Genomic DNA, 288,358 nt, shown 5'->3' with positions numbered 1-288,358 from the left:
CCTGCCACTACTAGGCCAATAAAACCTCTTATTCTATTAGCAGCCATATAGATGCCTGGTGTAAGACGCTCTGGGGTTGCAGCCGAAGCCTTAGAAATTATTTGCCGAGGGGCTATCAGGCTTCTTGTGATCCATACTAGATGGAGGCAGTTGCTACGACAACCACTACAATCCATCCTCTCTGCAGCAGCCCATGTTCCTTCCAATGGAATGGCTTTGAGGCTCCAAAGGCCTAGCCCCGAGGGCAGAGGTGAGACATGTCAGCTGCCTCTGTCTTTCCGAAGTCTTGTCAGTCTCCAGGGTGGAGCATGATGTGGGGATTTCATCATGCTGCCATAAGAGTCTTACACAGCTTAGTCAATGATTGCAGCGGAGGAACAGCAGACTCCTGGCTGTCACTGAAACACAGCTGGAAACTCCCTAGCCCAAACATACCCTCCAGTGTTTCCCAGATAAAAATAGGTAGCCAATGCTTTCCATGAAGAACACAGCTGCACATTGAGTTAACAGCATCCTCAAACTGCTTCCCTCCCCTGCCCCCACTTTTTCATTTCTTTTACAAACTGGGTCAGCAATACTGGCATGGTGTGCTGTGTGCCTAGCACTTTTCAAGATATGAGACTGCCTTATATCAGGTTAAGTACCTCTGCAGGGTCTCAGTTAGAGGTGTTTCCCAGCAGCCCTACTGCCTGAGATCTGTTTAAACTGGAGATGCTAGGGACCTTCTCCATGCAAAAGCATATGCTCTACACACTAAACAATGGCCTCTTGGCTTGCATCACAGTATGGCTATCCACACCAAAAAGGTATGGCTGGCTCAAGACATTTTGCTGCCAGAAGCAGTTGTAGCTGAAAGGGAAGCTCCAGAATCCCTTGCACTGTAGCAGATGATTTTCGAGGTATATCTCTCAAATCCCATGCTGTTTAGCACTCTTAAAAATACTGTACACCCCTCTCCTCCCCTCCAAAAAAACAACTGGCACTCACACTGCAAGAGACAGATTCAGATAACTGCTGTTTTTTATTACCAGAAAGAGAGGCTCTGTTGCTTCTCTGTTCCAGCATGCCTGTCACCTTCCTTTTTTGCAAAAAGGCACAAGCCTAGCCTAATTAGTCTACAAAGAAATACCCTCTTAAGACTGTAGACAAATTGCATACTGAGCGCAACGTTATGCCCTCTCCTAGAAACATCTCTGGAATCTTTTTAACATTCAGTCTGAGAAAGAGTTCTGTGTGACTTGAATACACATTGCATGATGCAGCCATCAGAAAATGCTGAAAAATGTTGGCCAAACTAGAAGAAGCAAGAAATGTGTGATCACGTCTCTTATGTCTTGTTTTTTTAAAATAAAGAGCAGTGGGAGGGTGACTGGGAGCCCTTCCTCAGTGCATGGGAAGAGTTCACCTTTCCTCCACACTGTGGTTCCTTTGAAAATCCCCCTAGCCCCACTATTCACTCTGGAATGGAGGCTGCCACACGCACTAAAGGGCAAATAGAAGCTCAGAGGGTAGCAGTTTTCAAAAGGACCACAATATGAGGGGAAGCATTAAACCCTGTTCACTGTGGTCTTGATTGGGGCGGAGTAACCACACCTGCTATTCCAAAAACAAGACATGTGAAATACAATTACATGTTTTTCATCTAGTTTGGCCACATCTTTCACCCCACCCCACATTAGCTCTAATCTAAACACAGATTTCAGCAGTCGCTGTGCCCCAAACATGGCCATTTACAAAGGCTTTGCATGTCACTCCCCTGTTAAAATATGCATGTAGATTGGTTCCTGGTCTGCAATGGGAACAAGAGTCACCACTTTGTGGCAATGGTTTGTCTCACTCTGAACTTTTCATATTTATTACACTGCACTAGATACTGCATAGATCCTGGCATATTCTTACAGTCAAAGACTGCTGTCAGTTATTTTCACATAACTCCAACGAAACCAGCAGAGACTTGAAGAGCCTCAACAAGCCTAAATTCAGAACTGATTCTAGTTTGAAATTCAGAATTGCACTTGTGGTAGTATGTACAAAACCGGTCATCCCAATAGCATTAAATTTATTTCAATAAAAAACAAGTTTCTAACCTTATGGCTCTGAAGATAGGCCTGGAAAGTGTGCAGGCAAAACCCTGAAAAAATTAGACTAGCTCAAAAAGTGGGAGAAGGGAGTGGGGAGGCAACTGAGTGGTTACAAAATAGGTTCCAGCACCTTACATAGCTCCTTTCCTATGAGTAGCAGGAGGAGAATCAGCAAAATAAGCAAAATAAGCAAAAATGTGTTCACATTTGCTAAGCTGGTAATTTACACAGTTGTAGAATTCAGTTTTTCTTGGCACGCATAACGTTTTTTCTTGAAGCACTGAGCACACACAACCCTGTTTACATTACAGCCAACTGGTAATATAATTTCTGTATTTACAAACTGAAACAAGATTGAGGAGGCTATTTGATTGCTGCCAGTGCAATAAGCTTCCCCCGCAGTCTCTTTCAAGCATCTCAAAGCTCTGTTATGGAACTGAGCTGCCAAAGCATCCCCCCTACCCCCTTGCCACTGTTTCTTGCCAAATGATCACTCAGAGTTTGGCTCGATGACACACTAGAGAAACAACTTGGATTGTTGTCTGGCTGGCAGGCAACTGAATCTTCAGTTGGGCACATGCACAGCCATGGTAACATGACACTGTGGCCATGGAAACCACCCATCTTGTTAGGTTCTGCTAAAGTTGAAAGGACGTAGGCCTGTGGAAATTCTCCCAAGTGGAACTTGCCTGTAAAAATATGCTCAGAGGCACATATTACCAAATTCTTCCAAGCTACACAGGAAGTGGATTGAACTGTGAAAGACCAACCCAAATTGTGTTTTCCTTTTTACAAATTTGTAGGGCAGTACAATATTTCAGAGACGAGGTCAAGTCTCCTGCTCCCCTGGTGCATTCACTATAGCTGCCCAATTTCCCTGCTTTTTCAAATTTGATAGAAATATCTGTTGGCTACAGGTACATTCTTAAACAGCAAGGTTTTTTGCCTATTAGTGAATTTCTCTGCTTTTTAATCCAGGAGGTAAGAAATCCTGTGCAAGTTTGCTGAGAATGGATTGATCATTCGCATGCTAATTGAGTTGTGTTCATTGAGTTCAGATAACACCCCTGCAATCATGCTTAGAATAAGTGAAACTGACCACAGGGGTGGGGAGAGGAGCAGGAGGAAGGGCAGAGGGGAGGAGGGGGAAGCAAGCAGACAGGAGGGGGAGGAAGGAGGGAAAGCTTGATCATTTGCATGCTTATTCAGTTCAATGGGATTTACTCCCATTCAATCATGCTTCAGATAGGTAAAACTGACCATGGAGGAGGAGGAGGGGGAGGGGAAGGAGGGAAGGGGGGATTGGAAGGGGATGGGGAAGGGGGGGCAAAGGAAGGGGGAGGGAAAGGGCAAAAGAGAGGTGATGGAAGGGAAGAGGAGGGGAGGGCAGGTTTGATCATTTGCATGCTTATTGAGTTCAGTGGGAATTACTTCCATGCAATCATGCTTAAGATGGGTAAAACTGACCATGGGGGACAGGGAGGGCAGGAAGGGAGAGGAGGGGAGGAGATTGGGTGGGTAGGCACTGGGCAGAAGGGAAGCCCCCTTCCTTTCCAAAAGGAAAACATTGTGAACAGTATCATTGTTTTCCAGGGTTTCTCCCACCTTTTTATATTACAGCAGGCACATGTAGCCTCCCACCGAAATTTAAACCAAAGCTGTCCCCGGCCACATCCACACCAGACCTTTATTCCACTTTACACAGTCATGTCTTCTCCCAAATAATCCTGGGAAGTCTAGCTAGTGAAGGGTTCTGAGAGTTGCTAGGAGACTCTCTGTTCCCCTCACAGACCTTCAGTAAGAGCGGCTGACTATTAAACCACTCTGGCCACTGGAGCTCTGTCAGGGGAATAGGAGTCTCCTCTCAGCACCCTTCACAAACTACACTTTCCACAATTCTTTGGGGGAAGCCATGACTGTACAAAGTGAAATCAAGGTCTGGTGTGGGTGTGGCCCTGATTAGCCAAGCCAAGCCAAGCAGCTGTGAGTCTGGCTTTTAGCACACTGACAGTTGGTTGTTACTGAGCATGCCTGGGCTTATCATTGAGTTTAATGTTAAATTTCTTAAATTAATTAAAAATCAGCAAGGCATTTTTTTACCTTTTAAACTGCAGAAGATGAAGGTCAGAGTATGGGGCAAGGTCAGTAATAGGATTACAGGTACTCTGTGAACATGGCTGATGTTTAATTAATTTCAACATATTATGAGAACTCTTGAAAGAAAAAAGTCCAAAAGGGGTCTGGTTTTTCTCTCTCTTTTTACACTTTGAACTCTCAATTCTCTCTAATTGTTTTGTGTATTGCCATGAAAATTTAGAGGGTTGTTAAGCAAGCGTTTCTGAGTTCAGGACTATAAGTTTTGTAAGTTTTTGTTTTAAAATGAGTTTATGGGAAGCATCAGAATGGCATGGGGGGTATGTTCAATTTAACATTGCGGAATGCAAAAAATCCATGCTGGCTATAGTATACAGCCACTCTTGTGGCTGTATAACATCCTCCTATTTTGATTCCTACTTCCCTCTTCCCAGTATTTGCATGTATCATACAGCTGGATTAGAGAGGTGTGAGAATATAGCTGAAAAGCTTGGAATCTGGCCTGATACTGATACTATAACAACTGGCTTAGAAGTCATCAACGAGGACTTGGATGTTCTTAGTATTCCTCAAAGTCATTTAAAAAAGAAAAGAAAGCAAAATTTAAAATCCTGTTTGAATTCTGGAATTTTGCCCAATTTGACATTTGTGTGAAAACGTCATTACAGCTCTGGTCCCTGCAGTGGCTCAGCCAAAATGCCAATGTCTAACTAAGTCTCTTTCTGTCCCTACCCTCCAGTTGATTCACACGGCCATTCTGGCACGGCACCAGGATCATCTGGGATTTGGCCTGGAAAACATCTGGCCTGTACCCTGCTACCCCTTCTGTTGAGCCAAATGAAGCTGCAGAGTAGAGGAAGAAGGAGCAGCATTGTCCTCCCAGATCCCAGCAGAGCTGCACCACTCCTCTTTCATTGCCACCTCCAGGCATCCCCATTAGTTCCTGCTGACCCAGTCTGGCTCTAAATATTCCAGGTAAGGCCTGGTTCTTTGCCCGAGTCACAGCCAGACTTTGCTGTGGCTTTCTAATTGTGCCCTGGGCATCATTGTTTGTCACCCACTTTTCCCTCTTCCCATTCCAGACTGCCACTGTAGTATAGTATAGTGGGTAGAGGGTTGGGACTAGGAATACGTTCAAATTCTCACTCAACCATGAAATGGGTGACTGTGGGCCAGTCACTGTGTGAATGCAACATCCAGAAAGGTGTTCATGTTAGTGTGTTGTAACAAAAACAACAGAGTCTTGTGGCACCTTAAGCACAAATGGCATAATTACTGCATTAGCTTTTGTGGATCCCACATTGTGAGATGCGTGATGTGAATACCAAAAACCACAGATTGTCTTTCCCCTCATATACCCAGTCAATCACTATGCTCTGCAGGTGATGGCCTCCTGCAGATATCATCTTATCAGGAGGTCCATACCACACAACGTAGGAAGTGGAGCTTTAGTGCTATGGCACCTACTCTTTGGAATTTCCTCCCTTTACATATTAGACAGGCACCATCTCTGTTATCTTTTCAGCACCTACTGAAGACTTTCCTTTTAAGTAGAGACCTTATCCCAGCCTGAGTCTGTGTTGGAATTGCTTTTTAAGATGTTTTTAAAGCATTTTTAAATTATTTTTTTAAGATGTTTTTAAAGATATTTTGTTTTAATATGTTTTAAAGGCTTTTGTTAAGATGTTTTAAAGTGCTATTAGTGTTTTTTGTTTGCTGCCCTGGGCTCCTTCTAGGAGGAAGGGTGGGATATAAATTAAATAAATAAATAAATAATTGAGTTTGCTCACTTCTTAAATGTGTGCTAAAGTGGAGTGAAGTGCATCAGTTCAGATTATACAGATGATTATGGCTGGCTTTGTCTAATTCTGTAGTTACTATCGCTCCACCCCTAGTTACTGACTAGATCTGTTGCTATGGAGTGAAGATCTATCCCCCCATGCATTGCTGCAGTGTTTTGTCACTACTTCCTGGTTCATTGTTACTGAACCAGATGGTTAATCTATTTAAAAGTTTGTTCATTCTCATAATGGAGTTGTTTCAAAGAGTTCAGTAGCACATTTGCCCCCCTCTTTAAAGTTATTATCTTAAGAGGCAAAAAGCAGACTATTTTTTTTAAAAAAAGGTGTGCTATTTTCACACAGGTGAATTACTATTGTGTGTAATTTTATATCTTAAAAGAAAGATTAATGACACATTTCCACACCCAACTCAGACACCTTGTCATACAACACTCAGGGAGGGCTGTGACACAGTGGAAGAACACATGCTTTGCGTGCAGAAAGTCCAAGTTCAATCCTCAGGATTGCCAGGCAGGTCTGGGAATTGCTGCCTGTCTGAAACAGGAGAGTCACTGCCAGTCAGGGTAGACAGTGCTGAACTAGATGGACTAGTGGTCTGACTCAGTATAAGTTTCCTGTGTTCCTAACAGAAAACTGTAGCTTCAGATATATGACAACAGTTTCTTACAATTATTATAATAGTAAACAACCTTCAAAGATCCTCCATGGCGCAGAGTGGTAAGCGGCAGTAACGCAGCCGAAAGCTCTGCTCACGAACAGAGTTCGATTCCAACGGGAGGAGGAAGTCGAATCTCCGGTAAAAGGGGTCGAGGTCCACTCAGCCTTCCATCCATCCGTGGTCGGTAAAATGAGTACCCGGCATATGCTGGGGGGTAAAGAAAGGCTGGGGAAGGAACTGGCAATCCCACCCCATATATACGGTCTGCCTAGTAAACGTCGCAAGACGTCACCCTAAGAGTCGGAAACGACTCACACTACAAGTGCGGGGACACCTTTACCTTTAAACAACCTTCAAATATGCTTTAGTAATCTGATCATTGTGGGGTTAAAAGTAGAAACTCTTATTATGGGCTGCAGCAAGACTCAGCCCTTAGCCTTTTTTCCCCTCTTTATTTTTTATTCAGTGTATTCTAGCAATAAATGCCATCATAGCCTGTAATAGAGTTTTATTTATATTGTTGCATGCACCCTAAACTCCAAGTGGTGAGAGACCTACAGGGGTTCCTGTGCTTACCCAGAGTTTGGTTTCTTTGGAATGAAGGTCAGCGGAGACTGTGGTGTCTTTAGCATATATGTTTTATTTACACATATATACAACCTGAGCATAAGATGGAGGCACTCACAGCATTAACACCCCAACATATCTTGCTTCCCCATTGGGTTTCTAGGGGAGTCCCCTAAGCCATAGCTTTGGATTCAGCACAGAGAGCAAGGCATGCCTCTCTGTGTCTTTCCAGCATCCAGCTACACATCAGACTGACTTAACACACACAAACAACCTTCTAGCCCCAGGGTTGGGGTGGGTGAGGGAGATCACTCTCCTGCCAAAGTTTCTATAGCAACAGGACTTCTCTGGACCACATCTTTAGGGATGTAGATCAGCCCATCAAGTGAACAAAGAAACTGGCTTGGCCAGAGCTATTAATTTATGAAAGGAAGTGGTTTGACTAGTCCAGCAGGTCTCTCCAATACAAACTGCATCTCTTCAGATCACAGGATTATAGGCTGGGAGGGGACTCACAGATATCATCCAGACTAACCCCACAATCCTATAATAATATTGTTACATACTCCGATCCTCAAAGAATACAGTGTTCCTATCAAAATTTAAGTGACTATTAAAATACAATAATACCTCACAAAAACTACAAATATTTACCTCTTTCAAAATGTACAGCCAACACATAGATTAGAAATCTTAAAAACATAAAATCTAAAAACCATGAAAAAAAAGCAGGGAAGGCAAGCTGTTTGTTAAAAGACAGCGCTAGCCATGAGATTCTATATCAGGTATGGGGAACTTTTGACGGGAATTGTAGTTCAGCAACATCTGGAGGGCCAAAGATTTCTCACGCCTACTCTATATCTAAAGGTAATATAGGAGTATCTTCTGTCTTCTGTCACTGATGCTACAAACTAACAACTTACCAAGTCATTCACGTGGGAAAACTATTGCTTGATAAAGTATCCCAGCTTTTAGCACACATTAGAATCTATGGCAGAGAAAAAAAATCACCACACTTAATCAATACAGACGACCAAACAAATCCATGGTAGAAAAACTTACCACCTGGCAAGTTAGCTGTCCGTATTGGGCCAATTATCTCTTCTCTTATACAAACATATTCTAAACACTGCCTATCACTAAAAGTGACATTTGTATTTATGGGATCTAGTAACCTGCATTAGCTCAAATCAACAACACCCAGTTGAAAAAAAATGGCTCTCTTCTGCTTTTTATCCCACACTAATAACCTTCATACATGAACACAAAAACAAAGGAGAAATTCAAAGGCATTTATGTTTGTGACAACATCATTAATCATCCACAAACTGACAGGAAGAAGGTTTTGCTCAATGGGCCTTGAACTTGTAGCCTTCTCTAGGCTCACATCCAGGAACCAGTCCAAGCCCTCTTCACCTTCAGCCTTTTCATGTCTGGCAAGCTGAAACACTGCCCTGCAAGCACGATACAGAAACCAAGCCAACACTGATGTGTCTGAATCAGCAAAAGCAAACAGAATGTAAAGCCACACATTGAAAGGCATTTATCAAACTGAGTGCTGTGAACAAGGATAATTTATCTCCCCCTTTCTCCAGACCCAAGAATTTGGAGCACATCCCTTGAAATTCCATTGATGGAGGTCTATGCAGAAGAACGGGAAGCGATTATTCCTATCACACAGAATAAACTCATAGAACTAATTGCCACTAACCACTACCACAAATATAGTGGAAGCTTGTTATAAGACGGTTTACTGTACTGTGGATTCGGATATATCACACGTATGACAATGTCCCAAGTACAATACTGTATACAGAACCGCAGTTTTCCTTACAATGCAGAACCCCTTTAACACGGGTGCATCCTTTGTCCCCCAACCCCGTGTTATAATGAGCTTCCACTATAAGCAATTGGTTATTGTGATTTGCAACTAGAGCCATAATAACCAAAAAAAGAATCTTCATGGTCGTAGACAGGATATCTCTGATTACCAAACATTGGGAGAACATCTGGTAGGCAGAGGTATCCCGTCTCTGCAAGATGGCAAAGGACAGATACTGTCATCATGACCTGCTAATTAACTTTCCTTGGGAATCTGATTGGCTACTGTTGGGATGTGGGATGTTTGAGGTGATAGACCACTGGTCTGACCAAGAAAGCAATACACACTACAGGTAGGGGATACCATTTATGAATTCTACCCTATATTAAAAGTTCTTCCAAAATAGAAAACCAGCATAGTGCACAAAGGACCGTGCTAGACTATATTTTCCTGATGTGTTTGCTTTTTGTTTGAAGGAACTTATTTTTTTCAGAAAAATGACAAGCCCACCTACAGTCTGATTTGGTACAGTTCACAATACCAGCTCAGCATTCTACCATCTCATTATATTCCATGTGTAGACCAGTCCTCTTAAAAAAAAAAGAGGAAGAAGTGAGGCTATGCATCTTGGAACTGACTCAGTTCTCAATAAGTCCCACTGTGTTCCATGGAACAAAATTAATGGACAGCACTGTGAGACACAATTGTAAAGGGACAAAGCCTCACCTCATCCAAGACCCAAGGGCCTCCCAGAGTAGGGGGTAGGTTTTGCCCTCCCCTCAGTGATGTCTCCGAGCACCTACTTTGACTTTCTCCCATTTAAGTGACTGGCTGCTGCTTCATCCTATAATGTAGGAGAAAGTGAAGTATTGCACTTGAAGGCACTGTTCTGGCTGGGGAAAATCATAACTGCAACAACCCCCTGACAGCCCACGGTGAGAAACATCTCATACCCACAGGGTCTCTGCAATAAACATACCCACCCCTCCACATATACACACACCACATAGGTGTGTCTATTAACAACAAACAATAGAAACTATGAGATATAAATGCAATAAACAAATAAATAATTTTTTAAATCTCCATTGGGGTTTTTCTGCAACGTTAGCTCCTTGCACTCTGTATTTCATTAGCCAAACTAAATCCACACCCTTGAACATGTAAAGGATGGAGGAATTTATTCTAAAGGACCCAAACAAAATCTAAATCATGACATTTATGTGCAAAAAGGGAGAGTAGCTCTTCAAACAACAGCAGCCTCCGTTCCAGTCATAAAATCCAACCACTCAATACTGGTGCTGGCTGAATGGTGTTATGGCTGTAAATCTCCCATCGTTAGAGAATCTTTGCTTCTCATTTACAGCAAACAAGTGCTCAAGGACCATAAATCCCCATCCACTTTTCTAAAAAGGCTCATTTGAGATGCTTGAGTAAGGCCAGGATTATTCACCAACATCTTGGCTTCCTTAAAGGAAATGTATCAGTCAATCTTGAGAGGAGAACAAAAGCAGTTAGAGGAACCACTAGTCCTTCCCTCACACCAGATCAGCATGAGAACAGATCAATCCTAGAAGATTATTTCTAGGGTCTGCATTTTTCTCATCTTCATGCTCTGGTAACCTCTAAATTAGATTACTGCAATGCACTCTACGTGGGGCTGCCTTTGAAGACGGTTCGGAAACTGCAGCTTGTGCAAAATGCAGCAGCCAGATTGGTAACAGGGACCAGATGGTCCGAACATATAAAACCGATTCTGGCCCGCTTGCACTGGCTGCCTTTATGTTTCCGAGCTCGATTCAAGGTGCTGGTATTGACCTATAAAGCCTTACACGGCTTAGGACCACAATACCTGATGGAATGCCTCTCCCGATACGAACCCACCAGTACACTACGTTCAAGATCAAAGGCCCTCCTAGTCCGAGGGAAGCTCAGAGAAAGGCAACAAGGGAGAGGGCCTTCTCAGTGGTGGCCCCAAAATTATGGAATGATCTTCCTGACGAGGTGCGCCTGGTGCCAACACTGCTATCTTTCGGCGCCAGGTCAAGACTTTCCTCTTCTCCCAGGCATTTTAGCATGTGTTCTATATTGTTTTAAATTTTTAAATTGTTTTTTAAATTGTGTTTTAAAAGATGTATTTTAAATTGTATTTGTTTTTAGTTATTGTAAACCGCCCAGAGAGCTTCGGCTATGGGGCGGTATACAAGTTTAATAAATTAAATAAATAAATAAATAAATCTTCCCAAGAGAATCAATGAGCTGGGCAAAAACACATCACTGGAGAAAGGCTATAGCTCAGCAGTAGAGCACATGGCTTGTATGCAGATGATCCCAAGTTGGGGTTGGCAATGTGTCCTCTTGATCCTTGCCCTTCTTGGCTTATTAAAGCTTGCCGGGGGTGGGTGGGATATGACTGAGTGGATCCAGGGTGTGATCAACGCGTCATTGCAGAAGGGAGTGTTCCCAGCCACCCTGCAAGAGGTGGTGATCCGACAGTTTCTGAAAAAGCCCACCCTGGACCCGTTGGTTTGTGACAACTACCACCCAGTTGCAAATACCCCCTTTTTAGGGAAGGTGATTGAGAGGGTTGTGGTGCAGCAATTATAAGTACTCTTGGATGAAACAGATTATCTTGACCCATTCCAATCTGTGTTCCGGCCTGGTTATGGGACTGAATCGGCCTTGGTTGCCTTGATGGATGGCCTTTATTGGAAGAAGGGCAGGGGGACTACAACCCTGTTATTCTTATTTGATCTCTCAGTGGCTTTTGATACCATTGACCATGGTATCCTTCTGGGCCGACTTGGTGAGATGGGTATCAGAGGCACTGTTTTACAGTGGTTCTGATCCTATCTCCAGGGTCATTTTCAGATAATAGCATTGGGTGATTGTCTTTCGGGCCCCGGCGGTTGTGCTGTGGGGTGCCGCAGGGTACCATCTTGTCCCAGATACTGTTTAATATCTGAAGCCCTTTGGAGTGGTCATCAGGAGATTTGGGGTGAGGTGTCAGCAGTACGCTAATGATACCCAACTCTATTCTCTGTATCATCTGAATCGGCAGAGGTCATACAAGCCCTTGGACCAGTGCTTGGACATGATGGTGGGCTGGATGAGGGCCAATAAACTGAGTCTGAATCCTAGCAAGGCGGAGGCACTGTGGGTTGGTGCTTCCCGAGTTTGGATAATTGGTCACCTGCCTGCTTTGGATGGGGTCATACTCCCTGTGAAAGAACAGGTTCATAGTTTGGGGGTGCTCCTGGATCCATCTTTGTTGCTAGAGGCCCAGGTGACCTCAGTGGGTAGGAGTGCCTTTTACCAGCTTCACCTGGTAAGACAGCTGCAACAGTTTCTGGACCAGGATAGCCTGATGCACTGGCAACCTCCAGGTTGGATTACTGTAATGTGCTCTATGTGGGGCTGCACTTGAGGTTGGTCCAGAAGCTGCAGCTGGTGCAAAATGTGGCGGCACGACTGCTCACTGGGGCAGGATATTGCTAACAGGTCACCCCACTGCTGAAAGAATTGCACTGGCTGCCCATTAGCTACCGGGCCAAGTTAAAGGTTCTGGATTTTGTGTACAAAGCCCTATACAGCTTTGGACCAGGATACCTGCAAGATCATCTTTCCTGTCATATACTCAGTCAATCACTGCGCTCTGCAGGTGAGGGCCTCCTGCAGATACCTGAAACACTTGAGAGCTGTTGCTAGTTGGTGTAGACAATACTCAGCTAGATGGACCAATGGTCTGACTCAGTGTAAGGGATAAGGCACTTTCCTAAGTGTGATTGATCAGGTAACAAAGGCCTGATGCTACAGCACTATTGAAGCTAAGCAGGTGTGGGCTTGAACAGTGTCTCAGACAGAAAAAACTGGGAGACTTACATAAATACTCTGCATTTACCAAAGGAAGAGCAGGACATAAATATAAAGAATAGATAAAAGGCCAACCCTCTAAGTTAGAGGTTGCCAGTGTGATGCCCGTGGGCACAACGACACCCTTCAGGTCTTCCCCTGACATCCACAAAGCCTCTGAGTGTCCCTGCCCCAGACACAGAGACACTCACTGCCTTCTTGGTCATGAGGAGGTGAGTGTGGTCACCTTTTTCATCCTTGAAAAGTACATAGAGCTGAATGAGGAAGTTGGAATAGTTATGCTCTTTCCCACTTTCTCCTTCATCTCTTCCTGAAACACTTGAGAGCTGCTGCTCGTTGATGAAGGCTCTGATAAATTCTACTGGATCCGACATTTACCCAGATCCCTTAGGAAAGCTTTTGTGTGCTGTTTGTGTGCTTGCTTTCTCTTTTTCATCTCTTAGCAGGTTTTGGGGGAGCAGATCAGAGAGAGAAAAGTGACCAGAGAGGGTGGTGCCCACATCACTGGCTCAAAAGTCCAAATATGCCCATGGACCTGAAGAAGTTGATGACCCCTGAACTACATAATCCACACCATGGTATGCTTAAGCCTCAGTTCAACACAAAGATGCTTGCAGGGCAAAGAGCTCCAGCTGATTCAAGCTGATTTAAGAGGTGGCATGATAGAAGTGTATAAAATTATGCATGGCATGAAAAATGGATAAAGAAAAGCTTTTCTCCCTCTCTCATCATACTAGAACTCGTGGACATCCAATGAAGCTGAATGTTGGAAGATTCAGGACAGACAAGAGAAAGTACTTCACACAGCGCTTAGTTAAACTATGGAATTCACTCCCAAAAGCGGTAGTGATGTCCTCCAACTTGGATGGATTTAAAAGAGGATTAGACAGATTCATGGAGGAAAGAGCTATCAGTGGCTACTAGCCATGATGGTTATGCTCTGCCTCCATAGTCGGAAGCAGTATGCTTCCAAATACCGGTTGCTGGAAACCACAGGAGGGAAGACTGGCCTTTGCCCGCAGGTCCTGCTTGTGGGTTTCCCATGGGCAACTGGTTGGTCACTGTAAGAACAGGATGCTGGACTAGATGGGCCATTGGCCTGATCCAGCAGGCTTTTCTTATGTCCTTAAGCAAGCAAGTCACTTGTCAAACATAATGTGGGGAGAAAAACCCACCACAAAGGCCCAATTCAGAGGTAACTGGAGGAAACCATGGATTATTATGTATATGAGCCATGGCAAGTCTGGGCTTGGGTACTCCCTTTCCCCAATCTACCTCCTCCTTTGCACATCAGTGGAGATCAGAAGCATCCCTTGGTTTTACAATAATCAGTTTCCCATTTATTTATAGCATTTTAATCCCCGCTCTTCAATTGAAAAATGCTCCCAGATATCAAGTGACAGTCCCTGCCTTCAGGCATACCATCTAAAGACACAACACAAAAGGAAAAGGGATTGGGAAGGAGGAGGAAAAGAGAAAATTCAGGCGCTAGTACTAGAACTTAGAGTTCTTTTAACAACCAGCTGCAATGGAAAGATTCCATGATATCCTAACTTGGGGAAGTGTCATTTGTTTATCTATGGTTTCAGAACAAGCCAGGATCTGAAACCATTGCTTGACTTTGGCTCGTTTTCACTAACTATAGTTTAAACAAACCACAGTTCTCTGAGTTCAGATGTTACATTTTTGTTTTTAAAAAGCACATCTTGGAAGTGGAAGCTTATGAACTCCTCACAGGCAAGGGAGGAGAACAGGGGATGCATGTGAGTCTGAGGCTCACCACAGCTCATTCACATGGCACAAAAACATAGTTTCCTGTTACAGCTGAACTAGTTTCTAGTGAATCAATGTTTTACAAACCTCTCAGGTGACTGCTGGAAGTGCGGAAAGAGCAACTCTCATTTGGTTCTTTTTGCATGCCTGATGGGAGATAGAGAGAGGGTCCTCCAGCTGGTTGGGCTGTCTGTCTTGATGTGATGCTCCTATCTGTTCCCACTCCATTGTAAACTGATACTCTCGGGGCTGACCTCACCTCTGAACCCTCCTTCCTCATTTTCCATCCAGCCAAGGGACAGCAGACATTCTGTCTTTGTTCCTCTCCTCTAGCATGGGGTGAATGACCAGTTTATTTATTTATTGAATGTATTGGTCGCCCATCTGGCTGGCTGTCCAGCTGCTCTGGGCGACATACAATATAGGCATACAATACGTAGGCATTAAAAATCTAAAAACAATGAAGATAAAATCTAACCCACCCCAAAAGCCTGCCTGAAAAGCCAGGTCTTCAAGGCCTGGTGGAAACTCATCATAGAAGGGGCATGGCGGAGATCATTTGGGAGGGAGTTACACAGGGTGTGGGCCACAATTGAAAAAGCCCTCTCTCTAGTCCTCACCAGTTTGGCTGTTTTCACTGATGGGATGGAGAGAAGGTCTTTTGAGGCTGATCTTGTTGGGTGGCACAGCTGATGATGCTGGAGGCGCTCCTTTAGATAGACTGGGCCGAAATCGTATAGGGAATTAAAGGTCAAAACCAACACCTTGAATTGGGCCCGGTAAGCAACTGGTAACCAGTGCAACTCTTTAGCACTGGAGTTATATGATCTCGCTGGCGGCTGCCTTTAATCAGGCATGCCGTCGCGTTCTGTACCAGTTGCAGCTTCCAGACCATTTTCAAGGGTAGCCCCACATAGAGCACATTACAGTAGTCTAGGCGAGAGGAGACCAGGGCATGTACCACCGATGGGTGCAGATGAATGGGAAGGTAGGGGCATAGCCTCCGTATCAGATGGAGTTGATACAGCGCTGCCTGGCTCATAGCCAAAACCTAAGCTTCCATGGACAGTTGACAGTCAAGAATGACCCCGAGGCTGCAGACCTGGTCTTTCAGGGGCAATTGTACCCCATTGAGCACCAGGTCTAACCTTCCCTTGTCTCCCACGGACAGTACCTCAGTTTTGTCAGGGTTCAGCTTCAGCTTGTTCCTTCCCATCCAGCCACTCACCGATTCCAGGCACTTGGACAGGGTTTCTACAGCCACTCTCGGTGAAGATTTAAATGAGAGATAGAGTTGCGTGCCATCTGCATATTGGTGACACTGCAGCCCAAATCTCCTGATGATAGTCCCCAGCGGCTTTATATAAATGTTAAATAGCATCAGGGAGAGGATGGAGCCCTGTGGCACCCCACAAGTGAGAAGCCAAGGGTCTAAAACCTCATCCCCCAATGCTACTCTTTGGTGCCTATCAGAAAGGAAGAAATGGAACCACTGCAATACAGTACCACCTATGCCTAACCCCTCCAGGCGATCCAGAAGGATATCGTGGTCAACGGTATCAAAAGCCGCTGAGAGGTCCAGGAGGACGAGGAAGGTGCACTCACCCCTATCCAACGCTCTCCTCATATCATCCACGAAGGCAACCAAGGCTGTTTCAGTCCCATGTCCAGAACTGAAGCCCGACTGAAATGGATCCAGATAATCCGCTTCCTCCAATTGCACTTGCAACTGCTTTGCCACCACCCGCTCAACCGCCTTGCCCAAGAATGGTAAGTTTTAGATTGGGCGAAAGTTGTTCATATCTTGGGGATCCAAGGAGGGCTCTTTAAAATTGGTTTTATTTCTGCTTCCTTGAGGGCTGATGGCATTATGCCCTCTTCCAAGGACGCATCTGCCACCGCCTTGATCCCCTCGCCCAGTCTGTTCTTGCAGCTCATAATGAGCCACGAAGGGCAAGGGTTGAAAGCACCTTGTCCACTTCATCAGAAGGAAGAAGCTGGAACCGATCCCACATCACCGGAGAACCACTGGCCGACTCTGGCTCACTCACTGTATCCATAGCATGTGGAATCGCACTCTTTCGACGATCGATTTTATCCGCAAAGTGCTTTGTAAACTCATCACAGGAGGTCTTAGAATGTTCCATGGGTTCCGAAGCAACTGGACTGACCAGGCTTCGGACCACTTGGAACAGCCTCCTGGGACAGCACTCTGTGGACGCAATAGAGGCAGCAAAAGCTGCCCTTATCGCCACATGGTAGGCTGCTGCAGCCGCTCTACCCCGTGTCCGATCATCATCAGAGCGAGATTTCCACCACCGGTGCTCTAGCCGTCTAAACTCCTGTCTCAGAGCTCACAACCGTGGAGTATACCACAGTGCTGTCTGAGCTCTATTCAAGGAGAGAGGGCATTTTAGAGCCACCCGGTCTAATGCCCCAGTGATCACCTTATTCCACCCCTCCACCAGGGTCTCAACTGAGTGCCCATCTGCAGGCTCCATAAAGTCCCCAAGCGCATTCAGGAATCCATCAGGATCCATCAAGCGCCTGGGGTGGACCATCCTAATGGGTCCTTTACCCCTGCGGAGGGTGTGTGGCATCGAAAGGTCTACTCTCACCAAGTGTGATCTGACAATGACAAGGGGGTAAGAGATGTAGCCCCCATTTTCAGATCACTTCCCTCCTCTCCCGAGACAAATACAAGGTCAAGTGCATGACCAGCTACATGGGTGGGCCCCGTGAGAATAAGGTGCAGCTCCCAGGAAGCCATGGTTGAAACTAAATCCTGACAAGACAGAGGTGCTCCTTGTCAGTCGGAGGGCGGATCAGGGAATAGGGATTCAGCTTGTGCTGGACGGGGTTACACTCCCCCTGAAATCTCAAGTTCGCAGCTTGGGAGTACTCCTGGACTCGACTTTGAGCTTGGAGGCGCAGATCTCTGCTGTGGCCGGGAGTGCCTTCACTCAATTAAGATTAGTGCGCCAGCTGCGTCCGTTCCTTGACCTGTCAGACTTGACTACGGTAACACATGCCTTAGTTACATCCCGATTAGACTACTGTAACGCGCTCTACGTAGGGCTGCCCTTGAAGACTGCTCGGAAACTTAAATTGGTACAAAGAGTGGCAGCCAGAATGTTAACTGGAGCTGGGTTCAAAGAACATACTACTCCTTTGCTATACCAGCTCCACTGGCTCCCAATCTGTTTCCGGGCACAATTCAAAGTGCTGGTTTTGACCTATAAAGCCTTATACGGCTTAGGGCCAGGCTATCTGTTAGACCGTGTCTCCCTCTATGAACCTGTCCGGATTATAAGATCATCCGGTGAGGCCCTCCTTCCATCTTTCTCGCAAGTTCTTCTTGCTGAGACACAGAATAGGGCCTTTTCGATGGCTGCCCCTAGATTGTGGAATTCCCTCCCTAGCGAGGTTCGGTTGGCTTCCTCACTATCATCCTTTCGCGCCCAGGTGAAGACTGTTTTATTTAGGTGGGCTTTTAACTGAAAATGTTATAGTTTTAATCTATTTTGATTTAATCTATTTTTAATTGTTTTTAACATGTATATTGGTTGTTCTGATTGTTTATTGTTTTAATTGTGAGCCGCCCTGAGTTCCTCAGAAGAAGGGCGGGGTATAAGTATTTTAAATAAATAAATAATTAAATAAATGGTTTCCATGAAATCCCGAGGTGCCCCTGTGAGGATGGCCTCAGCATGTACGTTGAAATCCCCCAGCACCAGCAAATTTGGGGATTGCACCCGCACATCCAGACCACTTCCAGCACCTCGGCCAGGGAGTCCATCATGCAGCGGGGTGGGCGGTACACGAGCAGAATCCCTAAGCTGCCCTTTGGGCCCAACCTCCAGTACATGCAATCAGCAACCTTGGTCTCATGGAGAGGAGATCTGGTGAGACCCAGGGACCCCCGATAGATGACTGCCACTCCCCCTCCCCGACTTCCAACCCTCGACTGCTGCGCATATAGGAACCCAGCTGGACACATGGCCTCAAGGATGGGAGCCGTGGCCTCATCCAGCCAGGTTTCCGTAATGCATGCCAGGTCCGCGCCCTCATCCAATATCATGTCATGGATGAGAGATGTTTTTTGGGCAACAGACCTGGAATTGCACAGCAGCAACCGAAGATTAGAACACGGAGTCCCGCATCCCCCAGCTATCTTTCGGTCTTGGGCAGGCCCGGAGCAAGGGACAGATATTACGTATCTCTCCCTAGTTCCTCTTACCTGACATGGCCTGCCTCTAGCACTCCACCAGCATCTGCCTCCCAGCCTCGTTATATCTTGGCCTCTCACCCTCCTTCCATCACTCCCCCCCGATTTACACATGCCCCTGACACTGGAGTCCACAACTCAGGCAGGCCACCCACCCTTAAAACCACCCAGAACCCACCCTTAAAACCACCCAAAACACCCTAAAATCCCATAACCACACTAGATACCCACCCCCCAACAATTAATTTAAAATCAAAGCAAAAATATTTAAAAACTAACCTCCAAGCTGAAATAAAAAATCTCCCCCAACCCCCACAGCCCAACCCAAAGGCCCAAAAGTCCTCCGAAAGAAGCTGCATTTGAGGCTGGAGGGTGGGGCAAGGCAGGTGGAAACAGCCTCCCCTGATAGCAGCCGAGTCTCTCTCCTCTCACATACATACATACATGCACACACACACGCACACACACTTTATGTTAAGCAGTACTTGTGTTTGGAGGCTGTAACTGGTGTATAACTGTGTTTTTGTATTTTAAAAGTTAATAAAAATAAATTTAAATGAAACAATTAGAGATGTGAAGACCCGGAAACAAAACAGAAGAAAAGTTTTTTTCCTATTTCCTCCTGAATGTTTCCATTCTCTCCCCCCCCCAAAAAAAAACTGGACTAAAAAGAGGCCTTCCCATTTCTAGCTACAACATCTGAGGCTTTTTAGAAAAAAAGTTAGTAATAGGGACATAATAGAGGTGTCTAAGATTATGGTACGGACAAAGTGGGCAAGGAGTTTTTCTCCCTCTCTCATAATACTAAAACCTCAGGATGGACAAAAAAAAGTCATTCTTCACACAGCACATAGTTAAACTATGGAACTCGCTCCCACACTGTGTAGTGACAGGCACCAACTTGGATGGGTTTGTAAGAGGATTAGATAAATTCATAACGAGTAATTTGACTGATAACGAAGAAAACAGTTGCCAGTGTTATTCTTGTTCTTGGCTTGTGGACATGTATATACAAGTATTTAAAGCAACACTTGCTCAATAATTTGCTTTTAATAATGTTGTTTGTTATCTAATGTTGATAATAATGTTATTTAATTTAGAGAATTGTATTATTTGATTGATGTATTATGTTCTATTGATGTATTGTTATGTCCGTTTTCTTTTGTAAGCCGCCTTGAGGGCCTTTTGGCCATAAGGCGGGGCATAAATTTAATAAATAAATAATAATATAAATGGAGGATAAGGCTATCAATGGCTGCTAGCCATGATAGGTGTGTTTTACCTCCACTCTTGGAGGCAGTATGCCTCTGAATGCCAGTTGCTGGGAATCAGAAGTGGGGAGAGTGCTAGTTCCTGGTTGCCAGCTTCCCATAGGCATCTTGGTTGACCTCTGTAAGAACAGGATGCTGCAGTAGATAGCCCTTAGCCTGATCCAAAGGTTACAACTAGAGATGTGAAAGGGCTCTTCTTATATAGAATAAGGATGGCAGGGGCGATCAGAATAGGGAACCCCAAAGCTGCTAACAGCCCCGGGAGGGAATCTCCCACTGATACTAATGGCTCCTTCGCTCAATTACACACCAGTTTGAAGCATTTCGAGTTAGCCATGGTACGTGGGACAAATTGTTACTTGTTTAAGGTGCAGTAGAAAGGGGAATGGTGGAAAGGCAGGTTTAGCACCATATGTGTAAACAGATGAGGACACAATAGAGGTTTGATTTTTTTTACAAAAAATAAAAAAGGAGCTTCCCCTGACTGGCATTAAAAGCCCCCTCGCTGCTATCCCAGATACGTTCCAGGAGGAATCATTCATGAAAGAAAACATAACACTGACTGAAGCTTGTCCTCCTCCCACTGAAAACTGAAAGGTATGTACCCCTGAAGGTAACTAGTATGCAAGCCACATTCAGTGAGGCAGCCCCCCCAAATAACCCTGACAGAATTACCTGATGCCAGTCACCTTTAGTTAAGTCAGCAAAGAGAAGGGTACACATCTGGACTATGGAACATGGAAGATGTATTATTTTATGTTTAAGGTTTTTAAAAAAACAACTTAGCATGATTTTCAAGAACAACGTGCCATTCCTCTGGCATAAACAAGCACCCACCTTGATCTACATCAGGCTGACACCCAGGAAACTGCCTCAAGCCTTACTCACTGACAAAGCAGCTTTGTGGAGAGGTGGCAGAAACACAGGGACAGAATGTGGTGGTGTCAGAATTTGGAGAAGGGGTTGTGTGACCTCAGCAGCATGAGGATGGAGACGGCAGCTCCCTTTTTCAGACAGAAATATACCGTGAGGGTCCTCTTCGAAGAAGTTCCAGGTACTTGCTTTGCTAACTCACCACACTTGGCTGAAAAGATTTCATTAATTCACTGTTTCCTTACATTCACATAACTGCCTTAGGTGTTTGCCCTAAATATCTTAAATAGTTGCTGCAGGGGAAAAGAATCCTGACTTTCCCCTTTGGGAAGCTAAGAATGCCAGCTGGAATAATAAAATCAAGGCAAAAAACTTTAAATTAATCTTGGGACTAATTAGTGAAGCATTCAAAAGACACATTCCAAAAGTTTTCTGGGCTGCAATTAAGAGCTACTCTGAGCTGCTTCCCACTTCCCACTAGGCTGTCACAGTGAACAATTGGAATAATAATAGCATTTACCATTTATATGACACTTTGCATCCTCAAAACTTTAGTGTACAGTGAATCATGTATATTATCTCAGTAATCCTTACAATGGTGCTATGATGAAGGCCTGTATCATTATATTATTATTCCCATACCATAAATAAGGGACTGGGGCAGAGAGATAGTTGCTAGTCTAAGGCAACCTAGTGAGTTCATGGCAGAGGCAAGATTTGAACCAGGGACTTCCCATTCTATTGGCTACTTTTTGGTTAATAGTTCAGCTTGTTAGCCGTTACTGCAGGGGCCAAGAACCTGCTGTCCTCCAGAGTTGTTGGACTACAGTTCCCATTGTCCCAGACCATTTGGCTATGCTAGCTGAGTTGATGGGAGTTGTGAGAATCTGGAGCCCAGGCTCTCCATCTCTGCACTATTGGAATAAGAACAAGCATTAAGAATGTGCTCCGTCTTCCCTTCACTCATGCATCGTAATGGAAGACTCGCAGGGTTTGTTAAACCACAATTTCTCATAATGTCCAAACCAGGAAATTGTGGTTTAAGCTCTTGATTACATTATGCCAAAGCACAGTTTGATCCTGGTTTGCAAGCCGACACAAACCCTATTAGACTTGCATTAAGATGCACATGAGAAAAGAGGAGAGAAGGAAAGCAGAGGAAGTGTGTAGGCACAATACATGCCCATTTTTATGAACCATGGTTCATCAAACTGAAATAACTACATCTGAACTAAGTCTAACTCTCTGAAGTTAGAGAACTGTACTCATTCCATGTCTCTTTTCCAAAGGCAGACAGAACTTCCTGGAAATGAGAGAGAAAATCTAAGGGCTACCCACTTAGAATTATTACTGACTACAAATCCAATGATCCTTCAAATCCAACCCATGGTGTCCAATCAGGGCCTTGCCAATTCACCTGTTTTTGCTTCTTACCTTGGACTGCAAAAATGAATTGAGAAAGAGGGATAGTAAGTAGCTTGCAGATCACACTATATGACTGCTGAGCTGTGTTTTATAGGTGGGTCACAAGTTTTGCAGGCCTGAATTAACACAGCCCGGCAATCTTGTCCACAGGGCTGTACAGTGTATGTGGGGATAACAAGTGGTATCAGCAAGGAGAGGTTGCATAAGCCCTCATTCCACACATGTTTGCAAGCAGGTAGCAAAGCTTCACGGCCATCTCATCACAACAGTTCCTTTAGGAAACCTGGATTGTCAAAGGGGAGCAAACATTTCAGCAGCAAGAGGCCAAACTGGAGGCAAATCAAGACTTTCCTTGCCTACAGAGATGTCTCTGCAGTCTGCCTCTAAGCTTTGGAGAGTTTTAAAATCCATCTTTCATTTTTTCCTTGACTGAACATATGCCAAGGGGGGAGGGGGACCACTTTGCAGCCTTGAAAACAGAATGAAAAATTAATCCCCAACAGAAGACAAATTTGCCTCAGTGCATGCTCTCTCTCCTAGGTTTAACAAGGGTTTAAAAGTTTTTCCCTCCCCCACCCCACTGCTAATGCTGTCTGAGTGAGGCATTTAAAATCCTGCATTCTGTCACTGTTCAGCAATTCCATGAACATGAATCTGAGTTGTAATGTAATCTTGTAGGCCTTAATTGTTGAGCTGTGAAACATGGGTTAATAGCATCTTAAGGGAGATCTCAAGAGTGGGACAGGTGTCAAGTTTTTGCACAAGGAGTCCTAGACCTAAATCAGCAAGATACCCACCACATTTTGTTTTCACATGGGCCACTGTATAGATGATACCAAGGACTGTTACTGAATTGTGATAGCGTTCCAAAGCAATGGCTGTTCCATGAATTTATAGTGGGTTGCTGATAGCCACCTCAAAAATCACTAAATTTTTGCCTGACTACTTCAGATCAATGTTAAATTAATCCCTGCTTCATTTGCGCCTTCATTTGGGTGGCTCACTTCCCGGGGCCTATGTCTCTCTGTTTCCTTATCCAAACCTCTTCCCACCAATAAACATGATTCTGCTTCTTCTTAGTAGGGATTTCTCAGAACTCAGCTGTCCTTAATTTCCTCAAATTCCAAGTTTCCTTGTCTCTCCTTATCTGTCCTTCCTTCTGCCATCACCACATGTCCTTCCACAACAGGGTGGAAGGGAGCAAATAAAAGGATGGGTGCATAGAAGCAAGTCACTGCAGGTTTCTTTCACAGAGAGCCCTAGTAGGGGAGCCACTTTTGCATTCTCCAAGTGGAAGAATAGCCTGGAGACTAAAATGACCTGGGGAGTGATTAAATTGTGCCATGTATTCCTAAGTAATGTATAGGGCTGAAGTGCAGCAAATCCAAGGCCCATATGTCCTGATCCATGGTGGTGGCCAAGGGATAGTGATGGCCCAAGCAAGACAGAGAGAAGGAGCCCAGGTTTTTGGAACAGATGGGATAAGGACCAAGGTGCTGCTCAGGTCCACTGTTAGCAGAAAATACAAGTTGTCTCAGGTGTGTCTTGGAGCAACCAGCAAAGTTTTATGATTTAGTCTTCTTAGTCAAGATGGAACTCTCACCCACTGAGGTCTGCATTTAGCCAAAGGACTACTGGCTTTTTCTAGACAGTGAGATTGCCTGCTGTGGGGACTGGTTTACAGAAAGCGCCTCAAGAATCTTCTGATAATCTGAGGAGTCTGTGGTCCAGTCATCAGAGCCAGTGACAGAGGTGTCTCCTTGGGTTTCAGAGGATGCAGGCACCAGTGCCATCAGACTTACATGGAAGTGTATCCCTCTCCTCTTCAGGTGTGCTGTTGTTGGAGGACTTTGCTTCTGACGATTCTTGGTCTGGGGCCATGACACCAAGAAGCCCAATACATAAGGAGATCTTTCCAATTTCTAGCAATTTAGAGTTCTATGTATCCTGTCAGCAGTAATTCAGCACCACAGACAGCTACATTTCATACAGCCTGCCTGCCTGCCCTGGAAGGCCATGCCCTCTCTTCAAACTCATCTCAGCTGAATCCTGAGTTGGGTTGAGTGCCTGTAACTCAGTTGTAGGAGATCCAAATATTTTCCCTCTTGCTAGCTTGGTTAGTGCCTTTTATGGAGAAACTGAATTTTCTAAGCATTCATACCACAATATTTGGTCTCTGGGGAAAATGCAATCTCTCAGTATCCTGAACCCCAGCACTAATGGCATACTTTGTTTTGCAAATTTAGATCTGACAACTCCTTCCACCCTCTTTTGCAAAACAATAAAGCCGCAGTTTCTGCTGTTTTGATGTAAGCAAAGCAGTTTTTATGCACAAATGAATATGAGATACCCGATATCTTGTGAAGAAACAAGGCATATAAGATACTAACCACAGAACAAAGAAACTCTCTGGATGGGTTCCTTGCTCCATGCTCAGGCAGTGGTGGATTTATGGTCTGTGGAGCCCTGCACACAGCCCTTTTTTGGGGGGGCTCTATTTATGCACCTTTACTATTGTATTATTAAACAGCCGCTGCACTTTAACTGGGACTTTAACCAGCATAAATGAAGAGTGGAAACAATGCAACAAACTCAAATACTAGAATTCAACCATTGCAATTCCTTGTTTGTAGTCACATTTCAAAGATATCATCTCAGTTAATTATGTATACTAACAACGTGCGGGCCCCTCAACTACACAGAGCTCTACTTCTGCACTTACTGCGTGTACCTATAAATCTACCCCCATGCTCAGGGGATTCATGCTCACAGCAGGAGCCTGTCTAACTGAGGACTCTCTGGCATTACAGCAGTGGGAGGGAGCACATGGCAAAAGGACAGTTTTTTGTTTTGTTTTTGGAAGTGGGAGAGAAGAGCTGTGAAATGTCACTGCTTTGGGCCTATGCACTTGCCAAGCCTTCTCCTTGCAAAGGTTGCCATGGAAACACACCTCACCCATATCTAGGCCTGAACCTATGCTCCAGGCCTCCTATTAACCCTTCCCCTAGGGCTTAGTACCTCAGAAATAATTTCTTGCATCTGAGGGGAAGTTCAGGGCCACTGAAAAGGTTACAGCAACCAGTTTGGATTGGTGGGGGTGTAGTGCCCATTTGCTTGATTTCTAAAATGAGGTACCCACAAATCTCAGTTTTGCCTAGAAATTGTGCCTGATTTCATTTCACCCCTTGTTCCAAATTTGTTAAGGCTGGCCATGCTTATTCAATGAAAGAAACTCTGTGCATACCCAAAAAGGCACTCTCTGTTTCATTATGTAGTTCCACGGATCAGCCCTGGGATCAAAAACGGAAACAAGTGAAATAAACTCAGGGGGTATTTGCTGCAGTGCTGTCCAAATAACATACCCTCATGGATTTATAAACCAGGAGGCTTAGGTGGAAATCGGGTGCCTTAAACAACTTGAAACCACAACATTTCAGAGCCGTGATATAACAAATTATGACAGCAGCTGAGCAAGATGAGACAATGGTACATGATGACCAGATCAGCTAGCAAACAGATCAGATTTTATTAGCATATATAAACTCGCATTAGCACAGGCATATTTGCATATGCAAACTGCTCCATCCCAACCCAAGAGTGGATTAAGCTATATAATCATTTAGATGGAAATAACTTGTAAAGAGATCTTGGTCCTTGTAGATTTGAAGGGGGGAGAGATGCTCCATAGTTAAGCTGTAGGAAACCGTGCCATAATTGCTAGCTCAAAGTACAACAGATTTGCCTTTGAACAGTGAATGCTAATCCATACAGGGCAAGTGACCTCTCTGAGCTTGTTCCTTTTAAGCGTCATGTTTTGATCATTTTCATGCTTATTGAGTTCAGTGGGATTTATTCCCGTGAAATCATGCTTAAGATAAGTAAACTCCATTGGGTTCAGTGGAACTTACTCCCAGGTAGGGATGGGTGAGAATTTCAATTCAGTTTGCATTTCAAGCAGAATTTATCAAATTTACACTTTCCGAAACAATATGACAACCAAAACACAGTCAACCTTTGAAATTTGCATTTATTACAATTTTAGAATGCAGTTCACCAACTAATGAATATTTATTAAAAAAAATACATATATTAGGGGAAAGTGTGCATAAAAATGAATATATGAGTGAAAATAGCATGCAGAAAGGCATGAAGTGATGAGAAATGGCTTGCAAAAATGTGTACCTTTGTCAAAACTGCCTACAAAAATGTTTTTATTTGGAGGAATTAGCACTATAATGGTGGAGAATTTTCATGAGGATTTTTAAAAAATTGCAGATTGGTGCAGAAATGTAGAGAACTAAATTTAAGATTGGAAAAATGAGAGAACCGAAATTGACAGATCTTTCCATCCCTACTCCCATTGTGTGTGTGTGTGTGTGTGTGTGTGTGTGTGTGTGTGTGTGTGTGAGAGAGAGAGAGAGAGAGAGAGAGAGTTGTCTGGGCACAGTTTGACAGAGAGGGGAAGACATTGCTTTGAATAATCTGTTGCTCATATAACAAACTGAGGCATTTGCAAATTATAATGCTTTGAGTCAGGAATATTTTCAGATGCATGGGGGGGAGGGAATCGGAGGGGGGAGAAGGCGAGAATATCTCACAAACTTCTAAAGCCTCTTTTTTTAAGAGAGAGAAAGGACACAATTCTTTATCCTTTTCGGATGCAACTAATATGCCCCTCCTCCTCTTCTGAAACCTGAACTGATCCATCACCTCTGGGAGGGGGTAAAAAAACCCAACAAGCAAGCACAACATCCAATTCCTTCCTAGGCTGGGTTATTTGAAGTCAAAACAGTCATTCCTGGGGTCACAACTGCCTTCCACCCTCCCCCTGTATAAACTCCTTCTCTCACGTTCCATCATCCTTACCACCATTCTCCCAAGTAAGTTTCTCTGAAGTGCAGAGTCCCTTCACACCACCTCCCTCACATACACACACACTCACACTGCGCAGCTACAGATCTGCCACCCTCGTTATCACAGAGAAGGAGGAGGCAGGAGCCCCCCTTGGGCACATCCATACAGCGGAGGCTGCAGCAATATCCTCCCCAGGAATGCTAGCCCAGGGAGGAGGAAGAGAAAGAGCCACACTGCGGGGAAAGAGACAGGCTGTAGGCTGGGGAGGGCAAATATCTGCTTAATTTCGCTCCCCCACTGGAATTAAGCAGATTTTTCACCAGCTTCTGCCAGCAGCCCATCTCTTGCCCCACGGTGTTGCACCTCCTCTTCCATTTCCTCCTCTGCCTGCTTGGAGAAGCTTTGCAGAAGCCTCTGCTGGACGGTTTGGCTGAGGTGCCCCCTCCCTCCTCCTTCGCCCTGGTGTGTGTGTGTGTGTGTATGTGTGTGTGTGTGCGGCGGATTGGAGGGGGCCGGCAGGGGGCCGGCTTCTGAAAAAGTAACAGGACAAAATCCTGACATGTCCCCCCTCCAAAACACACCTGTTCCCATATAATGTAATGTAATTGTACTGCCTTCAAGTCGATTCCGACTTACGGCAACCCTATGAATAGGGTTTTCATGAGGCTGAGAGGCAGTGACTGGCCCAAGGTCACCCAGTGAGCTTCACGGCTATGTGGGGATTTGAACCCTGGTCTCCCAGGTTGTAGTCCAACACCTTAACCACTACACCACCTATAATAGATAAAAAAAAAATTGTGTCCATCACCCATCACTTAATGAATCCATAAAGGGAAATGTTAAAAATATCTAATTAACAAAATATAAGTTAACATGTTTCAAGCAAATCTTAATAGAAGAATTTGCTTGAGAATTCTTTCTCCCAATTCCTTTCATTTCCACTTAGAGGTTTCCAGAGTGCTAATGCTGTGAGCATTGGTTCCGTTGCGAGTTGCAATGTAGGGCATTTCCAGGCCATCATTATTTTATGGGTGGGATTCAGTCACATACCAGCAAATTTATTTTATTTATTTATTTATTTAAGCTTATATACCGCCCGACTAGCAACAGCTCTCTGGGCGGTGAACATTAAAAATTCAGGTTGCAGAATTAAAAGTGGGTTTCTGAGCTCTTGCACAACACATTCCTTCACCACCAGCTGCCCAAAAACAAAAAGTAGTTCATGCAGTTAGGAAAGAGACAGGAACATGCACTGGAAAGTGTGGGTGAGCAATTACTTGATGTAACATCATATGACCTCCTCGTAAACAAATCATAGTAACTGCTTAGTACGCAGCCAATGTCCTATAACCTCTCCACAAACCTTGTGCAAACCAATCTCAATGCTCAAAAAGCTGGTGGTCTGGAAGCACTGCTTGGTTCAGAACAGGATAGTGGAAATGCATATACTTCACAAAACAGTATTTTGCACTAGCTAATTTTTACATAATTGCTCGTGCAGTCTGCAGGGCTGACTCAGACATAGAGGCAACTCAGGTAACTGCCTGAAGCACCAAAATGGTAGGGACTCTTGCCTCAGCTATGTGCATGTCTTGGGGAGAGAACTGGATATATCCAGTTTTTTCAATGCACACTTAGAGGTGAAATGGAGATTTTAAACTATGTTAGAGATCATGCCTAGCAAGTTTTGGTTCAATTATTGAAATAAAAAAAAATCCCAGTAAACCTGTGATCACTTAATGTTTTATGGCCATGCTGCTCAGCATACAGTAAGACACAAGGGAGGGGAGGATCTTGATTGACCTAGGGTGACATAAATCTTGGGCTGACCCTGTCAGTCTGCACCCAATAATGTGGCCTAGCCTAGCATGATATTTATGTCTGATGGTCCTAGCACATAAAAACAACCATCTCACAAAACAGATACCCATCTTGCTGTTGAGTCCCTTAGCAACAGTTATTTAGACAAACACTTTGCAACACCTCCTGTCCTGCCCCATCTTCTGTGCCAGATTTTCTCATCTTTTTCTAAAAATTGAGTCTGCACATGTTGGCACATTTGGCTATCTCCAGCAAGGGATGGTTTCATAGAGCCCAGTATTCCTACACATAAAAAAAAGAATGTAACCTGTGGGCACAGACTCATGTATGATAACCACTCACAGAGTTGTTATTCAGCATGTATACATCCAGTGTGAACTCCATGCATACATGCATCGAAAAACCTGAGTGTCACCTGAAAGCTCTGCTCTTTAATACCAAAGGGACAGCTCTCTAATAAGATATATCCTTGGCCATGTGGTGACACACACACACTGGCATTAGCAGTAGCAAACACTATGAAGTGTGAATCAGAAATGTATGTTTGCAGACACACGCAGGGACATGCACTAGACATACACTGATTGCATTCAGCGTCCTTGCCCCTGTCCACTGTGTCTCTTATCAACATGTTTTTATGCTTTACATTTAATGGGAGTTTGCCATACCAAACATCAGCATGTATGCCACAAATCTCCTCACTGCATAAAGTATCAAATAGACCCAAATGCTACAGATAGTTATGGACTGCAGGGATGCAGAACCAGCCTAGGACTCTGGTTCATTGAATTCGTGATAATCTGGAGCAAATCTATCAGATAAACAGCTGTGCTTTGTCATAAGATGAGGAAAAGTTCCTCTGGACCTGCTAGAAGACATCTCTTGAGGAGAGCTCTTCCCTGCCTGACGCCATAGATGGCATTATCTGCAGCCTGCATTTAAATGCACTGCAGCAGATCTGCAGTTCTGCACTCTAATACAGCAAAAGATGAAACCACAAGGGTTTTTTAAAAATCTAATATTTAGAGACCATTTTTGCTGGTTTGGCTCTGCAAAGTTCCAGTGTTAATTTGATGCCAAGTTCAAGGATGGGAACAGCATGATATCAACAATAGTTGAAACTACTATAGCTAGTGATGCCACCCTTGTCTAGCAGCATGTAGCTTGGCTCACTTGCCAGAGTCATCACATTTGCTCTGAACGGTGTACCTGTTCTCTAACTGAGGCACACTTTGGTCAGCATAATGGTATAATCAGATCTGTGGATGGATACTCCTGTCTTTGGGTGGTGGGGGCTGGCTAAATTTTCTTTTATCCCTTACAGTTTCTGCACCGCGTTTAATGCAGCTCCATGGTAACATTTTAATTTATCAAAGTGCTGATAAAATCCTTAAATCTACCATCTCTCCCCATGTTTCAGTCCACGTGCTTATTCCTCAGAAACACCTATACTCCCGGCTATCTTAATGGTTGTACACATTGAGTGGCTATTGTTATATGTGCTTGATACCTATGGGAAAGGCACAAATCTCTTAGCTTCACGGGAAAAGGTGGCTGCTTGACTTCATCACTATAGTTACTATGAGGTATATAAAATACACACGCCCCAAATGCTCTTAAAATACACTGCTTTTCTTTCACACTTTTTTGCAATTTAGCCTGGAATATATCCAAAAGGAGGCCATTAAGCTTTGCTGAGAATCTTGCCACATCCACCAAAATCTCTTTCCCACCCACCTCAGACTGAAACCTGATATGACATCCCTATTTTAAATGTTGATTGAAATGTTCAGTTTTAAATAGTCTCACTGAAAGTCCCTTTTTAGTTAAAATATTTGATCCAATAAACAGAACTAGGAGAATATTCCAATATTATTCAGACATTTAGTATTCATCTTCCAAGTCACTCTGCAATTATTCTCTAATTAATGTTCCCAGCACTGATTAATATAATTAATCCTATTATAGACAGTCAGCGGTCTGATTAACTTGTATTTTTCTTCATATCTATGAATTCACTTACCTCAGTACCAGACTGCCCTGCCAGGCTTCATAATAGAAGGATCTCCACATAGAAAACAAAAAAAAGATCAAGCAGGGTTTTTTTTAACCCCATTAACAAAGTAAGGACTGGCGGGGACTCATATATAAGCTTATATAAGGAAAGGAGGTAAGGTTACTCCTTCCTACAAACAGACATATATGTCAGTTTCAGTTTTCAGTTTTCCAGCTTGAAATTCCTTTTGCCCGGTATCACATTTACACATATTTCACACACACAAAAAGACCACACAAAAATGTGTATACATATTTTTCTACATTTCTCCTAATACATGCATTTCTATATGCAGTTTTGTCTAATATAAACATTTTTGCAAGCAAATTCCCCTAATATTATGTGATTTTGCAAGTTATTTTCACTAAGGTATGTGCACATTTTTTGGACGGAGAACTACCTCACATAATTCAGAGAAGTACGCATTTCGAAGGATACTTCCATTTCGGTTTGCTTATTGGTTCCGGAAGTGTGAATTAGCCAGGTTGGCGATAAGATGTGAACTGAACAAATTTCCCCCCCATCCCTACTCCTCCCACTCTGCAGATTGAACAAAGACCACAAATTGTCCAATTGGCTCCTGATCTAGATAGAAGGATTTTTGGTAGGTGTGGTGTTGAGCTTGCCTTATCATTGTGAGGTGACCAAGGGTAGTTATCTTTGTTTTTCTTCCCATTAAACATTTCTGCAGTGCACTGCAGGACCCACTAGCATGGACACATGTCTTGGTCAAACTGGTGCTGATGCCTACCTGTATCCTCCTGCCCCCTTATTCCCCCACCTGTGAACTTACCTGGGAAGCCCTCCATCATTTTAAATTTCCCACAACACCCCACAGTACCTAACCTAGTGACACTCTAAGGGTTTGTGGGAATTGTAAATGGTGGGTGGCCTCCCAGACCTAGCTACAGACATCACATAAGTCCTTGGCTGGGAGAGAGCACCAGGGGCGATTTGACAGGAGAACCTCCATATCTAGAGCTGGCTCTGTCCCGTGATAAGGCCACACTCACTTTTGCCTTCACTTTATCTTGTCCATCCCTCAGCTGGCCAGGAGATGGGTCTAACACAGCCGGTCAACCTATGCCAAGTGAAAAGAAAGTACACTACCACAGAAAGAGTTGGCTAAGCAAATACCTCCAGGTGCCTCCAGCAACCAAGCTTAACCACAAAGAACATGAGCCACTAAACACATATAGGGTCACTAATCTGAACAGGGATGGTGGTGGACTCACACTCTTGAGCCACTATGCTACACCAGCAACCAAAACACTTGTAGGTGGCAAGATTTTAATCTGAGACAGGGATTTGTATAACATAGGAACATAAGAAACTGCCCTTATTGCAAATCAGACCAGCTGCCCATGTAGCTCACCTACATGGACTGACAGTGGCTCTCCAGTGTTTTAGACAGGAGCCTTTCACAGCCTGGAGATGCTGGGAACCAAAGCTGGGACCTTCCACATGTCAAGCATCTGCTCTGCCACTGAGCTATGACTCTTCTCCTTTTGCTTCATCTGGTAAACAGTGATCTAGAGATGGGTCATGCCCTGATAGTAATTTGTGTTGCACGAACACTGAGGAAAAAAATTGAAGCAGAAAGAGGCAGAAGATAGGGACAGGGTATGAAAAAGAAAGGAGAAATACTGTATGCATATTTCACACAAAAATTGAAAATGGGGTCACATGTTGCAGGCTACAGTTAAAGCATAGGATTAATAAAAGGTTGAAAACTATGGTTGCAATCCTATATACACACCTGGGAGTAAGTCTCACTGAACTCAGTTGGACTTACTTCTGTGTAAACATGCATAGGATTGCACTGTCATGCAACCATCATCCAAGAGAAAAATAACAACAAAGATCTATGCAGATGGGTTTTTTTGTTCCAGAGTTTCTCAAGGCAGCAAAATGTTCCCAAATAAACAATGTGTATGTGTGTTGTTGGAAGAAGAACAACTAAGTCTGTTTTCCTGGACCAATTTATGTTTAAACATTTTTATGCCAACACTTTGCAGTGGCTGGGACAAAAGAAAAAACAACATATGGTTAAATAAATAAATACCGTAAATAAAAAAAAGTGGCTGAAATATGGGGACATTTTACATTACTGTGTAGGTGACAATGTCCTAGCAGGACCGTGTTGTAGGTCTACTTCAGTGTAAATTCTACAACTAAAAGTGCACTGGGAAAGGGATTTTGCTCTTGATTGGATAAGAGCTAAATGTAACATCTTGTATTCAGGAGAAAATAACTGCAAAAAACTTTGTGCGTTGAATGTGCTCCATAGACCATGTTATTGTAATGCTAACAACGTAAGTGTGAGTATTACTATCACCATAATGCACATAGGGTTCCCAAGCTGAGAGAACAAGAGAACAATAATAAAACCATATAGCAAACTGCTTAGAGGTTTTATTACAATCAAGTGGTACATGCATTTTGTTAAATAAGTACAAAAACTAAAATAGTAATTATGTGGCAGAGGAGATTTGAACCAGGAACTTCCTAATTCATAGCTCAGTTCCTCAGATGCTACATTACACCTCTGCTGTACATTGCTACTTATATAGGATGCAACTCTCAAGGGTCAATGCAAATCAACCTTTTTTTATAAAAAATCACACTGAGCCAATGAGTCATAGGGTTGTCCCCACAACAGGGTTTCTGGAATCTTGACGCATCTTTCACAGGTAGAAGGTCATCCCTACCTAAGAGCTCACGCACAAAAGTTACCTGCCTTTTTCAGTTTGACACCTTCAAGGACATGCTGCTGCCAGGAATAGAGTCCATCAAATATTCATAAAGCCCAGCTCCACTCCCAAGTCAAAGTCAGCAATCAGGATTGACCCAGAATATACAGGCAGCAACCTCGTCCTCATCTCAGCAGATAAACAATACACACAGTGCCAGGTGTGACTGCCAGGAGATTCTTATAAAGATAGTCATAATCATCATGACTTGGGATCAATTTGTACTACTGTTTTGGCACATGGCAGCCACAAAAACAAAATCAGAACACCGTGTCATCCAGACCGGGAACTGTGGTTAATCTTAACTACAGTTAGGTTCAGAGAAGTCAACTTCAAAACATAATTTTTGATGCTGACTTGTTTAAACTGACCATAGTTAATATTCACTAATAGGTAAAAAACTTTGCAGTTTAAGAAAGTACCTATAGCCAACAGATATTTCTATCAAACTTTAAAAAGCAGGGAAATTGGGCAGCTATAATGAATGCACCAGGGGAGCAGGAGACCTGAACTCCTCTCTGAGATATTGTACTGCCCTACAAATTAGTCAAAATTAAAACACAATTTGGGCTGGTCTTTCACAGTCCAATCCACTTGCTGTGTAGCTTGGAAGAATTTGGTAACATGTGCCTCTGAGCTCTATTAGTGAATTTCTCTGCTTTTTAATCTGGGGGCGGGGAGTAAGAAATGGGATCCTGTGCAAGTTTGCTGAGAATGGATTGATCATTTGCACGCTTATTGAGTTCAGTGGGAATTATTCCCCTGCAATCATGCTTAGGATAGGTGAAACTGACCACAGGGGATGGGGAGGGGGGGAGGAGGACAGGTTTGATCATTTGCATGTTTATTGAGTTCAGTAGGATTTACTCCCATGCAATCATGCTTAGGATAGGTAAAACTGACCGGGGGGAAGGGAGGGAGGGCTGCAGTGGGCAGGGGAGGAGGAAGAGGGGAGGGGAAGGGGAGGAAAGGTCTGATCATTTGCATGCTTACTGAGTTCAATGGGATTTACTCCTATGCAATCATAGTTAGGATAGGTAAATCTGACCATGGGGGGCAGGGGAGGGGAGGAAGGGGCAGATTGGAGGGGGCAAAGGAAGGGGGAGGGGAGGGCAGGTTTAATCATTTGCATGCTTATAGAGTTCAATGATTTTTACTCCCGTGCAATCATGCTTAAGATGGGTAAAACTGGCCATGGGGAAGAGGAAGGGGAAAGGGAGGAGGGGGAAGGGGAAGGAGGGGATTGGAAGGGGATGGGGAGGGAGGGACAAAGGAAGGGGGAGGGAAGGGGCAAGAGGGAGAGGATAGGAGAAGGGATGGTGGATTTGATCATTTGCATACTTTTTGAGTTCAATGGGATTTATTTCTGTGCAGTCATGTTTGAAAATGGAAATGGACTCCTTCAACTCGATCCCAACGCATGGCAACCCTATGAATAGGGTTTTCATGGTAAATGGTATTCAGAGACTGAGAGGCAGTGACTGACCCAAGGTCACTCAGTGAGATTCATGGCTGTGTGGGGATTTGAACCCTGGTCTCCCAGGTCGTAGTCCAACACTGACCCAGGGGAGTGGCAGGGAAGGTAGGAGGAAGGGGAGGGAAGGAGATTGGGTGGGTAGGCACTGGGCAGAGGGGAAGCTCCTTTCCTTTCCAAAAGGAAAACATTGTGAACAGTATCATTGCTTTTCAAGTTTCCCCCACCTTTTTATTCTACAGCAGGCACATGTAGCCTCCCACCCAAATTTAAACCAAAGCTGTCCCTGGCCACATCCACACCAGGCCTTTATTTCACTTTGGACAGTTATGGCTTCTCTCAAAGAATCCTGGGAAGTGCAGTTAGTGAAGGGTGCTGAGAGTTGCTAGGAGATGCCCTGTTCTCCTCACAGAGCTTCAATCAGAGTGTCTGACTGTCAAACCAGTATGGCCACTGGAGCTGTATCAGTGGAATAGGAGTCTCCTCTCAGCACCCTTCACACATTACACTTCCCAGGATTCTTTGGGGAAAGCCATGACTGTCCAAAGTGAAACCAAAGTCTGGTGTGGGTGTGGCCCCATGATTAGCCAAGCCCAGCAGCTGTGCATCTGGCTTTTAGAACACTGACAGTTGGTTCTTACTGAGCATGCCCAACAATGCAAAATTTCTTAAATTAATTAAAAATCAGCCAGGAATTTTTTTAACTTTTAAACTGCAGAACGTGAAGGTCAGAGTATGGGGCAATGTCAGTAATAGGATTACAGGTACTCAGTGAACATGGCTGGTTTTTAATTAATTTCAACAGATTATGAGAACTCTGACAGAAAAAAGTCCACAAGTGGTCTGGGGTTTTTTTCTCTCTTTTTAGACTTTGAACTCTATTCTCTCTGACTGTTTTGTGTATCACCATGAAAATTTAGAGGGTTGTTAAGCAAGCATTTCTGAGTTCAGAACTGTAAGTTTTGTAAGGATTTGTTTTGAAATGAGGTTATGGGAAGCATCAGAATGGCATGGGGGTATTTTCAATTTAACATTGCGGAATGTGAAGAATCCACGCTGGCTATAGTATACAGCCACTCTCGTGGATGTATAATTAACTATTAGTACTAATGAAAGCTGAGGCAAACAGCAGCCACAATGGAGAATAGTCTGGATCAGCCCCCCGCACAAAACTGCTATTTATCAAAGACAAAACCAAACACACATCACATCACATCATTAATATCACAACTCATTTGCCCCTTAATTTATAGTTAAGGCAAAATTTAGCTCTAGCTCTAGAGTACATGCTTAAAGAGGCATGATAATGGGAGGGCTCATTCAGAAAATTTGTTTCTGTTCAGACTATGGCGGAAATAAGATTTATAGAGCTGAAGGCCCATCACAAAGCAATCTTCCTGAAAGAAAACAGTGCTGCTCAATGTCTTGAACTCCATGTATGCTGCCTTGAGTTCCATCAAGGAAAAAAAGACCTGTTTATTGAGCATTCATGCTGATTCTTTGGCCGAGAGATTAGATAACTACAGCTATTTAATTAGCATTTGTCCTGATTTGCTTGAGGGGCAGTTAGACAACATTGCATCAAGCAAGTCTTATCCTACACTTTCCAACGTGTTTATTTCCCCATCACTTTCTTCATCACAAAAAGTCTGATCATTTGAGGAAGTGGGTTTGTTGCACAAAAGGTGACAGCCAGTTTGATGTAATGGTTAGGGTGTTAGACTATGACCTGGGAAACCAGGGTTCAGATCCCCACTCGGTCATAAAGCTCACTGGTTGACCTTGGGCCAATCACTGTCCCTCAGACAAACTTACCTCACAAGGTTGTTATGAAGATAAAATGGGGAAAGGAGAACCATGTACACCACCTTTTGCTCCTTGGAGGAAAGGTGGGCTAGAAATGAAATGAAATGAAATAAATAAATAAGAGCTCCAAATCAGCATTAATCGTGAGACCTAGATTTGCCAGTATGTGACTGAATCCCACCCAAAAAATAATGACAATATGGAAGTGCCCCTAGTTAAGTTAATAAGATATATAAAGTTGCAAGGCTATGATTTTGTTGTGGCTTGCACAGGACAAAGTAAATGAGGTTCATGATAAGTGGGAGTATCCTCTTTAACTTCGTTATTTGTTTGGGGTAATTAGTGAACCTACAGGGATAAAAATATATGGAAGCCTTTACCCCTGACGAGTGCCATCTAATGCTCTATTCTGCTACAATAAATAGCAGGTTAATTGTTCTGTGGCATTTCAACTCACATTGTGGTTTTATTTATTATGTTTTTACTTTCACTAAAAGGATGCTGGCCTCTTTGGGCTTGCATTAAAGTGAACAGTTAAGATTAAATACTGCATTCTCAAGGTACCGGCTATACTCACTTACTTGGGAGTAAGCTGCACTGAATTTAATATAACTTACGTTGGAGGAAACATGTATAGGCTTGCACTGTAAATTGTCCCAACATTATTAATACTCTAAGTCAGGGGTAGCCAACATGGTGCCCTCCAGATTTGAGATGTTCTTGGACTACAATTCCCATTAGCTCTAGTCAGAATGACCAAGGATGGGCCAGGGATTATGGGAGCTGTAGTCCAAGAATATTTTGAGGGTATAATGTTGGCTATCCTTACTTAAATTTAACAACACTATGCCCTAGTCTGCACATAATGCAAAGCCATAGTCTAAAACCTTTGGCTACTGCTTTGGGTTTGTTTGGAGAGAAACAAACCATGAGTGCTGGTTTGCACGTAACAATGAGTCAGAGTTTTGGGTGTTTTGCTCTCCTGTATGGCACAGAGAGGAAGGGGTTGGGAAGCACATTACTCACTTGTGATAAACCACGGTCTGTTTCAGACAACAGCTTCATGTTATGTGCAAATCAGGCCAGTGGCCCATCAAGATAAACCAGGGTGGCTAACCTATGACCCTGCAGACGTTGCTGGACTACAATTCCCATCAACTCTGACCATTAGCCATGCTGACTGGGGCTGATGGGAGTCAGAGTCCAACATCTGGAGGGCTAAATAAACCATATCTGGGCTGTTTTGCTTCTGCCCACTTGTACTGGAAACAAACAAACCATGATCTCAGACTTAGCATTGCATCCAAACCAGAGACTGTGGGTTGTTTTAGAACAAAAATTGGCTGATGATTGTGGTTTATTGGGAGCAAAATAAACCACAACCCCTGATTTGCATATAAAACCAAAGCTATGTCTGGGATTGTGGCGGGGTTCTTCCCAGCACAAGCAGGGAGGAGCAAGACAAGTGTGATTCACTCATGCATAGTAACAATAGTTTATTGCTTATGTGATATGAAAAGATGGCCAATAGCTACCTGATGTTGATGCACCATTCAGAAACGTCCACCACCACCCTGACTTCTAGGCTAGGGATGTGGGAGAAATAACATTTGGTTCATACATTTAATGCAAGCCTACCTAATTTGCACTTCCTGAAAACATATACTGAAATGCTGCTACCTCTGGAAATTTGCACTTCTCTAAATTTTGTCATGCAGTTCTCCAGCCAAAAAGAGAATACAAAAATACATTTTAGCATGGGAAGTTGCTGGCAAAAATTGGTATATTGGGGGAAATGCGCATTTTTATGTGTGTGGACTTTAAAAAGAAAGTAAACTGATGTCAAAATGGGGCAAACTGAACTTAAAGTTCGAAAGATGAAAAACTTGAAAAATGGTTACATTCACACATCCCTTTTCCAGGATCTTTTGAACTGCAAGAAAACATGCATGAGTATGACGTTGGGAGTCTCTCAGTCCTCTAGGAATGGACCCATAAACCATTGCTATGTAACTGAACTCATATCCTTTAGCAATAACTCATAATGCAATTTCATCGCTGTTGCATGAAATTGGAGTCATCCTCAAATACATGTTAGAAATGTATTAGGGATCTATTTGACCCCCAATATTACACTGCCATACTATCTAACTTTAAAACAAGTTCTGATGGGACTTATTTCATAACAAGCATGTTTAGGATTCACTATGCTGATTAAATAGAGGCATTTTTTTACAACCTTATTAGGGTGAAAAAAAATCTCCAGCCGCCTGTACTACTACACTGGGAGACACAATCCAGCAAGATGGTCTCTTGGGCCAGCCCAACTGCAAGAGCAGTATCATTCCTAATATGGTTTGTGCAGGATAACTTCCTGCTGGACTGTGCCCTCAGTGGCTTTCCTTGCTTGGCCTCTGTGCAAAACTGCAGAAAAGACACCATGTAAATCAGCTTGGAAGAGTGGCAAATTGTAAACTACACTCATGTTTATTCAATTACAATTCATCCTCATTGTTTTGACGTGCTAAAATTCATTTGTTGTTCACAGGAATGGCACAAAGGCTCTATCAGCATTCGCCGTTAGTTAATAGCCACTTAGGGTACAGATTTTCATGGGAGCTCTCCTGGCAGATATTATGAAAGACTTGATTTATAGTTCACATAACACTCCTTGCCCTATGAAAAACCAGACAAGCTGTGAGCCCCTGCATCTCTACCTGCTTGCATAGAATCATGGATGCTTCGATCTCGTGATCACTGTTAAAAAATAATTTGCATGAATCTCGAGTTTGGGTTGCCAGCTTTGTAATAAACCCTACTCCCGTGTTTTAACACCAACTTGAAATGCAGGCACTAGCAGGTGATGCTGCTTGTTTCCATGCCTTGAAAAGCTTTACTAGCTGCTTTTTGAAGATCAAGCTGCCTTTAAATACATAGGAGCAGAACCATCCATTCCCCGCCCATCCTCCCTCCCATCCTCCCCTTCAGTTAGCAAGCTTAGAGTTAGCATTTAGGATTTCCTTTGGCTTTCTTAGTACATTACAAGCCCACACATTTAAAGCACATGACTTCCCCCAATGAATCTTGGGCACTGTAGTCTGTTAAGGGTGCTGGGAAGTTGTAGTTCTGGGAGGGGAAAACCACAATTCCCAGGATTCTTTAAAGGAAGTCATGTGCTTTAAATGTGCATTGGATGTGTTTTAAATGTATGGTGTGGAGGCCGGGCCTGGCAACCAAGCGGTCTTCTGTATCTTTAAAAGGTGTGCAGGGGGGAGAATTCCACCTTGTGGTTTTTCTCATTACGGTGTTGCAAGAACACCTGCACTTGGCTGACTTGCTCTTCTCCTAAAGATACAGGATCAGTCTCAGGCCATGAACCTGGCAACCCTACTCATCAATTTCCCCCTACAATTACTCTCCAAATCCACACATACACCAGCTGGCCTCACTTCCAGTTTCAGGGTTTGTTTGGGGTCAGGGACAATATAAAACTGCCCCATGGAGGGGAACTCTTGCAGGGGAGAACCAGCAGACTACAAGCACATGTACCATGTTTCCATTATCTTGGCAGTCAAGAAATTGGGGCCATGCATTTTCCAATTATGCCTAGTTCCACCTTAAAACTAGGCCAAGTTTGTTACCCTTGCTTCTCCCTTGCCTCCCCCAACTCTTGTCTCTCACACTGTCACTGTCAAAACTGCAAGCTACTCGAAACAGGGGCTGGCCTTCTTTCCTTTTTTGCAATGTTACTCTTGTAAATGATGGTATACATTAATGGCACTGCATCATTATGTAATGAAAATCATTTATAGGTTAAACATATATGCATAAACAGAAAAAGCAGGAAGAACAGACAACCCTCCTGGATGGATTAAGAGCAAGGGACTGACAAAAGAAAGCCTGCCCATTTGCAGAGTTCATCAGAAGAGTCTCTCCTGTAGCTGAGGTACAATCAGTGGTGGTCAGAGTGAGAGTTTTTCAAGCATGGCCCCTGCCTTTGGAATGCTCTCTAGGGAACCTCACCTGGCACCTAAGTTGATAGGATTTGGGAGACCATTCTGGCTGCATAAGGACCAGTCAAGCACTTGCCTCTGCACTTTGGAAACAAAGGGAATAATAGCTAAATGGAACTTCCATGTGCATAGACAGTATATCGCCAAGTACCAGATGTTTGTTACAGGAAACAGGAGATAACCATCACCTTCATGCCCCTTCTCATGAGCATCCAGAAGCATTACTATAGCTGCTCTTGGAAGCGGATTGCAAGACTCTGAATGGAACTGAGTATGATCCAGCGAGGCAATTCTTATGAAATATCCTCTCGCTGATTAGTTGTGTCTTATTGAGATGGCTTATTAAGGCAGCTTCCCATCTGTTTTTGTTGTTGCTTCTACAGCAAATTAACACAGAAAGCTATTGTGGGAGGCACCACATATCATGTCTAAAGGGCCGGGCACATGACTGCCCCTCCTAAACCAGTTCCACTGCAGCTACATTCACAACCTCAATGGGAGCACTTCCTGGCAGAAGTTTAGAAACCTCCCTCCTGCCTCCCCAGCAAAAATAGATTAGGTATAAAGCACAGCTGAGAACCACAATTTCTGCTTGTTTCATTTGAAAAATTTAAAGGGGCTTCCACACGAACTAGATATATACTGGCGTGAAAGGCACAGTATTCTCCACATCCATCTCAACATACCCTTTTCACCAGTGCTCAGCTCCTGCCCCTATCCTGTCAGTTCAAAACAATCCTTCCCCCACATACACAGATGCACCCTGCAATTTAGCTCTTGTAGTCTTGCAAGTGTTAATTCCAAGGCAATAGTACTGCAGCCTGTCCATATGTTACAGCAGCCAGCTAGTATGCATGTTTGTTCTGAAAATATATAGAAAGTTTGGAAACCTGATTGAAACCTGTGGTTTAAACTGGCCTTTCTTCTTGGTGATATAAATCACAATTCAAATCAATTATTTAAATTGGCACCTTGATTTCAATCAGCCTATGTACCCTGGTTTGCTTAGGTTTATTTTGGTGGTGGAATTGAGGTTAAGTTGAGAAAGGGAGGGTGTTTTTCAAGTGAAAATTATGTTTTTATTGCGTTTTGCACTGGGTTGTTTTTGTGTTCATTCTTTTGGTCCACTGTCCTGAGGGGCTATTGACATTCATTCATTCATTCATTCTCTCTCTCTCTCATTCACACACCTCAAAGGTTCTTTTTCATTTTAAGGTGCTACAGCTGAAGCAAAATCTGTGCTTCCAAGACCCTTTAGCACCCTGTCATATGCAAGATCAGTGTGAATGTGGACAGCTGTTAGTGATCATGAAAAAAGAGACTGGTCTTTTATGTATGCATATTCAAAGAGGCTTTTAAGACTACCCACCTTTTGCTGCCACTGCCTCCCCCCACCGCGTTCCAGATGGCAATATCTCTTTTACCTCCACTGCAACAAGACCCACACACAGAGGCATGCACCCCAGCATCAATTTGCCCCGGACAACGGCCACCATCAGTGGATTAGGGGCAGGAGCATTAGGATCAAAAAGCAAGAAAAAGGCCGGGTTTGGGGACAAATACACATCCAAGGCTAGCAGGAATCTCAGACTGGATAGGCAGCAGTGAGGTGCAGCCAAGTAGCTCTAAACAGGAACTGTTGGTCTGCTAGCCAGCAGCCTCTTCCTGCTTCCTTTTACAGGCACTGACTAGGAGACTTCAGTAGCCAAAGTGCTTCTTAATCCTCATCCCCAATTTAAATAAAACTTATGTATAATGCATTTGTGTATAATTATCCCGTTACCCTGACCTCTTCCTCCACCTCCTCCCCCAGTATAACCCAAAATTGGATTGCAAACTCTTTGCTTCTTCATCAGAGGCAGGGCACTTCAAATAATCTCCACCAGTGAACCTGATCTCTCTCTCTCTCTCTCTCTCTCTCTCTCTCTCTCTCTCTCTCTCTCTCTCTCTCTCTCTCTCTCTCTCTCTCTCTCTCTCTCTCTCTCTCTCTCACACACACACACACACACACACACACACACACACACACACACACACACACACACACACACACACACACACACACACACACACACACACACACACACACACACACACACACACACACACACACACACACACACACACACACACACACACACACACACACACACACACACACACACACACACACTACAGTCTTGCATATAACAAGCAAAGAAATATTTTTGCTAGTCACCCTGTCTACACATACAGTCGTCGACAGCAAAAAAGAAGAAAAATTCTGCAAAGATACCTTGTACCAAGTCAGACCATTGGCACATCTAGCTCAGCATTGTCTTTTCTAACTCAGGCCTGTAGCCGGCGTAAGGGACGGAGGGAGGGAGGGAGCAGAAAAATCTGTTCTGTACTAAATTAGTCTTTTTTTAAAAGGAGGGGGCCAAAAAAATCCCACACACACAGCTACCGGCCTGCTCTGACTGGCAGTTGCTCTCCAGGTTCTCGGGCAAAGTCTTTCCCAGCCCTACTTCATGAGATCGTTTTAACTGGAGATGTTGAAGATTGAACCTGGGACTTTCTGCATTCAAAGCATGTACTCAACCACTGAACCACAGTTCCTCTTTCTAAAGCAGTCTTCCCCAGCCTGGTACCCTCCAGATGGTTTGAACAGACTACACCTGTCACGAGTCCCAGCCTGCTTCCCAGTCTACTGGTGATTTATCCTCACCAGAGACAAGCAGGCAAGTAGCTATTTGCAAGCCAGCCCTCTCTCTCCCTTCCTTCCCCCCCCCACACAGAGGGAGAGATTTGCCACAAGACCTTCTTAAAGGGAAAATGCTGTGCTTGCTATTTCTCCCAAATCTCCCTCATGTACCCTGCAAATTTAAATGCTCCTGCATCCAGTTCCTCCAAATGAGCTTTTGGGGGTAGGAATGGTATAGAACATGTGAATTTTATATGGGCATCTTCCAAGAGGTAAGCTCTTTTTGGTGAATGCACATGAATGATGAGCCCTTCTGTTTCTACATCACCAACAACGTTCTCACAAATTCTTTCATTTAGTTTAGAGTGGTTTTCTTCAGTCAACTCCTGTCAATCAATGTCAACAGGACTAAAGTGGGCTCCTACTGGAAGTTGTTGTTATTATATGCCTTCAAGTTGATTATGACTTATGGCCACCCTATGAATCAGTGACCTCCAAGAGCATTTGTCATGAACTACCCTGTTCAGATCTTGTAAGTTCAGGTCTGTGGCTTCCTTTATGGAATCAATCCATCTCTTGTTTGGTCTTCCTCTTTTTCTACTCCCTTCTGTTTTTCCCAGCGTTATTGTCTTTTCTAGTGAATCATGTCTTCTCATTATGTGTCCAAAGTATGATAATCTCAGTTTCATCATTTTAGCTTCTAATGATAGTTCTGGTTTAATTTGTTCTAACACCCAATTATTTGTATTTTTTGCAGTCCATGGTATGTACAAAGCTCTCCTCCAACATCACATTTCAAATGAGTTGACTTTTCTCTTATCCGCTTTCTTCACTATTCAAGTTTCACATCCATACATAGAGATTGGGAATACCATGGTCTAAATCACTGTTCTTCAACCTTGTGTCCCCAGATGTTGATGGAATGCAACTTCCATCATCCCTGACCATTCATCATGCTATCTGGAGACGATGGGAGTTGTAGTCCAACAACATCTGGCGATCCAGGGTTGAAGAACAGTGGTCTAAATGATCCTGACTTTAGTGTTCAGTGATACATCTTTGCATTTGAGGACCTTTCCTAGTCCCCTCATAGCTGCCCTCCCTAATCCTAGCCTTCTTCTGATTTCTTGACTATTGTCTCCATTTTGGTTAATGACTGTGCCAAAGTATTGATAATCCTTGACAAGCTCAATGTCCTCATTGTCAACTTTAAAGTTACATAAATCTTCTGTTGTCATTACTTTAGTCTTCTTGATATTCAGCTGTAGTTCTGCTTTTGTGCTTTCCTCTTTAACTTTCATCAGCATTCATTTCAAATCATTACTGTTTTCTGCTAGTAGTATGGTATCATCTGCATATCTTAAATTATTGATATTTCTCCCTCCAATTTTCACACCTCCTTCATCTTGGTCCAATCCCGGTTTCTGTATGATATGTTCTGCGTAAGATTAAACAAATAGGGTGATAAAATACACCCCTGTCTCACACCCTTTCAGATTGGGAACCAATCGGTTTCTCCATATTCTGTCCTTAGAGTAGCCTCTTGTCCAGGGTATAGGTTGCACATCAGGACAATCAGATGCTGTGGCACCCACATTTCTTTTAAAGCGTTCCATAGTTTTTCATGATCTACACAATCAAAGGCTTTGCTGTAATCTATAAAGCACAGGGTGATTTCCTTCTGAAATTCCTTGGTCTGTTCCATTATCCAACATATGTTTGTGATATGATCTCTGGTACCTCTTCCCTTTCTAAATCCAGCTTGGACATCTGGCATTTCTTGCTCCATATATGGTAAGAGCCTTTGATGTAGAATCTTGAGCATTACTTTATTTGCATGGGAGGAAGGGTGGGATATAAATCTAACAAATAAATAAGTAAGTTTTCATCCTGGGAGAGTTTGCTCCTACCACACATCCAAGCCTATGGTTTAGCATTCCCAGGCATCAGAGAAGTTTAACATTCTCTTTCTATAAAAAGCATCAGTTACAATGTGCATATATATAATTCCTTATCAATTATACCAGAAAGCTGGTGTTGTGTAGTCTGAGTTACAAATCAAGATGTCTTCAGTTTGAATCTCACCTCTGTCATGAGTTTACTTCCTGGCCTTAAGCAGAAGGATGACCCTGCTATACAGCAGGGTGAAGAGATTTGTTTTAGGTGGCTGGGTGGGGTGAATAAATGAAGGCAGGAACTGGTGTCTGAATGGTGCAGCAGCCTTTGTAAAGCTTTGGCCCTAGAGATGTGGGGGAAAGTACATTTGAGTCCACTTCCGGCAGCAAAATGCCTTGGCCCAGTACTGCTTAAGCAAGACCCCTATCTATAGCATGGGTATAATAAAACTAACTGACCTTTCAGGATTGTTGTAAGGATTATAAACAAGATAATGCATGTGAAGGGCTTTGAACATTGGAAAATGTTACCAAAATGCTAATAATTGTTATCAATTAGGACCCCAATTGCTAGCCTTTCTGCAGTGTACATGTCGACAAGCACCTTTTGGAGGAGGAGCTGTAAGTTGCAACTACACTCAGAGGAAACCAGTTCCTTTCTGTGTGACTCCTCTTTCTGGCCCACACCAAGAGGAGAGGGGTGGTGGGTAAACATATTTACCATCCTTTTTCCTCCGCTGCGCTGGGCGTATTTCTTTGGGTTTTTTTCAGTGGTTTGATAAGGTGAAGCTTCTCCTACCATGCAGTGCCACACCAGCAAAAGCTTCACCTGTTTAATTTTCCCACCTCAGGCTGCTGCTGAAGACAGAGAAGCAAGGGTGGGGTGGGGGTGGTCACCTTATGCTACACACACTCAAGCTTCCATCCATTTCTGTCCCCTAAGGTTGTCATCTTATTTTTCTGGTCTTGCTCTTCTGTCTTTAATAGCAACTGGAAACAAAGGGATAAAGCAAGGCACACCGCATCACTTTATTTCCAGGCCAGAAAAAGATTCATTGAGTCAATTTCTATGTTTCCAGTTTCTGTTAAAAGCATACAACCAAGGCCAAAAGGCTGGTTTACATGCATGTGCCTCACTTGATTATACTTTGCCTGATGGTTTGACAAGTGAATGTGTGAACCAACTCCATTGAAAAGCACTGTGTTTGATGCGATACGTGGGGTGATGAATCTTTATCTGTTGCGACTCATGCATGCACGCGCACACACACATCATCACGTGATGCCCCAGTCATCAAGTGACAAACATGCATGTGTGAATGGCCCAGAAAAAGAGATGGCAATTCTACTGCCCACATCTTGTTACCCACCACACAACAGCCACAGGAAACAAGCTGCAACAACCAGCCAGTGTGGTGTAATGGTTAGGGTGTTGAACTATGACCTGGGAGACCAGGGTTTGAATCCCCACTTGGCCATGGAGCTCATCAGGTGACTTTGGGCCAGTCACTGCCTCTCAGGCTAATCTACCTCACAGAATTGTTGTGAGGATCAAATGGGGAGCGGAAAACTACATGTGCCACCTTGAGCTCCTTGGAGGAAAGGTGGGGTATAAATGTAATAAATAATAATAAAATAAACAGACCAGAGCCACTAGAAAATGACAGAGCATCTCATTGCATTCCATGCCACCCATCAGCCATAGATCTCTACGTTTGTCCTAGGACCGGGAGCTGCTCAGTGGTAGAGTACACGCTTAGCACAAAAAAGGCCTGCAGGTTCAGTCCTCAAGTCTCTCCAACAAAAAGATATCATGTAGGAGGTTTGAGGAAGACCCTCTGAACCATGGATGTGGAACATAACACCCTTCCAGATGTTGCTGGACTCCCATCAGCCCCAGCCCCCACGGCCAGTGGGCAGTGATGATAGGATGTGTATTCCAACAACAGTTGCCATCCTGGGCTTTCTTGGGGGGAAGGTCAGGGATATAACTTAAAAAAATAAATATAAGCAACATCTGGAGGGCCACCAGTTCCTTGGATGACAGCTACCAGCACAGGGAGCACTTAATTAAGATGGACCAATAGGCTGACTCATTATAAGACAGCTTTGTATGTTGATATGAGACATATCCGCCAGAAAGCCTTGTACCATTTCAACACCCTTTTGCTGCCAGGCACCATCCATTAGCCACAGATCCCGATGCCTTCCAGTAAGTCACAATACAATCCTTTTTTCTCTCTTTCTCCTGTTCCTTACTTCCGGGAACCACAACAACTGACTACTAGAGCAGGGATGGGGAACCTGTAGCACTCCAAAGGTTGGTGGACTCCAGCATCCATCAGCCCCAGCCACCATGGCCAGTGGTCAGGAATGATCAGAGTTGCAGTCCGACAACATCTGGAGGGCCACACATTCTCTATTCCTGTACTAAAGCAATTAGAAACCTTAACAGGCCTTACTCTCTTAGCTTGGAGTGATATCTGAAACTCCTGGTCTCACTGCAAAACCTTTCTGCCACAAGGATACCAAGCAAACATGCTTCAGGTCAAGACAGCTATTTCACCAACATATGCCAGTCTAAGTCTCCCACAGAGATACCCAATCTTCACGTACTGGGTTTCCCCATTATCACCACCAAGACAAGGAGGAAGGAAATCAAACTCTTGCTTTTACTCACGGTTGTGAAGTTCTTGTCACTGCACTCCTGCCCCCGGAACTTGCAGTACAACAACATCTCCTTCACGTCATGGCCTACGCGCCCCATGAACTCACTCATGCTAAAGACTTTGGCTCGGTGATGCTGGAAGTTGGCCTTCTCTCGCAGTATGGCCAGGACGGTTGGGTCAGCGAGATGGGGATGAAGGACCTGCAGGTTGACATCTAGCAAGGCCAGCAGGTCACCGGCATGGTATAGGTCATTGGTGGTGAGGCGGGAGAAGCGGAACCCATTGAGATTGCAGATGGTGACAGATGGGAAGACCAGGCTGTTGGCAACGACCTCGTCCACCTTGGTGACATGCTGGTAGGAGAAGTAGTAGACCAGCCTCTCGGAACTCTCCACCAGGAGGAGGCCCAGGGAAGCCACAAAGACCAGAGCCCAGAGGGCCCGCCGGACAGTCATAGGTCCATAGACAAAGATATGGCGGATTCCATGCAGAGTTGAGGTGTTGGCAAAGATCTGGAGGCTGGAGGGCTGGAGGCTCCCCAGACTTCCCTCGCTGGTGCTCTCCTTCAAATCCATGGAGAAAGGATTGGTCATAAAGATGCCACTTCCCTCCTCTGCCTGCAGCCAATTTCTCCTACACTCCAGCCTCCACTCATGGGGTGAAAGAGGCAACAGAAACAGCAAGCAAGCAGGGCAGCTGTATGTGTTTGGGTGGCAGTGGGTAAGGTGTCTCCTGTGTGCCCCCCAGCAGCCTGGCAGGGATGGTGGGGGGGTAAAATGTTTATTTAAAATCCATTGCAACTCAACTGCTTGATTTCCTCACTGCGATAAGGAGGGCTGGTTTTATTTAGGGAGACACCAAGGTGATGTGGAAGAGATGTGGGTGGGAAGGCAAGGATCAGCCAATGGAAACAAAGCCCTCCCCCTTCTTTCACTCTCTCTCACACATACACAAGGCTAGTGATGAGATTACCAGTGTGTGGTGTGTGTGTGTTTAAAGGGGGGCAGTCCAAGCTGCTTGCAACCCATCAGCTAATGTTTTATGTGCAAGGATGCTGCTGCCTGTCTTTGGAGCCAGCGCACTGCAGAACAGAGTGAGGATCTTGAAGGAGCGGCAGGACTATTATCACCACCACCACTCCCTCGCCTCAGATGATTTTCCAGGCTGATCCAGCGTCCATCTCTTCTCTTCCCTCTAAGGCCGCAGTCCCTTACCCAAGTCTTAGAGGGGAGCTTCTCTGAAATGAAGCCAAGAGGAAGACAGACAAACCTCACAGGACGAACATGAACAGGCTTTAGTGCCACAGCACAGCATCTGGGAAACATTTAACATGCGTATCCCGAGCGTTTGTTGTTGCAATGAAGAAAAAACAGCCAGGGCTGAGCTCCAAGGCAGCTTGCCAAGAAGGATTCACCGGAGAACACGCTGGCACCGCACTTGTCGGCAGCAAATAACTTTCTCTCTCTCTCTTTTGCCCTTTAATGTTCGCCATCTGTCTTGACAGGGTACCGTCAACTCCATGAACCACAACGCTTCCCTCCTTCCTCTTCTAAACCTGGGCTGGTAGATCTGACAAGCAGCAGAAGAGAAGAGTTGAGCATCGGGGTATGTCACAATGCCAGCCAAATTCATTCTGATTTCTTATAAGGCTTATTAAATATTATCAGAAAAGTAAGAAATGGCCAGAATTCAGTGAATGCCAGGGACGTTTTTGGTCAATGTCTCAAAGATAGACTAGTAGATGGTAACACTCTCCTAAATGTGGTTATCAACATTCACTTGTGCATGTGGAAAGTGGAAGAGAGAGAAAGACTCACAAAATTCATTTGGGATTGTCAGCATCCATGTGTGAACACTGATATACACTGACATTCATTGTAATACGTGAGCACGCACACGTGCGCGCACACACACAATTATTTAGCCAAAGTAAAGCCTTTTAAAGTTGCAATTCTAAATGCACTTACCTGGGAATAAGCCCCACTGAACTAACTGGTACTTACTTCTGAGTAGAAATCAGTAAGATTGTGCTACAAGGCTGCTAGCAGATGAACTAGAAAGCAAGCCCCATTGAATCAGGTGGGCTCCTACTGGGAGGAAGGGCAGGATATAAATCTAACAAATAAATAAATAATAAGTAAACATGCATAGGGTGGTGCTGTTAGTTCCATTTATTGAAATGTGATGATTGAGCTAATACTTAAGTCTTGCAATTGGAATAAATGGGACATCAAAGTGCTTAACTGTGGCTGGATCATGTCATGATATATTGCAAAGGAGGAATATTCATACGCTTGCAAGTTGTTCGTACAGCTTGCACTATAATTCTATAATTTGTTCCTGTTTATGCATTACTTGCAAGTTTGCAAACATTTAGTTTTCTGTCATACATGTACCCCATCTTTCATTCAAGGACCTTAGCAGTATATGCAGATTTCCTCTACAACCACACCAACCCTGCCAGGTAGGTGTTAGACTGACAGGTGGTGACTGTCCCAAGGTTAACTAGTGAGATTTGTGGCTGAGTGGAGATTTGAACCTGGGGCTCCCCTGTCAAAATCTAACACTCTGTTCACTGTGGCTACAATCCTTACTTCGAAGTAAGTCTCATTGGATTCAGTGGAGTTTACTTCTAGGTACATGGGGTTCGGATTACAGCCTTGCTCTCTATGAAAATGAGAGAATAAGCACCTGTGTGTGTGCTTTAAATGATTGTCCAATTATTTGGACATAAGAATTGCAGCTCTTTCCATCCCAGCCCTACTTCCACCCTCCTTCATCACTTCCTCTATCTTTATCACGGGGGAATTAAATCTTTTATTATTATTTATCTGTCCACAATTTTTTACTGAGACCTATTTTCAACTTTCTCTCCACCCCCTCAATTTTGTGCATATTTATCCAATTTGCTATTCCTTGCAGGGGTACTTTTTCAGTGGCTTTTCTTTTCTCAGATTTTGTATCATGCGCGTGCACATACACACATGCTTACATAGCAGTGTATAAAGGGGGGACATGCCTGGGTGTCCACAGATTTTGCATGGCTTACAGTCAAATCCTATACATGTTTATTTGAAAATAAATTGCACTTAGATAATGGGGTTTAGTTCCAACTGCACGTAGGATACCAGCTTTAAAATACATATTTTTAAAAAGCACTAGCCAGACACACCATGGGGTGTGTGTGTGTGGCTTGATTAGCTCAGGAGAAGCTAGACATTAAATGGACATGACGTTCAAAGAGAATGAAGCATGCTTTACACAGGAACAAGGAGGCATGCATACAGAAACAAAATATCCAGGACTGTAATGGAATGGGTGCCAGATGAGGAAGAAAAATGAAGGAGAAGCCAAAGAATCATCACAAGAATTCCTGTGATTTATTTGTTGTTGAGAGCGCAACAGGAACAGAAATTACCACCAGGGTGGATAAGTCTGTGTTCTGATGCCCACTGGTACTGATGGCGTGGAAGGCAGAAAGGCCAACAATGGGTGGAGCAGCCAGAATCAATGAAAGGCACAGCCACCTAATTCTAGTTTTGCCCCCATGATTTTCCTCTCGAGCAAGTTCTACAAGACTTAGGAGAGGAAGTTGGCAGTCATGGCCATCCTCTGCACTGGATGCAAGTAAGAAGGCAGGCAGGTGGGGGCTGGCTGAGGTTGGTGGGCAGTGCCCCATTCTCCCTAATAGCCCAGCGTCCATTTTTTTTACTACTGGTGGTTTTCTTTATTTCAATTTACATTATGGTAACTTTATTCCGTTTCAAATTGTCATGTGTTTTACCCTTTATGGCTTTAAATTGTATTATTATGAGCAGAAATGCTAACCAGGATTGGGGGTGTTGGCCCACTTTGGAAGGGGTTGCATTCCCCTTGAAGGAGTGGGTCTGCAGTCTGGGAGTTCTCCTGAATCTGCCCCTATTTGGACACTCAGGTCTGACCACTCTCATCCATGCCCTAGTTACCTTGTGTTTGGATTAATGTGCTCAATGTGGGGCTCTCTTTGAATACTACTCGGATGGTTCCGCCGGTTCAAAATGCGTCTGCCAGGATGTTACACCTGTGCTAAAAGAGCTACATTGGCTCCTAGTTTGCTTCTGCGGACAATTCAAGGTGCTTGTTTTGACCTTTAAAGCCTTAAATGATTTGGAACCTAGGTATCTATCTGTCTGCCTTCCCCTCATTAGTCATGCCCATTGCACAAGAGCCAGGGAAGAGAGCCTGTTGTGAGTGCCTACTATATCTGAAGCCTGATTGGCGAATACTCGCAACAGAGCCTTCTCTGTCTTGGCCCCTAGACTATGGAATGCCTCCTCCTGTGAGGTAAGATCAGCCCCCCAGGGCCCAGCTTCAGAACCCATTAACTAAAGATTAGAGTTGTTCAGACCATGTGCAGGGTGCCATCACTGAGAGTCTCTTTTCATAACCACTGCAGCCAACAGCATCAACAGGGGAATGTGAGCACATGTTAGCATCTAAGCAGCACAGGAACCTGACAGCAACAGGGTACACATTGTGTTTGCACAAAACATAACATGAAATTCTGTCAACATCTCAAAATGTGGTGAATTTCTGGGGGGGGGGAAGTCTTTTAAAAATCCAGAACTAAATCTTAGACTACATCACCTTGGTAAATTCAGCATTGTGCATGCTGAGTTTATAAAACGTCTAAAGCCAACAGAATCCATTATTTTACAAAAAATAAAATGAGGGGAGGGAATCAAATCTGTGTTATGTAAATCTCCTAAGTATTCCACTTACACACACACACATTCACACACCGTTCAAGATCTAGTTCAGATTCCCTGGCAGTGTCAAGCCTCAGTCTGATCATTAGAAAGCAGTTTAAACAGCAAAGGAGAAGGGGGCTTGTGTGTGCCAGAATGGTGCTTCAAAAATCAACACAAGAGAAGTTGTGGGCTGCCTGCCATTGCTATATGGTTGCAACTAATCAGGCCAGAAGGCCAGAAAACTACAGCGACAACAACAATAACTACTTTGGCTAGGATTGCATTTGATTTTTCTAAGGGGTTCTCCTCCTCCACTTTCTTGGAGAAGAAGAAAGCCATGGAGTAAGAGGAAGGGGAAAAAGAGTGAAATGGTATCCAGAAGGTAGGGAGGTCAGCGCTTCACCATCAAAAGGGAATTTTCATAAGGTGCCCACACAACAAGCTGCAATTTCTACAATTTCCTCTTCTATATACCTCCTTAAGGTCCAAGTGTCCGCTCTCGCTCTTGCTGTCTCTTTCAGCATCTTGCCACCCTAGAAACAGAAAAGACAAAAGATGGGTATGTATGATTAAAAATTAAAAGTGGCTTCATATATTTATTTATTTGATTATTTGATTTATATCCCACCCTTCCTCCCAGCAGGAGCCCAGATATAGAACAGGTCAGTTCTGGATCTGAACAGGTGTCAAACTCCTGGCCTACGTATTACAGCACAGCCTTGAATGCCAACATGTAGCTACTGAGCAGTGAAGGCAGGCACTCTGCACTTCCTCAAGGGCACACCTTATTATTGCTCAGCTGCACTTTCTGAAACAGAGATGTATCATCCAAAGCAACTTCTGTGGCTAAAGCTTTTTCCACCCCACTACAATTGTGACTCACCTGTTGCTGATGGGACTCTGCTCAATACACTGTTTCCGTCTTCAGCCTACCTATGTGCTGCTTCCGATTACAGCAATAATCCTGTTTTCTCCCATGGCTCAGCTTAAGCAAGAGCAAAACCAAACAAAACTACCAAACAATGCTATGATTGACAAGCAAGGGGAACTAGCAAATCTTGCCATCTCCTTCACCAGCTTACACAAGGGGAAAGAATGGTCTTCAGTTCTTCCTACAACCTGTCACACCACTATTTTTGCTTTTTTGCCAAAACTGATCCTACAAAAGTGGCTAAAAAGAGTGCTTGAATTCTTGTTTAAGGATATTTGGTATTATTTATTCATTTATTACTACCTGGGTATATGATGTGATTATCATAATTATGAGGTGGTCCCTTTAATAAAATATTTTATGCTGGGGAGAGTAACAGTGGTCAAATTATGACGAGGGAAATAAAAAGTTAGGGAAAATCTTACTGGAAACAGAATACACCAGTCCTAGTCCCTCAAACCTTTGCCAAATCATGACCTCTTCTGTAGCCTTCTAAACCAGCAGAGGGGACAGAATGCTCTGATCCCCCCTTCCAATAATGTAAGCACTGTAAGGCCCCATCTGTACTATACATGTTGCTGTTGTTATGTGCCTTCAAGTCGATTACGACTTATAGCAACCCTTCCCCCAAAGAATCCTGGGAAATGTAGGTTGTTAAGGATGCATTACCCTCACAGAGCTACAATTCTCAGAGTTCCTACTCTATGACCTGTAGTTCCATGAGAGGAGCAGGGGTCTCTCAGTACTCTTAACAAACTACAGTTACCAGATTTCTTTGGGGGAAGCCATGCTTGTTAAAGTGGTATAAGAGTGCTTTAAATGTATGGAGTGGATGTGACCTGCCAGACAAGTATTCAGATTTTAGGAAATTCCTTGATTTTGAGGCAACATGGCAACCCTATCTAGAAGCCAAAAAATGTAATTGTGTAATTGTGTTAATTACATTTATACCTCATCTTTCCTCCAAGGAGCTCAAGATGGCATTCACATTGTTTCCCTCTTCCCAGTTTATATCACAACAACCCTGCGAAGTAGGTTCGCCCAAAAGATATTGACTAGCTAAAAGTCACCCAGCAGCTTCATGGCTGAGTGGGGAACTGAACCCTGGCCTCCCTGATCCTAGTCCAACAGTCTAACTGCCACACCATACTGGCTCTCTCTGTGCCTATAGTGTACGTATGGTCTCTCCACCCCCTACCCCCCCCAACCCTTGTGCAAGGACGACAAACAATAAGCTGGTGCACCTGTCTGGGGGTGGATCTCAGGAGTAAGCCCCCACCCCCCATTGTATCTTGTAGCTCTTTTCTCACTCTTATTCCTGAGTATTGGTCATCCACAGGTGTGCTGGTGTAGACACACAGGAAGAACACAGGACAAATAAAACACAATACAGCAGAAGGCAACAGTGGTGAGAGAGAACACATTATGCCCTAAAGCCACCTTCCCTGATCTAGTACTTTTATGTTGCTGGACCACAATTTGCACCATCCCTGACTATTGGCCAGGCTGGCTGGGCCTTACAGAAGCTGGGAGTCCCACAATCCCTAGAGGCCACCAGGTTGGGGAAGACTATTCTAAAGAGACCCATCCTCAGAAGGTATGCCAAATGATATATATAGCAAGCTTTCCTGAGGTAATATGGGTGAGGAGCAGACAGGCATAGCTGAATGTTAAGGGATACAAGGCTGCCCAGCCTTCAAGATCTACCTCTGAGGCCTTCCTGCAACCTGAGACACAACAGGTGGCCACAAGGAGGCAGGGCCTTTTCTAGTGTGGCACCAAGATGTTGGAACACTACCCAGAAAACTCCACCTGGCACCATTCCTGCTTGCCTTTCTGCAGGCAGCTAAGACGTCTCTATTTCAACAGGCATTGTGGGGTGTGTGCGCACCTTTTTCAAATGGCTACTGCTGCTCTGAGATGTTTTATGTTCTTTTAGAGTCTAAAATTTAGACTAACTTTGATCATTTGGGGTAAATGGTTTGATTTTTTGCCAGTTTCTGCAGCACTGCCATTTGCCAACTTTAGTATTTTTTTACAAAAAAGTCAGGATATAAATGTGGTAAATAAACAAACAAATCAACAGTAATGAAGATATCCATAACAGCTGGTATGGCACAGTGGGGAGGAGAGCCTGGCTGGGAGTCCAGAATCTGGGAGTTCAAATCTCCACTCATGTCTCCAGGGTGTCAAAGGCCAGCTAAAGATCACCCCCAAAGTGAGTGGCTCAGGGTTTACATGGCCTGTCACCTGTGCAGCTGTGGTCAAGCTGCATAGTCCCAAGGAGCCCAGTTGCCCCCCAGCTGGCAGTTGCGGACAAGGAAGAGGCTGGCTTGTGCAGCTGTGGCAAGCTGAGCAGGCCCTAGCCAGCGGGGGAGGACTTGCCTCAGAGGGAGGCAATGGAAAACTCCCTCTGAATACCGCTTACCGTGAAAACCCTATTCAGAGGGTAGCCATAAGTCGGGATTGACTTGAAGGCAGTCCATTTCCATTTTTCAATGAAGATATTAGACTTCAGAAGCAGCAGAAAGGAACATATCTTCTGGAAGCTGGAGCTAGTGGTAACCTGACACACACAATTAGTATTATTTCTACAGACCCATAAACTAAAAATTATGCATGGCAAATAAATGGTAATAATGAAGGGGGGGCAAATGAAAGAAGAGCGCTATTGCAGAGTATGATCACAAGATGGTAGCAACGAGTTAAAATTGGGAAATTAATACGTCTTTAAGAAATGACTGGGGCCGTGTTTATTACTTTAAACGTGAAATCAAGACTGTAATTGGTCACGGTGTTGGAGGAGGAGGAGTGGTGGATCAAGCGTACGGCTGATCAAAAGTCATGATTGGATGAGAGAGGAAGTAGCACGGATTGTCATTTGTTCCTTTCAGGACTTGCGAGGAGGGGAATTCTAATTGGCTAAGCCTATAAGAACTCAGTTTGGCGGGTGTTTTGTTTCTTCACCACAGACGGCAGTTTTCTCATTCCCTCAGCAAATGTGAAGCAAGAGAGTACAGGAAAAAGCTGTACACCCACTTAGAGCTTTCATAGGTGGAAAAATGCTTGTTTGCTGCTCCTATGTCCGGCAAATGATGTAATCACAACCTCTTCCCCACTTTTTATCTTACAGTAGTAATATTCCACACACATGGTTGCTATTCAGCCCAAATTTTATATTGGCCTCTGAATGTTATTCTCTTGGACAGTTGCAAAGGGGGGGGTTGCTTTCAACAATGGCACCATGGCACCTGTAATGTTGTGGTTGTTATGTGCCTCCAAGTCGACTACGACTTATGGTGACCCTATGAATCAGTGACCTCCAAGAGCATCTGTCATGAACCACCCTGTTCAGATCCTGTAAGTTCAGGTCTGTGGCTTCCTTGATGGAATCAATCCATCTCTTGTTTGGCCTTCCTCTTTTTCTACTTCCTTCTGTTTTTCCAAGCATTATTATCTTTTCTAATGAATCATGTCTTCTCATTATGTGTCCAAAGTATGATAACCTCAGTTTCATCATTTTAGCTTCTAGTGATAGTTCTGGTTTAATTTGTTCTAACACCCAATTATTTGTCTTTTTTGCAGTCCATGGTATCCGCAAAGCTCTTCTCCAACACCACATTTCAAATGAGTTGATTTTTCTACCTGTAATGTACACACCCCTTTCTAAGCCTTCAACCAATCATAACCCATGTTCAGCTTCCTTTAGCTCACAGTTTGTTGACATCCATCAGAAGTGTGGTGGCCTGCACTCTGATTGGCTAGTAAGAGTTTGTGGCTTAGAAATGAGGCCAAACTCTAGCTGTGATTTGCTGGTGTATAATTTCATATCCCACTTGAAACTCACTGAGTTGTATGTGATTACTCCAAGCATCCTTACTCAGTAGATGATTTCAAGGTAGGGTTTAAGCTGCAGGCTCTGATTCCCAGACCTCTAAACCCCCTATTTCCAGAGGCTAGGTGTAGTTACTTTTGAGTGAAAGATACTCCACACACATGCTCAAAAGTATTCTTTAGTACCTCTCAGGTTCAGGCACTGTGCTTATGTCATGCAAGAAAAGTTACTTGGTTTGTGATTGTTATTTAACAAATCTAAAATCATTGCTTGAGCTGGCAGACTTACAGAATGTCTTACATTCTGTCTTATTTATGAATTTACTGTGCTCTTATCCTGCTTTTTAGACAAGAATTGTCTTCCAAAACAGCTCACATCAATTGAAAAGAGAGACAGGCCCTGCTATCAGGCTTGCAAACTAAAAAGACCACACACGAGGGAAAGGGCAGAGAAGGTTGATCAAGGGTCCCTCCAGAGCCCCTCTAGACTTCCTTTGATTCAGCATTCATGATTATTTGTGTTCATGATGGTATGAGGGCAGGTATTCATTATCCCACTTTATTGATTGATTGATTGATTGATTGAATTTTTATACCACCCCACTAGCATAGCTCTCTGGGCGGTGTACAACAAATATGAATGAATACAATAAAATCACATAAACAATATAAAACAGATATATATAGAAATCCACAATCTAAAACCAGATTAAAAACATATATAGAAAAAATTAAAATGCCTGATAAAATAGGAAGGTTTTAACTTGGCGCCGGAAAGATATCAGCATCGGCGCCATTCGTATCTCTTCAGGTAGACTGTTCCACAGTTCGGGGGCCACCACTGAGAAGGCCCTAGTTCTTGTTACCATCCTCTGAGCTTCCCTATGGGTCGGAGCCCGGAGGAGGGCCTTCGATGTTGAGCGCAGTGTACGAGCAAGTTCATATCGGGAGAGGCATTCCAATAGGTATTGTGGTCCCACGCCGCACTTTCAGTACTATTTGTGCATCCAAATGTTTGGGGGTGGATATATTGCTTCATTTCCAATCTGTGCACGCCCCACAACGTCTTGCTGGAACCCTGTAACTTTTTATACCACAAATGTTCCAGTTTATTTTTTGTCCCACTTTACTTGCACTGTAGCACAAGAGTGCTCCTCCAGACGGCAACAATGCCATAACACTGGAGAAGCATCACAGAACAACAGAATGATGTATGGATGGTACAGTATAAACCCACCATTATGGCACTATTGCCATATCATCAATAACATGTTGCAAAATAACTGTAGCAAAAAAAAAAGTCTGGAAGAAGCCCAACTTTTCAAGACTGAAACAAAGTGGTGAGCTAGACTGATCAGTCCTTGCTGGTGCTCTTGCTTGAATAGCAATAGCAGGGGGCTTTTGTTCCTTTTGCAAATGGATGAGGGCAGCATGTGCTTTCCCCTTACTTCTGGGGCAACAGGCAACAGGCACTTGGGGCAGAGTGTTTTTCCTGCATGAGCTTCCTGCATGAGCTTCCTACAGCTGCTTCTTTTCTGGCCTCCCCCTTGCCTTGGTGCTTATACCAGAATGTCCTTCCCTTCTTCTCTCCAGTCCCAGGGCTTACAGTTAGTCCCCAGTATTCCACACTGTAATTCAAAGATCTGCAGGACAGTGTACTCATTTTCCCAAGTGATGATCTTTATGTAGGCAAGAGTACTATCCACACACCAGAGGTAAGGAGCAACAGGCTTAGAGGAGCCCCATTGTTTGTAAAGCTCCCCAAAAATTATTAAGGGGAAAAATGAGGAAAAGACACAGTGCAATGGGGGCTGAGCATTTTAGGGGGCACAAAAGGTTAAGGAAGGGGGAGATGGAATGGAGTATCCTGGGAAAAGGCATGGCTGGGTGGCTTGAATCATGAACAGGAACATTCCAGAGTGCAATATTGTGCTGTAAGTCCCACATGTAAGAACAATACTTTATGGTAGTGCTTCATATAGATTATTTTGTAATCCCCTACAACCGGGTAAAGTAGGTCAGTTTTAGTATCCCATATTGCAGATGGTTGTAGGGAGGCTGAGTTAATAATTGCTTCATAGGTGAGGATAATCTTGGGCCAGTCACACTCTCTCAGTCTGACCTACTTTACAGTAGTAGGTTGTTGTAAGGATAAAAGGGGAGGGTAAGGTCCTTGGAGGAAAGGCGATATGTAAATAGACATACCTGCTCCAATCCAGCTGGTCAGATCATAGCAAAGGCGACACTTGAACCCAGGACTTCCCAATTCATAGCTTACACTTTGAGCTAGTATATTTTACAAGCTCACCACAGACACACAAAAAACTATGCTACTGGTGAGAGATGGAGCCATTAGTACAATATTTCATGGATCTTTGTCCTCCCGTGCAGGATTCAAAATGTTTGCTTTGAAATACACATCAGTGCTGTCTGGTTTAATCAGATCCTGGACCCAAGAACAGCAGCACAGGAGGGAACAGGTACATTTTACCAGAGCTCAGGCTGTCAGGTATGTGGGGTGGGGTTGTCCTTGACTTCAAACCTATTGCCAGTGGGGGCAAAATAAGGCTAAGTCAAGATCATGCTTGAGAATGTTTGTGCAAATTAATTTTCCTGCCATTGTATATCTACAGGGTGATCTGATCTTGTAAGATTCGCTAAAGCCTATCAGAAGCAGTGTTAGAATAAGCCCCAGTGTCTCTTGGTTGTGGTGATAGCTCCTCCTGCCTGTGCGTAGGAAGTAACAATTTTTTGAAAACAAGGGATCATCTGGGAAGACAGCATGCAAGAAGTTTGTACAGGCCCAAAGATATTGTGATATGAAACATTAAATATTACATACAGATGCTTATTCACCAGATGTCTGTCTACTTTTGTCAGTACCAGAGGCCCCAGTCTGATACATTACTTCAAATGTGATGCTGCTCATCAACTGCAGCTTCATAAAAAGAATAGCACCAGAGGCCATTTCTCCTATCATAGGATTGTAGAGGTGGCTCAAGGTCCACTATGCATAGTTCTTTCTTCCTGGGAATCAGTGTAAGGAAACAAATGACTTCTGCACCTTTCCCTATCACAGATTTACCTGTTGAATGTTCTGTCTGTCATTCAACACTCCGACCTGGGGAAGAGAGCTGGTAAGTTCTGTCCTAGTCAATTTAAACAGTTGCTTGGAGACAGGTAAAAGCACAGCTTTTTATTCTCTCCCCCTCCCCCCCACCCCCACTTCCATGCATGCTCCAAATTTACAGCAAGCAACAGGCCTGTAGCTCTCCAGCTGTGTGCCCTCCCCTCTTCCCACACCCTGGCTGCAAATGCTCATAAAGGGGAAAGAGAAAAGCAAGTGCTGCTGCTTGGGCTCACCAGCAGAGACAGTGAAACACCAGATAAAGTGAGCGGGGAGGGGGAAAGAGGGAGACAACTTGTTGGACTTGTGATCCTTTATATGTTGTTTGACTCCCAGCAGCTATAGCCAGAAGGGCGAACGGTAGGAGATGCTGGGAATTGAATCCCAAATACCTGAAGCCGACCCATTCCAGCAGTAAAGAAACGCAGGGAAAAGGGGGTATATAGGCAAACTCGCGGTGCCTTTGGCTGAACGTAGTGTAGACTGAGACTGGTCTCAGGTCACCCTATCAGCGTTATAGCTAAGTGGGATTTTGAATCTGGGTTTCCCAACCCTTAATCTAAACATCTAACCACTACACAACACTATCTCTCAGGCCTTGGTTAAAACCGAGTTGGAGGAGGCATTTGAAAGAGGTAAAAGGGGCGACATCATCCAGAAATTTAGGGAGGCAGTTCTGAGCATGAGTCATGGGAAGTGGGAGCAAGAGACCTGATAACCAAGGATGGTGGAGCTGGAGGAGTGAAGGTCAGTGGCAGGAATGTCTTGGAATACAAGGGTCAAGAGATAAGGTGAGGCAAAGGTATAGCAAACTTTGAAGGGAAGGCAAAGGAGCTTGTGTTGGATGCAGGAGTGGATAGGAACGCAGCTTAGAATAAGAGGTGTCACATAAGGACTGCTAGGAGACAGGTGAATTGTTTTGGCAGTGGAGTGCTGGACAGACAGAAGACTTAAGACAGACAAAAAAAGATCCAAGAAGTTTGCAGGGTCACAGAGGGCCATATGTTTTGCCATTAAAAAAACATTTTCACAAGAATTCCCATAAAAGGGGGAAATGATTTTAAAACTCTGTAAAATGCAGGGGGAATAACATGACAAAGACAAGGAGGCCACAATTACAGTGATAGAAATAATAAAAGGGGTTAGCACAAGGAAAAATAGGATTATACTAAAACTGAAATTATGAAATGATAGACTACCTGGCCAGATTTTGAATTAGGTCAATTGTATTTTTGTGATATAGTAAATAAAAATTAAAAAAGGGGGGGGAGAAGCGCCATGATTTGGGAAGACTGTTGGGAGCAAAGGAGAGAGGTGTCACAGCTAAGGTTTGTAGATGTTGAACAGCAGAGGGGTGGCAACGTTATCAATGAATAAGGAGGTGTGAAGCAGCTTGGAAGGAAAGATGGCAAGTTTGATGTTGGACATGCTAAGCTTGAGACAACCATGAAGCATCTAGATGGACAAATGACCCAGGCAGTTTGAGATAAGCCTCTTCCCAAATTGCATGGCTAATATTTCCATCTGATAAGAGCTTCGGAGTAGGGAAAAAGTTCTAGGGTACAGCCTCCCATCATTAAGTAAGACCGACACAAACGGCAGAATGGGCTGTCTTGGAGGCATATTTTTCCCTACCTGTAAAGAGACATGGCTTGGTGTTTTAACTCAAAAACTACCATCAACAGTGAACCTCATAAAAGTAAACCTGTACAATTTGTGGCCTACCAAGTTGAATTTCAGGGGGAAGGGGAACAGAAGGGAGTAGTTGTGTCAGCTGCAAAGAGCCCTCTGGTACCTTAAAAGAAAAATACAAATTTAATGGTGGTGCAAATCACAAAATGGAAGAAGCAGAAAGACCTGAGATTGTTGCAGCTAGTTCTTAGTCATTACAAATGGCATGAACCAACAGGATTGGGCTGCGACATAATTTGCACTGAAAAAGACAAATATATTACATACATATCTGGCACGTCTGCGAAGAGAGTTGGTCAGGCTAATACTTGGCCCCGATGTGCTAGTATTCCAGAGCACAAGGGATGTCGTTTGCCTGGTGGGAAGAACATAAAAAGAGCCTGCTGGATCAGGCCAGTGGCCCATCTAGTCCAGCATCCTGTTCTCACAGTGGCCAACCAGGTGCCTGGGGGAAGCCCGCAAGCAGACCCGAGTGCAAGAACACTCTCCCCTCCTGAGGCTTCCGGCAACTGGTTTTCAGAAACATACTGCCTCTGACTAGGGTGGCAGAGCACAGCCATCATGGCTAGTAGCCATTGATAGCCCTGTCCTCCATGAATTTGTCTAATCTTCTTTTAAAGCCATCCAAGCTGGTGGCCATTACTGCGTCTTGTGGGAGCAAATTCCATAAACTATGCGCTGAGTAAAAAAGTACTTCCTTTTGTCTGTCCTGAATCTTCCAACATTCAGCTTCTTTGAATGTCTACGAGTTCTAGTATTATGAGGGAGAAAAACTTTTCTCTATCCACTTTCTCAATGCCATGCATAATTTTATACACCTCTATCATGTCTCCTCTGACCCGCCTTTTCTCTAAGGGAGGGCTAACTTTTTTGGGATATTTTATTATCTATTGATCGCCCTAACTGATTTCATGCTGCTGTGATTAATGATCGTTCTGATTTTATTGTATTTTATCTGTATTGTATTGTAATTTACTGAATTTTAGTTTGTACGTCGCCTAGAGTGGCTTCGGCCAGATAGGCGACACAAAAATTAAATTTATTATTATTATTATTAAAAAGCCCCAAATGCTGCAACCTTTCCTCGTAAGGGAGTCGCTCCATCCCCTTGATCATTCTGGTTGCCCTCTTCTGAACCTTTTCTAACTCTATCGTATCCTTTTTGAGATGAGGCGACCAGAACTGTACACAGTATTCCAAATGCGGCCACACCATAGATTTATACAACAGCATTATGATATCGGCTGTTTTATTTTCAATACCTTTCCTAATTATCCCTAGCATGGAATTTGCCTTTTTCACAGCTGCCGCACACTGGGTCGACTTTTTCATCGTGCTGTCCACTACAACCCCGAGGTCTCTCTCCTGGTCGGTCACTGCCAGTTCAGACCCCATGAGCGTATATGTGAAATTAAGGTTTTTTGCTCCAATATGCGTAATTTTACACTTGTTTATATTGAATTGCATTTGCCATTTTTCCGCCCATTCACTGTTTGGAGAGGTCTTTTTGGAGCTCTTCGCAATCCCTTTTTGTTTGAACCCTGAACAATTAGTATCGTCAGCAAACTTGGCCACTTCACTGCTCACTCCTAATTCTAGGTCATTAATGAACAAGTTGAAAAGTACAAGTCCCAATACCAATCCTTGAGGGACTCCACTTTCTACAGCTCTCCATTGGGAGAACTGTCCATTTATTCCTACTCTCTGCTTTCTGCTTCTTAACCAATTCCTTATCCACAAGAGGACCTCTCCTCTTATTCTGTGACTGCTAAGCTTCCTCAGAGGTCTTTGGTGAGGTACCTTGTCAAAAGCTTTTTGAAAGTCTACAGACACTATGTCCACTGGATCACCTCTATCTATATGTTTGTTGACACTCTCAAAGAATTCTAATAGGTTACTGAGACAGGACTTTGCCTTGCAGAAGCCATGCTGGCTCTGCTTCAGCAAGGCTTGTTCTTCTATGTGCTTAGTTAATCTAGCTTTAATAATACTTTCTACCAGTTTTCCAGGGACAGAAGTTAAGCTAACTGGCCTGTAATTTCCAGGATCCCCCCTGGATCCCTTTTTGAAGATTGGTGTTATATTTGCCATTTTCCAGTACTCAGGCACGGAGGAGGACCTGAGGGACAAGTTACATATTTTAGTTAGCAGATCAGCAATTTCACATTTGCTCGGGTGGATGCCATCCGGGCCCAGTGATTTGTCAGTTTTTATATTGTCTATTAAGCCTAGAACTTCCTCTCTCGTTACCACTATTTGTCTCAGTTCTTCAGAATCCCTTCCTGCAAATGTTAGTTCAGGATCTTCCACTGTGAAGACAGATGCAAAAAATTCATTTAGCTTCTCTGCAATCTCCTTATCGTTCTTTAGTACACCTTTGACTCCCTTATCATCCAAGGGTCCAGTCGCCTCCCTAGATGGTCTCCTGCTTTGAATGTATTTATAGAATTTTTTGCTGTTGGTTTTTATGATCTTAGCAACATTCCCTCATGTGAGCCTCCAGGTGAAAGTGTACAGCCCAGACAGAGGGTGACTGCCTCTGCTGCTGTGTGAAAACCAGGACTGTGCTGACACCCATCCCATCCCCTCCTCTCACCCCCCCCTAATTTGGCTCTTCTCTCCAGGCACTATGTAACAGTTCCAGTAGGCATCTGGTAAGCATTGCAAAACTCTCTCTGAGGCAAAGGACAGCACACACTGCTCCACCAACAGATTTTTCTAACAATTGGGATGGAGCTATTGACAACAGGAAGTCTCTCCTCACCCTCACTCTTTTCATCTCACCATAGGCAGATATGCTGCACAGAAAAAGTAATCCTGACAACAGCCTGACAGAGCTTGGATCACAAAATGATCCCACAGAAGGGATTCAAAGATCATTTAATTCCAGTGCCCGTCTCTCAAGCCAGGACTGTCCTGGCACTGACATACATTTGTTCTGTATTAGAGCCGAATCACAGTGTGTTGCAAATAAGCCCAACTCTATCTATCTATCTATCTATCTATCTATCTATCTATCTATCTATCTATCTATCTATCTATCTATCTATCTATCTATCTATCTATCTATCTATCTATCTATCTATCTATCTATCTATCTATCTATCTATCTATCTATCTATCTATCTATCTATCTATCTATCTATCTATCTATCTATCACTCAGAACCCCATTCTAAACTTACTGTTTTCTGGCTACGTACCCCCCATTCCAAGACCAAGAGCCTTGCATGCAGCCCTGCTACTGTGTACAAACATCTGTAGGTTGGGGCACTAATCCAGACATCTCTGTCCCCTCCTAAATCCACACATGAGGAAACACCTGTAGACCAAGGGCAACAGCTCTTTTCAAATCGGGCTGGAGTGATGGTGTAGGTGGAGAAGCAGCCAACTGGAATCAGTGAGGATTCGTCACTAGAAGGCATTCTAACCAGCTAAGCCACATTATGAGAAAGGGAGATCTCTCCTCCTACCTCAGAATCCAGTCCTTCCCTTTATGTCACCCCTTCCAGCTGTTCTAATGCTCCCCACAGGGCCTGCCCCCAAGTTTGATGATTACTGGCTTAGTAACTAACACATATCAATTCCTGTGACATGTAACCAGTTTATGATGGCAAGAGATTACTTCATGAGATGGACAACGAAGAATGCTCTGGCCTCTGAAAGCTTATTACCAAATAAAACTTAAGTCGCCACATTTTTTTTACATTAAGGCTGCAATCCTGGCCCCACTTACCTGGGAGTTAGACCTGTTGAATTCAATAGGACTTCTGAGTAGGCACAGTTAAAATTGTGTTGTAAAGACACTAAACACGCTACCTTTTGAAAGTTATACATGATTTTAGGGGGACAGCTGTAAAGGGTAGTTTATAATGCTGGCTGCAATGTAAAAGGCAAGAATATTTTTGTCTCAGCCAAAACTTTGTAGCTGTTGCGAGACAAGAAGCGTAACACACACACACCCCCGGAGAAACCTCAGCTGTTGAGAAATTGCCTCAAACCCAGTTATCGTGATAGAAGGCAAGAGCTCATCTTCTACCTGCCTCAAGAAGGAAGCAAACTCTAGTTGAAAGAGCACCCACGTAAGATGGGAAATCTGGCTGTGTGGGTGCAGGGATTCCTTGGAAACAGTGTAGCATTGTGCAAGAATTCCCTGAGAATCAGAGGGATGTGCTTGGTTGGTTTTTTTTAAAAAGGAAGTTATCTGCTTTTGCAGCTGCAAAGATTTGTTGAAGTTGCACAAGCCAAAGGGGTGGCTGAATAAGCCTGCCCATGTTTCCACCAGCAGGACTTCAACATAGCTCTTTGCCCCTCCCAATGACAGCACAACCAGAATTATGTGCAGAAATAGAAGTGCAGAATAAACCCTCTAAATTATTAAAAGCAAGCAAATTTGCATCATTTATACAAGTCCCAGAATCCAGCTTTTGGACTGGGTGCAGACTTTATATTTATTAGTTCACGCAGTCCTGCCAACCCGCTTCCATTTATCCTCCCCAGGCCCAATCAATGAAGACCAGAACACACTGATTACATTAACTGGTTTAATAGACACAGTGACTGGCTGATGAGGACCGCAGGGAAAAAACTTCACTGCACGCTACACTCGTCCAAACAGCAACAGGTAAACACAACAGACGGCTCTATATAGCTCTCAACCACACACACACAGCAGCACCTGGTACTTCACAGTCTCTACTCAAGAACAAGTAATGGATTAGCACCTTTCCATAAAGTTGTTGCACCAAATCTGATGTTCTTGCCTCTAATGCTTGACAGAAGTGCCCCAAAGCCTCATACTGAGACACTTCTAGGATAGTGCACACTCGGGTTACACAAACACACAACAAATTCTATAAATACTCAGCACACAGAGGCGCATGAAGCCCGGCCTCTTTCCTATGCCAAGGCCTGCACAAAGGGAAAGCAGGTTCTGCCCTCTGGAGATTCCTATTTTCCAAAGGAAGCCTACCCCTAAATATACACGGGCTGCTGCTGCTTCCAGCTTTTTCAAATCCTCAGTTGTACATGAGGTGTGGCAAGAGCTGTCCATGGCAACAGCTTTTTTCCCCTTCTTCCTCTTCTTTCCATCCAGTAATGGATGTCAATATGACTGGAGAGCTTCCTGGAGGTGAAAGACCCTCAGTTTCCGTGGAACAAAACAAGCCATTCAAAGTTGCGGGCAGGGTGAGTCAAAGTTTCCTTATGAACAAATTGCATGGAGCCAAGCACAGGTCGGCTCCACAACAGGACAAGCAAGCTCACTGCCTGGACTGCTCTCATTCAGCAAAGGACAGTTCCATCAATATTAAGTTGTAATGCTACTGGAAGAATCGCCTTTCCCAAGGAATCATTGGCGTTCAGTCCAAGTTTCCTTGAGGCTCATGCCCACACACAGAAGGGTGAGGCACAGAAGAGGGAATTTGGGGACAAAATGTGGTTTGCAAGCTGGAAGAGCAAGAGCAATTGTGGGGTGTAGAGACAGCAGCTCAAGCTCTGCTCAGAGATCAACCTGGGACATGTGGAAGATGCTGAGGGGGAACTCTCCTGTTCTGCTGCTGCCAGTTGCGTGTGTTGTCTTTTAAGCCATTTAACTGAGGCAAGGCACAGCAGAAGTGCCAGTAGAAGAGGAAAGTCTGCCGTGGACAGGGAAAAGGTTGGACTGCACCTTTTCGCAGGACTAAACTGAGGCTTGTAGAAGTCCAGAGTGCCGTTTTAGAGGTCAGGTGTGTGTGTGTGTGTGGTTGGACTGATGAATAATAGTCCCTCTTTCACAAAGTTGCCAGAAGAGGCTTATACAGCACAGATGCTTCAGTTTCTGGTTCAATGTGTTCCTTTGAACCGGGGCTTGGGATAAATTGCAGCAGATGCACTTTCAGCTACAGAACTGAGCAGCTAACACACTATTAACAGGGGGGCTGCAGATGGTTAGGATGTGCTCCTCCATGGTGGTCCATGCTCTTCTCTGTCTGTGCAACCTGGGGGCCAAAGCCTCACCCCGGGACCTGTCCATGTGATCACAGGGTAATGTTTACAGCAGCAGCCCCAAATTCCTATCCATTTCCTATTATTCCCTTTCTCCTTTGAGTGAGGCTTTCAGAGAAAAGCAAAACTATTGTTGCATTAGCAGCTCGTGGCTACTCAACAGGAGAACTACACAACTTCAGGTTTATCACACAGGCAAGCACACACACACATGCAAGAGGGGAAAAAGGTTTTACTGCCACACATCTGATCAAGAGGCCTGAAGAGGATTATTCATCAAATTTCCCATCACGGATGCTGTCAAATGAGAAAGGGAGGAACTTGAACCCGGCACCCATGTAGAACTTGTTCTGGAATTCCACCCTGGTGAGAAAGAAAAAGACACACAAGTAGCAAACAAACATCAGCTCAGAAGACATGGTAAAAAAATTTCAAGATTCAAAAGTGGCAGCGACCTTATCCTTTCTATGGTCTTTATGTTTTACTGCTGCCATGTACCATTTCAGATATACCAAGCCCTGTCCCAAGCTGCACCCTCAGCCCACCTGCCTTTGCTGAAGGTTCAAATTGCAGCAAATGCAAGATGTCAGAAAGGACTTGGGCATGCAAGGGATAATGGCATTCTATCCCCAAATACAGGGGTGGGGAACCTCAGGCCTGATAGCTGAAGGTGGTCCTCCAGGCCTCTCTATCCATCCCTCAGGACTCTCACTGGTCCTGCTCCATGCCCCTTCTCAAGTGCTTCTGCCTGGCTAGAGCGTGTCCTTGAAGTGTGCTAATGCATCCTGTTTGCCTGATTGGAGAGAGAGGTTTGTGTCGGTAGAAACCTTCTGACTTTTGCATGGCATCCACTGCTCCACTCATTCTTGCCTCTGGTCCTGCGCTCCACTAGTATGTTGCCCCTGGAAGGTTATCCATAAGAGAATGTGCCCTCTAGTTGAAAAAGGTTTCCCACCCATGTCTAACACATAGGACACCCCTGCAAGGCTATCTCTGGAACTTTATGTTAGCACTGTCTTCATTCTTCCTTTTAGTAAGGAAAGATATGTGCTTTTTTAAACTGATAGATTAATACATAGTAGGGCACTGCGTGTGTGATGTGTCTGAAAATGATGTGCTGTACTTGACTTGGTGTCAAATGTTTTTATCAGCTGAATAGATTTCAGCAAGTCACTTTCTGAGTCTTAGTTCCCCCTGCTTGTAAAAAGGAAACAACATGGATCTAGCTCACAGTCTGAATGAAACACACAATTTACTACACACAGGGTGCTTCTTCAGGGATGGGACAAAGCTTCAGCCTGCCAGGATCTGTAGTAAGAACATAAGAAGAGCCTTGCTGGATCAGGCCAATGGCCCATCTAGTCCAGCATCCTGTCATCACAGTGGGAAGCCTGAAAGCAGGCCCTGAGCACAATAACATTCTCCCCAGTTGCAATTCCCAGCAACTAGCATTCAGAGGCATACCACCTCTGAGACAGTGGAAGGTTATGTCACTCTATGGTAATCCAAGTGTTATCAGGATCAAGGCAAGGGGCACATTCAGCCTGAACACCCAACATAGCACTACTTTGAGCTTTCTCCTCCACATCTGGTTAAGCACTGCAACATGAAACCAGGCAGAGAGGGAGCTTTCTGGGGATACACCCTAGAAATACAGTAGTGAGTGACCTCTGCAGGAACATGCTCTTTGGGATTCTGGCCTTAGAGATGAGGAAGAAGATTCTGCATCACTCAAATCCTCCTCCAACTGATGTCTTCACTGAAATTCCTAGGGATGGCTAATTTGCCACCCAGTATGGCCTACAGATCCATCCAAAAGTCTAACACACGCTCACATTGCTTCAGGTGCGTTATATTGTATTTGTATTCCACCTTCCTTCAAATTGCTCAGGGTAACATGTGCAAGTTATCACATTTTATCCTCACTGTGCAACGTAGGCTAGGCTCAAAGACAGCCACTGATTCCAGTGCATCATGGCAAAGGGAGGCTTGAACCCAGGACTGAGTTTAGACCTGAACCCAGGTTTCCCCAGTTGTTTTCCAACTAGCAACTAAGCCATGCTAACTCTTATAAAAGGACATGGGTCTATACAAAGTGGCAGATAAACCCAGTTTTCCCTCCTCCCACTTCTTGCAAAACCTTCAGGGTTGCACCTGCACCAGGAAGCTTTGAAAAGACATATTTTCCCAGTGGTGCCTTCAGGGAAGGTCACTGTCCAGATGTCAAGCTAAGGTCTTAGGTTCACCCAGCCAGGTCAGGGTGATTATCAGCATATCCTCCCTACTCCACGAGGTCCCCCTGCATATACCCCTAAAGGAACTATACAACTTGATTAGGCTTGAATATATTTTACGAAATGAAAAGTAAAAATCTTACATTTTGGCAAAACGCAAAAGACTCAGTATTGGAATCCCATAGCTCAAAGCGGGATCACAGCCCATATCGGATCTGTATAATGCACCTCAACTGAACACCAAAAACTATTTCAAATGCCCATCTTAGCCATGGCAAGTGAAACCTCTTTCTTCTGCAGACTAGAGCCCCTCTTCCTCCATTTCCATCTTAAGGATGCAGCAAGAGACCGGAGAGACAGAGAGAGGCCTGCGTTCCAGGATTAGTTTGTTTCTCTTGCTATTTTGCTGTTTCCACTAATGAACTCAAAATGTAAAAGGAATGGTACTGGAAGGCTGCCCAATCATAAACAGGCACCAAACATGGAAAGAAAAACCCCATGATTCATTAAGAAAACAAACCCCGTGCTCTTCTCTTGGCCTGTGGTGAGAAACATTTTCCATCTCCTTTGCCTGCCAGGTACAGAGAAAAACTGGGCAAGAGTTGATCTGCTGCTCCTCCTCCTCGAGGGTGGAATGTTTCAAGAGCTGGATTCTTTTAAGGACTAACATACATCTTGCATACTCAAATATACCGAAGAGAGAGACTGCAGTTTTGTCATGGGCAGAACAAAATTATGAGACATAATGGAACAAACAAAGCCTTGGTAGGCAAACCTGACACCTTCCCCAAAAAGTCAAAAGGGGTAGACTGGGTTTGTCAGCTATCAGTTTGAACTAACCTTCTTTCCCTTTACAAAGTTTCCCATTTTCACTATGTTTGTAGCATTCAAGATTTGCCAGCAACTTTGATTGGGCTCACTGTGCCAAGACTATGTATGCTTTAATTTGGATTCCTGCAGGGGGTTGGACTCAATGGCCTTATAGGCCCTTCCAACTCTATGATTCTATGACTGTAGCACCTGTGATTCATATGACTGAGTCGTCCACCATACAAACAAATAGTCCCTGCACACAGAAGGCTAGTATATCAGGGAGAAAGCTAAGCTAGGCTCCTTTCTCCTGACATGCCACCTTTCTATGTGCAGATTTTGTGTGTGTGTGTTAAGGAGTTTCAGACATGTGAGCTCCCACCTGTAGTCTCAAGCAATATACTCCAGGCACAAGTTGTTCGTTAAGAGTTTATCAATAGCCTAAATCAAGGAATCAGGCTAAAGCAGGCCACACTTCACTCTCTCAAACAAAACATATCCTGAACCATTAATCGGACATATCTGTTGAACCAGATTTGAGAAATAGCAGGTAGGACAGAGGCATGCTGCTTTTAAGGCTACAAGCTACTGTAGCAGATTATGAAGAGCAAACAGCCTGATGATGGACGAAAAGGGGAAGACAGGCATTCAAGGTCGGACAGCAGAGATGCTCCCTGCAAGATCAAATTCTGTGCATGCAGCCTCTTATAAGCTAGGAAGGAAAGATCACTGCAGAGAAAAAGGGCAGAGGATTTGAAACAGCCCACTGCCACCTCCACTTTCTTCACGCCCACACGCCTTGGACAGCCAACAGCCCCCTCCCACTGAGAATACCAGTTACACTGCCAGGCATTCAGCATTCCCAACATATCCAGTGTGCCAGCTGCGCTTACAGATTAGAAACAGCTGTGCACTTTGCTTCTCTCCACTTGTTTCACTAATTGGCAGGATCATGGGGAGGGGGTATGGAATGACCATATTTCAAGCATTATAAACTGCTGCCACTGAACAAAAAATGTTAGTAAATGTCAAGACCAATGTCTGTGGCAACAGGCATTGCATGATCAAAAGGCAGGCAAGAAATTTGTGGCTGAAAGCCAAGGAATGGGGGACGGGACTTCTCCGTCTCAGTTTCACTGTCCTCCAATGGATACACAGTAATCCAGCCCAGGAACATTTATGAATTGCCAGCCGGCGGCTGAGGGAACACTGTGTCTGGAAACATGACCTTCGACATGCCCCAAGGAGTGGCATGGAAAGCTGTTGGAAAGGGCTCCTAATTTGCAGGCTTAGCTGGTGGAGGCAAAGTGGAGGTAGGTCACACAAAAGGAAAGCCTCTCTCCCCCACCCACCTTTTTTGGGGGGGGGAAACAGGAGAAGGAGATGGATAGTACCAAGTTATACATTGCACCCCCTAATCCAGATAGCTGTGCATGACAACTTCAGAAGAAGAGGGGCTGGCTGTAGTACCTTACTGTTAGGGAAAAGCAATTAACATGTACTCAGGGATCACCTGCCTTCTTTGAAGATTGTAGGAGCAGAGCAACACAATTCTTCTCCCCTTCTGAATTCAGCTCAGATTCTACTAAAGCCTGTATCAAATTAAGTGTGTACACACACAGTTCCATAGAACACCCTCCCTCAACGGAATGTTCTACTCCTTCAAGCCATGGAATGTGTAGCTCCCCATTGGCACCTAGTTATCTATGTCTCTTACTTAGCACACACACACACACACACACACAAACTCTTGGCCCAGCCACCTGGAGCAATGGAAGTTCCTCACTTTTAGCCAGGAGATTCCTAAGATCTCACCCCTTCCAACTGGAACAAGTCTCACCTCCAGTGCATCATGTAGCCCTGGCCAGCTGGATAACTCTCTCTCTGTTCCTGGACCCAATTATCTTTTTGGAAGGCTGAAGGATTCTACTGCGTGCCAGCTTATGACACAGGGATACATGCCATAGGGAGGAGGAACACATCACCATCACTGTCTTTCCCATTTCAGAAATTTAACGCCTGAGATACAGGAAAAGTCATTCCAGCTGTGAAGCCCTCCTTTGAGCACATCTCCATCCCAGCTCTCCTGCACTCTAAACTGGCAAAATGAACCCCAGTCCTCCCTTTGCTGCAAACTGAATGTCAAAAGGACCCTTTGTGCAGTTAAGGAGGTACAGCCTAATCAGCCAACAACACTAACAAGCATGTCACACACTTGCTTCCCACACAGCAATGGAGATAAGGAAGCCCCTGCTCCACTTGAGAAGTTATTTGTTTTTCAACCAAGGCAACCATCTGCCTGGAATGTACAGTTACCTGAAAAATTATGAGATAAACCCATCCCAGCCGGGAGTGGCAGAGGAGGGAGCAATGGAAAGTATTTTCCCTGGCAGAAAGGAGGATTCTCTGTTCCCCCAGCTTTTCTAAGAGAAGGTGACGTGGCTCTGTGATAAAGCAGATCTTTTGCATGCCAAAGGTTTTCAAGTTCAGTCTCTGGGATCTCCAGTCAGAAGAGTCCGAGGTAGCAGGGCTCTCCCAGTGAACTTGGAGAGGTGGCGCCAGTCAAAGAACTGGGCTAGATGGACCAATGGTCTGACTCAGTATAAAGACAGTTGGCTAAGTCTGAGGCCAACTAAGTCAACAGATTTCCTTCCTCCACTCTACTCTCAATATTTGTGTGCTACCATCTTGCAGATTCCACTGGTGAAGAGGTGCAGAAGTTGCAAGTTCCACATCTAAGCACTAAATTTAGTCACTTTAGCAGTCACAGTCCCAAACAAGTTGGCTAGCTGCCTTTTTTTAAAAAAAGTGCAAATCAAAACATCTTTAAAGAACTTCCTAAACAAGTTTTTACTCCAATGGAAGTGAAACTTTGCAATCTGAAAAGTTATTTATATGTGGGCAGGTGGATTTCATTATTTTGTACTTCCAGTTCTGAATAATCTATGTACAATTTTGTATACTTTGCAAAAGTTTCACTGAGAATTATTTGGCTACATGAGCTGTTCAAATTATGATCAACTGATGGAACAGGGAACATCTTCTCCTCACCCCACTCTAGCCCAGCTACCCCTCCAGTCACTTACTCTGTATTTATTTATTGATAGAACATAGCACCTGAAAGAACTCCAAAAGACTCTCTAGCTTTCCCTCAAACAAAATTTTCTGTGAAGAGCCACTCAAATCACCAGCAGGGATTCCTGCACGCCCCCAGATTTTGACAGTGATTCCTGCCCCACACAAGAATGACTCAATAACTCTTATCTCCAGACACAGCTGGGCCCTGCTGGAAGTTTTTTTGTTTTGAACTTGGCACAAAGAAGAAAGGGCCAGGGAAGGAAAGTGATCCCTCACCCCTAGTGCAAGATCAAGATAATGGCTGATGTCATGATTGCTTGGAGTGCAGCTGCTATTGTTCTGCTAAGCTGGGCTTTCCTGACAAGGAACAAAGCCCACTCAAACCAGCCACTGAAAGTCAAGCAGGGCAACAAAAACAGATGCCACAAGCAGACCAGAGTCAGAGAGCACCGAGCGCAGGAGTCAAAGCTGGGTTAGGAAAAACCAAGCTGGATTCTGGAAGGAACCGACAACTCTAAGGCATAAGAAAACTGCTACTGTACACAAGAGCGGTGATGATACAATGACAATGATACTGTCAACAATGAAAACATACAAACTTTCTATCAATCCAGAATCTGTTTCTATAGCAAAATGATCAAGTGGCTGAAGCACCTTCTCTAAGAAAAAAGGCTATAAAGAATTGGGGATTTTTAGTGTAGAAAAAGTGACAGAGTAGTAAACAATAGAGATTTATAAAATTATGGTATATACTGAATATTCTTTTAATTATGTTGATATGACAGGCCCCCACTATCTCTACTTTCCAAAAACAATTGAAGACTTTGTTTTGACAAGCTTTGCAGGTGGATAAAAAGGTCTCTCTGCCTTATGTTTTTAAAAAAATACAGAATAAACACCTTTCTTCAGTTTGTTTTTTGTACTGTTTTAAAAAATATTTTAGTTGTTTTTATGACATGTCTGTAAAGTGTCTTGAAACATTTATGTAAAAGATGATTCATAGATGAATTCATTCTCATCAGAATCCACCAAGGAACAGGACTGGCAATAGGCTCAGTGCAGACTAAAAGGAAGTACTATTTCACACAGCACATAATATGGAATCCATTGCTACAGGACGTGGCAATGGCTGCTACCTTTAAAAAGAGGTTAGATGCATTATTGGAAAATAGGTCTATCAACAGCTATAACTTAATAGAACCTCCATGTTCAGAGACATGTCCCTATGAGTGCCAGATTCTAGAGACAAAGCCCAGAAGCAGAGCTGTTGCCTTCATGACCTGTTTATGAGCTTCCCAGAAGCATCTGTCTGGTGACTGTCAGAAAAAGAATACAAACTAAATAGATCTTTGTTCTGATCCATTCTTAGTGAACAGAGTGGGAAACTTTGCATTTCATCATTTTTGTATACTACAATTTTCTATGGATAGGTGCTCGGTTCCAAAGAGCTGCTTAGGTGTACACAAGGGCCTTGTGGGCTACCTGATCAAAAAGGTGCTTCTTCAGATTTCCCTTGAGACCAACCAGTTTCAGGTCCCAACTGAGTCTCCTTGCAGGCCAAGAACTCTCATTCATTTATGTTTCATAGCACAAAGAGCAAAACAGGAGCAAATAACTAAGCAGCTAAGAAATACAGAACGTAGGTCAAACAGGCCTGAACATATAAAGCTGTCTTCTATCCGGCCTAACCTTGAGTAAGCCTAGCCCAATATCTTCTACTCTGACTGACAGCAACTCTCCAAGCCTTCAGGGCAGGGTACTTCCTAGCCATGTTACTTAAGTAGAGATGTCAGGGATCAAACATGATGCAAACCTTGTACTCTACCACTAAGCCTCCTCTTGTGTGCTTGTTTGTTTGCAGCAGCTTAGAGCTCTGCCAGACACACTCACCAGTGCAAGCGGAGGGCATGCAGGAAAGCAGAGAGGCCCTCCATGACCAGTAAGATGGCCACCGTCAGGGTGGCAAACACAGCAAACATAAAGAACAAGACGAGCCCGCCAGCCAAGCTCCTCACATTGAGCCCCACGTGGATCACCATGGTCCATAGGACCTCAGAGAGCTCTGTGAAGAGAAAGGCAGCAAGAATAATTACTGACCAGCATGGGCCAACTATGGAGAAAGGGAGTTGTGCACCTGCCTTCCCTCCAAATGCACCTCTTTGGGAGCACCTACTGCCTTGACAGAGCAGGATTTCAGAAACAAGAGGGATGAGCTCCTAAACTGAGTTGTGTTCCTAAATCACACCCTGGGCATACTTTCTATTTAAGGAAAAATGCCCCCTTACTGCTGAGGTTCCAACTTCAGTAGGCATTTTGCACTTATTGAAACATCCCAAAGTTCCCCTTTCTAGAATTCCATGGATTTTGACAAGGAATTCAGGGTGGATAGAAGAGATACTAGGTGCAGAGGAGACTACACAGTATTTGAGCCCTCTACATGGTACAGAATTAAAAGTATATAGAAGTTATTGGCCTTGACCAAAGGAAAAAAGTGCTTTTGACAACTTCCCTTTATTCCCATGACTTGGATGACTCTTTCCTCATCCCCGGACCCAAAACAGTAAGCAGTGGAGAAGCTACTCACGTGCATGAGCCAGGCTAAGTGCCCAGAGGCGAAGGTATGAAGCTGTGTTGGAAATGCATCCCAGGCAGTATTCAATGGTATGGATGGCCTGGTGGACAACTGTATCGCCAAAGTCAAACTGCAAGAAATAATAATAAAGCCAGTTCTGAGCAAAGAGTAGAGCACACTGTAGTGGCTAGACAACAGGAAGAACAGCACCAGCACCAGTAGCAGCAACTAATTCTATTGCAAGGACACTCAAAGCTCTCAGCTGGCACTTTGGCCTGGGTATTTCTCTCTCTGGTCACTATAACTCGGGAGGATCACTTGCCCAACCAAGTCTAAGCTGCAGGACATTCAGATCCATTAAAATGTACAACTCATTGGCTTATTCAGAGCCAAGACATGACTTGAAGGCCATGCAGCCTTATCCTTCTGAAGCCAAATTGGAAGTTGCGATTTGGGGGCTGGATCATAGAAAGACGGCAAGAGTCACTATATTCTGGCATCTCTACGGTAAAACCCGTATTTGCTTGTCATTAGTAGCCACCCAAATGGCCACGTTCTACTGGAACTCGGAAGGGACAGACTGCAAGGCAACTGGACATAATAGGAAATAATTTTAAAACCTTAAAAAGTGTCTGTATACAATCAGGCAAGGGTCACAATTTCAATAGGCAACTGAGTGTCAGACAGAACCTTGCTTGACTCTTTCGGGATCTGTTTAAGTTTGCTGTATCTTCCCACTTCTCGCCATGTCTGTCCCCTCAAATATTCCCTCAGGAAATGCTGGCTATTTAAGCTACTGTGTGTAGCAACTTAGAGAAGTGACCGGAGAGAGATTAAACATTGCAGCAGCGTAGTTGTTAAAAATCCTATCTTAGTATTTTGCCTGCCACATCTCAGGACTTCTGGAGCCTTTTTGAAATCAAATTGACTACACTCAGCTAAAGCTGCCAAGTCCCAAATCACAGTCCCACCACCTGAAAAAATGTTCAGAGATTAATGCTAGGAAAGGTGAACTGAGTACTCTTTCATTCGCCTCCACTATCCAACACAACAAACATTTCAGGCTCAGCAAAACAAACTAGTTGTTAAGTTTTGGCCAAGGCTTTGGAATGAAGTACCAAAAATCCTTAGCAAAAGCTGCCCTGATGGAGAGTGCCAAAGCCATCTAAGAAATCACTAGCCTCCATGAAGGTACATACTCTGCGCTAAATTCTACATCAAAATAATCCAAATTTGCCTGGTCTCCCTTTTGCATAATTCATCTGCAATTTACACACACTATATTGTATAATGGATCCTGGTTTTGCTAGTAATGTGAAGGGAGCAAGAAGCTGCAGCAGGCAATGAAGCTCCACGCACAACAAACAGGGCACTTCATTCAGTCACCTCTTTGTCTTCTGAGATTTCAGCAGGCATTTGCCCATAAACTTTCAAGCATACCATCACAGTGAAAGAGGGCTAGAAATGTGCTTGTGGAGTGGGGGTGGGCAAGTGAAAGCTAAGAATTTCAGGTGACTGAATTCTGTGCCCAAAGTCCTGCTGATGCCCAAGAACGAACAACAAAAGTCAATGATATAAGAGCTGGCAGGTGACTGAAAGCACAGGAGAACATTTTCACTCTTTAGCTTCAGCAAAAGGATAGCAGCAGCAGCAGCAATGGACAACATACCCACATTAAGTCTATAAGCATAATACCAGTTCTTTCTATGTGTTGCCTCCTCCGGTGGTTGTTATGGGAGTTGTTTAGTTCTGTTTTTATGGTGTAATGTATTTATATTTGTGTTTTAAGTGAGTTGTAAGTTGTTTGATGATCTTCAGGTAACAAGTCTAAATAATAATCATAATTCAGCTAAATCTGACACTTCTGCAGTCTGGCAGCAGACCCCTCAGGACCATGCCACTCAGCATTTCCATGGCTATTATACAACGATGATGGGGGCATTTCAAGCCTTGTTTTCTTCCTGTGCAGAACTTCTGGGTCCATCCAGCATCACAGAGAGAGAAGACTAGAATTACACATAGCCTGACCATATATTAAATGTTGCCATTGGCTACACTGTACAGAGTGGCAGCGCTCCATCCCTTGGCATGATTCTGTATGCTAAAAACCCAATATACTTTGCATTGGTAAACAGAATGGAAAACTGCTCAATTTTATACCAGAAGTGTCGACAGGACCATCAACAAGGGAGACTGTATCCCCTTATGTGACACAGCAAGCTGAAAGTCTGCTGAATACACCTAGGTTGTTCCCCTATGGAAGATTTGCCTAAGCTAGCACTCAAGTGAGATCCCACAGAATAGCAATTGAAGATGGCCACCTACATCTCCCATCACTACACTGATATCCATTATCAGAGCCTGTCAAGTGACTGTAGTGCAGAGGTTGCTACTTTTCTCTTGGCAGAGGCACCAAGATAAAAGGTCTATTTTTAATTTCTGTTACCATTTGCTGCCAGGGAGTTGGCTCTCCCAAAAAGCTAAAAGAGTATCAGGTCACTCATAAAGCAATAAAAGCAAGAAGCAAATATGCTAGAGGCACAATCCACCAGCCACCAGGTTCCTGGTGGATTTTGTCTAGACCTATTGACGTTTAACAGGCGGCTACCAAACCTTAAGGAAAGGAGATCACAGTCACTTCGCCCCTCCTTTTGTTTTGCCACTCACTGCTGTGAGTTAATCCAAAGTCTGACTTAGCACATGGGTGGGGATACTTCTGGCCCGCAGGCCAATCTTGGCCCCCCAGGGGGTCCTATTTGACCCCAAGACCATTTTCCCCGTACAGCAGACACTGTCTCTGGCATGCACAGCAAAAGCAAGCAGACCCCAGTTTTTTTGAAAGCCTGTCCCACGGTGATGCTTTTAGGATGTTGAAGGGATCAGCACAGGGCAGGCTTTCCAAGCCTGCCCATGCTCCTTCCTTTCAAGCTTTGATTGCATGGATTTTGACAGGTGGGCAAGGCAACCCACCTGTCAGCCATGTGACATCACTCCACTCATTTGTCAAAGCTGGTCTGCGGGGTGGTGTCAGATAAAGATCTGGCCTCCAGAGCTAAAAAGGTTCCCCACCCCTGGCTTAAAGTGTCATCCAAACCCAGGTACATGATTGGTCTCCTCCAGGTACATGATTGGTCTCCTCCAGAAACACCATGAGCTGTAAACCAACAAATCTTGATTATAGCTTGTCATTTGTCTAGACTGAGATAGACCACAAGCACAGGTTTGGATGACACACTAAGCCAAACCGTGTCTTAACTCATAGGAGTAGAACAGCAGGAGGATTAGAGGAGCAATAAAACTGCCGTGATCTCCTCTCCAGGAACCTGCATGCTCAAGTGTTCACACTAAGCCATGGCTTTGCTTAGCACTACATACAACTGAGTAAAAGTCGCTTCCTGGTCATTTTAAGCCTCTTTTAAAAAATGCTTTAACAAGTGTAAGGTATGAGCTTTCTGGATCAATGCAACCCCACTATGCAATACAAAGAATCCTAACTAAAAATATATCATTTTGGTGTAGCAAGTTACATTCTTGGGATTTAACAAACCCTGCACAACCTGAACATGAAGTCTGCTTTGATTTAGCGCTGCTTACCTCAATTCATAAAATTCAGAGTCTACAATCTAGATCAAGGTATAGCACAACGACCTTAGGTAAGTTTGAGAATTAAGACATATTTGCTAAATCAAGATTGCTAGAGGGTTTCTGTACAACGTTTCGCAACAGATCTTGCTGGTGGTGCCACACTCAATTTCCAAGTAGTATAGAAGATACTATGGCTGAATAGTAGCATGTGGTCAAGGTCAGCATGTCCTCTCCCAAAGTTGCGCATTTAGGAATATGATCTGAATTTGCATATTTTTCAATGTCTACATTTTGTTCATTAATGGGCGCTTCAGGGTCACAGCCTAGATTCCCTCTTTTGCATTCTCCAACAATGGCCTGGTGACTTGGAACCAAAGCCTTCTGCACACATGTAGAGCTCTGAAAAGACTGTTTTACAAGAAGGCAGCTACCCATGCGGCACATCTAGAATGAAGTAGCTATGCACTCAGGACTCTGCATAAAAGGAACCAGCTATGACATCAGGATATGTCTTGCTCAGTATACATTTCTGTTAAGACAACGCTGCAAAACAAAAATTTAAGGGGCAGATATGGTGTGATAAGCATATCCTTGGTCAATTTTAACCCCCACTTCCCTGGCTCTCCTTTTAACAATCCAAGTTTTTACTGAAGCATCTCTCTTAAAGGGAAACATGATGGCCACTTCCCCACACCTGTTATATGACTTCATCTGCAGAGCAAAAACACATATACTCCATACCAGCTTCCAGGATGACAGCCCATTGACAAAACTGAAAATTTCTACAAAGCAACTTTTCCCCCCAGCAACTTTCAACAGCTGCAGCAAAACCAAACCCCAATATGTCTGCAGTCAATTCTCTTAGAGAGTTGTTTTGTGACTAGCCCAAAGGAGTGATGCTGTTGTGAAACCTTTACAAAATCTATAGGGAATAGCCATGAGAATAAAATAAATAAATAAAAGATCCAAGAGAGTGGGTAAAAGTCCAAGGAATGTAGAGAATTTAAAAAGGCAAGTAAGAGGCACTGGGATTCAGGGGGAAAATGGGAGCCAGCTTAAAAAGGTGCAAACATGTCCAAGTCCCATTCCAAAGGCCTCTGCTACTTGGGATTCTATTGTGCCAATGTTTGAGATTCACTGGTAGTGCAGGTCTTATTGAGAAGACTATGCAACCTACACCTCAAAGATGAGGCAGCAAAATCCTTTTAAGCATAAGCAGCAGTTCAAATACGCATGGTGTTTTTTTTAAGAAAAAGAATATGATGCCATTTTCTATGGAGACAGTTATTGATGGCCTCCAATTACAAACAGAAGGAGACATCATAAAATGAGATGCTACGAAAAAGATGAAGAAAGAACTTCAAAGTCACAAATGCAAATATACATAATTCTACAAAATGGTTTATACTGATGGGAGAAATGATCTGGATAAACACAGGCAGAGAAACTGGCTACATCCTTACCACCTCCTCCACGGCAGGCTTGAAAACACAAGGGAACATTTGGTTTGGTAATGCATCATTTGACAACACAAGAGCACATCATTATTAGATCAACCCAATTAGATCAACCCAACTGTGCGCTTGTGCCCCTTAGTCCAGAAACAAGCCTGGCTCTTTCAGTGTTATAACCTGAAATATTACAATGCTCGATCACTGTTGTTGCTGTATTCCATTTTACATTACATTGACAACTGTGCCTTCTCCCCTACCAAGGAATAGAAGGCCAAGACTAAAACTCCATGCCAGCCATGACCTCACTAAGTGGCCTTATGCAAGCCATTAGCTGTCAGTTTCAGCCCCATCATCGCAACATGGGGGATAATATTAATCTAGTTTACAGTGCTGTTGTATCAGTTGTGAAATACTTTGTAACTGGAACTGTACCAAGTATTCTGTATTGTGGGATGAGGTCAAAACTCAACGATAAGAGCACATATTTGCATGCATTAAGGATCCACATTTAATCCCTGGTATCTCCAATTAAAAGGATCTTAGGGAGCAAAGCTGGGAAAGACTTCTCAACACTCTGGAGAGACACTGTCACTCAAAAATAGGCAGCACAGGGCCAGATGGGTCTAACTTGGGATATGGCAGATGCACCAACAGCGATGTCAGCCCTACAAACTTAAAATTCCTTTCCAACAAGAAACCCTGAGCATTTTAGTTTTATGAGACAGCCAAGATCTCTATTGGTACTGCAGCCCTCGGGACAGCCCAAACACCATTTTTATTTATTATTTGATTTATATCCTGCCCTTCATAACACCATGAAATGTTAAACTGCCTTACATTTCAAGCAGACACCTCGCCTGTTGTCTATTTGGTTTATATGAATGTTATAGGAGTCTAAGCCATTTCAATAATATCATCTTGTATACACAAAAAAGTATATGACTGTCCTCTTCAAATACTGAATAACAAGAGCCTATACTGCTAAGATTCACCTCCCACCATACTAAAACCTAATGGTCTGCCTGAAAAAAAACCCCAGAAGGATGCCCTGAGCTTGAATGTATCCTCCTTTGACCCTCTCCCATGCAGACAAGCAAACTGAATGGGAGATCCCTTGTTCAATTCTCTTTGCAAAAACAGCAGCAGAGATTCCTGAGATCTTTCCAGCCCATTCCTGAGAACTCCCCAGGGGAAATGTGAAGATTATAACAGACCCCAAATCTGCCTTGAAGCCCTTGCCACTCATTTTTGAAAAGGACTAAGTTCACTACAAAGTAATAGGAACTTAAGATGCAACACCTGCTTATTCTCCACCATTTGAAGAGGGTGATCAACTAATTTTTCTGGGTGCCAAGACTAAGACACAGCAGGAAAAGCATTCAATGAGTGTCGAGATGAATTTTCCTAAGCCTAAGAAAAAAGTGACTGGGGCAACCCAATTTCCAAGAAATCTGCTAGTTTGAGTTTATATCTGTCAGGATGCAGCTGCAAGAGAGGGTTGAGGGATACAGGCCAAGACTGATCTGGAAATATATGGAAGGAGAGTCTTACAATGGTTCAGCCCTTCTAGTCATGCCTCCCACATAAAACTTTGTGGAACAACAAAAGAAAAGGTGGCCTTACCTCTTCCCCCTCCTCTGAATGGGTTGAGAGCTGGTCATGCTGGATTATCTCCGCATCTTCTTCAGTTGGGCCATTGCCAACACGGATCCCACCAAAATTGAGTGTCCCCTAAAGCAGACAATAGAGGAGAAAACAAAAAGACACACAAGTAGTCCATGTTTTAGTATAAAATTGGCATTCAGGGCAATTACCAGAGCTGGCCCTACCATGAGAGAAAGAAAGAGACTCATCTCAGGGAATGAATTATGGTACCAATAAGAGCCGCAGCATATGAGACAGATCTGACCCACTGCACAGGCTACTGAAATGTTCTCATATGCCAGCCCCATTGAGTTAAACAAGAGCTGAGTGACAGCACTTCAGGAATGATAATGTTTTGGGACTGAGGGAGTGCCATTTAGATTGTCCACCTCAAGGCTAGTCCAAAACACTGCACTGTCTGATCACAGCACATGCTGTTTTTTAAAAAAAAAGCTGTAAGAAATGAGTAATTTGTTAAAGTGTTTTGGCTACTAAGGCATGCTTTGGTCTGTTTCCAGGGCTCATTCTCATTTGGAACAATCCCATGCCTGTCCAGCTAAGACTCCAAAAACTGCAAAAGCTGGAGCAATGACAGTGGTCAAAAGGTGATAGCTTACCAGACACTGGACCTCTCAAAATGGAGAGCAGAGATCAGGAACTGAAGGGATGGGGAGAAGGGAAAAGAGAGGAGACCTATGAATCGAGACTCTCAAATGCTAAAAGGTGGTGACACATTTGCAACATCAGCAAGAACTCTCACGATATTCCCTAGAGAAAGATGCAATCAGTGGCATACGAAAGAAATAATTTGCTGGCAAATGAAGAAATGGCAGCAAAGCCTCACACTCTTGCTGGGTATGGTCAACAATGTCTGGCCGAGTGACAACACAAGCAGACCTGCCCTTACATGGGGAAGCTTGGCCTGACTAAGCCACTCCTTTTCGGGCACTCATTCAGCCATTTGGGCCTCTCCAGTGTGTGCATCCTTCCTCAAATATAAAAGATAACATCTGATTGTTATAAAGGCAACATAAATAAGTCAGTAGGGTGTTATTTGGGCTTTAGATTATTTGATATTAAAACAAGGAGACCTGCTTGTCTGTATCCTGCACTTTAAAAAAATTGATTATATCAAAACTGGGTAAAAAGGAAACCCAAATCATTAACAAAGAAAAATCAAACACAACACTCTGCAAATTACATAGACTATAGAGCACCTGACCATTAGAAATCTGCCCCATCAATAACCCCACCAGCTTCTGATTTCACCAACAGTTACTTGCAAGCCTTGAAAGCCAAATGGAACTTCCACATACAGAGGCAGTAAACCTCTGAATACCAGATGCTGAAAAGGTCATCACCTTCAGATCAAGCATGCATCTGGCTGGTTACTGGAAAGACTAGGGCCTTCTGATCTGACCCAGCAAAGCAATTCTTATGTTCTTAAGTCTGCCTTTGTGAACTTGAAGGTTAAAAACTTTGCCCAAGTGAAAGCAGAGAATTCACAAGATACCTTATTTTTCTCACAGCAAGACTACAGAATACACCACTTTCTGCCAGGTTAACAGCTAACTATCATGCCTGATATTACACTGGTAGGCATGTGCTTTGTTCCAAGAACAAGACAGTGCAACATAAAGGTTTTCTATTCACATGACTGTCGAAGACTTTCAGGAGTGCAACAGCATACTGAAAACACAAATAGCTGCTTCACCCTCCAGCAATCACCAATAGATTACAACAGTTACAACAGCATAGAGAATTATATACACGCATATGAACAGCCAGTAACTCAGCAGACTGCCACAAGGATTCCCAAAGTGCACATTAAATAGTAGACAGTAAGAAACCGGTGAAGGCCAAAGATGTGAACTCAGAAGGGATGGGACTGCTAAGGAGAAACCACCAATTATGGCAGTTTGAAAACATGGGGTGCAAATTAAAAACATACTGGACAGAGAAATCCTAGGTCAGGTTATGAAGAAAAAAGGGGGGGGGGACCACAACTATGCAAAAACCGAGGGCCTTGCATCTAGAAAGAGGGGACATTTTTTCACCCTAGAGCGAAGATCTCTTCATGCTGCAACAGTGGTTTTCAAATTGTGTACCCCAAGCACTCTGAGGTTCCTCAGAGGCTTAGCAGGAGTTCCACAATAACATCAATAAAGACAAGCAAGCCACCCGTAAAACAGCTTGCCCATCATTGCCAATTTCCCCTGCAGCGTGCATTCACAAAGAAGTGTTTGGTGTATTCCAAGACAGAGGCACAAACATACACTTTGTGCAGAGAAACAACCAGTCCCAGCAAACCTGGACAGCACTCCAAGCAAATGAGCACTGCACACCCTAGAACACTACCAAGAATCCTCTGCAACACACAACTGCAGGAGTTCCTTAGCATACAAACCAAGGTTTGAAATCCACCACGTTATACAGCTGCATTGTCTCCTTGGTGTATGCAAGTGCAGAATTTGGAATGAATGAGATTTATTGGAACGTATCTTTCCGAGGAAAGGGCCACTGTGCCATTCCTCTTCCTCAGGGCAGATACTTTCCAAGGCCCCTGGCACCTCCCGTTCTCGCCATGTGCATCGTTTGGCATCTTTTAATCCACTCACTGTTGCAGCCGCTGCTGCCTCTACTGCCTGCGGACTCTGGGCTGGGCTGACAGGGGGTTCCACGGGCTGCCCTTCCTGATAGCAAATGGAAGGAAAGAAAGGGGAAAGGAGAAGAAAAACAAAGAGAAAAGAAGGGGACGAATGGGGGGGGTCATGGAAAGATGAGATGGTCAGAGAAGGAAGAGGGAGCGTCTTTAACTGAGCTGCACTTTGAAGGGCTGTTGCATCATAACAGCTGCCCAACATGCACTTGCCATGAGAACACCGCAGGCAAAAGTCAGAAGCAAATCTCTGGAGGATCACACTGGCAGATTGGTTTCCTTAAAGCCAATCACCACCAGCTGCATGGTGAGTTCCATGACTGATGAGTTTTAAGACTAACCAATTCCGAATGCCTGTGCAGATGTGTTTAGGCTGCCCATATCACAGTTCAGCAATACCCAAAGTAAGGCAATTTTCCTCCAACAGAACCACGTTAAGTTCCACAATCCCAAGCGGTTGCATGGGCTTGTGCTTCCTCAAACAGCAGTTTCCCATTCTATGCGGACAAACCTCTTCTGAAACCAAAAAGCAATTTCAAAAGCTGTTTGCAAAATGGGCTGGTTGTTCAAAAGAAGAAGTCAAAAGTCTCACTGGGCTGAGAGCACACTCAAAGCAACTCTTTAGATCCCAGCCACTGGGTGGCAAATGCATGCACATGGACCAGGATTTCAGACTGATCCAGAAAACGACAAGCAGTCGTGAGATGCTGCCAGTTTGATAAAGCACAGCTGTGCCTCTACACGCAAGAAGGATTTAACCTGCAATCCTAAAACTGGAAGTAAGTTGTAATGATTCTGATAAGATTTTATGCTTAGGACTGAGGTGCTATGAACTGAAGTGCTACGAGCGTTTCATCTAGATGCACATCTCCACCGCAGAAATCCAGACTGATCCTCTGGCATTTGAAATTAATAATAATAATAATGAGACCTACAAAGAAAAAAATAGATTCACCTACCAAGTGCTTTCTTCGCAGGTACTGCTGGCGAAGGACCAAAGGTTTGGCAACCAACATCCATGGCACACACAGCAGTGCCACCACTACCAGGAAGCACTGGAGACCTTTCTGTGGGGAAAAGAGGATCCGTGACATCACAGCTAACAGGCAATCACATCCTGTTCCCTAACTTTTCTCCCTGTGTTTGAGGGAGAACAAAGTGAAGAACACTCATGGCTTAAGCAAAATACATTCTTTTGGGAGAACATGAAGGATGTTCTTACCCCTTTTTGGAATTTTGTGCTCAATGGTCTCTAGTCTCAAGACTAGATATCCAGGATTCCTAGCATGATATCCTAATTGCTGAAAGTTGCATGCACATTTAGTTCCCTAGCCTGCTTATTTCAGGTTGCAGGGCTTGGAGGCAACAGCCCTGTCCTACAATTGCATAAATTTGGGGGCAAAGAGCAGCATGTCTGTGAAAAGCTACTACTACCAAGTGTAGAATCCTCCACCCATGAATTTTTTCAGCAGAACATGTCCACCATTCCTTGTTGCCATAAAGACTACAAGCTTGCTCTTAAATCAGAACTCATATTCTAAATTATTGTATAAATGCTACCCGATACGAATCAAAAGAAATTGGAACTTCTGTGTTTTGATGTGGCATGCACAGGAGACGTTTCTGGAGGACTGTGCCCATAGTCTATGCTATGACATCAAATAATTCTTGCCCCTACCCTCCCAGAATTAGATCATCTCCACACTTAAAGCTAAAGCAGAAAAGATGTTGCACTCTGAAGAGCAGTTTCTGCCTTCACCAGATCACCTACCTGTCCCTTATAAAGCATCTTGTCATTGGGATCATAGGAGAAAAGAAACATGTTGATGAAGTGGATAAGAAGGCTTGGTGCATTCTTGGAAATCTTAGCATCGTAGGCTGTCCACTTATAGAAAATGAGGATGACCAGATAGCCGAACAGGGATGACATGAAGATTATTTCAGGGATAAAGCCAAGGTAGATGTTCAGAGGTTTCTTAAAGTAGCTACAGGGTGTGCAAAGGAGGAATTTAAAACCATGTTATTAATCAGTGGATGGTAAAACTATCAGTGTGAAACTCACTCCATCAAGACTGGCTACATTAAAGTTATTCCTTCAGAAAATATTTTACATAGGAACATCAGCAGAAGAACCTACTGCACATCTGTGGATTATGGGGCAAATTCTAGGGTACAAACTCTGTTCATGAGAAGCACTAGTCAGGAATTTTTACCATCACCATTACCTAATGTGAGCCAAGGGTATGGGCCAACAACAAATGTGATGCTAATCTATGGCTGAACAGTAATTGTTGGCAAGCTGGTTTTCAGGGATATTTGTCACTGTTAGCGACTTGCTCATAGAGGCACATACCCTAATTATGCTGCCAAGAAACCTGAATGTTTCTTGGAGCACGCTGCTCTCAACCACTCTTTGTTCTTCTTCACTCAACTTTAACAAAGTGTCCAAAAGAATTTCATCCCCAGATTCTTTAAGAATCCATAATAATTTCCCCCTTCAGTGTAATTTTCATTGTTCCCTCCCCCACCACAATTTTCTCTTTCTAAGTTGTGATTTCAGCAATTTTACAGATTTTACTGTAGCATGAAAAAGTCTGGAGCATGATAGATGGGACTGAAAAAATTGGTGACATATTTAACTAATGGTTCTTCGAGTGATCACCTGTGTAGTTCACTAATCTCTTGTGTGTGGCTGCACTGAGACCATGAAGATGAACTATATAAATCTTAATTGCCATCCATGTCATAAGATGATTCCCTCTTGCTGAGAGGAAACCTGACTATTTCCTGATCAAAGAGTGCAGTAATATCCTTGAATATATGAAAATTATTAAAAGTTGCCTCAGGAGAACTGAGAGAGAGAGAGAGAGGGAGAGGGAGAAAGAGAGAGAGAGAGCTCACACTTGCTTACAGAGTTTGAAAATATATTGAGTAATTCTAGATTTCAAGAGGGGCTATTCTTGGGGATTTATCTTCTCATTACAAGAGGCTGAAACTAGAGTTAAAGACAGGTAAAGAAATTGTTTCATATTACTATCTCAGATCAGCAGTGGATTTATATACGTGAACTGCTTTCTATGCGGCCCTACATCAGTATTCTGCAATCAATTAGAAATGATAAAAATACAATATAAAAAAAGATAAAACAAAGAGCAACATGAAAATATCAGCAGCTGCCAGTAAAATAAACAAAAAGTGCACATTCTTATTTTTCCACAGCTTTTTAGGTCTTGTCTTGGCACCAAAAAGAGCATAAAGGTGGTGTCAAGTAAGTCTCTCTAGGGAGGGAGGGCATTCCATAACAAGGGTGCCATTACTGAGAACACCCTTTCATAGTAGCTCCCCATTGCACCTCAAGATGATCTCAGGATCCAGGCAAGTATATGTGGGAAGAGGTGATCCTTCAGGTAACTCTGTCAAGCCATTAAGGCAGGAATAGGGAACCTGTGCCCTCTCCCATCAGTCCCAACAGCATGGCCAATGGTTTGTTCTTGGTTTACTGCTCAGTTTGTCAGGGGTGGGGAGATAAATTACAAACCCGGGTTCAGATGACATGCTAAACCAAACTATGGCTTAACCCTGGGTAGCATGATAGCAGGAGGACCAGGGGAGGAGTGCTGAGGCCATGATCTTCAGTCACGTGTAATTGTTTGTGCTAAGCCATAGTTTGGCTTCGTGTTATGTACAATCTGGGGCTAAATGAAGTTTCAAGGGTGCAATCCTTGGGATCCTGGAAGGGCATCCCAAGGGGCCATAGGCTTTCCAGATTTCCTTCTCTGCAGGCAGAAAAGGAGGCCCACAGGCAGGGTAGGAAAGCCTGCCCACAGAGGCCTCCTCATTGCACCCACAGAAATCTCCACAGCTGTCCCTCCTCCGTGCTGGACTATGGAGCAAAGCAAAAAGCTGGTGTTACATCTTTGAACTCTCGATTCTCTCTGTTTTGGGTATCACCATGAAAATTTAAAGGGTTGTTAAGCAAGCATTTCTGAGTTCAGGACTATACGTTTTGTAAGGTTTTGTTTTAATATGAGCTTGTTTTAAAATGGCCTGGGGGAATATTTTCAATTTAACATTGCGGAATGTGTAAAATCCATGTTGGCTATAGTATACAGCCACTCTTGTGGCTGTATAACGAGCACACTCACATGTGATTGAGGAGACTGAGTGTGACACCAAAGAGCATGTGGGTGATGCCCAGAATGACTGACATCTTCATCTTGAAGGAGTTGAGGAAGTTCAGTTTGTTAGTGGCAATATTCCAGATCTAGCACAAAGACAAGACAGCAGTGTAAATTAACATCAGAAGGGGAACGGTTTAGCACAACCCTCTCCCCATTTACTGTTATGGAAGGAGTTCTTTACATGGGGGAGCACAAAAAAAAAAAAAGCCCCTCCGGCTGAAGCAGCACAGTCCAGAACTCTGTCACCCTTATCAACTGTTGCTGTTCAACAACCAAATAGCCCTACTCACAAACCGCAGTTGGAAGGAGGCGCTCTTACCGGATCTATGCCAAAGGGGTATGCCCCACCAAAGACACCCTCAATGGTAGGATCTAGCTGAAGCACGGGATATTCCTTGAGAAGCTCTTCTCTGTGTGCAAGAGAGCAGAAAGCTATACACAAAGAAGGATTTGAGATGTACAGCATAGGCATAATAGTGTCAGCACATCTTTGACACCGTCAAGGAGGGGAAAATTAGCTGTTTCTTGAGTTCTGCATGGAGAACATACCTGTTTCAGGAGGTGCTGCTAGTCACTTCCCCATCCCCCTTTTTGACCCTTCTGGAAGCACACTCCTCACAAGTATTTTACAGTCTCTTGCCTTTGTGGGCACTTACGTCCAGTTGCTTTTCTGGAACATCGGTCGGACGCTCCAGGATGAACCAAACATATTGAGCGACTTTGAGAAGCAGTCATTATAGATCAAGCCAGTGTAAATGGAAAAACACCCCATCAGGAGAATGATATACCGGCCGTTGAAAATGGTGTTGAACATCTGGCCAGTTAACAAGTCAGAGAAGGAAAATTGGGAGGGGGGGCAGGCAGGAAAAAAAGAAAGTGAATTTGAAATACATGACCACGAAGACACTGCTTTCCCTTCCACCACCCATTGAAAAAAAGGACACTGCAATCCAAGACAGGAAAAATCTTTGTCCATATCATTCAACAGCTTGGGTGGCTGCAGCCCTGATCCAGAAGGATAGAAAACATACTGAAAATATCTCCCTATGCAGAACTGGCAGCCAAGGCAGGAAAAAAGTCTTAATTATTGCATGGCAGAAGATACGAAGCTTTCTCCTCCAAACTGGAATGTCAAACAAGTTCTGAGCAAATGTAACTAAATTAATATAAGCTAGAGTTAAGCTTGTTCGCATCCCTGGCATTCCCCCAGACCAAATTCTAGCTGGACATTGTATATGCCTCAAAATTTGCTAGCCTTGTGCCAGCGTGTGAAGCTTCTTTCTCAAAATACTTTTAAACACTTATAAAAGGCTACTGAAGTTGTGACTCTGCTATGAAAGGACCTCACTAATTCTTACTGTTCTCACCAAGTATACCAAACTGTTCATATTAGAGAAGGAATTAAATGGACTCAAACACTTCACAAACAACAGAGAAAGTCTTCCATTTCTCACCCACTTAGTGGGGTGATGCCCCTCCCCGCCAATACCTCATTGTCACTCTTCTGTGACAGAATGCGGCTCTCCCGGAGCACCATCCACACAGCAAACACCATCATGAGAATTCCATGGCCAAGGTCCCCAAACATCACAGCAAACAGAAACGGGAAGGTGATGATAGTGTACGGAGCTGGCAAAGATGTAAGTGAAGGTAAACACATGATGGGCAATGCAGAACATCTACTGGGCAAGGAGATCCACTGACCAAAACTGGATCCCAGGAGATCCGTACAGCTGGTCCTACAAACTACTTACGAGCTTGCATAATGTAATTTAAAGATCAATTGTTGGGAACCTCACTGGTAAATAGTTTAGGTACTAAACAGAAGAAGTACTTATAATATGCACAAAAGTTAATCATGTATCAAAGTGGGAAAATATTATATTGTGGAGCAGAAGACCCCACCTGGTCAATCTCAGTGAACAGCCTAGTATAACAGCTTCCTTCAAGATACAGCATCATTTCTTTACATATCCTTCAGGAACCAGGGGCTGCAGGATGCTACTTATCCATCCTCTTCAGAGCTCCGTGTAACCAACTTGGAAGAATACACACTGTCTCTTTCACAACCCTACATGGCCTCAGAAAAAGCCATCACTCATCCAGTTTTCCAACTTTCAAAATCTGGTTTGGAAGAAAGTAAATTCAGCAGGCCCACGAGACTTCTGATGCACAGAAATCTTGTATAAGGAAATGAGCTTCATGCTCATTTTAATTAGATTAAAAAGTATGCTGACATCAGTTTACTCATTTCTCCGTCTCCATGCTTAGATCCACCTCTATCACAGCATCCTTCCTCTCCTACAAAAAAAATCCTTTTGCTCTAGAGAAGCTACTTTGTACATTAAGCAGAAGATAGCAAAGGAATAAGTACATCTGAGGTAAGAAGACAATGGGGGCAGGGGAATTAACTTGCTTTAGATAAGAAATTTAAATTCCAATATAGCGTTTTTTGAATGCTATTGTATCCCACAAAGCCCTAACTATGAACTAGCACAAATGCTTATTTTTTTAAAAAAAGGTTTTAATAAGTTAATGGAGATGTAGTTTAGCAAGGAGTATTTGCCATGACAACTCAGACCTACAACAAAATGTTTCAGTGTAGAATGCTCTTGTTCAGGGTTCCAGCCAGCTATACCTTTTTCCAGGTTACTCCATTCCATTGCCTCCTGCAGTTCTCAATTTTACCCCCAGTCAGCATCCTGTGCCTACTTTGCATGCTTAGTCCTCAATGACTGTTTTTAGGCTCTCCCCCACATTTAGAGGTTGTCCCCCCACCCCGGAATTTTTTTTGGACTTTTGCAAACCTTATGTTTTCCATGAACTTGCTGATACCTTCCACTTGTGTGCTAATAGCACCATTTTGACTACATAAAAAATCTGCACTCAGGAAACAGGTGCACTATTAATATCTAGGATACTTAGAAATGGAGCCTCCATATTCAGAGGTAAGATACCTCTGATTACTTAACGCTGGATAGTTACCTTCAATATGTCCTATTTGTGAGCTACCTAGGTCACAGACAACTGTGTTACATGGACCTTTGGTATTGACTCCATGATTGAATGCTCTCTGTGGGTACTTAAGTTACCAAAAAGCTGAGCCCTGGAGCCAAAGATGCAAGCTCTTATTACAATACAACAGGGGTAGACCTCCAGATGTTGGACTCCCTAATCCCATCAGCCTCAGCCAGCATGGCCAAGGGTCTGGATGGTACAAGTGCAGTCCTGCAACATTTGCAGGACACCACGTTGGCTACCTCTGCAATACAAAACATAAAGTAAATTTATTAGTCAAGATCCATACCTGAGGATAGCAATCAAAATTTTTGTGATATGGGAAGCTCTAGATGTTCCACTCAAACCTTTTATTGTGTTTTATTTTAAATGCATGGCGTTATTTTTGTTATAGTTGTAACATTTTATTACATATGTTATTCATGCTGTGGTTTTAGGGTTATCTTGATTTTTTTATTACGCTGTGAATCACTTTTGAGTATTCTTGTACTTGAAAAGCAGGTTATAAATCCTTGGAAATGTAGTTTTTTTTATTAAATTTGTGAGTCTCCAACATCTGCAACTTTTGACTTACATTGACCCACCTCACCCCCAACTCTAACACCTCAGGTTTTCAGAGTTTATCAGAAAAGCATGATGTGACGTAGTTTCTGCTGAAAGAGCATATTCAAATTATCTGTGATCAAGGAGCCACCTTATTTCCTCTCCCACCTAACTCCTCAGGAACTCCCACCCTGGTTCCATCCATCCGACCCATTATCTCCTCCGCCAGCTCAATCCCAGATATTGAATACCAACTGGCACTTGGCAGACACTAAAAAAAGAATGTAACCAGCCACATTCACATGAAAAGCTACAGTGATAGATTTTAAGCATGGTTTGTTGAACACGCCACAAACAACAAGAACGGACTTTACATGCCCCAATGGTCGCTAAGAGGCTCATACTTCTAGCCTGCCAACTATTATGCAACTGTGTGACCTAAACACCCTTGCTACATTTGAGTGCACCTCCTATAAATACCAACTTTGTCTGGATACATATTTGGACAGCATATATTGATCTATATGTGTAAACCAAATGGATGTTTAGATGTTTAAATGTTCTGTTAATGTGAGCTGACACGGTTTTTTTAAAAACCTCTTTTCTTTCATGTTTTCTCTTTTTTTCCCCCTCCCCTCCTTTCTTCCTAATGAAACTGCAATATAAAAATTAATTTTAAAAAATAACAAACCATGATCAGTCTTGCAGATTGCCAAAGAAACCAGAGGGGTTTTTTTTGCACAATCCTGGTTTGTTTTCCTCCTGCCTCCTCCGCTGGTAGCTGTCTAACATCCCAAATGCCTTAATGGTGTGTGTTCCTGTGCTGGCACAGCCACTCCTCATCATCAGATCCCTTATTATGGGCCAGCTACATAAACTGGGCATGAACTCCTCAGAGATTTTCACTGTTCTCAGCATATCCAAAGGCAATCCTTCCCAAATTAATAGCCCATTGTTGTCCTGAAGCCAGAAATACTTAACCTTTTCCAACCACCCCAGTTCCCTGCACAGGACTCCTGCCTGAATCCCCATTGGATTTTCTTTAATGTTATGTGCTGAACCAAATGAGGAATGTACAAGAGCCAAAGGGACATAATCACAGCTTCCCCCTTGGATGCTCAAAAAACACCCTTCATCAACCCCCAAGGGAAATTCACCCTACTCTTCTCACTCATTAGCACTTCCAAACTTCCAGCAGAGAAGGTTTTACCAAATCATTCCACAAAGATCACCTGGCAAGCAAAGATGGGTCATTCTGCCCCTCTGGAATAGCTACTGTTTTGTTACCTAGCACCAACTCCTCAGGGGTAGGCCCATGTTAAATGGGTGCTGTAACTGGGAGATTTTGGGGCAATCATGCTGGGACGGCATGGTACCACAGAAAGGGTCATTATTTGGTCAGTTAGGTGCTAAGCACCTGGCAGTCAACAGGATCCTGACCAGAAGTCACTTGCCATGTGGTGCAGAGCCTACACTAGCTTCCTGGTAGGTGGATCACTGTTGCCTACCAGGAGGAGGGGCAGGGTACACTACACCAACATCACTCCCTCCCTCCCAGTAAGCAACAGCAACCTGTCTGTTGGGAAGCTAGCATAGCAGCTCCACTCCACCCAGTGAGCTGCTTCTGGTTCAGACAATTTAAAAAAACTACAATTAGGCTAAACCACCAATGGCTTAGTATTACATGTGAATTCAGCCTTTATGGCTGCTGCCACTGCTACCACCACCATCCAACTTTTGTGACTTTCACAACTAGTCTGGCATGTTCAGCATTTCTCTCAAACAGTATATCCTGCCCCAATGCTGAACAGCAAGCTGCCAATGAAACTCACGAACATTTCAAAGATGGTTTGTTAAAGGTCTGGTATTTAAAGAAGCCAAGAGATCTATTGTACATCTTGGCATTCAAGGAGAATGACAGTGCAAGTAGTCCTCTTGACTCTGGCTGCAGTTTTGCATTCAACAACTGAGTTTTTATTACTCATTATACTTCTGTCCCATATCCCCTTTTAACGAAGCTCAAAAGCAGCTTACATGGGGTTTCCAGTGGGCTCCCATCCAGGCACTGACCAGTCATACCTCCTTAGCTTCCTCAGTTTGATACAGAATTAAGTGCTCCCAAACCATTCACTGGGTTCATAAATATGGTTTGGATTTTTGGGGGGCGTGGGAAATTCTGGGCTATAATCTGTGTCATCTTTGCTAAGATTCAAGTCCCGCCACCACCATCCACCCATTCATCAGCCTCAGTTGCTCTCCACATGCTTAGGGTTAGGCAGCTGCACAGGCCAGAAAGAGAAAAAAAATCCAGGCTTCTTCAACAATATATCAGAGAAACAGGAAGGAAAGGCTGCTTTGATAGGCCAAACATCATTACCTGGATTGATCTCACGGTAGGTTCCAATGCCATAGGCATCTACAATGTTTTGAAACCCAGCAGTGAACTTGTTTGTCTTATTGTATGTGGGTGGAGTCTGGTTGGTCTGCATCCTATTGAGGATGGAGGGGACAGTGGATCCGCTGTGCTCCTGTTACATGCAAACACACTGGAGGTTAGAGAGAATGGCTTTTTATGGAGCACAAAACAAAATCAAGTCACCTCCACCACACCACACACTTTTCCTAATTATTTTGAAAGCTACTGCAGCTTGTCACTTTGCAGGCTTCCCTCCCAGCTGTCTTTTGGTTTTGACAGATGTGAATTACATGATCAGGTTTGCTTCAAAGAGGAAAGAGACCAAACTGGATTACCTCCTCAGCCTCAACCAGAAAATCAATTAACGTATTCCAATCACTCTCCCAGTCAAGTGCCTTAAAGTAGGTAGAGGTGTGTGTGTGTTTTAAAAGGTCCTACGCATTAGGTGAAAACACACACAGCATGTCTGAACAACCAGTGTGCTTTTAAAATCCAGTGGAAAAATCTACTTATCACCATCAAATGAGTCCAGAACTAGAAGTCAGTTGTCTTAAGGCCACAGGGAACCCTACCTGAACTAGAAAGGGGTTCCAAGCAGTGAATCTGTCTTTCTTAATGGCTAAAAATCTAGACATCAGAAAGAACTGGGGAATGTGGACCAAAGGTGATTTTGTTTGCAAAATTGGACAAATTTCAAATGAGTGCACTGTACTCATCTCCCATCCAAAGGTGGAGATAAGAAGGGAGAGTTCCCACACTCACTACAGTGTGGTCTTTTAAACAGATTGCCACTGAAATATGCACACAAGTATCTGGGGTGAAGAACAGAAAAAGTACATTTGTCAAGGGCAGAGCAGCCCTTCATGTCCACACAAAGAACTCACAGCTGCTGTTCTGCAGCCCTGCTCATACTCAAGAGACCTGTATTCCCAAAACAGGTGGTCTTTCAGGAAAAGCAGCAGATTTTGCTTCCGAGACCAATGGATTTCCCCGTGTTGGGTGTGTAAAGATGCTTCCACTGAAAGTGTGCACCAGCAGCGGTGTTGGGGCATGGTAGCAGAGCCAGAGTGCTATGAGTCATACTTACCGTACCACGCCTGAGGGCGAACTGGATGGAGTCAAGGTCAGCAACAGGACACCAGACTTCTGCAATGAGGCATTTCTGGGTCACATCTATGTTGCAGAGGTTCAGAGTGTGGTAGATGGCCTTCATCTTGCGCACCTTTATGAACCAGACTCGGACATTCTTTGCAGCAGCCTGAAGGACCCTCTGCCGATGATCCTCTGTTTGGTTCAGCACCTGCCATAGGAAAGGGTAAGAGGGATCATGTCTTACATAAGGCAAGGTTCAGTGATGCTCTGCAATGCAACACTGTCTAAGCCTGAAAGTTCTGTGGTAACAGAAGATACAGAAGCCTGAAAGAAAGACCAGGATTTTGTACACACACACACCCAAAAGAAGGAATTGTGTGCTCTAATTAAAATAACGTAATTGCCCGTATCCTTAATGTGCAATGCTTGTTCTGCTTTGTGCTAACAGAGGAGAAATGACAGACAAACAGGGCATTCAGTCTCTATGATCTTTGGAAATTCTACTCAGTTCCCTCTAGCTTGAGACACCACACATTTTCATGCTTATTTTTGCAGCTCTATGGGCTACAAACTTAATTCCACTACCCCTTTCCCCCTCCACCTTGAAAGCCAAGTTTCACAGGATGTTTTGAGTTCTGCACCAAACTATCATCTCCATGGTACAATCCCACATATCCCTTCCAGTCCAAGAACAGGAAGATGCTCAGATGAAAGCAGCAGGGGATAATTACTACACACTGGTGCTCTGCATTTCCAATTGCATTGCTGCAGTTACATACTCTACCCACAGATAAAGCACATTCTTGGCCTACCCCACAGCTTTCCCACTCCCAAAGAATAAATTGCTTACACTCCCAATAAGATAATGCTCACCTCTGCCCTACCTCTGCTGTACTTTTTCTAGCAAATGCAAGCAAAGAAAAAGCACACTATGGGGAGTTCTAAACTTTGGCTGGGAAAGGGTACATCTCAAGCAAATTTCTTGTGAAAAAGACAGGATTGCTTCAGAACTTTAGTTTTTAAATAAATTTTATATGCTGCCTTATTCCATTTGGCTTAAACTGGCTTACGTTTTTTTAAAACAAAATAACCATTCTAGAACCTATAGCAAGCCCTTCTTTCCACAGTACTTGACAGCCAAACACCACAAATAGCCCTTTACACTAATTCTCTGAATGCTAAACAGATAGGTACAGTTGTAATCTCCACACAAAATGCAATCCATAGTCTCAGGGGAATGGCTTAGCTGACCCTTCTGTGTCAAATTATGCTTTTTTTATTTTACAGGTAAGATCTTCAGTAGGGCCTTTACTAAAGAAAAACTTGTTGGAATAGGAAAGGGGCTCCAAGACTAGGTCTCAGGTCAAGCTAGCACATTGAGCTAGGCCAGGAAGCTAACCAGCAGAGTTAACAGCAGACTGGCCAAATACATCCAATGCCTCCCACTGCAGCGATAAACAGGCCACACCATTTTGCACCAGTTAAGCTTCCAAACAGCCTTCAAAGATAAGCCCTAAGCAAAGCAAACTGCAGTAGTCCATCCTCTAAGTTACAAAGGCACAGATGACAGTTGGCAAAACCTTTGTTTCCAAGAAGAGGTGTAGCTGGCATCTGGGTTACAGCTGATAACACACACTTTTGCACACAGCCACCACCTACTATTGCTATTGCACTGTAATGTGTTTAACTGATTTTCTCTTATGTTTGTGTTTTAATTTTATGTTGCACACCACTTAAGATTTTTTTTAAATTAAGTGATCCGGAAATATTATAAATAATAAATGTTAATAAATAAGCATCAGAACCAGATGCAAGAGCACTCCCAAGCTGCACATCTGCTCCAACAGATCAACAATAAGTAAACTCATCTCCCCAAGAGCACGCTGATTCCCCACCATCACCTCTGTCTTAAGCGTCCTATTGTTCCTCAGCCACTTGATCAGAGCCCTCCAACAACGGTTCAAGATGGAGAATGATGTTGCAGGACACAAAATTTTAATGCAACAGAGCTGGCCGTCATGAGCATTTTGAGGACACTGAACTCCAGACAAATCTCACCCTTAGAGTTGCTCAACTCTGGAGACAAATTTATTTATTATTTGATTTATATCCCTCCCTTCCTCCCAGCAGGCGCCCAAGGCAGCAAACAACAGCACTAAAAACACTTTAAACATCATAAAAACAGACTTTAAAATACATTAAAACAAAACATATTTAAAAACATTGTTTTAAAAAAGCTTTCAAGACTTTAAAAAAAAGGTTAAAAACATTGGTTAAAAAAACATTTTAAAAACATATTACAAAGAAATTCCAACGCAGAAGCAGACTGGGATAAGGTCTCAACTGAAAAGGCTTGTTATTATTATTATTATCTTATTATTATTATCTTTATTTATACCCCGCCATTTTTCCAAAACTGGAACTCATGGTGGAAAGAGGAAGGGTGAAAGAAAACTCTTCCCTCCCTTGCCCCCACTACCATTCATACCATCTGAAGGTCATCAATCCTGGTGTTGACTCCAGCAGCCATTTCCTTCCTTTCCTGTGGCGTTTCTGGACAGGGGTAGAGAGAAGCCCGGAATCTGAAAGAGACACAGGCTGCTCAGTGTGAAAATAATATGACTTAGACAATGAGATGCTTGCCTCTTCAAAACCAACTCTACGTTTAAAATGACAGATGGGGGAAGGCTGGAGAAACTGTTCTCTATCTGTTATTTAAGAAAAATGGAACTCAGAATGAGTGCAAATGCTGTCTGAACTCACATCAGAAGCAACGAATCCCTTATTCCAACTTGCTTACCCTTCACAGATCTTCTTGACTCTGTTTTTCAGCTGGTCACCTTGGAAGAAAATAATGAAGACTGACTTGTGCACATAGTCGCCCTATAAGAGAGGAAAAGCTGATGCAGGGAGAACCCTCACAAAAACAGCAAAACAAGCTTTTCCGGTTAAGCCTACAAAACCTTGAACACTAGTACGTAGCCATTCGTTAAACAGTGTAGTATAGTAGATAGCATAACAGTCTTGGGCTGGGCAGATACAGGTTCAAAACCCTTCCTCAGTAGTAAAGCTCAATGGGTGACCTCTCAAGCCTAGCCTATCTCAGGGGGATGCTGTGAAGATAAAACGAAGGAGAACCATGTACACTGCCTTGTGCTGCTTTGAACAAAGGCCAAGACAAAAATTAAATAAGGTAAAGGAGTTTTCCATGGCATATGGCAGTCTTGGGATTGCCAGGCAAGGTGGGAAGAAAAGAAGAGGCATTTTGGCTTCTTCTACTACTCCACCTTTTCAAGAGGCGGGCTAATCCCACACACATCCGCTACCAAAAGACGGGATCATGGATTCTGAGCCAAATGTGCCACAAAAAACAGAAAGCAGGGGAACAGCAAAGCACATTTACAAAGAACAGCAGCTCTAGAAAACTCAAGCAAGCCAAGCTACACACACACAAAGAGGAATGCAAAACAACCAACACACCCCTCACTTCATGTTCACTAACCAACTTGGGGGGGTAGGTAGATTTGGGAGATTTTGTTTTCTGCAAAGTAGCAGCTGGATTATATTGCTCCCATCAAGACTGTCTATTAAACTCTATACAGACAACATAAAGACACTCTAATGGCTGATGATTTGAGTCATTTTCAAAGTATAGTAATACCACTAGGAATGTCATTTTTAAAAAGCCATTCATACAAGTGGCAAATAGCAGGTGCAAGGGGCCCATTCTTGATCAGAACTTGCCAGAGGGCATTTAAGAGCTTTAACCCTTTGCCCCCTAATGTGGTCCCAATCCAGATAGGGCTCTCTGAATATGTTATGTGCATTAGGAGGGGAAATATTTCCATTCGCCTTCCCATATTTCCATCCACCATGGCCTGATCCAAACTGGAGGGGGGCATGTCTGCCATTTACTTTTAGTAAGCCATTCACACAACTGCTAATTCACACAATTGCTAAAGATATCTCATCTACTTTGGCCCTTGTCCAGCCATTAGCCCAGTATTTTAATACAAGATGCTATTAAGTTACCCATTCCTGGGCCACGTTTCTGAGGTGGGAGGGCAGGAGGGCTGTTTGGACCCATTATATGACCAGCCAGACCCTGACTGAAAGTAATACCCATCCACTAAGTCACCCTGAATATAATTTTGTTTTCTGGGCCTCAACTGCACACATCCCAGCAGCCTGCCCATACCTACAGCAGTAGGTTTTTTTTCATGACCTATGGGGGGCACACTTGAAGTGTTAAGCTGTCTTTCAAAATGTATCCAATTGCGTCTCAGACTGCGCAAGGCTCTCACAGCTGTTGAAGAGAAACTGAGCAGTCCCATTAGAGGTAAAAAGGCAACTCATGGTTCTTTTGCAGAATGGGGCAGGGCGGGAGAGAGTAGACAATAATAACCCTATCTAATTAAGTTTGGCTGGTGCAAAGAGGAAGCATAGCTTAACCAGAGAACCCAGGCAGATAAACCAAGCAGCTGACCAAGGACATGATCTGGAGTAAACAAGCAGGAGGAAAAGAAGTGAATGGAAAGGAACTGATGTCTGCAGTGGACTTCATCAGAGTCCAAACACTTAAACTCTCCAGGGAGGCCAGCAGCGCATTCTTCAGGCAGCTGGCTGGGCCCAGATAGCAACTCCCCCCTTCCTGCATTTGTTCTAGAACAAGACACCAAGCTACCTCCATTAGGAAACTTTCGTGCAACCTTGATATAAGGGCGCTGGGTCCAACCTCATTGTCCATTACACTTTCATCAGCCTAAGGATGGAGGCAGCTGGTTGTTAAAGAAAAGGCATCCTGAATACTAAATTGGGACTGTGCTTAAAAAAAATTCTACACCAAAAAGCTAGATTCTGCAGCATACATAAATATGCACGTTAAGGAAATAATAATAATAATAAAATAAAAATAATAAAATTTTATTTAGCAGACGCCCATCTGTCCGACTGAACGGACACTCTGGGCGACGTACAATATAAAATACAATATAAAATACAATCTGCTCATATACTTAATCATCACATTATTAATATCATAACATCTCATCTGAAGACCATCTTACATTAATACAGTGTAAAACCTAACCCACCCCAGAGATCCCATAGGCCTGCCTGAAGAGCCAGGTCTTCAAGGCTCGGCGAAAAGTCAACAGGGAGGGGGCATGCCGAAGGTCAAAGGGAAGTAAGTTCCAGAGGGTGGGGGCCACGATCGAAAAAGCCCTCTCTCTGGTCCGCACCAACCTAGCTGTCTTAGTCGGTGGGACCGAGAGAAGGTCCTGTGAGGCTGATCTTGTTTGGCGGCATATTTGGTGATACTGGAGGCGCTCCTTCAGATAAACTGGGCCGGAACCGTATAGAGTTTTAAAGGTTAAAACCAACACCTTGAATTGGGCCCGGTATACAACTGGCAACCAGTGTAATTCAATCAACACCGGGGTGATATGATCGCGGCGGCGAGTCTGCTTTATTAAGCGTGCCGCCGCGTTTTGTACCAGCTGGAGTTTCCGGACCATCTTCAAGGGTAACCCCACGTAGAGCGCATTACAGTAGTCTAATCGAGAGGAGATCAGGGCATGTATCACTCGTGGGAGCAGATGTATGGGAAGATAGGGTCGCAGCCTCTGTACAAGATGAAGTTGGTACCAAGCTGCCCGGCTCACTGCAGAAACCTGAGCCTCCATAGGCAGCTGGGAGTCCAAGATGACCCCGAGACTGCGGACCTGGTCCTTCAGGGGCAAACTCACCCCATTAAGTATCAGGTCAAAATCACCCAACCTTCCCTTGTCCCCCACTAGTAATACCTCAGTCTTATCGGGGTTCAGCTTCAGCCTGTTCTCTCCCATCCATCCACTTACGGACTCCAGGCACTTGGACAAGGTATCCACAGCCAACTCTGGTGAAGATTTAAATGAGAGATAGAGCTGCGTGTCATCCGCATATTGGTGACACTGCAGCCCAAAACTCCTGATGATGGCTCCCAGCGGTTTCATATAAATGTTAAATAGCATGGGAGAGAGGATAGAACCCTGTGGCACACCACAGTTGAGGGGCCAAGGGTCTGAAACCTCATCCCCCAACACTACCCATTGATATCTACCGGAGAGATAGGAACGGAACCACTGTAAAACAGTGCCTCCTATTCCCAGTCCCTCCAGGTGACTCAACAGGATACCGTGGTCGACGGTATCGAAAGCCGCTGAGAGGTCCAGGAGGACGAGGAAGGTATGTTCTCCCCTATCCAACGCCCTCCTCATATCATCCACCAGAGCGACCAAGGCTGTTTCAGTTCCGTGTCCAGTCCTGAAGCCTGACTGGAAAAGATCTAAATAATCTGCTTCCTCCAAGTGTGTCTGTAGCTGCTTTGCCACCACACGCTCAATTACCTTGCCCAAGAACGGTAAATTGGAGACTGGGCGAAAGTTGTTTAAATCTTGGTGTCAGGCCCAGGATGTGACTCAGGAACCAGACCAACGATTGTAGTTAATTCGTGTTTTATTAGGGTAATGTCCAAACAAAGACTGCGTTTTCTCATGAATCAATACAGGGATACAGGTCCTGCGGCATTGGGAGAAAGTTGACAGAGCAAGGGACTTCTTCCCGCCTGTTCTTTAAGAAGGGGCCAAACGGGCGCGCAATCTTTCGCTCCTCCTTAACTGCCCCTCAGGTACTGCCCACCTTCCCCCCTTCTCTCCTGTCTTTTCAGCTGTCTGCGTGTGCGCGGTGAGGGGGGAAGCATCACCCCCTTCTCTTCTGAAGTTTCCGATTCCAGGATGGGGGATAGGGGAGGGGCTGATGGTAAACTGCCTCCCCGCTTTTCGGCTGTGAGCAGCCTCCCTCTTCCCCCTCTTGCTCTGAGCCTGAAAGAGGGGGAGGCGTGAGAATGTCCAGGGAGGGCTCAGGCTCCCCGTTGCTAAGCGACCTTATCACTGGCAGTTCCTCTGTTTCGTCTTCGCTCCAAAGGGGGGAAGTTCCTCCCCCTTCCCTCTGCCACCCATCCGAATACTCTTCTCCCAACTCTCCGGGATCCAGCTCCCCGGGATTGGGACCCCAGCTCTGCCTTCCGACACCATCCCCCCTCCCAGGCTGTGCCCCCCTCCCCTTGTCTGGCTTGGGACGGTGGGGAAAACGTTGATGGAAAACTTTTACCAATTCTGGAGCATGCACATCAGCTGCATCTTCCCATGATCTGTCAGCCACCCCATAGCCTTTCCAGTGAATCAAGTACTGCAGCTTGTGGCATCTGATCCTGGAATCTAAGATCTCCTCAACTTCAAACTCAAGCTGCTCATTTACCAGGAGTGGAGCTCCGGGAGGTTCCTCCGGCCGTAACTCACTGGGAGGGGCGGCTTTCGTTAAGAGGGATCGATGGAACACAGGATGTATTTTAAACGTGTCAGGCAGCTTCAGTCGGTACGCCACGGGATTGATTTGAGTTTCTATTTCGAAAGGACCCACCCTCTTGTCTTGTAATTTTCTACATTTGCCCGGCATCTGGAGGAAGCGGGTGGACAGCCATACCTGGTCTCCCGGTTGAAGGGGGGGGCCCTCCTTCCTGTGCAGGTCAGCAACTCGCTTGTACTCCGTTTTGGCTTCGTTTAACTGCTGTTTCAGTGTCTGTTGCGCCGCTTGCAATTCCTTAAGGAAGTTCTCAGCTGCCGGTACCAGCATTCCTTCTGAGCTGCTTGGAAAGACTTTAGGATGGAATCCATAATTAGCGAAGAACGGGGTTTGTTGAGTGCTGGAGTGCAGAGAATTGTTGTAGGCGAACTCTGCAAAATGCAAATATGATACCCAGTCAGTCTGTTGATAGGACACATAACTTCGTAAATATCTTTCCAAAACGGCGTTCAAGTGTTCCGTCTGCCCATCTGTCTGGGGGTGATGGGCGGAGGAGAGTTTTAATTCCGTCTGCAACTGTTTCCACATTGCTCTCCAAAATTTGGCTGTGAACTGAGTTCCTCGGTCTGAGACTATGCTGTTTGGCAATCCATGCAGCCGGTAGACTTCTTTTATGAATAACTTGGCTGTTTCTTTAGCCTCTAAGGCCCCTGCACAAGGAAGAAAGTGTGCCATTTTGGTAAGTAGATCCACCACTACTAAGATGGCTGCCATTCCTTGGGACTTGGGTAGATCAGTTATAAAATCCATGGAGAGGTCCTTCCAGGGTTCGTGTGGGACAGGCAACGGTTGTAACAGTCCTGCTGGTGTCCCTGTTTGTGTTTTTGTCTGCAGACAGACAGAGCAGGACTTTACATAACTCTCAATATCCCGACGCATTTTAGGCCACCAGAAGTCCTTGGCCACGTTCTGAATGGTCTTGTAAATCCCAAAGTGTCCCGCTGTGATGGAATCATGACACTGGCGTAGGATTCTGAGCCTTAATTCCCCTTCTGGCACATATCTGGCGGTTTTGAACCATAACAGTCCATTTCTCCAGTGAAAGGTTACTTCTGAGTCTTGACCTTGTCCCGTCTCCTGCTGATATTTTAGCATGTCTGCATCTTCTTGTTGTGCCTTTTTGAGTTCCTCTTCCCATGAAGGCTGGCATACTCCCAACGTTAATTTCTCTGGCGGGATTACGTACTGAGGCTGGTCCTCGGATTCACTTTCTTTGTATTGTGGCTGTCTGGATAAGGCATCCGCTCTCTGGTTTTTGGCTTGGGCATGGTAAGTAATCTGGAAGTTAAACCTAGTGAAGAACTGGGACCATCTTATCTGTCTCTGGTTCAGCTTTCTGGCGGTTTGGAGGCTTTCAAGATTCTTGTGGTCGGAGCGCACTTTAATTCGATGAGAGGTCCCCTCTAGGTATTGTCTCCAGTTTTCAAAAGAGTCCTTGATGGCCAGCAGCTCCTTCTCTCAAACTGTGTAGTTCTTCTCTGCAGGCTTTAACTTCCGAGAGAAGTACGCACAGGGGTGCAGCTCCTTCCCTTCTTGGTCTAATTGTAGCAGGACCCCCCCCCGATGGCAAAATCTGAACCATCTGCTTCCACTACGAAAGGGCGGTTCGGATCAGCAAAGCGCAGAATGGGCTCAGTAGCAAACCTTCTCTTCAGCTCCTCAAAGGCCTCGGTGGCGTTCTCTGTCCATTGAAACTTCTTCTTCCCCCTTAAACAGTCAGAGGAGCTGTTAATTTGGAAAACCCTGGAATGAACTTTCTGTAATAATTGGCAAACCCCAAAAACCGTTGTACATCCTTTTTGGTGACAGGTTGGCCCCAGTCCAATATGCAGCTTACTTTCCCTGGGTCCATCTCCACGCCTTCCGCTGAGATTCGATATCCAAGGAAGTCTAGAGACTTGAGGTCAAATCCACATTTCTCTAATTTAGCATACAGGTGATTTTCTCTCAGTCTCTTCAACACCGTCTTCACATGCTGGTCGTGGTCTTCCTGGTTCTTTGAGAACACCAGGATATCATCTAAGTAACAGATTACATACGTGTCCAACAAGTCTCTAAACACGTCGTTCAGGATTTTTGAAAAATTCCTGGACTTCCACAAAGCCCGAATGGCATGACCAGGTATTCATACTGTCCGTAAGCGGTCAAGAATCCTGTTTTCCATTCATCTCCCTCCTTCATTCTGATCGGATTGTATGCTCCTCTCAAATCCAACTTCGTGAAGATTTTTGCAGAGCGCAGTCGGTCCAGCAACTCTGAGATCAGGGGCAGCGGGTAGCTGTTGGGGATGGTGATCTGGTTCAATGCGCGATAGTCGTTACAGGGTCTGAGTTCCCCCCCCTTCTTTTTCACAAACAATAGTGGCGCTCCAGCAGGGGATTGTGAGGGGCGTATGAATCCTCGCCTCAGGTTTTTATCCAGGAATTCCTTCAGGGCCTCCCTCTCATTCTCTGTGAGAGAGTAGATTCTCCCTGATGGGATGCTGGCTCCTGGCACTAGATCAATCGCACAGTCGTAAGGGCGGTGGGGGGAGTAAAGTCTCTGCCTCTTTTTCATCAAACACATCTTTGAATTCTTCATACTTTGGCGGCAGGGTCACTTGCTCGATCTCTTGCACTGCCCCCGCTAAGGTGTTCTTGATTCCTTCAGGTTGACAGTTCTCCTGGCAATACTGTGAGGTGAACCACACCACCGCCTCCTTCCAACTTATTTTGGGTTCATGCTTTGCTAGCCAGGGCATTCCCAGAATCACCTCAAAGTTCGAGAGATCTGACACGTATAGCGAAATGAACTCTTCGTGCCCAGGGATTTGAAGTTTCACTTCCTCTGTGGCTTGTGTCACCCCTCCTGACTTCAGGGGTCTCCCATCGATAGTCTCCACAGCTAGGGGAGCGTCCAGTTTCCACCGGGAAATTCCATGACGCTTGACTAACTTTGCATCAATAAAATTTGTGGAGGCTCCACTGTCAATTAAGGCAGTGGAATTAAACACCACTCCTCTGGAAGTTGTAATCCGAATAGGCAAGACCAACACCCCCTTTGAGGAAGGTTGGGTCGTTGGGGGGCCTTTATACAACGCTGCCCCCAGTCCACCGGCCTGCACGTGGACTGGGTGTTCTAGTTTCCCGACGGCTCGGCTTTCCCCCCTTTCAGTCCACAGTCTCTGGCCACATGGCCCGGCTTTGAACAATAAAAGCATAAACGTTCCCAGCGTCGTCTTTCCTTTTCTTCTTCCGACAGTCTTGGCCTAGCCCCTCCCTGTCCCTCAGTTGCATTACCTGCCATCCCTGTAGTGGGAAGGGTCTTGTTGCGGGATGCCGAGGCTGAGTATCTCGGGACCTCCTGCTTCCTTTCCAGGCGCCTTCCTTCCATCCGGTGATCTATCTGTAGGCATAGCCGGATGAGCCCTGGTAGGTCAGCGGGGGGGGGGGAGGTCCTGGCCAACTCATCCAGGATTTCAGCATTTAATCCACTCCGGTACATAAACATCAGGGCGGCGTCATTGTAACCAGTTTCCTGGGACAGAATTTTAAAAGCGTTAGTGTACTCGGAAACAGTCCCTTTAGCTTGCTTCAGAGCGCCTAGTTGCCGCGCTACTGTTTCAGCCCTTTGCGGGTCTTGAAACATCTCGGTCATCTCCTGTATAAATCCTCTGTACCTTCCTAAGACAGTATCCTTTCTCACGAGATACGGAGTCACCCATTTTGCAGCTTCTCCCTCCAGGAGGCTAATCACGAAAGCTACTTTAGCCCCATTGTCTGGAAATTCCATGTGCCTGACATCCAGATATAACTCACATTGAGCCACGAAGGTTGCCAACTGATCACTTTGTCCCGCGTATTTTGGGGGCAATCCAATGGGAACCTTTACTACGGCAGCTGGAGGGGCTGTTCGCATCTGGTCTATCGTGGCCTTCAAGGTTTGATTATCCGTCTTCAGTGCCTTGACTGCTGCTAGCAGGGCTTGAACATCCGTCTGCAAATCAGCTACCTTAGTCCTCAGGAGTTCCACTTCTTCCGTCTCAGAAGTGGGGTTCGTCCCCCCCGCTGCTCCCTTTGACATCTTGTCCCAGTCAAGTGAAGAGAGCGTTGAGGGTGATTTAGGTGGCTCTGTCAAGCTGTCAGGCCCAGGATGTGACTCAGGAACCAGACCAACGATTGTAGTTAATTCGTGTTTTATTAGGGTAATGTCCAAACAAAGACTGCGTTTTCTCATGAATCAATACAGGGATACAGGTCCTGCGGCATTGGGAGAAAGTTGACAGAGCAAGGGACTTCTTCCCGCCTGTTCTTTAAGAAGGGGCCAAACGGGCGCGCAATCTTTCGCTCCTCCTTAACTGCCCCTCAGGTACTGCCCACCTTCCCCCCTTCTCTCCTGTCTTTTCAGCTGTCTGCGTGTGCGCGGTGAGGGGGGAAGCATCACCCCCTTCTCTTCTGAAGTTTCCGATTCCAGGATGGGGGATAGGGGACGGGCTGATGGTAAACTGCCTCCCCGCTTTTCGGCTGTGAGCAGTCCTCCCTCTTCCCCCTCTTGCTCTGAGCCTGAAAGAGGGGGAGGCGTGAGAATGTCCAGGGAGGGCTCAGGCTCCCCGTTGCTAAGCGACCTTATCACTGGCAGTTCCTCTGTTTCGTCTTCGCTCCAAAGGGGGGAAGTTCCTCCCCCTTCCCTCTGCCATCCATCCGAATACTCTTCTCCCAACTCTCCGGGATCCAGCTCCCCGGGATTGGGACCCCAGCTCTGCCTTCCGACACTTGGGGATCCAAGGAGGGCTTTTTCAGAATAGGTCTTATCACTGCCTCCTTGAGGGGCAATGGCATTACACCCTCCTCCAAGGATGCATTTACCATTGCCTTGATCCCATTGCCCAGTCTCTCTTTACAGCTCATAACGAGCCATGAAGGGCAAGGATCAAGTAAGCAAGTGGTTGGTTTTACAGTAGAGAGCACCTTGTCGACTTCATCAGAGAGAAGAGGCTGAAACCGATCCCAGCAGACCGGATTGCAACTGGCCGCCTCTGGACCCCTACTTGTAACCACGACGTACCAAATATCAGATTTTCTTATTTTGGACATCAGTGGACAGACGAAAGGAAGAAAAAATTGTGACTGGGGGCTTCAAACAGGTGGGAGGGGAGATCTTCTTGCCCCCTGGAAGTCCCTCACATTTCCCTTTTGGCTTTTCACAAATCCTCATTTCACCTTAATTGTACCCAGTGTTCTGCTCCTAAAACAAGACACACAAGGTTCATCCCTGCCTGAAACCATGCTCTCAGACTCAGGGTAACCCTGGCCCCCAATTCCAGAGGGGTTGCCATTACTCAGCAGCAAGGGAAGTACACTTTGCCCATGCTCCACATTACTGCTTTGTATGTTCCAGGGCTAAGCCCTTACACTCAAAATAAATTTTGGAATTGAACTTTGGCTCAGATTAGTTGATCTCTTCAACTGTGAAAGCTGAACAAAAAACATGATATGGAATTCTTTGTGATCTAATGGTCACATTAGTGAAAAAGCCAGATCTTAGAGTATCACATAACACTGAGTTTCAGCATCTGTTAAGCAGTCATATTTAAATTTTATAAAATACCTACATGAGAATATGCAAACATGTACTTAAATAGAGTCTATCCAATATCTAAAAGGCATTTGATTTTTTAGGTGATCCATCTTGCCTTTTTTAAACAGATTAAAACCACACATAGCCAAATCTTTTGAGAAAACCTTTTTTGAGTATGTCTTTTTGAGGATACCAGCCTAAAGGATAGCTTACAATTCACTTCTAGGAGTCATCAAAAGAAAATATTATTTAAAAAATTCAGGTTCATATTCCTCCACGTAATAAGGGCATACTATGTGGCTTCAGAGCAAGCAAGCAGTTTGAGTTCAACCCCAATTAAAATATTCCTTCTCCCCAACCCAAAATAGAAGTCAAGATTTACATCTGTATTTTATTAAGAAAAAAGCATTTTTTAAAAAAGCCAGGCTGCAAATTTTCAACTTGACAGCCCACAGCAGCCTCCTGTTGCAAAAGTTGTCCTTGTACCGTCACTGGGTCCTCTAGTGGGTTTTCAATTTCAGCCTGACGCAAGAAGACATTTCCACGACACACCCTCCACAGCATCCGCTCAAAGGTAGGGATCCGCTCTCGATTTATCACACCAGCCACAAATCTGAACAGAATGGAAGCAAAAAAGGAGAAATAAAATAAAATAAAATTAGTATGCATTGGAACAATGCGTTAATCAGTGCGGGGCCTAGAAGACGATGGATACTGGACCTGCAAAGCCAACATAATGCAAGAGAGGGATCTAATGTGGCCAGTTTGGTGAACGTGAAAGGGACACAAGCCACCTATTGTGAATTTTTGTACAAAATAAAAGTAAGATTAAAACTGTTTCTTCCAGTGTGAAGAAGCCACATTTGCCCTTTCATTCTGTGCCTACACAAAGGCTCAATTCAGATGTCAAGCTGCACCATGGTTAAGCATCACTCTGGTTGGCATGGCATCTGAACTGGCAAACCTTGCTTTGCAGTTGGCCAGCAAACCAGAACAGGAAGCCACAAGTTCAAATGGGTTTGCAAACATGATTTGGGATGATGTCTGAATTGACAAGCTAGAGCTATAGGTTTCATTCTACCTCCCAGAGATTGCTGCAACAAGGAGACGGTTACAAGGAGATGGAGCTGAATGTTGAGATGAAAGAAAAACAAAAGCAGCTGAGCACTGTACACACCACTTAGTTTACCTGCTGTACGTTTGGAAGTTCAAAGCTTGATGGGTTCTAAATATAGTCAGGATAATGTTTGGCATAATATTTGAACTGAGCCAAGATTGGCAAATCCTACAGAAAGAAAATCTAAACAAGCTACACTTTCAAAGAACATGGGAATTTGCTATAGGATGGCATCTATTAAAAACCCTTCAGATTCATGTAAGAAAGTTCCTTGGGAAGTAGTGCTGGCTGGTGGTTGTCTCTGAGGGAGCTCTGCCTCAGAGGAAGCTTTTTTCAGGTTAAAAGCCAGCCAAGAGGAATCTTTGACTGGCTTAAATGTTCTCCAAGGTATAGGAGAACCGATCAGATTTTCCACAAGACTTCGTTGAGCTGTCGGCGGCTGGAATTGATCAGGAAATTCCTGAGATAAGAAGGCATGCCGATCGGCTGAAGACGGAGTCAGGATTTCCACGCAAGCTGTACTGGAAAAAAGCGAAGCGTTCTTTTTTCTTCTTAAAAAAAAACGTTCTTAACCAGCGAGCCTACTTCTGTCTAAATCTTATCATTCGGCTTAAATTACTGCAATAAAAGGGATTTGTTTACGAATCAGCAACTGAGAAACCTGGGTGAGTCATACTTTTTCTCTTTTAAATATAATTAAGGAAGAAAGAAAATGTAAACAACTTATATACTTTTCTTACGACAAAAAGCTGGCCTGAATTTGGAGTTTTAAAGTTTAAAAACGGATGAGAGGTAATTATTATATTTTGGACTATTTTTCTCTTTGGACTATTTCTCTTTGGACGAATCTGCTGCTCGTATATGTTACTAATTGTTTGGTGTTGGGAACCAGAATTGTTTTGCATTCTTGGATGTAGATAAGAACTGTGCTGTGCTGGCTGGACTTCAATAACAGGCCTGGAATATTAACTCTTTTGTTGGTGGAGGAAAAAAAGAAAGAAATAGACTGCCTCTAGGTTTTGAAACAGTGATTAATATCAGAAATTAAAGGCTTCTCTTGAAAATGACAACTAGAAAAGTAACTAAGGCCCAGGAGCGAAGAGGCTCTACTGATCCACAGGAAGGGGCTATACCCCCAGATATGTTTCAAAAAATAATGGAAGGGATTAATGATATAAAACAGGAAATGAAAACTAAACTGACAGATATAAAAGACTATATTAAAACGCAAGTGGATGAGATCAAAGGGACAATTGGGCAAATAAAGGAGGATGCAAAAAACACTAAAGAAAAGGTACAAATCTTGGAGAATAGAACAGATATATTAAATCTGGAATTAGAAAAAAACCTGGATTATATGGCTGTGACTGAAATGAGAAATAAAGAACATTGTTTGAGATTCCGTGCAATTCCTGAGGAAACAGGTGAAGACATCAGAGATAAAATTGTTAATGTAAAATTAAAATTTTAAAAACATTAAAAAGTAAAATTTCTGGATTTGAATGAAGATCGGATGGAATTTGAAATAGACAAAGTGTATAGAATTAATTCCAGATATGCAACAATGAATAAAATTCCAAGAGATGTGCTTGTTCATTTTATAAAGAAGACGACCAGAGATATGGTATTACAGCAACACTTTAAAAATACCTTTAAAATTGATGGTAAGGAAATACTGGTGATGAAAGAAATTCCTATTAGACTTTTACGTAAGAGAAAAGAATATGCTTTCCTTACAGAGAAACTTAAGCAACGCAAAATTCAATTTAGATGGGATGTTCCAGAAGGAGTGATCTTTACATTTAGACAACAGAAATATAGATTGAATACTGTTCAAAAAGCAAGGGACTTCTTGAGAAAAGCTTCAAAAGACATGGATGAAGATAAACTCAAAGATATGGATATAATTCCTAGGAAACAAAGTCAACAAAGATATGCAGAGGAAGGGAAGGAAGATGATGGATTAAAAGGAGCATCAGGCACATTTTAAAATACACGCTTAAAGATGGATTACAAATATCTAACTTGGAATATAAATGGAGCCAATACGGCGCAGAAGAGAAAGAAAGTGTTTCATTATTTGAAAAAATTAAAATTGGATATAATTTGTTTACAAGAAACTCATATTAAGAAGAAAGATTCCAAATATTTGATTTGTAAAAATTTGGGTGAAGAATTTATTTCGGCTGGACCAAAAAAAAAAATGGAGTTGTTCTCTACATTAACCCACAATTGCTTCCTAAATTGGTATTACTGGATGATAGTGGTAGATTTGTGGGGGTTGAAATTACTCTACAGGGTACAAACATTTTGATAGTGGGTATCTATGCCCCCAATGAAGATAAAACAAGGTTTTACACAAGACTTATGGAAAAATTGTCAGAGTTTTCATATGACCATTGGTGTGTTATGGGTGATTGGAAAGGGGTAATCTCACCAAAAATTGATAGGCTTTCTGAAAAAAATATCAAAGAGACACAGGGTAAATTACCGAAGATTTGCTTTGAACTGATGGAACATTTAGAATTGGTGGATACCTGGAGATATATAAATGATAATGCAAAGGAATTTACTTATTTCTCAGAAAGACACAAAACATTCTCGAGGATTGATATGATTTGGATGTCTAAAATTTTAGCGAAGGATACTTTTAAAATGGATATATTACCAAAAACTTTTTCGGATCATAACCCTGTGATATTAACTTTAAAAAAGAAAAATCTTGGATTTAGATGGAGATTAAATGAATCTTTATTACAGAATGACAAAGTAGTACAAGAATGTAAGAAGAAATTAAAAGAGTTTTTTGAACATAATTTACATAAAGGAACAAGTGAAAATATCGTTTGGGATACAAGTAAGGCATTTATGAGGGGATATTTTATTAAATGTAACTCTGAATTAAAAAAAAAGAAACAACAGAAAATGCAATTAATTTTGGAAGAAATAAAACAAAAAGAGGAAGAATTGAAAAAGAATCCAACTAAAGTTTCTATTGTAAATCAAATTAAAATGTTACAGAAGCAAGTATCAATGCTGACAGTTAGAGAAATTGAAAGAAAACTAAATTTTGCTAAACAAAGGACTTTTGAATTTGCAAATAAACCTGGGAAATGGTTAGCATATAAATTAAGAAAAGAACGTCAAAAAAATATTATTTTAAAGATACAAGAAGGAGATGAGACGTTGACAGATAATGTAAAAATTAAAAAGATTTTTCATCAATATTATTCAACATTGTACAAATGTCAGGAAATTCCATATGAAAAAATAGAAGAGTATATATCTAAACAGAATTTGCCTAAAATTACAGACTTTCAGAGACAAGCTATTAATGGCCCTATTACGTCAAGAGAGATATCTGAAGCTATAAACAAAATTAAATTAGGAAAGGCACCAGGACCAGATGGGTTATCTGCAATGTATTATAAATGTTTGGAGGAAGAACTCTTACTACCTTTACAGTCTACAATGAATCTTATTCTGCAAAAGGGAAAGATACCGGATAGTTGGAAAAATGCTAATATAACATTAATACCTAAAGAGGAGCAAGATTTAACTAAAACAAAAAATTATCGACCAATATCTCTATTGAATAATGACTATAAAATTTTTACAACGATCTTGGCAGAAAGATTGAAAATAATATTGCAACAATTTATTCAGGAAGATCAATCAGGGTTTTTACCTAAAAGACAATTACGTGACGTCAGGAATGTCTTGAATGTTTTGGAATATTTAGAACAACGAAATGATAAACAAGCAGCTTTGATTTTTTTAGATGCTGAAAAAGCATTTGATAATTTGAATTGGAAATTTATGTTTCAGGTTTTGGAGCAAATGGATTTTGGAGACAATTTTATAAAATGGATTAGATCGATTTATACATCCCAGAAGGCTCAGATAATTGTTAACGGAGATTTAACGGATTCATGTGAAATACAAAAGGGTACAAGACAGGGATGTCCTTTATCTCCCCTTTTATTTATTCTGGTTTTAGAAGTGCTGCTTAGAGATATAAGGCAAGATAAAAGAATTTCGGGATTAAAGATAAAAAAAGAAGAATATAAATTGAGAGCATTTGCTGATGATTTGATAATTGTACTAGAAAATCCTTTGGAAGGAATTAATGTATTGATGGACAAATTAAAAGAATTTGGACCGTTAGCAGGATTTAAGATTAACAATCAAAAAACAAAGATGTTGGTGAAAAATTTAACTTTAAGGGAACAGAAAGAGTTAATGGACAAGACAGATTTTACAATAGAGAAAAAGTTGAAATATTTAGGTATCATTATGACAAATAAAAATTCAAAGTTGTTTCATAATAATTATGAAAAATTATGGACAGAGATTAAGAAAGACTTGCTAAGATGGGATAAACTACAACTGTCATTAATGGGTAGAATATCTGTGATAAAAATGAATGTATTACCGAGAATGATGTTTTTGTTTCAAACAATACCTGTAATATCCTCTGATTTACCTTTTAAACAATGGCAAAAAGATATCTCTAAATTTGTATGGCAAGGAAAAAAACCAAGAGTTAAATTTAAACTACTACAAGATGCCAAAGAAAGAGGAGGACTGGGATTACCAAATCTGAGACTTTATTTTGCTGCCTGCTGTCTAGTCTGGATAAAGGAATGGATCTTATTGAGGAATAAAAGACTATTGGATTTGGAGGGTCATAATTTGAAGTGGGGATGGCATGGATATCTATGGTATGACAAAGTAAAAGTAAATGTAGACTTTAACAATCATTTTATAAGACGTCCTCTGTTGAAAATATGGAATAGATATAAACCAAGGTTTTATTCGAAAATACCATTATGTGTCTCAAGCCAAGAAGCGTTTTATAGAAGAGAAATGGCTGGAAAAGAGAAATGGTTAACTTATCAAGAACTATTAGAAAATGTACATGGAGAATATATAATGAAAGAGAGAGAACAACTGACAAAGGAAGGATATAGTTTTCAATGGTTTGCCTATTTACAATTGTTAGAAAGATATAAAATGGACAAGAAAATGTATGGGTTTGAAATAAGTAAATCTGATTTTGAAATAGGATTGTGTACAAATGATGAAAATATAATTGCGAAAATGTATAAACTCTTATTGAAAATGGATATGGAGGAAGAACAAGTAAAAGAGTGTATGGTAAAGTGGGCAAAAAAATTTGGTTATAACATACAAATGGATCAATGGGAAAATATGTGGAAAAAAGGTTTGAAATTTACACTATGTTATAATCTTAAAGAAAATTTTTATAAAATGATGTACCGTTGGTACATGACTCCAGAAAAGTTGTCAAAAATGTATAGTAATGTTCCTAATGTTTGTTGGAAATGTAAACAACAAGAAGGATCATTTTATCATATGTGGTGGTTGTGTAAAAAGGCAAAATCATTTTGGGCACAGATAGGTAGGAAGATGCAAAAAATTCTAAAGATAAATATTCAGTCAAAACCAGAATTTTTTTTATTGGGTTTTATGGATAAACAAATAGAAAAGTAATATGGAAGAATAATATTATATATGATTACGGCAGCAAGATTATTATATGCACAAAAGTGGAAAATGGAATCAACACCAACAATGGAAGAATGGCTATTGAAATTAATGGACTTAGTAGAAATGGATAAATTGACATGTTTACTTAGAGAAAAATCGACAGATACATTTCTTAAGGAATGGAAGCCTCTCTTAAGACTTTTTGTTGAAAGATCAAAATAAAATGATGATACTGGGATTTGACGATTAATTAAGACAGCTTATGGAGAAAAGGGATTCTGTATGTATACATTAAGGGACAGGTTTGATGTATATTATATACTTATAGCTGATCTGCGACAAATCGGAAGTCAACTATTTTATTTTTATTTTTTGTCGTTGTATTGTTATGTCTTTTTGACTTTGTTTTGTTTGTTTTTGGAAAAATTTGAATAAAAATTATTAAAAAAAAAAAAAAAAGAAAGTTCCTTGGGACAGACTTCTGGAGAGAGTATTATCTATAATCAGCCAAGAAGAAAATTAAAGGCTGGCTATCATAGGAGCCTAAACACCAGAAGCTGCAAACCTAATATATCAGCAGCTAGAACTAGTTTTATGACACACCTTCATTCTTCAACAATTAACATATAAAAAACAGATGCACTATAGAAAATGAAACTAGTGAATATCAAGCATGATACAAGATAAAAGTAAACCTGTAGGATTAGAAGCTGAACAAAATTCATGGGGAAAGCAAAAAACACAGGATAATCATTTTGTCTAAATTTAGCATTCCAATAAAGAACAAATTTGGTACATTTTTAACTGAAAATTATTATTTCCTTGGCAGTCTTTTTGAATCCCAACTAAAGTAACTATTTCCTAAATCTAGAACCCTCAATTGTTGGTGAATGTAAAAGTATCTATAGTGGTAGTTAACACCAGAGTCGAGGGCTATCAAGATTTTATCCAAATATATAAGCAGCACCACAAGGAGATAGAGTGAAAACTGATAACCTACAGTAATTCTAGATTGACTGCATAACCGGTGGCCAAGACAGATTCAATTGTTTCCATTAGCACTAAATAAGTCAGCTAACTGCATTTCTGCTAACAATCTGATTTACGATGCATCCTTTTCTATTTAGTTTAATTTATAGTATTTAATTCACAGATTCAGTTGATTTATATAGAAGCCTAGAAGAACTAGCCTGCTCTCTTCCACTTTCCTAGACAAGGAGCTAAGAACAGCATGAAAGAACCTGTTGCCTTAATCAGCCATGCCTGTGGCCCCAAAGAGATCCTGCAGGGTACCACCAAGGCTGCTGAAACAGAAAAGATGCACGTACCCTAATCGCAGCGGGGCTCCTCTTCCCATTTCACTTGGCTCCAGCAGCGATGAGGATTCCTCCAACAACTCAGGATCCGCCATCTGCTGATGATGCAATTCAGCCTGAATTCACAAATCAATTAATATCTAATGAAACTAGTTAGTGGCATGCAGGGAGATGAGGAACCAGGAGATGGATGGAGAGAAGCAAAGAAAAATCAAAGGAGGAAGAAATGAAAGAAGAGAAAGCTCAAGGAAAACGTGAAGAAAAGGTGAGCGAGGCATCTCAACGTGGTCAACAGAAGGAGAGAAACCAGATGCTCATGAAACATAGACCTTCCACGCAGGGCAAAAGAAATGCCCTGGACAGCAAGTTAAACTCCGAAGTATTATGGAGGGAAAGGATCAATTCTTCATTCAAGCCTCTATGGCCTTTTGAAAAGGAATATTTTTTCCCCTTTAAATGCTTTATTTCAAACAAAGCAAGCATGACTGAGAACATTTTTACACATTTATTTATTATTGAATTTAAGACTATTTCCCCATAAAACATATTTCTAGCTATTAAAAACAGGGTGGAATTCAAAGGTTAATCCTTTCCCTCTGCCACTTGCTAGCTAAGACTCGTAGATTAACTTGTGCAAGTGCTCATGATACAGCTCAGGAAGGATGTTGATGCCACACCCTCAGAGGCAGCATTAACATGACAAAACAGTTAAAAAAAATTCCATCTTGACAGCCCATACAGTAAAAAAAAACTGAGAAAAGAAGAGATGAAGCTCTTTGTTAAAATAAAATAAAAAAGGCCTTCCAGCACATGCAAGAAGCTCCTGCAAACTGAGACATGAGAATCTGAAGACACATACATCAGACCAAGCAACTGGCCATGAGAACAGACCATGGTCTAGCAGCACAGGCACACCAATTTGCTCATCTGGACAAAAAGGGGCCCCCTAAGGTAGATCTCAAATTGCAAAATCCATACACTTTTGGCAATATGGTAATAAAGTATTGAAACACTAGTTTCCCAGACCAAATATGCTTCCCTTGTCTTCCAATCCCTTCTGTGCTCTAGAACAAGGATGGGGAGCCTGTAACCCTCCAAATGCTATTGGACTCCAACTCTCATTATCTCAGACCATTACTGTGGAGACTTAGGTTGATGAAGACAAGAGTTCCAACAACATCTGGAGGGCCACAGGTTCCCCATCCACTCTACATTTACACATTTCAAAATATTGAAAGTCTTACTGCTATGATTAAGAGTCACTCACTGCACTGGATTTCTATGAGTTTCTACATTAATTTCAATCTACTAAGGATTACCTGCTTCACACAAGAGATCTCCACATACCTCTTTCATTGTATATGTAGTAAAAAAGATGTGTCATAACTCCCATGTAACAAATGCATACACAGGATTCACACAACATCCTGGCAGAAAATAGTATCGTATGAACTAGCCTTAATTCCTCCATTTATGATTCTCCTCTTTATGATGCCTTTCCCTCTTCATCTCACAAAAGATCGTCTGCTTTCAGCCTTCTTTGTTCCTTCCTAACTCTCCTATCTTCATGCCTATCACCATGCTGAAGTTCTCTTGCTGAATGTGCAAAGAATGCAAGCAGGAAAAAACACACCATCAAACTTTAAAACACAAATGCTGCAATGTACAGACATGGAAAACAAAAGGGTGTTTTTTTTAAGTGAAGGATCTTGAGTTGTATTTGCAAGTATAACAATGATTATTTTTATTAATCAAGTTCTCATGTTATGTTACAGGGAGCCTTCCCAAGTCAAGCAAAACGGGAGCCAGGCCTGCTTCAAACTTTGCATATTATTACTTCAAGCGCTGTCCCACTGACACTTTTGACATCAACGTGATGGTACTCTCTAAGATTGTGTTTGTTGTTGTCTATAGCAAGCCTCAGAGCCAATATCAGTTCCTGCTAAAGGGGATTGAACTTGGTCAGCATCTCCTCTACGAACTATCCCACAACTTGAAGAAAGGAACAATCCAAAACAATCCAAAAGCATTCTTTTTATGTTTTGTTGTACCTGCTTAATTTGTTGTACACCACCTTGATATTTTATATGAGGGGGTGGTCTATAAATATTTTTGTAAGCAAACTAGCTATTGCCCAGGGTATACAACTCAAGGTCTTTCTGACACAGACACACACAATTTTGTACACACGCACACTGTAGCCCTTGAGCAAAACAGAGTAAACACAGATGCAGTTTTCACAGTCTCCCAACACCTGCAGCAGGGACCACCAAGAGGAGGAATAGATGACAGATGCAGAATGAAAACTAAAGACTGAAGATGATGACAGAAAAGAAAGAAACCAGAGGAAAGAGATGGGAACTGCATGCCATTAACCATTACTTTTCCAGTCTTCTTCTCGTCTATTCTGGGGCACTTATGGTTAATAGATCCAGAGATATTTCTCCAGCTCTTACTGTTCTTCACAAAGCAAAAATATGAAGACTGAGAAAAGAATCACCATTTAACAGAATCAAATCCATTGCGTTCTTTTTCATGGGCAAGAAATGGCTATACCAGCAAAATGGACCCTTTTGCTCATTTTAAGGCCCAATCTCCCCCTCCTGCATATCCCTCGATTGAATGCAAAGCCCACAGATGAAAGACTTGTCTTGCAAACCATTTCTTACTGTAAAATTATGATTATTTCACCAACTCCCCCAAAGATTTACAATGTCTTCAAATGTTGAATGCAACAGCAAGTTTCTCAATATTTCTTTTAGAAAAGGAAGATTGAGCAGCACCTAGGTTGTGCCACCATAAAAAAAAAAATCACTCCCGAAATTTAAATTGCTGACAGAACCATCATCTATTTATGTGGAGCTATTCAAAGAACAAACATGAAGCAACTCAGAACTCTGAAGAGGCTACACTTCAGTGGAAAGTTACACAATACATGCTATTATTCACACTGGTCTGCTTAAACTAACGGTTGCTCAGATGGGGCCCAAATCTGGAAAATATTAAACAGACTCTATACAGGCAACTCCTCCATTCAGCAAATACTACTGTCCATCCTACACTGTTGAGATTATGAAGCTGAACAGCAATGAAGGCCTAGCTCTCATGAACAGCAGATGAGGTGGGCAAGCCTGTATCTGGAATGTACCACTTCAGACCACAGGTGGAGCTCATATGATGGGATGTTTCACCACACAAAAAGATGCCGTGTACATAGAACACTGTCATTTGATTAGAAGGGAGTCATTTTGTGTGTGAAGCAGCACACCACCATGTGAACGGCAAACATTTAAGTTTACACCATTAGCTTCATTCAGCAGCCAGGGAGAATTGCGGAAGTCCAGCAATGCCCAAAAGTGAAAGCTCATAAAGAACACTCACGAGTAGAGCTGGACAAGGCACTGAAAGTGATACACAGCTGTGCTTAAAGGGCAAAATGTTATACAAAATTAACACATAATTGACCTAAACTCAACATTAGGTAGCTGGTGCTGTGCAGTCCAACATAAGATTGCTCTTCAGATGGCATGGAGTTGTATGTCATTTAAGTCAGCTATCAAGCAACACACAAAGCTCAACATTTACTCACATAGATGCATGTTGCCAAGTCAAGGGGAATTAACTGAGCACACGTTGCACCAAGATTGGATGTTTCCCTAAACGCTACATTGTCAAGTGTTTTTCCACAACTAAGAAGCATTAGGAACTTAATTTTCATCTCAAAGACGGAAGTTGAGGATATTTTTACTTGACACTAGCTATTACATTCATAAGAGCTCTGGCTGTGCCAAGAATTTCTTGAGGACCATTTGAGCACTGCTTCTAAGATGGAACCAGCTGTCCATACAGTCTCCTGCCTCAGTGCTATGTAGGTAGTTAACAGGAAAGGATCACATAGGAAACGTTTAAAAGGCCAAATCGCTCTGGTCAGCCATTAATTTTTAATAGAGGCCAAATTTTTAATTAAGCTTGGTTAGGCCAGCAACACTCCCAAGAGGAGCCCAGGAGGCAAAGAGCAATTCCATTCCCAACGGAATGGTTACGAAGAACAACAGCGACTTTAGCAGATCCCTTCCTGTGTTGTTGTGCCATTGGCTACCTGCCAAAAAGAGAAATAGCTGGTCCCTCCACACTGGCCTGGCTGGGACTGCCACTGAGCTCCTCCATCCCACAAGAGACTCCCATCAGGGGCCATTCCACCCAGTCATTTGTGAAGCAAGCATGCTTGAACTCTGGGTTCTCTTCTTTCCACTGTATCATTTCCTGTCATGTTTACTAGTTTGTAAGCCTACAAGAGTCAAATGAGCATTCTACACTACACTTCTTAAATGTAAATAATAATATCTATTAATCACAGACTCATAGAATAGTAGAGTTGGAAGGGGCCTATAAGGCCATTGAGTCCAACCCCCTCCTCAATGCAGGGAATCCATTTCAAAGCATACCGGACAGGTGGCTGTCCAGCGAATGCCTCCAGTGTTAGAGAGGCCACCACCTCCCCAGGTAATTGTGTGAGCCAAGGCTATGGGTGAATACACCAGCATTTTTCAGCACCCAGTGTGTGCTGAACTCCTTAAAGCTTGGCAGAATGATACAGATGACCATAACTACCTTGAGGAAAAAAAGCTCACCATGGGGTAGTTGGGCTCACAGGCAAAAAAGGAATGCACAGATGAGGTGACTATGTGAGAACTTTTGTTGACTGCATGGCAGGGGAGAAGGTGAAAGAGCTCATTTCCTTGTGTGCAAAAAGGCAAGAGACTGGCATAACAGAAAAGGGTCTTAATTTGGCAAACGGAAAGCCTCTGGGAGTAAGATCCCAGGCTGCAAATTACCTACTTTATTTTATCACAATGTTATTTGCACAGGGACAATATAAAGTTTTACAATCTTCTAATTACACAAAAATATAAATCAAGGCACCAGACAAATTTCAGCTGATCACTTGAGCTGCTGTTGTTATATCAAAGTAACCCAAATTCCTCATCATGTAAAGTTGTGCTTAGGTACTCTGCTAATCAATGGCAAAGCAAAGAATTACACGGGACATTTAAAACCCTTCCACCCACTGGAAAAAATCCCATTCTGAGATTTCGCCAGGCACTGCCCACAGGCCTACCTTCACAACCCTGACAGACAGATACCTGGTTTAAAATATAAGCCAAGATTTTTAAGATGCTGAATATTGCATCCAACACCAAATTCTGCACTCAGATGGCACCTGCAGAATCACAGCTTATTGGTGTGTGTCTACAACACACCACCTCAAAAGACTACAGCTTGCAAACTGATATTCCACACTTGAAGACAAAGCACCCAGACCCATTAATGATCATATTCCCCAAGCACCCACATTATCGTCCACAAAGCAAGAGCGGCAGCAGCAAGAACTTTTTTCAAAGAAAAAGATCATCCTTTTTGTTTACATTTACAACAAATCCATTTTGCTCAGAATGTTGAATTAGAGGGAGGTAGCGATATTGGACCACAGGTTTCAGGGCTCAAAATACCCAAGCTGAACATGAAATACCATAATTTCAGTCAATATCTCTAAAGTCTTAAGAACCAAAATCTGCATGTTTTCTATGTCATCATAAAATAATCTAGAAGCACAGACTTTAGCAAAGGTTTGGATTTGCTTGTGACATTCTGTTAATGATCTGTCCGAAATACTTGCTGATCCAGGTTTCTTTATTTCTGTCACTTTCCCTACTACCCTTCTTGAATGACTAATAGAGCTGTAATAATCCCAGGCAACTGATTTCCCAGGTGCCTAGAAATTTGAAGGGCACGAGCAGCAAGTCTAAGACCCATTAGGGTCTCCCAGTCTGACACCTAGGTAAGGGCTGGATTGTGCAACCTATCGCTGTTGTGCTCTAACTTTGTGCTAAAAAAAAAAGAAAGCACTGTGCCTCCATGCACATACTTCTCTCTTCTCTAGTTAACACAAACAAGGCTGAGACCCGATCTTCCAGAAGACTGACAATTTAATCCTAGCAACTAGGAATCTGGAGTAAGTTTTACTAGTCCAGCTTTCCAAGGCCTTTAGCATAATGCCCCTAGGAATCTTCCTGGAGTTCTATAGGATATGTTTATACACCATTCTGATGACTGTCAAATGAACTTTTTGCCTAGTCTTGAACTCTTAAACAACTACCAACAACTGCAGATAATGTAAGCCATGGGGTGGCTTGCTTGCATGTTTGCATGAACGATGGAAAACAATTTATAGAAGTTCCTCAAAACCAAAGAACAGCTGCCCAAAATTGCAACTTAAACAAGCATTCTCAAGAAGGAAAGTGGTGGGTTGTGATGAGCTGGTCCAGCTGCATAAGAAGCAAAAACATCCGATATTCTGACCTCATCAAAAAACTGCTGAGTTTTGCGCAGTATAAACTTTAATTCCGTCAGCTCCAGGAAGTTCCTTTTCAGGGCTTCCTGGTTGGTGTTAATCTCTTTGAGCTCATTTTCAATCTTCTCAAAGTTTGCCTGGAAAAAAGGAGAAGTAAGAAAAAATGAGTTGATCATTAGCTGTCAACATGCTGCAACAGACACATCTTTTCCTCAAAGTATGGAACTGTCAGTTCCTTTAGTTTCACTACAGCCAGATGGAAATGCTATGCCATGCTAGAGACAATGATTTTTTTTCTTCTACAGCAAGACGTGACTGTGTACAAGTCAGTTACCAAGCTGTTTTTAGCCAATGTATTCTATGATCCCCTATCTTAGTAAACCAAAAATCTATAAAATTTATGCTCCGATTGAGGCCCAATCTGGACAATTGTCTACGAAGTCATGAGCAAGTGCTGGGGCCAAGCACTCCTTCTCTCACCCCATCTACCTCAGATTGTGCACCAGCTTCAGAGCAAAGATTCTGGCTAGTATTAAGTTCTTTGTTAATGTCTGGACTAAGGAATTCTGGCTGAATCTTGGTTAACAAAACCAGGAAAATAAACTAAGATGTTCCTCCAGAACTCTATGTTAAATGCTATTCAGCATCTATTTCTTCTAGTTATTTCCTCCCCAAGCTGATTTTATTGACCTTCACATTTCACAGCCCTTTCTACATCAAGAGAAATAATCCTTGCAAAGCATCACGTACTAAGATTTTACAAGCCACAGAATTATTTACCTCCAAATCAATCATGTCTCGGGGAAATGGCACCTCTGGATTCTCACCAGTGTCTGTGATGGGAATATTAGCCTTTTTAATCTCCTTTTCCACAAACCCTGAAAATGATAATAAAGGTGAGATGTAAGAAAGGCATATAATATCATGAGAGAGAGATCCTCACAGATGTACACATGTACATTCTACAACTGATCCTCTGATGCCCCACTCCACCAGAGCATACATAATCCTCCACTATGACCATCTCCTCCCATTTTTAAAAAACAGGTAAAAGTTACAAACAGGGAAAAGTTTAAAAACTGCACATCAAAAAAGTAGAGAATTACCACACAAAACTCTTTGCATGATTTCATGACAGTAGAGTGGCAACAGCATACATACAGCTTAATACATAAAAATTGCTAGGTGGCCAGATTATCACAAGTTACTCTCGTTAAATTCTTTACTAAGTAATTCTGACCTTTTCATTTCAATACGATAAGGACTTCCCAGCCTTTTCACAGGTCATACTGGAATCTATTCTTCTTCAATTTTGTTTATTATGTGGCTGGCTATCATATTGTTTTGCATTTCTTATGGGTTGGTTTCTGTTCTAGTTTTTGCGACGGTGGACAACACACAGCTTGTTGTCTAGCACAGCCACAGAAACCTGGGACAAGATTTAAACGACCCTGGACTGATTTAGTCCTATCAGTCTATGCACAAGTAAGACAAAGCAAGACAGAGCAATGACTTACTAAGTTTCCTGTCCATCTCTTCACACCTCCGGACTTCATTGACAAATTTACGCTGGAACACATTCACATCAGGGTTTAGCTGCCAATAAAAACACATAATCTCTATGATATATAGTTGTGTGTATATAGCGATATCGAGAACCTGTTGCTGCCTACCTCCAAGACCTTCCCTATCATTAGCTAAGCTACTATGATGTCACAGAAAGCTCATGAACATTTTAACCGCTCAAAGGAAAAGTGCATAGGATAGCTACCTGGTCGATATAAGTTATCTATAAGGGCCCCTCTTGGTAGTTCCACTGCCCTCAGATGTTTGGGAGGGTGGAAAGTGGCTCAGGAGAGGCCATTCTCTGTGGTAGCCCCTAAACTGTGGAATTCCCACCCTACAGAAATGTGCCTGGCACCTTCATTGTATATTTTCTGTGGTATGCTGAAGAAGCGTCTCTTTACCCTGGTCTTTGACACTTAAGATATACATTTTCAGGATCCACCCTTATTACTGTGACTATAATTGTTTTAAACAGTTTCAATATTGTATTTTTAAACTGTTGTAGCCTGCCCTGGGACCTTATGGTGAAGTGTGGGTAGGAAAACGAATAAATAATAATTATCATCCAGGCTATAGCACAGCCACCTGCAACCAAAGACAGTGCCACTGACAGCAACTTCACATAACCTAGAGATGCTTCAGTTACATCTTAGGATCAGGGAAAAAATCCTTGAGCACAGAAACAGTTGTCACAACAAGATAGATTGTGCAGACCAACAAAGGCAGATACGTACATCCCGAAACTGGACCTTTCCAAGTTCTCCCAATTCACTGACACAGCAGTATGCCGCTTCAGACTGAAGGAAAAGTTGTGCAAGGGTCATTTCTTCACTCCGGAAGAGCTCCCCCATAGTGAAACAAAACAGCCCGACAAACTAGGGTGAGAATCTTCTTATGCCTTTAAGAGAGAGGGGGGGATTAATGTGAGACTCTCCAAAAATGTATAATTTTTATTTTCTACCTCTTCAGGCCCATGGGAGGCATATATTGTAGACTGATTTATAATTTCCTTCCCCAACCCTTTATGCAGTGATAAAGTCTATGAAACATTTCAGGATTCAAGTACCAAATGCTGATTGAGAACCAAGACTGAAACACTTCAGAATGAATAAGAGGCTGAAAAGGCCCACATTCTGCAATGGCTTTTATCACTGAAAGATTATTTAAGGACTGGGGGGGGGGAAGCCTAGTTTCACAATGTTTAATTTAAATTCAAATCTGTAGGTGTCCAGGCACCTAGAATGTTTCCAGCCTTGGGCTGCAGCATGAATTCCTACAAGATCCAAGTGATTTATGATGCCAGCTGTGTATGTTCATGGTATCCAAGAAAGGACAGAACCATTTCAAGAGCCACTTACATGCCACACACAATCAGCCCCTACCATGCAGTCTATCAGCTACTTCCTCTGAAATTCACCTCTCACCTCCAGGGCTAATGCTTCACAGGCAGCTGCCCATCGCATAGCACCTAATAGTCTCTGCAGACTGCTGCTCTAGAAACACAAGCAGCAGCCTATCAGCTGAAAGCCATCTCAAGGGAAGAACATTACTGACACATAGCACTGCAGTAGATTTAGTCTGCTGCACGAGGCTTATTTTCTCTAAGGGATGGGAGAACATCCAGATGCCATAGCTCACAGGGATTATTCACTGAAAGCCAAGTTGGGCTGGTTTTGTGGTATCTGCAGCCATGCTAACAAAACAGAAAGTGATCCATGAACTGCAGACTCGCAGATGTAAGAAAGGCCACACCAAAATGAGGTGGGCCTAGTCAGGATCCAGAAACATTTGAACCTCCCATTAACATATAAAAACAGATCAAAAGAACAAATGATTTGTTTTTTCGGTCTGCAAAGCTTCACTGTCTAATGGCTAAGGCAGCACAAACTGCAGATATTAAACCTAGAGAACAGCCCAAGCTGGCACTCAAAAGATTTGTTGCACAGCTTTTAATCAATGTGCAAAAGAGAGGGGTAATGGGAAATATATGTTTTAACACAGCACGGTAATGCAATCTTCTTAGCAGAATCAAATGAAAATAATGCACAGAAGGTACTGCTCACTGATGGCAAGGCACCAAGAGTTAAAAAACAACACACACACACCCATGCTGCATGCTAACCATGACTGAAACAAGGAGTCTTGCCCAAAAATTAAACTGTAAATTAGATCTGTCATGTTACTCCAAGTATCCAATCAACAAGAAATGGGAGCATTTCAAGGGCACCACAGTATCACCATAATTGGACTTTGAGCTCATAAATTCACCTGGTGAATTTATAATACACAATCCCATGAGAAGTTGCAATTATTATTATTTTATGCAACAATCTGTAAGGCGGAGCAACCAGATCACATGCTTTTACATCAGAATAATTGGATATAAATGAATTAATAAATGATGAATGACAGATGCCCAAAGAATACCTGAGGCAAGAATCTTCCCTTTATTTTATAATCTCTTCTGCTCCCCCATCCTACAAAAAAAAGAGAGAAATACATACCCTCACCCCTCTACAGAACTTTCCAAGGAAAAAATAGGAAAATTATCTACTCTTGTCATTCATTTTAATTCATCTCTTTGTGTGACAGGCATCACCTCCACTCAGCCCCATCCAAAAGTAGGGTATTCCTGTTACTTCAACCGCACTGCAAATAGGGAATTAATTTTCATCTACCCAACACAAAAGGAGGTCACTGCTATCACTCCCACATTCCCAAAGGAACTGCCCCCCCAAACCCCAACGAGGAAACAAATAACCTACACATACACAAATAAAAAAGGTATGCAGGTCTTGAAAACAGAGAAGCTAACAAGTGCATCAGTATTCCATCATCTTATCCACCCTGCCATTCAAGGTATGACCTGAACGCCGGATGCCCACAGGAAGGCAACACCCCATATGTTTCACTACAATATAAAACTAGCCTCTTCCTCCTCAAACGTCACTATTCCCAACAGATGCTGACAAGCCCTTCCAAACATACCCCAGGTAACATCACAGAAACAACAACCTAGGTCTCCCCTCGGGCACACCCCCAAAACCAAGGACCCCCACCTCTCAAATACAGTACCTCCCACTTCCCCCTCCCACAAAAAGCCCATAGACGAGACACACACACCCAATACTAGCCCTAACCCTACGCACCTAACAGTTATTTTGGAATATCAAATTTAGCCACCAACCACAGGCAGCCCCCCCCCCAAAAAAAAACCTAGCCCTAAGAGGCAGGGATAGGAGGCCGGATACCACACTTTCTCCCTCTCACGACTACGCAGACCAGACCTTTCAACCCGGACACGCCCTCACTGTCTATAATGCATTGCAAAACCTCTCCCTACAGGTCTCCTTTCAGCATCCCCTCCGTCTGGAAAAGGAGATAGGCGCTTCGTCGCCCCAAACCTTCACACGCACCCCCAAAACAAGACGCAATACCTACGCCAATAAGCCACCACCCCCAGCTTCCGCCAGTGACGCCACTACGTGAGTACGCACCACCCAGCCGCCCGCCCAAGTTGGTTGCTTAGCAACGGTGCCCGCGCCGTGCTCTTCTGCATCGGTTTTGCTGGCTGCCTACTAGTCAGCCGACATTTTGGCGCCTGCTTTCAGAGAGAAGGGTGGAGGTGACCGAGCAGAGTTTCTCCGCAGCTTTGATAGTGTTATACCATGGTGGGTGTCGTCAGGCGCTTATAGCTGCTGCTGGCGTTTCATCTTTGGTTTGTAGTGGAGTGGAGTGATCCGTGGTCGTTGCCATATCGCAAAGGGTGTGTGCAAACAACAGCGCCTGTTAGTTACTTACAGGATTATTACTGTTACCTGATAAAAGATTAATTGCCCGAGTCTTAGTAGTTGATTTAGTTGAATCTGCATATATTTGCATGTGAATAAAACTTGTATTAAAGGCGGTTAGCTAGACATAAGTTTCCTTAGAAAGATGTCCGCATGGGTTGCAGCAGGCACCACCTTTAAAGAGACATTCCCTGCTCTGTAAGATTGTGTCTGGCACCTGCAGTTTTCGTATGTAAATATTCGTGGTTTAAAGGGAACGTTTTCCACTTAGTTAGGGATCACACATTTTTAACCAACCAAATAACTAATTGGCTAAACATTGCAGACCTAATACAGGGACGTCACTAGGGCAGTGCGGCAGGTGCGGGCTGCACCGGGTGACACCCCGAGATGGGGGTGACACCACAAGCTGCCCCCCCAGCCAGCAAGAACTCCCCTCCTCCTCCGTCCCGGTAAGCAGAATAAGCGAGCGAGCGAGCGGGCCGCTCCTTGCTCTGCCGCCGCGCCGCCTGCGTCTCTCACTGAGCTACGAGTTACTCACCGGATCCCCGAAGGGAAGCACCGGCGCAGCCCGTCACCAAAGAGTCCACGGAGAGGGCGGGCAGTGAAGCGGCTCTCTAGTCATTCTGGACTGCAGGACGCAGCTTCCACCCGCCCTCCACCCCAAATCCCCTTCCTCTCTAGGAGCCCAGTTCACTTTCCTTAACCCTTCTGCGGCCAACCTTCTCCTCCTCTGCCCGAGAAAGGCGCTTTGCACCGGGAGCCTTTTGTCTCCTCCTGGCGTGCCGCTTTCCCCCTCGGCCCAGTCCGGGCTGGCTTGTCCTGACTCTTGAGAGACTCCCGCTGGGCGAGGCTTGCCCAGGAGGGGACCCTCCCTCGCTCGGGTGGAGCAGCAGCCCCCGGGAGCATGTAAATGAGTGTGTGTATTTGGAAAAGGGAGCGAATCTCTCTCTCACACACACACACTGCTTTTTTTAAAAAGGCGTACATGCTGTTAATGCTAAAAATAATAGTGTATGCGTGTGACTGATCTGGGACTGGGAGAACTGCTGTGGTGTATAAAATCCTAAACTCATACATCATGTTAAGTAATGTGAGGAATTACCTGACCCTGTTTCTGCTATCATAACCCCTGTTCTGGCTCAACAAATGTAGAAGAGGCTTGTGGTCCTTTAAAAAGCAGATGTGTGTACAATTCTATTTTTATTTAGAAACTTCTCTTGTCCTATACAAACATTCGATGCAATAATAATAATGTTATACAATAATTGTTTATAGAACTGGTTGTGGCATGAGCTTTTGTGGGTAAGATGAGTGGGCTCTAGTTTATGGAAACTTGTGTCACAATCTGTATAGTATGTGTTTGCTCTGCAATTTGTTGTGTGTGTTACAGTCCCCACTTCATCCAGAACTATGTGGTCCAAGAGGAGAAAATAGCTATCTTTGTACCCATACATTAAATCTGACAGGTGATTAATCTATGTTTAGTGGTCTTGTAAATGCATAATTTATGCATATTGCAAGCTGATGATGTGCATGCATGTGAAAGAACTGAGAGTGAAAACCAGCACCAAAGAGTAGCAGTAAACATTTTTATAGCACTTTCAAATTTAACACACATTATCCAGATATAGTGCTGGTATAGCACAGTGGGGAGGAGAGCCTGGCTGGCAATCCAGAGTCTGTGACTTCAAATCCCAGCTCATGTCTCCTGGGTATCAAGGGCCAGCTAAAGATCACCCCCACAGTGAGTGGCTCAGGGGTTACGTGCCCTGCCACCTGGGCAGCCGTGGGCAAGCTGTACAGTCCCAAGGAGCCCAGTTGCCCCCAGCTGGCAGTTGTGGACAGGGAAGGGGTTGGCTTGTGCAGCTGTGGCAAGGTGAGCAGGCCCAACCCAGCTGGGGACGACTAGCCTCAGAGGGAGGCAATGGTAAACCCCCTCTGAATACCGCTTACCATGAACACCCTATTCATAGGGTCACCATAAGTCGGGATCGACTTAAAGGCAGTCCATTTCTATTTCATCCAGATGTATGTCAAAGGTAAAATTCAAACCAGAGGCTTCCTGAGTATGTGATGGAATATGTATGAGAGAAATATACATACAGAAAAAAACAGATGGATACATGCCCATGAAATTGATAGACATGATCACACATGTCATCATACTTACCAAGGATGGCAGTAAATTTACAATCTTGTTTTTACAGATTCCTTTAATCCACATGGAATAATCACAGACAGTACAAAAGCATGACAGGGGAAGAGCTGTAGTACAGTGGTAGTATTTCTTTTGCATGCAGAAGGTATTGCTATTGCCGTTACATTCAATGATATACAGGAATTACGATTTATGAGTAACAGTAGTACAAAAAACATTACTAAGGATTCTGTATGGTCTGGTACGAGAGGAGGTCCATGGGGGTGACACCATGAGTTACCGCACCGGGTGACACCAACCCTGGTGACGCCACTGACCTAATAATTACTACACAATGAAAAAAAAGGCCCTTAAATAATTACATATTTATAAATTGCAACGACATCCTGGGCTGGAAAAAGACTTATTATTCACTAATAGGCAAAAAAAACGTATGGTTTAAGAATGTACCTATAGCCAACAGATATTTCTATCAAACTTTAAAAAGCAGGGAAATTGGACAGCTGTAGGTGAATGCACCAAGGGAGCGAGACCTACAAGTTTGTAAAAATGCGAACACAATTTGGGTTAGTCTTTCACAGTCCGATCCACTGCCTGTGTAGCTTGGAAGAATTGTTAGGTACCCTATTCCCCTCTCACAGCTACAATCTCCAGAATTGTCTGGGAAGAGGGGTTGACTATTAAACCACTCTAGCCACTGGAACTCTGTCAGGGGAATCGGAGTCTCTCAGCACCCTTCACAAACTACACTTCCCAGGATTCTTTGGGAAAGCCATGCCTGTTTAAAGTAGAATAAACGTCTGATGTGGGTGTACCCCCCTGATTAGCCAAACCACACAGCTCTATTCTTTTCATCTTCTGCAGGTGAGGCTGTCCATGTGCTGAACCCATGCCTGGCTGCGACAATGGACTGGATGAGGGCTAATAAACTGACAAGACAAGACTGAGATGCTGTTAGTGGGTGGTTCTTCTGACCGGATGGCGGATGTCCAACCTGTTCTGGATAGGGTTGCACTCTCCTTGAAGCTTGGGGGTTCTCCTAGAACCATCTCTGTCACTTGAGGTTCAGGTAGCCTCGGTGGCACGGAGTGCCTCCTACCAACTCCTGTATGTGGCCCAACTACGCCTCTATCTGGACAGGGATAACCTGGCTTCAGTTGTCCATGCTCTGGTAACCTCCAAGTTAAATTACTGCAATGTGCTCTACATGGGACTGCCTTTGAAGACGGTTTGGAAACCAGCTTGTGCAAAATGCAGCGGCCAGATTGGTAACAGGGACCAGACGGTTCAAACATATAAAATCAATTCTGGCCCGCTTGCATTGGCTGCCTGTATGTTTCTGAGCTCAAATCAAGGTGCTGGTTTTAACCTATAAAGCCTTACATGGCTTGGGACCACAATACCTGATGGAACGCCTCTCCCGACATGAACCCACCCATACACTATGCTCAACATCCAAGACCGTCCTCCGGGTGCCTACTGCAAGGGAAGCTGGGAGGCTGGCAACAAGGGAGAAGGCCTTCTCAGTGGTGGCCCCCAAATTGTGGAATGATTTTGTTGATGAGGTGCACCTGGCGCCAACACTGTTATCTTTTTGGCACCAAGTCAAGACTCCTCCCAGGCATTTTAGCATGTATTTTTAAATTGCTTTTTAAAAATTATTTTTTTAATTTGTATGTTTGTTTTTAATGTTTTTAATTGTTGTAAACCGCCCAGAGAGCTTCAGCTGTGGGGCAATATATAAATGCAATAAATAAATAAATAAACCAAACAGCTGTTAGTCTGGATTTTAGAACATGGACAGTTCTTACTAAGCATACCAGCACTATCATAGACTCCAATGTTACATTTCTTAAATTAACTAAAAATCAGCCATGAATTTTTTAAATGTTTAAATTGTAGAAGATGGTCAGAGTATGGGGCAAGGTCAGTAATGGAATTACAGGTACTCTGTGGCTGATCTTTAATTAATTTCAACAAATTATGAGACCACTGACAGAGAAAAAGTCCAACTCTTGTGGCTGTATAATATAGAACTCAAAAAAGCACAGAGAAGGGCAACTACAATGGTCAGGGGGCTAAAGCGTCTCCCCTGTGAGGAAAGCTTCCAGTGTTTGGGCTTTTTAGTTTAGAAAACTGGTTGGTAAAAGGGGGCCAGATAGAGGTGTGTAAAATAATGCATGATGTGGAGAAAGTGGTTAAGGGGAAAACCTCTCATAATGCTAGAATATAGGGTCTAATACCAGAATCCAAACAAACTCAATGGTGGGACTCTGGGAGATTCAGGACAGACAAAAGGAAGTATTTCTTCACACATAGCATCATACACTATGGAATTTACCACCACAAGGTGTAGTGATGGCCACCAACTTGAACATTTAAAGTAAGATTAGACAAATTCATGGAGGATAGGCCTTTGCATGCCTACTAGTCATGTTGGCTATATTCAGTATCTGAGGCAGCATGCCTCTTTATTTAGAGGCATTGCAGGGGAGCACAAATGGAAGGAGTGCTGTTGTGCTCATGTTTTTCTTGTGGGATTCCCTTAGGTACCTGATTAACTTTTATGAGAAGTGAACAGATAGATAGATGAGATAGATAGGCCCTTTGAGCTAGCAGGGATCTTCCTGTGTTCTTAAGCAAAGTATAAACTGATGCCATACAGCTTAGGTTAGGAGTGCCCCTGCTGTTTTCCAGCTACTTCCCTCTTGCCTTAGCTTTGGTGTGGCAGCAAAAAGAGGCTGAGTCCTTCCCCTGGTGAAGGCTTGTAGGCCCCCACCATGTAATACTAACAATATGTAACCTTGTTCAGGTGCAAACAGCTTCACAATCTTCCTGTCATTCTATGTTGCAAAAAGTTTGTGCTTCCCATGGGGAATTGTGTAATGAAAAGCAAGCTTTCTAGGCCCTCCAAAGGTGCAGGAATCCTAACAAAAGAAAAGGCAGAAGCTCTAAAAGTGAGGGAATGCAGTAGAGGAAGAAACAAAAGACCCCCTTAATTTTCTGCACCTTTGCTTTAACCACTGTGCGGTAGAGAGATTGGGCCTTTTTCCAGAAAGACCCACAGGCAAAAAAGGACTTCTTTGTGCTGGGAGTAATATTTTTATTAGTCTTTTTCCTCATAGCTACTTCTGCTCATTGGGAGCGCTGTACCTAACAGCTATATGGCAGGCAGGAATTGGTAGGTGCAGTTTCTGCAGCCCCTCCCTGTGAGCAAAGTTTTGTAGTTGAATTTCTGTCTGTCGTTAACCTGTAAAGGACACTGTTTCTGTCAAGGAACATCAACTCCAGGGAATGGAGTTTTAGACCCTTCGGAGGCCCATGTGAATTGTTTGCAAGGCACTTTGAGGGTAAAACTGCTGCCTCCCAGCAATCTTGATTTCCCATCCATGTCTACTGTAGTCCCCAGTGAGGTATCCAGTGCAATGTCTGCTGAAACTTCTTGGGATCAGTTTCAGTTGATGCGGCCTGATGACATGGACAAGTTGCTTGTGATTATGTGGTCAGCAACGTGTCCTCTTGACCCTTGCCCTTCTTTGCTTATTAAGGCTTGCCAAGGGAGTATGACAGAGTGGATCCAGGATGTAGTCAACACATCTTTGCAGGAGGAAATGGTCCCAGCCACCCTGAAAGAGGCAGTGATCTGACCGCTCCTGAAAAAGCCCACCCTGGACCCATTGGTTTGTGACAACTACTGCCCAGTTACAAATATTCCTTTTTTTAGGGAAGTGATCCAGAGGGTTGTGGCAAGCAATTGCAAGTACTCTTGGATTAAACAGATAATGTTGACCCATTCCAATCTGGATTCAGTCCTGGTTATGGTTGCCCTGTTGGATGACCTTTATTGGGAGAAAGCCAGAGGGAATGCGACTCTATCTTGCTTGACCTGTCGGTGGCTTTTGACACCATTGACCATGGTATCATTCTGAGCCAACTGGGTGAGATGGGTGTCAGCGGCACTGTTTTACAGTGGTTCCAATCCTATCTTCAGGGTCATTTTCAGACAATAGCATTGAGTAATTGTCTTTCAGTCCCCTGGCAGTTGTGCTGCGGGGTGCCGCAGGGTACCCAACAACTATATGAAGCTCTTGGAAGCGGTCATCAGGAGATTTGAGGCAAGATGTCAGCAGTATGCTGATGATACACAGCTCTATTTCTCTGTACCATCTGAATTGGGAGAGGCTGTGCAAGCTTTGGACCAGTGCCTGGACTCAGTGGTGAGCTGGATGAGGGCCAATAAACTGAGTCTGAATCCTAGCAAGGTGGAGGTGCTGTGGGTTGGTGGCTTCCAATTTCAGATAATTGGTCAATTGCCTACTTTGGATGAGGTTATACACCCTCTGAAAGAGCAGGTTTGTCGGCTGGGGGTGCTCCTGGATCCATATTTGTCGCTAGAGGCCCAGGTGACCTCAGCAGGAGTGCCTTTTACCAGCTTCGGCTGATAAGAGAACTGCAGCTGTTTCTGGACCAGGATAGCCTGTCTACTGTAGTCTATGCACTGGTAACTTCGAGGTTAGATTACTGTAATGGGCTTATATGAGGTTGCCCTTGACGTTGTGGCAGCGTGACTACTCACTGGGGCAGGGTATCACCAGCATGTTATCCCGCTGCTGGAAGAATTGCACTGGCTGCCCATTATTTACCAGGCCAAGTTCAAGGGTCTTTAAGCAGGCATCATCTGTTATCTTTTTGGCGCCTACTGAGGACCTTCTCTTTCAACAAGCCTTTTAAGTAGAGACCTTATCCCAGTCAGTGTCTGTGTTGGAATTACTTTTTTAGATGTTTTAAAATATGTTTTAATATGTTTTTAAAGACACTTTGTTTTAATATGTTTTAAAGTCTTTTATTTTGAAGATGTTTTAGAGTGTTTTTAGTGTTTTTGTTTGCCACCCTGGGCTCCTTCTGGGAGGAAGGGTAGAATATGAATTTAACAATAAATAAATAAGGAAAGGTGGCATAAGCATCTAACTTTCCATAAATCTTTATTTTTTACATTTTTATCCAGCCCTTACTCCAAGGAGCTCAGGGCAAGGTACATTTTGTGTTTGTGTGTCTGTCTTGTCTTCTCAAACCTGTGAGGTAAGTTAGACTGAGAGTAATACTAGCTTAAGATCAACCAATGGGCTTTATGAATTAGCAGACTTTAGCCCTAGTTGTGTGCGGTTTACTGTGCTATAACCTGCGGGCTGTGAAGATTTATTTTTTTTTAAATGCTTGTATATTGAGACCTAAACATCTAAAGTCTAAACCCAACAAAAAATTTAAAGGAAGCTTAGCTTTCTATTGAGCATTGGGGCTTCTGTCGCTTTTTGTAAACATTTTGTGCTTTGACAAACATTTTAAATAAGAGTGCCCATACATCCTCCTAGTATAATGGATCGCATCAAAGACAGTACAAAAGCTTCACCGTTTTTAAAGCATCTCTGAAGCAGATGTCATATGAGTAATATGGGCAAAAGCCCTTGCTTCACTCCTACTTGAAACAGATGCTTTTAATGCAAAACTGACTCATCACCCTGAAACACTGTGAACAGTTGTTTTTCTTCTGGTCAGGAAAGATGGGTGTGCCTTGGGAAATATTTTTCTATAAAATGGTCTGTTATTTTCAACATGTGGCCAAAAAAAAAAAAAGCTGGGAGGGGACATTGTTTCCACTGTATAGAGCCACATGTGGGATAGCCTGATAATAATATAATTAATTTGAGGGGGGGGTTGGTCAACTGACCACTACCAAATCTCCTTTGTTATTAAGAATGCCCTTGGGTATGTAGTAGCCTGATTAACAGCAGCTATTCTACCTCAGACAGATGTTTTAATTGGAGATACCAAGCATCGAACTTGAGATCATCCGTATGCGACTGCAACTGATGTACTACTGAGCTATGGCCCTTGTGTTTTTTTAAAAGAATAAACAAGGAAGGTGGCTGACACAGTTTTGCCAAATGCACCTACAAAATGGCAGCGTGTGTGTGTGCATGTATGCCCTCATGTGCATGTCTCCCAGATGCCATGACACGCAGGCAGGCTTTATTTGTATACAACCATCAGTCATTAAAACAAAGCTTAAATTAGACAAGCGATGACAAAGATGTGCTGTACATAAATAACTTTACTAAATATATTAGTTGGTTATTTTATGGTTGATGAAAACAGGAAATTGTAATTAGAGTTGTGAAAACCCAGGGGGAAAAATGAAAAATGGAGGGGTATTCCCAAAAACTTTCTAAATTTTTCCAGTTTTTTCCTGGAAAAATTGGAGGGGGCAGAAAAAAGGGGGAGGTTCCAAATTTTTTCAGCTTTTTCCCAGGCCTTTACATCTCTAATCATAATTAGAAAGATCAAAGGATTTACAAAAATAAAAGCAGCAAACAATAAACTTATATTAGATGACCTTGGTTATATGGAATAGCAAGAGATGTGATAGTCTGGGGGAAATGGGCAAGGGGGTTTATTTCCTGGAGGTCCACATCTCTCGGCCTAGTCACCCCTCATAATGCCATCTTATAGGTAACATTTTTGTCTAGTTTTAATACCAAAAACAACTTTTTTCAGCTTCTATTAATCTAGGGCAAAACCTCAAGGTAAACTTGTTTATGGTTCACATATAATGGACAACACTGGAGAACAGCCATGGCTCAGTAGTAAAGCACATTTTTTATGCAAAAGAGTCAATCCCTGCTTATGCAAAAGGTTCTAGGGTCAGTCCCTAACCTCTTCAGATATAGCTGGGAAAGGCCTCTGCCTAAAACCCTGGAGAGCCAATCAGTGCATACAATACGGAGCTAGATGGATCAATGGTCTTACTCCATATAAGGCAGTATTATCTGTTTGTAATTAATACAATGAACAGTGGCCTTCTTAATTGTATGTAGGCCATATACACACAACTTGCTTGATTAAGACTCCAGAATCTTCCATCAAGATGTGCCAAGGGCACTGCTTGAAAATGCAATTTCATGAGAACAGAAAAGGGACTCAATTCCTGAAGGTATCCTTGCTGAATTATTTTATTCAAGCAGATTATACAATTTGGAAAACCAAATGGTTCTCAGATCTAAACAAGAATCTACTGAAGATTTGATTTCCTTGGTGCTTTCATTGTCCAGTTTTCTACACCTCAGGAGACAATCATACTCCAACATTAATGCTGTTTCCTGAGATGCTGACAAACATAGAATATGAAAGCTGTTTATACTAACTGCTAGCAAGTAAATGTTCCACTAAGTATTTGGGGAAAGGGTGGTTATCTGGCAATTTCTGTAATTGCCACGAATAAAGAATGAATATCTGGCCTACCTCTGCTCTCAGCACAGCAGCTGGTGCGCCCCCTGGTAAACATAAAAGAGGTTTTGGAAATGTATTCTGGATTACCTCTAAAGTACATAGATTCTGGATTATTGAATTGAATTGAATTGAAACTTTATTTTTACCCCGCCCTTTTTCCAAACTGGAACTCAGGGCGGCTTACAAATAAAACTACGTGTAGTTAAAAACATAGAAAAACATACAATTAAAATACAATTAAACTATGCACAACCTAAAAACCATAAAAGGCACTTAAAAATCTAGAAACAATTTAAAATAATACAGATAATAATATAAAACATTAAAACAAGCCTTGTAAAGCCCAATCCTAAACACCTTCTATCCCAAAAGCCTGTCGGAATAAAAAAGTTTTTACTTGCCGACGGAAGGATGGCAAGGAGGGGGCCATTCGTTCCTCCCTAGGAAGGGAGTTCCAGAACTTAGGAGCAGCCACCGAGAAGGCCCTACCTTGCGTCCCGACCAATCGCACTTGCGAGGGTGTTGGGACTGAGAGAAGGGCCTCTCCTGAAGATCTCAGGGCCTGGGCAGGCTCGTATAGGGAGATACGGTCTGACAGATAGCCTGGACCTGGGCCGTATAGGGCTTTAAAGGTCAAAACCAGCACTTTGAATTGTGACCGGAAACAAACTGGCAACCAGTGGAGCTGTTGTAACAAGGGAGTTGTATGTTCCCTGTAACCAGCCCCTGTTAATACTCTGGCTGCAGCTCTTTGTACCAGTTTAAGTTTCCGAACAGTCTTCAAAGGCAGCCCCACGTAGAGCGCATTACAGTAGTCTAAAGGGGATGTAACTAAGGCATGCATCACCATAGTCAAATCAGGCATTTCCAGGAACGGGTGTGGCTGGCTCACTAGTCTTAAATGGGCAAAGGCACTCCTGGCCACGGCCAAGACCTGGGCCTCCAAGTTCAGAGCAGAGTCCAGGAGTACACCCAAACTGCGAACCTGTGTCTTCAGGGGGAGTGTAACCCCATCGAGCACAGGCTGAATCCCTATTCCCTGATCTGCCCTTCGACTGACCAGGAGCACCTCCGTCTTGTCTGGATTTAGTTTCAATTTGTTCGCCTTCATCCAGTCCATCACTGATGCCAGGCACTGGTTCAGGACCAGGACAGCATCCTTGGCTTTAGGTGGAAAGGAGAAATAGAGTTGGGTGTCATCCGCATACTGATGGCACCAAACCCCAAACCGCAGACAACCTCTCCCAGCGGTTTCATATAGATGTTAAATAACCTGGGGGACAAAACTGAACCCTGAGGGACCCCATAGGTCAATGGCCAAGGGGTCGAACAGGAGTCCCCCAGCACCACCTTCTGAGTTCGTCCCTCCAAAAAGGAATGGAGCCATCGTAACACGGTGCCCCCAAGTCCCATCCCAGCAAGGCGGTCCAGAAGGATACCATGGTCAATGGTATCGAAAGCCGCTGAGAGGTCCAGTAGAACTAACAGGGACACACTCCCCCTGTCCAGCTCTCTGCGAAGGTCATCCACCAAGGCAACCAAAGCTGTCTCTGTCCCGTAACCAGGCCTGAAACCAGACTGAAATGGATCCAGATAATCTGTTTCATCCAAGAATCTCTGGAGCTGGGTGGCCACCACACGCTCTATTACCTTGCCCAAAAATGGAATGTTGGAGACTGGCCGATAATTTCCCATTATGGAGGGATCCAGGGAGGGCTTTTTCAACAAAGGCCGTACAACTGCCTCTTTTAGGCACGATGGAATTCTGCCTTGTTGTAAAGAGGCATTAACTACTCCCCTCACCGACTCGGCCAGTCCCCCTCTGGCACTTTTAATGAGCCAGGAAGGGCAAGGATCCAGCAGACATGTGGTGGCTCTCGCCTCTCCAAGGATCTTGATTATAGTCTTTACCTCAGATATCTGAGTATTTAAGACTATCAAATTCCCTCTTCTTGAAAAAGCCAGGCGCCATGTAAGCAAGCCAGCAAGCCCAAAGGAAAGCTCAAATTCCCATCACTACCCCAGTTGAATTATTGTCTGCTGTGCCACCTCTCAGGCAGTGTCACTGTCCCTATGCAGGCTGAGGATAAGGAATGCAGCACCAGATTTCACAATTTCCAGATAGGTGAGGAAGCATTCCCTTTGCAAAGGAAAAGCACTCTGTACATACTCAGAAGCTCTTTGGCCTTAGCTATCTTTTTGAAAATCTTTTTCCCCTGGGGGAAGCCAAGGGAAGACTACATGCTTAGAGTCACTCAGCTCTACATGACAGAGTATTTGTAAACAAAATATCACAAGTGTATCCAGGAGTCACTTCTACCACAGAGCACACTGCATATTCTGTAGGGAAGTGGTTCCCTCCATGAGATTTCGCATTGTGCTGTGTACAAGAAGGATCTGGCGGCAGTAATTTCTGTAATTAGCATCATTTTCTCTATTACTATCCCAAAGTGTGCATTTTTGTGTATTTTCCCAGTCAAATGCCAGCCACAGGTGAGGTGCACCATCCTGTAGGATGTGCAGCCGAAATAGCAATGCTGAAGTTCTTGGTTCTGAACAAGGTTGCTCAGATGTTTTGTAATACTTTAAAATAAAATGCTGTAAATGTGGTTATGTCAGAGGAAGGCAATGGTAAACCACCTCTGAATACCGCTTACCATGAAAACCCTATTCATAGGGTTGCCATAAGTCGGGATCGACTTGAATGCAGTCCATTTCCATGTGTCAAGAATGGATTCTGACTTGAGCAGCTTCCCACCTTCCTTGAAATAAGAATGAGGCGGGCACTTGAATAAATACACCCTTATCTTTAGATACAAGTGCAAAGGGGACAGGATAGCGTTTGTTCATTCTGAGAGAAGCAGCAGTAGGGTTGTGCTCTGCATTGGGCTGCAAGAGGACTAACACATGCTAGGGCCAGTCTACAGCACAGTAGGCAGCCCTTACCCAACTCTAGTTGGAGGAGGTTTTATCCATTGTTCCTGAGATCAGTTGTGGAGCTGGGATGGGGACTTGGAGCCTGAAGTGCAGTGGGTGGATGGCTGCTGTATCATGCTTGCATTCTCCAGTACTACATTCACTGTTCACATGGCATTTACACAAGGGAACCCAGCAAGTTTCATGGCTGACTAGGGATTTGACCTTGGGACCCCCACATCCAATCCATACACTCTGCTCCTGCACCGCCATTAGCCTTCACATTTTACTGTTGTCGTAAAGGGAGGCCAAGGTGCAGCACACCAAAGGTGCCTAGATAGGACAAAGAAAACAACTTACTTGCAAAACAGCTATCAACTAATTCTGTTCTATTGCTCCACACAGGGAGATTATTGAATGCTAGAAAATATTTTTTTTCCCCATGAAAGAATCTACTCCTATCCTTATTATTAGGAACAGACTCTGGGATTTTCTTCTCTTTGGGTTTACCACAAAAGAGCAAAATTCTAAGCTGATGTCAGGAAGATATCCATTTGTCAAACCTATCATACGTGTCTACTGCTGTTCTTTAAAAAATACAATTATACTTTGCTATCATGTTTTAATTATTTCACTGTAGGCAAAAAGCAGGCTGTCTTGAGCTTCTTGGAGGAAAGGCAGGGTATAAACTTAACTAATAATAATAATAATATACATTTAAAAAATAAATAGGACCTCTGCCTTTATTGATGGCACCCGAAAACAGCCAGGATCATCCTCAGATCAGCCTGTTACATGCAGTCAGGTTTGATTTCTCTCACCGTGTTTCATCTCCAGAAAATAGCAACTGCTGCTTATGGCAATGGCTGCTGGCTGCAGCAGATAGCATGTCTCTGCTCTTCAGTTGCCAACTCTCTGCATTATATACCAACAGACCTCTCCTTTTAATTCAGACTGGGTGTCTGAAGTGTGTTTGAGCTGAACGTGCCTGCTCTTGCGAGCACATATCTGCAGGATAAATGAGTTCAGTCGCACAAACGGTTGTTGTGAGCGATCCGAGCCAAATGTGCCCTACGTTGTCACTCCACTCGGTGCCTCTAAAAGGAAACGCTCAGTTTTGTGCAAGCTGAGGGCAGGCATCTCTCTGGGTTGTACTCCTCCATGCAGCTGTACTACTACATGCAGTTGTTTCCAGCCAGCCACTTAAACATTTGCAGTTGCGCTCAGGACTGTCAGTTTCTCGTCAGCAGCTTTACACAGAGCTTGTTTTGTTCCCTGGGTTCCCCAGAATCTTGCTCGGAATCCCTGCCTTCCTACTGTCTATTGAAATCAGTGGCTGTTGACGTTTGCAGTATTGCATTCCTCTGCGAGTGAGCGAGCGAACCCTGCCTGTGCTCACATGCTAAAGCTGTTGCCTCCTCTCCAACTATTTTAATCATCACAGGAAAAAAAAGGGGGTGGGTCCATCAGGCATTTGGCAAGAGACTCCTTTCCTCCAATTGAGGTGGAGTCAGCCAATGGCCTGGAAGCCTGGAAAATTTTGCAGGACAGTTTCCCCGGACAGCTTTGCAAGGGTTGTGCCATTTCAATTGAAGCACACATCCAAACGCGGCGCTCTCTGCTTCTGGCTCGCCTCCCAGATCTGAGAGGTCTCAGATTCAGCCTCCCCTTCTCTCTCAATCTTGTCCCTGCAGTGTTAAACGTCCCCGTGCTCTGCTAGTCAGGACTCCTGAGCTACCATGGCAGATACCACCCTCCAGATCGTCGAGCAACCAACGGTCTCCGACACCTCGGAGGAGCCAGCAGGTGAGGCTGAGGAACCCATCAAACCTGACCAGATAAATGGTGTCATGGTGCTCACCCTTTTGGACAAGATCATTGGAGCTGTTGATCAAATTCAGCTGACCCAGAGTCAACTGGAGGAGAGGCAGCAAGAGATGGATGGGGTGGTGGCCAGCATCCAGGGGGAGCTAGCCAAGCTCACGAAGGCCCACACCACCACCAGTAATACGGTCAACAAGATGTTGGAGAAGGTCCGCAAGGTCAGTGTCAACGTCAAAACTGTCCGGCAGAACCTGGAGAAGCAGGCTGGGCAAATCAAGAAGCTGGAATCCAATGAGGCAGAGCTGCTGAAGCGCAGGAACTTCAAAGTAATGATCTACCAGGTAAGGTGCCTTTTGATCTCTTCTGCTTGTGTCATTTTGGTTGGCATGTAAGACTGTCCAGCATGATGGCACCTCTTGGCCCCTATATGGGGCTTTCCAAGACTCCTGTGTTACAGCACACCACATATAGGAACTTTAGGACTTGTGTCATCACTGAAATCCCAAAGAAAATCTTACAATGTATTCCCTGAGATTTTGCTAAGATTCCAGAGTTGGCCTTAAACCCCCATACCACCGTAAACGTTCAGGAATTTGCTAAAAATTTGTGGCAGAGGACATTGAATCAGTTGTTCCATATGGCAGCAGAGAGTCAAGGTCCTTAACGCTACAAAGTGTGGAAATCTCAAACATGCATATAGAGCCTGTCGTTTGAGAAAGCAATCCATACATTTTCTCTCTCCTAGAGAAGTAGCATTGCAGAGAACACACTCCTCATCGGGTTTGGTAATAAGTCAGTGCTTTCTGTCCCTTGGGTTTGTGCTTGCTACTTTTCCTGAAAAACTGTAAGTGATACAGTGTGGGTTACAGATTCTTTTGCTCCTGACCCTTCAGGCCCCTGGAGTTTTTCACAGTTTTAGAGAGAGGCTGCTTTGTTCTGCTTTGCAACCCTCTTCCTAGCACGTTTCTTGGCCAACTTTATAGATCTCCTAATATCAAACAAATCAAAATATGCAGTTCCAAGTTGCGTTTCCTTTTCTGTGGTGGTCTGGGCTGGAGAAGCAGGGCATCATGAGATAGGTTAACCTGCACTGTCTAGACAAATATATTAAAAAAGACCAGCATGGCTCCAAAAGTACTTCAGATTGAAAACTTGTAAATATGTAGCTGTGTTTCTTACTACCACAATATGAAAGGGGATCTAGTTATGTCTGGTTGAGGAATCTGGCAAGTAGCTGACCAATATAGCCCTCTGATTCACAGCTTGAGCATTTTCAATTATATCATGCCTCAAAGGCGGGAATACTCCAGTATGTAAGGGTTATGAACACCATCAAACCAGATTTATAAATACACTTAATCGGAAGCCCTGTGGATTATGTTGGCCCCACTGATTGGAAAACAGGGAAAAAATGAAACACATAGCAAATGAAGGAAGGAATGGAACGGAAATTCTACAAATCTGCCTCTATCATTCTGTTTTTGGGACATTTTACAAATATTGATACAGATACTATTTCAGCTGAAATATTTCCTCTCCCCTTTCACTGGAGTCTCAACAAGTCTAAGATGGTAGCAAAATCCACCTGAGTTTGTTACGAAAGCCAGATCAGCAACCTGATACTGAATTGATGTCAAGCTATGGAGCCTAGGGTTCCATGTTGTGAAGGTTTGGAGACTGTAAACCTTGGAAACAGTAAAGCACCCTCAAGGTCCAGTTCCCCTACAATGAACCCAGTAGGGAACATGAGGGAGGTTCCATTAGATGTTGGGCTACCATGGTATAATATTGTGGTGAAGAGAATGAGCTAGCAAATTCCTGAATCAAATCATAGGTCATCCCTGGGGGAACTGGGTGGCAATAGACAAGTAGCTAACCTTCAGCCCTGCCTCTGTAATATGGGAATAATAATATTAACTTATAATACAGTATGGTTCTTAAGAGTTTTGAGAAAGCCCTGTGGACAAAATGCTTTGAGGACTTCATCAAAAGGGCTTCATAAATACTAAGGCTACAGTCCTATGTGTCCTTACCTGAAAATGAGTTCCATTGAACTTAGTAGTGCTTGTTTCTGACTAAGCCTGCATAGATTCAGTGTGCAAGTAGTATTATCATAGTTATATTTTCTCAGCAGATTCTAAAAATCAGTCATATACACTGGAGGCAAATTTCTTGAACCATGAACATACTGGGTTGCCCACTCTGCCACATTTTATTCGACCATCAAGGACATCCCAGTAAAATTAGATGTCTTGAATCACATCTGCCAAACAAGATAAAGAAAAGATGTGAGCAGTCCTATTTATTGAAAAAGTAAAGGTGTTGCATTGGCCCATAAGAAAAATCCCAAAATCTCTATTTATTGAAGTTATTATTCAGTGATTCTGGTATCTCTCCAATAGACCAAACAATATCTTCAAATTTTGATGATAATCATACTGTTTTCACATTTCTTCCTATCCCTTGTAGTGCATTGCTAGTGCTTGGGGACAACAGGAGGCATGATAAAGACAAAACCAGTGGAGAGGCATAAGCCATGCAGATGGAAATTGGGAGTGCCTTTTTTTTACAGCTCCCAAGTCAGCACTCCTTATAGGCTGCTACAGTGTTGTCTACTATTTTTATTTATTATTTGCCACATATCACACCTTTCCTCCAAGGAGATCTGAGCAGCATTTTAGCTTCATGACAATTTTGTGCGATAAGAGAGTCTCACAGTGGGATCCTACATATATACTCCAAAGTAAGTCCCATGGAGTTTAATGTGGCTCACTCCCAGGAAAGTGGGTATAGGAATGCAGCCTAAGAGATGGTGACTTGCTAGAGCCATCCAGTGAGTTCCATTATTGAATTAAGGACTTTTATCTAGGATTTCCACAACCAAAGATGGCACTCTAGCCACTGCTCCTCACTAGCTATGAGTAGGAGGAGCCACCTCATAATCATCCACTGTGGAGAGCTGGCATCTTCCAGGATCTGGAACATTTGCTTAAATCTTGGAATATGGGGTTTATATCCAGGCATTGCCCTTAGACTCACACCTATGTGGTCTCGGGCAAACCATTCTTTCTCATTGTTTATTAACTTACCCGTAAAATGGGACTAATGATGGCCCACCCTATAGGCTTATGGTAATAATGAAGGAAATATGGAGAGGTCACAGGGTTGTGGTGGTGGGGAAATGAATTATGAAGGACTTCTGTACACCGTAAAGGGTTGCAATGATTAAATGCTGTCCTTTTGAGTAAATAGAGGCTGTAGATCAATAAATCAGCTTCCTCACATGCAGCTTCTTAACACAATGAATAATCACAATGGACTGTAGGGGCTGTAAGAAAGCTGACAATGTATAGATCCCAGAACCTTGCCCTGTTGCAACAACTTTTCTCTTCAAACAATGGGGGAAAATAGATTTGCTTTCAAAGGGACATTTTTTCTCACTGAAGTCAGTTTGTGCTGTTGCTCTGGATGCTTCTGGCCCTGTCTGGCACTGTTTATTTTGTTTCAGAATTGCTCTCTCTTGCATGTTGAAAGTAGATTGCCATTTGGGGTGAGGATTGGGGTGCACTGCAGACATACTAACATTCTTTCCTGTCGCTCTGGCCTAACACTTTTTTGAAAATCCTCTGGGCTAGCAGAGTTTGCATCCTTCAGGTGATGCTCTGATTTGTGCATTTGGAAAATCCAGCCTAGGATGACTGGTGGGGGGGCACTATCTGAATAGGGGGAGAGAAGGTTGTAGCTGAGCAAGTTTGGCACCAGGATCTGGACGAATGATTACTATCAACCACATCAGAGGCGGCTGAAGTTATTAAAGCAGCTGCTTGCATGGGTGTGTCTCTGAATATTGAAGGACGTACCTTCATTATTGCTTCATGCCCTCATCAGAATTAGCAGATCAACATGCACGCACTCAAGGGAGCATAGGGCCTGGTGTTTGCTGAGAGACTTTTGGAAGGCCAATCCTGTTCTGTGTGGAGTGAGGACTGAAACGTAGGAGTACCAAGGTCTGCCCCTCTCCTTTTGTTGTGTTCTTTCATCACTTCAGTCATCTCCAGGACATGGATCCCCAAGCCTTGCTTACACAACTAACATTGAAACTGATAATGTGGATAAAAAAGAGCCTTTTTTAAAAAAAGCAATTTCTAGAAGGCAGTAAACAATCTTGAGGAGGCCTTCTTTGAAAACATTGGAATAATTGTTTTATCTGCATTTGGGCATTTTCATACATCACACCATGGGTGGGGAACCTCAGGCCCGGGAGCCAAATACATCACTCCAAGCATCTCTGTCTGGCCCTCAGAACTCGTCCCCAGTGACACAGCTTCACACCCTGAATATTTTGTAATGTGTCCTTGAATTCTGATAATGCCTCTTGCTTGTCTGGGTGGATGGTAGAGGGGTGTGTGTGAGTGTGCATAGAATCTAGCCTACTGTGCAAAGGTAAAATTTACATTTGTTGTTCCCATTTTTGTCTCTGACTCCGCCCACCATTGGCATGTGGCCCTTGGAAGGTTCCCTTAAAGGGAATGCGGCCCTCAGGCTGAAAAATGTTCCCCACCCCAGCATTACACAGTAGCAAACCCACTGAATGTAGGTTTGGCAGTGAGCCATCATTCCTAACGTGCATGGTGTATAATACGTGTATTTGGAAAATCTTTACTTTTTCAACTGCACACACTGAAAACATCAGACAGAATTTCTTCTTTGTGGAAATAGAACCAGGGTGTGGCATTTATTCTGGATTTGCTCTATCTGGAATGAATGGTTTTATCTCTTGAGCTGACTCCCTGGTAACGCTCCTTTTTTTCCTGACTATGGAGGAGCAGTCTTTAATAATTCAGAATTCATCCCAGAGTTCTTGACTCCTGTCCTCCTTGGTAGTGCTTTTTAGATGCCACCAAGATAGAATTGCTCTTCCTGCATCTTTGAATTGCAGCATTTCTTGTTTCTCCTTCATCTGCATGAAGGGGGGGTACCATCCTTGGCTTACGACAAAACAAAGTGGCAAATCTCTATTCAGTTTTAAAGTTAATGGTGGGAGCTTGAGGCAGACAGGAAGAAGAGTCTTTCTAGATCGTTGTATACATGTCCTCCTTGTTCCAGCCACATGTAATTTTATAGGCATATTTAACACCACTGACTTGTATGATTTTGGCAAGGATGCCAAAGAAGATTTTTTTTGAGGTAAACATAAAGTGTAGGTGGGTGAAGGAATTGTTTTTTCTGCAAGGGGATTGCTAGGAGTCCATAGGAAAAAAGAATAACCGGAAGCTGCACTTAAAGCCTCCTTTTAGTTGTGAACGACTGCCAAGGGCTGCCAGCACATTTTCAAGCTTTCTAGCAGAACTACAAGGGCTAGAAATATGGTTAGACGGACATCCTTGGAAATTTTGTTCTATACTGTGTAGTGAATTCAGATATCCCTGATGGCAGCTAGCGCTGCTGTTGTCATTCTTTATGTAAGCCCTTCATCTGTTCTGGTATCATCTCACCCATTCTGCAAGAGATAGCCTTTCTTTATTTGTCCTGTATGCAGTTTGGACCAAAACTACAGGGAGAATCCATGATTTTGCATATGGACTCTGTGGCAGCCGTGCGCACACTCACCCAGCATGTAGTTAGCAGTGTCAGAGAGGCAACCTTATACCTGTTCTCCCCTTCAGAGTTTATCGTAACACAGCAGCCTCTCTTTGTGAGAAGAACAGTCCAACTCCCTGGATGCTGCAAGTTGATTTTGACAAATGGTTTTTGCTCTGCGGCCATAAAAATCCATACCAATTAAAACTGCAGAAGGCCCTATAAGGCCATGGCTGTGCCCTCCCCTGGGAGCCAGCTATGGGATTGTTCTCTTCCATCTATTTTCGGTATTGCTCATGGTCTCAAAGCTGCAGTTCCCCAGTGACACCCAGAGAATTCTGCTCCATGGTTCCCATCGGCACCATTAACTCACAACATACTTTCCAAGGTTACTTTTCCTAGTTTCTAAATTAAAAAAAATTAAATTAAAAAAAAAGTTCTGTATCCAGATGCATGGTATTATGGTATTCCCATTTAGAATGCAAAATCTGGTGATTTATTATTAACATGCCGCCGCTCTTGCTGTTTTTAAAATAAACTGAGGCTGCAAATGTGGCCTTGCTGGAATGCTGTTTGCATTGTCGAAACATACTGAGCTGTGGAAGCAACATTTCCCATTGGTGTTCAAGCTAAGATAAAGTTGGGAAAAGGATAAAAGTAAAGTACTAGGACTGTAAACTTCTTGAGGCATTGTCTTTTTTGCTCTGTAAAGTGTTATGTACATTGATGGTGGTATTTAAGTCATAAAAACCACTGCAACAATAATAAATATCATTTGTGGCCCCCACAGAAGTGCATAGAGCACACTTTTAAATTGGAAGTAATCACACCTCAGTCCAGCCATGAATAAGTCTGGGTCCTGTGCCACACTATGGACTACAGAAGATTTTGCTATTGGTCTTTTACCAAGCTTGTTTCATTTATGGAGTCATTTAAATGCTGTTCTGTCATCTAGCACTGTAAATTGGGTTGCAAATCCAGTATATGGCATTCTTCAACAAGCATCGCTTCCCCAGAACCAGGGCAAGTTCAGAGAAGCCTTTACAGCTGGGATGGGGAACCTGTGACCTCCAGACGTTGTCGGACTAAATCTCCCATCATCCCAAATCACCGGCCATGGTGGCCGGGGATAGCATCTGAAGAACTGCAAGTTCCATATCTCTGTTTTACCGAGTCCATTTCCTTTGGAGTAGAAAGCAGTAAGACCATATGGTAGCTTTGTATGATGCTTCATTTTCAACAAATGTACAGGCTGAGTAGGCGTTGCAGAGGCACAGGCAATCAGTGCTAGTACCAAAGCAACAGGTCTAGCATCTCTAACCCCTAGTAGAAGGGCCATAGCTCAGTAATAGAGTATGTTTTGCATGCAAAAGATCCCAGGTTCAGTCCTCAGCAATTCCAGCAAAGCTGGGAAAAATTCCTGTCTGCACCCATGGAGAGCTGCTAAGGCAGGTTCCTGTGTCCCTAAAACCAGCTTTCTCACAAAATCAAAAAATTGTTTTACTTTTTCAACTCTTTTTGCAACCACTGCCGTGCAAAATTTCTCTCTCTCACTCACACGTGCACACACACACACCAGTTTTGGAATTGGGCATGATTCAGGGTCCATTCCAGTGTAGCTTTAAACAAATAGCAGCTGAATTACCCATTATACAGGCACCTATTTGACATCAGCTGCCACTTTATAGCAAGAGAAAGAGGAGAGATGTACAAGCATGCATGCATACTCTTCACATTTGCACTCTGGCTAAAGTACCATTGTGGGATAGTGAGAACTGGTCAGGGTATAGTTGCATTATTTATATGTGGTGCAGAAAGAAGAAAGCAAAAACCAGCAAAAGAAGTGGAGAAAATAACCAGTTGGAAGCAAAATCATCTGGGCAAGAGATTTGTTTAGCATGGAAACAAGTAGAAAAAGTGCTTTTGGATGAAGCACCAGCATAAAAACAACCTGCCCTGCCCTGCCGCTATGTTTTCTTAAAGGTGCATTTGTTACAAAAGGGAACAAAGCCTACAGTCCCTTTTTAGCATCCTGGAGAGAATTCCAGATATGACATCTGCCTACAAAACAGGACAAAGACCAGAGCAGGAGGCCTTTGTTGATTTTGTGTCATGTTGGGGAAGGAAAAGCATGTTAAACATTTAGAATAGAAACCCCCAGGATGTTTAGTCTGCACCTTCAGGCAGATATGGTTTAGGTTGGGGTGTGCCTCTCACTCCACATTCTGCAGGCTGTCTGGTTGAGAGTTCTTCAGGGAGAAGGAGAAACAAACTCAGGAAAATCAATTGACTTTTTTGCATTAAAAAGCTGAGATAGAAATTAAACTGTGAAAATGCATTAATTTTCAGAAGGAAAGAAGTTATTTTTAGGGTTGCAAGTTTAGCCAGCGTGATTAATCATCAAACCCTTTTTAATTTAGATTAAAATTTAAATGTAAATATACTGCCTTCAAGTCGATCGCGACTTATGGCGACCCTATGAATAGGGTTTTCATGAGGCTGAGAGGCAATGACTGGCCCAAGGTCACCCAGTGAGCTTCATGGCTATGTGGGGATTCGAACCCTGGTCTCCCAGGTCATAGTCCAACACTTTAACTGCTACACCACACTGGCTCTCTCAGATTAAAATTTAATCCTAGTTTAATGGGAAGAATTGACAAGGAAGTAAAACTCTTTGGGACTTAAATATTACTAAAAGAACTTTCACTATGGTGGTTGATTAGTTCCCTCTTCCTTGTACAAAATTTGAAGAAGTTCAAAAATGGCTTTTGTGTCCCATTTTCATTTGTATCCAAAGCTATCACATAATTTGCCTTCCAAGGTGGAATGGTTGTTTCTTTTCCTTCCTCCATTAAAATCTATAAATAGTGGAAGCAGCCAATTCTCAATTTAAATCAGTCTGTCATATCTAAAGCTCTACAATATCGGTAGAACTTGGTATTTATTTTTGAAGCCATTGTCATGAGTTTATTTGCTGTAAACAAATTTGTAAACAATTTGCTGTAAACAATTTGATGAGGAAAATATTAAAAGGTAGATTTCTAGCATTGTGTGCTAGCTTTTGTTGATTAAATTGTAAATTAATAAACACTGAGTTTTGGAATCCTCAAAAAGAGGGTTCTCAGCCTTTAGTTGAACCTTTGCAATAAGTCACTTTATTTAAATTAGTGAAGTAAGTAATCAGTTAAAAGTAAAAGACTTAACTAAACAAAATTAACTAAACTAATCAAAACTTAACTAAACAAAACTGAGCCCTGGTTTCCTAGGGCATTTGAACTTTTTTATTTTTTAAATGAATGTGCAATCGTAAATGTGGAAGAGAAAGCAGAAAACATGTCTGCAGTACTATCGAGCATTCTGGCCAATACCATTCCCCCCCCCATTTGTATTACAAACCCAGCTAAAGGTTTAAGAATGTGTGAAAGCAATCTCAGTCCCTGGATCCTGGAGCTCCTGTGATTCATTTCTAGTTAGAGCAGCTCTGAAACATAACCTTCCTCCCTGTTTATTCCAAGCCCCTCCCTACCGCTCCAAGAGATTTTCATAAGCTCAAGATGTCTGATTGGATGCCACTCAGCATTGCACAACCTTAGTGTCTGACAGATAAAAGCAGACACAAATGTGGTTACGTGAAATTGTATATAGTGTAGTAATGAGCAAGGAAGGCACTTGATAGTGGACCACAAGAAACCCTGAAAAAATCTGAAACCGCAGGAAAAGAAATCTTGGTTTTGCTGCCTGCAGAAAACAGGCTGGGGTTGTTAAGCATCTGGCAGGCTATAATGCATGGATGGTGGGTTTGTGGTTGTCTTGGTAAGTCACAAGTTGTGCAGACATGAAATAGCTAGTCATCTGTGGCGAATCAGTATGGTCTCCAGGGAGACAAGAAAGGAAGCTATACAAAGTAAGCTTTTGGCCATCCATTTCCGTGTAGGCCACAAATAGCATATGTAATAACGTAACTGCGAACGGGCAGGGGACTACTGCTTTGGGAGGAATTCTTTGCTAGGCTGCTGTAGGCTCCTTTGCTTGCGCAACATCACTGCTGCCATTATATTGACTTGGCCTGTGCCTGGTGATTGTGGCTGTGCTTATTGAGATGCCTCAGATCCCTCAATGCTGCCCACTGATGATTCATTTTCCTCACCTTAGCCCGAGAGGATCCATGGCAAGCCCTGTGGACCGTCTGCGGAGAGCATGCACTTTGGCCTTTCCCCTGAGAGCATGCCCTTTGATCATTTGGAAGACAGTGAGCCTTCTGAATCTGAAGAGACTTTGCCTTCTGCCCTTTCACCAGAGAATGGGCCCTGGCCCCAGCCGGCACAGGATGAGAAAGAAGGCAACAGCTTTGGACCAATGGAGGCAAAGCCATCCACCGATCATGCTGAGCCCCTTCTCCGCAAACTCTGAAAGCAGCCAGCCAGGCCCCTGGGTAACAGCTGTCGGCCTCCTCGTTGACACATAGGGCCCTGACCCATGTGCTTGTAGAGCAGTCTTGATTCATTTTTGCTGCTTAGCAGACCGGAGAGTGGGCTTCTGCTTTAGCCATTGTGCACCTTTATGCTGCATTTGCTTAGCCGCCTCTGGGAGGAAAGGAGAAAAAGTGAGCAGGCCACTCAAGAAACCTGGGATGCTGTGCACTGTTCAGCCTGTGATGCAGCTTGATGGGAGTGCTCAAAGTGTAAGGGAGAAGATAGGAGGGACATAAGCCCCACCCTTGATCATCATCAACTTGAGCCAAATCATGGCTTGATTGTCTTGGAACAAGGCGGAGCTTCTCCCTTCACTGTAGCTTTTCTCTTCATAAAACCAGGAGTTTGCAGCCATTTTTATGCTGTGTAGGAAGAGGAGTGTGGGAATTCAGAGTAAGATCCAAAGGCCTGCTCATGAACACAATCAAGAGCAAAAGAGCATTTGATGTAGGCAGTTTATTATTTATTCCTCACAGCGTCTATAATAATGACGATGACCATCATAACACAGCTAAAGAACTAGGCTCCAGTCAATAAAGGTCAGAGTGAGCTTCTTTTTCACAAATTAATTTGTGGGTTTTTTTCTTCGGGGACGGGTAGGCATACTTAATGCAGAGGCCTGTAGTACTTGGCTACAAATATAACAACTGTTGGCCTCCTCGTTGACACCCAGGGCCCTGACCCTGTGCTTCCTATGTGGTCTAAAACCCAGGATGGAGCATAACCTCAGTTTCATCATTTTAGCTTCTAATTATAGTTCTGGTTTAATTTGTTCTAACACCCAATTATTTGTCTTTTTTGCAGTCCATGGTATGCACAAAGCTCTCCTCCAATACCACATTTCAAATGAGTTGATTTTTCTCTTATCCACTTTTGTCACTGTCCAACTTTCACATCCATACATAGAGATCGGTTATACCATGGTCTAAATTATCCTGACTTTAGTATTCAGTGATGCATCTTTGCATTTGAGGACCTTTTCTAGTTCTCTCGCAGCTGCCCTCCCCAGTCCTAGTCTTCTTCTGATTTCTTGACTATTGTCTCCATTTTGGTTAATGATTGTGCAAAGGTACTGATAATCCTTGACAAGTTCAGTGTCCTCATTGTCAACTTTAAACTTACATAAATCTTCTGTGTCATTACTTTAGTCTTCTTGATGTTCAGCTGTAGTCCTGCTTTTGTGCTTTCCTCTTTAACTTTCATCCGCATACGTTTCAAATCATTACTGGTTTCTGCTAGTAGTATGGTATCGTCTACATATCTTAAATGTTGATATTTGTCCCTCCAATTTTCACACCACCTTCATCTTGGTCCAATCCCACTTTCCGTATATGTTCTGCGTAAAGATTAAACAAATAGGGTGATAAAATACACCCATCTCACACCCTTTCCAATTGGAAACCAATCAATTTCTCCATATTCTGTCCTTATAGTAGCCTCTTGTCCAGAGCACAGCAACCATAATAGTAATCCACCAGAAAGTTTTCTTGTGCAAGGTCTCGTGAAGCTCCCAGGCTTTGTGCAGGAGAATATTGTCATGCATCGGGCCCTTTTATCTTTGCTGTGCAAAAGATGCTTTCATTAGTTACTTGTAAGGTTTAAAAAGGAGAAGTAGGAGGAGGTTCTGTTCAAAAGTCTATTGCAAAACATGACATAAGGCACATGGCACTGACCAAATGAGGCCAACTTGTTGGCCAAAGAGAAGTTGCAGGGCTCTTGAGCTTTCTCAGCATTTAAATGAGTGGTTCCTTGATTTATTAAATCAGCTTTGTAAATAAGCCCACAAAAAATAACTCTGTAAAAAACTTATAGTTAAAAACTTACTAGCCTGATGGGGCTGGCAGAGGAAGACTAAGAGCTCTGCCGCTTCTGCAACTGTCCACTGCATTTCTGTGCTGGTGCAGAAGAGGGGTTTTGCCAGCATGCTTAGTTCCTAGGCTGAGTTTAGAGGAAGGACAGAGTGCTCCACCTTCCTCAGCCAGCTAGCCAGCCTGCTCACTCACCTTCATGGAATTCCCTGTATTCATCTGCATCCAATTCCTTGTCATCTGTGGCTACTAGGCAAATGCTTAAATACAAGGCTGTATTACATATAGATGTGGGCTGCTAAGAATGTTTTCAGTCTCGATGACTAGAAATTATTGAGTTAGTAGAATATGTGTTCACTGAAAGCAGTGCCCAGACTGAGGTTGGGCCCTTAGATGCTACTGCGTAGATTGGTCCTCAGGAGAGTGGCACCACTGTGACTTTAACAGACAGAAATTCAACAGGTAGGGCTCTTCTCACTCTGGAGGTCTGGCAATGAGGAAAATGAGGGTCCTGTTGAACCTTAACCTGCCATGCAGCTGTTAAGGGTGTAGAGCCTACTTGGGGGCGGGGGAGGTAGGGAACTGGGAACTCTCTGATGAATAGATACTTCCCACATTCCACTTGGTGAAAAGAGCGAACAGCCGGATCGATGCTATTTCTAGGCAGATCATTTTGGTAAACTGGAGCCTTTTCTGCCATAAGGCTACATTTGCTGCTAGGAAATAAGTTTCCCATCTGCCTCATCCCAGATGTGTGCCTCCTCCAGTTTCGAATTCTAGCTACCCAACCACACCCTCGCTGAGAGAGGAATGCAGATTTCAGATGCTGTTGTTGGAGCGAAGAGCCTCTTTATTTTCCTGGCTTGGCATTGGAGGCCCCCTCCTGGCCCATTTGTTTCAAATTCCTGCTTTAATCTCTCCCTCCTCGAAGCCTCACCTAGCAGACAAGGCTAGGAGAGAAGAGAGGATCCAGAACAATGGAGTGCTTTGCTGTGACTATGAACAGAATTCACACTGGATTTCCTTGGAGGAAAGAGGAGAGCCAGGCTCTAAAGTATATTTCTGTCACTTCCAAATGCATATTTAAAAAGCCTTCCCTGCTCTACTCTTGCCCATCCCAGATACAGTAGAGCTAGATAAAAGTATATCTAGATTGTACAGACGATGAGATCCATGTCTGTCTAGTCTTCATCAAGCTTTTAATCTGGAGAAGAGATTGGCCAATAAGAAGCTTGTTTTGTCCCAGAAAATCAGTGTTTGTGTACTCCACTCATTTATTGGATGAAAATGCCAAATATTTACACAATAACATTATCCTCCCCGAGGTGTGTTTCTGTTCCTAGAGATGGTACCTTTCCCCAGCACTGTACCTGTTATATTTTGTATCTGAGATGAATCAACTTTCTGTGTGGACGGAGACATGGATTATAAATGTTAAATAAAGTGGCTTTCTTCCCTGCACCCTCCAGAGAGTACATCAGTTGTTGATACGATTGCAGTGTGGAACGTAGTTGTATGAATATCACAGGCTGTTTGATATCTGTGGCAACAAGAGTGCCACTCTCACATGGGCCCACCTATAATCCCTGTTAGGGTTGCCAGGCCCGGCCTCCAAGAGGTCTTCTGTATCTTTAAAAGTTGTGCAGGGGGAAGGGAGAATTCCACCTTGTGGTTTTTCCCATTATAGTGTTGCAAGAACACCTGCACTTGGCTGACTTTCTCTTCTCCTAAAGATACAAGATCAGGATCAGGCCCTGAACCTGGCAACCCTAGTTGGTTATAGGTACATTCTTTAACCGCAAGGGTTTTTTTGCGTATTAGTGAATATACAGTTCAGCCAGTCCTTTGTTTTTATTTTTTTTTAATATTAATGCATTTATCTATTAATTTGCTGCCTTGACTATTTTCTTTTAAAGGAAGCTTTTTTAAAAGTACAAAAATGGTTTGGGGAGGGGAGTTTCTTGATGGCAACACTGGAGGTCCAGATGAGTTTGACCCTGGAGACGAATTGGCATATTTGGTTCCATCTCAATGAGGGCCTCAATGCTTTGAAAATGTTGTCTGTGTTCACCTAAATATTAAAATGTGATGGGAACATAAATTCACTGGTTGTCTAGATAAGCTGTTATTTATTTACTTACAGCATGTTCATCCCCTTCCCCTGAATCAGGCTGACGGTTCTGTTGCTTTTGCTTCTCTGATGCAGTTGTACTGTCAGGCCTTAAGCTGTTCCCTATGCCTCTGCCACCCCCGTTTCATAATGCCAGGCCCCACCAGGCTGGGGACATCACTCGTCTTTGTGTCTTGCTGGCCTTTTATACGTGAAGAGGAGTGTTTATGTGTGTTGTAGCAACCAGGCAGTTTGAGTGCATCCGTAAAGACTGCTGGATTAGTGACTCACTGCTCAGGAACGTGTACTTAGATAGGGAACACATGGGGTGGGGAGGGGGAGAGAGAAGCAGGAAGGAAAGCTGCCGTGCAGAGCTAACAAGCTGGGAAGGAGAGCAGCAGAGCTGAGCCCTTCTACTTGGCCTCTTGTTACTCCTATAAAGGTGTATCTGGCCTTCCCATGACAGAAAAGGGGGGCTTTGGAGTGCACAAGCCAGACTCCCTTCTTTTCTCTTGAAGTGTGGGAGAAAATAGGGCTGTGGCCCTGATGATCTGCATCAACGCTGCCTATTGGATCTATATTGTTTCCAGGACAAAGGAGCCGACTGGCTTTTCTACCCCCGGCAGATTCCTGCTCTTTTGTATGTTCTGTGTTTATGCACACAAATAGCAGAAGGGGAATTCCTTACTGGAGCAGTGTCCTTGCTTATTAATATTCAAACGGTGCTCCAGCCAGGGGAGCCTGGGTTCCTCTTCCTCAGAAGCTAATCAGTTTCCTCGGTAGGAACATTGGTAATGGCAGATAAGCTTCCCTAAAAGGCAGCTTTCCCATTTACTGCTGAGCTTCACCTCAATGCACAGCCACAGAGGGAATGCTGGATATATTCCAGGGTACACTCTCAGGTCACACAAGGCAACAATTATGAAACCCAATCCAGGCCCCACATGAACAAAATACAAGCCCTAGAACAGGCCCCAAGTTCCCTTTGCTGTGTGCTGGGGGTTTCATAGCATGCGTGCAGAGGTTCCTCTGTAGATGGGTTAATGTGGAAAGGGTACCCTGATGGCAAAACTTTTGTGGTTTCCACGTGGCAGGCTGTGTGGCTTACTCACAAGTTGGCCGACTGGCTGGGGACGTTCCAGATTGCCCCTTTATAGGCCAGGCTGGACCCCTTGCTTGGCCAGCTGATCCTTTGTTTAGTCAATTTCACTGCAAAGGAACAAGGGGGGTTGTTTTAAAATCACTGCAGAAACTGATTACACCAGGAGTTGCTTGCCAGAAACTTCTAACCTTGAAAAGGCAGGTTAGCTTAGAGATTTTCCTTTCAACAGATCTGCTTGCCATTTGTAATATAATGAATGGCAGTCTGGGGTACTCATGGATGTGCTGTGTAGGGTTGCCGGGTTCATGGCCTGAGACTGATCCTGTACCTTTAGGAGAAGAGAAAGTCAGCCAAGTGCAGGTGTTCTTGCAACACTGTAATGAGATAAACCACAAGGTGGAATTCTCCCTTCCCTCTGCACAACCTTTAAAGATACAGAAGACTTCTTGGTTGTCAGGCCTGGCCTCCAAGAGGTCTTCTGTATCTTTAAAAGTTGTGCAGGGGGAAGGGAGAATTCCACTTTGTGGTTTTTCCCATTACAATGTTGCAAGAACGCCTGCACTTGGCTGACTTTCTCTTCTCCTAAAAATACAGGATCAGTCTCAGGCCATGAACCTGGCAACCCTAGTGCTGTGCCCTAGTTTGGCTGTTCCAGTGACAAATGTCTCCACTCAGGTTCTGATGTGTAGTGTACCAACTATTCCCAGAACATATCCTGTGGGATGGTGGGACTAGTTCAGGCACACCCCAATAGACTCTTCCTTTTTGGAAATGTATCTCAAAAACAAACAATATTAGACTGCTTCCAGTCCCTCCTTCCTTTAAATGCAGTGGGAAGGTGAACCCCACCTGATGTCAGTTTTGAGAATACATCTGCTGTATCCTTTATCCTGTATACACACTGGCAGTACAAGTCTATATAACCTCCTGTTCTTGCATACCTTGTTGAATTCTGAGGATTGTAGCTGCTATTGGTCACATCTCACTCCCATTTCAGTTTAAACGGTAGAGCTTGAAAGCTAGGTGTTCTTGAAGCTCGTGGGTTTGATTGAAACACTGAGGACAAGAAACCTGCTGCTCTGTAAAATGATGAAAGCGCAGAGTCAGGATTCTGCTGCCTGACCAGGGCTGGATTATCCATTAGGCTTGGTAGGCTGAAGCCTAGGGCCCAGGAGCTCTTGGGGACCTGCGATCCGCGGAAGCAGGACAGGAGCTGCGGATTGTGGGACAAGAGCTTCCGAACTGCCCGCCATCCCCCCGCCTCACTTACCTTTCTCTCCGCTGTTTTTTGCAGTTTGCCATCAATCAAGATGGCGGCTGAGGTTTCCCTAAGGGGCTGAAGCCTCTGCCGGCATCTTGGTTGATGGGACACATGCGTGCTACACGTGCACATTGCTGCCATCAACCAAGATGGCGGCAGAGGCTTCAGCCCCTTAGGGAAACCTTGGCCGTCATCTTGATTGATGGCAAACCTGTGCGTGCAGCCGCAAAAAAAGCAGAAAGGTAGGTGAAGCAGGGGGATGGGATGGGATGGACGGTGGCGGCTCAGAATCAGCCTGGGGCCCTCCTCAGCTTAATCCGGCCCTGTGCCTGACAGACCACGTTCCACAATTTGTGGTGTAGTAGTACCCACAGAGTAATGGTCTCTGGATCAATAAACCTTTTGTATGTGTGAGTACTCACCCATACAGATACCTAGTCCACTTGATTATCATGTGTGTCAAGCCAGAGGACAGATAGGCAAGATGGGACCTACGTGCAACAGAGGGGGCGTTTGGAACTAGCCCTTCCTTGCACAAATGTTGTGAAGCCAAGAAGGGGCTGATAAGGATCAGAGCTGTCCGGATATGGCTGGCTTCCAGGTGTAGATGTGCCACTCTGGAGAGGGGGGCAGCTTTTGTTCAGGTTTCATTGTGTGGCTTCCCAGGGAAGGAAGTAATTCCTGATGTTGCTGGCCCAGCGGTGCCTGGAGTCTCTGGAAGATGAGGAATTGCCCTCGCAGGTGTTGTTGTGGAGAAAATGACATCCTTGTGCTGCATTAGGAATGGGGCAGGGGGAGAATATCCTGATTCCAACCAATCACCCTTTCCCCGCAGAGGCCACATGTCTCAAATCTGCAGGCTCTATTACTAAAGCAGATGTTGGCCTTATGTAGCCACCGTAAGGCTCTGGAAACAAGCACAGCAGGGCAGCTTGTGAGTAAACAGCAAAAAGTTTAGGTTAAAAAACAACAACAGCCTCTGCTCTATTTGATTGCAAAATGGCTGCTCTCAGTCCCATAAACAGAATCCAATATGCACAATCCTTCCACTAAATTAATATTTCTAAAATCTCAGTTGTTGTTTGAGGGTTTTTTCCAAAGTAGCCTTTGCTAACCTGGTACCCTCCAGTTCTTTCCGATTACAACTCCCATGAGCCCCAGCCAGCACAGCCGTTCTATCCTGGAGAAAAGTGAGGTAGAACTCACTGAGAAGGGGTTTCTATAGCTCTGATAGCTCATGGGAATTTCTGACTAGGGGAAGCGAATGTGAGATTGAGGGCTTGAGCTTGTACCAAGGGCTAAAGCTCAGTTAATTGAAGTTGCTGCTCTTTGCCTGTCTTGTCTTCAATTGGGGCTAACGTTTATTCCTCCATGGAACCCATGGATTGTGGATCATTAAATGTGCCAGTCCCTTTAGGCAGCTTCATGCTGCCCAATCAATTCCTGCAGGGAATTGTATGGTGTACCTGCAGTGTGCCAGCTCAGTTGCATTACCTGCAGTTGCCACACCAGTGCAACTTCCTGGATGTTTAAAACATAAGAGAACCCTGCTGGATCATGCCAGTGGCCTATCTCAATCCTGTTCTTGCAGTGACCAACTAGATGCCTATGGGAAGCCCACCAGCAGGACCTGAGCCCAAGAGCACTTGCCCTTCCTGCAGTTTCCAGCAACTACTATTCAGAAGCATGCTACCTCTGCAGTGGAAGCAGAGCATCACCATTATGACTAGTAGCCATTGATAGCCTTATTCTCCATGTGTTTGTCTAATCTTCTTTTACATCCATCCTAGTTTGTGGCTCTCACCGCCTCCTGTAGGAGCGAATTCCACCGTTTAACGATGGGCTTCATGAAGTACTTCCTTTTGTCCGTCCTGAAACTTCAACGTTCAGCCTCATTGGACAGCCATGAGTTCTGATGTTGTGAGAGAGGGAGAAGAACCTTTTCTATGCCGTGCATCATTTTATACGCTTCTAACATGTCACCTCTTACTTGTCTTTTCTCTCAATGAAAAAGCCCTAGATCCTGCAACCTTTCCTCATAAGGAAGTTGCTCCATCCCCTTGATCATTTTGTTTGCCCTTTTCTGAACCTTTTCCAACTCTACAACAGCCTGCACTCTAGCTACTACTATGACACTTTAGTACAACAGCCCCTGCACGTTTGCTGATGCTTTCATAGGATTTCTTTACAAGTCCCTCTTGTGTTTTCCATATCTACAATTTGAATGCAAAGTGGGCATTGGCTAGAATGGACGTCTTCTTTTTTTATGAAATATATGGCTGTCTTTTGCTTCCTGACTTGCAGTTACAGCATTCATGCATGCATATAAATATCACCAGGAGGGCCCAGAGGTAATTGTGAATCATGCCCTTTGTCCTGCACATCAGCCTTGAGGATTGACCTGTACACTAGTTTTCTATCCCCTCTTGGTGGCAGAAGAGCAAGATTGCAGTGTCTCAAATGCAACCTCCCTTCACCACAGACAGGCTCCCCGAGGCACCTTGTTCAGCCATTCGAGTGTTAGGGAAACAGCGAGAGGGGCCAAGGGTGCTTCCATACTAGGCGCTTACTGTGGAATTGCTGTGCCTCATTCACTCATTCATTTTTATAGAGTGTCCACATGATGCCATGTTTCAGGGTGCTTCCTATGGAGTGTTTATTGTAGAATGGGTGCTCCTCATATATACACTTCTTGGTGTTTTATAGCCCTTCCTTCTGTGCCTCATTTCCCCTCTGGCTTGGCCCATGACTTTCCCCAGTAATCCCCCTGCCTCCCCATTCCTCTCCTTTTCAAATAGTACAACTCCAGGAGTCATAAATCTGCATATCTTTCAGCCCCGGTCCCAGCGCTGTGTATGGCGGTGGCTATTTCCAGCATGTTCCAAGAATGCCAAGCTGGGGATGCACGCTATGTGCTGCTTGGGTGAAAACCAATCTCTGTTCAAATACCCGCCCCCCTGCTCACCCACATGCCCGCCTGCACACTTTCCCTTCTCACACAGTCACACCATAGCTGGGCTGGACTCTGTGGAGAGAGGACCAAAGAGCTGAATTAACAGGGAAAGACCTAGGTCTAATTCTGATCAGAGGTAGTATACCTGTGTCTGGGCTGTACCGCTTCAAACTGCAGGCGGTGGGGGGGGGGCTGGAGGCTAACATAATTGCAAGTTCCTCCCTACGAAAACAAAAGACCTCTTCATCTAGAACAGTGTTTCCCAAACTTTCAACATGCGCGTACCCCTTTTGAGACATTGATTTTACCGGCGTACCCAACTTTCACAAAAATAATTGGGAGAGGGTACTTAACACATTCGTAATTCCTATAATTTTATATGAAATGTTTGTAAAAAAAAATAAATACAAAATAATAAACATTTTAATAATAGAAATAATATTTATATAACAAATTTATATAACAACCTAGAAACGTAGTTGTTGTTGTTTTTAATTGAAGCTGAGAGTCCGGAGATTAAGGACTTCCGGGAAGGGTGACTTAGCCTGTGCCTGCTTTTGAGACGGGCTCCTGCCTCAAAAGAAGCTTATTCAGATATATCAGTCAGTTTTTTCTTTTTTTTTTGACTGATTAAACTTCTCCCGGGTAGGGAGAAACGAAGAGATTAACCTCAAAGCCTATTTTTGTTGGGACGACCAGATCTCATTAATTTATGGGACGAGGTCCAGCCGACGAAGGTGGGACGGATTTTTAACAGCAAGCTCTATCTGATAAAGCGAACGTTCACCTTATCTTCTAAGAGAGAACGCACTAACAGGCAAGCACCCTTCTTTCTATATTTTTCTTTTACTTGACTTAAATTGTTGCTGTTTAAAAGAGATTTGCCAGATTGATCAGTTTTTGACATCTCACTGGGGAGCCATAACTTCTCTCTGCTACGCACTAATTAATAGCTTATCTCTGTTTTTGTTGCAAAAAGCTGTCCTGGATTTGCATTCTAAAGATATACACAGAAGAGGGATTTCTATTCCAGATTTTTATTTTGAAAAATATTATACTGTTTTGAGACTACTCTCTTTTTGGTCTATTTTATTTTGACGAATCTGTTTCTTGACGATTGCCATTAATTGTTCCGATCCTGGGAACTGCATTTTGTTTACTTAACTATTGGAGAGATAAGGCTGTCTGCTCTGTTTATACTGTGATGTCACCAAGTTTGGAGTATTAACCCAATTGTTGCTGAAATAAGAAGTGGTTTTCCTATATTTTTCTTTTAAAATGGCAATTAAGAAAGTGGCTGAAAATCTGGAAATAACTATGTTTCAGAAAATAATGGATGAGATTGAGATAATGAAAATTGAATTGAGTAAAATGAAGCAGGAGATTAAAGATATAAGGGTCCCTGTGAGAGAGGTGACCCTGGAAGGGGTCCCTGTGAGAGAGGAGACCCCGGAGATTGGAACAGGGGTCCCTGTGAGAGAGGTGACCCTGGAGACTGGAATAGGGGTCCCTGTGAGAGAGGAGATCCCGGAGATTGGAACCAACGTGGAACAGGAACAAGATTTGGAGTCTATGGACTTTAGAAATAAAATCTATTGTTTGGAACTCAATGTTATCTCTGAAGAAATGAATGAAGATTCTAGAGATAAAGTTATCAATGGCATGGATAATCTTCTGGACTGGAATGATGTGATGGAGCCCAATATAGAGAAAATCTATGGAATTAACTGCAGCCATGTGACAATGGAAAAACTTTTAAGAGATGACCCAGTGTATTTTGAAAAAAAGAACAGAGATATGATTTTACAGCAGTATTTCAGCAACCTATTCAGAATGGATGGCAAGAAAATATTTGGGATAGAGGTAATCCCCATCAGACTCTTACTATATGACTATGGCTTTGACAGCAAGATTATTATGGAATACTGATAATGGAAGATTGGATATTGAAATTACTGGACTTAACAAGACTACTGAAGATGGAAGATGGAAAATGGAACTAATAGAGATAATAGAACAATGGCTACTGAAATTATTGAACCTAACAGATTCTGATGTGATGGATTAATTGAAATGTTTATTTTGACTATGGTTATGACAATAAGATTATCATAATTAGTAATGAGATGGATTAATCGATATGCTTATCTGGAAAAAAAAATTGATAGATATATTTCTTAAAGAATTGAAACCTCTCTTTGACTTTTTGTGGAAAGAATAAAGTAATGTTTATGAGATTTGATGATTAAGTAAGATAACTACTGGAGGAAAGTGATTTTATAATATGACTTAAGAGACAGGATTGTTATATATTATAGACTTATAACTGATTTGATCTTTGACAAATGGGAAGTCAATATTTTACTCTTTATTTTTTATTTTTGTTTTTTTTTTTTCTTTTTTTCTTTTTGTTTAACTATTTTTGATTTTGTTTTTTGTCTTTGAATGTTTTATGATTTTGTCTTGTATGTTTTATGAAAATCTGAATAAAAATTATTGAAAAAAAAAAAAGAGAGTCCGGAGATTAAGGTAAGTTAGCTGGAGACCCGGAGGGGACCCCCCAAAACCAGAAACACCAGCCGAAAATCATGCAGCATGCAGCGGGTTTACAGAGGCAGCGCTTGCCTGGGCTGGAGGTTTGAATCTCCCGCTCTTTGGCTGCAGAGCGGTTTTTCCCCCATCCTGCCTGGGAAGCCACTCAGGCACGCAGCCCAAGAGCAGGCAGGGGATTCAAACCTCCCACCTAAAATTCACAGCTGATGAGCGGGCAGGCCAGGCAGGATGGGGGGGGGAAACCGCTCTGCAGCCGAAGAAAAACCCCACTTCCTCGCTTCCCGGTGTGAACATTTTTGTAGTCGAGCATACGCATAAATATCTTTGTGGCGCCATCTGTCTGTTTGTAGAAGCGCTTTTTGGTGGCCAAAGTCACTGCGAGGGAGACCGAGTCTTATGAGAAACTGGAGGGGTGCACAAAAAGACAAGGAAAGCATTGAGAGCGAAAGAGACTATGCGTTGAATAACATCGGGATAAACCACTGTTATTATATTGATCTTCCCTCACATGATTGTGTGAGAAACTGGAGAAATCACAAGAACTGTATTTTCTCTTAAAAGAACACACACACACATGTTTTTTGCTGCTAAAACCCAATGATAAAGTACAAAAAAAAACATTCGGCCGCATACCCCTTGAAACCCTTTCACGTACCACCAGGGGTACGCGTACCACACTTTGGGAAACACTGATCTAGAAGATGGGCAGGTCGGTGAGAATCCAAGACTAGAACCTTTCTCCCTGATATGCTGGTTTTCTGTGTACAGGGAATTTTTCTATATGGGGGACTGTTCAGTCACAGGAGCCCCCACTGTGAAGTCTGAAGTGGCAGAGTCCAGACACAGGGTTACTACCTCAGTAAGAACTAGGCCCTAATGCAGGAGTGGTCAGTGGCATGTCCACATTAAATATTCATATTGATTTTTAACTGTATTTTATTCTTTTATTTCTGATACTGTATTTTACTGTATTACAATTTGAGTTCTACAGAATGCATACTGTAATACAATAAAATACAATGTAAGAAATAACAGACACAATGAAAATACATTTAAATGTCCTGCAGCATTTAGCACAATTAATTAAAATTAGTACAACAGACAGAAAAACCATGAAGTGGTGTGCCAAGCCCATCCATTTTCAAGTGGTCCATGGGGAAAAAGTTTGGGAAGCACTGCCCTAGTGCATGGGTCGGCATCTTATAGGGCTTCACCATTTGTCCCACAGTCTCCCACCCCAGAAGACTGTTTATAAGCCTTATTATTGCTGCCTGGGGAGGGGCATTTTGCAACTGTTGCAAAACTAGGGAGGGAGGCTGTGCTTGGACCCCCTCCCACGAAAATTGCACACACGCAGGCAATTAGGCATGAAGACAGACTTCTGTTGATGCTAATGGAAGCTTAATGGAAGCTTGTTTCCAAACCAAACCAATCTTAACTGAGATTGCACCTGATGTCTGATGTCATCTCCATGATTTTTCACCTCTCCCCCCCACACACAAAGTTAAAATGTTTTTTTCAACCCTAATTGCTGGGAGTGTATGTATTAGTGTCTGCATGTGCATGGTGAGTGCTGTATACAAGCATGAATGTAGACAGGTGAGTATTTGTGTGTGTGATACATGCATTATGTGTGACCTGCATGAACTGTATCTGCGCCAATCATAACATTTCACTTTGCTTTGTGTTGCTTTGGGCAAGTGCCATACAAACTGCATACACCAGGGGTCACCCTTTGACATTCTGTATTTTTGCATGCTGGTGCCACAAATGCATTCTAGTCTTTGCGTCATACTCCGCCACACACATTTTTTTGAGAAAAAGAGTAACTTACTATAACTTCAGCCAAAGTATATTATATACTTTGACATAATCACATATTCTTCTGCATACTCATTTCTCCATTTCCCCTCCTTCCCCTGTTGTTTCCCTGTGTGGATTATAGATTGTAAATTCCTTGGGACAGGGAAGGGGAGAAGAGCCTTGCCAGGGGAAAATACTTTTTATTTCTCCTAGTCACTTTTAAAAGTTATTTATAGTTGCTTCTTTAAACAGTTTCCCTCTGTCTCTCCAGTAGCATAACAGTTTACAATCTAATCACTGGCTAGATCAGGTCTGCCCACACTGTGCTGATGTTAGCCCTGCCTGGGTGTGGGGAGGATTCCTTACCTCTTGAGTTCATCACCTTGGCTTGTGATGCATGATTTCCATCAATGCTGAACATACATGAAATGCTAACACTAATTCAGAAGATTCTTTATTATAGCCCAAATGCAGCACATCAGCCTGTTCAGGGATGATTAAGGCATCTGTTTTTGCCGCATGCTGGAACTATAATAATAATAATAAAAACCAGGGTGAGGGGATGCATCTTGTAGGCCATACAATACAATATGGATTGGTTGATACAACTTGTGCAGAGCTGCCCCCAAAGTTACACATGGAAAATAAATCTTTAAAAAATGTCCATAAAGTGTCACATCATGAGAGGGATGGGAGTATTGGCAGTTTTCCCAAAGGATGCCACAGACAATAGGCAGGACATGCCCATGAGGCTTGTGCAACTGCATTCCTCACATATCTTAACAATAATGTTATCTGAGGGAGAGTTAATTACAGTTTTGCCAGGGTCAAAATATGGCATTGGATTCAGAAAATGTAGTATCTTAAGGGAGAATGTCTTTTAAGTGTAGGATCAGCTCCAGGTTTGTGGAGGCCGCTACAAGATGGGTCCTCTCCACATAGGGCAGCCCTAGCATTAGTCAGTGAAAAAGCTGCCATAGGTAGCAGATGCTAGGAGGCAGCAGCGGTCTCTCCCTCCCCCCCATTCCCATTAAATCCCCATAACTAGCCTCCTGCCATTAGGCAAAGTGGAGGATGTTGACAGGGTAACAAAAGAAGCTGTCTAATACTGAGTTCAGACCATTGGTCCGTCTAGCTCAGTTTTGTCTACACTGGCTCGCAGTGTCCCTGCAGGGTTTCACGCAGGAGTCTCTACCAGCACTACCTGGAGATGCAGGAGCAGAGCTTGGAAAAGTTACTTTTTTGAACTACAGCTCCCATCATCCCAATCCAGTGGCCATGCTGGCTGGGGCTGATGGGAGTTATAGTTTAAAAAAGTAACTTTTTCAAGCTCTGTGCGGGAGATTGTACTTGGGACCTTCTACATGCAAGGCAGATGCTCTACCACTGTGTCCTGTCCCATCGCCAGTGATTCACCTGCTGCTTCAGTTTGAATTTTGTTCATGGAATGAGGGGTGTCATCGTTATTCACCTCAGGCAGCAAAATGCCTTGGGACAGCCCTGACAGCCCAATACATTTTGCTGCCTGAGGCAGTCGAGCTGCATAATATCCAAGACTGGCCAAGTTATTTTGGCACTGAGACAGAAAATCCTACAAGTGCCTCTTCCATTCCCTGGCAATAAAAAATCAATAATAATAAATTATACATTTTTTGCCCTTTCCTGACATCAAAAATCGGGGCTACCCAGCCTGGTCATGTTAGATTTTCCACAGTGTCCCAGGGTAATACTACATTGGGTCAGAGCTTGGAAAAGTTACTTTTTTGAAATACAACTCCCATCAGTCCAATCCAGTGGCCATGCTGGCTGGGGCTGATGGGAGTTGTAGTTCAAAAAAGTAACTTTTCCAAGCTCTGCATTGGGTATCCTGAGGCCCTGTGGGAAATATCACAGTGGCAGGTGGCTCCCCAAACCAGCTGCCCACTGCATTGGGCCCTGCTAGGACATTTTGGCCCTGGCAGCTGCCCAGGGATACCAGGTGCTGATGGTAGCCCTGCCTGGGTGTGGGGAGGGTTCCTTACCTCTTGAGTTCATCACCCTGGCTTGTGATGCATGATTGCCCCATTGATGTATTTCCATCAATGCTGAACATACATGAAATGCTAACACTAATTCAGGAGATTCTTTATTATAGTAAATATGTGCTGCATGGTGTAAATTTCAACAGAGCAAAAGTCAAATAAGCTCCTTATTGAAGAGGTGAAGGTAGACCAGCAGTGATCTCAGTATGCCACAGACCAACGGCAGAGCTGTGCACATAGAAGCACCATCCCAGGACCATTACACACACCCTTGCTTCACTATTGCTGCTCAAATTAGAATCCCTAGGCTGGAGAGCTGTTGAAATGTGCAGTGCCTAACAATGAAACCATATGGAGGGAAGTCCCCAATCTAGGAAAGGAGAAGCCCCTCCTCTCACCCCAGCTTGATAGGAGATCTGAATTCCTAGAAAGGGGGTTCTTGTTGGAATCAGAGATATTTCTTCCATGTCATCCCTGAAAGCCCATTGCCCTTGAAGGCGTAGTTCATGCAAGGTGTATGCCCTGCAGCCCAAGAGAGCAGCAGTTGCAGATGAGCATGAGGTCTGGAAGAGAGCAGAGACGCTCGGGAGAATTAAGACCCCTTTGATGGGGATTACTTTCTCCCCACACCACTGGTTTCTTAGTCTCTTCAGCCCCAGGGAATCATGCAGCCAGTCTTAGGAATCTCATGATTTCATTCTTGTGTCTTGCAGGATGAGGTAAAGCTGCCAACCAAGCTAAGCATTAGTAAGTCTTTGAAAGAGACGGAGAAAGAAGGGGAAGGGGAAGAGGTCTTGACAGGTGAAGAGCACCATGATGAGGAACATATCGAGCTCTCCTCAGATGAAGAGGTAGAGGTTGAGGAGATTATTGAGGAGTCGCGAGCAGAACGCATCAAGAGGAGTGGCATGAGGAAGGTGGATGACTTCAAGAAGGCCTTCTCCAAGGAGAAGATGGAGAAGACCAAGCTGAAGACCAGAGAGAACCTGGAGAAAACCAAGCTGAAGACCAAAGAGAACCTGGAGAAAACCAAGCAGAACCTGGAGAAGACCCGACACAACCTGGAGAAGAGGATGAACAAGTTGGGCACCAAAATCGTCACCACCGAACGCAGGGAGAAGATGAAGACCTCCCGGGATAAGCTGAGAAAGTCCTTCACTCCTGACCACGTGGTGTACGCACGCTCCAAGACAGCTGTCTACAAAGTACCACCTTTCACATTCCATGTCAAGAAGATCCGGGATGGGGAGGTGGAAGTGAAAGCCACTGAGATGGTGGAGGTTGGTGGGGATGAAACAGAGAATTCAGATCTGCTGAGGGGTGAGAGCCCTGAGATGAGCACCCTCTTGCAGATCTCGGAAGAGGCGGACACAGTGCCAGCGGACAAGAGCGACAGTGAGTGAGGCTAGAGCAGCAGCAGCAGGACGTCAAGAGCTGAACATGTAACCTTTCACGTTTCCTCTTTTTGGCCTCACATGGGTGCGCGCACACACACAATATATATAAATCTTGTAGCCCCCAACCTGCCCCAAAATGTAGCGCCAAGGTGCATTTTTGTATATTTCTGTTTCAGCATATAGAGCACAGGACTTCATAGCAATTCATCAAACACCATTCCTGCTACCGAGAGCTTGTTTTGCCAGCCTGCTGTGGCAACACCCCTCCCCCCCCAACCAAAGGTGCTATCGACAACGTAATCAATTTGTCTGCCCAAGAAGCATGCTGTTGCCTCTTAACTGTTCTCCTTGAGGGTCGAAAATGCTTCCTGGGGACCAGAACACAGATTGTACCGACAGAATGAAGGGCAGAAGTGTGGAACTGAAAGAAGGGTTTGGCCCAGTGCGTCACTGAACTGGGGGAGGAAAAATGACTGAGGAGGAATGAGAATGTGATGTCATGTGATGAAGCAAGAGTGAGATCTGTGCACCCTGCAAACAATTTTCCAAGATAATATTTTTTATGCAGTCACACTCAAAGGGCCTGATAGACATGAAAGAACAGCAGCAGCCACTGTGCATACTAGGAGAAAAGAGGGAAGATCTTTCGGCAGGGCCCCCTCCAAGCCATTCGTGCCCTTTGCTGGGCCTGTGAGCCATCCTTGCAACATGGCTCCAATGGGCAGTACTCACATCCTGGTTGGGGGCCCAGTGGAGAGTGGTAGGCAAGCAGGTGAAGCTGAGAATGAGGAGAGAGAGCACAGAGGAGGTAGATTGTGGCAGTCTTTGGCTGTAAGTAGTGAAGTGTTAACCGTGAAAACAGAAAAGGAGGCTCTTGTTCAGTCAGTCAGCTGCCTTGACAGCCATCCCTGGGCTGGATCCTGCGCACTGCAGGTTGTTTTTTGCAGCACTCAGGTTCCAGGTCAACCTCTGTGGCTTCCTGCTGAGCTGGCATGCAATAGCCCATTTTCAATTAGGGCACTACTATTTAGGTGCTCCCCAGTGGAGTACCCACATGGGCTCTGTAGCTATGTTTGCCGAACTTGTCACTTGAGGAGAGCTGAGGGGGCTGTGGAGAGGGGAGTTCACTGACGCAAGACAGCTTTGTTGTGGGTAAGGCACTGCTCAGCAAATTCCTTCCCCTCTTGCAGTTTTTGTCTTTACTTGGCATTTGTGGGTGAGCCTGAAGACTCACTTTTTTCCAAGCACCACAAAAAAGAGGCTTCCATCCATAGTGTTCAATGTATGCAGCTGCCTTCCCCCATCCCAATTCATGAAGTAGTTGAGCAACCACTTCTTTCTCACCACCTGCTGGGATTCTCTCAGGCTCCCCTGTGGCCTTGCGGGGTCAAGGAAGAAACGTTTGCAGCAGGCTCAGGCCCAGCAGTGCAGTCTGCCATGTTACCTTGGCAGTGGTGATGTCAGGACAGGACAGGACAGCATCTGGGGCAGAAGTCGAGGACCTCGCTCAGCAGAATGAGCAGGAGGGCCCTCAAAACACATCAGGGCTGGTTTATTACATTTTGAAATAAAGTAATACACATTGCCACCTAGGGTTGCCAGGTCTATGGCCTGAGACTGATCCTGTATCTTTAGGAGAAGAGAAAGTCAGTCAAGTGCATGTGTTCTTGCAACACTGTAATGGGCCTCCAAGAGGTCTTCTGTATCTTTAAAAGTTGTGCAGGGGGAAGGGAGAATTCCACTTTGTGGTTTTTCCCATTACAGAGTTGCAAGAACACCTGCACTTGGCTGACTTTCTCTTCTCCTAAAGATACAGGATCAGTCTCAGGCCCTAAACCTGGCAACCGTATTGCCACCTGAAGCTGGGCCTACATAAGACTGTTTGAAATAAGTAATAAGACATTACTTATCTAAGTAATCTAAACTTAGAGGAGGTCCCATAATGCTGTTAAGTCCAGAGTCTGAAATTACCCACCTTCATCACTGTATCTTGGCCATTCCATGCCCAGCATTTCTACCACAAGCGATATCAGAGCTGTCTCCTCTACCAATTCAGCCAAGAGCTTGACTGAGCCATCCACAATCCAGTAGGGAGATGTGTGTGTGCATGTGTCTATAGGGATGTTCCTACTTGACCATGGAGTGTACAAACTCCCATCACACTACACTTTCCAGTGAGCCTTTCTGTTCTTGTTAATGTTGCTATGGATCTTGTGTCCAGAAGAGGAGAGCACCCAGAGTACCAGATATGCCTGGCCTTTTTCAGGCCATCATACATAGGGTAGAGACCATGCCCCATTCTGGGGATGGCAAGTGGGGGGGGGTTGTGCCAAGCAGCTGCATTGTTCCTTTTCTAAGACTGCATCCTGGTGAGCAGCATGACTAATAAACTTTCTTTTCTAAAAGAACAGGTGTGAAGCGTTTGCGGGATGGGGAGCTGTGCTAGGCAGGTCACTTAGCCAGATGCAGCTTAGGGTCATTCTCAGAGCCAAACTACATGGTAAGGGGGCATCCAGACTGTTGCTATTTTGGGGTGGGATTCAGTCACTGGCAAATTCAGGTTGTGCAATTCAAGATGATTTGGTGTTCTTGCACAACAAACCTCCCTCCCTCCACAAACAGACCTCTCTTTTTTGCGATAAAAGAAGGTGACAGAAAAATGCCTTGGAAAGCATGGGACAACACTTGTTATACAACAATGTTGTATAACCTCACAGCAAACAAACCAGAATGAATGCTCAATAAATGCCCAATGTCATCTAACTTCCTCTCAAACTTTGTGCAAGCAAATCAGGATGAATGCTCAGTCACCGGGTTGTCTGAAAGCGATCCAAGGGGTGTGTGTGTGTTTTTTAAGTTCCAAAATCTACAGGACCAAACAAACTCACAAAATAAGTGTGCAAGCTTTCAGGTTCTCCAGAACTCTTTATAGCAAACAAAACGGGATGGGCAGTGGAGTTGACTGATGTTAAAACCATGGAGCCTGTATTTAGTCCACTTGTGGTGGAAAATGCCACTTTTATTTTGAAGGCAATCAAACCACAAATAGCAGCCTCACCTTCCTTTCCATGCCCTGAGAAGAGGTTGGACAAGGGGCAATAACCTTCCAGTCAGGAAGACACACACACAACCCAGACATCTCCCCAGCACTGCTTCCTCCCTCTGAACTCTGCCCCTTAATGGGTGCGGGTAAGAATGCATTGAGAAAGGCAACAGCTGCTCCTCTCCTCTTTCCCTTGCTCACCCTTTCTAAGTACTGCAGCAGGGCCACAACTTCCCCATCCCTGGCTTAGAGGGAAAGAACAAGCAGCTGTTTCTGCCAGCTTGTCTGCCTTCTCTCTCTCTAGGCCAGGGGTAGCCATCGTAGTGCCATCCAGATGTTGTTGGGCTCCAGCTCCCATCAGCCCCGGCCATTATGGCCAACAGTTAGGGATGATTGCAGTAGTGGAAGCTGGTCCATCAGGGCACATGGGGCACTGCCCCACCAACCTCAGCCAGCTCCCACCGGTCTGCTTACAACCAGTTAAGAGGGTGGCCCTGGTTGTCAGCTGCCTCCTCCTTGGTCTCAGTGTTGCCCAGGAGAAGGATGGAGACAATACTAGAATTAGTTGGCTGTGCCGGTCATTGATTCTGGCTCAACTTGTGGGTGGTCTCCCTGCCTTCTACCTTACCAGGCCCAATGGGCAGCAGCCACCCGTTGGTGAGATTTGTTTATTAAAAGCATTTATATACTACTTAATATTTCAAAAATCTGTAAGTGGTGGTGTAGCCCAAAAATATCTGGAGGGCCTAACTTTGGATAATCCTGCCTTAGGCAGTGCAGCCTAGACAGCTGGCCGTGGAGGGAGCAGCCCCTTCATTCGCTCACTGGCCTGCATTCCCCTGGGTAGCACAAGGATGGAGATTCACCCCAGCAAGCCAAATCCTCTCTGCCATGATGCCACCCAGAGGAAGGAGGATGAACAAGAGGAGAAAGCATCATGCTCCTGCCTTTGCATGATGGCAGGAAGGGTGGTTGTCACAGTGCCACTGCCTGTCTCTGATCACAAAGCTTGACCAGCTCATGCACGCTGTTATCTTTTGGGGGGGGGGTATGCTCTGCCTCATTGGGCCATTCATTTGTTCATCATTCCCTTTAATAGCAAGCTCAGATAGTGAGTGCCAACAGAAATGGAGACAAAATGGAGCTATCAACATACTCAACAAAAATACACCCAATCCTCCCACCCCTTTAAACACACACACAGTGAGGACTGATCATGCTTAGTAACTACAGAAGATTGAGTGACAGTTGGAAAAGAATCATGGAAAACTGGGGTGATGGAATGGAATTGAGTATCCTAAAGAAGAGCATGGCTGGCTGGAACCCTGAACAAGGAGCCCTCCTATTAGAAGGAGAGAATACATTGGGGGACTCAGTCCCACTTATTTAGAATTATTACAACCTGCCTTTTGATTCCAATGCTACCAGGCAGCTAATAAAATTAATACTACCACAACACAATAAAAACTCTCATAAAAATCAAACCCCCCAAAAAAACCCGGCAAGAGAAACTACCAACAGCCACAAACAGCTTACAAACAGACAACCAATAATATCCCCCCCCCGAGCTCTCTGAAACAGCACTACCATTTCCTGGAACCTAAATGTCAGCAGGTTTGGACCAAGATGAAGGAGGTGTGAAAACTGGAGGGAGAAATATCAATAAAAGATATGCAGACAATACCATACTAGCAGAAATCAGTAATAATATGAAGCGAATGCTGATGAAAGTTAAAGAGGAAAGCACAAAAGCAGGACTACAGCTGAACGTAGCTGAACTGAAGTAATGACAACAAGATTTATGTAACTTTAAAGTTGACACTGAACTTGTCAAGGATTATCAATACCTTGGCACAGTCATTAACCAAAATGGAGACAATAGTCAAGAAATTAGAAGAAGGCTAGGACTGGGGAGGGCAGCTTTGACAGAACTAGAAAAGGTCATCAAATGCAAAGATGTATTACTGAACACCAAAGTCAGGATCGTTCAGACCATGGTATTCCTGATCTCTATGCACTGATGCGAAAGTTGGACCGTGAAAAAAGTAGATAAGAGAAAAATCAACTTATTTGGAATGTGGTGTTGGAGGAGAGCTTTGTAGATACCATGGTTGGTGGTGGCACTGCCCCACCAACCTCAGCCAGCTCCCACCGGGCTGCTTACAACCAGTTAAGAGGGTGGCCCTGGTTGTCAGCTGCCTCCTCCTTGGTCTCAGTGTTGCCCAGGAGAAGGATGGAGACAATACTAGAATTAGTTGGCTCTGCCGGTCATTGATTCTGGCTCAACTTGTGGGTGGTCTCCCTGCCTTCTACCTTACCAGGCCCAATGGGCAGCAGCCACCCGTTGGTGAGATTTGTTTATTAAAAGCATTTATATACTACTTAATATTTCAAAAATCTGTAAGTGGTGGTGTAGCCCAAAAATATCTGGAGGGCCTAACTTTGGATAATCCTGCCTTAGGCAGTGCAGCCTAGACAGCTGGCCGTGGAGGGAGCAGCCCCTTCATTCGCTCACTGGCCTGCATTCCCCTGGGTAGCACAAGGATGGAGATTCACCCCAGCAAGCCAAATCCTCTCTGCCATGATGCCACCCAGAGGAAGGAGGATGAACAAGAGGAGAAAGCATCATGCTCCTGCCTTTGCATGATGGCAGGAAGGGTGGTTGTCACAGTGCCACTGCCTGTCTCTGATCACAAAGCTTGACCAGCTCATGCACGCTGTTATCTTTTTTGGGGGGGGGGGTATGCTCTGCCTCATTGGGCCATTCATTTGTTCATCATTCCCTTTAATAGCAAGCTCAGATAGTGAGTGCCAACAGAAATGGAGACAAAATGGAGCTATCAACATACTCAACAAAAATACACCCAATCCTCCCACCCCTTTAAACACACACACAGTGAGGACTGATCATGCTTAGTAACTACAGAAGATTGAGTGACAGTTGGAAAAGAATCATGGAAAACTGGGGTGAGGGAATGGAATGGAGTATCCTAAAGAAGAGCATGGCTGGCTGGAACCCTGAACAAGGAGCCCTCCTATTAGAAGGAGAGAATACATTGGGGGACTCAGTCCCACTTATTTAGAATTATTACAACCTGCCTTTTGATTCCAATGCTACCAGGCAGCTAATAAAATTAATACTACCACAACACAATAAAAACTCTCATAAAAATCAACCCCCCCCAAAAAACCCGGCAAGAGAAACTACCAACAGCCACAAACAGCTTACAAACAGACAACCAATAATATCCCCCCCCCCGAGCTCTCTGAAACAGCACTACCATTTCCTGGAACCTAAATGTCAGCAGGTTTGGACCAAGATGAAGGAGGTGTGAAAACTGGAGGGAGAAATATCAATAAAAGATATGCAGACAATACCATACTAGCAGAAACCAGTAATAATATGAAGCGAATGCTGATGAAAGTTAAAGAGGAAAGCACAAAAGCAGGACTACAGCTGAACGTAGCTGAACTGAAGTAATGACAACAAGATTTATGTAACTTTAAAGTTGACACTGAACTTGTCAAGGATTATCAATACCTTGGCACAGTCATTAACCAAAATGGAGACAATAGTCAAGAAATTAGAAGAAGGCTAGGACTGGGGAGGGCAGCTGTGACAGAACTAGAAAAGGTCATCAAATGCAAAGATGTATTACTGAACACCAAAGTCAGGATCGTTCAGACCATGGTATTCCTGATCTCTATGCACTGATGCGAAAGTTGGACCGTGAAAAAAGTAGATAAGAGAAAAATCAACTTATTTGGAATGTGGTGTTGGAGGAGAGCTTTGTAGGTACCATGGACTGCAAAAAAGACATAATTGGGTGTTAGAACAAATTAAACCAGAACTGTCACTAGAAGCTAAAATGATGAAACTGAGGTTATACTTTGGACACATAATGAGAAGACATGATTCATTGGAAAAGACACATGCTGGGGAAAACAGAAGGGAGCAGATAAAGAGGAAGGCCAAACAAGAGATGGATTGATTCCATAAAGGAAGCCACAGACCTGAACTAACAACATCTGAACAGGGTGGTTTACAACAGATGCTATTGGAGGTCACTGATTCATAGGGTTGCCATAAGTTGTAATCAACTTGAAGGCACACACACACACACAAGTCAGCAGGGATGAAGTGAGGTGAGCTTTCCTAGAGAGGGAGTTTCAGGTCTTGGTGCTGGCTGCTGATAAGGTCCCATCATAAATCGCCACTCAGAGTGCACATGGAGCATGACCTCTAAGTAATGCCTTAAATGTGCAGGTAAGTTCATATGGGGAAGTCAGTCCTTAAAGTTATCCTGGACCCAGACTGTTTAGGACTTTAAAGGGAAAAGCCAACACTTTATACTGCCAGGATAGCATGGTTAGAATGTTGGACTAGGACCTGGGACACCAGGGTTCCATTCACTCAGCCACAAAGCTCACTGGGCCAGTCCCCATCTCTCAGCTTAAGCACCCTACAGAATTGTTGTGAGGATAAAATGGGAAGGGGAGAGCAATGTATGCTACCTTGAGTTCTTTGGGGGAAAGGTAGGATATGATGTAATATATATAATGATATAAATGTAATATTTAAAAAATTGGACTCGGAAATCAACTGGCAACCAGTGAAGGTGTCAGAGAGAATTAGCATTATGCTAGGCCAGAGATGGGGAAACTTCGGCCCAGTCAATCTTGGACCATGAGGGGGTCCAATTTGGCCTGTGAGGCCATTTCCCACCCACGCCCACCTGTCAATCAGCTGATATCACTTGTAATCAGGGCTGTGGAGTCAGAAGCAATTTTGGGTGGAGTCGGAGTCGGTAGAAATGTACCAACTCTGACTCCGGCTTCAAAATAAAAACTTGCATAGTAATTTAGGAAAGTTTTCTTGTTCAGAAATTTTAATCAAATAAATATATTTTATGTTCTATCAATCTAGCCTGATGATTCACATGGTGGTGATAAAATGCCTTGTGCTACCATTTTACTACAGTGAATTTGTTATTACTAGTTAATATACATTTGCCATTTATGAAGGAGTCGGGAGTCAGACAGTAGAAAAATAGAGGAGTCGGAGGTTTGGCTCCACAGCCCTGCTTGTAATGTCAGTTGATGAGTGGGGATAAATTCTGCTCAGTTTGGTGCAGCATGCATGTTCCCTGCTGTTGTCATGCAGCCTAAGAAAGCCTGTTACATGCAGGCTTCTTTCTCTCCACCCACCCTTTTCACCGCATTGTACAAAACAAGATAGAAACTTTGAACAAAACTTTTGACACAAAGGCAGGGAAGAGTTCTTGAAATGGTGTGTAGCTAAATGCTTGCTTGCACACTCTTGCCCGTTCAGTTTCTTAGCTATCATTTCTCTAGCACTCTTGATAGCCCAACACTCTGCTCAGTTATTGAAAGGGAGCCCTGCTGAGTTCACTGGGACTCCCAAGTTAACTGCACAGAGGACTGAAGCAAAGATATGCCACGACCTTTGAACTTTTGTCTCACTCATTTAGACCACTTCCAAACTGTCACTCTGTTGTGAGCAGGATTCAATTACATACTGGCAAATTTAGATGCTACAGTTAAAGTGGGTCTGATACTCGTGCAATAAACCCACTTCCAGTTTAGAAAAAAATGAACTTTTTGCAGTAAGAAAAGTGATGGGAAAATGCATTGGAAAGTGTGGGATAACAATTGCTTGATGCAACATCCTATAACTTCCTCACATTGCTGTCATCAGGAGGGCAACACAGCACCTCTCCATCATATGGGTCACTCCTGCCCACATCCAGTTCATTAGAGCCCTCCCTCCCCGGCTTCTTGGTGTCCAATGAAATTTAAGACCTTTGCTCCTGAACCAGCTAAAATAGAAACTTACATCTGGGTGTCATCAGCATTATACTTTCCTGTCAATCTAGATAATCTACAAGGCCACCTTAATGTAGCCCCCACATACCCATCTGATCACTTTGCACAGAAGAGGTGGGATTCAACACCAGATAAGAAGTCTGAAACATTCCATAGGGCAGCCTTTCCCAACCAGTGTGCCTCCAGATGTTGCTGGACTACAATTCCCATCTTTCCTGACCATTGGCAATGCTGGCTGAGGCTGATGGGAGTTGTGGTGCAACAACATCTGGAGGCACACTGGTTGGGAAAGGCTGCCATAGGGTTATTCACTAATGCTTCCTTCAGCAATCAGGGGGATTTATTTATTCTCTTTCAAGGTTATTTTATTATTTATTGCATTTATATCCCGACTTTCCTCCAAAGAGCTCACCCACTCCATTTTAATCTCACAACAATCCTGTGAGGGAGGTTAGACTGAGAGGCAGTGACTGGCCCAAAGTCATCTAGTGAGCTTTATGGACAAGTGGGGATTTGAACCGGGGTCTCCCAGGTCACAGTCCAACACTCTAACCACTTTGCCACCTGTATGGTTTGATCTTGTATTGCCCTGTATTTGAGGGCAAATAGCAGCTCAGAATGGTGCAGTTCCAATCAAGAAAATGGAATAGGGAAAAGGGTTAAACTCCATATCCATCAGTATCGAGGTGGCTACAATTTGGGATGCCTAGCAGTTGCATTTAGCTCTTTAAAAATTGCTGATCGAATCATGGATCTCTGGCTGTCCTGTTCAGTTGTGCCTTTCTTTATGCTTGAAGGGCAGCCTTAAACTTTCCCTCATCCTTCCTATCACCACCGTTCTCAGCTGGCCTTGGCTTAGTTGTAGAAGTAACCAGTGACTAACTTGCTGCTGGATGCAATGTTCAACCAGAGATTCTTGGGAAAGGCATGATGAGTCCCTCAGCTGTGGATGCATCATCATCGGTTGGGACTTGCTGGGAAGAGAAGCAAAGGGGCTTTTGTTCCAGAAGTGGCCCCTCCCCACTCTTCCATGACATAGGACACAGATGGTGACAGAATGGGGTGACACATTTGCTTGGAACTTCCAGAATGGAAGCCTAAGGTTCACCATGCATGATGAAATGATTTTGCCAAAACTCCACAGCAGTTCATCCCTAAATATGGACAACCCTGAATTTCTCTTGCCTTTGTGTATTTCCCTTCCCCCCCCCAAAGTAGTCTCCTTATTTTGGTGGAGTTTCCTGTGATGTCACTGGCAGCTCATGAAGTGGATGGGAAATGCTCAGGGTCAGGATTAATCTACCAACTAGGATAGTCCCCAGTGCAGAGCTTGGAAAAGTTACTTTTTTGAACTATAACTCCCATCAGCCCAATGCAGTGGCCATGCTGGCTGGGGCTGATGGGAGTTGTAGTTCAAAAAAGTAACTTTTCCAAGCTCTCCCCACCCATATCAAGAGACTGAGTCAGAAGTACCACACTCCGCTGACCTTTGGCAACTAGAAGGGACAAACACAGCTAGAAGCAAAGACTTCTCTGGAATCTGGAAAGGAAGAGAAAGAAAAGATTCGGTCTCTGCTAGGAGTAATATCTGTGGGGTTTGTAGGGGAGATGACAAAAGGGCAGGAAGGCCACAGCTTAGCAGCTTTTACAAGGTCAAAGTCAAGGCTCAATACCAACAGTCTTCAATTGTTACAACAGTTGCATTTACTTACTTGAAAGCAAAGGTCATCAGCAAATAACATGACAGCATTTGTGGGTAACTCCCAAAAGATGTTAAAACGGGTTTCTGATTACCACAAAAGACAGGTTTAAAGTAAGAAAGAAAAGAAAGCATTTCACAAAGTTGTTACCTCAAAAGAGATGGGTACCGGGATAAATTCGAAGTGCTGGTTTTGACCTATAAAGCCTTACACGGCATGGGACCGCAATACCTGGTGGAGCGCCTCTCCCAATATGAAACTACCCATACACTGCGCTCAACATCTAAGGCCCTCCTCCGAGTACCATCCCATCGAGAAGCTCGGAGGGTGATGACTAGAAATAGGGCCTTTTCCGTTGTGGCTCCCAAACTGTGGAATGGTCTGTCCGATGAGGTGCGCCTGGCGCCGACGCTGCTATCTTTTCGGCGCCAGGTGAAAACCTTTTTATATTCCCAGGCATTTTAATGCGTATTAGTATATGTATTTGATGTAATTTGCTACTGTTTGATTATTTTGTTTACCTTTGTTGGTTTGATTTTATTGTATTATTGTATTTATATATTTTAATTGCTTTATTGTATGTACACCGCCCAGAGAGCCCTTGGGCTTAGGGCGGTATATAAATTAAATTAAATAAATAATAAAATAATAATAATACCAGGACTAGGTGTTGCAATAAACCATACACACTGTACTTGCTTCTGTTTTTTTCCAACTGCAACAGCAAACAATGCAGTCTTATAGATCACATATTTATCTGAGTCTGTAAAGCCTGTGAAACCACTAATGAGACCTGACAGGAATGTCTTCTGGAATGGCTCATGTGCAATTGGCAAAAAAAAAAAAATGCTGCAGAGTGGAGTTCTGCTGATCAGAATTCCAGGCAGCCAGTCATGCACTTTTCCAGGATACATCATTCCAACCTCCTTCCCTGTTGCCCTCTCCCCTCAACAAGGTGTCGCCATTCTCTGTCCAGTGTGCACGCTCAGTCCTCATTGATGTGGGTCCCCCTCCCTTTTAGAGATTCCCCCACTATGCTTTTTGTACTTCTGCAAACCTTTGCGTTATCCCTGAGAGCCTGCTGATACCTCCCTCTTGTGTGTAGTTGATGCTGTTTGATGCTGATGTGTGATGTTTAATGCTGTTTGACTAAAGATACACTCCTGGAGTATATACGGATAATGAGAAACAGTATCTTCTGTCTACTGGAATTCTATTCGACCTGCCATTCAGATATGCTGTAGGCATGGACTGAAGGTATAGTAGCATAAAAGCTTTCCTCAAACAGTGAAATGCAAGATTTTTGAAAACATTGTTGCTGGTTGTGGTTCATTTTAATATGGTTACCACTGAAAGCCTCCCCCCCCAATAATAATTATATGGCAGCCATGCCCAGCTGAGAATTCTTGCCATAGCCTCTTTCTCTGTCAGAAGTTTTGCAATCTCAGGATCTACTCCAGTCAGCATGTCTACAGTAGCTTCATATTAATAATGTCTTATATTACACAACCCAACTGAGCAGTCCGCTAAGAAAGTCTAGCTTAGCCAAAGCACTTCAGGACCAAAGAATGACTTCTTCCAGGGTCTGCTACATATAGGATTGTGCCCCCCCCCCCAAATTGAGGCTCTGTGTGTCTTAACAGCCACAGTATTCACTTCAACAGGTACACCTTCTCAGCATGAAGGTGCAGCAATGGTGAAGACATCTGAAGTCTCATGTGTTGAATTTCTGAATGTCATATAGCTCTTAAAGGCCCAAAAGCCTTCATCAGGAAAAAAGGGGCATCCCAGGTGACATCCAGAGCTAACATTAAAAGCCACTGCAACACACTTTTCTCAAAGAGTGTGTTTTTATTCTACAGTAACACAAAATGGCTATGTCCGTGCTTCACAGGTCACATGGCAGACAGTCAAGAAAGTGATATCAGATCTGATTTCTGGAACTAGCTGTGAAGTGTTTTGACCAAATTGTTAGGGCTAAACAGGGCTAGACACTGGCAGATGCAACACCAAATCTTCCACTGATTTAAAAAAATAAAATCCCTCAGAGCAATTGTGTGTGTGTGTGTGTGATTAAAAGAGAACAGCTTCAGCCCCATCTGTGCTACACATTTAAAGCAGTATTACAGCACTTTAAACAGTCATGGATTCCCTTAAAAAATCCTGGGAACTATAATTCGCTAAGCATGCTGTTCACTTGGGGGGAAGCCGCCAGTGCTTCAACTGGAGACAGGATCATGAGAAGGGCCTCCCCATTGCTCTGAATGCACGTCTACTTGGGGAGGCATTTCTTCAGATATTCGGCCTCTCCAGCTATTTTGTGCAGCTGGGAATGTTGTAAATGCAGAGGATGGACATGTATACTTTAAAATATACATTCTTGCAATGTCGGCTTGCCATCCTACAGCAAGATGTTTTTATGTCATGCATGAAAAAATGCCAAGTGTGTAACTCAATGGGTTTCAGACAGCATCAGTTTGTAAGCTAATCAAGAAAATGAGTTTCACACACTGTTACACTGCAGCCAACTCAGAAGGGACAGGAAGGGGGGAGGCATGAATTTCAGGCGCCTCCGCAGTCAGAAGAAGCAGAGTTGGGGATTGTTGTGTCTGAGCAGGAGCCAACGGGAGGAGGGCAGCCTGCTCTTCAGCCAGTTCCCACAAGTAACACCCTTCCCGAGGAGCCGAGCGCACCGCCCCCAGTTGATGCAGAGAACGGGTGAGGGGAAGTTTCAGAGTCAGTGCCAGCTCCTCCTTTTCCAAGCAGTTCCCCGGAGGATTCCAGTGCGGCACCGCCCTCTGACCTCGAGCCTGTTACTCGCGAGCAGGGGTCTTCTGATGAGCAGTTGGATGCGCGTCCCCTGTCTCCTCGTTCAAAAACATTTCCTATACAAGCCTGCCGCTCCCAGTGGGCGGACGTTGAGTCAACTTCCTTCACACACTGCAGAGCATGTCTAGAGTATAGTCAGGGGTTTTAGTGAGTTAGCATAAGGTTTCCTATGAAGCGCAATGCCTTTGATGTATCCATTACTCTAATAAAACGAGATTTACTCGCACACACACTCCAGCCTCATTCTTTCAGCTCTGGACGGGACACACACAGAGGAAATTGGCACAACAGGAACAGAAATGTAAACGCAGAACCTTTACATCTGGATCAATCCATTCCTATGCTTTGTGGATCTCCTTAATCTGGATCCAATACATATTTCTTCCTGATGTAGACACCACCTGTGCACAAACAGCACCCATTCCCTGCCAGGGCCAATGTTAGTGGTCAGCACTGTGGGGCAGTTGCACAGGTCCCAGCATCTTGGGAGGGTCCACCAGTACCAACCCCCAAGCAAGTTTGGGATCAACTGCTCTGTGGTATGCACAGCAGTAGCAACACCACCTCCTCCAACTCAAACTGAGACTCAAAGGGCAGGCAGCCCAGCTCAGCAGCCGACCACTCATTCCCCCATGACAGTGATTATTACATTGTATAATAATAAACATTTCTAGGCCCAATTCAAAGTGCTAGCTTTGATCTTTAAAGCCCTATCCAGCTTGGGTGCAAGCTACTTACTGTACCACTCATACCCAAACCAACATGCCTGCACCTTAAGATTTGCTTTTGAGGCTCTCCTGGTGTTCACTTCTCCTAGGTCAGTAAGGTGGATGGCCAGGAGGGAGAGGTCCTTCTCTGTGGAAGACCCATGGCTATGGAACTCCCTTCCCCTGGACCCGTGCCCTACATCTGCAGGCTTCCTGAAGACCCTGAAGACTGGCCTTCAAGGCATGATGTTCATTAGTTGCTCTGCCACAATTGTGCTCTCTCTGGTTCTATTTAAAAAAAAAAGATCAAATTTGACATTTTGTACTATTTTTAAGTTTTGTGCTATTTTTTATCTCCTGTTTTGATTGTAAGCTGCTTTGCATGGGCATCTGCCCAGAAAAGCAGCCTAATATTTTTAAATAAATAAAAAATAAAAATTCTGCAAAATAAAAATAAAAATTATTGTCATTATTACTACACTTGTACATTCCACTATTCCATCTCATTCTTGAGATGCCAAAGCAGCATACCACCAAAGGCACTGATGTAAAAACAATCATAGAAATATCCTACACTAATAGCACACTAAGGTGCTAAAACAGGACAGCTTTATAACTAAAAACAGGGAGAAATGACAGGACGTATCAGCAGGCTCAGGGGGAACTTCAATGTTTCCAGAAGAAGAAAAAACAGATAAAAATAAACCAGGGGGGAATAAAACCCCAAAGCAGCCCAATGAGGACTCAGCATGATCAGGATCACTTGTATCAAGTTATGACGGCTCTCTAGTCTGAGAGAGAGAGAGAGATCAGCATGCCCTGGGGAACCCCAAGAAATAGAAAAAATATTTTGGGGATCTGCCCCCACCAAAAAAACCCAACCAGCTCAATGAAGGAAAATTCCAGGAAGAAAGCCCTCAGGGTATATCCTGTCAACAACGTTACTTTTAGATAAAAAAGGCAAAAGAGAAAGGCGGCCTGCTGACTAGAAATGGCAGTGAATTCCAAGTTACAGTGCCTTGCAAAAGTAGTCAGACCCCTGACCAATGCTCTCATAATACTGAATTACAAATGGTACATTGTAATTTCACTCTGCATGACATTTTATTTTGAAACACTGAAACTCAAAATCATTTCTTGTAAGGTGACATTGGTTTTATGTTGGGAAATGAGAAGTGGGAGATAATGTTGGGTGGGGAAGTGGAGGAGAAAAACTACCTCTGAGAGACTAGCTGGTAGCAAGGAGCAGTTTCAATATTCGCCTCTGGCAGGTCTAGAGAGAAAGACTGGACCTGCTCCCCTGTCCAGAAGGGAGAGTGCAGCTAAGTAAGAGGCGGTAGCTGTGCCTCTCTCTCTCTCTCTGGGAAGTGGGGTGAGGATTGAGCCTAGCAGGACTGCCCAGAACTGCAGTGGGGAACCTCTGGGTCATGAGCCTAATTAGCCCTGTCAGGCCTGCCATATGGGCTTGGAAAGCTGTTTCAAGCTGGCCACATTCACCTGTATCACTCCCCTGACATCAGGCATGGGACAGGTAAAGACCAGGTTGCAAAGGTACACTTGGAAGCCTTACAGCACACTCCTGCTTGTTCCTTTGCAGCCCTGGCTTGCATTTAGTGCTGTTGAAATTTAGTGCCAAATGCAAGTCCCATTACTTTGGGTGGGATCGGATCTCCCTTTCTCCTGTTTACAACAAAATCCAGACAACCCCAAAAATAGAAGAGTAGTGATGCTGCTGGCAAGATCCACTTTAGGTCATCTGGGTCCTGATCCTGACCCTTAACCCTGGCTGAAGATCAATGCCTTACATGAAAAATCAACTTTGCATTGGGGTTCATCTTCCCTTGGACCTGCAATGGTTTTCACCTCTGACACAGCAGGTTGTGTACCCAGGTCCTACTTCCCAAGTGCTGTGCAAACCAGTCTGTCCCCACTTCACTGATGCAGAGATGAGGCTCAATTCCAAGTATGGGGAAACTTTGGCCCTTCAGATGTTGCTGAACAACAGCTCCCATCATTTCCTGCCACTGGCCATGCTTGCTGGGGCTAATGGGAGTTTTAGTTCAGCAACTTCTAGAGGGCCAAAGGTTCCCTAAACCTGCTCTTTTCAGATAGGGTTGGAGGAAAAATGAATTGTCAGACTTCTGTCACTAGAAGACAGTGTCTGTGTGAACACGACCGCCGCCTCTCCCCACCTTTCAGTTGGTGTTTTCTTCCTCATGCTGAACACCCACTGTTGTGATGTAACCACTGTTGTAATCAAGATTTAGCCATAAAAATGGCACACACACACCAGCTACTAATACGGGCAAGGCAAGGAACTCTATTCACTGCAGTCACTGCTACCGAGTGAAATAAACCCTCCAGCACATGAACTAGATACAGAGAGGAAGGCAGAAGATTCACAGAGGCATCCTATTGCTGTTTTTTTTGTTGCAGAGGTTACCCTTGCACAGAAAGGGATGTCATATGATTCAGGTGATTGACAGGTGAACAGCCCCACCCTATTGTGCACTGTGGCCCACTGAGGGTTTATCACTATTGGATTGGACCCTCTGGATGAAAGTTCTTCCTCATCCCTGGCCCGGAGAGAGCACACAAGAAAGAGATGCCAGAAGCATCCACCACTTCCTCTTGCCTATTCACCCTCTTTTTGGGCAGTGCAGCAGGGAGAATTTGGCCTTGCCACATTGTCCAGGAAGAGAAAGCACTACCATCTCTGCCCAATCACTCATCTTTTTTCTCCAGACAGTGACATAAAGAGTATTGGGCCCAGACAGAGCAAGGAAGCTGAGCTGCAGTGGCTCTTAACAGGAACAGCCACCTCTGCCCTCTTTGGGTAGCATGATGCCATCACCGCAGGGAGAGCATACGGCAGGGATGGAGAACTTAGGGCCCTCCATATGTTGCTGGGCTACAGCTCCCATCATCTCCGAACACTGGCCATGCTAGGTGAGACTGATGGAAGTTGGAGTCCAACAACATCCAGAGGGCTTCCCCAAACTTTGTGTATGGCATTCAAGTTAAGGTTGGCCCAAGACTTTTGTCTGCCCGAGGCAAAGATAAAGATCTCCACATCCCTGGCCATCATTCCATATGCAGAACCCAACTGGACTGGCAGCTGAATCTCATTTCAGCACTAGTGACAGGACAGAGTCCTCCACCATACCTGAGGGCATCAGGGTAGCTAAAGACAAAAATGGGGAATCTGTGGCCCTCCAGATGTTGTTGGACTCCAACTCCCATTAGCCCCAACCAGCTCGGCTAATCAGGGGTGATAAGAGTTGGAGTCCAGCAACATCTGGAGAGCCACAGGTTCTTCGGCCCTGGCTTAAGGGGCACAGGGCAGGGCACACAGAGCTCTGTCCTCCAACACCACAGCAGCACTTCCTGCCTCCCAGTGTCTGCTGCCTAAGGCTACCTTGCTCTGCCCAATGGTAGAGTCGGCCCTACTAACCAACTCATGGAAAGACTATCTGCCTCCCCCTGTTTGCTCGCCTGCCCTCTTCTTCTGGGTGGCACAGTGGGTGCAGATTGGGTGCTGTGAGTCCAATTTCCCCTGCTGTGCCACCAAGAGAGAGGACAAGCAAACAGATAAGGAGAGAGGGCAGGTGGAGGCTCCATGCAACCCAACACTCGCCTAATCCTTCGTGACAGCTCCTCTTGCTGACTCCCCTCTCTCTCTCCCTCTCTCTCTGCATAGGCAAAGGAGAGGGTGCTTGTCCTCTCTTGAGAGGTGCGGTGGGGAGGACTGAGCCGGTGGGAGGCAAAGCCGCCGCCGCTGCGCCCCCCCCTCTTTACATACAACATCACCCCCACGAACTCCTCTCTCCCCGCCCATTAGGAGAATCATAAGAATTCGGGCTGAACTTATTCGTCCCTCCTGCTCTGGCGAAGACAACAGCGGCGGTGACGACGTCACGCACTGCCCGGAACTCAGCTGGCTTTCCAGCAGAGCGGCGGGAGGAAAGAGCCGAGTGCGGAACAGCCCGATGAATAATGAAAGTAACGGCCCGCACTGATTGGCTGTCGAAGGTGCCTCCCGGAGAAGGACCCGCAGGGCTTCCAGGCGATTGGTTGGTGGCGGAGAGTGTCGGTGACGGTAAGTCGAGGGGACAGGGCGGGGTTAAACTCACGGCCTGCAGCAGCTGAGGCAGGGCTAGGAACGAGGCGACGGGAAGAGACCGGATCGGTCCCAGTGGTGGGCAAGGGACGCTGGGTGGTCTGCAAGGTAGGCTGGACAGCACCGGGGATGGGGCTTGTGCTGAAATAAAGCTGAGCCTGCGAGCCTAGCTTTAGGTAAGGGCTCAGTCTCTGCTGAGGAAGGGATTGCCCCTAAGCATGTGCAGAGTGCCTTTTCCTTCACTATTTGAATGACCACAGCCAGATGACAGCTGGGATGAGGGAAAACGGCATCCTGACCACAAGACGATGTTTCTAAGAAAGCTTTGAGCTCTCTCTCTCTTAGAAATCAAGGACTAAATAGGTAGAAATACTTTTCCGTTCGTGCTGGGGCTTTAAGAGGATGGGGTGGATGAGTGGTTGGGAAAGGCAAGCAGCGAGAGGGAAGTGGCAGGGTAGAGAGTCGATCAAAAGGCGCCCATAACTAATCTTAGGGTTGAGCTAGGAGCCGGGGGTGGGGGGCTGGAGCTCTTCATTTATTCTGCCCGCGGGGAGCAGCGATGACCTTTGGGAAGGAACATGGGCCGTGGGGGCAAATGTTGACTTTGGAGGCGACCAGTGGATTCTGAAACTGTGCAGTCATGAATTTGGGGGAGGGGCAGCGCCTTTGGCTGGCTGACGGCGGCGGGGCTTCCTGGGCTGTCTGATGGTTGACTTTAAGGTGTTGATGGAGAAAGGAGAGGCTTGCTTTGTGCGCGCTTTCTAAAAGGCGAGGAGCGTGTGTGTACTTCGTACAAGTTATTGTGTCTGAAGTATCAGGAACTCTGGAGGCCACTAGGCTGGCGATGAATGTCTGGAGAGACTGTGAAACAGGCTATAGGGCTGTAGAGATTGTTGTGCACGTAGAACTAGCCGATTTGATGTTCTCCAGAACGTAGTAGCATGGCTTGTCTCTCTGGCCTTGTTGTTGGCTCTCTTATCATACAACAAGGAAGAGTCAGCATTGTGTGTTGATGGCTTGGCATCGGCCGGGATCTCTCATTACCGCAATGCCTCTTCCGGGGTTATCCCTCTTGCTGGAAGCTGTAAAGAGAGAAGACCCAGGGTTGCTGGCGTCTCTCGTTTAGCTGACTGTAGGAACTCAGTGTCTCTGAACTCGATGTCTTCGTAGAGACTGGAGGGGATATGGAAATTCTGCCCATGCCCCATACTGGAGCGACTTTGTGAAAGGTTAACTCCCTTTCAGTGGCTTGTGTGACACTGCCTACTAATTTGTGCTGTTGTGTAGCCGAAAAAACAAACTAAAAACTTTTTTTTTAAGTTTCTGTTTGCACAACTGTCTCAATAGGCCAAGCCTGCGGGAGGGTTGCATTATGGCGCAAAAAAGCTCTGCTGCACAACTGGACAATCCAACGGCTACAATCTCAAAAGGCCTTGAAGCCTCAGTCGATGTTTACCTTTCTATGTCAAAAGGAAAGCCTTAGCTGCTTTCAAGGTAGTTCTGCTTCCCTTCTGAGGCTCCCCTGCCTTGGATTACATTGCCAGGCTTGGGGGGGGGGGCGGAGAGAGCGTGGCTGCTTCCAAGATTGTCTGGGATGCCTGCTGGAACTTGCAAAACCCCATATTGTATTGAGAAGCTTTTAGCAATAGTTTAAGAACGTAGTCCTTCACCAAAGTGTTTGGATCTCGGGGGAGGGGGTGGCCTTGCATGACCAGGGAGAATGATAAAAAAGGCGCTTGTTAACTGTGGGTTGTATGAACAGATTTTTCTGTTGGTATATCTGACATTGGCCTCCCTTTTATAGAAATTACAATGCCTAATTGATTGCTTACTCCTCCCCTGTCCAAGTTGAGGCGCTTGCTTTCTTAACAAGAGATGGGGAACCTGTGGCTCTCCAGAAGTTATGGGACTCCACCTCTCATCATCCCTGGCCACAGGTTCCCCATCCCTGGTTTTAGACAGTGGTGCACATTTCTGCTGCCAACTTTCTGACCAACTGCAGGAAACGATAGGAAGTCTAGCAGGATTGACTGAGATCTTGCGAAGAAGCAGGAATGTCTTGCTGTTTCCGGATGATCTGGGCACTTAACATTGGCAGTAATATTACTGTTCTAGCACCCTGTTTTCCATGATGGTGACTGTGTAGCCTAAAACAATCCAGGCATATAAATTCAGTGAGGTGTTTGCTGAGAATGGCAATCTTCTCTTGCTCCCCCCTCCCACCGGTTTGCAGTAAGTCAGTTTTATGATTTCCAGTTAGCAGCTGTTGTTCTCCAAGCTGGCATCTCCAATGTCAAAACTGCAGTGTAGTGTTTGTCTCTGGTCTGGGTTTATAACGACAGGGTATGGAAGGGCAACATCTTATTTAGGAGCTTGATTCTAGATTCTAAATCAGGACTGCTATTCTGTAAGCGTAATCCATCATGATCCGGTAGGAAGCTCTGGCTGTGTGGAACAAATTAAACTTGCTAAACTTGCTAAAGGTCACATATGCCGTACAACTTTGCTTCCATTTTTATTTTTTTCCATATTAAATGGAAATTGGAGCATTTCTTTGACTTGGGGAACATCAAATCTAGCTCTGCTGGGGATGAGTTTTGAAATCTGACACAGTCTGCCAGCTGTTAAGAACTGGCCCTGCCTGCAAGTCTGGATTTCTAAGGAAGAGTCCTTTGTCAGCAGTGTGCCTTTTGTAGTAGGGAACTTTGGCCAAATGAAGCGGGGCCCTGGAGTTCAACCAGAAGTGTTTGTCTCGTATACCACGTTAGGCACAGTTAGGTACTGGAGTGAAATTCCATACATATGTTAAAGGCATGCTTCTACACTTCAGGGCTTTGTTCCATGCTGTTTTTTTGGTTGAACATACATGTATAAAACACACAGCAAAACAATACATATTGCAATAATAAAATCTAAACGCTTTATCTTGGACTGCAATTAAATACATCACGGTTGGGGAACCTGTGGCCCTGCAAATGTTGTTGGGCTCCAGCTCCCATCATTCCTAACTATTGGCTATGCTGGCTGGGGCTCATGGGAGTTATAGAATCATAGAGTTGGAAGGGACTATAAGGCCTCAAGTCCAACCCCCTGCTCAGTGCAGGAATCCAAGTTAAAGCATACCTGACAGGTGGCTATCCAGCTACCTCTTGAATGTCTCCAGTGTTGGAGAGCCCACCACCTCTCTAGATAATTGGTTCCATTGTCCTACCACTCTAACAGTCAGGAAGTTTTTTCTGATGTTTGGTCGAATCTGGCTTCCTGTAACTTGAGCCCATTATTCCATATCATGTACTCTGGGATGATCAAAAAGAGATCCTGGCTCTCCTCTGTGTGACAAACTTTTCAGGTACTTTCAAGTGCTATCATATCTCCCCTCAGTCTTATTTTCTCAAGGCTAAACATGCCCAGTTCTTTCAGTCTCTCTTCATAGGGCTTTGTTTCCAGTCCCCTGATCACCCTCCTTGCCCTCCTCTGAACCTGTTCCAGTTTCTCTGCATCCTTCTTAAAGTGTGGTGTCCAGAAGCGGACACAGTAGTCAAGATGAGGTCACTATAGCTAACCATAGCCAATACTTCACACGATTTGGAAACTATACTTCTGTTAATGCAGCCTAAAATAGCATTTGCCTTTTTTGCAGCCACATCACACTGTTGGCTCATATTGAGTTTGTGATCAACAACAATCCCAAGATTCTTCTCACATGTAGTATTTATTGCTGAACCAAGTATCCCCCATCTTATAACTGCATTTGGTTTCTTTTTCCTAGGTATAGAACTTTGCACTTATGCTGGTTAAATTTCATTCTGTTGTCTTCAGCCCAATGGTCCAGCCTATCAAGATCCCTTTTAATTTTGTTTCTGTCTTGCAAGGTATTAGCTCCTCCTCTCAATTTTGTATCATCTGAAAATTTGATAAGCATTCCCTGCACCTTCTCATCCAAGTCATCCAACATAAAAATGTTGAAGAGCACTGGACCCAAGACTGAGCTCTGCGGTACCCTGCTCGTTACTTCCCCCCATTTTGAGAAAGAACCATTGACAAGCACTCTTTGAGTACTATTCTGGAGCCAACTGTGGATCCACCTGATAGTTGTTCCATCCAGCCCACGTTCAGCTAGCTTGCTAATCAGAATATCATGGGGCATTTTGGCAAAAACATTGCTGAAGTTGAGATATAATATGTCCACAGCATTCCCACAGTCTACGAGGGAGGTTACCCAATCAAAAAATGAGATAAGATTAGTCTGGCAGGATTTATTCTTGATAAATCCATATTGGCTTCTAGTAATCAGTGCATTGTTTTCAAGGTGCTTTATAATTTGCTCCAGAATTTTCCCAGGGATTGATGTCACGCTGACTGGTCTGTAGTTTCCAGGTTCCTCCTTTCTGCCCCTTTTGAAGATAGGGACAACATTAGCCCTCCTCCAGTTATCTGGCAGTTCACCCATCCTCCACAATTTTGCAAATATGGACAGTGATTCCGAGAGTTCTTCACCTAGTTCCTTCAATACTCTAGGATACAGTTCATCAGGCCCTACAGATTTGAACTTGTTCAGAGTAATTAGGTATTCCTTGACCATTTGTCTATCAATCTCAAGCTGCAATCCTGCCCCTTCAATTTCACATTTCCCAGGAGGGTCATAGACTTTTGGGAAAAGACTGAGTCAAAGTAGGAATTGAGCACTTCTGCCTTTTCTTTGTCATCTGTTATCATTTTGTCATCCTCACTGAGTAGCTGTTCCACCATTTCTTTTCTCTGCCTTTTACTATGGATGTACCTGAGAAAAGCTTTTTTGTTGCTTTTGGCATCTCTCATTAACCTCAGCTCATTCTCAGCTTTAGCCTTCCTGACGCCATCCCTGCAATTCCGTGCTGTCTCTCTGTACTCTTCCTTTATGGCCTGGCCTTCCTTCCACTTCCTGTATGTGTCCTTTTTGTTTTCAGGTAATCTCTAAGCTTTCTGTGAAGCCACATTGGCTTCTTCTGCTGTCTTCACCCTGTCTTGATGGAATTGTTTGCCATTGTGCCTTTAGAATCTTCTCTTTTAGAAACCCCTACCCATCTTGGATTCCTTTTCTCATTAGGGTTGCTTGCCATGGAACCTCACTTACCATTGTTCTGAGTTTATTAAAATGGGCTTTCCTGAAGTCCAGGATACACGTATGGCTACTCTCAGCTTTTGCTTCCTTTGAAATCAAGAACTCTAGTATAGTGTGGTCACTTTCCCCCAGAGTTCCCGTAACTGCCACTTCATCCACCTAGTCATCTCTGTTGGTTAGAATCAAGTCAAGGATAGCTGATCCTCTAGTTGCTTCCTCCACTTTAGGAGAAAGTCCCACACAAGTCAGAAATTTCTTGGAGGGGCTGTGTTTGGCAGAATTTGTCTCACAACAGATATCTGGGTAATTGAATATCTGGGTAATTGAAGTCCGCCATTTCTACTACATCATGCCTCCTCGAAACATTGACAATTTGCTTTTATGGCTGTTTCTGACATAGAGCTTAAACAAGAACAGTCATACCATGATCGCAGGTGAAATTTCTGAGTTCATGGGATCCCAGAACAGGAGGAGGGGATCTCCTTTCTGATTACCTGGTTCAATGAGCTGAATTTGGGAGTAGTAATAAGTGCTGTTGCTTTGAGTGCTTTAGTGTGAAAGATGCCATCTTTAAAGTATTCAGAAACCTTAGAGAATTGAAATATGGGGAAATTCGAGCAGAGGTATACCAGGATATCTGCTTGGAGACTGTAAGGAGACATTGCTTATTCAAGCCCTATACGGCCACTCTTAAACAATCGGGCTTTAACTACAGATGGGGATTCCCTTTCAAGTTGATTGTACCATCAAGAGAAAAAAACCATATAGCAAGCAACAAAAAGCAGGCAGAGGTGATCCTTCAAGAGCTGGGTATCCAGCCACCCAAGGATCCCCACTCCCAAAATGGAGGAATCCAGAGAGGGATTAACGACTCTCAATGGGCCAAAAAGCAATCTAAACATAATAAAGAACCTAGCATGAAAACCATCATATAGAGCCGGTTCCTGTTTATAGTTATTCACTAATAGGCAAAAAACCTTGCAGTTTAAGAACGTACCTATAGTCCACAGCAGCACGTTACCAAATTCTTCCAAGCTACACAGGAAGTGGATTGGACTGTGAAAGACCAACACAATTTGTGTTTGCATTTTGACAAATTTGTAGGGCAGTACAATATCTCAGAGAGGAGGTCAAGTCTCATGCACTCCTGGTGCATTCATTTTAGCTGCCCAATTTTCCTGATTTTTAAAGTTGATAGAAATATCTGTGGGCTATAGGTACATTCTTAAACCACAAGTTTTTTTGCCTATTTGTGAATTTCTCTGCTTTTTAATCCGGGAGGTAAGAAATGGGATCATGTGCAAGTTTGCTGAGAATGAATTGATCATTTGCATGCTTATTGAGTTCAATGGGATTTACTCCCCTGCAACATGCTTAGGATAAGTGAAACTGACCACAGGGGATAGGGAGGGGAGCAGGGGGATGGGAGCAGGCAGGAGGGGGAGAAGGAGGGTAGGTTTGATCATTTGCATGTTTATTGAGTTCAGTGGGATTTATTCCCATGCAGTCATGCTTAAGATAGGTACAACTGACCATGGGGAAGGAGACCTGGAGTGGGCAGGGGAGGAGGAAGAAGGGAGGAGGAAGGGAGAGGAGAGGGGAAGGAGGGGAAAGGCAAATCTGACCATATACGTGCTTATTGAGTTCATTGGGATTTACTCCCATGCAATCATAGCCAGGATAGGTAAAACTGACCATGGGGGAGGAGGAGGGGGAAGGGAGAGTAGAGGGAAAGGGGGGAGGAGCAGAAGGAGGGGATTGGAAGGGGAGGGGGAGGGAAGGGGCAAAAGGGAGGTGATGGGAGGGAAGAGGAGGAGGAAGAGGGGAAGGCAGGCTTGATCATTTGCATGCTTATTGAGTTCAGTGGGATTCACTCTGGCCACTGGAGCTCTGTCAGTGGAATAGGAGTCTCCTCTGAACACCCTTCACAAACTACACTTCCCAGGATTCTTTGGGGGAAGCCATGATTGTCTAAAGTGAAATAAAGGTCTGGTGTGTAGTGGCCCCCTGATTAGGCAAGCCAAGCAACTGTGAGTCTGGCTTTTAGAACACTGACAGTTGGTTCTTACTGAGCATGCCTGACGTTATCATTGAGTTCAATGCTAAATTTCATAAATTAATTAAAAATCAGCCACTCATTTTTTTACCTTTTAAACTGCAGAAGATGGTCAGAGTATGGGGCAAGGTCAGTAATAGGATTACAGGTACTCTGTGAGCATGGCTAATTTTTAATTAATTTCAACAGATTATGAGAACTCTGACAGAAAAAAGTCTAAAAGGAGTCTGGTTTCTCTCTCTCTCTTTTTACACTTTGAACTCTTGATTCTCTCTGTTTTGTGTATCACCATGAAAATTTAGAGGGTTGTTAAGGAAGCGTTTCTGAGTTCAGGACTATAAGTAAGGTTTTGTTTTGAAATGAGTTTATGGGAAGCATCAGAATGGCATGGGAGTATTTTTAATTTAACATTGCAGAATGCAAAAAATCCATGCTGACTATAGCTTAATAATAGCACAGTTACTTTGTTACCAACCTGTAGAGAAAGAACTAAATTTGAATACAACAATTGCCCCCGTGTCCGGCATGGCTTGCAGTTTCTGAAGAAGCCTTGAGTCACCTGGGTTTGTTCTGGGCTCCCTCATGCTTGGACTTCAGTTAACCAGTTTTACTAGTTTGAAGGTAGCTTGGTTGTTTTTCCAGTATCAATGAGTACTTAGCAGACTTAAAGCTAAAGCCATTCTCTGAGGGGCACAGGCCATTTCTGAACAGCCCTATAACCAAAGATGAGGTCAGCAATGCTATTAAACATCTCAAGTGAGGTAAAGCCCCAGGTCCTGACAGATTCACAAACAAATTCGATAAGTCATTCCAGCCCCAAGTTGCACCACAACTGACAGCTTTGTTTAATGGCAATTTGCTTATTTATTTATTTGTTGCACTTGTATACTGCCCCATAGCCAAAGCTCTCTGGGCAGTTTACAGCAATCAAAAACATTAAAACAAATACACAATTTAAAAACATTTTAAAAACAATTTAAAACACAGTTTTAAAATTCAAAACAATATAAAAACAATTTAAAAACACATGCTAAATGCCTGGGAGAAGTTTCATCCTTGTCTTCTCCTTGATTGGGTGGTCAGTAGTAGACTCCAACTACCATGTTCCTTTCATTCCTTGCCCCATTAATTTTAATCCAGATACTCTCGGTGGAGCTGCCAAGCTCATCGTCCTGTATTTCTGTGCAGGGATATATTTTTTTAACATATAGCCCAACTCTGCCTCCCTTTCTATTCCTTCTGTTGTTTTTGAACGTTACATCCTTCAATCACTGTATTCCAGTCATGGAAGTCATCCCACCAAGTTTCAGTTATACCTATCAAGTCATATTTACTCTCCTGTATTAAGAGATCAAGTTCGTCCTGTTTGTTTCCTATACTCTGGGCATTAGTATATAGACATTGAAGACTATGTGATTTACTGTCTGGCTTCCTTCTTACATTTTTATGAAGACTATTACTGGGCCCCATTAGAGCCGTTCCCTCAGTTCCTCTTACTGTGCGCAGTCCAACAATGTCTGGTGGGCCTTGGGTTACCCACCCTTGCTATACATATTTGCCTAGGAGTAAGTTGCATTGGACTCAATGGAGCTTACTTCTGGGCAGATATGTATAGGATTGCACAGTTAATCTTCTAACCTCCCAATTCTGCCTCTAATTGTGTTACCAATGCATCAAGAGAGGAAAGTGTTTATTGTATTGAGGAGCACTCAGTCACAAAAGTTCCCATATGCATAAAGTGATACAATCCAGACACATTTTCCATTTTCATGAGAAGTAGATTTAGCCCAGCACCCAGGTTCCAACAGTGACTAGCCAAAGGCTTCTGTGAAGCCCACAAGGAAGACATGGGTGGAACAGCCTTCTGGTTTTTGCCTGCCAGTAATTGGCACACACTATTGTTATTAGCTGCTGTATTTTATTTATTTATTTTATTAATTTCTAAAATCTGTTCTAAAATGATTTCCATAAGTCTTTATAGTGGTGCCTCTTGTTCTCTCTGGATAAGAACATCTAGATAACTCTTCTTTCTCTGTTAACATCAATGCCAGGGAATGAAGTTTTAGACCCTTTGGAAGCCCTCCAACCACTCCTGAAAAAGCCCACCCTGGACCCATTGGTTTGTGACAACTACCACCCGGTTGCAAATACTCCCTTTTCAGGGAAAGTGATCCAGAGGTTGTGGCACAGCAATTGCAAGTACTCTTGGATGAAACAGATTATCTTGGTCCATTCCAATCTGGGTTCAGGCCTGGTTATGGGACTGAATCAGCCTTGGTCGTCCTGATGGATGACCTTTATCGGGAGAAGGGCAGGGGGAGTGAGACCCTATTATTCTTGCTTGATCTTTTGGTGGCTTTTGATACCATTGACCATGGTATCCTTCTGAGCTGACTTGGTGAGATGGGTATTGGAGGCACTGTTTTACAGTGGTTCCAATCCTATCTCCAGGGTTATTTTCAAAGAATAGCATTGAGTAATTGTCTTTCAGTCCCTTGGCAGTTGTGCTGTGGAGTGCTGCAGGGTATCATCTTGCCCCAACATCTATATAAATCCCTTGGGAGTGGTTATCAGGAGTTTGGGGGCAAGATGTCAGCAGTATGCTGATGATACCCAGCTCTATTTCTCTGTAACGTCTGAATTGGGAGAGGTTGTGCACACGCTGAACCAGTGCCTGAACTTGGTGCTGAGCTGGATGAGGGCCAATAAACTGAGTCTGAATCCTAGCAAGACGGAAGTGCAAAGGGTTGATGATTCCTGAGTTTGGATAATTGGTCAATATAGATGGGTCGTACTCCCTTGAAAGTGCAGGTCCGTAGTCTGGGGGTGCTCCTGGATCCATCTTTGTCGTAGAGGCCCAGGTAACCTCAGTAGGAGTGCCTTTTATCAGCTTCGGCTGGTAAGACAGTTGTGGCTATTTCTGGACTAGAATAGCCTGACCACTGTTGTCCATGCACTGGTAACCTCCAGGTTGGATTACTGTAATGCACTTGATGTGGAGCTTGTCCTTGAGGTTGGTGCGGAAGTTGCAGCTGGTGCAAAATATGGCGGTGCGACTCTTCATTGGGGCAGGTTATTGCCAACATGTAACGCCGCTGGTGAAAGAATTACACAGGCTGCCATTAGCTACTGGGACAAGTTCAAGGTTCTAGTTTTGGTGCACAAAGCCCTATGCAGCTTAAGACCAGGACACCTGAAAGATCAGCTTACCCCTTTTATACTCAGGCGATCACTGCTCTCTGCAGATGAGAGCCTCTTGCAGATATCATCTGATGAGGAGGTCTGTTCCACACAACATAGGAAGCGGACCTTTAGTGTTGTGGCATCTACCCTTTGGAATGCCCTCCCCTTAGATATAAGACAGGTGCCATGTCTGTTATCTTTCTGGCGCCTATTAAAGACCTTTCCCTTTCAACAAGGCTTTTAAGTAACTATCTTACCCACTCTGCATATTGCTGGAATTGCTTTTTAAGAAGTTTTTAAAGTTGTTTTTTAAAGATGTTTTTAATGATGTTTTGTTTTAATGTTTTAAAGTCTTTTGTTTTTAAGATGTTTTAAAGAGCTTCTAGTGTTTTTGTTTGCTGCCTGGTCTCCTTCTGGGAAGGTGTGATATAAATGTAATAATAAATAATATACCAGATCCAAATTCCCCTCTTTAACCTGAGCCATTTCCCTGGGCAAGGCCCAAATGCTTGGAATTTGGTTCACCTTGTCTGCCCGGTTGTTTGACAACATAATCATATAGCAAGCCTATTTGCCCTGGATGTCCCTGCTTTCAGTTGAAAATCTTTCAACAAGGGGCTCCATTAGCAGTCATAATTTTACCTCTCTTGACTTTTTGCAAAAACATTGACAAGCTAAGCCTGCCATGTTAATCACCAATGTTTTCTGCCTTTTATGCATTTGAACATTCGAACTTTGCTGATTTCACTTGTCTCCTGACCCGCACGAAAACCTTTTCTTTTTTTGGGGGGGGGGGCAGCAAAGACTCAATAATGTAGAACTTTTTTCTGCTTGTCCTGCTCCTGAATGGATGGATGGTTAGGAACATAATAAACTCAGACCTTTCAAGGTTTTTAACCTCTGAAGTGTAAACAGATTGGAGATGCTGTACAGTAGTATGGATTGTGCTGGCTTTTTTGGTGGTCCTGTCATTTGAGAGGTTTGAGGAAACAGTTTCACATTCATTTAAAAACCAGAGGTTGCTGTATACACAAGAGCTGTGTCTGTATCATCTGGGTATTTATTTCTTCTGCTTTTTCCTATGCAAATAAGTTGCATAGTTGATACCTCATCCTGTTTCCTGTTCCAATTAGGGTACCCATTTTGGGATTTCTCAATGTGAAAGCTAGTAAGCTAGTATTATATAAAACAGTTATGAACTTTGAGCATAATGCTCCTACCAGCACCATCAAATTGTTGGACAAACATTGTGCAATGCCCCTCACTCCTCCTTTTCCAGTGGCGGAACTGACCTTCCATTTACTTCAGTTTTCTTTGGCACATGTGTACCCAGGGCTGGAAAAATGTTTTAAATTCCCAACTAACAGTCTTATGTTTTGTCGAGCCAGCTTCTTGCATAGTCTTACATAGGCTTGTGCAAAATTTCCAGTCTCACTTTTGTAGATTATAAGGTTTTTTTCCACCTTGTGTCCCCTTATCCTGCTAATCCCCTACTGACAGACACCTCATTTATGCACTTCTCACACAGTTCCTGACTACTGAGCAATCCCTATAAAAATGTCTTCAACACACACAAACCTAGTAAAGCATTTGGTGTCTGCAGTGATGCACAGTTGTCTGTGGTTTTTTAAAAAATTCCTGTGCTGAATGTAAAATACAACCCACTAATCCTAAGAAGAGGTGTGTCTGTGTACAGGAAATGCGTAAAGGGTGGTGTGGCAACATTTGAGTAAGAAACAATTTGAGTACGTCCCTGTCTGGGTAGGGAGGACCTCGCATCAGTGGTGCATGCTATGGTAACCTCGCGTCTGGACTGCTGCGGTGCGCTTTGCGTGGGGCTGCCTTTGAGGACGGTTCGGAGGCTGCAGCTGGTGCGGGGTGCGGCGGCCAGACTGCTAGCGGGAACTAGGCGGTCTGAGCATATGGCACCATGTGCTGGCCCGTTTGCACTGGCTTCCAGTGTGCTTCCGGGCCAGATTCAGGGTGTTGGTGCTTACCTATAAAGCCTTATACGGCACGGGACCACGATATCTGTCGGAACGCCTCTCCCGATATGAACCGGCCCGTACACTACAGTCTACTATGAAGGCCCTCCTCCGGGTTCCGACTCATAGGGAAGCCCGGAGAGTGGTGACATGATCTAGGGCCTTCTCAGTGGTGGCCCCCGAACTATGGAATGGTCTCTCTGAGGAGGTGCGCCTGGCGCCGACACTATCATCTTTTCGGCGCCAGGTTAAAACCTTTCTCTTCTCTGAGGCATTTTAATTCCTGTTAATTCTAATTATTATATTTTGATTTTAGACTGTACAGTTTTTTGTACAGTTTTGTATTGTGATATACTGTATTGTGTTATTTTTATTGTATTTTTAATGTTCACCGCCCAGAGAGCTGTTGCTAGTCGGGCGGTATATAAGCTTAAATAAATAAATAAATAAATAAATAAACAAAACAAAAATGTTCAAAACTGCAACAGTGGGTTCTGACATAGTCTAATATTGGCTGTTATCCTATTGAAGAAATATTAGTCATTTACATGTCTGCTTGGAAGTAAATTCTATTGAGCTCAGTGGGGCTTACTCCTGGGTAAGTGGATATAAGACTGTAACCTAAATCTTATGAGTTTTAATTAATAAATCCATTGATTAAATCCAGAGCTTGGAAAAGTTACTTTTTTTGAACTACAACTCCCATCAGCCCAATCCAGTGGCCATGCTGGCTGGGGCTGATGGGAGTTGTAGTTCAAAAAAGTAACTTTTCCAAGCTCTGATTTAAATCTCCATGCATTTGCATGTGAATGAAACAATTGCTTTGCAGAGAGGAGCTTGCTTAGTTGGTACATGCACATGTCATAGCAGGCATCACGGTTTTGAAGGAGGCATTCCAGCATGTGAAAGAAAATAATGTAACACTTGTAGAGCCAGCATCCTGTAGTTTTGTTTTTGTTTTTTGTGCTTATGCAAAGAATGATTAAAATCTGCCGCTGTTTAATTGGAGATTTCTGTTTAAATCTAATTAATTGCCTAAGCATTGCTGTTCTCAAATTATCACTTGGCTTTCAGGATGGGAGTGCAGCAGAGATCAGCTCGATCTAAGGAGAGGTTGCATTGCACACCTCAAATAACAACTTGTCTTCCAGCAGCCTTACTTCCTTAATGCCAGTCGCCATCATCAAAGTCTTAAGAACTCCGCTCTCTTTCCTATTAGCTTGAAGCAAGAATTTTTGTTAATTGGAAAGGTTTACTTTTTTTTAATTACACAGAATGTAAATTACCAGAGAGCTAAAGTGGGGAGTGGGGGAGAGCTTCCTCATCAGGACAAGTGAATTTGGCACTGGATACAGAGTTCAACTTTGCAGTATCTCAGCTTCCAGTTTAATAAATCCAGCTTCTAGCTTCTACTGCTAGGATGATGGGCTTAAGATTTGAGATAGCATGAGCAATGCCTGCTGAAAGTATGCAAAATAACTAAATTTATGTATTTATGTAGTTCACAGAATTTGGGTTCCCTTTATGCAACATCTTTTTTTAAAAAAGAAATGTATACAGAGCCCTGCCCATCGTTGTGCCGTGTCGCCAAAGGGTGTAGGAGAGGCTTGGAATTAGACTTATAGGAGCTGTGCTGCAACATCAGAGAGAGACTGTTGCAGAATGTTTCCCTGGGAAAAACTGAGTGTCTTGATTTGAGGGCTGTCCTTACCATGAGTCATAAGGGCTTCCACAGTTGGAAGCTCTTGCTTCGGTTGGCAGATTCCTGCATGAGTGCCATCTTTCTCTCAAGTCATGTTATGCGCAGTCACATTCACACCATACATTTAAAGCACATGGCTTCCCCCGCAAAATCCTGGGAACTGTAGCTTGTTAAGGGTGCTGGTGATTGTAGCTTTGTGAGGCGTAAACCACAGTTCTTTAAGGGAAGCCATCTGCTTTAGTTGTATAGCGTGGATGCCACCACAGTTGTTTGTATGTGTGTGTAGTGAGAGGTGTGTGTTTATTGTTCTTATCTTTTATTTCAGTTGTACAAATGTCCAGGGGTGGCACTGCTTTATTCTACATACTCAGTAGAGTTGGAGGGTGTCTTGTAGCCCATCTAGTACACACGTAAGCGCCCACCCCTACTCAATGCAGGAAGTCCAAAACTAGCGCACCCCCAATAGATAACTGTCCAGCCTCTACTTGAAGATCACCCACGAGAAAGAGTCCAACCCCAGGTTACCAGTTCCATTGTTGAACTGTGTTAATATATGTATTTTTAATGTTCAACCAAAATCTGCCCTCCTCTAGCTTGTTAAATCTAGTCCTACCCTCTGGGGCAGTGGAGAACAAAGTTTCATCCTCTTCTATTGCAACAGCACTCCTTTGATACCTGATGGGGTATCCTGTCCCCCCATTCTTCTCCAGAATAAATATATCTGGTTCTCGCAACCTTTCCTCAAGTCCCCCTCCCCATCCCTGACCTCCTCTGAACCCACTTCGATTTGTCTGCATCCTTCTTGCTTTTCTTTTCCTGAGGATATCACCACTCACTAAACCATGGAAAAGTTTTAACACAAGAGGAGTTGCACTCAGTTGCTTCCCATGGCGATTCTGAGACTCCCATAGCATTTGAGGAGCGCTGGGATTCTGGGCAGTTTGTTTCCCTGGCAGAGAAAATGCCTTTCAGTCTAGGACTGATAAGGGAGAAACTTTTTTCTGTGTTGAAGAATTGAATCACATGGCAACAAAAAGTATATTCTTAAGAGCAGAGCTTGGAAAAGTTACTTTTTTGAACTACAACTCCCATCAGTCCAATCCAGTGGCCATGCTGGCTGGGGCTGATGGGAGTCGTAGTCCAAAAAAGTAACTTTTCCAAGCTCTGCTTAAGAGTGTAAAGAGTAAGAGTAAAAATGTAAATATACTGCCTTCAAGTTGATTCCGACTTATGGCAACGCTATGAACAGGGTTTTCATGAGGCTGAGAGGCAGTGACTGGCCCAAAGTCACCCAGCGAGCTTCATGGCTATGTGGGGATTTGAACCCTGGTCTCCCAGGTCATAAACACCTTAACCACTACACCACACTGGCAGTAAGAGTAGCCCACCCTTTTTGTTTATGCATGATTTCACTGATTTTGATATGCCTCTTGATGTGGAAGGAGCCATGGATAGAGTAGTGATTCACACCAGAGATCCAACAGGCAGACTCCTGCTTGGGTAGGAGTGCAGTCATCCAGGGTCTCATGGGATGAGTTCCTTAATTTTGGGGAACCAGGTCCCAGCAAGGTCCCTATATCTCTAGCATCCTATGAGCCAATCAGCACGAAAGGGGAGTGTGTTAGCCATTGAGAAGAGCTGTCTAACTTGCTGCCTTGTCATTTCCTGCTGATTGGAGCCAATCAGAGTGATAGGAATTCCTATTAGTTCCTATTTCAAAAAGCCAAGTTGTGGGGAGTGAGAATTCTGTTATTTGCGGAAGAGACAGTGAGTTCTGTTGATAGTATCCCATCAACGCCATCAAGCAGCTTGTAGCAGCAGAAGATAAACGAGTAGACATTGAATTCAGTAATTCAGGCAATATCTCTGATAGTCAAATGGTAACAGTGATAGCAAAGCAGAAAACAGTGTTCAAGCCTGGCCAGATTATTCTACAATTGTAGAAGGTTGCATTGAGAATGATAGAATGATCCAGTTCTCCCCTGTTGCAGCAAAAACTTCATAGATGCCAGGGGAAGACCTGAAGGGCATAATTGTCCCTACAGGCACCAGGCTGGTAACTCCTGGCTTAGGCCATGGCTTCTGCAGCTTATGCTGAGGGACAAATTGCTTGAGATTTGTGTGCTTGAAGGACTGCCTCGCTTTCTATATAACCCCCTCATACACTCTGACATCCTGTTCCAAGCACCCTTGCCGGCTCAAGTTTGGCAGGAGTCTCAGACTGCACCAATTCTGTGGAATTCCCTTCCCAGGGAGACCTGCCTAGTATTGACACTATGTACTTTACAGCACCAGATGGATTTCAAGTCCGGCTGAGGTTGCTTTTCTGTTGCTGTGTTGCTGGTTTAGTGGTGGGTTTAGTCTTCTGCTGCTAGTATATTATTTTTGGAGTTGTTCTTTGTCATTGATAATATGCTTGTGATGACATATATACAGTGTATATAGGCTTGTCTATAAGACATGTTGAATGTATTTTTTAAAGAAAAGCAGGACATACATTTTTTAACATAAAAAGAAATTCAGTTCCCAGAGAGTTTGTACCAAAAAAGGGTAAGAAGTACACATCTTGATGATGGTGCAGTTCACAGCTGAGGGGGATGCCTGTTCTGGCTGTTTAGGCTTTGCTGGAGATCTATGCAGATATACCAACAAGTCTGCGGCCTCTCTCTGCTTTGGTGACGTGTCAATGTTTGCGTGTTCATTAGTTTGTGTTCCACTGATTCTCCCAAGGAGCTCAGAATGGGTAAATCCTAATATTCCTCATTGGAATGTTTTTTGAAGAGAGACTCTGTGAGACGAATCCCAAAATCAATCCAGTCTAGTAAGTGGAGAAAAGATCTATCACTCAACTGTGAGAGACAGAAAGTTCTGTAGCTGCGTTTACTTTTTAAAACACACACAGAAATCCTTTCGGTTTTCTTTTGTTGTCGTGACTGTACTCCTTGTACTTGCTTTAGTGGTTGCCTGGCTACGTGCACAGGAAACGTTCCTCAAAGTGAGAAATTGCCAGTGCATATAATATGTCAGTATGTCCCTTCATGTGGAGAAGAGCTTTCATTTGCTGCTTGGCATGTCTGGTTTCCTTTCTCTTCTTTTAAGCAGAAGAGCATAAGAAGAGCCCCGCTGGATCATGGCCAAAGGCCCATCTAGTCCAGCATCCTATTTATTTATTTATTTATTTCATCATCCTATTAATTGCTTTCCATGAGGCATCCTGAAACAATTTAAAATATAATAACATATATTAAATAGTTGTACATACAAAGTTAAAACAATTGCATATATAAAAACAACTATACAAAGCAATTGTAAATATAGAAACAGTTTAAAACAACAGCACATACATACAATCAAGTCTAACCCAAGATAGATACCAACTGGCGTAAAGATTTTTGAAGGCTTGTTAAAAGAGGAATGTTTCCTACAGATGCCTATGGGAAGTCTGTCAGCAGGACCTTAGTGTAACAGCACTCTCTCCACCTGCAAGTCTCAGCAACTGGCATTCAGAGGCATATTGCCTCCAGCAGTGGAGGCAGAACACAGATATTGTGGCTACTAGCCATTGATAGCCTTATCCACCATGAATTTGTCTAATCCTCTTTTAAAATTATCCATGTTGGTGGTCATCACTGCCTCTTGTGGGAGCAAATTCCATAGTTTGGAGTCCCCTCCTTCCTCCTTTTCATATTTCTGCAATTTCAGTTGAAAATAATAAGCCAGCCTTCAATGTGGTCTCCTTGACACAGTGTGTAAAAATGTATGTTGATTGTATAAGTGCACAGAGATTGTATTACCAGATCTGATCAGAGGTCTGTCTTGCCCAGTACTTTGTGGCCAGATCTACTGGGGAGGAGATCATGACGAGGACACAAAGATGATAGCTACCTTTGGTTGTCTGCAACTAGCATCTGGTTTAATTGTGAAGGTACAGTGTTTACGTATTGGCTTGTGTAGAAATGAGAAAGTCGGTTTCTCTTCTACTTTTGCTCTTGCAAATGGCTGTGTTGCCATTTTTAGTTTGCTTTGTCCTAATGTTCATTCTGAGGAGCACCTTGGATGATTTGGCTCAAACTTTTCCAGGTCCCTCAATGGTCAACTTGCCCCATGTTTTTCTTCAAGTGATTGGAGTAGGCTGAGGGAGATTGTTGATAGCAGTCCTCTGAGATACAGTCCTTGCAGATTCTGATGATTAACAATCAGTTGCAGAAAGCTCACAGAAAGCCTGCAACCTCTTTTATAGATGTATGGTCACCTTCTAACTCAGTGGCCTTGTCTGCACTTAAAATAATGCCAAAGCCATGGCTTAGTGAAAATGAGCAAGTGAGTGGGTACCCAGGGAGAAAATTGCAGCTGCTGTAATCTCCCCCGTTTCTGCTAGTGGTGCGCTTCCTGGGCTAAGCCATAGTGTGGCTTAGCGCATCATCCAAACCTAGGTTTATGGTTTGTCTGAGTGGTAAACTAAGATTAATCCTTGGTTTGAGCTCATGGTTTGTTGAGAGTGAAACAAACCATGAGCCTGGGTTCACACGTAACAATAAGCCAAACGGTGACTTTGCCCTGGCTAGCACAGCAGCAGGACCAGGGGAGGAGCAAAGCAGCTGTAATTTTCTCACACATTTGCTTGTTTTTGCTGTGTTACATGTGAACCAAACCAGTGACAAGTTTCACATATACATTTTTTTTAAAATGGCAAGCAAATGTCAATTGTGTTTTTAGATTTTACTACCTTTTTGTTGCTTGATATCGCATTTTAATAGTTGTATTTGTTTTGTGAGTTACTTGGAGAATTTATGTTCTGGGGTGGCTATAAACCAGCCTTCTCAACCTGGTGCCTTCCCAATGTTTTGGACTACAACTCCCAATCGGCTCCAGCCAGCATGAGTGGTAGGTAGAAAGTTTATTGCAAGGCCATTAAGCCGCCGCAATGCATAACAAACACAATACATAACAACAGCACAGCATTAGTTAAAATCTCCTGAAAAAACAGGGTACTCCCTGTGGGTCTGAGGTTACATACATGTGATATCATTTGGGATTAATATTTGCCCCAACAGCTCCAGACCATCCTTGCACGTATAAAATCATGCAAATTAGCAGACTCCCCCTTAAGGGAAGTGTACGGTATTATTGTCCCTGAAGCTCTGGGCCATCCACATGTTTGGCCCGAAGAGCCAGCATGAGTGATGCTGACTGGTGCTGATGGAATTTGTTGTCCTCAATATCTGGAAGGCACCAGGTTGAGAAGGCTGGTGCATACACTGAGTTAATAAATACATAAGCCCTACTTCTCTTAACACCTTTCACACACACACTTGCCCCAGCTGCTCTTTGTGATTGTGACCTGTTTCCCCCAGGTTGAAGCACTATGCTTCTTCTTGCATTCTGCTCTGCAGTGGGGAATCAGGAACATTTCCTGATCTACGCAATGCAAGCCCCTGTCTTCTTTCCTTTTGCATTCCTGGCTTTGAAAAAAGAAGCCAACCCTCAGTCTTGGCACATATATTTTTTGAGACTGAAATGTCTCTGCCCCAGTGAAGTATTTCAAATGACTCTTTACGCTTGGAAAATTGAAAGACGGGAACATATAGATAGTAGTTCTTCGCTCCCTGGCTTCGTAGTTGGCTTCCAAATGACCCATGAATGGAACAAATCTAAAAGCAGCAACATCCTTGTCTTTGGGGCAGTTCCCAGCAGACTCTGCCTCCTACATTTACCGTAAGCTCCTTTCCTATTTTCAAGGGAGTTGCCAAAGGACAGCTTTTGGGGGCAAATGAGAACAGAGACAAGAATCCATTCTGCACTTACATGGAGAAACTAGTGTCACTACTGAGGGAGCTGTGAGCCTTCTTTCGTTTTGTGCTCTTGAGGGGCTTTTTGCATGTGGGTGAAACAGCTATAGTAAACGCAACTTAATGAATGTGGTAGGTTTGCCAAAAGTCTGCTTTGAAGATCTGGTCTGTATATGGAGCAGAATGAGGTACTAGAGTGGATTGCACCACTTCAGAGAGCTGGCGGGGAATTACATTTTTTTAAAAACTGCTCTCCTATTTTATTTCAGTTTTGCAAGTAGAAAACTGATGTCCTTGTTTGTTTACTTCCAGAAGGCTTATAAGGAGGTTTGCATGGGGGAGCATTCAGAAACCGCATTCCTTCCTTGCATCCAGAAGTGGGTATGCTTTACCCCAGAGGTAGCCAATGCAGTGCCTTCCAGTTGTCATGATTGGGTAGTACAAATTCTCCTTCTAACTGCATGGCTGTGTCACTATCCAATAATGGGGAACCTACAGCAGTCCATATGTTTATGGACTACAATCCTCATCAGGCCCAGCTAGTATAGCTAATGCTCAGAGATGCTGGGAGTTGCAGTCCTACAACATCGGGAGGATACCACTTTGGCTGTTGCTGATCTGTATTTTTGCCTCTGGAAGTGACATAACTGAGCTTTTTTTCCCCTGCTGCTTTCATGGGCATCTGAGGATGAGAAGACCCTGCCATCCACAGGTCATTTTAATTAGTTTTTAAACATTATTTTTATCCTGCTTTTTTATTAAAAGTATTCCAAGCTGCGTACATTATACAGCCACAAGAGAGGCTGTATACTATAACCAACATGGATTTTTTTGAATTCTGCAATGTTAAATTGAAAATACCCCCCATGCCATTCAGATGCTTCCCATAAGCTCATTTCCAAATAAAACCTTACAAAACGTATAGTCCTGAACTCAGAAATGCTTGCTTAACAACCCTCTTAAATTTTCATGGCGATACACAAAACACTCAAAGAGAATCGAGAGTTCAGAGTGTAAAAAGAGAGGAAAAGATCGCTGTTGGACTTTTTTCTGTCAATGTTCTCATAATTTGTTGAACTTAATTAAAAATCAGCCATGTTCATAGAGTACCTGTAATGCTATTACTGACCTTGCCCCATACTCTAACCTTCATTTTCTGCAGTTTAAAAGTTAAAAAAAGTCTGATCAATTTTTAATTAAATTAAGAAATTTAGCATTGGAGTCAATGGTAAGCCTGGGCATGCTCAGTAAGAACCAACTGTCTGTGTTCTAAAAGCCAGACTCGCAGCTGCTTGGCTTGGCTAATCAGGGGGCCACACCCACGCCAGACCTTGTTGGGAAACCACCTGGGAACCACATATATCCCCCCCTTCAGTTGCAGACAGAAAAGAAGTGAGATTCAAAGCGTATGGTTGAAAACTTGCATCAGCCCAAACAGAGGTGCATGTTACCAAGTTCTTCCAAGCTACACAGGAAGTGGATTGGACTGTGAAAGACCAACCCAAATTGTGTTTGTATTTTGACAGATTTGTAGGGCAGTACAATATCTTAGAGAGGAGGTCAGGTCTCCTGCTCCCCTGGTGCATTCACTATAGCTGCCCAATACCCTTGCTTTTTAAAGTTTGATAGAAATATATGTTGGCTGTAGGTACATTCTTAAACTGCAAGATTTTTTTGCCTTTTAGTGAATATCAAAATAAGATAAAACCTATCAAAACAGCAAAAATATAATCTTAAAATCTGCCACCAGTAGCTTCTAAAATGCAGCTCAGTCTTTTCATGTGATTAAAATAACTTAAGCAGAGCAATAAAAGATTTAAAAGCCAACATCAGCAAGTTAAACCCTTGCCTGTGGCCCTCTAGACATTTTTGGACTCCTATCTGCCATCAGCCCCAGCCAGGGTGGCCGGTGGCCAGAGATGATGGGAGGCAGTTCCACCAACATCTGGAGGACCACAGGTTCCCTACCCCATGACCTACATCAAATAACTAAATGCTGAGTGGTGCAAGAAAGTCCTCAAATTTTTTAAAAAATGGGTAAAGAGGGAGCATGGTGGATCTCTACAGCTGGTGAGGTCTGCCACTAAAGGCATTTCTCTCATGCTTGCCTGTAGAAGAACAGAGAGCAGGACTTGTACTGCTGATCTTAAAGGCTAGCAGATTCACATGAGTATGTCCCGGTAAAATTGTAATTGCAGCTTGCTTAGTTTCCAGATGCTGTAATTTCTCAAGACAGCTAAATTTTTAAGACCACACATTTAGTGTGAGATACATATTTATGGCTGAAGCCAAAAGCCCATGACAAAGTGGAAAATAATTTAATGTCAATATAAAATTAAAGCAACGGCACCTCAAACTTCTACACAGCCCAACATAAATGTTTCTTTGAGCAAATAGACATTGCATTTTAACAGTCACCACAGAAACCATAGTAGTTCTATTTTTTCCATTCTTGTTGGCAGTCGGACATCAGTATATAATTGAAGAGTTGTTTTCCTTTGCTTTTTCAGTGATGTGCGTGCATCACAATTAAACATGCGGCAAATTGTTTTGATGACAAATGCTTGCCCAGATGAACTGTCTTTTCTGTATGTGTGTTTATAAATGCCTGCTCTGTATAGTTTGTTTCGGAATCCACAATGTACATTTTATTTTTGCAAGATCCTTTTCCAGACTTAGCCCCCAGCCTAGAATTGGGGAGGAGGGCAGAAATTAGCTTGCTCATTTATTTACTTAGAAGATTTATAAGCTTAATCAAAGAGCTCCCAAAGTGGTATACAAATAAAATGTAGATAAAACACAGCTAAAATACACAAAACAATAAAAACCAAAAATAAAATCATTATTAAAACACACACAAAACCAGTAAAACATTAAAAACAAATATAGGTAAATAAAATTGTATGTCTGGGTAGTCTACCAAGGCCAGCCAAAATCTGCAGATTTCTTCTGTATTTTGATGTATTATTTAAAAAAAAAATCTGGTCTAAACAAAGTTACTTGTTATTTGAATAATCACCGCAGTAACCATATCTTTTTCCATTCAACAAATAAGTAGTTTCTGGGGGCTGGCTATGGTTTCCATCCAGAACAGACCCACAACAGACACAAGTAATTTACTTTATGGCTGATTCCTGCAAATGACGCAAGAATTCTTTTGTCACCCCAGACCCATAAATGCAATGTGTAGCCTTTCAGGATGTTTCAGAATAGCTGCTCTTTTAAGTCTGAAAGTGGCATAAATTGAAACCAAAAGATGGCTGCTGAAACCATGATCTGTCAAATAATTTTCAAAAGTGATACTGCTGTTTTACAAATTTGGATTGGTTAAGAGCATCTTGTCACTTGAATATGTGCCAAGTGATTCTGTATCTTCTTATCTCAGCAGCTTCACTTATTTTAATATGTGATGTGGCAGAAAACAACAAGCAAGCTAAAAACTGATGTACTGGAGAAAGTAGTTGTATAATAATATAGTATGTTTATGTTGCACTTTTTAGGAATATTCAAGCACTTCACACACTTTATTTCCATAATCCTTTTAGTAATCCTGTATTGTAGACCACTACTGGTATCCTCATATTACAGATGGGAAACTAAGATGCAATAGTTTGCCTAAGGCCATCAAGTGACTTCATGACAGAGATGAAATTTGAACCAGGAATTTCCCAGGTCATATTCTTAACCACTATGCTACAGCAGCCCACAAGTCTGTATATACAGCTGCCTCTCTTCCCCCACCTGCCTTGCTCTGAAAAACAAAATGCATTGGTTCACTGCCAAGTGTTATTATTTGAGCCAATAATCAGTAGTGCTACTGTGAAATCTTAATGGCACCTGAAAGTTCTGCCCTGTTTGTGTGAGTAACTCTGGACTTTTGCATATTTGGTGTTTAGTAATCCCCAGGTTCTTTTTTTCTAAGAGCAAAGGCTGTGACCACACAGACTGGGTTTATGAGACCTTTTGACTTACTTGTTCTTGCTGCAAAGAGAGGGAAGGAGTTCAGATTCTTTTTTTTAAACAAAAAAAATACTGCCAGTTGCTTCCTCGTGTTCTCTTTACCTGTGTCACCAAATCTGGCCTTTCATATTTTTGCCCTAAGTCCCAACCTGTGTCCACAGGAAGGGCGCCAGGTCTGCGGCATCCACTATCCCTGTTACCAATAGAGGCTGATCCATCAGACCAAATGGGGCACTGCCCCACCAGCCTCAATCAGCCCCCACCTACCTGCCTTAACAATGGGTCCAGGGAGTGGCATTAGCTGTCAGCTTTTTCCTCCTCAGTTGCAGTGTGGCCCTTGTTGAACCCTGCAGGGAGGAGAATGGGGACAAAATGAGAATGACTGGGCTCCACCTGTCATTGGCTCTGGCTCCACCTGCTGTGTGATCTTCCTGCCTTCCACCATACCAGTCCCAGTGGGCACCAGACACCACCACCTGTTACATAGCCTGGGATTACCCCTTTCTGTTCCTTGGGGCAGTTATAAGGGTGGCCAACTGAAATGGGTGCCTAAGCACTCCACCTTTGTCACTGGAATTAAACCCAAAATAGAACACCACTGGATTTCTAGCTTCTACCAGCTACTGGATCTAGAGCAGTAGGACTCTACAGTAGTTTGGCCAAGATGCCTGAAGCAGGGATGTGAGTGAGCTACAGAATCCTCTTGGATCAATCTGCATCAGCTGTACTTTAACCAGACAATTGGACACCTTAACAAAATATACAGAACATGGTATCGCAGTCTGTTTAAATAAGCAAGAAGAGTTTGTTCTGATTTCTAAACTTGCCCTAACTGCTAAAACAGGTAGGCAGCTTCTGTTCATGTTGCAGGAAATCTCCTTTTTTGACAATGACAGCCTGAAAAAAAGCTTGGAATTGGCAGACTCCTTCTACCCTTCCTGGCATATGAACAGTGCAGACTTCACAGAGACTTACTCTAGCTGAAGACCCCAAATCCAGGGCTTAGTTTCACCTGTGAATTTAATACAGTAGCCTAAACTGTTTCAGCATATAATACAGTGTATTTTTTTTTAAAAAACCACTCCTGTCATGCTGTTCCAAGTGCCTGTACATCACCCAAGGTGTTTCACAATAACTTAAAATCACAGCCAAATTGCAACAATAAAAATACATTAAAAATAAATATACAAAAGATTATATTGGGCAGTGTTGAAAGAGAAGTTCGCCCTGATTTGCCTACTTAGGAAGGAACATTGTAACACAGATCAGAACAGACTTTAAAATGATCTTAAATTCCCAGCTTTTTAAAAACCTTTTGCATGTCAACTCTTCTTGTGACTGTTCCCTACACGTTCTCCAATCCAACCACAGGTAGGGATTCTCCCTTTGTCATAGCCAAGAGGTTTGCTACACATTCTTGCCACTTTCTTTAAATAAAAACAAAAAGTTTCACAGCAGTATATTTTCCCCTTGCTTTTCCCCAATAGCTCTGTTCTACCTCAGGATTTTCAACTTGTTGCCTCCGTGCAGTCCCCCACCTACCCACCCATCCCAGCAAGCTTCTGTCACCTCCTGCATCTGCCATGGTCTGCTTTTTACCACAGTGGGCTCTTGCGACACCATACAGCTGTAGGCTGCTCCACGAGGACAAATGGGGCACTGCCCCACCAACCTCAGTCGGCTCTCAGCCAGTTCCCTCCCCCGTCTGCCTTCTTGTTTACAGTCAGTCAGGAGGTGGCTCTGGCTGCCATTTCCTGCTGGTCTCCCTGCCTTCCGCCCTACTGGTCCCAATGGGCATCAGCCACCACTGCACCTGAACTTCATAGGAATGTTACTGGAGTAGGGCCCACACCTTACCCCCTCCCCTTCCCAGGCTGCCTTTAATGACCACAGAGAAGAAAAACTTCCATGTCTTTAGAAATCTGACCCAAAGAGAACCCTCATGATGCACTGATCCTCCAGAGACTGTGTATGTGTATTCTTGTGGGGAGTAGGGTGGAGGTTTGTCGCTGAGCGGGTAGAACATCTGCCTCGGCTGTAGAAGGTGCGAGGTTCAATCCCTGGTGTTTCCAGTTAAAAAGGATTGTGTAGGAGGAAGTAGGTGACCTGAAAGACCTCTGCTTGTGGCCCTGGAGAGTTGCTGCCAGGCAGAGTGGACAGTGCAGGGCTAGATGAACAAATACTCTGAACTAGAATAAGGCAGCTTCCTCCTACGCGTGCACATCCATACGCTTTGAATCTCACTTCTTTTCTGTCATGCAACTGAAGGGGTGGGGAATACATGGGGCTCCGAGGTGGTTTCCCATCCAGGCATGACCACACTCAAACTTGCTTAGGTCCAACAAGGTAGCTGTACCATATGCCCTCAGGCTGTACCCTGAGACCTTCCTGTCTTCTCTTTGTACAGAGGATATGAACTACCTGGCTATTGCTGCTTGCCTTTGTTTCATAAAGGAAGCAGTCGAGGTTTGTTATCTCACAAAATTTAGCCTTGGTGTGCTCAGAGCGTGAGGTAAAGAGTTACATACACACATTTGAAACATTTTGTGTTGATTAGGTAAGAAGGCCGGGCACAAACATGTTTGCTTTGGTGTCTCAGAAATCTCCGATCCAGATTTCACCTCAGCCATGAACGTGCTTTGGCCCATTTCCCCCACTCCTCTCCCTTTCTGAGGTATTCATATTGACCTAATTTGTTGAGATACTGAGATAAAATACCTCAAGCACTTTGAACACTTGATACACCCTATATAAATAGTAAGTTGTTGTTGTTAATTGCTAATAGACCCTGGAACAAAATGTTGCAGTTATCATGGGAATGATCTTGTTGAAGGTGCCAGTCAAGCTCCTTTTCCAAGACACCATAAACTGTAAGGGGCTGAAACAGAAAATTCCATCCCCCATACACCCCAATTTTCCACTTATTTTTCCAAAGGACACTCAACATTTTGTGGCTACCATGCTTGCTCAGTCTTTGAGACTTTGGTGGTGGTGGTGGTGGGTTTTCCCCCTCAGTTAAAAAAAACATTTTTGTTTGTACTTCTGGAAGCTTCAGGGTTCCCACAAACATGCTGATACTGCCCTGTTGCTTCCCAGTGGGCCGATTTTGACTGTCAGAGTAGTTGGAGCTCACCACTTGAGTTTGCTTGTAGAGGGATTGATTCCAGTTTGGCATCCTGGGGGCAGCTGTTTGGTTGCTCACTCAAGATACAGCAACAAAGGCTCTTACCATATACGGAGCAAGAAATGCCTGATGTCCAAGCTGGATTTAGAAAAGGAAGAGGTACCAGAGATCATATTGCAAACAAATGTTGGATAATGGAATGGACCAAGGAATTTCAGAAGAAAATCAACCTGTGCTTTATAGAGTACAGCAAATCCTTTGATTGTGTAGATCATGAAAAACTATGGAATGCTTTAAAAGAAATGGGGGCATCTGATTGTCCTGATGTGCAACTGATTGTCCTGATGCACAACCTATACTCTGGACAAGAGGCTACTCTAAGGACAGAATATGGAGAAACCAATTTGTTCCCCGTCGGAAAGGGTGTGAGACGGGGTGTGTTTTATCACCCTATTTGTTTAATCTATATGCAGAACATATCATACGGAAAGCAGTATTGGACTAATGAAGGAGGTATGAAAATTGGAGGGAGAAATATCAATAATTTAAGATATGCTGATGATACCATACTACTAGCAGAAACCAGTAATGATCTGAAATGAATGCTGATGAAAGTTAAAGAGGAAAGCACAGAAGCAGGACTACAGCTGAATGTCAAAAAGACTAAAATAGTGACAACAGAAGATTTATGTAACTTTAAAGTTGACAATGAAGACATTGAACTTGTCAAGGATTATCAATACCTTGGCACACTCATTAACCAAAAGGGAGACAATAGTCAAGAAATCAGAAGAAGGCTAGGACTAGGGAGGGCAGCTATGAGAGAACTAGAAAAGGTCCTCAAATGCAAAGATGTATCACTGAACACTAAAGTCAGGATCATTCAGACTAGTATTCCCGATCTCTATGTACGGATGTGAAAGTTGGACAGTGACAAAAGTGGAGAAGAGAAAAATCAACTCATTTGAAATGTGGTGTTGGAGGAGAGCTTTGTACATACCATGGACCGTGAAAAAGACCAATAATTGGGTGTTAGAACAAATTAAACCAGAACTATCACTAGAAGCTAAAATAATGAAAGTGAAGTTATCATACCTGAACTTACAATATCTGAACAGGGTGGTTTATAACACACGTTATTGGAGGTCACTGATTCGTAGGGTCACCATAAGTCTTAATTGACTTGAAGGCACATAACAACAGCAAACAATGCTAGGAGCCAATGAGGCAATATTGTTTAGGGATATATGTATCTATATATCTACCCATGTACATATCTCTTATTCCTTTCTTCCCCTCCTGTCTCTATAAAATCTTTTCACCATTGCCTGGCTTTGTGCTTGTGTCAAGAATTAGTTTTATCTTTTAATTTGTCTTATTTGCATTTGTGGTGGTGGTAGTGGGTGGCTTCCTGTGACAAATTAATCACCTTGCAGAAGAGAAGTGGAAAGTGGTAGGACTGAGTTGTTTGCTGTGGAAGGGGGAAGGGAGAGCTGCTTTGTCTGTGTGCCTTGATAACAGATTTCTCCTCGTGCCTTCGACCTGGTGGGTGGGGTATCTTTTGTGGCATGGCTTGCTTTTAGAGTCCTCAGAAGTTTGTGGCATGGCTTGCTTTCAGGAGTCATCTCTGCTGGGTCATTTCTGCAGCGTGTGTGATCTCTCTCCATCTGCATGGAGGTAGGTCTGGATTGTTTGAGCTGATTGTGGAGTTGGGGTGAGGGGATGAATGGCACCATGTGGCTCCCTTGCTCTTAGTCATTTATGATCAGGTATAAGTGCTGTGGTGACTCCCATGCATATGAAAGTTGGGTACATGTTACTTACTTAAAATTGACATAAGAACTTCAAATAATTGGAGAATAATAAAAATGAGAGACCCTCTTTAATATTATTTAACATTCAGTATAAATGCCTTTCTTATTTTAAGGAAGAGCACCACCAGTGACATATCTCCCGTCTCTGGAACAATGACTGAGTAAAAGGACAGAACACGAACATTAAAAATAGCTCTGGATGAAACAGTTCCACTAACAGTGCTGAAACATCTATTGACAACATCCATAAAACTCTGAATTGCAAAATATATTAAAAGTGATATAAGTGATTTGATATCACTTAATAGTATAATTTATTTAAATTTTAATTTTATTTCTTTAATAAATAAAATTGAACACATGTTAGACTGTCTGGTGCCTTCCATACATTTTGGACTACAACTCTAATCATCCCTACGCGTTGGCCATTCTGGGTGGGGTGAAGGTAGATGGCGTATAACAAGTGGAAGGCACTAAGTTGAGGCACTGAGTCTGTGTTAGATGGAGATCTCTGTCAGGCCCAGTGGTTGAGACTCAACTTGAATGACTACAGTACATCCCAAAGTTGAGCATTTGGGATTTCCCCAGCAGCTCCCACAGAGCTGTGCTTTCTATCACGTTGGTTTGGCAAATATTTGTTAGATCTGCGTGTGTCATGATCTTGGATTTATTTTACAGAAGTTCTGCTTTCTGAAGCCTTTGAGTTATAATTGTTCTTTGTTGCCACAACTCTCTTTTTTTTTTTTTTCAATAATTTTTATTCAAATTTTCATAAAACATACAAGACAAAATCATAAAACATTCAAAGACAAAAAACAAAATCAAAAATAGTTAAACAAAAAATAAAAAAATAAAAATAAAAATAAAAAATAAAGAGTAAAATATTGACTTCCCATTTGTCAAAGATCAGATCAGTTATAAGTCTATAATATATAACAATCCTGTCTCTTAAGTCATATTATAAAATCACTTTCCTCCAATAGTTATCTTACTTAATCATCAAATCTCATAAACATTACTTTATTCTTTCCACAAAAAGTCAAAGAGAGGTTTCAATTCTTTAAGAAATATATCTATCAATTTTTTTTCCAGATAAGCATATCGATTAACCCATCTCATTACTAATTATGATAATCTTATTGTCATAACCATAGTCAAAATAAACATTTCAATTAATCCATCACATCAGAATCTGTTAGGTTCAGTAATTTCAGTAGCCATTGTTCTATTATCCCTATTAGTTCCATTTTCCATCTTCCATCTTCAGTAGTCTTGTTAAGTCCAGTAATTTCAGTATCCAATCTTCCATTATCAGTATTCCATAATAATCTTGCTGTCAAAGCCATAGTCATATAGTAAGAGTCTGATGGGAATTACCTCTATCCCAAATATTTTCTTGCCATCCATTCTGAATAGGTTGCTGAAATACTGCTGTAAAATCATATCTCTGTTCTTTTTTTCAAAATACACTGGGTCATCTCTTGAAAGTTTTTCCATTGTCACATGGCTGCAGTTAATTCCATAGATTTCCTCTATATTGGGCTCCATCACATCATTCCAGTCCAGAAGGTTATCCATGCCATTGATAACTTTATCTCTAGAATCTTCATTAATTTCTTCAGAGATAACATTGAGTTCCAAACAATAGATTTTATTTCTAAAGTCCATAGACTCCAAATCTTTTTCCTGTTCCACGTTTGTTCCAATCTCCGGGGTCTCCTCTCTCACAGGGACCCCTGTTCCAGTCTCCAGGGTCTCCTCTCTCACAGGGACCCCTGTTCCAGTCTCCAGGGTCTCCTCTCTCACAAGGACCCCTATGTCTTTAATCTCCTGTGTCTCCAAACAATAGATTTTATTTCTAAAGTCCATAGACTCCAAATCTTTTTCCTGTTCCACGTTTGTTCCAATCTCCGGGGTCTCCTCTCTCACAGGGACCCCTTCCAGGGTCACCTCTCTCACAGGGACCCCTATATCTTTAATCTCCTGCGTCATTTTACTCAATTCAATTTTCAGCTCCTTACAACCCTGTCGCAGGTTTTGTTTCGTTATCTCAATCTCATCCATTATTTTCTGAAACATAGTTATTTCCAGATTCTCAGCCACTTTCTTAATTGCCATTTTAAAAGAAAAATATAGGAAAACCACTTCTTATTTCAGCAACAATTGGGTTAATACTCCAAACTTGGTGACATCACAGTATAAACAGAGCAGACAGCCTTATCTCTCCATAGTTAAGTAAACAAAATGCAGTTCCCAGGATCGAAACAATTAATGGCAGTCGTCAGAAAACAGATTCGTCAAAATAAAATAAAATAAAATAGACCAAAAAGAGAGTAGTCTCAGACAATATAATATTCTTCAAAATAAAAATCTGGAATAGAAATCCCTCTTCTGTGTATATCTTTAGAATGCAAATCCAGGACAGCTTTTTGCAACAAAAACAGAGATAAGCTATTAATTAGTGCGTAGCAGAGAGAAGTTATGGCTCCCCAGTGAGATGTCAAAAACCGATCAATCTGGCAAATCTCTTTTAAACAGCAACAATTTAAGTCAAGTAAAAGAAAAATATAGAAAGAAGGGTGCTTGCCTGTTAGTGCGTTCTCTCTTAGAAGATAAGGTGAACGTTCGCTTTATCAGATAGAGCTTGCTGTTGAAAATCCGTCCCACCTTCGTCGGCTGGACCTCGTCCCATAAATTAATGAGATCTGGTCGTCCCAACAAAAATAGGCTTTGAGGTTAATCTCTTCGTTTCTCCCTACCCGGGAGAAGTTTAATCAGTCAAAAAAAAAGAAAAAACTGACTGATATATCTGAATAAGCTTCTTTTGAGGCAGGAGCCCGTCTCAAAAGCAGGCACAGGCTAAGTCACCCTTCCCGGAAGTCCTTTGTTGCCACAACTCTCAATTTCTTCTTCTTTGAAACAAAAAGGGATTTCCTGCTGCTTTGGCTTGTTTCCCTTATTAAGAGGGAAGTACCACATAGATGCAGCAAATCTGATTTGCGTTGGGAGGGAGGAAATCCAATTGCTGTGTAGGGCAAGGTGGCAGTCCCTATCAAAGAAACAGCAAAATTCCAATTTGTGAAAGATAGGCCTATCAATATCAGCCTTGCCCAGCCAAATGAAGCCTCCATGTTTCATGGCAGTGTATCTCTGATTATTGACAGCAAGCAAACAGGACTTGGCTACTTGTCAACTTCCTGTGGCATCTGGCTGGTTGCTGTTGGTGGTCTGACCCAGCAAAGTAAATTTTTACATTCTTACAATGCATTCCTGCACATGCCTACTTCTGATTAAATTCAGTAGGGCTTACTCCCAGTAAGTGGATACAGGACTGCAGCCTCAGCAATTTTGTATTACTGCAGGGAGGGGAGCAGAATCAAAATTGTATGTGCAACTTACTACTATGGATGACTGCTAGTGTTTTGTAACTCATATATGTATAGGTCTAAAATACAGAAACACACAGAGGCATCCCTCAAAATTCTGCACCAAGCTGATCAAATTCTTTGCCAAGGAAGTTAATTATGGGATGCAAATAAGCACATTATTATTCCTGGTGTATTTGTTATTAAATTTCTTGCCTCAAGGCGAAGGGCAGGTATATTACAACAATTTAAAAATACAATATTAAAATCAGTTAAATCAAATTGAAACACATTTGTTTTACAAAGTTATTCTGCTTTAGCTAGTTCCTGATTAAAAAGCCTCGCCTTTTACCCCCCCCCCCCCAAAAAAAGGACTGTATGGAGAAAAGGAAAGAGGGCTTCAGACAGCCATTTCACACCCCATGTTAATTGTGGAGGAGGACCCATGATCCTCTAAACACACACCCTTGTTTATGCAGATTAGTGTGCTGCATTAAAATCTACACTGAGAATCCTGTGGAGACACATCCTTCAATGAATGAAGGGGGTGCAAAAGTTTAAGCCATGTTTGAAGATTAAAAACTGAGTTGTGGCTTTAAAAATAGGCCTGATTTGCTGTCTACTCAGCCAGTTGCCCTTCGAAGGCAAAAACAGTAATTTTCCGTTTCTGGGAAGCTCATATGCTCTTTTTCTGTTGCTATCTTCAGTTTTGCACACCATGTAGCTATATCTAATGTTACTGGGTGCAAAGTAACCTAGTATGCTACGTCTGGGGAAATATGGGTGGGGATAATGGGATGCTGGAAATTGTGTTAATTACTTCACAGGTATTAGTAGCAAGAGGTTGGAAAAAATGGAAAAGCAGACTGGCAGACAATATTTAACTTATAAGTTGACACACTACCAAAACAAAAAAAAACCCCACCAGCTTTTGGTCTGGAGTAAAGATTAAGCAGGATGTCACGCTGGATTGTTAAAAAGCCATGATTTTGTACTGGCATTGAACTAATCATTATAAGCAAGCAGAACAGGGTTGGGGAGACTTCTTCTGCCTGAAGGCTTCTCAGAACCTTCCGGGGGCCACATGGCAGCCATGAGTGGGGCCAAAGGCAAAAGTGGTCTGAACAATGGAAGGGACTTTTACCTTTATACAGTAGGTACCAGCCACACAAGTCAGCCCCCCCCACACACACACACTTTCCATCTCCCATCAAAATGAGGAAGAGAAATGATCACAAACAAGGAAGAGTTCACAGTTCAAGGGCCCATTCCAGTGGGGGAAAGCACTTGAGGAGGGTGCAGAGCACGGCTGGTGAGAGGTGTAGCCTGGGAAGAGGGCATGCCCAGGGAGAGTCCAGGGGGCTTCATATAGAATCATGGAGGGCCACATTTGGTGCACTCCACCCCAAGGTTCCCCACCCCTATACTAGGAAAGAATAACAGGATATGGTTTAATTTGATCACTCAAAGCACACAGAATTAATAATATGAATATCTACCCTCCTCTTTTTTTTAATTGAAAGTTTTAAGTTTAATTTTTATTTGCAATTGCATTTATGAGGGATTTTTTTAAAGTGTGTTCTTAGTGGGAATGGCCTGGCAAACCAACTTTCATGTAGAAAAAAAATGTTTTCTGCCTTCCCAGGTTTCCAGAGTCAGTTGCCAAGATGGCACAGTGGAACCAGCTGCAGCAGCTGGACACACGGTACTTGGAACAGCTTCACCAACTCTACAGCGACAGCTTTCCAATGGAGCTGCGGCAGTTCCTTGCACCCTGGATAGAGACCCAGGACTGGTGAGCCATCGAACTTTTCAGTGTGTATACACAGTGGCTGGATCTGGGTGAGATCCTGACCTTATGCTAGAATTCTTCAGATCAGGAAAAGAAAGAGGAGCATTTTAATGAGAACAAATTTTGTTGCACAGAAAAACGCCGTTTCAAAGTAAATGCCCAGCCTTTCCCTTCTCAGAGGTTCTTGTGTTAATTTACAAGGCCCTTAATAACTTGGCTCCAGGATACCTTAAGTGCCACCTAGTTCCTTATATCCCAGGCCAATCACTGAGATCTTTGGGGTGAGTCTCTGCTGGTGGTCCCCCATGGCTCAAATTCATGGCTCATAACTACTGGAAGCCGTGCATTCAGTGTTGTGGGCCCAAGCCTGTGGCACTCCCTCCCAACTGAGATTAGACAGGCACCCTTTTTGTTGAACTTCAGGTGCGTAAGACTCACTTGTTCCAGCAAGCTTTTTAAGGTAGCATTTGGTTTTATGATAAATTTTGATTGTTTTACGATTTCATCTTCTGTATGGTTTGTTTCTTTTACAATTTTTTTTAAAAAAACAACTTGAACAAAATTGCTTTGGGGGTTTGGCTCTAGCCTACAGGCTGTTGGTTAATGATCTCAGTCAGGGATGGGAAACCTGTGCCCCTTCAGCGTTGCTGGACTTCTCACTCCCATCAGTCCTTGCCAGCAATGCCAGTGGTCAGGGATGATGGGAGTGGGGAGTCCAGCAACATCTGGGATGGTTCTCCATCCCTGATCTAGATGCTCAACCCACAAAGCTCCTTTGTCACTGCATGGCCTTTCAACCGGCACCCTTTAACTTTTTTTATTATAACATAATGCTGCTTGTAGTTGGAATGTTGAGATCTCCAAGTATCTTAAACTTTGTAAGCATTTGCTCTTGAATTCCAGTGTGTGCTTACAAAACTCACCGGAAATTCACAGCAACCTTTTGTCTTTTGAAAACTTAACAGAAGCTTCCTGATAGTAATTATGCTTTCTGCTTCTAATGAGAGAAACATCATCCATGGAATTAGGCTGGGAGGAGATTCTTGGCCACAAGAATCGTTCCCTAGGTTTCCGACATTGAGGCTCTGAGTGTTGTCATTGAACTAGCCAAGATGGTGCCAGCCAGGCACAAGAAGGAAAGTATTGGCAGGCTTGGGGGCAGGGCCAGAACGAAGAGGACCCGAGTGGGACCCTTGTCCCAGGCATCTGATTCATGGGGGTGCCAAAATCATGATTAATGTTAGGTGTACATGTATAGTGTAATATAACATATATGTGTGTGTGTACACATTATTTACAAAAAATAAAATCTCTTTCAGTAATGTGCTAGGTGAGATTATTGGTAGCAGGTAGTACTGAACGTTATTGGAAGTGGGGGGCGAGACAGTCAGGTTGGCAGCAACCAGACAAACATTTTGGTAGCATCCTGTGAAAGAAGCTTCAGCAAGTTAAAATTAATTAAAACATATCTGAGATCTTCTCTTGGACAAGAGAGATGATCAAATACGGCAATCCTTTCGATTGAAAATGAAATTACAAAGTGAATAAATTTCAACCAAGTAATCTATGGTTTTGCTGCAATTAAAGCTTAGAAGGTTAGATTAGAGTTATTGTTGAGAATATTCTGATTTAAAATATTTTTTTAATTTTGTTATTTTCTTTTACTATTTTTCTAGTGTTCTGCATGGTATAATCTGTGACTGTTTCATGTTGTTTCCCCCGAGTGCCAAGATGCCTAGTTCCAGCCCTGTTTGGGAGAACCCCAATGTTTGCATAAGAACCAACCACCCCCAAAGGTGGTGGGGTGCCCAAAAACAGCCCTATGAAGATTGAAGATCTCTTTGGCCACAAAATGCTGTCTGGGGGAAGGGAGGAGGGAAAACTAGGGGGAAGGAAATGGAGGTGCTGGAATCTTGAACATGCAGCCCCTCGACACTGCAACATTTTGTCGTGCTTTGAAGGCTGCTTTGTAAGTCTACTTCCCCTCTTCTCTGTTTTTCCCCTCTGATCTTTCCAGGGCTTATGCTGCCAGCAAGGAGTCCCATGCCACATTGGTATTCCACAACCTCCTGGGTGAAATTGACCAGCAATACAGTCGCTTCTTGCAGGAATCCAATGTTCTCTACCAGCACAACCTGCGCCGGATCAAGCAGTTCCTGCAGGTAGGAGAGCCACAAGACAAAGCAATTTCCCACCCTGCCCCCTTTCATTTGTCATCACCCCAGCATAGTAGTAGATTTCAGGTTGAATCCTGATATCTTCATTTAAGAAAATCTGTAGTTATAGAGATACTACTTTTGCTAACATTTATAGCATGTTTAAGAGGATTTGGAGTGGTTCATCCACATCAGCATTCCCCAACGTGGCATCCTCCAGACATTGCTGGACTTCAGTGCCTATAAATCCAGACAGTGTGACCAACAGTCAGAGGTAATTGAAGGGCACCAAGCTGGGGAAGGCTGACATGCATTACCTCAATAATCCTTTACAATACCCCGTGTAAAGTAGGCTGGTTTTAATATCCCCTATTGCAGAAGGGGCCTACGGCCATACTACCCTAAACATGCCTGATCACGTCTGATTTCAGAAGCTAAGCAGGGTCAGGCCTGGTTAGTACTTGGATGGGAGACTGCCTGGGAATAACGGGTGCCGTAGGTTTAGAGGAAGGCAATGGTAAACCACCTCTGAATACCTCTTACCATGAAAACCCTATGAATATATGGGGGGAAAAGATTCATAGGGTTGCCATATGTCAAAATTGACTTGAAGGCGTATAGCAACAACATTGCAGAAGGGAGATTGAAGCTGAGAAAGTGGCTTGTCTGGGGCTACCTAGTAAGTTTGGTAGAAGTGAGATTTGGATGAGGGGTTTCCTAACCCTTACAGCTCAGTCATTCAGCTACCACACCATGCCAAACTCCATGCCAAATTCATTACTGGGCTAAATGTATTTATTTATTATTTTTTAAAATTGTTTTAGGGCCATGCCCTCACAAAATGACATACCAACAGAGGAAGGCAAGATATAAAGCTATAATAGCCATGTTAACAAGCATACAAAATCTTTAAGAAGCTCCTCTGTTACATCCAACCTAATTACAATCTCTGCTAAAAGCAGCATTGAAGATGTAGATCTTCAAAGTTCGCCTAAATACTTCTACAGGTAGGACAAAGTACAAGTCCATAGGAAGGGAGTTCCACAGTTTTGGGGCCACCACCAAGAAGGCTTCATTTCTTGTGCATGCCAACTAAACTGATCTTAACAGTGGACACCAAAGAAAGTCTCTTGAAGCAGATCTTCATGTATAGGCAGGATCATATAGGTGGAGGCAGTCCTTAAAAAGACCAGGACTAGTTTCATGCCACTATCCAGTTCTGCTGACCTCACAACCCACAGAACCTCTGTCTTTCCTAGATTAATGAACTGTTGGTAAAACCTGTCTAAGGTCTTCTTGCATCATGGAGAGAGACATCTGTGAGACCATAATTAGACATTACCAAACATTTCTTCTCCTCCCCTGCACTTCATGCTTGTTACAGGGAAATTGCTCCAGGCACTAACAGCTCTTGGATACCTTCTGAGGAAGGTCATCTGCTCTAGCCAGTTTACTTTTGCTGAGATGTAGTTTCGGAGAGAAACGCTTATCAGGCAGACACACAGCACAGGGTCTAGCACTTTAACATCCACCAGCAGTGGAAAGTAGGGGAGAAAGTGATGGACTATCATCTAAAATGTTCCCTCCATTATATCTCTTTTAAATATACATATATATTGGGCTTTTAAGGACATGGCAAACAAGATAAACAGATCAACGTTATAATAAATCACATCAAAATATGTAGAATGGCTTAGCAAACAGCAGTACAAAGATGCTGGTCCTCTTTAAGCACTATAATACAACCAGATAGTTGCTTGGTGAAAGTAACACAAGAACAGGACCATTTCCCCCATTTCAGTTCAAATAGAAATAGCCCTGCCTCACTGTATCACATGTAGACCATGGTTGGACTTCCCCATCTTTTTTAATTTACATAGCTAATGAAAGGATCTCATGTTTTGTCAAATCAGTCATGTTTCAAAAGACCCCTCGCCCCTTGCCTATATTGCATTAAATACTCTGATAATGCAAATTTCCAAACCTTTTCCAACCAGCCAATTCTAGAGGGAACTGTGGCTACTTTCCAATGCCTGGTGACCTCCATGTGAGCCGCAGCCATCAATATTGCCACTAGTTCCATCTATACTATATCGGGATTTGTGTCACTTTTTATCGATAATAGGGCAATGGCTGGGTCTAAGGCAAGTGTTGTGCAATTTGGGAGAAAAAATTCTAGCCCAAATTCCCTGAATAGTTTCACATTCCTATCACGAATGAGGGTTCCCTGACTCCCAGAGCCTGTCCAGCACATCAGCAACACTGAGCCCAGCATGCCAGATAAGCAAACCACGGTCCAATGCCAGTGCAACAGAGTTCTAAGTATTGTCTCCTGGATGCGGGCTGAAGTGGTTTCCAGTGGCAGAGACACCCATACTTTGTCCCAGCAAGCCTCATCAGTTCCAGTGCACAGATCATCTTCCCAGGCCCTACGAAATGCGTTGGTGGACTCCATTTTATGGTCTATCAGTAGCTTGTAAATAAGAGGCTGTTCCTTTTTCATTAGGGCCGAAGGAAATGCAGTAGTGCTCAAAGGATATGAGAGAACACAAGTATGCTTCTCTTCCTAGCAGTTTTTTAGGAAAAGAATTTGCATAATATGAAACCAACTATGTTGCAAGCCCCGAGGATTAGCCTGCAGAGAACCTCCGGAGATAGGGCGGCCCTTATGTGTCAGATCAGGAATACAAAGCAGTCCTCCTCATTCCCCCACCCCTTAAATTGCTCATACGGGTGAACAGAAGGCTGGATAGGCAAGAAAATGGAGCAATGGAGAGTCCCCAGGTGATAGGACGTTATTGCATCGCTTCCAAACCATCACGGTGGCTCGAGTGAAGGGGTTCATACTTTTTCAAATAGCTGCCCATGAAGGCTGTAAAAAAGGGAGATCCTGTAACGATGGAACTCTTGGAATCCTTTCTAACTGAACCCATGGATTTTTATATTGCCAGTAACAATATGCATTTGTTGTTTTAAATTAAAAGTGTCATAACAAAGCTTTGAATTCAGCATGGCCAGCCCTCTGCTACACCTTGGCCTTCCTTCACCATCATCTCTGTCAACTGACAATGAACGCTTCTCCATATTGTGCCAGGCCCTAACAGATGCTGGAGTCTTTGGTGAAACTTCTGTCCTCATCTAGGAAAAAACAGACACTATCTGACACCATCAGAATATTCACTGTGGCTTCCTTTCTTTTACAGTTACTGTAATTTATTTTTTTAAAATGCTAGCTAAGCAGACTATGGCAAGACTAGCTCAAAATGCAAGGAAAACAAAAACATGAAGCTAAAACAGTGAGCTACAAACACCCCTTCTGCTCTCCTTTCTCCACCCCATGCACATGCATGTGCATATGTCACACACATACATACATACACACTCCCATGGACTTAACACTAGGTTGCATCCAGTGTGGCTGTTCCGTTGGTGCAATGGAACATCCCCCTCCTCTCCCCTGCAGCCCTTTACGCACCCTCAGGGTTGAGGTCCCTCCAGAGCAGAGTTTGGGAACACACAGGGAGAAGAGAGGAAGGGGAAATCCCATTGCGCAAGTGCAACACCATTTGTACAGCGTTGGATACAATCCACTATATCTTGTAAAAGATTTTAATTATAAATTCTGCTTTGGAAGCTTGTCTTGGCTGAAAGGTGGGGTATAAAAATTAAAGAACAGGTTTAGGAACTCTCAAAGCCAGAAATCAGAGGATGCATCCTCTCATATTGCATCTAATTTAATCGTAAGACACCCAGCTTCTTGTTTTTTAAAGCAGGATATTTCTAGCCTTCATAGATATTTTAAAAATAAATACCTGGAAATCTGCAGTTGAGAGAACAGTCTACCGACTTCCGGGAAGGGTGACTTAGCCTGTGCCTGCTTTTGAGACGGGCTCCTGCCTCAAAAGAAGCTTATTCAGATATATCAGTCAGATTTTTTTTTTTTTTTTGACTGATTAAACTTCTCCCGGGTAGGGAGAAACGAAGAGATTAACCTCAAAGCCTATTTTTGTTGGGACGACCAGATCTCATTAATTTATGGGACGAGGTCCAGCCGACGAAGGTGGGACGGATTTTCAACAACAAGCTCTATCTGATAAAGCGAACGTTCATCTTATCTTCTAAGAGAGAACGCACTAACAGGCAAGCACCCTTCTTTCTATATTTTTCTTTTATTTGACTTAAATTGTTGCTGTTTAAAAGAGATTTGCCAGATTGATCGGTTTTTGACATCTCACTGGGGAGCCATAACTTCTCTCTGCTACTCACTAATTAATAGCTTATCTCTGTTTTTGTTGCAAAAAGCTGTCCTGGATTTGCATTCTAAAGATATACACAGAAGAGGGATTTCTATTCCAGATTTTTATTTTGAAGAATATTATATTGTCTGAGACTACTCTCTTTTTGGTCTATTTTATTTTGACGAATCTGTTTCCTGACGACCGCCATTAATTGTTTCGATCCTGGGAACTGCATTTTGTTTACTTAAGCATGGAGAGATAAGGCTGTCTGCTCTGTTTATACTGTGATGTCACCAAGTTTGGAGTATTAACCCAATTGTTGCTGAAATAAGAAGTGGTTTTCCTATATTTTTCTTTTAAAATGGCAATTAAGAAAGTGGCTGAGAATCTGGAAATAACTATGTTTCAGAAAATAATGGATGAGATTGAGATAACGAAACAAAACCTGCGACAGGGTTGTAAGGAGCTGAAAATTGAATTGAGTAAAATGAAGCAGGAGATTAAAGATATAGGGGTCCCTGTGAGAGAGGTGACCCTGGAAGGGGTCCCTGTGAGAGAGGAGACCCCGGAGATTGGAACAAACGTGGAACAGGAAAAAGATTTGGAGTCTATGGACTTTAGAAACAAAATCTATTGTTTGGAGACACAGGAGATTAAAGACATAGGGGTCCTTGTGAGAGAGGAGACCCTGGAGACTGGAACAGGGGTCCCTGTGAGAGAGGAGACCCTGGAGACTGGAACAGGGGTCCCTGTGAGAGAGGAGATCCCGGAGATTGGAACAAACGTGGAACAGGAACAAGATTTGGAGTCTATGGACTTTAGAAATAAAATCTATTGTTTGGAACTCAATGTTATCTCTGAAGAAATTAATGAAGATTCTAGAGATAAAGTTATCAATGGCATGGATAATCTTCTGGACTGGAATGATGTGATGGAGCCCAATATAGAGAAAATCTATGGAATTAACTGCAGCCATGTGACAATGGAAAAACTTTCAAGAGATGACCCAGTGTATTTTGAAAAAAAGAACAGAGATATGATTTTACAGCAGTATTTCAGCAACCTATTCAGAATGGATGGCAAGAAAATATTTGGGATAGAGGTAATTCCCATCAGACTCTTACTATATGACTATGGCTTTGACAGCAAGATTATTATGGAATACTGATAATGGAAGATTGGATACTGAAATTACTGGACTTAACAAGACTACTGAAGATGGAAGATGGAAAATGGAACTAATAGGGATAATAGAACAATGGCTACTGAAATTACTGAACCTAACAGATTCTGATGTGATGGATTAATTGAAATGTTTATTTTGACTATGGTTATGACAATAAGATTATCATAATTAGTAATGAGATGGATTAATCGATATGCTTATCTGGAAAAAAAAATTGATAGATATATTTCTTAAAGAATTGAAACCTCTCTTTGACTTTTTGTGGAAAGAATAAAGTAATGTTTATGAGATTTGATGATTAAGTAAGATAACTACTGGAGGAAAGTGATTTTATAATATGACTTAAGAGACAGGATTGTTATATATTATAGACTTATAACTGATTTGATCTTTGACAAATGGGAAGTCAATATTTTACTCTTTATTTTTTATTTTTGTTTTTTTTTTCTTTTTTTCTTTTTGTTTAACTATTTTTGATTTTGTTTTTTGTCTTTGAATGTTTTATGATTTCGTCTTGTATGTTTTATGAAAATCTGAATAAAAATTATTGAAAAGAAAAAAAGAGAGAACAGTCTACCAAAGCAGAATCTGTTTCCCCTTTTCTTTCCATGCCCCTCCATTTTTGAGCCTCAGCTCCCCCAGAAGGGGCAGGAAGAGGGGAGGCATGAGTTTCAGGTGCCTCCGCTACCAGGAGACACAGAAGACTCGGGAGTTGTTGAGTCTGAGCGAGACCTTGGAGGCGGAAGCGAGCATGAATTCCAGCCAGTTCCCACGGAAGGCGCGATCTCCGAGGAGGAGAGCTCGCCGCCCCCAGATGCTGCTGAGGACCTGTTGGGGGAAGCTCCAGCAAAAGTGCCAACTCCTCCCTTACCAAGCAGTTCCCAGGATGCCACCAGCGTGACACAGCCCCCTGACCTAGAATCCATTACTCAGGAGCAGGTGTCTTCCGATGAGCCGTTAAAGACACGCCCCCCCCCGTTACCTCGCTCCCGCCGCTGCGAGAAACGGACAGGGCAGAGACAAGACTTGCGAAGGAGTCAGAGATTACGATCGAAAACGTTCCCTAAAGCTTGCCGCTTACAGTGGGGAGCTGCTGTGTCAACTTCCTTCATATGACGCAGAGCATGTCTAGAGTGTAGTTAGGGATCTTAGTGAGTTAGTGCAGGTTTTTCTATGAAGCGCAATGCCTTTGATGTATCCATTACTTTAATAAAACAAGATTTAATTGCACCCGCGTCTCAGCCTCGTAGTTCCGGCTCTGGACGGGACATCCACCCCCCCGCCCAAAGGCTGGAGTAGTTTGGTAATGGTTTAAAGAACCCTAATAGCATAAATGTAGGAGAGATGCTGAGTCTTGAGCTTGGAACATGGCCCATGCCAGGCTTATTTTAGCTTTTACGATGACATACTGGGACATATATTCTTGGCTGCTCTCGTTGGGCACCCAGCATGTTTGTTCACCTTCTGCTCTGAATCTGAAACCAGCACAACATCTCTTTTACACTGCACACCTCCCATGCAAAAGAACCCAAACCGCTCAATCACTATTCCTCCAAATCAAGTACGGCTCTCTTGAGAAAAGCTTGACATCTGCATCTGGGTTCTGGTATGTGAGCGGTTTCCCTTCCAACCCCAGTTTTGAAAGACTGGACCATAGATCTCAACATTCTTCCTGTCTTAAAATCCTCTCAGTAAAAAAATGGTAAGTAAATCATCAGTAAACCTTTATATCTCAGACATTAGGGGTAAACAACTAGGGAAGGCCATTGCCTCCATGTCCAGCTTGTGTGCTTCCAATAAGCATCTGGCCTGCCACTGTTGGAGGCAGAATGCTGTGCTAGGTGGACCCTTGGCCTGATTCAGCAAGACAACTCTTAAGCATTAAAGGTGGTCAAATTGAAGGAATGGCTTGTGTGAGCATGCCCTCCCTGCTTCTGGGTATTCATTCAGTTTCTCTTCCTCTTTACAGAGCAGGTACCTGGAGAAACCAATGGAGATTGCCCGCATCATAGCCCGTTGCCTCTGGGAGGAGAATCGGCTGCTGCAGACAGCAGCAACAGCGGCCCAGGTGAGAAGAGGCTGGCTTGAGGTGCTTATCCTGCTGTCATCATTAGTTCCCATAAGGTAGTTGCCAGCCATGTGGGTGTTTAAAACAAAACAGTTATCTGTGTGAGCACACCATGATCCACATATCCTCCTGTGTGTGGGCACACCATGATCCACTTATCCTCCTAGGTGTTAGTAGTAAACAGCTACTGCTGTTTAAGGCAGGGATGGGGAAACCTGAGGACCTCCAGATGTCATTGGACTACAGTTCCCCCCATCCCTGAAAGTTGGCCACACTGGGAGTTGGCATCAAACAACACCTAGAGGGCCTTAGGTTTCCCCATCCCTGGCTTAAGGAGCAGAACATTTGAGGTTTGGCACAATGGACCTTTAAGTTTCATGTTTCTCCAAGAGTTTACACCTTTGCTTGTCAGGAAACAGTGCCTCCTGGCTAGGGTAACACACCACACCAAACAGGTCACTGCATGCTGCTGCCTTGGATACTGTAACATATCCTGGGCTTTTCCTACTCCCTGTCATTTTTCTTGTCTATGTTCAGGGCTGTTTTAAATGCAGCCCTTTGAATTATGTGGCTGAAAGAGAACAACAAGGGATTAAAATCCAGCATGATCTTGCAGGTGTTGGCCTCCAAACGTGGATCATTCCACATAATCCTCCATGTGCTAGCCCTTGTGTGAGATGAGTGTGCACACTAGTATGCTTCCAAGCAAATAAATGGCTGGCTGGCTTGTGTCACCTTGAAGCTTAATTGTACACAGGGGCAAAACAACCACAAAAGAGCTCTTGCACTGACATACCTCTTCCCTTGAATGAGCACACTCAGAACTAAATGGGTGCAACTGATGAACACCAGGTAGCCTGGGTGTTCGACTGAGTCCCCAGCAGCTTCCTGTCACCATTTTATTGTGCAATTCAGCTATTTACTCCTAGGCAAAGGCTTCTTTTAATCCTGTTCCTTGCACTGTAAACAACAGAAGCTTCATCAGAATTCTCCCCTTATGCATCTCAGAGCTTGCTGTGATTTCCCCGTGTCAATACATTTACGATGTGGTTGTCTCTTCCAGATTTGTGCTCCCTCTTTAAAAAAGAAATTGCTGCCATGAGGGGCAACTCTGATTCAAGGCAACAGCATGTGGAAGAGGATACTGACTTTTCTTCCCTTGCCATTTTCCCATCCTGAAATCCCCCTCCCTGAATCTAATCCACTAGAGGGCCAGAGGTGTAATTTGCTGCAATAGCTCCTTCAGGAACAAATAGTGGGTGGGTGTATTTTCAGTGGGAGAATAGCACAGAGGTGTGTATCAGGTCTCCCAGTCTGTGTGTTGTGGTCCCAGTCTGGGTTGGGGGACTCCCATTTCTTTTTTTAAAAATGCATGAAAAGTCAGGATAGATGATCACATGGTAAATGTACAGGCTATTCTTATCAAGACAAATGGGGGAAATTTATAGTATTTATACATTTGAAATTGCTCCCATAAATACCAATTTATAACATGAAGTTGTGGTAAAAAATTGTTATTTACATTTTAAAAGGAATTACATTACCTTCTGGTTCTTAATTAATTTGCTATGAGATTCTGTTAAGATTCAATTGTGTGGGTTGGATCGGGACATAGTTGTACATGCCCATTGAAATCAGCGGGATGTGTTAGTGGTCAGTGACTTCAGTCTTGTTATTTTAGCAGGTCTGCTCTAAGTATGGCTAAGTCTGGATCCAGCTCTGCATATGTATAATAATAATAATGTTGTTTCCCCGTTTTGTCTTCTCTCCCTCCCTCCCTTTACTACAGCAAGGTGGGCAGGCAAACCACCCTACGGCTGCCGTTGTGACGGAGAAGCAGCAGATGCTGGAGCAGCACTTGCAAGATGTGAGGAAAAGGGTGCAGGTAGGTGGGAGAGCCATGTCTCCTTCCTTGGCCCCAGTTTCAAGTCGTCCCAGTGTTGTGACCCCCACTTCCCATTACAATTTTTGTGCAGGACTTGGAGCAAAAGATGAAAGTGGTGGAAAACCTCCAGGATGACTTCGACTTCAACTACAAGACCTTGAAGAGTCAAGGAGGTAGGCGGGAGCTTGTTGGGAGTGCCTGGCAAAAGGGGATTTATTCATCAGGGGAAATGCATTGATATTGATAGGGACAGCATCTGGTGTCGTCATGCTTGGGGCACAAGAGCACTTTTAAATCAAAAGAAGGGGAGGCTTGTATAATGGCTACCATTATCACTAGAAACTTGAGACCCATTATCTCCTGGATCTGCCATATACAGGATTGTGTGTGGTTTATGCTTTTAAAAAAGGCCAAATTTTGCCACCTCAGTAAATTATGAGAACTTGCATATAGTTTTCATAATTTACTCTGTTACTCAGGAGGAACAAGTTGTGCAGAGGACTGAAACCTTGGATTGTATTCAACAAACATTTACTCAGAGTAGACCCATTGAAATTGATGGACCTAAGTTAGTCCTGGTCATTAATTTCAATGAGTCTATTCTGAGTAAAAGTTTGTTGAATAGAACCCCTTAACCGCTGGCCACCATTTCTCTGCTCAGCTATTCTCTGGTGCCCAAGAATTCTCCAGCCACTCTGTGTATTTCTAAGCATATGTTCATAACTATAAGGATTAGGAACTTGATTATTTTTCTTAAGTGATAGTTGGAATTCTCTGTATGCAGACATGTATGCCTCCTTTTTTCCTGTTGATGCCCTCAAAATATACTAAAAGGCTGGCAAGGCAAGACTTCATTTTGGAAATAAACTACGGTGATTCTTTCTCAGCAAGGCTTGTTCTTCTACTGTTAAGAAAATAAATGTTAATTAAATTCTAGAGATGTGAAGGCCTTGTGTGGGTGGGGAGAATGGGGGAAATAGTGTTTTTTCCTGTTTTCTTTGTGTGTGTGTGTGTCCTCATATCTTCAACAGGAGTTTTACACTAATAATAATACTTCTTGTTTGTGAAGTCCTCCTCAACTTCTAAAGGACACCAAGTTGGGAAAGACTAAATTGGCTGACAAGAACAGGCATGCAAGGGGAAGATCTGGGAAATTACAGGGTCCCTCTGACATGTGTGCATTGAGAGTGTTTCTCCCTCCCTCCTGTGGCTCTTCTTAGACATGCAGGATCTGAACGGGAACAACCAATCTGTGACGCGGCAGAAGATGCAGCAGCTGGAGCAGATGCTAACAGCACTGGATCAGATGCGGAGGGTAAGGGCTGCTGCAAGGAAGCTTCCTCTCTTTTTAGCCCCCACCCCCAGTTCCAAGCACCCACATCCTGAACTGCTTGGGGCTATCCAGTAACAGTAATATGGCTTCCATATCCCAGCAAGGCAAAACAATGCAGGATATGCCTGGCTTTGCAGCATGTAACCTTGGAGAAAAGCATCTGGCTTTGGTGAGGAACTTGCTCCATGATGAACATTGACGCTTATAGCAAGCCAAGTGGGCAATGCCTTTTGGGCGTTGTCTCTGCGATAGGGCTGAGTCACACATACACATGATTATTTAGCTCTAATGGCCGGATGGCTTAGTGCTGAACATGTGAACTGGCTCCATTTCAAGCTATGAAACTTCAGGTTTTCTTACTTGATACAGATGTTCTGTCTCTGGTTTCAGTCTCTTCCCCAAAGGAAAGTCATGGACTTGTGTTCATGGGGTGGCGAGTGTCTTTGTGAACTTGAGCGTGCTAAACAGGAAGCAGAAGAAAGTCCTGAATGTAACTGTTCCTTCCTTCCCTAGGGGATTGTGAGCGAGCTGGCTGGGCTTCTGTCAGCCATGGAGTATGTGCAGAAAACTCTGGTTGATGAGGAGTTGGCTGACTGGAAGAGGAGGCAGCAGATCGCATGTATTGGTGGTCCGCCCAACATCTGCCTCGACCGCTTAGAGAACTGGTGAGAGCTGAGTGGCCTTGGCTGCCTCCTCCTTTTTTGGAGCCAGTTGGACAATTCTCTTTCCATGATGTTACAAAAGAGAGTTTGGTGACAAGTGGAGAACCTTTTCTAATACACCTCGCAGCAGAAGTTGGTGTTGTAGCCACTGAGCATGGAATGGTATCTTCCTATTGTGGAGAGCAAAACAGGGAGGGCAGTAGCAAGTGCAGTTTCCCTATAGGGCAGTGCTTCTTAATCTTTTTTTGATTTTGAGAATCTGATTAACGCTAAGGACCCCAATCAATCAATCGATCCATTGAATGTATTTATTTATTTATTGCATTGGAAATTGGTTTTTGTGCCCCTGAGGCCCATCCAGGAAGCCCGTAAGGGTCCATGGATCACAGGTTAAGAACTCCTGCTACAGGGCGAACATGGGGAGCCTCACACCTGGAGACCAAAGGCAGCCCTCCAGGCCCTTCTGTTTGGCCCTCACGCTTCTCCCTAGGCCACACCCCTGACTGGCCCTGCTTCACACTTCCCTTGAGTGATTTTGCCTGGCTGGAATGTGTTTTTGAACTGTGATGATTTATCTTGCTTGCCTCAATGTTGAGAGAGGGGTGTGTGTAGTAAGGTCTGACTCTGCATGGCTGGAGTTCAGCCTCCTGTACAAAGATAAAGAGTGTCATCTGTTGCTCCACCCACGCTTTGCCTCTGGCTCCACCCTCCCCTGGCAAGAGGTCCTGGAGAAGGCTGCCCACGAGGAATGCAGCCCTCAGAGTGAAAAGGATTCCCACCCCTGTTATAGGGGAAAGCTTCTGAATTACAAGAGGAGGAGGCACAGCCCCCATCCAAGCCCCCAGAGAGTTACCGTCAGTCAGAGCAAATACTGGACTTAGCTGGACCAATCTCAGATAGGTTTGGTTGGAAGCCTGGAGATGGCAGTTAAAATGTCTGTCCCAAATAGAAGGCATAGCTGTTCAAGTGCAACATTGAGCTGAGGGCTGTGTACACACCGTACATTTAAAGCATATCCCCCCCTCCAAGAATCCTGGGGCCTGTAGTTTCCCCTCACAGAGCTACAGTTCTCAGCACCCTAAACAAACTACAGTTCCCAGGATTTTGGGGTGTGTGTGTGCGCTTTAACTCTATGATATGTATGTAGCAAAGGTCTAGTTAATACGTTAGTTTAAAAAAACATAGTGTGGGGTGTGTGTATTCAGCTTCCCTTCTGCTCCTTCACCCCAGGATAACGTCCCTGGCTGAGTCGCAGCTTCAGACCCGTCAGCAGATCAAGAAGCTTGAGGAACTCCAACAGAAGGTCTCCTACAAGGGCGATCCTATCGTTCAGCACCGGCCCTTGCTAGAGGAGCGCATTGTGGAGTTATTCAGGAACCTCATGAAGAGGTATTGCCCGTTGTTCTCATGCGTATGACAAAGGCCCAATCCTATGAGGATGGGGGTAAGATGCTGCTGAAAGAGTATGCATCCTCGAGCCTTTTGCTGAGTTTGGACTGGTACCCAATTCTATCTTCGCTCTCTCTTTGCAGTGCGTTTGTGGTGGAGCGGCAGCCCTGTATGCCAATGCACCCAGATCGTCCGCTGGTTATCAAAACAGGGGTACAGTTCACAACAAAAGTGCGGTGAGTTGTTGGGTGTGTTTGTGTGTATGTATATAAAATATATATTTAAATAAGAACAAATAAGGTGGCTGTAAGCAAGGTTGTGCACCTTCTACACTTAAAATTCTGCATCAAGGCAGCCTAAACTCTGCACCAGAAAAGATAAATGTATAAGTTAAACAGATTATATGTATATGTGCTTGGTTTTTCAGTATTCCTCTTCTGTTAGGATTGGGGAGGGACAAAGAGACAAGGTGGTGAAGCTGCATGTACTCTTGGGAATCATACTTGGCATCTCTTTCCCCACCTGTCGCCCTTTCTGGCTTCTGAGACTTACCTGGCATTCCCCATACATTTTCAAGTCTGTTGGTGCAGCCTAGAAACTTGCTTGTAAAAACAAACAAACAGTGGAAGATGGGTTCTCAAGGTACTGAATCCACAACCAGTGCCTAGTTCTGCAGTGGCATAGTGCAACTGAGCATCACACAACGTTGCTTATAATGATGCCCTCTTGCCAGAAAACCGTATGTACACTGGAATTAGTTTCATTTGGCACGGACTATTTTCTGCTTGGTGTCCTTTCCAACAGGCAGTAACTGCTTGGCTTTTTTCCCCTAGGCTGGAACAAATAAATAGCAGATAAGGGGCAGTGTATGTTTTAAGAGTGTAGTAGCATGTGTTGATGGGGAGATTGTGTCTTCAAAAGCTAACATGAACTTTGGCTTCTGCAGGCTACTGGTTAAATTTCCTGAGCTGAACTACCAGCTAAAAATCAAAGTCTGCATTGACAAGTAGGTCCAACTTCTTTTCTCTAACACACTTGAGGGTGGGGATTGTGGGAGGAGTTTTTTTTCAAAAAGCAAGGGTCTTACTGAGCTGGTTTGCCTGTAATGCTAAGCTAGACTATGGTTTAGTGCTGGCTCCCAGGGAGTAGATTGCTTTGCTTCTCTTGTGGCCCTGCTGCTCCTGTGCTGCTGTGAGCTAAGCCATGGTTTGTTTTAGGATGTCATCCAAGCCTAGTCTCGTGGTTGGTCTTACTCCATACAATCCACGAACTGTAGCCAAGGTTTGTCCTTGAGTTGTTTATAGCTTGTGGTTTGTCTGGAGGAGACAAACCATGAGTCTGGGTTCAGATAACACACTAAGCCATAGCATGGCTGAGTTCACCATAGTGCAACAGGATCAGAGAAGGAGCGCAGCAAGCATGATCTCCTCTTTGGGAACACTTACACATTCACGCTAAGCCAGCTCTTCATGTCTCTCATGAAAAGAGATTAGTACTTCTAATTTCAATGTGTGGTGATGAAATTTCCTGGAAGGGAGGGAGAGGCGCACCCCAAACCTCTGGAGCTTGTCAGGTGCTATGGTTTGAGAGGACTTTGCAAGTTGTTATTGTTGTTATAGCCCAAGTTTTATTTTGGAGCCTAACTTCAGTGGTCTTGAGTCTGTCTGTTCAAATTCCCTTAGGGTAGATTCCCCACTCAGAGACAAAGGCCCATTTTTAACTTGGGTCCCACAGAGTCACGAGGCCTTTTCCTCTAATGCAGGGATGGAGAACTTGTGGCCCCAGCTCCCATCAACACCAGCCAGGTTGACCAATAACCAGAGATGCTTGGAGTTGTAATCCAGAAACAACGTAGGGCTGCAGATGAGCCATCCCTGCTCTAATGCCTTACAATGTGGACATGCTGATTTTTCTGGCAAAAACACTCTGCTTGTCCTGGTACAGGCCTTTTCTGATTGTTGTGTACAGCAACCTAATTGGTTCTACCTGTGTACGTCTGCCTCATTTGACCATGTGCTTTTTCTCTCACAGGGATTCTGGTGAAGTGGCTGCCCTCCGGGGGTAAGTTTAAGGCACTGCATCCTCTAGCACCCTGTTTAAGATACAGCTTGTGGTTCCTAAATGTGACTTTCCCCTTTTGCACTTGGGAAGGAGGAAATCTTTTTATTATTAATTATACCAGTTAAACAACTTGATTTGTCGATTATTTTATAGGACAATTGCCTCTTCAAGCCGATAATTGTAAAACAGAATAAAACAATCAGCCAGTTAAAAACATTTTACATCCCTTTAAAACTGAGCAATTAATAAAAAGCAGACAGCAATAAAAATGTTAATTATTTCCTTTTTTAAAACTTGCAAAGATGGGACTGCTCATAATTTCCTGGGGGGTGGGGGCTCAAACTACGAATTTGCTCCCAAAAAATGTAATAATGGCAAAAACATTGGGTCTCTTTGAAAGGGGATTAGACAAATTGATGGAAGATAAGGGAAGATCAATGGCTACTCTGTGTCGGAGGCAGGATGCTGAATGCCAGTTGCTGGGGAATGCAAGCAAGAGAATGCTACTGTGTTCATGTCCTGTTTGTGGGCTTCCAATAGGCATCTGGTTGGCCACTGTGACAACAGGATGCTGGACTAGATTGACCTTTGGTCCGATCCAGAAGTGCTGTTCTTAAGTTCCAAAAGAGATTATGATGATTAATAATATAATAATATTTTACTTGCTAAAACTCTCTAAAGGCATTCCTCCTTTTTTCCCCTTCTCCTTTGCCCATCAAGGTCCCGGAAGTTTAACATCCTGGGCACAAACACCAAAGTGATGAACATGGAGGAGTCCAATAACGGCAGCCTCTCTGCAGAGTTCAAGCACTTGGTGAGCAGCTGTGCTTTTCTCTCTTCCCCGCCCCCTCCCCTGCTCCCCACTAAGAAGGCTACCAGCTTCTGAGATTCACAATGTCTAATTTCTCCTTTACCCCCCCCCCCCAGACACTGCGAGAACAAAGATGTGGTAATGGCGGAAGAGCAAACTGTGACGTGAGTATCCTAGCACATGTCTGGTGTAAAAATAAGGTGTGTTAGAGTAGTAGTGAATTCTCTAGCTCCACTGTGAAGTGCTAGTAGGAGAAATCTCTGTTCTGGGAATCTCCTTTCTCTCTCTCTCTCCCCCCCCCCAGGTCTATTACAGTTTTTCTGTGTGGAGTCCTCTAGGCCTGTGTTGAGGCCTCACCTTGCGCTTAAAATGTTTACAGTCAGTTATCTCCTGTAAAACAGAAAATGACCAGCCCTAGTGGCAAAGGCTGTTTTGTATTTGACTGTAGGGAAGATCTGTGTTCAAAGTCCTTTGCAAGCCCTGAGGGCTCACTCCCTCTTTGTCTTTCACCAGAGTGAATGCGAAACTGAAATGAAACAAGACTTGCAAGGGTTTTTCCCCCCCCAAAGAGTCCTAGAGAAATATTGATTTTTGCCCACTCTCCACTTCCTCCTCAGGCCTCCCTTATTGTTACAGAAGAGCTCCATCTCATCACCTTTGAGACAGAGGTTTACCATCAAGGCCTGAAGATTGATCTTGAGGTGAGCCCTGGTAATGTTGACTCACCCCCTAACCCATTCCTTTTATGAAGGAGGGGGCAGGGGTTATTTGCAGCTGGAATGGGAGTTTACCCTGCCAGAGACCCTCTCTTGCAGTACTGGGTCAGGGGTCTTGTTGGAAGTTTGCAGCAAGCAGAATCAAAAGCCACATCAGAAACCTAGAACCTAGTTTGCAATAACACTCAGAGTAGCACCTTCCATGAAAATGGAGAGGGGTGGGGACCTTGACTCACATGCAGGAGCTTATGTTTTATTAGAGGATGCAGATCCGCATGTACATTTCCTTTGTGCACACAGACCTGCTCCCTTCATTAAAATGAATGGAGCAGTCCATTTTATGAAACACTGGAAGCTGCTGTATACCAGGTCAGAGTACTGGCCTATCTAGCTCAGAGCTGCCTGTGTCAATGTGGTGCTTTCCACGTGTTGTTGGGCCACAACTCCCATCAGCCCCAGCCAGCATAGCCAATAGTCAGGGGTCATGGGAGTTGGATAGACCATCTGAAAGGCACCATGTTGGCTACCCCTGGCCTACTACTCCTGTAGTGGTAGTATCTTTCCAGGGTTTCAGGCAGGGAGTCTTTCCCAGCTCTAGTGGCAGGTGCCAGGGATTGAACCTGGAACCTTTTGCACGCAAAGCGGCTGCTGTACCACTGAGCTATTTGCCCTCTCACTATGCATGAGAGTACATGTGAGTGGTTCTAGGTTAAGGTCTTGGCTTGTGCTAAATCTTCCTCTGATATATGTTTTATCCAAAATGTGGATCCTGAATCTTGAAAACCCAGACTGACAACATCCATGAAAAAGAACTTAGAAAATCCGAGCAGACAAAACAATAATGGCAAATTCTAGAGTACTAGCCATGTTAAGTCTCTTAAACAACCATCTAACTGCTCGCTGAATGCCATCTCCCACCTCTCTTTTGCTTAATGTTTATAGCAAAATTTCTGGCTTGCTTCATGATGGATTTTGGAAGGGGTCCCATGAGTCCCTTGCCTGAAGACAGTTAGCTTTGTGATGATGCATAAGACTAGAATCTTGGTGGTTTGGTTTGCTATTGAGAAGATTCATGGGGTTTAAAACAAGAGCCTGAGGGCGTTTCCTGTTACTCAAGAGAGACAGCGGACATCTGAAAAAGAGTGAAGTTTGTCTGTGTTCAGAGCTACTGTCTTTCTCTCCAACAGACCCATTCGCTGCCTGTGGTAGTGATCTCCAACATTTGCCAGATGCCAAATGCCTGGGCATCAATCTTGTGGTACAACATGCTGACAAATAATCCCAAGGTATGTTGAGCTTCTCAAACCTTGCAACCACAAAAGAAAGCAAGAGCTTATTTGTGTTTGTTGCCGATGTCAACCCATGAATTAATTCCTCTCTTGACAGAACGTGAATTTCTTCACCAAACCACCTATTGGCACTTGGGACCAGGTTGCCGAGGTGCTCAGCTGGCAGTTCTCCTCGACCACCAAACGAGGGCTCAGCATAGAGCAGCTGACGACACTTGCTGAGAAACTCCTTGGTAAGGAGCTCTTATCCTTCTTAGGATATGTAGACTAAAGGTGGGAGATCTTTTCCAGGCTGAGGGCCACATGCCCTTCTGGGCAACTTTCTGGAGCCACATACCAGTGCTGGGAAGGACAGTGTGCATAGCAACTAATGTTAATTTTACCTTTCTGTGGTAGGCTAGTTTCTTCACATGATCACACACCCCTCTGTATCCTTCATCCCGGCAACCAAGAGGCATTATCAGAGTACAGTTGCACATTCTAGGCTGGTGAGGGTGTGGCCTGGGGAGAAGGGGTGTGGCCTGAGGATAGTTCAGAGGGCCAGCCAGAGAGGCTTGGAGGGCAGCATTTGGCCCCTGGGCCTGAGGTTCCCATCCCTAATGTAGACTATAATGAATTGGCCCCCTACCCATCTGGGCTAATGGTTCATTCAGCCTAGGAGCATCGGCTCTTAACTGGGAGGAGCCTTGTCCAGGTATACCTGCCAGAGATCCTTTCAGCTGTGGATTGAAACTTGGGACCAAGGCACGTACAAAGTGCTGACATGTTGAATGCCTGGAAGCCAAAATAATAACTTTCCAGTTTTTGATGTCAGTTTAAAAAGTCAAACCATTCCAGGCGAGACTAAGGTTAACATGTGCATTTAACGTTATTTACTTTTTTTAATGCCTTTCCTCCAAGGAACTCAAGGTGACACATAGATGCACCACCACACCAATTTTATTCTCATAACAACCCTGTGGAACAGGCTAGCTGAGAGATTCTAATTGGCCCAAGGTGACCCAGAGTGCTTAATAGCTGAGTGGGATTTGAACCTAGATCTCCCAGGCTCTAGTCTGAGGCTCTAACCCAGAGGTAAGGAACCTTTGGCCCTCTAGTTGCTGTTGAACTACAACTCCCATCAGCCAGAGCAAACATGGCCAACGGCCAGGGATGATGGGAGTTGTAGTTCAGTGACATCTGGAGGGCCAAAGGTTCCCCACCCCTGCTCTAACCACTACACACTGGTTCTCTTTAACTGTTCTTTCCACTGTCCCTCTCTTCTCACTCCAGGACCTGGTGTCAATTACTCTGGATGTCAGATAACATGGGCAAAGTTCTGCAAGGTAGGAGTCTTTAGAAGGTTAGATGTGGTGTTGAGCCTAGGGTGCATCCACTGTTTGCTTACAAAGGTCATCTTTGCCTTTATTTCTGCAGGAAAACATGGCAGGCAAAGGCTTCTCTTTTTGGGTCTGGCTGGACAACATCATTGACCTGGTGAAGAAGTACATCTTGGCACTCTGGAATGAAGGGTGAGCATCTGGCAGAAACTCCTCTGTGGCTGCTGTGATCTCTTTCCTTGAGAGGACTCTCTGCCTGTCCTCATAAGTAAAAAAAAAAAGAAGAGAAGCTTTCATAGTGACCCTCCTGAGGTTTGAAAGCAGGGATGGGGAACCTGTGGCCCTCTAGATGTTGGACTCTTAACTCCCATTATCCCTGGTCTTTGGCCATGCTGGCTAAGGCTGATGGGAGTTAGAGTTCAACATCATCTGGAGGGCCACAGCATCAGTGGTGCTTCTGGGTGGCTCCTAGTGTTGGGACCAAACGTTGTGGGCTGAATCTTCATTTTGAAAAAGGGAAAGGAAGTAAAAACCCTGTTTCTTCCTCTGCCGCCTCAGATATATCATGGGATTCATCAGCAAGGAGCGGGAGAGGGCAATCCTGAGCACAAAGCCACCAGGCACCTTCCTATTGCGTTTCAGTGAGAGCAGCAAGGAGGGTGGAATCACCTTCACGTGGGTGGAGAAGGACATTAGTGGTAAGGAAAGCTGTCTGGAACATGTGGATGTATATAATGCTGCCTTATGCTTAGGGCTGCAGGCATTTTTTAAAAAAGGTTTAATTTATCATATTACAGATTTAATTTCTTAATTAATTTACATATGGGAAAAACTATATTTCTGAAGTCTGAAGTGTATTTTCTTTTTCAGATGATCTACATACTATATGTCTTATAGAAGGCAGTCATCTTATAAGAGGCATTATTCTTTTAAAATAATGCCTCTTTGCCATCATCAGTTTTCATTAGCATTTGTATTAAAAATTATATTTTTAACAAAACCTGTCCTATTAATTGGGTGCACCTTTTTAATCAGTTAAAGGTTTTGATAATACAGTTAATTGCTTAAACACTGCAGCCCTACTTATGCTGAATCAGGGTAAATCTTGGAGTACCTGGTCCAGAGTCCTGTTTACTCTTTCAGACGCTCTACAAGATCTTAGGCAAAGGTCTTTCCTAGCCCTGCAGAGATCCTTTAACTGCTGAGATGACAGAGATGGAATCTGGAACCTTCTGCAGGCAAACCACATGCTCTGCTTCTGAACTATCCCATATTGACATCTCACTTCTTGCAACCATCAGCATTCTGTTGCACACTCCTAAGTAACATTCATGAATATTCAATGGCATCACAGCAGCTCAGCCAATGGCTAGGGGACAGGCCCATCAGTGACAGCCAGTTTTTAGTCTGTCTTTAAGATTTTTCCAGTTTATGGTTTTTCAGCTAGTTTAATTTGGTAACTTTTTATGTTGATGCAACTCCAGCTCTTTTTTTATTTGAGCAAGAAATTTTACACAGAGCTCCTTTTTAATGCTATCTTTTTTTAAAAAAATCCTCTCTTTACCTTTGCCTGTAGGGAGGACACAAATCCAGTCAGTGGAGCCATATACCAAGCAGCAGCTCAACAGCATGTCATTTGCTGAGATTATCATGGGCTACAAGATCATGGATGCCACCAACATACTGGTCTCCCCACTTGTCTACTTGTATCCTGATATTCCCAAGGAGGAGGCCTTTGGAAAATACTGCCGTCCTGAGAGCCAGGAGCACCCTGAAGCCACTGACCCAGGTAGTTGTTGACTTTCTGTGCTGCTCCTGGGGATCTTGATCTGTAAGGACAAATGCAGTAGAATTTCAGGTGTCTGTTCTCTGATACGGTAATCTTGAGCATATGTGCACACACACACCCTTACATTGGGTAAATCTTGGCCAGGGATGGGGAATCTGTGGCCCTCCAGATATGGTTGGACTCCCAATTCCCAGCAGCCTCAGCCAGCATAGCCAATGGCTAGGGATGATGGGAGTTGTTAGTTTAGCAATATATGGTGCATTGCACGTTCCCTGTTGGCGATCTTGGCCTTTGTAATGCCTTTTTCTGAGGCAAAGTCATACAATGCACCTCTAGAGTTACATCATGAAATACCATCTTTCCTTTCAAGAAGAAGCCCCAATTCAGGATCAAATGGAGTCTGTAACAAAACAAGATATTCACCTCCATACTCACTCCATCTCTTTGGTTTTCCACTTGCAGGGACTTGGTTGAATTTCTGTTTTCTCCACAAAGGTCTTGTGTCACTAATAAACAGGGCTAATGTCCTCCAGGACCCCCTCCCCCAAACAGCACACGCGGAGGCAGGGGTTTGGCTTGTTTGTTTTGATACTGTTCCTGGTTTTTCTCTTTGCAACCATAAGTCTGGAAATGGGTGACGGGAAAAGTTCACGGATGGGAAGCCAGAAAAGGCCCTTATGAATTGTTGCCAATTTTCATTGTTTCCAAAGAGTGACTTAGTGGCTTTTAAAGTGAATGCAAGAACTTTTTCAAACAAAATATGTGGCCATTGTGAGTTTGGTGTTGCCCAGGTTCCTGGAAATGCAGATTGCTTGCAGTTAAGATGCAAAATTGTCAGCCTCCCTCTGGCTCCTCTTATAGTTCTGGAGCAGCTCTCAGGTCTTCCCTTTCTCCCCTCTCTCACCTTCGAATCCTTTTTATGGAGTGTGTTGCAAAGTAAGTGTCATTTGAAGAGGAGACCCCTGGTGCTCTCCAGCGCACACCAACTAACAGAGTACCTCTCCTTTTTTCCCCCACCTCATACCCCCAAACAGGTGCTGCTCCATATCTGAAGACCAAGTTCATCTGTGTGACCCCGTAAGTATTCCCTGTTTGCAAGGGGGTGGGATTTCACAGCACTGCAGGTCTGCACAGCGATGAGCTGGGGTTTGACAATAAATAGACATCACTCGCTCACCTGTGCTTCAGAAATCAAGAGGTCTCCATCCAGAAACAGCTAAACTACAGGTGAAAAAGTGCCCAAAGACGTAGTGGTTAAATGCACTGCCCACCCCTGCTTCTGGTGCATAGGTTAGGAACAAAATCCCATAGATCACCTCTCAGAGAGTTCAAAGTTACTAAAAGATATAAATACACACACACACACACATATATATATGTGTATATATATATGGATTGGGTTTTTTGTTTGAACTCTAGTTGTGCCCCACTGCACAGAGCTGAGTTAGTGACTCTGGAGCTGGGCCCACATCTTCTACAGCTTTTAACTTGTACTTCCTTGCCACTCCCTCTCTCTTTCTTCTTCCCCCTCCCCCTGGCCTTTCCAGAACCACTTGCAGCAGCACCATTGAACTGCCCATGTCTCCCCGCACACTCGAATCCCTGATCCATTTTGGCAGTAATGGTGAGGGAGCAGAGGAAAACGCCAGCGGCCAGTTTGGTGAGTGTGTGGCCTGTGGTGCTGTTGTGTGCAGTGGATGGGGGGGCCTTCTTCTCTTGCATTTCTTGTTATAGAAAGGACAGGCGGAGGCTGCATTCAGACAGCCATCCAAAGGAAGGGGTGGGCAGAAGGTAAATCAGGATCTACTGGTAGATCTCTGAGTAATTTGCAGTAGTTCAGCAAGGATTTCTGACTCTCAGCTTGTCAAAAATAGCAACAATTAAAATGTTTTCTCCTCCTAAATTACCTTGCAAAAAAAAAAAATCTGCACAGCTGAGCCATTAGTTTTGCACTGGGCTGTGGTTGGTTGACCTCGAGGTTCCAGTAAAGAACAAAGTAGATTCCACAAGGCTAACCACCTCTGATTTAATGGAATCATATCAAGCATTGTATTTGCACACTCTCTTCTCCTCAGGCAACTTAATTCATTACATTCTTCTTTGATCAAATCATAGTCTGCTGTTATATCCAAACCAGCAAACTATGGTTTGAGTGACCCCTTTGAACCAGAATTGCAAAAGACAATCCTGGTTTGAAAGGATTGCTCAAACTATAGTTTGTTCATACACATAGCTGACACATCGCTGACTATGGTTTGTTTAAAACAGGAAGGTATGAATTGAGATGCACGTGCAGGAGGAAGAAGCACATGAACACAGCACTTGTTTGTGATCCACAAAATTATGCTTTAGTTTGTATGTCTGCAGCAAACGTGTCATGTACGTAATACCTGGGATTCATTCTAGCCACAATTAAGAATTTGCAAGTCCATGTTACAGGACTATTGTTTAACTTTGGCTGGATTATGTTCTTGGTGGTGAAATGTAATGGCCTTTATAATGAAAAGGGGAGTTGAAAAGAAGGCAGGCCAAGAGCAAGACTGAACAAAAGGGGCTTAAAGATCCAGATGAAGCGGAAACTTTCCAACTCTGCATTCTAGAAGGGATTGCCAGGCACAGAGGCCAACAAAGGGAGAGTTGACAGATGGTTTTAAAGGGTTCCAGATTCTAGGATGAGCAAGAGAGGCAGAGAAAAGAAATGGGAAATAAACCTAGATGAGAGAGAGAGAAAGTGAGACAGCATGAAGGCCTGAGGAGTATTAAATAGGGGAGAGAGTCCCACGGAATCCCACAAAGGGAAATAAGGAAGACTTGGGTGCAGGCAAAGCAGCTGGCCAGAGCAGAGAGCAGGTTAGCCAAGAATGAACCCAGATGAAATGCAACTGATTAGCTCAGAGTTATTATCATTGAGGGAACTAGCTGTGCCATACAGCATCCAGAAGGCCTTGTATGCATTCATATGAAAAAACAAGAAATCTGCCTCAAAGTTGAATCCTGCAACCTGTATATATTATTCACTAGTAGGCAAAAAACCTTGCAGTTTAAGAATGTACCTATAGCTAACAGATATTTCTATCAAACTTTTAAAAGCAGGGAAATTGGTCAGCTATAGAGAATGCACCAGGGGAGCAGGAAACCTGACCTCTCTGAGATATTGTACTGCCCTACAAATTTGTCAACACAATTTGGGTTGGTCTTTCACAGTCCAATCCACTTCCTGTGTAGCTTGGAAGAATTTGGTAACGTGCCTCTGAGCATATGGTGAGTGGTGGCAACGCCTGCCATCTCCAAAGATGAAGAATTACACTTTTGTATGTTTGTTGGTGTTCTTTGCTTCTTTCCTGTGTTACTACTGTTTGTACAGAGAATCTAACCTAGAAAATTATATTTCTTTCATTATTCATCCTAGAAATTTGTGTCAAATTTATTTTTATTAATTTCAAACCCTTTTTATTGGTTAATGTCATATGATGGTGAAGACAGCCTTTTCTGTTTCAAACTGAAGGTTATGCTCTATTTCGGGTGCATTAACAGTTGAATCTGAAACTGCAGATTGATGTAAAATCAGACAGATTACAATATGTTGCTACTTAAGCAATGACTCTAGTTGTTGGGGAAAGCAAACTTGGCCTGCCCAAGATGCATGTTTTCAGCCTGCTATGCTTAAACTCCTCCACTTAAGGAAAGGTGGGCATGGTCAATTAAAAACATAGAGCACACCTAGAATTTTGCTAGAATATATTTCACCTCCCACTGTTTTATCTTGTGCAAATTGAGACACTTCTCATGTCCATTGGAAACTATTCTGCAGATCAGTCAGTGCTATTATTCCACAATTGTTTTTGGAGCTTTTTTTAGTGTTGCAAAGTGTTGCTGTACTTCACATATTCACAGAAACAGAAGCAAAAAGAGAATGATTTACTATAGGAAATTTCATTAAAATTGACATGTAAATCAAACATATTTAAAGTGACTATCTGAACTATGTCTGTTGGTTATAGGTACGTTCTTAAACCACAAGGTTTTTTTGCCTATTAGTGAATTTCTCTGCTTTTTAATCCGGGAAGTAAGAAATGGGTTCCTGTGCAAGTTTGCTGAGAATGGATTAATCATTTGCATGCTTATTGAGTTCAGTGGGATTTACTCCCCTGCAATCATGGTTAGGATAGGTGAAACTGACCACAGGGGATGGGGAAGGGAGAGGGGGAGGGGGGCAGGTAGGAGGGGGAGGATGAAGGCATGTTTGACCATTTGCATGTTTATTGAGTTCAGTGGGATTTACTCGCATGCAATCATGTTTAGGATTAGGTAAAACTAATCATGGGGAGGGAGGCCTAGAGTGGGCATGGGAGGAAGGAAAAGGAAGAGGGGAGGAGGAAGAGAGAGGAGAGGGGAAGGCTGATCATTTGCATGCTTATGGAATTCAGTGGGATTTCCTCCCGTGCAATCATGGCCAGGATAGGTAAAACTGACCATGGGGGAGGAGGGGGAGGGAGGAGTAGAGGGAAGCAGGAAGGGGGGAGAGGGGAGCAGAAGGAGGGACAGGGGAGCAGAAGGAGGGGGAGGGGAAGGGAGGAAAGAAGAGGGAGGAAAGGGGCAAAGGGGAGATGAGGGGGAGGGGGGAGGGCAGGTTCGATAATTTGCATGCTTATTGAGTTCAATGGGATTTACTCCCATGCAATCATGCTTAGGATAGGTAAAACTGACCATGGGGGAGGGGGAGGGCGGAGGGGAGTGGAAGGAGGAGGAGGGGAATTGGAGGGGGGGAGGGGAATTGAAGGGGGAGGGAACGGGCAAGAGGGAGGGGATAGGAGGGGAGGGCAGGCTTGATCATTTGCATGCTTTTTGAGTTCATTGGGATTTACTCGTGTGCAGTCATGCTTGAAATGGAAATGAACTGCCTTCAAGTCAATTCCGACTTATGGCAACTCATTGTAAGTGGTATTCAGAGGTCGTTTTACCATTGCCTTCCTCAATGCCTGAGAGATAGTGATTGGCCCAAGATCACCCAGTCAGCTTCATGGCTGTGTGGGGATTCGAACCCTGGTCTCCCAGGTCTTACTCTAACACTCAAACTACTACACTACACTGTCTCTTTGCAATCATGCTTAGGATAGGTGAAACTGACCTGGGGGAGAGGCAGGGAGGGGAGGGGATTGGATGGGTGGGCAGAGGGGAAGCCCCTTTCTTTTCTAAAAGGAAAACATTGTGAACAGTATCATTGTTTTTCAGGGTTTCTCCCACCTTTTTATTCTACACCAGGCACATGTAGCCTCCCACCCAAATTTAAACCAAAGCTGTCCCTGGCCACATCCACACCAGACCTTTATTTCCCTTTAGATAGTCATGGCTTCTCCCAAAGAATCCTGGGAAGTGTAGTTAGTGAAAGGTGCTGAGGGTTACTGGGAGATGCCCTGTTCCCCTCACAGAACTTCAATCAGAACAGCTGACTGTTAAACCACTCTGGCCACTGGAGCTCTCTGAGGGGAATAGGAGTCTCCTCTCAGCACCCTTCACAGACTACACTTCCCACAATTCTTTGGGGAAGACATGACTGTATAAAGTGAAATCAAGGTCTGGTGTGGGTGTGGCCCCCTAATTAGACAAGCCCAGCAGCTGTGAGTCTGGCTTTTAGAACACTGACAGTTGGTTCTTACTGAGCATGCTTGATACTATAATAGACTTCAATGTACAAATTCTTAAATTAACTAAAAATAAGCCAGACATTTTTTTAACTTTTAAACTGCAGAAGATGAAGGTCAGAGTATGGGGCAAGGTCAGTAATAAGATTACAGGTACTCTGTGAGCATAGCTAATTTTTAATTAATTTCAACAGATTATGAGAACTCTGACAGAAAAAAGGCCAAAAGGGCTCTGGGTTTTCTCTCTCTCTTTTTACACTTTGAACTCTCGGTTCTCTCTGACTGTTTTGTGTATCACCATGAAGATGTAGAGGGTTGTTAAGCGTTTCTGAGTTCAGGACTATAAGTTTTGTAAGGTTTTGTTTTGAAATGAGCTTATGGGAAGCATCGGAATAGCATGGAGGGTATTTTCAATTTAACATTGCGGAATGTGAAAAATCCATGCTGACTATAGTATACAGCCACTCTCGTGGCTGTGTAGTGCACATTTTGCATTTGTTTCCAGAGCTTGCATAATTTCTTCTGCTTCTGCAAGACATGACAAGTGGCAGTGAGCTATTCAGGGTGCTGACCCCTTGCCTTTGATCACTGGAAATCCTAAGCCCCCTGCCCCAGTGCTTTGTTTTTGGAGAATTTACCAGCCATTGCCCGTGCACTTTTTCAAGCATGGCTGAGGGGAACCTTTTCCAGCCCAAGCCATTGGTGGGCAGGGCCAGAGACAAAAGTGGACGGAGCAACAAATGTGAATCTTCACTTTGCACACTAGGCTTGCATCTGCGCACACTCACACATCCCTCTCCATCCTCCATTCAGGCAAGCAAGTGGCATTATTGTAGTTCAAGGATACATTCCAGCCAGGGAAAAACATGTTGGGGGAGAAACAGAGCCAGTGAGGGGTGTGGCCTGGGGAGTGGGGGTGCAACTTGGGGAGAGTTCCAAGAGCTAGATGGCTTGAAGGGCTGTATTTGGCCCGAAGCCTGAGATTCTCCACTTCTGCTTTAAAGCCTATCTTTGCAGCCATAAGGACTAGAAACCTGGAGATCTCAAGGGTGTGGAATTCTACAGCCATATCCTATTACTTTTGCTTATCCTGCATGAAACTGAGGAATACACGGAACCCTGAGCACGCTGCAGGCTGGGCATCTCTATCCTCTGTCGGATGTTGAGCCACACTGGCTTGAGTGAAAACCCCTTTGCTGCTGCTGCTGTTGCTGCTGCTGCAGCTGGATCATGTTTGTTCTTTTTCTGTATCTCCTATAGAGTCCTTGCAGGTCTTTGACATGGAGATGACTGCTGAGAGTGCCAACTCACCCATGTGATTGGACTCTTCCTGGGTGGCTGATCAGTTCTGCTTTCCCTGGCATGAGAAACACTTTCCTCCTCTTGCGTCATCATGGAGCCAATCAATCCAGGCTCTGCCTCGGCAGGAGACATTGGACGGTGGGTCTGCCACGAGCCACTTTTGAGTACACCATTGCTGGCAGCTTCTTGCCTGAGCTGCTGTGACTGGAGGGAAAACCCTACTTAATTTTAGATGGGTTTTTTTTTTCAAAAATATTTTTCCTTCTGTATAAAATGTACTTGTATAAGAGTGTTCTTAGTTTGTTTTGCTGGACCAAGTGCCTCTTCACGCCCAATATTGGCCTCCTGTACATGTTTGCTGCATGCCGCAAAATGCTGCTTCTCCAGCTCAGGCTAACATGTGAGGGTTTACCCAGTAATGAAGCGATTCATAATCATCTATTCAACAAGCCAGGTGTCAAACATAGGGAAGAGTAAGAATAAATTATGGCCGAAGGGGAGGGGTCGTTCTTAGATATGGGTGTGTTTTTTGTTTCTTTGTCCACAGTAAAGCTCCCTTTTTTTTCCTGCCCCAAACTTGCCAAATGCTATGAAGATGAGCGTAGGCCTAGCACAACAGCCCTGCCCGGTTTTCCAGGGCTAGAGTAACTCCAGGGGCCTGGCTACCTGAGCACTTGTAACTAGGACTTCCAAAAATGCATTAGTTTTCTGCCCCACCACCACCACCTGCATCTAATTACAACTTTACAGATGGGGAACAGAGGTTGAGAGAATGATGTGCCCAGGGCTGCAAAGAAAATCCACGGTGGAAGTGAGATCTCAACCCAGGTCAATGGGCAGTTCTCTCTCATGCAGGGCTTCAGGTCATGGGGTAGCTCTTCCCTGCTCACCTTACGTCCTTGGGGACAGATGAGACAACCAAGCTGAGTCGGGAGCTCAAATGCTGGGTTCCCGCTGCAGAACCGTTATCAGCATTTCACTCTGGTTATCTTTGTTTTAATTATTATTTATTGCACTTTTATCCCGCCCTTCCTTGAAGGATCCCAGGGCAGCCTACATGTTTCTTTCTCTCCCCTCCCCCTGGTCCTTTAATCATCACAACAACCCTGTGAGGTAGATTAAGGATGAGAGGAATTTCTCTTGTAAGGTAGATCAGAAATAGTGTTTGGCCTGAGGTCACTCAGTGAGTTTTACGGCTAAGTCAAATTTTGAACCTGGGTCTCCTCAAGATTCTAGCCTCTACCCTCCTGTCTTAGCTGTATGTTAGGAGCAAAAAAGGCAAAAAATGTGACTGCCAAGGTCTTTCCTCCCTCCCACCCCAACCAGGCTTTCTTTTGCTTAGGCTAGCCCATTCCCGACACTTACAAGGTTTTTATATTCTTAGCTGTAGTAATAATAAAAAACATTCTTTGCCAACCATTCTGTCAGCATTCTGGGCCTTCTCCATGTGTTCTGTGGCTGAAGCCTCAGCAGTACCTGATGCTAGTCAGCTGCTGCTTGCCTAGGATATTGGTGTAGGAACAAAAAGCTCAGATGCTAATCATCTAGTTCAGCCTTTCCCAACTAGTGAGCCTCCAGATGTTGTTGGACCACAACTCCCACCAGCCTCAGCCAGCATTGCCAATGGTCAGGAAAGATGGGAATTGTGGTCCAACAACATCTGGAGGCACACTGGTTGGGAAAGGCTGATCTAGTTGTAAGTCTGAGCTGCTGGGCTTGTGGGAGTTGCCCAATTGGTCCTTCCTGATGATGAGGGGTGTGTATGATGAAACATGTTTTCCAGTATTATTTAGAGGCATTTCTGCAGGAGACGGTTCTTTTCCTAACAGCAAATATTGCTTCTGGGAGTTGTAGGCCAATAACATCTGGAGGCACCAGGTCGGCCAAGGCTACCTTTCAGCAATCTTCAGAATGCCAAGCCTAGAGGTGTTCCAGCTAGCTTATTCACACCAAATCCTTGGTACCAAGCTGCTCCCCCCTGCCCCTTCCACTCAACCCAATTTTTTTTCTCTATAGCTAACTGCTCCCCAGAGCATAAAGATCTTAATAATTTGTTTTGTATATTTTATTGATGTACCTACAGGCTTCAACTTTCTCTGAAATAAATGTTCTTAAGACCATGTTATTCTGTTGGAGATTAAGCATTATGTACTTTGTATATAGGTGTGTTTGACTGAAAAGCAGAATGGTTTGTGAGACTGGAAGAAATTGGTTTTAGTCCAAAATGGGTTCTATCTTTGTACAAATGCATTGTACACAGGCTGTTTTGTGCTGTGCAACAAAAACTGCATTGTAGGTGATGGGTGCAACCCTGTGCACACTTCCCTGGAAGTAAACACCATTGAACTCACTGGGATTTATGTCTAAGTAGTCATATATAGGATTGCACTGTTTATCACAGATGTTGAGTCTTTTTGTAACTATATGTCTACCCCATTCACAATAGCTTTTACTTCTTAAAGTTTTTTTTAAGAGAGAGAAGCATTGAGCAAATATTTTTTAAAAACTGTGCTTTAGGAAGGAACATTCTCATTTAACAGTTTTTTGTGCAGAATGTAACACAGGGAGGGTAAATTACAATCTTTGATGGCCTTGGTTTTTTCCTTAGAATTGCTGTGATCCACTGGCACATGTGCTAACTCCAAAGCAAGGAGTGCCTGTGCAGGAGCTCTTAACAGCTAAAGCACTGCCAATCTGTAGCAGTTGAGCCTGTGTGTGCACTTCCCCTTGCTGTTTCAGACCAAGGTCTCTGAGGATTGAGTTGAAAAGGTCTTTGGAAGGCATCTAGTCCAACCCCCTGTTCAATCCAAGATGCAGCTACAACATCCCTGACAGATGGCCATCTGGCCTCTGCTTAGATGCCTTCAGCAGAGGAGAGCCCAACACTTTCTGAGACAGTCTGTTCCACTGTCAAACAGCTCTTACTGTTAGAACATCCCTGCCAGCCAAAATCTGCTGCCTTGCAATTTTCATCCATTTGTTCTCATCCTGCCCTCTGAAACAGCCCATCTAGCCCAGCATCAGTTACAGGGATCCCAGCAACCAGCAGGTAGTAGTAGGTGATCTATTGGCAACCGGTCAGTTCATCAAAGGCCTGATGTATCTTCAGTTCACCCTTGAACGATTAAGACCATGATTTCTCTGCTCCATAGAAGTATAAATTGCACCATACCCTCTAGAATAGAATCCTTCCACACACACACACACACACACACACACTCACTCAGCTTGTTCATTTCTATTATGAACCAGTTTGGCAAGCTGCTTTGTTCAGCAGGGCACTACAGCTGCTGGCTTTTGCTGCTGCACTAAGGAAGTGGTTGCAGTAAAATGATGCCCCCTACTATTAAGAAACGGGTTCAGTGCAGTGGTTCTTAAAGCCAAATTAGTTATCGGTGGGAGCAATTGCATTTCTTTGTGTATTTTCCCTGTTCATGTGTATGAGTGAAATGTGGGGGGGGGGATCTAAATTTTACACTGAGAGGGAAGCTGAGGCTTCTTCGGATAAAGAAAGGCAGCACAGATTTCAACTACATCCCACAAAAAAAGGCTTTTCCCCTGTACGTCTATTTCTTAATATAACTAAAACACAAAAAGTACATTTCATTTTTTACCAGCTTCTCTTGCAGTTTGTCTCAGTGGTGATGCTTTGGTTGTTTTTAGCTCAATCCTCACCCTTTTGTGTTCTCTCTCTGTCTTCTGATGCTTCAGATACTTTTCTCCCAGCTTGGCTCTGATCTTGGGAGTGACCTGGGCTGGGAGAATAGGGCCTGGGCCAAAAGAGCAGAAGAAGGGAAGGTGGAGGGAGGATTCAGCTTCCCTCACTTCTGTGTACCCCTTCTCATGTAAAAATTAGGCACCCCCACCTAGCTTTGAACATGAACAGAGCTGCTTGTGTCGTGGAAATTCCTTTTATTGTTCCACAACTAAATGGTTCGGACCCAGGGATAAGTGCACACGAGACCTTCAGTCAGAAAGTTAGCATTTATTACTTACGTAAGGAGACAGCGATCACACAAGCATGTCTGCCTGAACACAGACTGAGACTCCCTTATATACCCTCGCAACATCCAAGGACACGTGATCCCACATAGCAAATGAAAGAATTTCTATCTGCGATGTGCCCCAGAAAAGCTGTGCAGTAACCCCGATAGCTGTTAAAGCGGAGGCAAATTCAAAAATTTACACCATAACTTCAATCGATCTACCCTCCTTTGTACGTGCAATTAACCTCGCCCACCATGGCTGTGGAATTTTCCACATCAGTCCCTCCTTTGGATGTACAGAAGACGTTCACCTGCGTCAATCCCATGACGGCACTTTCAGTATCCGCCTTAGCTTGTTCCATTTCCAAATACATTTGCCTCACCTCTGCCTTTGTCATTTGCTCAGTTCCTTTTTGCAATATCTGTCCCACTATCCCAAAAATAATTGGCAAGCAATTCATTATACAGCCGAAAGGTAAACCAGCAATTAAAACAATACACCCTAAAATTACTACACCTTTAAGCAATCCCTTTAACCAACCGCTGACATCTGGGAGCAAACCCCAAATGTCAAAATCATCTGGATCACTGCTGATCCTGTGCAAATGTTGAACTTGTTGATGAATTGTTTTTAGGTTTAATTCCACCTGCCCTGATTTATTTATATAGGTGCAACAGCTGGTATTAATGAGGGCACAGACCTCTCCTTTGGAGAAAGTCAGTTGGTCCAAAACCATGTGGTTCTGGGCCACCACCTGAGCCAGGGAATTTACTTTCACTTGGAGGTTCAATAAGGCCAATATGGTAGCATTTTCAATTTGCTCAACCACACCAGATATGTTCTTGAAAGCCTTCTCAAACTGCCCCACCCCAATTCCAGGAATAATTGCATGGATGGCCTTTCTCCACCATGTGTCGTCTTCCGTGCGAATTATTGTGTCATGGGTCTCTCGTGTAAAGCGATGGTGGAGCCCTAGATTCCGGGGGGCATGATGCAATGAGGCATTTGTGATGACCTGAAGGGCAGGCATCCTCCACCCTATTGAATTAGTTCCTCCAGCATCGAGGGGCAGGACCTTGTAGGCTTTCTCTCCACACAACCAATATAACCCTTCTGTAATTAAAGAGGGATTCCAGAATCTCCATATTTGCATCCACTGTGGGAAGGCCTTAGCATTTACACTGTACGTTTGAAAATGTTTTTCATAGCACTGAGTATAGTTAACAGTAAAACGTTTACAGTTGGCCTTTACTTCGGAATACCAGGTCATGTTGGCTTGACTGGGGCCCCAAATTTAAGAGTTTTGGCATAGCCAGCTGAGATGCATGGCAGAAAGGATAATATTAAGAATCACTTGTCTTTGGGTGGGTTACAGGTGAGGTCAGTAAAAGAACCATTCAGTGCATCAGCATTAGCTTTAAAATATATAGTCTGATTAGCATTGAGGCTAATCACCTGGGTCCATATAATAGTATTGGTATTTGTTAAGCAAGAGATGATATTTCCAATAGTTTTATATGTACCCTTATAATTCAGGAAGCCATCTGTTAAATTAAAACCAAGATTGAACTTGCATTGGATGTCAGGAATTTGGCCCAACCAGTTGGTTCCATTCAGGGTAATGTATATGGGGAACTTATCTTCAGGATGTATCTTAACTGGCCAGCCCCACGAGGGGTTGAAATTTCCTCAGGGCTCCATCCGTTTCCTCCTCTTGTATATGTAGAAATTACATTAGACACCAGTCTGGTAATGTTTCCCGTCCCCCAAATCCCAAAGGGCGCAGGGATACCATAAAAACCCAGAAGCTCTTGTTGCTTATGATGCAAATATTGGCATATCTAGCAATCACTAAGATTCAAATTAGCTGCCTAGGTGTTATGGATTCTAGTCAGGGGATGGGATCCCCAATTTGCCTCCCAGATTTGACAGGGAAGTAACCAACTATATCCATATCTCAATGATTGTGGGGCTATGGAATTTAATTTAACCCCCAAAAAGTTGGTAGCCCACTTTCCAGGTTATGTCTGAAGATGGCAGAGGTGCAACAACTACGGACGAGGGAGCTCTATCAATCAATCAATACTTTATTTGCTTATGGCCATAGGCCGTTGCAACATGAAACAGTAAAACAATAGTTCTAAAATACATTTAAAATAAGAAGATAAATCAACAATTTATTTAAACATTGAGATAACATACTTTTCTCTGATCTTTCTGGCAGCAAGAGCGAAATTTGCCACCGCAATAGTAGTTTGGTTATTACTGTCCATCAAAAGTGCAATTATCAATTCATTAAAAGAAAGACCGTTGGAAAAGCATGAAAGAGGAGCCAGAAATTTTCCTCTAGGATGAAGATACAGAGGGCAGAGTAACATATAGTGTATTAAGTCCTCAAGGGCCATACAACCAAAAATGCATAACCGATTTGCGAACGGGATTCCCTTATATCGGCCCTCTAAAATGGCAGTAGGCATGGCTTGAAACCTCAGCTCCGTAAAAGCTTTTCGTAACGGAGGACGAGTCAGAGTATTAAAATAAGATGGTGGAACATGATTAAGTTTTATTTGAGGGAACCACGGGGAGAAAGAAGCTGCCACAATTGAGGCTCTATCCTGATATGCATCGTGATTGAAGATCCAATTTTGAAGATCAGAGGAAGAGAGGCTTAGGAACTTAGTTGGAGTAAGATCGTAAAACGATAATAACTCCGTGTTTTTTCCCCCCAGTCATTCACTCCCTGCGGGTCGTTCCAACAGAGTTTTATGAGGGAGGAATCATCCAGAGATCTGGACCTTTTCCAATATCTTAGAAAGGCCAGATCAATCCTGGCAGCCAGGGACAGGAGGCCCAGTTCCGCCCTTAAATGGGCTGCAGGAGTACCCTTAGAAAGACCCAAAATTTGCTTCATAAATTGGTTTTGGAGAACTTCAAGTTTATTTTTAACCGAGTGGCCCCAGAGCTCTACACCATACAGAATTTTTGGAAGTAATTTGGCAGTGTAGATTTTTAACATTGGGCCTAAAAGCTGGCCACCACGCGAGTAGAAAAACTTCTTTAGTTGGCCATTTGATCTTAATGTCATCAGCTTAATCATTTCTAATTGGGAGGACCAAGAGAGATTATTATTAATACAAATACCTAAATATTTAAAGGTACTAACTTGTTCTAGTTGATGGCCATTTAAGAACCAAATGGATTTCGTCCTACTGTACCTCCCACAAACCATTATTTTGGTTTTAGTATAGTTTACTAGAAGGTGATGGGTCTCGCAGTATTCTTCCAATCGAGAAAGCATTCTCTTTAATCCAATTCTATTTTGGGACAACAATACCAAATCATCTGCATAAAGCAGGGACGCTATCTTTCTATTTCCTACCGCAGGGGGGGAAAAATTGGGGGAGGCCATAATAGAGATAAGGTCGTTAATGAAAAAATTAAACAAAAAGGGGGCCAGGATGCAGCCTTGTTTAACAATTCGGCCAACTGGGATTTCGTGAGAAAGTGCGCCATTGGGGCCAAGACGGACCCTTAGCCGATTTCCTTGGTGGAGGGATTGGATCTGATGTAGTAATCTCATATCAATATCTGCAAGTGATAATTTCTGCCACAATAGGTCTCTATCGATTAGGTCAAAGGCTGATGAAAAGTCTATAAGTGCCAGGTAAAGGAACTTATATGCCCTAGATTTAACCTTATTTATAAGATGAAATAAAACGAGGGAGCTCTATCATTGACGGCTTTTATGGAGTAATTTTCTTCATCTTCCCCCTTGCCGGAGGCTACAACATATTGGAAATACGGGGCAGCCTCCTCCCTCTTTATGCCGTCTCCCTCGTACTGGACCGGGACACCAGCTGTCGGTATGGCCCAGGACGCGGCATGGTGCTTACGTCTCTGCCAGGCCACCGCCGCTATCTTCTTGAATAGGGGCGTCGAGCCGGGCTGGAGCAGGAGATGGGCTGGGGCTGCGGCCTGTGATGCCCCTGTATTTTTATGACTGTAAATATGGTAAGTGCAGGTTTATTAAGGTATATATGCTAAGTGGATTGAGTTAGAGGGGGGAGTACATGGGTGAGAATGCTGGAGAATGCTGTATGATGATTGAGCGTTTGAGTGGCTGAAGGTATAAATGAGAGGATGACAGTTGGTTCAGGGTTCTGTTTTGTGAGGGAGTTGTTGGCGGTTGGTTGTGGGTTGGATTATATTTGGCTGGTATTTAGGCAGAATATATATGACTGGAAACATAAAGAGTGACACTATATGACACCATACGCTTGTTGAACATTCCTAAAGTAATCTTGTTATTTCCTGGTGTTATCAAATAAATACTTTTATTGGTTTACCAAAAGCCTGATCCTTGGCTGGGGATACACAGACCAGAAGGGAGGGCAGGGTAATTACCAAGGCTGGAGGGAAACTGTATCAAATAAATGGTAGCAGCGGTGAAGGGAGATATTGTAACATCGTCAAGTATCCAGAGCAACCCAAGATTGTATGCTTTATAGACAAAGATACAAGGGGGTTGTGGACAGCAAGGGCACCCAGACCCAAAGTAACAAGCCATAGGGAGACTAAGGCGAAGTCTCTAGCAGTATTGTTTACAGGGAGTGCCTAGCAGTGGGATCTTGTGAGATCTGTGCTAGGGTGAGCTAAAGAAAAATAAAAAGTGTGATTCTGACTGCTGGTAGCCACGGGTGGGAGTATCACAGGTGGTGCCGGTGGGAGGAACATTACACGGCCTTTCAGCGGGCCTGGCACTGCAACCTGTCCCTGGGAGATGACGCACTGTTGAGATGTTCTTTCGGTGACTGCTTAGGGTGGGAGAGTGTCCCTGCAGCCGCCGCTATTTTACCATCCGACCTCTCTCTGCTTCGCCTTGATATCGGCCGTGCTTACATCCTAGTTCATTTTTGGCTTCTCTGAAGAAAACCTCCCTCTTAGTAGCAACTTCAAGGGGTCTGTTTGCCGCGCCCCACTCTCCGCTGAAAGTACTGGATAATGAGATCAAGAGGGGGTGTTGTTTTTCGGTCTTGCAAATGGACTATCACCCACACCAGTCTTGTGCTGGGGTGGGAAGACTTACATCAGGAGTTTCCACCTGAAGGCGCACTTTTTGAACTATACAGATGAGAAGCCTTATTGTAACTGAGTTGTTTCTATGTTATTATTTAGTTTTATTGCTGAGTTTTTGATGTTCTTGATGTTTTATATGTTTTTGCTTTGTACGTCGCTCAGAGTGACTGGGTACCAGCCAGATGAGCGACTAATAAATCAAATAAACAAACAAACAAACAAATAATCCTAGCTCCCATAGCGCATCAATTAAGGTGGCAAATTAACAAAGTAAATTATCTAGTTTCTGAAGGACGAAATGCCTCCAGGGGGTGTTCAGGCACCTGAGCCCATTTAGCAAGCTCCAAGGTCAGTGCCTTAGGTTGCCCAAAAGAGCAACACCACACCTGAGCATCCTTACATTGGGAGTTTATTTGGCTTGCTCATCCCAGGAACAGTCTTCGGTTTCGTTGTCAATCTTCTCCCAACGACCTGTCACGGGGTCCTTACAAAGATGAAGCTGTGGGATGGTAAACCTGGGGAACTCATACAGTGTGGAGCTCGCCGGGGGTCCTACACGTTTGCACTGTGAGGCATGTATCCACGTCTTCCTCTCAGCAACTCAGATCGCCGTTGTGGTCACTATGAGTATCTGGAAAGGCCAATTCCAACGAGGTGCGAGGCAATGTTTCCTCCGAAACTCACAAATCAGGATCCACTCCCCCAGTTGTAGATTGTGTTTAGGCTCCTCTCCAGGGTCCTTCTGGGCAGCTTCCACTCGCTTATAAGCCTTCTTCAGAGAAACAGACAAAATTACAAAGTATTTTAACAAACCCTCCTGTCCTTCGGCCACTGACTCCAAAGCGAAGGGATCAGATATTCGGTGTATCTTCATGGGGCGGCCAAATAGTATTTCATAGGGGGTTAGACCATGCTTCCGGTTTGGAGAGGATTGAACATTCATGAGAGCTATAGGCAATACGTCTGGCCAGGGAAGGCCAGAATCATGGGACAATTTGGCTAATTGCATCTTTAGTGCCTGATTAGCTCTCTCTCTTGCATGGGGAAGCCAAAACGGGGCAAAACATGTTGTATCAAGGTCTTAGCCACAGTGACAGCATCTGCCTTATGTGTGCAATAAGCCTCAATCCATCCTGAAAAATGGCAGATTATAACCAGGATATGATGCCATTGTTGAGTCTATGAAATCAATTTGTAAATGTTGAAAAGGACCTGGCGCCGGTGGGGCTAGAGGCCAGCCAGGTCCTTTTCAATCTGTCGTCCAGGGTTGAATCACTGGCATGTGAGCCAAAAGAGGTGTAATTTTGGGTGCAAAATATACTTTTTCCAATTCCAACTACATCCCTCCTTTGGACAGGTGGCCCACAGAGTGGGTAGCCTGTGCAATAGAGAAAAACAAAGAGGCTGGGAGAACAGAGGAAAGCCACACATTATCAGAAGAAAGATAGCAGCCAGAAGAGCTCCATGCGTTACACTCAGCTTCAGGTGCAGTAAATTGAGCAGCTGCTGCTCGAGAGGCCGCATCAGCAAAGGCATTGCCCTGGGAGACAGGATCTATGCCTTTGGTGTGGGCAGAACAGTGCATAATGGCAAGGGAAGGACAGAGAAGAGCAGTGAGTAGAGATTGAATCAAAGGAAAGGGAGAGATTGTAGTACCAGCACTGGTGGGATAAGCGTGGTGGCTCCAGACAGTACCAGCAAAGTGGGCAATTTTAAAGGCATATGAGGAATCGGTATAGATATTAACAGAGCAGCCTAATGCAAGAAGACAGGCTCGCATCAGGGCAAAAAGTTCAGCAGATTGAGCAGAGCGGAAAGGAAGAGAACAGGCTTCAAGAACCTCAGAGGGGGAACAAACAGCATATCTAGACTTTAGAAGAGTATTCAACTTCAAGCAAGCAATCTATAAGCAGTGGCAAAAGAGAAGCAGGATTCAGTGGGGCACAGCACTGTGGGGACAAAGTGGGTGCGGCGGTGAAGCAAAAGGGCTTCAACCGCATGTGGCACCAACAGAGTAATAGGGTGACTTTGAATGAAAAATCACATCCTACTATTTCCTCAATACCGCAAAAGCATCTATTAATATAAGCATAGGTTGTATGTAATACTTATCAATAACAACATAATCACAGAATGTTCTAAGGCACACGCACCCATGTCCAGAATATACAATAGCTGAACTTGATTCATTTCTTAGCATGAAAGAGCAATAAGATACATTAATCATTCTGAGAGAAAAGCAATCTTGATGGGATTCCAAATTATCATCTTCACAAACAAATCCTAAGTTGAATGATGTCCATGGATTTAGCTTGCATAGTCATTAGATCAATGTTTAACTTGTTCTTCTGCATTGTCTGGGACTCATCAGCTTTCTGTTGAGAAAAAATTTGCTCTGACATGTCAACAATTTTGTGGTTCAGATGCCCAGCACAGGGCTACAGTCTGTAAATGCTTGCGGATGGGGGGTTGCAAGCCGTCCACAAAAACATGAATTATAAGTCCAGCTAGAGTAGGATCATCAGGTTTAAGAGACCTCCATAACGTTCAAGATTTTGCAAAGTCTATGGTAATAGTCAACAAGGGGCTCAGTCTCTTTTTGCTTACAGGGGCAGACTTGTGTCCAATCTATGCACACAGGTTGCACTTCCCTGCAGGCAACGAGAATATGGTCCCTGAGAGCCTTCAGATGTTTACGTTTAGCTTCTGTGTCATAGCCAGGATCTTTATCTGGCCACTGGAAGGCAGCATAAAAAAAACAAAATTAACCAAAAGCTACTGCATAAATATTATTTTCTTCTTTGGCAGACTTCCTTCACTCACAGCAGAATCCTCCTATTGTTCTAAATATTAGAAGGAGCCTTAGTTTTTCAGGGTCAGCAAGAAACTCGCATGCAGATACACACACACACACACACACACACACAAAATCAGCAGATGCCCAGACTCCTCCCCAGCAGGAGGAGGAGAGAGAAAAAGTTCCCTTTTAAAACCGAGGCTTGAATCTAGTGAAAGAGGAGCAGGGGGAGCGAAGGGTCATCGGAGCTCCAACAAGCATCGCTCCCAAAGCAGGACTGCAGGAACTGAACCCAGAAGGGAGTCTGAGCCTCGGCTCAAGCCTGGAGGAAACCAGATTCCTTCAGTTCAGGAACCATTGGGGAGTCTGCCTGACTACTCCAAGGTCCATTAAAATTAGCAGGTGCCTTAAAAAGCTGGGGAGAATATTTTTCACAAAAAGCAACATCAAATTCCGGGGGTAATTCATTTTCTCCCTGGGCAGAGGGAGTTTTCTGTTCCTTAGTTTTAGGTTTGAGCTTGGATGGAGTCCAAAAATCGAAAACATCTTCAGGAGGCTCAGGATAGGGAGGGGGACCAGTCAAAAAACAGGATATAGGCATGGCCATTCAGGATCAGATCTCTCACGCAGGAATCGGGCACAGGAGCGGTGGGGCCCTGTTCTTTTAACTTTACATTTTCCTCTTTCAGGCGCTTATTACTATCCTGCAAACTAGCTACCTAAGACTTCATTTTACATTTTTCTGTGTCTTCCTTCCAAAAAACAAAAACAAAACAAAAAAACACATGCCTCCATCTAGCCAGGATGGGGCATCTCCAAAAAACCCTTTGGGACCCAGCCGCATCCCATAATTATTATAAGCTAGTGATGTTCCCGCTAGGGGAGTCGACTGGCCTGCTCCCATGGAAGCGGTGTCTTCCGAGACGGCAAGCCGGCCAGACAGGAGAAGGAAAAATGGAGGAAGAAACCGGGCGTTCCTGGAAACAGGACAGAGAAAGACAGGACCGGCTGCTCAGATCCCTTAGGGGGAACTCCTCAGAGACCAGACTGAATTACAGACACTGTAAAAGGCTGGGCAGATGAAGTCTCGGCACGTTTTAAAGTTTACTTACTACCATCGGCGTTGAAGCGCCAAATCCGGTCTGCCGGTGCCACTACCAAAATGGCAGGCGGAGCATTCTATGCCAGGAGTCCCGGGCTTGGTGCCACAACCCGCAGAGTGCCTGGGATCCGAGTCTACGGCACCAGATTGTCATGGAAATTCCTTTTTATTCCACGTCAAGATGGTTCGAACCCAGGAAATTAGTGCACACGAGACTTCCAGACAGAAAGCTAGCTTTTAATTACATACTTAAGGAGACAGCGATCACACAAGCATGTCTGACTGAACACAGACTGAGACTCCCTTATATACCCTCGCAACATCCAAGGACACTTGATCCCACATAGCGAATGAAAGAATTCCTATCTGCAATGTGCGCCCACACGGCTGTGGAATTTTCCACATCACAGACACATTCTCTGCTTTTCCCTGGAGTCCAGATAAAAGATGGGTGCAGTAGAATATAAACTGATTGTCTTGAACTTGCATTATTTCACACAGGAATCCCCCAAACCCACCAACAAATTAAAACTTACAGTGATAGATTGCACAGGGGGTCTAATGCTTCCCAGTATAACAAAAACATTGGTCCAAGGCCCAGATTCTTATGGGTCCTCATTGTTTTTATACAGGAACATGGCAAGCTGCCTTATACAAAATCAGACTGTTGCTCCATGTAGTTCAGTGTGGTTGACACACCAACTAGCAGCGGCCTCTGGAGGCCCTTCACTTAGTGCAAGTGGAACACTGGCCAGTCTAAATCCCTATGCCCCCCAGTCCCTTCTCTGTTCCTTACAAGCATATGCAATACATTACTTCACATTTAGAGGCACTCTAGAGTTGTTTCTGTACATCTGTAATGGACAATCATCTCTGAGCAGCAGTCAGTCATTGCTGTGGACCCACAGTGCCTGCAAGCAATTCTTTTTTTGTTTTTAATGTTTATGAATTTTCAAAATAAACATATTCCATTGGCAATGCAACTGTTGGAAATGGGAAAACACAAAGTTTATCTCAAACAACTAACCATTTCCCCCCCCAACCTACCTCACCCCACCCTCGCCCATCATTGCAGTTCTAGAAAATAAATTTTGCTGACATTTTGTCTCCATTTCATTTGTACATATTAAAGAGTCTTTGCCCAATCTTTTACACAACATAAAAAGGAAACGCAAAGATCAAGTGTCAGTATTGGATTAGTAGAGTTTTAAACCACTCTGAGTCACTATTGCAATTTTTGTTTGTTTTTTAAGTTCTAGTAGGAGTGGCTTATGGAGGACAGTGGACCTCCATTTTGATTTTATTTCCTACTTTCTCCAACAGGTTAAACTACTAGCCAATCAGGAGTCCCTCAAAAAAGTGTTGATAGTTCCATAGGTTCTAGGCTGGATTATAATGATCTCTCCAACCAATCAGATGCATGCATTTAAATCTGAGCCAATCAGATGCATGTATTTGCAATCTGCCACTGGATCAGATGGGTCTTTGTTCTGATCCAGCGAAAAGGCTCTATTGTATTTTTTTTTTAAATGAAGCCACAGACACCAGCCTTCCTCCACAGGGACACTGTGCATGAGCTTGTGTGTGCATGTGTGCATACAAAGCCTCTTTCATTACTATGACACACCACATGGAGGGATTCCAATATTCCACCACAAAAGGGAAGCATTTCCAGAATATGAAGGCATCAAGGTGGAAAAGAAGATGAGTGGAAGAATGTTGGACAGCCCAGGAGTGTGATGGAGTCTTGGTTGGAGCCAGAGTGATTGACAGGCAGATGGAGAGAGTCTGTTGAGATTGACAGTTGGAGAGATGAAAAATGGAGTGGGGAGAGAGACAGTTTGAGGTGGGAGGGAGAATGGAAATGCAGGGAAAGAGTCTGGAGGAGTTAAACTCTTCGGAAGGAGAGTCGGCTGGCTTAGGTCAGGGTATAAAAACACTTAGTTTAGTATTATTATGCATAAATAAATAAATGTTTAAGACTGTTTGAGCTAGCCATATCCTGATCTTTGAGTATTAAAAGAGTAGTATTATCTCACTCCATGTGTCTTGTGTAGATATACCAAATTATACAGCCAAGAGAGTGGCTGTATACCATAGCCAGCATGGATTTTTCACATTCCACAATGTTAAATTGAAAATACCCTCCATGCCATTCTGATGCTTCCCAAAAGCTCGTTTCAAAACAAAACCTTATAAAACCTATAGTCCTGAACTCAGAAACGCTTGCTTAACAACCCTCTAAATTTTCATGGTGATACACAAAACAGTTGGAGAGAATCGAGAGTTCAAAGTGTAAAAAGAGAGAGAGAAAACAGACCCTTTTGAACTTTTTTCTGTCAAGAGTTCTCATAATCTGTTGAAATTAATTAAAAATCAGCCATGTTCACAGAGTACCTGTAATCCTATTACTGACCTTGCCCCATACTCTGACCTTCATCTTCTGCAGTTTAAAAGGTAAAAAAATGCCTGGCTGATTTTTAATTAATTTAAGGGATTTAACCTTAAACTCAGTGATAAGCCCAGGCATGCACAGAAAGAACCAACTATCAGTGTTCTAAAAGCCAGAGTCACAGCTGTTTGGCTTGGCTAATCAGGGGGCCACACCCAGAGCAGACCCTTATTTCACTTTAGATAGTCATGGCTTCCCCCAAAGAATCCCGGGAAGCGTAGTTTGTGAAAGGTGCTGAGAGGAGACTCCTATTCCCCTGACAGAGCTCCAGTGGCTAGAGTGGTTTAACACTCAGACGCTCTGACTGAAGCTCTGTGAGAGGAACAGGGCATCTCCCAGCAACCCACAGCACCCTTCACTAACTACACTTCCCAGGATTCTTTAGGGGAAGCCATGACTGTCTAAAGTGAAATAAAGGTCTGGTGTGGATGTGGCCAGGGACAGCTTTGGTTTAAATTTTGGTGGGAGGCTACATGTGCCTGCTGTAGAATGAAAAGGTGGGGGAAACACTGAAATACAATGATACTGTTCCCAATGTTTTTCTTTTGGAAAGGGGCTTCTACTCTGCCCAGTGCCTGCCCACCCAATCCCTTCCCCCCTCCCCCAAGTCAGTTTCACCAATCCTAAGCATGCTTGCACAGGAGTAAATCCCACTGAACTCAATAAGCATGCAAATGATTAAACCTGCCCTCCCCTCCTCCTCCTCCCTCCTATCCCCTTCCTCTTGCCCCCTCCTTCCCCCTCCCTGTCCCCTCCCAATGCCCTCCTTCTCCCTCCTCCTCCCCCATGGTCAGTTTTACCTATCTTAAGCATGATTGCATCAGAATAAATGACATTGAACTCAATAAGCATGCAAATGATCAGACCTACATTTATCCTCCTTTCTTCCTCCCCTCCCCTCTTCCTTCTTCGTCTTCCCCTGCTCACTCCAGCCCTCCCTCATTCTTCTCCTTCCCCCCCATGGTCAGTTTTACCTATCCTAAGCATGATTGCAGGGGAGTAAATCCCACTGAACTCAATAAACATGCAAATGATCAATCCATTCTCAGCAAACTTGCACAGGATCCCATTTCTTATCTCCCGGATTAAAAAGCAGAGAAATTAACTAATAGGCAAAAAACATTGCAGTTTAAGAATGTACCTATAGCCCACAGATATTTCTACCAAACTTTAAAAAGCAGAGAAATTGGGCAGCTATAGTGAATGTACCAGGGGAGCAGGAGACCTGACCTCCTCTCTGAGATAGTGTACTCCCTACAAATTTGTAAAAATTCCAACACAATGTGGGTTGGTCTTCACAGTCCAATCCACTTCCTGTGTAGCTTGTGAAGAATTTGGTAACGTGACTCTGAGCATATGGGGAGTGGTGGCAATACCTGCAATCAGCCCAAATAGCAGAAACAAGACATGTGCTGTGTTGATCTTGTTTTAGCAGGGAGGAAGCAACAATATTAAGACAGTTGATGAAGTTCAGATAGTCACTTTCAATATGTTTGATTTACTTTCCAATTTTAGTGAAGTTTCCTATACTAAATCATTTTCTTTTGCTTCTGTTTCTGTGAATATGTGAAATACAGCAACACTCTGCAACACAACAAAAACTCCAAAAACAATTGTGGAATAATAGCACTGACTATTCTGCAAAATTGTTTCCAATAAAGGTTGCCAGGTCAGAAGCATCCCAAAACCTGAGATTTAAGGGGCGGGCCCTAGTGATGTCATGGGCAGCCCTAGTGATGTCATTAAGCATGATGCATTACGCATGAAGCACAGTTGCTTAGAGCATACAATTTTTTAAAAAATCCTCTGATTGGAAATTAAGATAGAAATCTTAGCTGAAAGATGGAACCTGGGAAGGTAACATTTAATCTAGCCTACTTGATTCTCAAGAAGAATTTAAGTACCCTCAGACCAACCCAGTCACCAGAAGGCCATTGTAGGAAGAAAGGAGCTTAATGTTTTGGAGATGTTAGATGGGAGCATTCGGGAGTAAAGATGGATGCCCTTGAAGTCTGCAATTCTAAACACACTTACTAAGGGACTAAGCCCCATAGAACTCAAAAGGACTTACTTCTAAGTAGATATAGTTTGGATTGTGCAGGTTAGCAACCCCCTGCCTTTATCTTTTAACATGGCTGCTCCAAACCTCTTTACAGATTTGACCCTTCACTTCAGAAAGAGGTCTGAGAAATGAGTAAGAAGATTCTCTACCCTTTTCTGTCTACCCTGTGGGCTACTATAAACTCACTTTGACGCCAACCCAATTCCAGTGAGTAATAATTGACAGAGAGAAAACACACATGGTTTGGTCTACCTTCACAGGCAGTAGCTTCGGAACAACAATTGCAGCCACGCTGCCCAGTATGTGAATTCTCTTTACCACTATTGGGCAAGAAACAAACTGCCATGAAACCAGCAAGGTGCATCATCAATGGGTTTTAGGCAGAGCTTGGAAAAATTACTTTTTTGAACTACAACTCCCATCAGCCCTAGGCAACATGGCCACTGGATTAGGCTGATGGGAGCTGTAGTTCAAAAAAGTAACTTTTCCAAGCTCTGGTTTTAGGGGATTGAGCTGAGCACATGCAACCACTGCTGTTGCTTCCATGAATGTAAGGGAGTGAGGTTAAACGTAAATGAAATGCAAACAGAAAAAGAAAAAAGACAGTGATGTTTTTCTAAATGCAATACCATACCAACCACAACAAGATTCCTGAAAGGCAGACAACTCAGCATCCCACTACCAGTCAGGATTCAAAACCGAAAACCAAAACTAAAAAAATCCTGGCAGCCAGTCAGTTCATGCAGAATGCTGCGGCGCGATTGCTGACATGAGTGAGATCCTATCAGCACATAATACCTCTGCTCTGAAATCTGTATTGGTTGCTGATTTGCTACCAGGCCAAGTTCAAACTATGCTTTCCATGATATGAGTGCCACATAGTACTTGTTCTGCTCTTGTAAGAAATCAGTTCTGATGTGGCAGCACCTACGCTTTGGAACTCCTTGCCTATTGACATTAGGCAGACGCCTCTTTTCAGCACCTGCTAAAATCATTTTTGTTTAGGCCAGCCTATCCAGGCATGTAGAAGCTATCGTGTTTTTAAATCTGTTTTTAACCCATTGTTGGTTTTATTATTTTGAATGTTTTTAAATACCTGTCTTTAACTGTTTTTGCCAAGAATTTTATTGTTTTAATTCTTTCTGTAAACCGCTTTGAGATTTTTTACAATAAAGTGGTATATAAATGTTGTAAATAAAATACGTAAATATATTTTGGAGTCACTGTGGCCCTTGAGTCTCTTCCCACTTTTAGGAACAAAGGAAACCGCCTTGTACTGACTCAGGCCATTTGGTACCCCATAGCTCAGTACTAATGACATGGATTAGCACTGGCTCTCCAGGATTCCAGGCAATAGTCTTTTCCAGAAATTGAATTCTCGACCTTTGCATGCAAAGCATATGCCCTACCAATGAGCTACAACCCTTCCCCTGTTTTAAAAAAGTATATTTTAAAATTGTTCTTTTCAGTTTACTCTTGAATGCACATCATACCTAGGGCAGATCCACACCATTCATTTAAAGCACATTCAACACCCAATTGAAGCACATGAATCCCACCACAAAATCATGGGAACTGCAGTTTGTTAAGCATGGTGAGAACTACAACTGTGAGGGGGAAACTACACATCCCAGGATTCTTTAGGGGAGGTCATGTGCTTTAAATGCGAGTTGAATGTGCTTTAAATGTATTGTGTGGATCTACTTAATAAAATTTGCCTGCATGTAAATTGTTTTAATTAATTTTTCAAAATGGAAATGAGCTATAAATTGTAGTGGGTGACCATGGGCTACTCACCACCTCTCAGCCTATCTGCCCCTCATGATGAAAACAATGGCCACCCCAAGGAAGAAGGGCACACTTAAAATGTAGAGCAAGTATTGTACAACCATGGTGTGAAATCAGATATTTATTGGGACACAGTATGAAGAAATATTTATATAAGCATGACTGTCAAAGATGTTTATTATTTACACAACCTGTAAAGATATTTATAGTGCAATCTTATGTTTGTTTACTCAGAAGCAAGTCCCAATGTATTCAATGCAGCTTACTCAACCAGAGAAATGTCTAGAGAGCTGCACCCTAAGGAACTTGTTATTTTAACAAGGCTTTTAAGTTGAGACCTTATCCCAGTCTGTGTCGGAATTGCTTTTTAATATGTTTTTAGACTTTTCTTTTTTAAAAAAGATGTTTTTAAAGCTTTTTAAAAATGTTTTTAAAGATGTCTTGTTTTAATATATTTTAAAGTCTGTTTTTATGTTTTTTAAGTGTCTTTAGGGCTTTTGTTTGCCGAAGGGTGGGATATAAATCAAATAATAAATAAATAAATAATAAACTTTATTCACCCAACCCTAAATTCAGAATCATGCCACTTTAAGCTGTTTTGCAACTGTTTACACTTGTTTTATGGTTATTGGATTTTAAAGGGATTTATTTCTTATTGTGAGCTGACTTGGTTTTCCAGTCACCAACCCTACCTCACAGTGTTGTTGGAAAGACTCCATACACACACACACTTACAGGTGTAAAAATACACCCCATATAATACTTTATTATCAAACCAGTTGGTCACTGCAGAACATTTTTTAAAAAAAACAGTATTAGTTTCCTACATAATAAAACCTGTGATACCTAAGTAAGCCCTGCCCAATTGCTTTTAAAATAGGATTGGAGAGAAAAAGATTTACAACACAAACACAATTATTTGCTTTGTTCACTCAAAAGTCCCATTAAGTTACAACACAATCCTAACCATGTCTACTCAAAAGTAAGTCCTATTGAATTCAGTGGGGCTTACTCCAGGTATGTGGGATTAGCATTGCTTTACTCCCAGAAAAGCAAGTATTGGATTAAATATTTTCATATTGTGAAGGTTTTCAAAGCACTGCCCTCTTCAACAGCCCAGGGTCTGACTCTTGCACACAAGAGGAAAAAAACCTGAAAGCCATATACTTACTTACTGAAACTGAAAATATCATAACCGCCATTTTCTGATGTTGCAATGAGGTCTAGGCACTGCCTGGGTCAACAAATCACAACCCTGGCTTCACTTATTGGCTACAATCCTGGCAGGGTTGGAGCCAAGAGCTGCTATAACAGATCTGTTAAACAGATTTAACACTTGGGGGTGGCTGATGACATTTTGGTGTATATCTCGGGGACCAGACCGCCTAAAAACTTATTATTTTTTAATTGAAGCTGAGAGTCCAGAGATTAAGGTGGAGACCCAGAGGAGACCCCCCCAAAAGCCAGAGTATCTGGCCAAAAACCAGACACCTGGTTACCATATTCTCAATGGACATGAGGAATGTCTCAGTTTGCACAAACAGTAGGAGGTGAAATATATTCTAGCAAAATGCTAGGTGTGCTCTATGTTTTTAATTGACCGTGCCCACCTTTCCTTAAGTGGAGGAGTTTAAGCATAGGAGGCTGAAAACATGCATCTTGGGCAGGCCAAGTTTGTTTTTTTCCAACAGCTAGAGTCATTGCTTAAGTAGCAACATATGATAATCAGTCTGATTTTACATCAAACTGCAGTTTCAGATTCAACTGTTAATGCACCCGAAATAGAAATAGAACATAACTTCCAGTTTGAAACACAAAAGACTGTCTTCACCATCATATGACATTGGCCAATAAAAATACTTTGAAATTAATAAAAATAATTTTGGCACAGATTCTAGGATAAATAATGAGGAAAATATAATTTTCTAGGTTATATTCTCTGTAGAAACAATATTAACATAGGAAAGAACCAAAGTAAGAAGAACACCAACATACAAAAATGTAATTCCGTTGCCACCACTCACCATATGCTCAGAGGCATATGTTACCAAATTCTTCCAAGCTACTCAGGAAGTGGATTGGACTGTGAAAGACCAACCCAAATTGTGTTTGCATTTTGACAAATTTGTAGGCCAGTCCAATATCTCAGAGAGGAGGTCAGGTCTCCTGCTCCCCTAGTGCATTCTCTATAGCTGACCAATTTCCCTGCTTTTAAAAGTTTGATAGAAATATCTGTTGGCTATTGGTACATTCTTAAACCGCAAGGGTTTTTTGCCTATTGGTGAATAGAACTATAGAGGGAGAGTTCTCCTGGTCTCTGTCACACAGGAAGTGGTGGAGACAGGCATCATGCAGACCATGAAGGGAAGCCTGGACTCAGCAGAGCAGCAGAGTGACTGGCCTAGCAGAGTAGCCAAGGACACGTGGGGAACCCTGGGCCCTCACCCCAGGATATAAACAGAAGCAGAAGAAATGTTACTTACATTTTAACATGATGACGCTTTTCTCTGGAAAGACATACTCTTTCCAAGCACAAACAAATTCCTGTCTGCTCTACCTACCTGAATACCCACATATGTTAACTCAATCCCTAACCCTAAATTGCTATCTAAAACAAATATACAGATACACGAAATATGAATAAAGATATAAAAACATGAAGAAACAAAACATAAATAACAAAATACATAAATCTTCCTCTCCTCACATACTCTCTCTATCTCTCTTAACTCCCACACTGGATGGATACTTCTGGCTGGTAGTTTTTAAGCCAGCAGGGAGAGATGTCACAATGGAGGGTGGGTCACTGCTACCTTGACAACCCACCTACCTTGGCCCTGGGCATTGTTCCTCCTCAGTCCTGATGCTTTTTCAGAACTTTGAGGCACCTGCTGTTCTGTCTGCCCGCTTGCTGAAACATCTCTCATCATGTTCATATCTATTTTTCTCATAAATCAGATTCTTCTTCTTTAAACAATATTTCTAAAGGGAGACCATCCCAACCTCCTGATGCGACAGTTGAAGCATTTAAGTTTAATTTTATTTAATACAGAAATCATTAATTTTTAAACTGTTTTGTCCCCAGTTAGAATGTATTTAATAGTCTCAATTCATAGAAATAACAATATAAATAGTGTGTGCTCTTTAGTAAAGAAATTCTGAATAGCGGCTAGTGTCATATCAAGGAATGGGAATATTAGCCACACCCCGGCACTAGGTAATGTTCCAATGCTGTCTTGAGGGATGTTGGAACCAATCACGAGAGAGTGTTTGATAAGCTGGGTGTATTGGTGGAGGGCACATTCTTCCAACGGATGAGTGCCGTGTGCAAATGGGTGACGAAGACAGTCAGTTATTCGCTGGTTTTCTTCAGGAATGGGACACACTCACTACCCGTTGTTTCTGTGATGTTTAAATGAACTTGTTTAACAAAACAATGCCGGTAAACTGAATGAGTTTGTTGTTAAGTAACACAGTGTATTCTGTTGGTTCATACTGTGTGGACTTAATTAGTTTTTGCTTATGTATGTATATTAATAAATCATACAAAGAATTCAATGCGTAATCTAAGTGCAATAAAAAGGCATGATAAAAATGATCAGTAAGAATCATTGAAAATATGTTTTATGCATTACTCATATTTTAAGGGAAGAATAGGAAGCATTGGCATATACTTAATCTGAGGGGGGCGTTGGGCACAAAAAGATTTTGCAAAGGGGCGTTGGGTCGAAAAAGGCTGGGTAATGCTGAGCTAGATGGATCAATGGTCTGACTCTGTATAGGGCATCTTCCTAGGTATATCCCTATTTTGTCATTTATCCTAAGAGCGAGCAACCCCCCAAGACATGAAGATTCAATCCTTTCTTTAACATACAATATAGGCAAGTCCTTTTTTTTTATAATGATGCAAATACAGAAGTTCTGAATATAAAGGGAAGCAAACCTCCTACTTCTGCAATAAAGCCGCTGGTGCTCCCACATTGCCTGTCCCTCCTCCCCACAAGCAATTCTTTTTCCGAAATAGCTTTCTGGTAGGGGGTTGCAACCCAACACCCTCAATTTAGCCTGGTTTTATGATGATTGGAAAGATTTATTTATTTATTTATTAAATTTCTATCTTACCCTTCCTCCCAGAAGGAGCCCAGGGCAGCAATCATGAATCTCATAACACAGCTACAGACATGCTGGGAGATGCATTTATTTTTAGCCAAATGCTTTGAGCCTTGCCGCTTGTTAATACAAATGCATGGTGGGAATGGTAGTTTAAAGGCTAAACCTCTGAAACAGGAATGCTATAAAAAAGAGGAGCGTGGGTACTTACAGCTTGATTTCATTATTTACAGAGTGAGTGTATTGAGTGGTGCTGACAATTTTGATATGGGGAGACTGAGTTGCAGAACAATACTGTGTGGCGATTTAGATATACACTTTAATAAAGGACACCCATTTTATTTAGAACAAACTGGAACACATAATGCATGAGAAAAGCCCACTAGAAATCTTATCTTTTCAACTGCCTCAAGGCCTAGTTCTTTGTAAAAACTGCACTGGAACTTATCTAGTCTATGGTGAACTTGAACACATAAAACAATGACTGGGTTCCCTTAACACTGAAGTTATTAGTATCTGTTGGTGCTACAGCCACTTGTTTTTTCCCTTTTCTTGGCATTTTGGTAAAATAATAGCAGTGATTCCATACATCATGTGGCTGACTGGCAGTTAAGAGTGTGTATTTCAGGCTGAAGCTAACTGTTGTGGAATGATCTTATTAAATACAAAGAGATTCCTCTTCGGAGAGGCAGGTGCACTCTGTGCATGCTTATGCTATTTATTTCTGAGGTTCATAATTCTCCCTCCATACTTAAGTTAAACCCCTTAGGCTGCATCATGCTTTGATTGGGTAGGATATTGCCTGCACATTTTCCTTCTCAGTAAGCCAAGCAGCAAGAGTCTTGCCTTTACACTTTTTAAAAAACAAAAACAAAAAACAGCCCACCAACAGGTCTGGATGCCTACTTTCCTCCATTTTGCCACAGGATAATATTGGGTATGTTAGTCTGGTATATTTTCAGTCAGAAGGATAAGCAACATGTCTTATAGCAAAAATGAAACAATAGTCCAGTGGCATTTTAAAGGCTAACAAATGTATTGCATAAGTTTTCATGGATTACTAAGAATCATGTATTTGGTGAAAGGGATTCTATCCCAAAACAACTTATTATGCCATAATAAATTTTAGTCCTTAAGATACTAGTACTGTTATTCTTTTACTAAAATTGAACTAGGATCTACTTTACATGATTGTTGTGAGGATAACACTTCGGCAAACTTAAAATGCTATTATCAGAAGCCCCTGAGGTCCAACCACGCATTCATGGGCAATTGTCCCTGGGCAGGCACTCCCCATGCCTCCCCTTACCAGGGAGGAGTCACACCCACCACCAACCCTGAAAGGTAAATAGACTACCACCACCCCTTAACCTGGTATCCTATTCTGAGCAAGCAGAACTCAGAGTACCAATTAAACTGCCAGAGATTCCCAAGAGCAAGGGCTGTTGTTGCACTCACTGCTCTGGAGCTTTTAACCAAACCCAAACTCAGTAGTCAGTAGCTTTGTGGCCAAAGTACTGGTTTCAGAGCCACAGCCCCAAGTAACACACACCAATAATATGAAGTAGTTTATTAAATATATTAAAAGTGCATATAAAAGAGCAGCATACAATTTCCTTTAAGCCAAAACACCCTTCAACAGGGCTAGGCATAGTCAACAAACATACAAAATAAATGAGAGATTCACACAGACATAACATAACAAAACTTACTAGCCTAAGGTAATACATCATAAAGTATAAAAGTCTGGTCTCCTACTGGTTTCTTATACCACAAGACATCACATAGCTAAGTCAAGATATAACAGGAACAACTAACTGAACAATAACCCCTCTTTTATGGGGATTTGCCCGGTAACAGCAAGAGGGCTAATTAGCCAATCCTGACACCTCTTGATGATGGGATAGCCTAAAAGTTCACAGCAAGAGCAGGGCTACTAATTTACAGCAACTGAGGCCTCCTGACCTCGGTACCAGGTAGTATAGATAAGGTTCAGCTGCCTCCCTTCACAATAACAAGCTGCAGCTGGATGGTATGAGATTACTTATTTTTTCCCAGCACAGAGCATCCCAGGAACCTATACAAAATATTCCCCACAATCCCTCTTGGTCGAGCCATCTTACTTTGGCCAACCTTAGCCATTCTTGATAGCTATTACAAAAAGTAGGATAATGCAGATAATAGTTCAGATGAGACCTCATTGTGCACAACCTATATGTAGTATGGGATCATGAATTTCATCCCACCTGCACACCCCACCCAGGCAAGCTTGTCCCAGCAGAAATCCACACACTGGATTTGCCAAGGATCTACATGTAAAATCCAATATTTGTAGGTCTGAATATCCTGGTTGTGTCCTAGATCAGTGGTTCCCAACCTTTATGAGAACGGGACCCCCTCTGTAACCTCAAAAAATTTCATGACCCCCACATCTTAATTGTTGTTGCTGCTACTCTGGCCTTCACCACAATTTGCATGCAGGTGGAGAAACAAGCAGAAGAAAGAGAGAAATCCACATGGCAGGAAATTAAAGCCCAATAAATATGTAGTAAATTTAAACATGCCGTTCAGTCAAGCCTATTGGCAAAATCAAAATAGGAGCAAACTTGGGTGCAAGGGGTGGGGCCAGGCGAGTGTGAGTGGGCAGAGACAGAAATAAAAGGGAGAGAGAAGTAATGTGAAGGGAGGGGCAGGGTTAGAGGGAGGAAAGGCATGTCAAGTTGTGGGGGGGAGGTTCAGTGGGTCAAAAGAAGGCAGCAAGTAAGAGGCGGTAGCCAATGGAAGAGTGAAGAGGAGCAGCCACATGGGAGGGAGGGCACATGGCACATGAGGCAGGGAGGGAGGGTTGGAGTAAAGTGGTCCGTGTGTCCATTCCAGGTGCTTTCTTTCTCAGTGACCTGTGGTGTCAGTGAGACCTCAAAACAAATGCACACAGTCATACTCCTTTCTCCCACTCCCCCCTTCTGAACTCTTACACCAAAGGGAGGGTTGTAATGTTCCTCCCACTGGCACCACCTGTCAGGCTCCCACCCGTGGCTACCAGCAGTCAGAATCACACTTTTTATTTTTCTTTAGCTCACCCTAGCACAGATCTCACAAGATCCCACTGCTAGACAGCACCACCAGTCACTCCCTGTAAACAATACTGCTAGAGACTTTGCCTTAGTCTCCCTATGGCTTGTTACTTTGGGTCTGGGTGCCCTTGCTGTCCACAACCCCCTTGTATCTTTGTCTATAAAGCATACAATCCTGGGTTGCTCTGGATACTTGATGATGTTACAATATCTCCCTTCACCGCTGCTACCATTTATTTGATACTGTTTCCCTCCAGCCTTGGTAATTACCCTGCCCTCCCTTCTGGTCTGTGTATCCCCAGCCAAGGATCAGGCTTTTGGTAAACCAATAAAAGTATTTATTGAATAACACCAGGAAATAATAAGATTACTTTAGGAATGTTCAACAAGCGTATGGTTTCATATAGTGTCACTCTTTATGTTTCCAGTCATATATATTCTGCCTAAATACCAGCCAAATATAATCCAACCCACAATCAACTCCAATCCACACTCCACAACCAACCGCCAACAATTCCCCCACCAAACAGAACCCTGAACCAACTGTCATCCTCTCATTTATACCTTCAGCCACTCAAACGCTCAGCCAATCATCATACAGCATTCTCCAGCATTCCAGCCCATGTACTCCCCCCTCTCACTCAGTCACTTACCATATATCACTTAATAAACCCACACTTACCATATTTACAGATATTAAAATACAGGGACATCACAAGGGTGTCCTGTGAGAGGGAGAAGAAGGAAGTAGGCAGTGAGTGCGAGGGTGGAATCCTCCTGAACCGCTGCCTCTTTTTCTCCCTCTCTTTCTGAGGCAAAGAGGTGAGGAGTAACCTCCCCTTCTTTTCTCTCCCCACCATCACCACCCCCTTCCCTGTAGCCTGATACTGGCCGGGGGGGGGGGGCTACAGGAAAATGCACAGGGAGGGGAGAGTGTGCTGCTGTGTGCCTCTTTCTGTGTGGTTCACATTGCAGAAATATGGTGGGTTATGGGAAGGGGTTGCAAAAAGGCCAGTGGACCACACACACACACCTCCCACTCAGTACCTGTTCGCCACCATGTCTGCACTCTCCTTCTGCTATTGCTGCTGCTGCCACAAGTCTGTGCAGCATGCAAAGGCTGGGGCTACATTTTTCCATAAGGGGTTAAGGAGCTGGGAGCTCAAGAAGACCAATCAGCAGCCAGTCTCCTTGAGGGGCAGGGAGAAGAGCCGGAATGGAAGTTGCTCACACTTGCTCAGTTGTTTCAGCCATCCTGAAGACTTTAATAAATAAATAAATAATTACTCTCTTTGTTTTTTGCAGCCCCCCTTCCCGGCCCCTCTCATGATCATGGACCCCAGGTTGGGAATCACTGTCCTAGATTTTTTTTTCCCTTTGATTTTTAGTTTGGGCTTTTTTCATGATTCCAAACCTCCCTCCCCTTTCTCAATTCAAAATTTGGGTTTCATGGCTGATTTTAACCCTGGACTCCCGGATCCTAGTTCACTTAATATCCACCATATTCTGGAAAAAGATGTAGAACTGAATAAGCTAGGGAAGAAGAAGATTATTTTCCCATAGTTCTGGAAATGTATGGGGTCCCTTGTTAATAGCCCTGTGTCACACCTTTAAGACTAACAAATTCAGGCTGCAATCCTGTACATATTTATTTATTATTTGATTTATATCCCACCCTTCCTCCCAGCAGGAGCCCAGGGCGGCAAACAAAAGCACTAAAAACACATCAAAACATCATAAAAGCAGACCTTAAAATACATTAAAACAAAACCACTTTAAAAACATCTTTAAAAAAAAGTTTAAAAACTTTTTTTTTAATTACTTATAATAAAAAATACTGATCAGGGAGTAATCATCATGGAATTCAGTGCAGCTTACTCCTGACTACTGTATCGTTATTGTGACATGAAGCCACACTAGAAATTGTGACAGTAATTCTAAACCAAGGTAAGACACTTAGGTGCTAAGTATTAATAACGCTCCAATGTTTGTGTCCACTTTTTCTTTGCAAAGGATAGTTAGAGAATCAGAAGAGGTGGAGGCCACACAATTTTTCTCCCAGCAGAGAAGGATCTGTGACAGAGCTGACCCCTTCTGAACCAAAGTAAGACTCTTCAGTTTAGTTAGGTACTAACTATTTGTAAAAGCGCAATGCTTAAGTGTCCACAGTAACTTTGCAAGGGAGGAGGATGAGGGGAAAACCAGAACAACTTGGCCATGTCCTATGACCTCCTAGCAGCCCCCATCAGGTGTAGGGGACACCAGCTAACACTGTGAATAAGACCCCACCCTTCAGCAGGTGTCTTCCTCATGCTGAGTTTAATGAACCATCACTGTAATCAAGCTTCAGCCACAAAAGTGACTCCACAGCTTTTTTATTAATCAATCAATCAATCAATCAATTAAATGTATATCCCGCCCGCCCTTCCTCCCAGTAGGAGGTGACAAACACTAAAAACACTGTAAAACATCATAAAAATATATATATATGCTGTAGGGGGATAGCGAAGCAAAGGAGGGAACACTAATTGCTGCAGTTACTACCACCTGGTGAGATTACCCCCCCTCCCCGCACATAGATTAGACACAGAGAGGATGGCAGAAGGTTCACAAAGGCTCCTCTTACTGATGTTTTGTTATGGAGGCCTTGCACAGAGGGATGACACTGCATGCTGCATGCAGAAACAGCAATATTCAAAAGCCAATGGGGGAAACTTTCAACTGTCCAAGATACTCTGGAAGTGATCTTAAAGTAGCAATCCTGGGGCAAAGGCATTTGCAACATGAAACACTGAATTACAATGCATCAAGAGTTTCAGTACTAACCCTTATGGATCAAACTGAGACAAAGGACTTTTAGCACATTTTGTTAATTGGCTTACCAATAGTAGGATGACTGTGTGTACACACACACACTCCAGGATAGTGCTTAATTAATCTGATGAAGTGAAATGCAGTCCGTGAAAGATTACGCCATAATAATTGTGGAAGTGTTTAAGGAGCCCCAAGACCCTTTTTTTCCTTGAAAAGAAAAAGTCAGTTGACTAAAGCAGCTAAGGACTGTCCTTACATGTGCAGCCAATGCAGCTCTTTCAGCACAGGTGTTACCTGAAGCTTTCAGCAGCTTTGTTTCAGCATTCTGCACTAGCTGCACATGACTTGGACCTATGTGCTGCTGCAACTGTGTGTGACAGAGTCACTTGCAATCTACAGCCATGTGATTAGTTAAACCTGTCATTGCTGATTCTGCTTCCCTAGATTCCTAATCATCTGTAGAGAAACAGTAAATTCTGCAAATAAGATAACAGAAGATTGGGGGAAGGGATGAGGACAGTCCTTAGCTGCTTTAGTCAATTGACCTTATTTTTGTTTAACCTATATGCAGAACATATTATACGGAAAGCGGGATTAGACCAAGATGAAGGAGGTGTGAAAATTTGAGGGAGAAATATCAAGATATGTGGACAATACCATGCTACTAGCAGAAACCAGTAATGATTTGAAATGAATGCTGATGAAAGTTCAAGAGGAAAGCACAAAAGCAGAAGTACAGCTGAACGTCAAGAAGACTAAAGTAACGACAACAGAAGAGTTATGTAACTTTAAAGTTGACAACAAGGACACTGAAGTTGTCAAAGATTATCAATACCTTGGCGCAGTCACTAACCACAATGGAGACAATAGTAAAAAAATCAGAAGGCGGCTAGGAATGGGGAGGGCAGCTGTGAGAGAACTAGAAAAGGTCCTCAAATGCAAAGATGTATCACTGAACACTAAAGTCAGGATCGTTCAGACCATGGTATTCCTGATCTCAATGTATGGATGTGAACGCTGGAAAGTGAAAAATGTGGATAAGAGAAAAATCAACTCATTTGAAATATGGTGTTGGAGGAGAGCTTTGTGCACACCATGGACTGCGAAAAAGGCAAATAATTGGGTGTTAGAACAAATTAAACCAGAACTATCACTAGAAGCTAAAATGATGAGACTGAGGTTATCATATTTTGGACACATAATGAGAAGACATGATTCACTAGAAAAGGCAATCATACTAGGAAAAACAGAAGGGAGTAGAAAAAGAGGAAGGCCAAACAAGAGATGGATTGATTCCATAAACCACAGACCTGAACTTACAAGATCTGAACAGGGTAGTTCATGACAGATGCTACTGGAGGTCACTGATTCATAGGGTCGCCATAAGGTGACTCATAGCCACTTCAGTCAACTCAACTCACCAGTTGCTCCATTCCCAGCATTACTAGAATGGGACAGGTAGCAGCCAAGCTGCAGTGATTCCCACACTGCTCAGGATGATGACATGTAGCTTTAGCCACAGTAAGGCCTTAAGGCATGACTAGCTAGGCTGTCATTTTAACCTGGCCTGAAGAATTCATGCTGCAAAACAGTTCACAACCAAGCTAGTGACTTGAAGGATAACACACTGGGGTTCTCATAGTGATCCTTTCAGCATCTAGATTTTGAGCTTTTTGTTTGTGTTTCTTGAATCCTGAGGTGCAGATCACATTCTGGGGCTTTGGGGGCATCTTTTCTGGAGGTCACATATTGAGGCGTTTTTCAGCATCTTTTCCAGAGCTCACTTTTTTGGTGTTTTGTGTGTATTTTTGGCACCTTCTCTGGAGGTCACTTTTTTGATGTTCTTAGAATCCTGACCCGTGGATCATGTTTTTGGGTACTTTTAGGCATATTTTCCAGATGTCACCTTTGTGTGTGTGTGTTTGGAATCCTGACATTTTTGGACATTTTTCAGCATTTTTTGGGGAGGTCATGTTTGTTGGTGTTTTTGGAATCCTGACTCATGGGTCACTTTTGGGGGGGGATTTTTTGGTACTTCTCTGAAGGTCACTTTTTTGGTGTTCTTAAAATCCTGACCCACGGGTCACATGGTTGGGTGTTTTTCAGCACCTTTTCTGGAAGTGTACTTTTTTAATGTTTTTGGAATCCCGATCTGTAGGTCACATTTTTGGGTGTTTTCCAACATTTCCCAGCATCTTTTCTGGAGGTCACAGTTTTTGGTGTTTTTGAAATCCTGGCCCACAGGTCTCGTTTTTGGACATATTTTGGCACCTTTTCCAAGGTCACGTTTTTTGAATCCTGACCCACAGGTGACATTGTTGAGCATTTTGGGTATCTTTTCCAGAGGATGCGTGCGTGCGTGCATGGAATTCTGGTCAAGTTTTGGGGCTCTTTTTTCTTCTTGTTTTGGCATCTTTTCCAGAGGTCACATTTGTTAGTGTTTTTCAAATCCTGACCCGCAGGTGACTTTTGGGGCGCTTTTCAGAATCCTGACAAGCATCAATGTTTCTAGACATTGAGCTGCTCCCAGACATTACGGTTGTCATCTGAAACAAAAAATCCAGTTGGCAGCTCTCCTCTACTAATTAATACAGGGCACAATCCACTGGGACTTCCCGTCCCCACTTGCACCAGGCCCATTGGAATTAATGAGAGCTATGCAAGAGCTCATAAGTGCCGTTGTGCAGTTCTGGTTCATTTCAATGGGTCTTGTGTGGGAGAATGCCCAGCAGATTGTATCCCACAGATCCGACCTGTCTGGGTACCTCTGTGGTGCCTTAACCCGCCACGTGACTCATCTGCCTCACACTACTGCTGTCTCCACCCTCCTCTTAGAATGGCCATGTGTCCTAGTTTACAGAAGACAGTCCTCTCTTTGAATAAGTCCTCTACTTAGAGGGCTGTGTTCAGTCCAAGTCCAGCTTAAAGATAAAGAACCTTAAGAAGGGAGAGCAAGCCAAGAGGCTTGATGTTGCCCATCAACAGTCAACACCTGGATAGCAGACTGAGCAGGCACACAGGATATCTGACCACAGTCTTCTCCTCTCTAATGAAATGGATTGTATCTATTTCAATTATAGTAAATATTTCTACATTTGCATCGGTACATGTGAAGCAGCATATGCAAATGTTATGCATATCTGTGTCCTCTTTTGTCTGGGGGGCGGAGGTTGTTGGTTTTGGTCATGCATCTGTTCTCGTTTGGTAATATGTACATGGCCTCTGTATGAATACTGCCTCACTTATCTCTGCTGATCAGGGCAGTGGCCTGTGCCCCAGTGTCAACAGCCATGTTTCCAAGTAAAACTGTGTGTGTGCATACAAATGTGTGTATGCCATAAGCACAAAATGGTGGCCAATGTCTCAAATGTGGCTGCCACCATCAGGCCAAATATGCTTTGTGGAGGTATAGGGGTTTTCACAGACAAAGGATGGTATTCGATGCTAGTCTTACTCAGAGTAGACCACTGAAGTTGATAGACTAGGTTTATTCATTTTAATGGGCCTATTCTTAGTTGAAGACAACTGAAAGGTTTCATGCTTTTTAACAGCTCCTTCCATCATTGAATTTTCAAGCAGCCACTGAGGCCCAGAGCATTACTCCACCTCTGTTACAGAAAGAGGTGGCAGCCTGGTTTACTCAACAAATAGAGCAATGCTAGTAAGCAGCTTCGAAAACAAAACTAAAAAGTCTCTGCTTTTGTTTATTTTTGTTATTCCCACATGCAAAATCCATCTAAAGACTTTACACCTCACAGAGTATCTAAGATGCTTCTGGTTACAGCCCTCTATAGTAAATCCAGGTAGTATTAATAACCGGCTTCTCTCTCTCTCTAAAAAAAAAAAGGTTTTCCCAAACAGCCACACCTTGGTTGTGTTAAGCATTCGCCCACTCTCTTGGATCTCGCCTGTTAATGCCTGAGGAAAGAGGATATAATTCTCAGAACCAGACCCAACTGCTTGGAAACTAACAGGGCCCACATCCTTGGACAGTGGACACTTAAATGGTTTTGTCCCTAAAGTATTGTGCAATTCCAGTGTTGCTGTTTCTCCAGATATGCAGGGATAAGTTCAGACAAAAAGGAGACAGAGGCCAGGGGAAAGGGGGAGCAGTTCCTTTTCCATTTTCTTGGGACCCTCCTGTCCCTGTTTCATGAGTTCCTGATTGTCAAGAATATCAATCTTTCAAGACATGGGCTGGAGCCTTTGCTGCAGGCACAAATGGTAGAAAACTTCACTAGGGAAGGGATGTATCTCAGTGGTAGAGCAGAAGGGCCCAAGCTCAATCCCTGGCATGTCCAGGTAGGGCTGGGAAACACTCCCATTGCATAAATTCAACAGCAAATCTGCATCTCTGTTTGATCTCTGTTGACTTCAGCTATTGCAGCAATTTTTTCATGTATTTTTAAAACTTTTATTTTACTGATTTTCAATAAACATTAAACAACACATGGTGCACAGATAGAAGACTATGCTTCCTGGAGTCCCGCCCTGTTCCAACATTTCTTTCCCAGCCCTGTCACGTATAAAACAAGCAAATTATTATTAATAGGATTTTCTTCTTGGTCCAAATCCTGTTCAGTTTCCAGCTGTGTCCAATGTATTTTCATACATATTTGTGATTCTGTCCTTCCCAACCTTCTTTCTGGGATTCCATACATCCCAACAACTGCAACAGCCAAATACTTACTTTAAAAACCTATATGAAATCAATATGCTAACAATCTCTATCCAATGAACTTTTCCCATATCTGTTAATTGGAATTGGCTGATCATGCTACAAATTATTAGAGCAATTTCAAATCAATGTAACTCTCATGACTATCCCCTCCACGGAAACTAGTTCTGTGAAAGGGCACTCTTATCATCCTAAAACACACACACTCCCCAAAGTTCCCTTGAGGGAAGGAATGGCAATTAAAACAGTTTTAAACCATTTCCAGGGAGCAATCCTATGCTCAAGATTGGCTGGCTGAGGGGCTGTAGAATTTGGCAGGAGCTCCACAGCGCAGGCAGAATGTGAAATATGCCCCTGGTATGATAGATATACTAGCAGAATAGCCAATATGGGGTGGAGTTGTGAACAAACAATAGGCAGCACAGGGGAGGAGCATACTGACATTGTAGCCCATTGCCACCTTGCTGAAGCTAAGCAGGTCTCAGCATGTTCAATGCCTAGATGGGAAACCACCGAGAAACC

General features: G+C 43.5%; 5 protein-coding genes and 1 pseudogene across 23 annotated transcripts in view; 3 read left to right on the top strand and 3 right to left on the bottom strand.

Moving 5' to 3' along the window:
* Positions 1 to 49,084, bottom strand: part of ASIC2 (acid sensing ion channel subunit 2) — a 485,065-nt gene extending 435,981 nt beyond the window's left edge. For all 5 annotated transcript variants that reach the window (XR_009758339.1, XR_009758340.1, XM_061588636.1 and 2 more), the window contains exon 1: positions 48,503 to 49,084. Coding sequence is in view for 3 of the 5 variants with exons in the window: in XM_061588636.1 (XP_061444620.1) it covers positions 48,503 to 49,084 (582 nt within the window). In the remaining 2 variants the exon portion in view is untranslated. The remainder of the gene's footprint in view (positions 1 to 48,502) is intronic.
* An 18,250-nt stretch (positions 49,085 to 67,334) lies between these two features.
* On the bottom strand, positions 67,335 to 131,599 carry ATP6V0A1 (ATPase H+ transporting V0 subunit a1). 11 transcript variants are annotated; one of them, XM_061589235.1, is made up of 22 exons: positions 130,241 to 130,322; positions 129,325 to 129,374; positions 127,632 to 127,795; positions 126,849 to 126,927; positions 126,112 to 126,209; positions 125,340 to 125,468; positions 118,992 to 119,095; positions 111,519 to 111,645; positions 100,876 to 100,958; positions 100,564 to 100,657; positions 98,071 to 98,283; positions 96,945 to 97,095; positions 92,496 to 92,635; positions 91,663 to 91,820; positions 91,326 to 91,416; positions 90,971 to 91,089; positions 88,597 to 88,810; positions 87,785 to 87,892; positions 84,146 to 84,253; positions 77,496 to 77,613; positions 76,802 to 76,973; positions 67,335 to 69,152 (listed from the first exon to the last, which is right to left on the bottom strand). In XM_061589235.1, the coding sequence occupies exons 3-22, from the start codon at positions 127,746 to 127,748 to the stop codon at positions 69,059 to 69,061; spliced, it is 2,517 nt and encodes an 838-aa protein (XP_061445219.1). In that variant the 5' UTR covers positions 127,749 to 127,795; positions 129,325 to 129,374; positions 130,241 to 130,322; the 3' UTR covers positions 67,335 to 69,058. The 11 variants fall into 11 exon arrangements, with proteins under 11 accessions (XP_061445219.1, XP_061445220.1, XP_061445218.1 ...); XM_061589236.1 differs by having other exon boundaries at positions 130,185 to 130,257; XM_061589234.1 differs by lacking the exons at positions 129,325 to 129,374; positions 130,241 to 130,322 and adding an exon at positions 131,230 to 131,599.
* Positions 131,600 to 144,581: 12,982 nt separating this feature from the next.
* Positions 144,582 to 174,696, top strand: CAVIN1 (caveolae associated protein 1). The gene is made up of 2 exons (XM_061588217.1): positions 144,582 to 145,214; positions 171,250 to 174,696. Exons 1-2 carry the CDS (start codon positions 144,789 to 144,791, stop codon positions 171,937 to 171,939), a joined length of 1,116 nt encoding a protein of 371 aa, XP_061444201.1. The 5' UTR covers positions 144,582 to 144,788; the 3' UTR covers positions 171,940 to 174,696.
* A 15,477-nt stretch (positions 174,697 to 190,173) lies between these two features.
* Positions 190,174 to 256,016, top strand: STAT3 (signal transducer and activator of transcription 3). 5 transcript variants are annotated; one of them, XM_061591052.1, is made up of 24 exons: positions 190,174 to 190,287; positions 223,904 to 224,053; positions 226,068 to 226,212; positions 233,600 to 233,698; positions 235,488 to 235,583; positions 235,675 to 235,756; positions 236,804 to 236,898; positions 237,430 to 237,581; positions 238,809 to 238,967; positions 239,111 to 239,203; positions 239,914 to 239,973; positions 240,999 to 241,028; positions 241,749 to 241,842; positions 241,956 to 242,003; positions 242,457 to 242,540; positions 243,743 to 243,841; positions 243,942 to 244,077; positions 245,117 to 245,169; positions 245,261 to 245,355; positions 245,722 to 245,861; positions 246,740 to 246,952; positions 247,987 to 248,029; positions 248,500 to 248,612; positions 253,855 to 256,016. In XM_061591052.1, the coding sequence occupies exons 2-24, from the start codon at positions 223,926 to 223,928 to the stop codon at positions 253,911 to 253,913; spliced, it is 2,316 nt and encodes a 771-aa protein (XP_061447036.1). In that variant the 5' UTR covers positions 190,174 to 190,287; positions 223,904 to 223,925; the 3' UTR covers positions 253,914 to 256,016. The 5 variants fall into 5 exon arrangements, with proteins under 5 accessions (XP_061447036.1, XP_061447033.1, XP_061447034.1 ...); XM_061591049.1 differs by having other exon boundaries at positions 246,740 to 246,955; XM_061591050.1 differs by lacking the exon at positions 190,174 to 190,287 and adding an exon at positions 190,335 to 190,355 and having other exon boundaries at positions 246,740 to 246,955.
* Positions 226,590 to 226,708, top strand: LOC133368141 (5S ribosomal RNA; annotated as a pseudogene).
* A 4,170-nt stretch (positions 256,017 to 260,186) lies between the features above and the next one.
* LOC133367169 (uncharacterized) lies at positions 260,187 to 281,073 on the bottom strand. The gene is made up of 2 exons (XM_061591054.1): positions 281,027 to 281,073; positions 260,187 to 263,731 (listed from the first exon to the last, which is right to left on the bottom strand). The coding sequence occupies exon 2, from the start codon at positions 261,461 to 261,463 to the stop codon at positions 260,552 to 260,554; it is 912 nt and encodes a 303-aa protein (XP_061447038.1). The 5' UTR covers positions 261,464 to 263,731; positions 281,027 to 281,073; the 3' UTR covers positions 260,187 to 260,551.
* Between the last annotated feature and the right edge of the window lie 7,285 nt (positions 281,074 to 288,358).

Source organism: Rhineura floridana, chromosome 11, assembly GCF_030035675.1.
Source record: "Rhineura floridana isolate rRhiFlo1 chromosome 11, rRhiFlo1.hap2, whole genome shotgun sequence".
NCBI lineage: Eukaryota > Metazoa > Chordata > Lepidosauria > Squamata > Rhineuridae > Rhineura > Rhineura floridana.
The sequence above is the reverse complement of the archived record's forward strand: the minus strand, read 5'-3'. Positions and strand labels throughout refer to the sequence as shown.

What these genes read in the sequence shown, in the direction of transcription:
- STAT3 (XM_061591049.1), top strand. Translation starts at nt 223,926, where the DNA reads ATGGCACAGTGGAACCAGCTGCAGCAGCTGGACACACGGTACTTGGAA. An exon ending in CAGCAGCAACAGCGGCCCAG is followed by an intron (nt 233,699 to 235,487) that starts GTGAGAAGAGGC and finishes CCTTTACTACAG; the next exon opens with CAAGGTGGGCAGGCAAACCA. An exon ending in ATGTGAGGAAAAGGGTGCAG is followed by an intron (nt 235,584 to 235,674) that starts GTAGGTGGGAGA and finishes ATTTTTGTGCAG; the next exon opens with GACTTGGAGCAAAAGATGAA.
- ATP6V0A1 (XM_061589234.1), bottom strand. Translation starts at nt 127,748, where the DNA reads ATGGGGGAGCTCTTCCGGAGTGAAGAAATGACCCTTGCACAACTTTTC. An exon ending in GTCAAGAAGATCTGTGAAGG is followed by an intron (nt 100,658 to 100,875) that starts GTAAGCAAGTTG and finishes TGTCTCTTTCAG; the next exon opens with ATTCCGGGCTTCTCTCTACC. An exon ending in AGATGCTTTATAAGGGACAG is followed by an intron (nt 87,893 to 88,596) that starts GTAGGTGATCTG and finishes TTTTCCCCACAG; the next exon opens with AAAGGTCTCCAGTGCTTCCT.
- CAVIN1 (XM_061588217.1), top strand. Translation starts at nt 144,789, where the DNA reads ATGGCAGATACCACCCTCCAGATCGTCGAGCAACCAACGGTCTCCGAC. An exon ending in TCAAAGTAATGATCTACCAG is followed by an intron (nt 145,215 to 171,249) that starts GTAAGGTGCCTT and finishes TGTGTCTTGCAG; the next exon opens with GATGAGGTAAAGCTGCCAAC.
- LOC133367169 (XM_061591054.1), bottom strand. Translation starts at nt 261,463, where the DNA reads ATGAGATTACTACATCAGATCCAATCCCTCCACCAAGGAAATCGGCTA.